Source organism: Emys orbicularis, chromosome 2, assembly GCF_028017835.1.
Source record: "Emys orbicularis isolate rEmyOrb1 chromosome 2, rEmyOrb1.hap1, whole genome shotgun sequence".
Classification (NCBI taxonomy): Eukaryota; Metazoa; Chordata; order Testudines; family Emydidae; genus Emys; species Emys orbicularis.
This window is the reverse complement of record NC_088684.1, coordinates 92,286,578-92,574,935: the sequence shown is the minus strand read 5'-3', so window position 1 is coordinate 92,574,935 and position 288,358 is coordinate 92,286,578. Positions and strand designations below refer to the sequence as shown.

The 288,358-nt window shown below is 43.8% G+C and overlaps 2 protein-coding genes across 3 annotated transcripts; both read right to left on the bottom strand.

The window, feature by feature from the left end:
- Positions 1-62,865: 62,865 nt before the first annotated feature.
- CEP192 (centrosomal protein 192) lies at positions 62,866-248,693 on the bottom strand. The gene is made up of 50 exons (XM_065398324.1): positions 248,659-248,693; positions 247,772-247,849; positions 245,534-245,719; positions 239,187-239,312; positions 230,981-231,138; positions 228,137-228,186; positions 222,075-222,207; positions 211,553-211,707; positions 204,451-204,585; positions 204,014-204,158; positions 194,992-195,182; positions 192,005-192,365; positions 191,493-191,657; positions 189,231-189,295; positions 188,933-189,136; positions 184,763-184,889; positions 175,066-175,196; positions 168,961-170,050; positions 168,736-168,862; positions 167,069-167,243; positions 164,609-164,922; positions 163,194-163,644; positions 153,348-154,257; positions 150,047-150,195; positions 148,900-149,130; positions 145,718-145,843; positions 145,131-145,274; positions 144,470-144,533; positions 143,978-144,117; positions 143,774-143,866; positions 129,484-129,602; positions 120,986-121,162; positions 116,033-116,123; positions 115,351-115,527; positions 113,926-114,186; positions 113,551-113,672; positions 109,929-110,038; positions 100,933-101,074; positions 95,068-95,240; positions 94,535-94,658; positions 87,631-87,736; positions 82,504-82,705; positions 79,549-79,628; positions 78,812-78,907; positions 75,640-75,756; positions 73,885-73,894; positions 67,486-67,594; positions 65,196-65,319; positions 64,570-64,628; positions 62,866-63,004 (listed from the first exon to the last, which is right to left on the bottom strand). Exons 3-50 carry the CDS (start codon positions 245,698-245,700, stop codon positions 62,866-62,868), a joined length of 8,865 nt encoding a protein of 2,954 aa, XP_065254396.1. The 5' UTR covers positions 245,701-245,719; positions 247,772-247,849; positions 248,659-248,693.
- A 6,271-nt stretch (positions 248,694-254,964) lies between these two features.
- On the bottom strand, positions 254,965-271,932 carry SEH1L (SEH1 like nucleoporin). 2 transcript variants are annotated; one of them, XM_065397993.1, is made up of 9 exons: positions 271,791-271,932; positions 268,763-268,813; positions 266,459-266,605; positions 263,631-263,842; positions 261,468-261,566; positions 260,025-260,165; positions 259,508-259,665; positions 258,531-258,681; positions 254,965-255,192 (listed from the first exon to the last, which is right to left on the bottom strand). In XM_065397993.1, the coding sequence occupies exons 1-9, from the start codon at positions 271,899-271,901 to the stop codon at positions 255,003-255,005; spliced, it is 1,260 nt and encodes a 419-aa protein (XP_065254065.1). In that variant the 5' UTR covers positions 271,902-271,932; the 3' UTR covers positions 254,965-255,002. The 2 variants fall into 2 exon arrangements, with proteins under 2 accessions (XP_065254065.1, XP_065254066.1); XM_065397994.1 differs by lacking the exon at positions 254,965-255,192 and adding an exon at positions 255,464-256,874.
- Between the last annotated feature and the right edge of the window lie 16,426 nt (positions 271,933-288,358).

Sequence of the window (288,358 nt, the reverse complement as noted above, 5' to 3'; positions counted from 1 at the left end):
ACACCGACACTTGCAAAATCTCAACAGTTTTACAAAACTGACTTCAGAATTTTTCAAATTTCATATTTATTTTTGCAATTAGCGCACATCTATTCCAAACATTTGTGAACTTTAGAAACATGCCCCCAAGAAAGTTAGAAACTCATTTTGTTTTCCATTTGTTATTATCCTCTACAGCATCTTTAAACTCAAAATGACAACAATGATACCCAAAATCACCAATATACGTGGGTATGTCTCTCTCTTTTTCGAAATATTTAAGAGAAAACAGATTTATAGAACCATCTCTGGGGAATTTAATTGTTTTTATTTAACAAACTACATTTTACAATATATACCAATTTTCTCCTGGGTAACTTTGCAATACCTTTTGACAAGAACAAATTTTACAATTTTATTAAAAGCTAATGTTAAAATTATATAATACACAGGTTAAGGAAAAAATGTCTGTCCATCTGGGTGTAGTGCATAGATTATCGAAAAGTACAAAATCTGATTTAAAAATCATAAAATACATATAGTACATAATCTGCAATAACCCAAATTTAGGTGAATAAATTTACTGATACAGTTTAGATATTAGAATCCACTACAAAGAGAACATGTTCATAGCACCAAGCATAGAAATAGTTATTGCAGAGGAGATTGTACAATGACACACTTATGCTGCTTTAATCCAGCCCTAATTAATCTGATGGTTTTACATTCTGACATCGTTTTGCTGAAAACAGACATACCTAATTAGAACATGACTTGTTTATCCAGCAGCCTACGGTTCCAACTCTAAAAGTGATGTTCAGAAAACAATTGTGCCCTGCAGCATGTAATTTACTTTGTTATAAAAACCTTGAAACAAAAATGATGCTGTGTCAGCAAGTAGACTGCTAAACAGACATAAAAAGGTGAGCTGATTATTCTGGCCAACTCATGCCACCAATAGTTACACTTTATGTGCATTTTATATTATATTCTCCCTTTTTCAGGTGTTCAGAACCCTAGTGCAGTAATTCACTATTGGCTGTTTCACTATTAATGTCAAACATAGTACTGGCCCTAAATACACCTCTACCCCGATATAACGCGACCCGATATAACACGAATTCGGATATAATGCGGTAAAGCAGTGCTCCGGGGGGGGGGGAGCTGCGCACTCCGGTGGATCAAAGCAAGTTCAATATAACGCAGTTTCACCTATAACGCGGCAAGATTTTTTGGCTTATAACACCGAGGACAGTGTTATATCGAGGTAAAAGTGTATATTGCCCGTTAAACGTTTAGCACAGTTAGTGCAGCATAAATGTACAGTAACACAGTAATCCAGTTGGCACTGACAGAACCATTCAAGTCTATTGCATACACCAGGGGTAGGCAACCTATGGCATGTGTGCCAAAGGCGGCACGCGAGCTGATTTTCAGTGGCACTCACACTGCCCAGGTCCTCGTGGCTCTGCATTTTAATTTAATTTAAATGAAGCTTCTTAAACATTTTAAAAACCTTATTTACTTTACATACAACAATAGTTTAGTTATATATTATAGACTTATAGAAAAAGACCTTCTAAAAACGTTAAAATGCATTACTGGCCTGCGAAACCTTGTTAGAGTGAATAAATGAAGACTCGGCACAGCACTTCTGCAAGGTTGCCGACCCCTGGCCTACACAAAACAAGCAGTACACACTTTCATATAAGAATTTTTGTCTTTCAAAGCAGAAGACAATGACTTTTTAAAAAAACTGCACAGACATAGCATGAAGGTTATAACACAAAACAATACCAAACAAAAAAGACACTAAGCAGCAAGGTTAATGACTCTCTTATGTTAACAAATAGCATTACCTCTTTTTTCTCTCCTTAGAAGTGTCATAAGTTAAGGAGAGTGACCTAAAATTTCAACTAGTGCCTAAGGACTTAACTGCATACATCATGCTGAAAATTCACTCCAGATAAGAGCATTGTCTGCATATCCTGTGTGTCACAAATTTCATTTAGCTGACATCAGCTGCAATAATTATAAGAATTATTAAATCTCATGCTAAATGGCAGGGGGAAGGAGAGGAGATTCAGGAAGGTAATCTTCCCTCTAAATCAGCACCTTTGAGTAAATGGACAGGAGCATCTTATGGTAGGAAGTTCATATGTGAACCATCAGATAATGGCCACTGTTAGTGGAAGGGCACCTGGCTAAATGGATCAGTGATTTGATATGGCCAGTCTTATGCTCTTAAGAAATTAAATGTAGTTTTGGCTTGTAATAAAGCCCACCTTACAAACAAGAGAACAAGTTCAAGTAGATTGATTATGTTTCACCCAGGTCTTCTCCACACTATGGAAAAAAACAACCATTTAGAATTAGTAGTAGATAAATGAAACAGGGGAGTCTGTTGCAGCAGGGAAACTAATACATGATGTGTGGATAGTCAAATATACCTGCAATTGAAAGTAGTAACAAGAAGGTAAAAACAACTGATAACCAAGGCAGAGTAGCCATATTCAACAGCAGAGAATTTCATCAGTATGACAGACTAGCAGGACAACAGAAGATCTTATGTGGTAAAACAATTGTGAAAAGGAAGCAATTTGTCAATCAGAAATAAAGGGGCTTAGTGACTGACTCCCATGGAGGAGACCATATATAACTGAAGAAAAGTAATGAAAGTTGCATTGAGCTAGAAGGGAAGACTGCAAGAAAGTGAAAGATCTTAAACAAATAAAGTTAAAATAACAGAGATTGAGACAAGCCCACAAAACAAAAGAGTTCTAGGTAGAGCTGGTTAGAAATTTTCCATTAGAACCTTTTCTCCTGGAAAATGCAGATTTGTCAAAAGTGGATTTTGTCAAACGTTTCATGGAACCTTGTCCATTTCAGAACAACTGAAAAAGCTTGTTTTGATAAAGTCAAAATTTCCGACCTTTTCAAAATGGAATATTTTGATTTTTGTTTCAAAATCGTTTTTTATTTCAACTTTTTTTATATTACAAATTATAATATAAAATGGAAAACAAGAGTTAAATCAAATCAACCCCAAATGAAACTGGTTTCAGAATTTAATTGTGTGGGGATTTTTTTAAAAGTAAGTTTTGTTCCATTTTGGAATGGAAAAAATGTGGATTTTCCCATGAAATGAAAAATCCAGTTCCCCTTTAGCTCTAGTTGTAGGTGAAGATATCTTAACTCATCATTGGTGACCACATATTGCTACACAAAGTTGCATACTGGCGGGATCCAGCAAAACAAGATACTCCATGCTGCTATACAATATAGAGGAGGAGGATTGGCAGTGGTTCTTTGGCACCAGATAGTATTATTATGCTAAAAGCAATGAAGAAAATGTGTGTAGAACTATATATATTTAGCACATATCATTGAAGAATTCCTCCAACTGGAAAACTTCACAGGAAGTACACAGCAAGAGAATATAGCAATCATACAGACACCCTTTAAAAGAACACACCGTGAGGAAATAAATAGCAGGGATTGCTTCAAACACAGTGTTCCAACCTCAGTGCTCACCCACATTAGTTTCCAGCCACTCTAGAGTAGATAATCTTTCCTCCTACCTACTACAGGAGTTGCCATAAACCTCTCTCTTTTTCAGCACTCATCTTCTGGACCTTTAGTAAACTGGCTTTTAGTCACTCACCTCTGCACCCATTCTATGTTTTCGTCCTATCACCTCTCTACAGTGCTAGGGTTTTTTCAGCTTGACAAGCAACTGCCCACATAGAAGCTTTTCAGAAAGCAGGGGGGAAAAACATGCTCAAGTCTTGAAATGAAGACTTTGGCAGCCAAACATTAGGGTCAAAATGTTCTTTTCGGAAGACCTTAGCACCCTTACCCCTTCATATAATCCGACTTTAAACTAAGAGAGAGGGGAGCGCAACTGCCCCTCCTCTTCTTTAGCTTGGTTAAGTAGAGCTCCCCTCGTCCATGTTTGATGCTACGAGAGTTCCCCCTCCTATTGCAATCTGCTTTCACCACTGCACACAACCTGCATTCCCCCTACATAAAAATATCGCACTAAGACTACTCTCTAGCCCACAGGGAAGAGCTAAGCTCACTTTCTGTGCTTCTTATCTCTCATCCCCTGCAGGTTACTGTCCTAAACCCTGAATTCTGCAAACTGATGCAAGCAGGGAGGGCTCTTACACCCACACAGAATCCCACTGAAATCAATGAAACTACACAGGAATAAGAGTCCTTGCACATCGGTTCTTTGCCAGCACTGACTCACTGTTGTATCTTCATTCAGATTTATGTTACTATTCTTCTGCTGTACAATTTTTTTTTAAGTATTAAAGACAGAATTACCTCTGCTCAAACAGATTTACTCATATAATTACCATTAATAAAATAAAATGTTTTATCCTCCAGGTTTCTATGTTTCCAGTAGACTTGTTGAGGCAGCACACCCTGTACATATTGATCATCGCAATAAAGAATCAAGCTGTACTGCTACTGAGAGCAGTTTTGCTCCCTTCTCGGCTAGACTGCCTGGTGGAAGGATTAGAAATCAGAGATCAGCCTAGACTTTGCAACAGAGACTTAGCCCCTTTAGACTAAAAATAAACAAAAAGAGAGAGAGGCTGGAAAAAAGGATTGATCGATCCTGTGACAGCCAGTCCCAATGTGCACAATTTTACCACAAAAAGTACAAGCACCATCTGAAGTTTACAGGGTTTATCTCCCCACAGCACATAATTCCTGTAGCTCTTAACTCTACAGGGTCATCTAAGAATACAAATATCTATACTATATATACACACACACACTGCAGGCCATGGACACCTCAACCATCTGACAAGCAATTCCATTAAGCAATAAAGTGAAATTTGTAAGCACCTAGTTTATACACAGTTATGCAAATTAGATTTCCAACTGCTGTTGCAGCAAATCCTCATACAGCTCTGTGTGCTAAAATAAAACTTTAAGTACTAGCAGCTTGACTGGATTCTACCTGCTTGTGAGGTCAGATAGGTTTCACGTCCAGTCTATTGAGCCCTTCTCTACCCAGACGCCTGGTTTGCACAAGCTCCCTATCCAAGAAGACTAGAGTATCATTTACAGTAGTCTCATCAGGACTGAGGAGCCCAGCTCCCTGGAGAAGATGAGCAGGTTGGGTTCACCAGAGAACAGACTTCCTGACGTTCTCCAGAATGGAGAGTTTCTTCTCCAAAGCATGAAATTTGTGAGATCACTTACAGTAGGGAGGAAAGTGGAGCTCTGCTGTGAAGAGACATCAAATCAAAGACAGAAGTCATTAAGTCAATGAGTTGCAGGACTGTCTGGCAGATGGATGGGTCTGTGAGGGCACCTTGGTTGCTAGAGGAACCATTTTCTGAAGCCTCGTCTGAAGCAGTCACATATGGCTCTCCCAAGTACTGATGCAAGCTCCCAGATGGATTAGTTCTTTCTTGACGTCTTATTATATACCCCTATGATGAAAGAAGGGAGCACATTTTTTTGAATCACAACATGGGTCTATGAAATAAATTTGACTTTTAGCAATTGTATAAATATGACAGAACCAGAAAGCCTCCCTATTAGAGGTGGCTGCTACTACAATCAGATTCTAGGAGAACATTCATGGAGTTGTGCTAGACGAGCTTGGTGAAAACTGAAAGGACTGGGTGAACTTGAATCTTAAGTATTTGTGATGAGATGCTGAAATAGGTATTATGAAAGCTAGGCACCTTTCAGACCTGTAGATGCTAAAAGTTCTCTGTTGTACAGCTGCTATTGAGAACAAAGATTCTATCTGGAATTTCTTGTATTTCTAAAAAAGCAGTTTAACCATTTCAAATGCAAGACTCTTCTGAAGCTTCTATATCCTTCAGCACTAGAGAGTAAATGTCTTCATCTAACTTCTCAGAAGGGACAGGAAGACTAGCACAAATATCTAGGAGGAATGGGACACGCTTTCTTATAAGCATCTCTTTTGGCAGAGTTCAGGGCTGACAGGGTGAGGGGTAAATGAAGGTAAATGAAACAGACACTAGGGTGGCGGAGGCTTTGACTCACTGAATGTCTTGTTTAACTCTGGATTGAAAAAAACAAAGGGGAAGAAAAAGCACTAATTGGAAGCCATGAGAGCCTGACTGGAACATATGAACTCACCTGAGATGCATCTTGGGGGAGTAGTATGGGAACTGGCAGGGACTTTATCTTCTGCCTCTAGGTCTTGTCAGAAGTTAACACGGAGCCTGTGGGAATGGGAGGAGGCACAGGGCCCACCTTACTAGACTCTACAGCTGGCCAGGGCTGCCCAGAGGATTCAGGAGGCCTGGGGATAAAGCAATTTCGGGGGCCCCTTCCATAAAAAAAAGTTGCAATACTATAGTAACATGTATTTGGAAATGTAAAAAATAACCAGTGAAATACATTTTTAATAATTTGAAAATACACGAAATACATTATTTAAAAACATTAAATGCTTTAAGGGTATGTATACATTTTCAATTACATAAATGGGCTGTCGCTGGGTGATGGTGATGGTTGGTGCCAATGGGCTGTCGCTGCCTGGGGGTGGCGCTGCTGTTGCCCAGGGCTGGGTGGGGAGCTGGGCTCTGGGTCGGGGGGTGCCCGGCTCACAGGGGCTGTGCTCAGAGCTGGGGGTCAGGGCTGTGGGGGGGATGGGGTCGGGGGGTGCCCAGCTCAGAGGGGCTGGGCTCAGAGCTGGGGGTCAGGGCTGAGGGGGCCAGGGGGGTGTCTGGCTCAGAGGGGCTGGGCTCGGAGCTGGGGGTCAGGGCTGGGGGGAGTCAGGAGGGTGTCTGGCTCAGAGGGGCTTACCATGCTGCTTACTCCCGCCTCTCCCCTCTCCCGGAGCCTCAGCGCGCCGCGTCCAGGAGCGGCCCTGGACAGCGCTGCAACGGCATGGCTCCACGGGATCTGAGCTCCTCCCGCTCAGAGCCGGGTGGTAAGGGGGGGGGGGGGGCGCCACTGCAGCGCTGTCCAGGGCCGCTCCTGGACGCGGTGCACTGAGGCGCCGGGGATGGGGGAAGGCGAAGGCGGGGGTGGAGGGGAGCCTCCGACATTCTCGTGGGGGCCCCTGTGGGCAAATTGCCCCACTTGCCCCCCCCCCAGGGCGGCCCTGCAGCTGGCTGGGTATTGGACTGAGGGTAAAACCGAACACATCTCTCTCTCACTTACACACATAGGGTATGTCTACACTACGAGAGTAGTTCCATTTTACTTAAATCGAATATGTGGAATCGATATTGCAAAGTCGAACGTGTGTGTCCACACTAAGGACAGTAATTCGACTTTGTGAGTCCACACTAACGGGGCAAGCGTCGACATTGGAAGCGGTGCACTGTGGGCAGCTATCCCACAGTTCCCGCAGTCCCCGCTGCCCATTGGAATTCTGGGTCGAGCCCCCAATGCCTTCTGGGGGAAAAAATGTGTCGAGGGTGGTTTTGGGTAACTGTCGTCATCCAACCGTCACTCCCGCCCTCCCTCCCTGAAAGCGCTGGCGGGAAATCAGTTCGCGCACTTTTCTGGTCAGTGACAGCGCGGACGCCACAGCACTGCGAGCATGGAGCCCGCTGCGACCATCGCTGCAGTTGTGGCCGTTGTCAACGCCTTGCAGCTTATCATCCACCTTTCCCAGAGGCAGATGCAGATAAATCAGGCAAGGAGGCTACGGCACCGCGGTGAGGGCCTGAAGTCTGAGAGTAGCACAGACCAGTCAGAAAGCACGGGACCCAGCGCCGAGGACATCACGGTGGCAATGGGTCATGTGGATGTTGTGGAACGGCGATTCTGGGCCCGGGAAACAAGCACGGACTGGTGGGACCGCATAGTGCTGCAGGTCTGGGATGAATCCCAGTGGCTGCGAAACTTTCGCATGCGGAAGGGGACTTTCCTTGAACTTTGTGAGTTGCTGTCCCCTGCCCTGAAGCGCAATGACACCCGGATGCGAGCAGCCCTGACTGTCCAGAAGCGAGTGGCCATAGCCCTCTGGAAGCTTGCAACGCCAGACAGCTACCGGTCAGTCGCGAACCACTTTGGCATGGGCAAATCTACCGTGGGGGTTGTTGTGATGCAAGTAGCCAATGCAATCGTTGAGGTACTGCTCTCAAAGGTAGTGACCCTGGGAAACGCACAGGCCATCATAGATGGCTTCGCCGCGATGGGATTCCCAAACTGCGGTGGGGCTATAGATGGAACTCACATCCCTATCCTGGGACCGGACCACCAGGCCAGCCAGTACATCAACCGAAAGGGCTACTTTTCAATGGTGCTGCAAGCACTGGTGGACCATAGGGGACGTTTTACAAACATCAACGTCGGATGGCCGGGCAAGGTTCATGACGCTCGTGTTTTCAGGAACTCAGGTCTGTTTAGACAGCTGCAGGAAGGTATTTACTTCCCGGACCACAAAATAACTCTTGGGGATGTGGAGATGCCTATAGTCATCCTCGGGGACCCAGCCTACCCGCTAATGCCCTGGCTCATGAAGCCCTATACTGGCGCCCTGGACACTGAAAAAGAACTCTTCAACTACCGGCTGAGCAAGTGCAGAATGGTGGTGGAGTGTGCTTTTAGCCGTCTCAAGGGGAGATGGAGAAGCTTACTGACTCGCTGTGATCTCAGCGAAACCAATATCTCCATTGTTATTGCAGCTTGCTGTGTGCTCCACAATCTCTATGAGAGCAAGGGGGAGACCTTTATGGCGGGGTGGGAGGTTGAGGCAAGTAGTCTGGCTTCTGATTATGCCCAGCCAGACAGCCGGGCGATTAGAAGAGCCCAGCGGGACGTGCTGTGCATCCGGGAGGCTTTGAAAGCTAGGTTCCTGAGTGAGCAGGGTAACCAAGACTTTTCAGTTTGTGTACAGAGAAGCTGAACCTGCCCCCGTTTCTTTACCCACTAAATGTTCAGTATCCTCTCCAGTTACATACCCCGTTCCCCCCCTTCCAACACACGTTTAAAAATAAAATCACTTGAATTTTGTTAATGAACACTGTTTTCTTTATTACTGTTTTCGTGGGAAAGTGTTGAACCTGGGACGCAGACTGTGGTGGGGAGCGGGTGTAGTGTAGTGATGCAAATGACGCTTCCAAACTCCAGGAATGACAGGCTCCGCAGTGGTGGACTGGTGGTTTCAACGGACCCTGCCACCCCTCCTCTTCGGGACTCTGTGTGGGGGGGGGCTATGTGACTTTGTGGCAGGGGGAGGACGGTTACAGATCCCCTGCTGCGTGGCTCTGTGATCCAGGATAAGGACCGCTGCATAAGATCTGTAACTGCCCTCCCCCACCACAAAGTCACAGAGCACCCCCCACCCCCCACAGAACACTAAAACCACCTCCCAGAATGACCAGGGTAACTAGTGACTGCAATGTGTGTGTGCCCTGCTGCTGAACCTGCCCCCGCCTCTGTACCCTGGTAAAGGTGACTGTCCTGTCCAATTACCAACCCCCTTCCCCCCCTTCAGACAGACTCTCCTGTAAAGAACATGATGGAAACAGTAATTAACAGAAACGTATTCTTTATTAGCAACTACACATGAAACTGGGGGGTGAAACTTGGACGGGGGCTTGGGTGAGGCGGGAAGGAAAGGACTTGTCAAATTTTGGGGAATGAGAGCCTTCTAGTAGTAGAGCAGTCTGCAGGGGTGGAGTGAGAGTTTTCACGGACTCTGCCGCCCCTCCTTCTTTGGACTTTGGGTGAGGGGGGTATGGGACTTGGTGGCGGGGGAGGGCGGTTACAGATAGACTGCAGCGGGGCTCTGTCCTCCTGCCTCCGGTCCTGCAGAACATCCACAAGGCGCCGGAGCGTGTCCGTTTGCTCCCTCATTAGTCCAAGCAGCGTTTGAGTCGCCTGCTGGTCTTCCTGCCGCCACCTCTCCTCCCATTCCATGTGTGAACGGTGCATTTGGGACAAGTTCTCCCTCCACTGGGTCTGCTGTGCTGCCTGGGCTCGGGAGCAGCCCATAAGTTCCGAGAACATGTCCTCCCGTGTCCTCTTCTTCCTACGCCTAATCTGCGCTAGCCTCTGGGAGTGTGATGCCAGGCTGGGTTGGGAGACAGTCGCAGCTGTGGGAATGGGAAAAAGGGAGTGAATTCCTCAGAAAGATAAATTTAGTTGTGAACAAAGAACATAGTCTTTCTCTGTAAAGAAGACCATGCACAGCACCTATCACATGCGCACTCAGGACAAGGTCGAATTTTCGGCCTTCGCATTCAGTGCCTGGGGTCTTGCAGTGCAGATCAGAGAAGCGGGGCAGGACACCGGAATTTGTGTAGCAGGCCGACATGGTAAGCTGTAGACTTGTGGCTGCTTAAAACTTTAATAGTTGCACTGGCCTCCTTTCACATTGAAAGCAATGCCAGTCCCTGCTGCCAGCAATCCGGCAAGCATGAGCTCTGCCCCTGTCCCACCCCCTCGCGGCTGTCCCAGGGAAAGATCCCTGTATGCTGCCCCTCTCCCGCCTCCACCGCGTGGCTGTAAACCGCCGGTTACAGTTCTGTAAAGGAACGGGCAAGCAGTCCCAATACTAACATTCCCCTACCTAATTCAAAGCAGGTCACCATGAGCGACATCACCCTGATGAGGATCTCAGACACGGAAAAACAAAGAATGCTTCGGGAAAGCCTGCAAAGACCAGGGCCGTATGCCGCCATGCTCTGCAGGGCAATGATCCCGGAGTACTTGCTTGTCTCCTGGCGCGGAAATGTCTGCTATTACGGAGGACCCAATAAGGCCGCTCTCCCCAGGAACCTGATGCAAAGGCTTTCCAATTACCTCCAGGAGAGCTTCGTGGAGATGTCCATTGAGGATTTCAGCTCTATCCCCGGACATATAGACCGGATTTTACTGTAGCTGCACTGGCAGGGACTAAACAGTAGAGCGGCTTGGGCAGAACAATCATGCAAAACCGGACATTGTTAGATTTTTTTTCAATAGTTGCACTGCCCAGGACTGAAACGTTAAGCGCCTAGGGCACACTAATCATGAGAAACCCATTGTTGTTATTGTTAATATTCCTGTTCTGTTAAAAATAAATGTTTAGATGTTTAAAACACTTACTGGATGATCCTTCCCCTGATTCTGTGTCCGGGTTAACGGCTGGGGACGGTTGGTAGGGGATCTCTGTAAGGGTGATGAAGAGATCCTGGCTGTCGGGGAAATCAGCATTGTAAGCGCTGTCGACTGCCTCGTCCTCCTCATCTCCTTCCTCATCTTCCCCGTCCGCTAACATGTCCGAGGAACCGGCCGTTGACAATATCCCATCCTCAGAGTCCACGGTCAGTGGTGGGGTAGTGGTGGCGGCCGCACCTAGGATGGAATGCAGTGCCTCGTAGAAACGGGATGTCTGGGGCTGGGATGCGGAGCGTCCGTTTGCCACTTTGGTCTTCTGGTAGCCTTGTCTCAGCTCCTTGATTTTCACGCGGCACTGCGTTGCATCCCGGCTGTATCCTCTCTCTGCCATGGCTTTAGAGATCTTCTTGTAGATCTTTGCATTCCGTCTTTTGGAGCGCAGCTCTGAAAGCACGGACTCATCGCCCCACACAGCGATGAGATCCAAGACTTCCCGATCAGTCCATGCTGGGGCCCTCTTTCTATTCTGAGATTGCACGGCCATCTCTGCTGGAGAGCTCTGCATCGTTGCCAGTGCTGCTGAGCTTGCCACGATGTCCAAACAGGAAATGAGATTCAAACTGCCCAGACAGGAAAAGGAATTCAAATTTTCCCGGGGCTTTTCCTGTGTGGCTGGTCAGAGCATCCGAGCTCAGACTGCTGTCCAGAGCGTCAACAGAGTGGTGCACTGTGGGATAGCTCCCGGAGCTATTAGCGTCGATTTCCATCCACACCTAGCCTAATTTGACATGGCCATGTCGAATTTAGCGCTACTCCCCTCGTTGGGGAGGAGTACAGAAGTCGAATTTAAGAGACCTCTATGTCGAACTAAATAGCTTCGTGGTGTGGACGGGTGCAGGGTTAATTCGATGTAACGGCGCTAAATTCGACATAAACGCCTAGTGTAGACCAGGCCATACACTTACACAACCTTATGCATTGAACACTGCGGGCAAAGCAGTTGGTAAAGACTCTTTTTTCCTCTATTTTTTACATTTTCTCCCAGGCAACATTTGAAGAAAAAAGGCTCTCATATGAACACCTGTGTGTGTCAGCAATTGTTCCTCACTGAGGCAGACCAGAAACATTTAGGATTAGCTTCCTACAAATGTTTATAGTCACTTGCTTTGGAGTGGCAAAGAACTGCATGTCTCCTCCACATAAGATTTGCAAATATTCAAGTTTCATTTTGCTTAATACTAGTCAAATCCTAGGAGGCCAGGCATCTGTTAGGATGATATGTGGAAGAGCAGCACAAAAACTAAAACAAAACTTTGTTTTTTAAAAAGTGTTTGTGAATTTCAATTCTCATGACAGGTGCCAGCTTGACAACTCTGGAGATCAAATCAGGTACAGCACAAGCCAGACCACCCACTACCCAAAATGTTCTTCAACTCTGACCTAAAAGATATGAGACCGTGAAGTCACTCTTGACAGACTATTGCCTCTGCTGAAAATGTGAACAAAGGTTTCATCGATTTAAGATATTTTAAGAGCAAAAGGGACCATTACAATCTGCTAGTCTGCATAGCATGGGACATAGAATTTCACTGAAGAATACTCTCTGCAGGGGAAGGAATTCTTCTTCCTCACTATGGAAGTGAACATATTGAACAAAATAACTTGTGGTTAAATGAGAGCAGTAAGTACTAGCTGTAACAGTAGCATTTAGATCTGAACACGTCCCCTCTTTTAAACAAAAACATCTACATTCAGGAAACCCCATAGAATAGCTTTACCTAGCCCTACTGGTGAGAGCTCACAAATGCATACTTTCATACTAATCCTTGCTCTAGGTGTCAGAAAAAAGCCAAGACTACTTTTACAGGAGTTTACATGTCATAAGTCAAAATGGCTCATTCTTTAATTAATGCATACACTAAAGCAGCTTCACTCCAGTCTTACTGGTAGAGGACAGATGTCGAATAGATTGGTCTGCAATATCTTTCCTGTGTCTCGGTCACAGAGTGTCCCTTCATGAAACGGAAGAATGCAAATAGTTTTTAGGTATGAGAAACCAAAACTGTAACTGTGTCAACACAGCTACACAATAAAAAGAGGTTACTTAACACCCCTGCCCCTCATCCCCCCCCCCCCACACACACACACCCCCACACACACACTTTCATTCTAACATCTTTTGGAACCCAGCAGGATGGGAATTTTATTTTTAAAATTAAAATGTTGTTACAATGAGTATCATAATGATGGACACCAATGAAGATGAAAAACGAGGTACAGTAACCTTGTGTCAGAATATAACGATGTGATGCTCAGAGGGTCACTAAACCAGTGAAACATTGCTTACTTTAGGAGTATGAATAAATATAGAATTCCTCATAAGGAGGACATTTTGTTCTCCTCCTGGGAAAGTTTAGGGCATTTACTGTATTTATAAATTCACATTTATTCTAATGCTTCGTAAGAACTTTATATTCTGCTCCAAGACCATAACCAAACAGATTTCATGCTCATAGTCCAAGGATTGTGATAGAACTATTCAGCTGAGAGGATCTTCAGCCAGACACAAGTGTTCAGACCACACCAAACCTTACTAAAAAACATAGACAACCTTAGAGCAACATACAGACTAGAGAGCATTACAGTCAAAGTGAAATATTAATGTCAGAAAATTATGCAGGAGATGGGAAATGTATATGATGCAATGCCTGCACCTGGTATTTTACATACACAATAGCAAGCTCAAGGTTTCATCTTTACTGTTTTTGAAAGGTCAACTTCGGACTACGTTATAAAATATTGTGATATTTTTCTTCTTTTATTTAAAATTAATCTATTTAACATGAAAGAAAAACACATCACTAGCTGGTGCCAACCATAATGAATGGACTGCAACTACTATCCCAATACATCTTCATTCTCATCTGCAACATTTTATTGCTGTCTCTTTTCTATGGTATATTCCCTCTTATTTGGAACTGGTCCTAAATGAATGATTTGGAAATTTGGGCACAATGTCCACCTACTACTAAGATGAGACCATGAAGCTTGTTTACTCATGGGGGAACATGCAGAATTCATGTCCCCCGCAGATTTCTTTGCTTCCCTGCAGAAAAATTACTTCTGACAGGGAAGCAAAGGGAAGCCACAAGAGCGGTCATGCGCCCCTCCCTGGCAGTGCAGGCGCATTGGTTTGTGTACCCAGAGTAGCCTGCAGAGACGTAAATCACCACTGGGGGGATGCGGAGCTAGGCGAGCATGCATGCATGGGGAGACGCCAATCACTGCCGGGGGGGGAGGGGGCTGGTAATTTGAGCAAGCAAACGAGACTTTGTCCCTCTCACTTGCTATTGCAGCACGTCTGGCGTGGAGGAGCAGGGCTTCAGGGTGTTTCTGAGGAGGTTGGCATGGGGCAGGCTCAGTCCCCTCGGGCAGAGCAGAATGTAGCAGCCTGCCTGCTTAGTGAATTGTTTCCATTGTTCTTAGTGAATTCCCCCAGCAGTATAAAACTGGCATAAAAGATTTAAGGCTCCTTTACATTGCCAGAGTGGTGTAAAGGAGCCTTATTGTAAATGACAATATGGCCTGATAAATGCTTATGATGCTTTAGTGATTAGAACTGGTCTAAATTTTTTGATTGAAAAATGTTCTTATCAAAATGCACTTCATGAACTGTTTATTACTGACCTTTCTGAAGATGGTCAGTAGCCAATATAAATTGTGAGTTTGATTCCCCATCCCTCACTTGCTCTTCAGCTGCCTATGACGTAATATGAGCATATGGCTACACATATTCGTTGACTAATAACTAGAAATAAAGGGTCAAATCTAACAACATTACTATTAGACAAAGGGGGTTTGGGGATTTCCTCCAATGCTCCCCACTCCCATTCTCCATCCACTGTACTGTAGTTTAAATAAATTACCAAAATAATTGAAACTGGTGTGATTATATTGCGTAATTTAGACAAATAAAATATGCAGAATTTTAAAACATTGAGTGAGAATTTTTAATTTTTTGGCACAGAATTCCTCCAGGAGTACTTGCTGCAACTGTCACATAGCCAATTAGAAATCTACATTGGCAGAGATTAAAGTACATTATACCACCAACAAAGAGCTCCACACAACTGTCTCAGTTCTCCCCACGCATTTCCCCTACCCTCCATTGGTTCATTCTGGGACATATATACCTAAACACTCACAGGTGTATCTGTATTACATAATCACGTCAAAAATGCCAGGAGCTCAAGATGTAAAGAGGACATAATTTAGTTTTATCCAGACCAAGCCTACAAATAGAAATGGGTGCTGCTTTACGTAAGGTAGAGTGAAGTTCATGTGAGGAAGGTTCAAACTTGGGATTGGAATCCTAAAAAACAGCTAACAAAATATAGGATGGATATATTTACTGTTACAACCAAATTATATGTATTTCTGAACTAAGTCACAAAATTCTCATCAGAGAGCAGAAGACTTGACATGAGGCAAAACTTAAGCAAACACAACCACAGCAGGCAATGGCACACCACAGGTTTGCAGTGACTGTGTGTCTTTCAGACAGCAGTAATTTATTTATCCCCGTCATGTAACTTTAACAGTCTGTCTGCCTGGTTCTTGGCAAGCACTGACTTGCACTGTCACAAACTGTCTGACAGACAGAGTTTCTTAAATGCTTTTCTGTTTTAGCAAACAACAAAACTTCATAAAATAACCATCATTTCCCATTCTTCTTCCAGGCCCTCCCCACCGACAAAAAAACACACACACACACACACACACACACACACACACACACACACACACACACACACACAAAAGAAACCCTCACAAAATAATCCCTATACAGTTCTGCCACAAACCAGGGTTATTTTAATTTTACACATCCAAATTTTGTGCATACAAAGCTTTCGGAATCTGTTAGAGAGAATTTCTGTTAAGCTTAACTGAAAAATACAGTAATTAAAAATTAATAATGGGTGTGGGCATACAGCTTCCCCACTCCTCCTCCCACCACATACCCACTCCCACCCCCAAACTTCTTTGCTGTTGTTCATGTGGATTTGTGCCAGACATTCTGCATCCTCATTAAGTGGTGTCTGGCAACCTGCCTGAGTTTTAGTGGGTTCTGGGAATGCCAATATATTAACCAGAGGACTTTTCGCATTACCCTTTAGAGTTTTTATTCTAGAAAAGTCAACCATTTGGCACAGTGCAAACTTATTTCATCCGGGAAAGCTCTCAGTTGCCAATCAAGAGAAATTACATTTAGTTTCTTTGTCATTTCCAAGCCCTCTATCTGAAAAACAAGCTCGGTGGAAAGAAAATGCCTCACAAATACAATTTTAAAAGCCCAATTGCCATTTTTAATAGGATTTCAAAGAAAAGGAATCCAGATGTGAACAATATTGAGATCCATCATAACACACACAAAAAGATTAATTCTCATTTCCTTATGTGTTAGCGGCAGAAGCTATTTTAATTAGGAAGAAGAAACTTGCACAATATTACTCCGGTAATTAAAGATAATACAGGTACCTGCATGTTTCCTATGCCTAACTAAGTGCATTATGTTAATGACATGAAAAGTAACTAACAAAATACACTACCTACAGTATCTTCCAAACACCAATCAGGGCCTATGCTAGTGAAGGATTTTACTAAATGCATATATATTATACACAAAGAGATGTTTAGGCCACAAAAAACTAATAATTTTGCACTCAACCTATACTCTTCTTTAATCTACATACACATACAATTGTCTGTAGGGTTTGGGAGGCAGCAAATAAGATACTAAAATAAAGTGTTGATATTTTTCTTTCATATGAGTAGCACAACTGAAATAAATGTTAACTGTTCTTTATTGGAACATTCAATTTTTTGTGTACAACACATGGAAAAAGATAAATCCATGAACCATACATTTATCTCATTTACTTTAATTTCTCCTGCTTCATTGTGCTTTGAGCCAGATCCTGCAGTCCTGCTTAGCCAGAGGTACTTACCTGAATAGTCCCATTAACTTCAATGGGACTACTAAACTAATTAAGGGCTGCAGGGCAAGTCCCTTGGTACCTCTACTCAGTAGCATTGAAGACATTGCTATATACTGGCCATCAATTACTTTGTTCTCTGTGTAATTCTGGTTTGGGCAAGAATTTGCTGACGGAATGGCAAAACTCCAAGATGTAATCTCCCCTCTACAGTGAGCAGTTACCCAAGGATCTAAAAAATTACAAACCAGATTAATTCAGAATTTCCCATTGTGTCCAGAGGGGTCCATGGTCTCAATGTGCCAGGCAAGACAGCTATTTTTAGAAAGTCACCGGCTGGGTAATAGAAAAATGTGTGTGTATGAATGTTTATACTGGGGGGGTGGATTCTCAACAACTGATGCACCAATGTACTGGCACAAGCTCCTTTAACAAGCAGCTGGTGCTGGCAGGGCGCCATTGAAGAATTCAGTGGTTATGCACACCAAACCTGCAAAGAGACTGCACTAAAATCTCCTAGAAATGTATAGATTCCCTTCCTGTTATTGACGGGCATGCATATGTATATGCATAAAGTTGTTCTAAATTACAGCAACTTCAGCTAGTGTAAAACTTTTCCAACGCTAATCATGGGGCAAAAAATAAAATGCAACTGCATTTCATGTTAACATATGGAATGTAAATGTGCGTAACTCTTTAAAATTGTTTATTTCTCTTAAAGTTTACACTGAAGAGGAAGTGTTTTTTAAAATCTAGGATGATTTTCATAGTAATTTACATTCAGACAGCATTCTACATCCTGAAGGGATACCAAAGGCTTGTTCATATACAGCACCACTTCAGTGCTGCCACTTCTTGGGTAAAGGGCAGTAGCCAGACAGATAGACACAACAGAGCATGTTGTACAACAGCTGAGGAAAAAGAAGGAATGAAATTCTGATCAAGCAAACTGGGGCAAAAAAACTCCTCTTCCAACATGGCACTTTTAATTTACACACAGAGCAGACAGAAACTCAGCTTTTAAGGTCTAGGTCTCATCTGAAAGATCTTACCTACAAGGAACTGCAGGTAACTCTGTTTATCTCCCTCAAAATGATGAAGGGATGAGTTATTTCAAAATTATCAGGTAATGTTTTTACTGATAAACATTAAGCCTCCCAAAAATTTTGGACAGTTGTATCTTATCCTGGAATCCAATTTTCTTCTTGTTTCCCCAAATTTTCTTATAATATGGCCAAGACACTGAAACATGGACTCAACTTCATCCATCAAAAATTGTGCCAGAGCCTGGAATGTTTCAATTAATGTAAGCCAATGGACTGATCTTACATTGTTAACTCATTCTGTGTCTTACATTTATCATCCTTTAGCTTTGTATGGCCACCTCAGGTTGCTGAAAGAGAACACACTGAGATGCATTATGTACATGCAATAGCAATCTTCACGTACTCACGTGGCAGAATTTAATACATAGCCAAAAATATAGAATATATAAAGATGTATTTTATGTACATACACATATGTGTAGATTTATATTTGACACACTGCAGTTAAAATTCTCTTACTACTGCCTTTGTGGCATACTCACAGTAACTCAATAGTCAGTGCTGCAACACTAGTACAGATATAGATGTGGAGAACATTTTGTCACTATTTCAGCTGGCAGTGAAGTGGGGACATTCATCAGTTAATAGACTGTCTCCCCTCAATGTCTTTCCAGCTAAAGAGTCCCTTTTATTTCTAACAGAGATGAAGCTACAGTATCTGCATGCTTGCTAGTGGCAGCCTGCACCATCACCACAGAGCTCCACTTAGTAGTGCATCAAAATGAATATCATTTTATTTAAACCAATTTTGGACTGCTATGAAATGCAAAGCCATTAGAATATTATCCTAGAAAATAAATTAGCAAGTGGGGGCAAAACAAAACTCTGTCCAATTAAAGACACTTAGGGTTTGAAAACTCTAATGCAGAAAAACATTTCCCAGCAGCAAATGTTACTGTAGTTATCCATCATATTAGTTCATCAACTTTCCCTGAAGTCTATTCTTTTTAGATTGCTGTATAACTACCAGTAATTGTCCCTCTGCTTTCTTATTGCTGAAATACCTCTGACCTGTTGGCTAGCCTGAGAAATGAGATCCTGCATATATTTGTCTCTACACCTTTATGCGATGCACCTTTTCCTTGCATAAGCACTTTTAAAAAATTAAGTCTTTTTAAAACAGATCCTTTCTAATTAAATATGACTCCTTCCTAATTGAAAAATATTACTCTAGGCACTCTAAAATTATACATTTATAATTCCAAATGCCCTTTTCAGTACCACATAAAATTACTCACCTGATTTTTACTGTCATGCGCAACCATCACCAGTTACACATAAAAAATACATTTTGCTAAGCCTTGAACATTACAGAAAAACCCTCATTTTAGACCACACATCATCATAGATGTATAGTTTAAGACCACTGAACAAAGGGAAGTTCTTTTCTGGTTTTGCCTGTTTCCTGTTTATTCCATCGTGAGGTTCAGAAGGAAAAAAAACTAAAATGTGCATTTTATCCATTTAAATCTTCTCGGCAACTATTATATGAATATTATACATACATTCACATATAACAACAAAATTTGCTTCCCAGTTCATGCCATAAACTTCTGATGTCCCTACTCCAGGCGTTCTCAAACTGGGGGTCGTGACCCCTCAAGGGGTCGTGCGGTTTTTACATGTGGGGTGGTGAGCTGTCAGCCTCCATTCCCAAATCCTGCTTCGCCTCTAGCATTTATATTAGTGTTAAATATAAAAAAAGTGTTTTTAATTTATAAAGGGGGGGGGGTCACACTCAGAGGCTTGCTGTGTGAAAGGGGTCACCAGTACAAAAGTTTGAGAATCACTGCCCTACTCAATGCCATCTGTGCAAGGTAGATCAGAGATATAGAGAAGGCTACATTAGACTTGTGCTGATATGTGGGAAAGAAAATAGATTTCAGTAAATATGAGTCTGTTTTCCATGAGCTCAACAGAAATAAGCAAATGCTTATTATCTGCTCCCTTCCTTCCTGTAAAAGTTGTCTGCATGGGTCTGCTGAACAGTTTTCTTTACTGTACAGACACTTCTGTTATAATCTTTCTTCTTCAAGGCAGCACAGGACTGATGTAGCAGACCTGCCATTTAATATTATTCCACTGTGCTATGTAAAATTAACTCTTCATAGATTCAATAGATGAATATTCATACAAAATGTAAGGATTATTTTACGTATCCTCCCGAAGGAACATGCTGACAGAGAGCAAATTGGGTAATATAACTCTAGTTTTGCAGCCTGTTCTCTTCTCTGAAAAGCTTCAGGGAAGCCACCTTTATAGTGACCTATGCTGAAGTACCCCAATAAGTCCCCTCCAATCTGCATGCAGCATCCCAAACCAAACCAATCCATTCAGCCCACAAAGCAAGACAAACAGATGCATGATACATTCCCAGATTTCCCTTCAACGATGAAGAACACAATTTGGAGGGAGGAGTGAAAAGAGGCGATTATTACACAGAGAGAGAGAGACCACACGCGTAGACAAAATCCTCCAGACAACTGTGTCAGAGTTTTGCAAGGATGACAAAAAAAAATCCAACTAAAGGTGGAATATCATCATCGCCTTTGATTTAAAAGCCACGTTAACCCTATTGCCGGTCATTCCTTCCCACGCAAACTAAGCCCCCACTGACAAGGTAACACGAATAACAAAGGGGAGCACAGGGCAATAATGTAGTTCCCTTTGTCATTTTAGCTCCAGCCCCGGAGACACCTCCTCCAGAAAACACTCTCCCATCAGGCTGGGTCCCCTCGCCCCCGGGAAGGCAGAGTTGAGCGAGGGTAAATGACCAGCAGCTCCTGCACACTGACTCTGGATCAAAAGCTGGAATCCAGACATCTCCCCCCTTGTGCAACCCAGGTGTGTCCGCGCGCTGATGGAGCTGCAGTCGGCAGGCTACACACACGCGCAGGTCACCAGGGGAAAGGGAAGCCACCTTTTCAGAACAACCTGCGTCTTGTCTCTTTAAGAGCCGCAGACCTTAAACTTGGGCCTCCCCTCACTTTCCCAGTCACTTTCTGGCTGCTGCAGCAACTCCCTGGCTCCCGGGGGCTCCCTCCCCTCCCGGCGAGCTGCATCTCCATTAGCAGCCGCGCTGGCTCCAGCCCCGAGACTGCAGGCGAGGAAAGGGGGAAATGCCCAGGCAGGCGCCGCACTCACCTTCTCTCCGAGCCCTGCCGCTCACCCCCTGCAGCCTCCTGCAGAGCAGCGGCAGTGCCTGCCTCCTCCCCCCGTCTGTCTCCCGCGGTGGCTCTGCGGGCGCTCAGCCTGGGTCTGCCTCCAGCTCATTCCCAGGCTCGCCTCCTTCCCCCGCCTCCCCTGGCTGCAGCCCGTCTGGCTCTCAGTGACAGGCAGCGAGAGAGAGACGGGGAAGGAAGCAAGCGGGGGGGGAGGGGAAGCTTCCTGCCCAGCCCCGCCGCCGGGATTCACAGGCCACACTGACATCTGCTGGGCTGGATGTGCCACAGGCACGGGGGGCTCCGCACAGGCCAGGCGCCGCGAGATGGTCTAGGCTAGGGACATAGAGGGACCTGCCGGGCTCTCACACCTTAACCCAGCACAGCAGGCATCAGACGGGGCAGGGCTTTGCCTTGCACCTAGGGTGACCAAATGTCCCGATTTTATAGGGACAATCCCAGTTGCGGGGTCTTTTTCTTATATAGGCTCCTATTACCCCCCACCCCGTGTTCCGATTTTTCATATTTGCTGTCCGGTCACCCTAACTTGCACCTGGGGTTCAAACCTGTGTCTACGCCTCAGTAGTTGGAAGGGTGTTACAGGGTGATGAAACTCTCTGCTGTCAAATGTCACACACACACTTTCAGGGCTCTGCTGATATCCTCGGGGCGCCTTACCTCCCACATGAAGTGACCAGCACTACAGTGGCTCAAATGTTGATTAGCCCTTACTTGTACCTCTGCTCTACCTTGCACTCTTACATAAAGTGGGGTCATCGTATGCTTGACGTGCCATGGGCAGCTAATGCTGCTGTGTCCTTTGTGTGAATGCTTGTTAAGCATGTAAATATTCATATATACCATCCCCCTGTCAAAAAAAATCCTCTTAATTGCTTAACATGGTGTTTCTCCTCCCTACCAAAAAGTCCACCCTCCATACCAAATCCCCTTTTCTGGCCAAAGCACGTGACCCACTCAATTGCCCTTCCCCACCCAGGCTGTAGTTCCCTAAGTTCCTTCCCTGCAATTAGTTTACTGGCTAATTTTAGATAAGACGTACTGAGTGGGGCAGGGAACAAATCATAACAAATGGACATGGTGAAGAATGACAGGAGTTACAACAATAAGATTACTATGTGCATTTCTGATGGTTCAAATGTGTATTGGGGGATTTTTGTTTATTTTTAGTTGTGGGGCCATGTTTTGTTTGCTTTGCTTTTGCTTTTTTGGTTTTGTGTTTGCTTTGTTTTGTTGTTTGATTTTTCTGCTTCCTCTTTTTTAGGTATTGTTTAAGATGTGAGTTGTAAGGCGAGAGTGGGATGCAGATTGGGAAGTGGGATGCAGATAGTGATTTGGCAGATTGGGAAGCCTTTCCATACCTACATTGCATAATGGTAAGAGGCACACAAATAATTGTGGGAGATGCAGATGAACAGAGCTGGCATTATAAATAAAGCAAAGAGGGCTGGCTACCATGCAGAAAAGACAATGCCTGATACATAAGAAAGGGCAGAGTTATGCAGGTCTTGAGAGAAACGGCAAGCAGTTTGAACTAGATGGAAAATGTGAACTAGTAGAGGGAATCCAAGAAAGAGATTTACAGGGTCAGATTGACACTGACGAAGGTAATTTTAGCATTCATATTCTGGATTAACTGGAGCAAGGAGCAATAGGAGTGTCAGGTAGGCCAGAGAAGGTAGATTGCATCAATCAATCTGATAAATCATGGGTTTTCAACCTGGAGGTCTCAGTCACCAGAAGGTCACAACTACCCTGCCCTTCCTATGGAGAAGGTTGAGACACAATGCTTGCTCAATGCTTCCCCTGCTGGCTCAAATTGGCAGAGCTCTAGCTTTAAATCCTCTGAATAGATACCTCTGGATTTTGGAGCTGAAGGTCAAGAGTTCTACACTCCTGAGCACAGACTATCCTCAGCCCTATCCTCCTCAATGCCATTGCAAAGAAAAAGAACTGCAGATTGTGTTTAAAGTCCCTCACTTCTGTCACGGAATCTTACCAAGTCCCCCTAGGCACTTTTTTAATCCAAAGAAAAGTTCTTGAAACATAACAAATCACCCACCCTCTAACGGATTATGCCCTTGTACAGATTCTGGAGCGGAGGTCAGATTGCTGAGGGATTTTGCTTCTTAAAAGAAGAGAAGGGATATAGGGGGAAAGTGGGCTATTTCTGCTTGCCATCACACAAAAAACCAAACTTCCATCCTGATAAGTACACAATGAATAGCAACACTTCTCATGTTGTACCTTTAGCAGGTATGGGCAGGCATAAACTGATGTCATATATTAGACATTCAGTAATGGGCCAGATTAGACTCTCAGATGCACCAGTGCAACCAAGAGTACAATATGGCCCTATGTTATTAATATCTAAGGGTGGATGAATGAAGACAAGTTTGAGTTCACGTTATAACCACAACATTCAACAAAGGCGAATAGAAACTCCTCCCTGTATTCTGGCAATGTCTTTTACCACTGTTACAACCCGAGGGAATTTGTGCCACTACCTTATTGAATCTCTATCATGCCAAACTCACACAATTTGGTTAAGCCAAGTAGGTTGTCAAATGACTGCTTTGGTTCAGCAATCACCCAAACTGCTCATTTAGCCCTAATACACATTTTACAAATATTATTTACAGCTAATGAACACTTACAATACTGGTATTTTTCTAATGTTTTTAACTTCTTTCTTCCTTTTTCTTCTTTCTAACTTTCCATAGGAAAGGCTAAAAAATGGGGTTGAGAGAAATATGCAAACACATTTTCACAGTGTCACACATTTTTCATCCTTTTTTTTTTTTAATAATAATAATAATTAATGGAGATATCCCATCTCCTAGAACTGGAAGGGACCTTGAAAGGTCATTGAGTCCAGCCCCCTGCCTTCACTAGCATGGACCAAGTACTGATTTTGCCCCAGATCCCCAAGTGGCCCCCTCAAGGATTGAACTCATAACCCTGGGTTTAGCAGGCCAATGCTCAAACCACTGAGCTATCCCTCCCCCCTTTTGTAATTAACTTTTGAGCCAGTGAAATTTTCCTATTTGAAAAATGTTATGGACCCAGGATGGTTTACCAGACCAAAGTCTACTTTTGACTCAAAGGTTTATATTTGAGTCAAAAGTAGACTTTTCAAATTTCACACGGAAGTATGATGGCAGGCATCTTTTGGCAATTTGGGCTTGTGCAAGGAAGTTTGGGAGAGAAGGCACAATACAGGGACAGTCACACATGCACCGAGAATACGTTGTATACATTGGCATATGCCAGGAGAATGAGAATGGAATACCCAGAGAGGTAGGCAAAACAGAAGTCCATTCTTGAGACATCATGTCATTGGCACCTGGAAAGAGAACAGCTGTTACTAGATATTTTTGCAGCGTGCAAGCAGGGATTCACACAAAAAAGAAGACTGCTCTTCTTTGTGTCAATCCCTGTTCCCACACTGCAAAAATACACTGGAGGATCATGAGCTCTGGCTGCAGTGTGGAATACATAGGCCCATCCTGCTGATGCCTTGTGGAAGGTGATGTGGGTGGTCAATGTGTCTAAGGTGTGGAGAGAAAGCAGCCAATACTCACTACTAGTTAGGCACCTCCTCTGGGCCCAGTGCTGATCCTGCCACTGAAAGCCCCTTTGCCCCTACAAGTCAAAGGATGCAACAGGCTCCTCTGAGGAGAGACAATCAAGGAGGCTAGTATTTTAGGTAGTTGGAGTCAGAGGAGTGAGTTTGACACTGAGGATATAATGGATGTTGGTTCTGGTTACTGTTATGGTGTGGAAGTAGATGACTTGGCCTGTTTCCAGCCAGGAAACCACAAGCAATATATTTTAAGTATTACTGATTCTTATGATCTGTAACACTAGGAGTTCAAGGGAGATCCAATTAAAAACACAGAAACCACAGCATGAACATAGCCAGATTACATACAGGAGCACATACCAAACCAGTCTCACTACAGCTAAACTACAAGTAAAAGCATGCTGCAAACCAGTCTAGCCATAACAAAACTACATCTAAATCTATCACTAGGAGAATTTCAGATGATTTAGGTTCAGAATTTGGGTGTTCATCTTAACTATTTTACCCCAGCAGGCCACACAACCTGTTCTCCCTGCATATGGCTTACTGCCGGAGGGCCATAATGACAGACCTTTCCCCCAAATACTGCTGATCATCTTTTCCTGGTGCTATCTTGCAGAAAAAGACTGCTGGCCTGCTGCCCCCTTCTGGCATCTGTGGATGGATTACTCTTCACCTAATGTTGTCCAGAGGCCACCAAGAAAGGCCAACTACTCCCTCAAACCTGGATGGTCTCTGCAGCAGGAGGAGATAAGCAGTCTGCCCCCTGACAATAGAGGAGGAAGCAGTACAGAACTGCTCCTTGTTGCTGGTGCAAACAGTTATTTCCCCCACCCCTTAGTGGTTCAGGGCGACCATACCATATGCAACTGGATGAATCAAACAAGTTTCAGCTGTGTAGACCTAGGGTTACCAACTTTCTAATTGCACAAAACCCGAACACCCTTGCCCTGCCCCCTTCCCCGAGGCCCAGGCCCCACCTCTTCTCCAAGGCTCCGCCCCCTCACTCCATCCTCCCCTCCCTCTGTCGCTCGCTGTCCCCCACCCTCACTCATTTGCTCATTTTCACCGGGCTGGGGCAGGAGGTTGAGGTATGGGAAGGGGTGAGGGTGTCAGCTGGGGGTGAGGGTTCTGGGGTGGGGCCAGGGATGAGGGGTTTAGGGTGCAGGAGGGGGCTTTGGGCTGGCGGGGTGGGGCCGAGTGGTTCAGAGTGTGGGAGGGGTCTCCAGGCTGAGGCAGGGGGTTGGAGTGTGGGAGGAGTATGGGCTCTGGGCTGGGGGTGCAGCCAGAAATGAGGGGTTCAGGGTGCTGGAGGGGGATTGGGCTGGGGCAGGAGGTTGAGGTGTGGGGGTGGTGAGGGCTCCAGGCTCTGGGGTGAGGCCAGAGATGAGGGGTTTGGAGTGCGGGAGGGAGTTCCAAGCTGGGGCAGAGGGTTGGGGTACAGGAGGGGGTTCAGGGTGTGGGCTCCGAGAGGAAGTTTGGGTGAAGGAGGGGGCTCAGGGCTGGGGGTTGGGGCACAGAAGGGGGTCAGGGCTGGGGTGCAGGAGGGGTTTCGGGGTGCGGGCTCCAGGCAGCGCTCACCTCAGGCAGCTCCCCAGAAGCGGTGCCATGTCCCTCAGCTCCTAGGCAGAGGCGCAGCCAGGTGGCTCTGCGCGCTATCTCTGCCTGCAGGTGCCGCCCCCGGCCAATGGGAGCTGCAGAGCAGCCACTCAGGGCGGGGGGCAACACACGGAGCTCCCGTAGCCATCCCTCCGCCTAGGAGCTGAGGGACATGGCGCCGTTTCTGGGGAGCCACGCGGAGCCAGGAAGAGAGGCTACCAGCCCCATGCCAACCGGGCTTTTAATGGTCTTGTCAGCAGTGCTGACAGAGCTGCCAGGGTTCCTTTTCGACCAGGCGTTCTGGTCGAAAACCAGACTCCTGGCAAGTGGCAATGCTATGTGGACCCTTGCATATGCACAGACCTCCATTGCAGGATCAAGGCCTAAACTGTTATCTTACACATTAATCCTGCAATCTGATCCACGTAGGTGGACATCTGCACTCATGCACATTCCATTGACCCCATCAGGGTTCCATCCAGGCACAAGGGTCTGGCCATGTGGATCAGATTGCAGGATCAAGCTATTGGAATGGTACTCCATTATGTCACAAGGAATTGTCATAGTGTTACACTGAAAATCACCATCTAATACATCTGATTAAAACAGGCAATGAGTTTCAACACAAAATGGGAAAAAGTAAATGTGTACGTAGACTAGAGAGCATAAGAAAAATGAACTATAATATTCTGGGGTTGAATTAAATTTCCCCTCTCATTCCTATGTATTAGATTTAGGGACCCATGGCCTTTTTATAACACACTGTAGAGGAACCTTGCTTATTCACTGAAATTACAATAACTAATTCACACATAAAGAACAGGAGTACTTGTGGCACCTTAGAGACTAACAAATTTATTAGAGCATAAGCTTTCGTGGGTTGTAGCCCACGAAAGCTTATGCTCTAATAAATTTGTTAGTCTCTAAGGTGCCACAAGTACTCCTGTTCTTTTTGCGGATACAGACTAACACGGCTGCTACTCTGAAATAATTCACACATACGTTCTGTTCTGTGCAGTTCCTCTGCCAATTCCACCCACACACCTGAAGACCTCTCCACTGGATGTCAATACCAGCTTTAGATAATCGTTCAAATCTGCAAGACATGTTTTAGTTGTCTTGTCATGTTAGGATGTAACAAAAACAAACCATAGGCTTTCACAGCAAGTAAAATGCGGTGTGAGAATGTAAACTGGGTGTGAGAGCTCTATGAATATCAGTATTGAATTCCCAACTTTTAATAATGAGCTAACATTTTATATCAATGTACAGCACCAATCCCTTTTATTTAATATGCTTAGCGACAAAAAAAATTTGAAATAACATAATTAGGGAAGGTGATAATCATCTGGATCAGGAATGTAACTCTTAACAACTAGCTGTTATAGGAGTATTGCATTCCCTATGGCCCTCCACCTTGGAAAGACACAACAGTAATCTGTATCGCACACTCATCCTGTACCTATGGTTGCAATCATGTTCCAAATCAGAGTGAAATTTCTCATAAAACAATGTAAAAATGTTAGTGAATTTGGCACTTGTAAAAGGTACCCAATTACAAGTCTTCAGATATTCAAAGAACTGTTACAGCATAGGCAGCAGTAGTGCAAGATTCCTCACACCACACCATCAATATGGCCCCAAGGCTAACCTGAAAGGAACTCCACTAGCAATGAGAAGTCATCTGTATGTCAGGTCTATACTTGGCCTCTCAAAAGATAGCCAATAAAGATGCCAGTTGTGGTAGTTTTAAGATGTTGAAACTTGCTGCTAGAAATGATGGAAAACTGACTGGAATCAGATCAGATCACAAACTATCACAAAGCTTTCATATATAGGGAAACTTTCAGTCACTACCAACCTAGGCTAGATTCCAACCAGTGACCAAAAGTGAAAAGTTCTGTATCCCTTTGCCATCATCCTAAGTCATAAAGGGTCATTGTTTTATGTCATGGTTTGGCAATATCCAGGTTTCTTAATTAATAATTAATTATAAAATTATAATTAATGGAAATATCCCATCTCCTAGAACTGGAAGGGACCTTGAAAGGTCATTGAGTCCAGCCCCCTGCCTTCACTAGCAGGACCAAGTACTGATTTTTTGCCCCAGATTCCTAAGTGGCCCCCTCAAGGATTGAACTCACAACCCTGGGTTTAGCAGGCCAATGCTCAAACCACTGAGCTATCCCTCCCCCCTTTGACTATCAGATATAAAGAAACAAAGCTGAAATGTGTGAGTCTTAGCTTAGCTATCACCTCTTTTTTGTTAGAAAGATAGGTAGCTAGTTTTCAAACATAGGCCCTGATTTTACACACTAATCTACAGAGCCAGGCCCCTTCACTTTGAAGTCAATGGGACTGTGCATAGGTTCAGGGTCTAGCCAAATGGAATAGCTTACCAGATAGAAATCTAACAGAATTTTTACTTCTTCGATACTGTTTTTATATTTTTTTTAATGGTCACCCTTAATTCCAAATTGAATTTCCTGACTAGTATGTGTTTGAAATGTCAGATTTAGCAAATGATACCTTAATTATTAATTATTATTTTATTACTCAGACATACTACTGGATTAAAAAGAAAAGGTCACCACCAACATCCTCCAGGATATTCCAACAAGTGGTTGCCTAGTTTACAAACTAGACAGCAAACTTTGCATTGCAGTATGAAAACAAGATCCCACTTTGCAAAATAGGTAAGAATCAGAAGTTGGTCCAATGAAAGATATTACCTCACCTACTTTCTCTCTCTAAGAATCTACTGTCAGCTTTGGGAAATGCACATGAAGGAGAATTGACCAGGACAGGATATAGCTTATTTTGTATAATAATAGACAACATAGTCTTTCTGATTAACAAAATAAACTCACAACATTTGTTTCTTTTAGGCCATTACCTATTTTAAATAATGATGATAAAATGTTGTTCCTAAACCTTCCACATTAAGCCAAGGCTTTGGATACTGCCTTACTAATTTCATATAGCAACATAGAATGACAGTTACTCTGTTTTGCTCATTTTACAAATGGAACATGGCCCTGCTTTCGGTTCTGCAAAAAAAGCAAATTTGGTTTCCTCTGCTGTAAGAGAGTCAAGATTTTAGAATTTTTTTAATATTATATACTGCTTTTCATCCAAGTATCTCACATTGCTTTAGGTAGGGAGTAAATATTATTGTCTCCATATGACAAACAAGGAAACTGAATCACAACGAGATTATATGTCTTGCCTGACGGTACACTGCATATCAGGGGACAGAGCTAGGAATTTAAGCCAATTCTCCTAGTTCTTACCCCAGTGCTCGATCCACGGGACCACACAGAAGCTGTTGTCACTGCTATCAATTAGGCTTTCATCTTATCTATTGTGCAAATTTGGGCATTCTTAAAATTAATCATTGAATATTAGCATACACAGCCAGTCTATAAATAAGATTGTTTCTATGTATCTCGCTATTAATGTTCAAAGCATTGCTGTGTTCTGGAGCGTTCCCTCTGATATTTATGGAGCTTTGACATTAAACTAGAAGATTAAAACAGTCCCCAAAATGCCTCTAAGTACTTTCCATTCAAGATGTGGCAGCAATAGCTGAGCAATGCACAGAGCTCCCAGTGTATGATTATGTATCCAGGGACACTACTGTGATACTGTTATGAAGGATCACAGTGCCACTGGGTCCAGCCAGGAATGTAAATGGCATCCGGTCATAGAGGCAACTCTTGGTTATTTTTAATGATTAAGTGACCTGACAAGAAAATAGTTAATGTAATTAGGTTTAATGTTCATATAATTCATACATGTCAGAAGATTCAGGTTTGCTTGTTATTTTTCAGGTTTTTATTTTAAACGTTTAAAGTGTTAAACTATAAATCACTATACACCATAAAGTATTAAACTATAAAAGAGCTGGCCAGAAGTACTTTCTTACTTACAAATTCTGTCATGCGGTCTTAACTTGAGTGAAGAGGAAAGAATTAGTTAATGCTTGTAAAGCACTTTGAAGATGAAAATTGATATAAGTAGCGTTGGGCCTGATCCTACTTCTCCTAAGTCCATGACAAAACTCCCACTGACTTCAATCACAGCAGGATCAGGCCTATTTTACAAAAGAAAATTCCTTTCTTCCATCGATCTATAAACATTATTTAATAAAGGGCATTGTTTTTACCCTTGTTCCCACATAAATTAAGCCATGAGTCCATAACTGTTATGATAATCTTACATGTCTAATCTCTTTGGGGTTTAGAGAACATGGCCCCTTCAAATCTTTGTCCTAAAGGGAGGAGGTGCTGATTGTTCCAGAAGAGGAAGTGCTGTTTTGGGGAAGGCCCTCACATAGTGAAGCAGCCGAGAACCTGTCCAAAGCCAGGGAGGGACAGAGTGGCTGACCGGGGACGCCCCAAGACAGAAGCAAGGAGGAGCACTGTGCCAAGGAGGAATCGCCCGAGAAGGACAAACCAGAGCTGGACCCAGTATCACGGCTGCCCCGAGCTGTATGGGGCCATGAATGCTGGGGATTGTGATTTTGCTTTGGGAATAAGAGGGAGGCTGTTAGCTAGCTAAGTGGGGAGGCTGTCGCTATGTGCACCTTTGCAGAGAGCGGCAGAAGAGGGCACCAGAGGGGTTTGTGGGGAAAGTTCACTGGCGCCGAAGACAACCAGGAGCACCCAAGACTCACCACCATACTGAAACTTTGTCCAGGATTCCTGAATTCTGACTGCAAACATATTGCTCTGTGTCTGCCCTTCCAGACTGTGGTACCATGGGGCCTGTGGGGCCTTGTGTTGAATGTAATCCTGTTTTACTGCTCCCCCGTCTTCTCTCCTGTTGTTTTTCTCCATCCATCCCTCTGTAAATAAATATTTCCCTTTCCTATATTCATTGTACTTGTCCGGTGTGTATGTGTTCACTCCAGGGGGTTTGGAACAGGTGCCCCTGGGGTGGAAGGGACTTTCCCTGCTGCGTTCCTGCACACACCTTTTCTTGGCCGGAGCTGCCTTCAGAGCAGACACCAGCCTGGCCACGAGGGCACTAAAGTTACATAGGAAAAGGGTGAAACTCATCTTTGGAGGGTATATAATAGAGGTGTGTCTCAAACAAGAAGATTATCGTTCCCTTGTGCTCTTTTTCCCATAATGCTTCCTACTCAAGGAACCCCCATATGGGATCCGTTCAGTAAGCCACCTTTCCTGCTATCAAATCCTTCCTAATGACTTGCTTCTCCAATCATTTTTCTTTTTAAAGCTACTCGGTTATTTTTCCAGGTTTCACAATGCTTTCCCCCTCTTCTCCATTTCTATTCACCAGAATGTAAATTGTTCAAGGTAAAGATCATCTTTATTGTGTATCTTGTGCAATATAGATCACATATCAGTGCTGAAAAAATAAATATAACAATTATAATCTAAAGAACCATACATCTCAAGAAATTCCAGAGTCCTGCCCCTAAGGTCTGCCAAAAGAGAAAGCTAGAGAGTGCCCAGTGACCAATCCCTTCTTGTTCCTTTTTATTTCCAGACCAAGTCTTTTTAATGATTTCCTTTGCTTTAATTGAACAGTCCAGATTTGAAGGCTGTTACAAGGGAGACCATTAAAGTTGAGATGAAGAGGTTGGATACATTACACTACCAACAAGAGGGTTCCAGTTACATATGTTATCACATGAATAGTGGCTGACTTCCTTTCATGTCTAGGAGCCAACTTTGGGCACCACCAGGCCTATACACAGCCCACGACTGTATGTGGCAGCTGCTCTAGCGTCTAGAGATGTAAGCAAAAGAAGCTGGCTGCTGTTCTGTTTGCGTCATTGTTGCTGTGACCAAATATATTCCATGGCTGAAAAGACAGTTTCTGCTGTTGCTCAGACAGCTCCTCAAAACAAAACTATCATGTTATTTCTTTCTTGCTGACTCATCCTGAATTCCTTTCTTACTGCTTTTTTCCCCCCACTCAGTGGTGCTGTCCTAGGAGTCTTTTAATCAGCTCCCCCGCCTTTGTGTGCAGGTCACCTTTAATTTTTTTTTTTAAATATGGAATATTCTAAATATTGTACAGTTGTATAATGCCTTCCATTAAAAGATCTCAAAGCATTTTACCAACATTAACCAATTAATCCTCACAACCACCCTCAGAGATTGGAAAGCATTATCCTTATTTTATAGATGGCGAAGCTAAAATACAGAGGAGGCCGAATTATTCACCCCAAGTTACACTGTGAATGAGTGGCAGAGCTATGAACAGAACTGATGTTCCCAATAACAGGCTCTAACTAGAACACAATCAGGGTAAAAAAAAAACATAAAAGGAAAAAGGTCAAATTCTTTGATAGTCATCTGTGATGCTGTATTACAAGAGCTCCAATATTATCAGTAGATCTTACATACAAATGATTTACAGAATACAAGAACAAACGGCAATATGGAAGACAACATATTTAAAAAAAAAAAAACCCTCTTCCCCCAATTATTTTGAGATCAATATTACAAGTTTTAAAGACAGGTAATTCATAAAAGTGGTATTTTTTTACTTCCTTCTTTTCCCTTCAGCACATTCACCATTCTCTCATTTGGCTGACATCCCTAACAACATTTCACTGGCAGCTGGATCACTTCAAACATGACATGATTATTAGAAAGATACATTCAAAAATTGTCAAAGCAGATGTTTCTACATTTCAAAATTGTAACTCCAAGGTTTGTGAGATGTGTTCTAATACTATAAATACTGCATGGTGTGTGCTTTAGCAGGTCATTCAAACCTACCTCTAGTGAAGCACTAGATGTGCCCTGTCATGTTGGCAGTTGCAGATCCTGATTCAGAAGCTTATTCTAATGAGATGTCAGAAAAAAATGTATTTAGCTCTGAAAACTGAGGAATGAAGGACTGTGCTGTTTAGTTCAAGGGCTGTTTTCTGCAACTGTTTGGAAGTTAGTATATTATTCATTGGGGCAATACAGTGATCAAATGAAGAGAATCTGGTCTCTTCAGGTTGCGAGACACATTGTGGAATAGATAATAATGGCAGATATTTCAATTTTAAGATTCACTGCATTCCTGTGAGCTGAAAACAATGTCTGCAGCATCATGTAACTCAGGGAATTCTTCATACATTCAGGACATCTGTAATACCATTAGCCATACAACAAGCAAGAGAATCAGTAGTCGAGGCTTTAATTTCTTTTTGTTTCCTTACTCTATCATGCACAGATTATTTAAACTATCCCTCAGCATAACACTATTAAAAGATGACAGATAATTTTTTTCTTTTGTTTTCAGCACTCTCTCTCTCACACCCACTCACACCCCCCCCCGGTTTGGTCTCATTTTTCCTGGGATAAGACAGGGCCTTTTTGTTTTGTTTTGTTTTTGTGGGGAGGGCAAAGGAATGTTTGAATCCTTCGTTGCAGAAAAATGGTCTTTTCTAACTATAGGTCTGCAATGGGTTTGATTCTACTACATCTTTGCAAAATGAATGTAAAACTATACGGCATCAGAACGAAGGAAGGAACTCCTGCCCATAAAAACTTGCTCTGTTTAAACAGATACAAAGTCTTAAATATTGTCAGATATTTGCTGATAAAGATTGCTATGAATTCATAACCAGCTGCCCAATGGTCTAAAGTATGTATCTATTATACACAAAAAATAGGTAACAAGAATTTTAAGGTTGCAAAACTGAGCAATCAAAAGTTAAGAACTCCCAGAAATGATGCTTTTCTGTACATTCTTAATTTGGTCCGCTTGTGCCTATGACTTATAATACAGTCTCTAATTACATGATCATGCACTGTTTTTTCCACAAGACCCCAGCTTCATTCAGTGGAGAGGATGGACCGCTCTGTGGATCAACTAGGGATGTGTAGTGAAGGAAGCTGTAGGATCTGTGACTCATTTGTTGCAGAGCAACTGGTCCATATCAACCAACTCCTGGTGCTATGCTGTATGCACTAGATCACATGGGCTCAGAAATAGAAATTTTTATTTGTGGATTTTTAGAGAAAGATTTATTATTCAGGTATGACTGTGCATGTACACAGAGTGTGTCACACAGACTGTCCACATAAACCCTACACATATTTTCCATATATATATTTTACACCAATAAAGTTCTATTAATTCTATTAAATTTTACTTGTTCTTCAGGATACACCTCTTGGGCATGACATCAGATGTGTGAAAATAACACTTCTGTTCCTAAAACTTTCAGCAATACTTCATACCACGAATGGAAGTTGAGCAAAGATCCTTAATAAAAATGTACTTAAATTTATTGGTAGCTATACTACTTCCAACCCTCTCTCACACATCCATCTCAAACTGTACCATTCAAAACTAAGCAGTTGCAGCATAGCAAAGTAGGATGTTCCTGCTTTAATCTTCTATCCTACCTAACTTCTTATTGCTTATTTTCCCGATCCTTTTGTTTTTATATTGAAGCTCACTTATTGGTTTGCCCTTGGATGTATAGTCGTTTATTATCCTGAAACAATGAGAGGCAGGAACATCAAAACCTGGATCATTCCACATGCAGTGAGGCTCTTCCTACAGGGACCTCAGAGTTTCACTAGGGAAGTGGGCAAGAGTTATTTCCAAGGCACACCCCTACATATCAGCCCCCTCCCCCCCCCCGAACTGGGAATTGGGGGCAAGAAGGGGTTGAGCAAGGAAGGCACTGCTTTCCACAGAGCTATTCCTGGCACTGCACCCAGACAACCACATGGAAATCTTAGCATGAAGTAATATAGCTTAGAACCCTTCAACAGTTGCATTGGGTATCCAGCCAATGGCTGCACAGCTTCTGCCAGAAAGCAGTGTATCCAAACCACCCACCAACAGAGGCAGCGCTAGCCTCAGGGCCCTCCCTGACATAATAGAGGTTGTAGCAATAGTGAGCAGACATGCTGCCACCAAAAGGCCACTGCCAGAAACCTGCACAGACATTGTAATGTAGTCAGCTGTCCCTACCATGACTGCTTAGTTGAGACCAAGACTTAAGAGCCTGGGCAGCATAGGCTGTGTTTAGTTAGCACAACAGCACCAGGGAGAACTACAGAATTGTATCTATGTCCTGCAGCCAGAATAAGAATCCCTTTTGTATTCACTATAGTTCTATCTCTTCTCTAGCATGAAAGATGCTACAGACCCTAGCCTGGATCTGACCCAATGGGTGTAGGATTAATTTGTTTTTCAATGATCAGGTCCCGCTGTGCATTGCACAGGTATATCATTAAAAAAATCAGAATATGGTTTGCACAAGCAGTACGCAGTGTCAGACTAACACAGGTTGGTATCAACCTTCACTTAAGGTAAAAATGGTCTGCAGATGGAAAACATGAAGTGGATGAATGCCCCACACTTGTGCATCTCTTGAACAAGTTTGCCACACTGTCATTACACTCTCTCTGTGTGCAAACATATTCCAAAGAATCTAAAGCAAAACTTCCAAGTTGCTATCTGCTTATCATTTGTAATTTACAATTAATCAAGGACTAGAAGAGGCTTTCAAAGTGCAGGGCTGGCCATATGTACAGTTTGAACTGTACATGCAGACTCTACCCAGGTTAAACTCCCATGGGAATTGGGAAAGTAGGATCTGGCATTTTGTGTTACTAGTAAATAATGTGCTGAAACTTCTTGATTCCTAGAGGGTATTAGATTTGTCTAAACTCAAATTTGCCTGATGGTCCTCATGGCAGTCAGCAGGAGGTTTTGCTTACCCTGTTTTGACAGACACCGTAAGAGCTCTCCCTGCTCCTATATATTGCCTGAATTCTCCTTCATGTATCATCGTGCCTGCCCAAATTTGAGCAAGCACCCGGCTCCACTGAATAAAATAATACTTTATTTTAAATGATTGAAATAAAGCTCTCTTTGTTCGTGAAAGGTCTCCATTATTTTGAGCAAAAACATGACTTCATTCTGATAGAATTGTCCCATTAATCGCCGGAGGGAGGCTGGGGCTTTGCACTGCCTCAGCTGAGGAAGAACGTCACTACAGAAGGTGGATCTGAAGGGTCCAAAAAGATGTTTATTAAATTGCTTCAACAATAGAAAAAAGGAAGGGGATGGGCTAACTGAACCCCAAATAAAGAGAGAGAAAGCAAAATCAGAACTAGCACAGTGCTGAACAGACTGTGCGGACAACATTCAACCATCCCCCAGGCCCAACCCTGCAGGAGCCTCTAAAGCCAGGTAACCTACTCCTTGCCTTCTATGGGCTCCTAGAACTCCCTCTCAAAAAGGGACTGCAGACTTAATTTTCTCTGGGCACAAATAGAAATGCACCTAAGCAAAACCTCCTTTATGGTATATATTAAAGGCTTGTGTTTGAACCTCCTGCTGTGTTCTCTTCAACAGGGTCTGAAAAAGAGGTACAATATATGGAGCTATTTAGACTAATTGCCTAATACTGTTTTTTTTTTTTTTACATCTGGAAATACTAGTTCCAGCCACTTTTCCTCCTAGAATCTGACCCACAGAAATGAACACTGGACAAGCAGATAAGTAGATGGGATACAGCAGAGAGAGGAAGTTGATATCCAGTTATTCTTGGATTGACATTAACAATCTGAACCATTTTAAAAAACAGAATCATCATCACAACAGCAACCTATAATATAGTGGTTACCTTCGGTGCTTTGAGAGCCTGAAATTCAGGAAACCTGAATTAATCTACATCACCGTGTAAACTGTATCACCATATTCTCTCAGTGAGTTACTATCACTGGAAATCCTGCAGTGCCTATAACACACACTCAGTGACTTTAGTTAGAGCTCCATGCATGTGCAACCAAATGCAGAATCAGGCCCTTAGTCTTTGCCATCTTACAGAAGACCAGGTCAGATAGAACACTCAGGTTTTTCCATCTAGCCATTCTATTCATGGTTCATTTCTATGGGTATAAACTCTGTGAGCAAAAGTGACTGCGACTAACCAGCCAGGAGGGGGCAAAGAGAAAAATATATACCTGTGAGCTATCATTGTGATACACAGAACTCAGAGCTGATCTACATGAGAAAGCTGCATCAGTTAAAGGTGTGATTTTAAACGGATGTTAAATTGGCACAAACCGTTGTGTGGTCACTTTAACTTCATAGATTTTAAGGCCAGAAGGGATCATTATGATCATTCAGTCTGACCTTCTGCATAATACACATCATAGAACTTCATCCAATAAATTTCCGCATTGAGCCCAAAATTTGTTTAAGCTATAGCATAGCTTTTAAAAAGATATCCAGTGTTGATTTTAAAAAGTGATGGAGAATCCACCACATCCTTAGCTAAAAATGTTCCAGTGGTTAATTATCCTCACTGTTAAAAATGTTCACCTTATTTCTAGTATGAATTTGTCTGGTTTCCACTTCCAGTTGTTGGGTATTATTATGCCTTTTGTTACTAGATTAAAGAGAAAGATTACTATCAGAAAACTCTTTACCCCTAGAGGAGCTTGTAGACCATGATCAAATCACCTCTTAATGTTCTCTTGGATAACTAGATAGATTGAGCTTCTTTAGTCTTTATATTTTCCAGATCATTAATCGTCCTTGTAGCTCTTTTCTGAACCCTTTTCAATTTGTCAAAATCCTTTTTGAAGTGTAGACACTTGTGTGGTCACAGTATTCCAGTAATGGTCTCATTAATTATGTATAAAGAAATAACACCACCTTCCTACTTCTACTTGATATTTCCCTGCTTATACATCAAAGATTTTGCCTTCCTAGCTACAGCATTGCATGGGGAGCTCATGGCCAATTGGTTATCTACTGTGACCCCACCCTCCAAGTCAGTTGCAGAATCACTGCTTTCCAGGAGGCAGTCATTCCCCAGCAAATCTCCCAATCTTATAAGTATGACCTACATATTTTGTTGCTAGATTAACTACTTCCATTTGGCTGTATTAAAGTGCATAGTATTCAAATGAACCCACTTTTCAAGCCATACAGATTATTTGCTATGCCATCAATTTTTGTGTCATCTGCAAATTTTCTTCCAGATTATTGATAAAGATATTGAATAACATTGGGCCTAAAGAACTCCACTAGAAACACCCACATTGGCTGAGAAGTCCCATTTACAATTATTTTCCAAAACTATTAGTAAATTAGTTTTTAATCCATTTAATATGGGATACATAGATTTTAGATAATGCTATTTTTTAATCACGTCATTCATAAGTAAGTCAAATTCAGTTTCAGAGTGGCTTATTTAGGTTTATCTGAAACAGATTTCTAATCAACTGAAGCTAAACTGAAATAAAAGAGACCACACAGAGTGTTTGCACCAGTTTAACTAAATTGGTTTAAAATCACACCTTTTGCTATAGCTTTCTTGTGTAGTCATGGCCTTAATATGATCAAGGAGAGGTTATTTTCTACAATGTGTAGAACTCATTAAGAAAACTGTATTAGTATAATTATATATCTGTACTTCTAACGCCATCTACTGAGAAGTGGAAGCAACAGGGGAAGCATCTTCTGCTTAATCCACCACCATCACTCTCCCTGCCCTGTCCAAGAAGTACAAGTATGCAAAATCTCCTCCCAAATTCCTTTTTCTTTCAAAAGATACTTGGACTCTCACAGTGCATGATGAAGACCTAGGCTATGTCTATACTACAGACCTTACAGCGGCACCACTGTAAGGTCTCCTGTGTAGCTGCTTTATGCAAGCAGGAGAGCTCTCCCACTGACATACCAACGAGCGGTGGTAGCTATGTTGGCGGGAGATGGTCTCCCACTGACGTAGCGCTGTCCACACTGTGCTTCTGTTGGTGAAACTTATGTCGGTCGGGTGTGTGGTTTTTTTTTTTTTCACACCCCCGACAGACGAAAGTCCTACTGTAGACAGAACCTTAGTAACCTTCTCAACTCTCTTACCTGTGTCTGTCTCATTCTCTCTTACACCAAAACTGACAGAGAGACAAGGTGGGTGAGGTAATATCTTTTATTGGACCAACTTCTCTTGGTGAGCAAGACAAGCTTACACAGAGCTCTACTTCAGGTCTGGGAAACTTAGCAGAGTGTCACAGCTAAACCCAAGGTGAAACAGATTGTTTAGCATAAGTAGTTAACACATATTTCAAGGGACCATTCAAGTGAAGTGTCGCATTAACACCCTTACAGTCATAGGGAGGAAAGTGTGGGGGAAGCAGCTGGGGAAGAGTTGTTAGTGGGTTATATACTGTTGTAATAAGTCAAATCCAGGGTCTCTGTTCATTTCATGATATTTCGTGTCTACCAAAGTTATTAATTTAAGCTCCAAGGCTTGTCTTTTGAAAGTGTTGTGCAGGTTTCCTTTGGGGATGAGGACTGATAGGTCATGTAGAGTCATCACTTTGTGAAAAGTGTTCACCTACATGTGACAGGGTGTTTTTGTCTTTTATCATGTTCCTGTGAGAGTTCATTCGAGAGTGCAGTGATTGTCTGGTTTCACCCACATAGTTGCTATTAGGGCATTTAGTGCACTGGATGAGGTACATCACATGTTGTGATAGTCATGTGTAGGACCCAGGGATCCTGAAAGGTGTGTTGTGGGGGGTGTAAGCTCAAAAGCTTGTCTCTCTCACATAAATTGGTCTAATAAAAGATATTACTTCATCCACCCTTGTCTCGCTAATATCCTGGAACTGACATGGCTACAACACTGAACTAACAGTCATTTTAACTCTCTTTTCATGTTCCAGATAGAATCATGAGCACTTCAAGATGTGAATTTTAGCATACTCAGTCACTTGTTTTATTCTGCATCCATAAACTATGCCATTCTAAACTCAAGGTGAAATCCACCCAAGTGCAAAGGGCTGCATAAGATCTTCTGTGCCATTTAAACACCATGTTAAGGGTTGAAGTTCTTCAAAGCATCTTACACAGATCCTTTGCACTGGTGTGAGTTTTACTGCCATAGTATAACAGATTTCATTCTTGGCGATGCTAGTAATTTTTATTGTAAACAATCTTTCACTGTTATAAGCGACAAAGAGTCCTGTGGCAACTTATAGACTAACAGACGTATTGGAGCATAAGCTTTCGTGGGTACATACCCACTTTGTCGGATTCAACAACGACTCTGTCGCTTTTTACAGATCCAGACTAACACGGCTACCCCTCTGATACATTCACTGTTATAGCAACTCTGGGGAGTGGCTGAAGCATGCCTCATTTTATCAGATTTGCAAACATCTTGAACATTCCCAAAACTGTACTGACCACCCTAATTTGCCCTGGTGATGCTTGGTCCTGCCCTCGACATCTATGTATTTTTACATGGGTGCCTGGAACCAGGATGGTGGACTCTGCAAAGATTCCATGCAAGTAGGGAGCAGGAAGGTACCCTTTGCATTCAGCTGATTCAGATGCTACTCTGCACTGGTAGCTGCTCCTCCTCTAACAGGATTAGAACTTTTCCAAAGTTCAGGAATGTTTGGACCCAGGGTTATGTTTTGAGCCTCTAACAATCATGTTTTGTTTTTAGAAACTGCCTGGAACTAGTGATGCACACAAAGAAAAGAATCCTTCTTACAGTGGTTTGAGCATTGGCCTGCTAAACCCAGGGTTGTGAGTTCAATCCTTGAAGGGACCATTTAGGGATCTGGGGCAAAAATCTGTCTGGGGATTGGTCCTGCTTTGAGCAGGGGGTTGGACTAGATGACCTCCTGAGGTCCCTTCCAACCCTGATAGTCTATGAAATGTTCCTCATCTGGAGCTGAGGAACCAGTCCAATATATGTAGATACTGAAATCAATTTTTAAAAAATTAAAGAAAAAGCCCCAAAATTGCAGGGTTTGGAGTGTGCTCAGCCCAAAGGCACCTGTGCTCTGCAGAGAATAATAAACAGCAGACATAGTGGTTATCTGGAGAGAGAAAAGGCCATTACATTCCTCGGAACTTAGACGCAATGGTTGATTAGATCTGATCCCCGCTCACTCCCCATCTCTCTCTCCTTTCCTTGGGGGCCCTTGTTGTCTCCTCACTCTGACAGTATCCATATGAGCAAACATATTGAGACTTTGAACTGATTTTTACAATGCTTTCACGCCTTTGCTGAAAACAACCTTCAAGGTAGAGATGGAGAACATCTCAACACATTATTGAATAAATAGAAGAAAAATCCTCAGTCTGAGGACACAAAGATTTCTCTCTGAACACTGAAGTCCCACTTGTCTGGCCATCATCCTATACTATGAACAGATTTTCAAAGAATCAGTTTCTCTCTAGTGCCCATGAGTCATTTTCTAACATGGCACCTTTGGCTGCTTGAAGCATTTTGAAAGTGGAAAGTAAACAAAATTGCTTTTAATGCACTCATAAGAGGGTACTTCAGTTTAGAAAAAGCCATTTCCCCCCTATCTTTTAGCTGCTAGGAGTCTTTAAATGGGACCCCTGTAGGTTTTTGTCTGTAAACCATACGGGAGCATAAAAGCTTGGAAAACTTGCACAGATTTTGAAGCAGGTTCACACAGCTCCATTGAAACTGTGTGTGGTTTTGAAGCTCACATGGCTCTAGTCACCAGAAACTTTTTTTTTAAAATGCCAACTTCAAAAATAAAGAAGAAAACTTTTAAAAGACTGATAAGGTTTTGTGATGAAAATGTAAGAAACTGAATTTGTCAAGCTTCAATGTGCCCAAAGGTTCAGTTTAGAAGAAAAAACTATTTTGTGAATAGCCGGGAACATGGCTTTGTTTTGTGTTTTTTATAAAACCATACTGAGCAGCTTCAGAAAGGGAAGGGTAACCTCTGTAAACACAGCATGAATTAATCTGCATCAAAATGCTTTTACCTGTATCAAAGGATCAAACTGGTCAATCAATCAAGCCAACACATGGTGGCTCAGCTGTCTAAAAAATGCTTACAAGATCATTACAATGGCAACCTGTCAAATCTCTCACTCTGCCTTTGAGGAGACATTTCTCACACCATTTCAGCATCAATCAGTATAGCCAAGAGAAGGTAGAAGATATGGAACAGTACTACTTCAGCCATTAATATTCAGAGAAACCTGAAAAGAAAACACCCAAAATGTCCTCTTATATGTGAAACATAGTCAGGAGGCACTTTTAATATTAAAACCTGATGTTTCTAGCCCTGACCTCATATTTTACACTGGAAAGAATACCGATCAGAATTTTGAGGATAAGGAGTGAGAGGAGAAAGGGAATTTTTAAAATTTGTTTAGAAAAGGCAACAAAGGTATGAAATGTCAGGGCCTCAATTTGCATTGTTGTGCACCTAAAGCGCCCTTCGACGCCAATGGGAGCTTGAGTAAAAGCCTTTACTCTGCAAGATTTCCCAAACTGCAGGATTGGGTCTTTATTTTGTTTTTGCTTGAGCCAGTATTAAAATCTTAATATGGCACTGGGCAAAATTTATCCCTGGTGGGTGTAACTCCACTGAGGCTAATGGAATTTGAACAGGGATGAATTTGGCTCATTAATGTTTTCCAGTGGCAAATGGGGCAACAAGAGATGCAGTACATGTTTAGGGATAGATTCTCACCTAAGACTTGTCTGCACAGGGTGGGGTTAAACCAAACTAAGGCCTGGTCTACATTAGGAAATTAGGTTGGTATAACTACATTGCTCAGGGGTGTGAAAAATCCACACATCTGAGCGATGCAGTTAAACTGACATAACCTCTGGTGTAGACAGTGCTAGGTCAACAGGAGCATTCTCTTGTCGACCTAGCTACTGCCTCTTGGAGAGACAGATGACCTATGCCGATGGGAGAACCCCTCCTGTCAGGGTAGGCAGTGTTTTCACTGAAGCACTACAGCTGCGCAGTCGTACTGCTAGAGTGGTTTACATGTAGATGTAGAACAGGGGTGAGCAAACTTTTTGGCCTGAGGGCTCAAGGCTGCATCGGGTTTTGTAAATTGTATGGAGGGCTGTTTAGGGGAGAGGGTCAGGGCCTGGCCCCCACCTCCTATCTGCGCCCCCCCCCCCAGGACTCCTGCCCCATCCAACCCCCCCCAGTCCCTGATGGTCCCTCTGGGACCCCAGCCCCATCCACACACACCCGCTCCCTGTCCTCTGACAGCCCCTGTGTCCCCACCACCCCATCCAACCCCTCCTCTCATTCCTGAAGGTCGTCCCCCCCCGGGACCCCTACCCCATCCCATCCAACCACCTCTTCCCCTGCCTGCCCCCAGAACCCCTGCCTGCCCCCTGCCGCCCCATCCAACCCCTCCTCTCATTCCTGATGGGCCCCTCGGGACCTCTGTCCCATCCAACCACCTCTTCTCCCTGTCCCCTGACCAGCCCCCCGAAATCCCCCCCTTCCTGACTGCCCCCCAGAACCGCTGCCCCCATTCAACCCCGTTTGCCCCCAACCACCATCCACACACCCGCCCCCTGACCACCAATCCAAATTCCCCTGACCACCACCGAATTCCACCAACCCCCCTGCTCCCTGCCCCCTTACTGCACTGCCTAGAGCACCGGTGGCTGGCGGCGCTACAGCCGCGCTGCCTGGCTGGAGCTGGGCCACGCTGCCGCCGCCACCACACAGCACAGAGCACCGGGTCAGGCCGGGCTCTGCAGCTGTGCTGCTCCAGGAGCTCACATCCCTGCCCTCCAGAGGATTGCACCAGCGGCGGAGCGAGCGAGCTGAGGCTGCGGGGGAGGGGAAACAGCAGGGGAGGGGCTGGGGGCTAGCCTCCCGGGCCAGGAGCTCGGGGGCTGGGCAGGACGGTCCCATGGGCCGGATGTGGCCCGCGGGCCGTAGTTTGCCCACCCCGATACAGAAGCATAGATTAGGGTTGGAAGAGACCTCAGGAGATCATCTAGTCCAACCCCCTGCTCAAAGCAGGACCAACCCCAACTAAACCATCCCAGCCAGATTCCAACACCTCGCTAGGTAACCCATTCCAGTACTTCACCACTCTCCTAGTGAAATAGTTTTTCCTAATATTCAACTTAGACCTCCCCCACTGCAACTTGAGACCATTGCTCCTTGTTCTGTCATCTGCCACCACTGAGAACAGCCTAGCTGCATCCTCTTTAGAACCCCCCTTCAGGTAGTTGAAGGCTGCTATCAAATCCACCTTCACTCTTCTCTTTTGCAGACTAAATAAGCCCAGTTCCCTCAGCCTCTCCTCATAAATCATGTGCCCCAGCCCCCTAATCATTTTCGTTGCCCTAAGTCAAGTTAAACAGGTTTGAAAATGTTTGTGTACACGACAATTCATTATAGCACACTAATTCTGTATTTATCACAAACTCTGCAATCCTCTTTCAAAGTGAACTAAAGTTTAATGGGTTTCAGAGTGGTAGCCGTGTTAGTCTGTATCAGCAAAAAAACCCAAGGAGTCCTTCTGGCACCTTAGAGACTAACAAATTTATTTGGGCGTAAGTTTTTGTGGGCTAGAACCCACTTCATCAGATGCATGAAGTGAAAAATACAGGAACAGGTATAAATACATGAAAGGACGGGGGTTGCTCTACCAAGTGTGAGGTTAGTCTAACAAGATAAATCAATTAACAGCAGGATACAAAGGCCAGGTCTACACTAACCCCCCCACTTCGGACTAAGGTACGCAAATTCAGCTACGTTAATAACGTAGCTGAATTCGAAGTACCTTAGTCCGAAGTTACCGCGGTCCAGACGCGGCAGGAAGGCTCCCCCGTCGATGCTGCGTACTCCGCTCGCCGAGCTGGAGTACCAGCGTCGAAGGCGAGCACTTCCGGGATCGATCCGGGGCACTTCCGGGATCGATCCGGGATCGATTTATCGCGTCTTAACCAGACGCGATAAATTGAACTCAGAAAGCCGATTGCTTACATCCAGACCCGGATGTAAGTGAAGACGTACCTAAAGGGAGGAAAAATAACTTCTGAAGTGGTAAGAGTGGCCCATTACAGACAGTTGACAAGGTGGTGTGAGTAACAGTAGGGGGAAATTAAGTTTAGGTTTTGTAATGACCCAACCACTCCCAGTCTTTATTCAAGCCTAATCTGATGGTGTACAGTTTGCAAATTAATTCCAGTTCTGCAGCTTCACATTGGAGTCTGTTTTTGAAGTTTTTTTGTTGAAGAATTGCCACTTTTAGGTCTGTTATTGAGTGACCAGAGAGACTGAAGTGTTCTCCTACTGGTTTTGAATGTTATGATTCCTGATGTCAGATTTGTGTCCATTTATTCTTTTGTGTAGACTGTCTGGTTTGGCCAATGTAAATGGCAGAGGCGCATTGCTGGCACATGATGGCATATATCACATTGGTAGATGTGCAGGTGAACGAGCCCCGGATGGTGTGGCAGATGTGGTTAGGTCCTATGATGGTGTCCCTTGAATAGATATGTGGACAGAGTTGGCACCGGGGTTTGTAGCAGGGTTTGATGCAAATTAAGTTAGTTCGGTCTATTGTACTTGTGCACGTAATACCACTTCATGCTACTTTGACAGTTCTCCAACTGCTCTCCCACACTACTTTGTGGGTGACTGTTACTGACCAGTCTGTTTATCCACTCCTCAGGTGTCAGGTTGACCAAATGTCCCCTCCCCTTTAAAACTTGTTAGTGCATGATAAAAAAGTAATAGCTGTTGACTAGGTGGCCCCCTTGCAAATTTCCAGTGTGGCTACATTAGCTCTTTATGTCCATGAAGTCACGTGGGATTGCATGGAGTTTGTCCTGACCCTTTCTGGAATCACCAATGTTTGTATGGCTCCACAATGAACGGAGGACTTGGAAGTCTGAGTTTTTGGCATTTTAGGTGAAAGGATACAAACAGGGCACTCGATTTCCTCATTGATTCTGTATGTTTGAGGTAGTTTTTCAGAGTTCTACTGACATCTAAGGATTGCCAACCCTTGGTGGGATGTTGTTGGGGAGAATGAAGGGTGAATCACTTCTTGTGAAGCATGAAAGGAAGAGTTCACCTTTGGAATAAATGATTCCTGAGTTCTGAGCACCACCTTGTCCTCGTGGAACACACAGTAAGGTTCCTGCACAGAGAAGCCCGCTGGCTCCCAGGCAAACCTTGCAGATGTGATAGCTATCACAAAGCAAGTTTTGATGGACAAATAGGATGCTGAAACTGACATCAGTGGCTCAAAGGGATGGCTTGTCAGGGCTCTGAACATGAGCAGTAGATCCCACTTTGGAAAGAGCTGCCTGACTGCCATCTTAGCTAATTGGACACCTCCAAGAAATCTGGCTACTTGGGGGTTCTCTGACAGGGAACCCACAGATCTTGCAAACAACACGCTACTAAGAGCAGACACCTGACATGCAGTGGTTTTGGGTTGGAGGCCTTTGTCAAAGACTCCTTGGAGATAATCCGATATAATTGCAATTCCTGGATTCACTCTGTGCTCCTGGCACCAGCCACAGAACTCAGCCCAGAGAGAGGAGTAGTCTTTTAATGTTTATGCTCTTCTACAGGAAGGTAGTGTCTTGATGACTTTGGAGGACAGACCCAGCACTACTAGTGCCTCCCTTGCAAAAGCCAGGCTGTTAGGTGCAGTCAGTTCAGGTCCGGATGATGGACTTTGTGAGAAAATGTCCTGTTGCCTTTGGAGGTGTAGCAGAGGTCCTATTTTCAGCTTTATCTGGTCTGAAAACCATGGTCTCCTTCAACCAGTATGGGGTTATCAATATTACTGTCACCTCTTCTCGCTTTATTTTCTGGGGCCACCTTCCCAATAATGGGAAGGGTGGAAATGCACAGAGTAGGCCCTGTGGCCCTCTATGTGATAGGGCATCTGCCCCCATAGATCTGGGGTCCACCTCCTTGGTGAAGTATTTTGGTCTCTTTGCATTCATATGGTTTGTGAATACATCAGTTGAGGGAAGGCCAAACATTTGAATGATTAACTCGAAGACTTCCTGATTCAGGCACGTGATGGAGCCTGGGAGCCTAGAGCTGACCCAGCACTCACTTCACTAAGGTACAACCCCCTCCCCCCACCCCGGTTGGAGTGGAATTCATTGGGAGATGGGTGCTCAATGGCTTAATTAGGCAGGGGACAGATCAGCTAATGAGAACATTCAACACATCAGCTGGGAACAGGAAGAAAGTGCAAAGAGGAGGCTGGCTGCGACCAGGGGGACAGTCTCAGGATGAGGTGATCTTTCCCTCTCCCTCCCCAGAGAATGGGTTAAGGGGGAAGTTTATATCCACATGAATGTTGCTGCACAAGGCTGTACTGATGAACTGGAAGAGGGGACCTAATTAATAACACACTGGTGCTTATAAACCTGGAAAGTGTCCAGCTTGTTGTGGTGCCCAAAGGTCAGAGAAGTTAGCCCTGTCACAAGGCACCACGCAGAGTTGTTGACCTTGCACCTGCTGAGCCAGCATGCCTTTGGTTCAGGTCTCCTTTCACATGAATTGATCTGAGGTATAGAAGAAAGTGCTCTGCCCATCGCACAATTTCCACTGCTTTGGTGTGTAGCGGTGGGCTCCTTGTTCCCCCTTGGTTCTTCATGTATGTGATCTCAGTTGTGTTGTCCGACTGAATCATGTTGGGGTTCCCTTCTAGGCTGGACTAGAACTTTTATAGCACCAGCCTGTCGCTCCTAGCTCTGGGAGGTTTATGCTGTCGGCCCTTTTCTCTGAGTCCCAACAGTGCTCCCTAGCCCTCCAGGCTGGTGTCGCTTGTGAGAACCAGAGGATCTGGAAGGCAAAGGGCATACCTTTGCCGACATTGCTCTGGACTGACCATCTGTGCTGGGACCTCTACCTGATCACTGCTGTGTTCCAGGGTGTAGTTGCATACCTTTAAGATGAAGCCTTTAAGGTAATTTTTATTAATGTGCTATTAACATTGGGGTTGTATGGGGTTGTCAGGGAGGGGGTAGTACCTCTGATGGGGGAGCAGTCGTACTCCTAGGAGTAGCTCATCCACTTTGGTCCCCACTTGACACCCAGCTCTCACCTGTGGCTCCAAGCTTACACAGAGCTTACACAGAGCTGTCATCTGTCAGCATGCGACAGCGGCCACACCCCGGAGACTGTCTCGACTGGCGGGCTAAACCAGGTGAGGGTAGCCGATGAGTATGAGACTCTCGGTGAGTTAGGGCTTGTCTACCCATTGCATGCGAAGGCTGGATCCGGCTGACTGAGGCAACCTGGTTCAACCTGGTTCAATGGTCAGGAAGGCGGTGACAGCAAGCGTTGTGGAACGCTTAAGAGCACGACAAGACACGTAGGCGTCCTGGTCATCCACTGCGCCCTGCCCTATCTCCAGCCGTCTCGACTTCTGTCCTGCCACTGGATACAGATAGGAACTGGGAAGAGAGAGTGAGGCTGACGTCGCGCAACTCTCCCTCACTTTAATCCAATTTATGCGCAAGTCTCGACATCATATCAAGTCCTGTGACGATGGGCGAGCGACGAAGCAGCAGGTGTGGATACACTGGGAGCTGTAGCCGCAGACCTGCACATAGGCGGCTCAGGCATAATGGTCGTTCCTCACTGACCGAAGCAGCAGTGGAGCTCGGCATCTTCTTGAGCGACTGAGCAGCCCTATTCAGGATTGCACTGCTCACCTCCGTAGAACGAGGAGGGGGCTAGAAAAGGTGCCCTAAACATTGCCTGCTTCACCTTACCCTGGCCAGCATACCGCGGCTGGCGGGGATCTCACAAAAGCGGTCGAACAAAAACAAAAACAAAACGTAGAGTGACACCGATCACTATTGGCACATGGAATGTGCGCACGTTACTGGACAACATCACGGCGGACAGACCGGAGAGAAGAACAGCACTTGTCGCTAGAGAACTCGCACGCTACAACATTGACATTGCAGCCCTTAGCGAAACTCGCCTTGCTAATGAAGGACAGCTGTCCGAGTCAGACGGTGGCTATACATTCTTCTGGAGTGGCCGCAGCAGTGATGAGCGTCGCGAATCTGGAGTTGGCTTCGCCATCAAGAATCATCTTGTTCGGAAACTTGCCAGTTCCCCCAAGGGTATGAATGACCGGCTCATGACAATGCAGCTTCCGCTTCAAAAAGGAAAACAAGCTACTTTGATCAGCGCATATGCTCCTACAATGACCAACCCAGAGGATGTGAAGGATAAATTCTACGAAGAACTAGATACTCTGCTATAGTCAGTGCACCGCATAGACAAGCTGATTCTGCTTGGCGATTTTAACGCAAGAGTCGGATGTGATGCCGCAGCCTGGGAAGGAGTCATCGGGAAAAATGGAGTGGGAAAGTGTAACAGCAAAGGCCTGTTACTGCTGAAAACTTGTGCAGCACATGACCTTCTGATCAGCAATACGGTCTTCCGCCTTCCTACCCGTAACAGGACTTCGTGGATGCATCCCCATTCCAAGCACTGGCATTTGATCGATTATGTCATCATCAGGAGAAGGGACAGACAAGATGTCAGGGTTACAAAAGCTATGTGTGGCGCTGACTGTTTTGGATACTATGATCATAGGCTCATAGTATCCAAAATGAAGCTCCGTATCATGCCGAAGAGACGACCACAAGGGCTGTAAGGCTCTCAAAAGGATCAACGTGTCGAAGCTGAAGAACAGCCGCATCACTGAAAATCTAGCGGAAGACCTAGAGAATGAGCTTGCTGATCTTTGTCTTGAGGATGACGCTGAGAAAGACTGGGAGCGATTCCGCAACACTGTCCATACAGCTGCATCGAAGGTATTGGGGCCCTCCACATGCAGGCGGCAAGACTGGTTTGACGAAAATGATGCAGAAATCCAGGCCTTACTTGCTGAGAAGCACCACCTGCATCGTGCATATCAAAACGATCCATCCTCAGCGGCAAAGACGACCGCCTTTATCAACGCTCGCAGAACAGTACAGAACTGACTGCGCAAAATGCGGGACTTGTGGCTGAGCACCAAAGCAGATGAAATACAGGCATATGCGGACAGGAACGACTATAAGCAGTTTTATGAAGCCCTCAACAAACTCTATGGTCCACAGTCTTCTGGGAGCTTTCCCCTCCTGAACTCTGATGGTACTGTGCTCCTTACAGAGAAGACACAGATTCTCCAGAGATGGGCTGAACACTTTGAAGCAATTCTCAATCGCCCCTCAGTCATCAATGATGAGGCCATTGACAAGATGCCTCAGGTTGCAGTCAATGACTCCATGGATGCTTCACCAGAAGAGGACAAAGTGAAGAAAGCTATCAATCAGCTGTCAAGTGGCAAAGCCCCAGGGTCAGATGCCATACCAGCAGAGGTGTACAAAGTCGGTGGACCCGTGCTGCTACGGAAACTCACTGAGCTGTTTCAGTCCTTCTGGAAGCAGGGAACCATTCCACAAGAATTTAGAGACGCGTCCACCTTGCACCTCTATAAGAGGAAGGGCAATCGCCAGGTATGCGACAATCACCGTGGAATCTCGCTGCTTTCTACAGCGGGGAAAGTTCTTGCACGGGTTCTGTTGAACCGATTGATCACTCACCTGGAGAAGGGCTTACTGCCAGAATCACAGTGTGGCTTCCGCAAGATCATGTGGGACTATTGACATGATCTTCGCTGTGCGTCAGCTACAGGAGAAATGTCAAGAGCAGAATCGTGAACTCTACACAACTTTTGTGGACCTCACGAAAGCATTTGACTCTGTCAGTCGCCAGGGCCTGTAGAGGATTATGTTGAAATTTGGCTGTCCAGACAGATTTATATGAATGGTACGTCAATTTCATCACGGTATGATGGCTCGTGTCCTGGATGACGGTGAAACATCTGAGGCCTTCCCAGTCACCAACGGCGTCAAGCAAGGGTGTGTTTTAGCACCCACTTTGTTCAGCATGATATTCTCTGCCACTCTGACTGATGCCTTTCAACACTGTACTGAAGGAGTAGGCCTGAAGTATAGAACTGACGGGAAACTATTCAATCTGAGGCGACTGCGTGCCATCACCAAGGTGAAGGAAACTGTACTTCGAGACTTTCTCTTTGCCGATGATTGTGCTCTGAATGCTAGTACAGAGCCAGAAATTCAAGCCAGTATGGACAAGTTTTCAACTGCATGCAACAACTTCGGTCTCACCATTAACATCAAGATGACTGAGATCATGCACCAGCCAGCTCCCCACGCTCCGTACTCAGAACCATCCATCACTGTAAATGGACAGAGACTTCAGACAGTGGACCACTTCACATACCTGGGCAGTACCCTCTCCCGAGCAGTGTCAATCGATGATGAAGTAAACTGCAGAATTGCTAAAGCCAGCTCTGCATTTGGCCGATTGCGCTCCAACGTTTGGGAACGTCGAGGGATCAGCCTACCAACGAAGCTGAAGGTCTACCGAGCAGTGGTGCTTCCAACTCTGCTGTACGCCTGCGAGACGTGGACTATCGGAGTCATGCACGAAGGCTCAACCACTTCCACATTTCCTGTCTGCAAAAGCTTCTAAAAATCAGATGGCAGGACAAAGTGCCCGAAACTGATGTCCTTACTAGAGCCAGTCTGCCGTCAGTTCACACATTGCTGATGAGAGCCCAGACCAGGTGGGCCGGACATGTTGTGAGAATGTCAGACGAACGCATTCCTAAACAGCTCTTCTACGGAGAACTCACTCAGGGAAAGCGCTCCCATGGAGAACAAAAGAAGCGGTTCAAGGACACGCTGAAGACCTCTTTGAAGTCCTTCGAGATCAACACCGCCACATGGGAAACCTTCGCACTGAACCGTCCAGCATGGCGCAGCCTCATTCACATAGGCAGTAATACCTCTGAGGCGAGGCGTATTGCGGAGGCTGAAAAAAAGCGTGAGCTGCGCAAGTCCAGAGCTGCTCATACATCATCGACAGTGCCATTACATGTCTGCCCGACGTGTGACAGGACGTTCCACGCCCGAATTGGACTGATCAGTCATCTTCGGACGCACAGAGCCCGGTCATCGAAAGAATGAGTTGTTGAGATCTTCATCGATAACAATGGATGATAACATCATCATTATTAATGTGCTTGCCCTTGATGGGCTTAACCTGTTCATTCCTGATCACTTCCTTGGAGGAGGAGCATTGGGGAATCGCAGCCTCCGGAGAGGATCTTGAGGGAAGGATCTGGGGCTTACTTTCAGGAGTCTGTTTGGGTTGAATCTGAATAGTGGAGACAACACCTTGCTGCACACATGGCCTCAAATTTATCGGGGTGTGTGTGTGGGAAATCTTTGTTTAGTTTTTCCCTGGTCCTGCTCAGATTCAGAGTACGACAATTCACCATTCCCAGTGGAGGAGGAGGGAGAGGAAGAGATGTCCGAGGACTCATACCTCCTGAATTCTCTGTGCTTTTTCGTTCCCTTTCGGCATACTTTGAGAGCATAGGAGTTCCTGTGAGGCTTTTAGTGGCTATCCTTCTTTAGGGCCCGAAGTCCTCTCATGAGAGCTGAGTACTTGCCTGCTAGGTCCCATTCTCCCAGGGAACGGGAAGGGATATGCTGCCAGAGCCCTCCTGCCCAAACTGTGAAGAAGTTAACGAGCCCTACTTTTTCCAGTGCAATCTGGACCCACTTTAAGACTTTTTGGGGGCAGGGGATTTGTGTCCCTGTAGTTGGCTGGCTGGGGTCCTCCTCATCTTTGGAGCCTCACCCTTCTCTGCTCAGAGACTCCTGGTCCATTTTTTTCCATGCTGAAATTGCAGCTGATCTGGTGTATAGGGGATCCCACAGGCCTGTCCAACGCATAGCCCTGAGACCTTACAGAGTGAGGGATGGAAGGCTGGGTACAGGTTGGGCACAACTGCCAAGCTTGAGAAAGCAGCATCACAGATGGAGCACCGTTTAGATTAAGGTGCTTTTCAGGCTGCTCTGCTATGCAGAAAAGGTGCAGAAGAACCAGTAGGAAGGCAACTGCAGTGGAAGCTCTAGGTGGGTTCAGTTACCAGACTAAAAATCAACTCAGTGAGGAAGATAGGGCTAAAGAAGAGAACATTGCTCACTGTTGCCCCCAATTTAGTTAACCCCCCCCCCAAAAAAACCACCCACATTGGAGACAGAAGGTAGATGAGCAATAGAGCAAGCGACCATACGCTGCTGCGGAGGCAAAGAATTTGGCTACAAAAAAGGAGCAGAGAAAGTATGACCAGAGCCATGGCACCAAAATGCTGATCCATCTTCGTGAGCTGAAGGGTGAGGAAAGCAGTCCAGATGTCAAGAACTGTGGGGGATGCTGGGATGCAGGACAGTTCTTCTACTATCAGCTTCTCAGCGTCCTCTTCTTACCTGTCCTTGTTCCACTTCCTCTGCTACTGCTGCAGACACAGGTGCCGGCTTCCTCCTTGTCCCAGGGGTGCTCAACCCCTGCTCAACCCCAAACCCCCTCTGCACCCCTTCCCCCAAGTCCCCACCCCTCCCCCTTCCCACCCCTCCCCCCACCATGCCCCATCCCCACTCCTCCACCTCCCCCCAGCACCTCCTGCCCACCACAGAACATCTGATCTGAGGTGTGCAGGAGGTGCCAGGAGGGAGGGAGCGGAGTTGATCAGTGGGGCTGCTGGCGGACAGGAGGCACTGGGGCGGGGGAGGGAGCTGGCTGCCAGTGTGTGGGAAGACGGCGTACAGAGGCCAGTAAACCCCAGAGAGGGGGGAGTGCCAGGGTAAGAATTGCTCAGTATTTTTCCGTGTGTGCTCCAGCCCTATGGCTGAAGACCCTTCTGCTGCTAGAAGAGCTGCTTTTGTTGCCACATCATCTGGTCTGCAGGCAAAGTCCAAAACCAAATTGACTGGCTTTGAGGGATGAAATACAGCCCCAAAAGCCTGTGTATTTTCAGTTGCCAGCCCAGTGGCACAGAGCATTGTTGCATCCATCTTGGTTGGCAAATGGTGCTAGCCTGCCCAGAGAGGAAGCCTGGTGCTGAGACGGGGTGCTCCACTCACCACTAGTCTGGTGCCTCCTCCTGGCCGCTCTAGGGATTAGATCCGCGAGGTCAAAGCCTCTTCCCACGCCCTCCCTCCCTCTCTCCTTCTGGTCTGCAGCCTGTCTCACTCCAGGAACTGCAGCATCCTCTTCATGACTCAGCCCTCTGGCCAGGTCACTCAGCATTCCCTCTTTTCAGGGTACAGTCCATTCCTGAGGTGTTCGTAACTGAGGTTCTACTGTAACAAATGAGCAGCAGAGCGATCAGTAGCCAACATTTCAGTCACAAAAGAGTAGTCATCAGGGTTTTTTTTTTGTTTTGTTTTTGTTTTTTTTTAAAAGGTTGTGGATTTTATTTTGTTTTTGATGTCCTGAGGAGTTCTTAGATGGACTGTTGTCAAATTTGTAATTTAACATGTATGTAAATTATTTTATGTGGGAGTCTAAAGTTAGGCATTTAAATTTATATTTAGGCATCTAGAGCTGTAGTATGATTTTAACAGGTGCTGAGAATCTCTAAATCCTGGAGCCCTAAATAGAGGTGTAGGAGACTAACCTTTAGAAATCCACATTTGAAAATTTTGACCATTGACTAAGTCAGATTTGTTTGAATTTCTTTTACTGGCACAAGCGGTGGATGGATTAGAAAGGATAAAACTTGTTTAGAATATTTTACAAAGTGTTTTGTGCTTTGTCTCTTTATATTTGTTCCTCATTAGTATGTGTTACTTTGTTAGCGAGTTCTTTATTGCAGGCATTTTATATTTATTTATGGCTCAGATTAGCCACATTCTGAAACAGTTCTGCCATGAAGTTTTGGTTGAGAAGGACAGTTTGCGGTCTCAGAATGGTGTATTCAGGTGCAGCATTCTTTACAGGCTGTAATGTGTTACCACCTGCCTAAACCTGGCAGTTGAGCTCCAGCTGGGAGTTGTCATGTAGGAATGTAAAAGAGCCAGGGGAAGACAAAATGGTTCATCACGGCCTACTTGTAAGTCAGATCTCCAAACATGCATTTTCCACTCTATGAATTCAAAATTAAAATACTAATGGGCACTCTTTGTGTTCATTCAACAATTTGTTCATTAGGTAGGTATGTACAAAGACTGTTCTCTTCAATGCTGTTTGGCTCTAACATTAAAAGGAAAAAAAAATCAGTAGGGGTTAGACTAGTCTTGAAATGCCTCCACCCCTTTTTTACCTTCCTTCCATGTTTGTTCTGCAAGGCTAGCGGTAGGTAATACTCATCCTGCATAGAGCTGTTTTTCATTGTGAGTATTCTGTCACTAGTCAGAGCTGTCAGGTATGTCAGTCATATAGTATTGTGATGGTGTCAGAGACATAATCGGAGAGATTAGGTGGACACAAAGAGCTGTGAATGAGGTGGTAATTGCGTTCAGGGGGGGGAAAAAAAAAGAGTAAAAGAAAGAAACTTTCCTTTCTCACAAGATCCGTTAAAGAGGTGACAGCTAATATATTAAAGCTGGAACAAGATAATTGTGGTAAGAGATCTTTGTGTGTTCTCTGCAAAATGCAACCTGCTCACAATAAATATTCAAATGCTTATTTTGTGTTGTGAATACCAGATAACCATTCACAGTGGAATACAACCCTTTTCAGAAAGTTTAAATGTACTGCCAGGAATGTGTTAGGAATGATTATAAAACCCCAGAAGAATATTAGTGCTACACTGAGTCACATCTTATGAAAGCTCCTTTGCAAAGTTTTTCTTCAAATTAGATCTTGAGAGGAAAAAAAATACTAAAACAAGCTATAGGCCAGATTCTGCCAGCCTTACTCATTTTGAGTAGTCCCTTACTTCATTAATAGTCCCACTGATTTGAGTGACTACTGATGGAGTAAGGTACTACTCAAATAGTAGACTTGTACCCTTACTCATGTTGCATAGCTACTTACTTCACAAGAAGTCTCCTTGAAATCAGCAGGAGTACAGGTGGAGTAAGGTGTTATGCAACATGAGTAAGCATATCACAATCTAGCCTAGAGAGAGTAAAAGTGAGTAAGGGCTTTTTTACATGGGGGTTTAAACTGGATTGATTAGTAGCACATTATTTAACTTGCAGTACATAAGCCACACTAATAGCATGCAGAAGGGATAACTGCCCCTCTTTCAATTTACATCATTATGTACACATGGCAGGGTTTGCTGCGTACTAAGCATGTGGCATTCACAGAGAGTATCCAATGGTCCTTCTCTTCACTGTTGAGCAGTGTGCATTCTGGCCTTTTTCTTGCTCTGCACTGTGGGATGAATAGCAGGAGCCAGATTTTTTTTTAAAAAAATCCCATGTTTCTGTTGTCTGCGCCCCTGTAATGGGGTGTTCACCCCATACTTGCCCTGAAGGGGTTAATGGAGGCCAGATGAGCCAATTAACCTAGAAGACTGAGAGGAAAGCCCCAATTAGGGGAAGCCCACCTGTGCGGGAAGAGCAGGGGCTTCTATAAAGCCAGAGAGCTGATAATAGGAAGGGGGCTGCAGGGAGGTAGTCTGCACTCATTGCCTGGGAGAAGGGAGGTGTTTTTGAGGGCTACAGAGAGAAGTAGACCATGGTTGCTCCCTGGGAAGAAGGCGTACAGAGGCCAGCAAACCCCAGAAAGGGGGGAGTGCCAGGGTAAGAAGCAGCCCAGGGAGTAAGCAGCAAGTTTGGAGGTGGGGAACTAAGCAGACCTTGGCTGCATGTTGTAGGATCCCTGGGCTGGAACCCAGAGTAGAGGGCAGGCCTGGGTTTCCCTACCCACCATTGGGACTTTGACTTAACATTGACTTAATACAGCTTTGAAACTTTACAAGGCAGAAGAAAAATGCTGCTTTTAACTATCTTAATTTAAATGAAACAAGCACAGTAACAGTTTCCGTACCTTGTCAAATATTTTTGTTTACATTTTCCTTTTTTTTTTTTAAAAAGAAAAAAGTTGTTTATGTTTAACACAGTACTGTACAGTATTTGCTTTTGGGGGGGGGTCTCTGCTGCTGCCTGATTGCATACTTCCAGTTCCAAATGAGGTGTGTGGTTGACTGGTCAGTTCCTAACTCTGAGGTTTTACTGTATATCATTGAAATTCATCTGCTGCATGTAAGGTGCAGTGTTGTCAACTCTCATGATTTTGTCATGAGTCTCATGATAATTATTGTTTTCCTTAAAGCCCCAAGTCCTAGAGTCAAGTGGATATGTGATGATTTCAGCCTTCATTGTTAAAGAAAGTAAATTTCTAGTGCTCATGGCTGTGGAGAAAGCTTCAAAATGTGACGCCAGTGCATCCTAAAGACTCAACAAAACATAAGGCTAATATAAAGAACACCAAATTATGATGTTTACATAATCTCATGATTTTAAAACCAATCTCATGATTTTTGATGAACCTGACTCATGAATTTTGAACATTTGCGGTTGGCAATACTGAAGGTGTTCAAGATAGTATTATGGAATTCAGCATGGGGGGAGGGATAGCTCAGTGGTTTGAGCATTGGTCTGCTAAACCCAGGGTTGTGAATTCAATCCTTGAGGGGGCCATTTAGGGATCTTAGGCAAAAATCTGTCTGGGGATTGGTCCTGCTTTAAGCAGAGGGTTGGACTAGATGACCTCCTGAGGTCCCTTCCAACCCTGATATTCTATGATCCTATGGCATTACATTAAGCTTGTGAAATCCTTAAGGAATAGTTAAAATAAAAAATGGTTGTGTAAAAATACCCTTCATCCTCAAAGGAAACCTGCACAACACCTTCAGAAGACAAGCCTGGGAACTTACATTCATAACTCTGCTAGAAGCTAAAAAACATGGACTTGACTTAGAACGTGGCTTTATGGCGTGTTACAATGATTTGTAACTCACTGCACTGCCAGCTCATCCTTAATTGCCCACTCCTTTTAGTGGTCTCTTACAGCACTGTAAACCCCTTGTGTTTAACTATGTGCCCCAACTTGTATTTATCTTACAGCTGGTCTACACTAGAAAATTAGATCGACTCAGCTACTTCATACGGGGGTGTGAAAAAGCCAATCTAAATTTCTGCTCAGAGAGTGCTAGGTTGACAAATTTTCTTCTGTCAACCTAGCTACCGCCTCTCAGGAAGGTGGATTACCTACACTGATGAAAGAACTCCTCCCATTGGTGTAGGTAGTGTCTACACTGAAGAGCAACAGCGGTGCAGCTGAAACTGTATCACTGTAGTGTTCCAAATGTAGACAAGCTCTGACACGGATTTCCTTGCCCAGACCTGAAGGAGAGCTCTTTGAAGCTTGAAAGCTTGTACCTTCCACCAACAGAAGTTGGTCCAATAAAAGATATTACCTCACCTACCTTTTCTCTCCTTTTAACTCTATGCAGTCCTAGTGCAAAACTGCAAGTAACATGTACTTTTTAATATATATGTTTGTTAGTACTATACAGCCAACTCTGCTATGGAATAGCGAACTGCTATCTGTTGTGGATCATGCATCAACAGATTAGTTGCTATATTCTGATATCAGAATCGTTATTAAGATGATGTGAAAGCTTGGAAGAACGCAGACCTACTTTTCAATCCCAAACTGAGTTTACAGGCTGGTAACTGGAACAAACATCGCTTCACTTGTGAACTTGCAAATGTGGTTTGGAAGTTAGCAAGACAAGCACTGACCTCCACAATGAGATGTTTAGTCACTTACTGTTGCCTCACCGGCACTTTACACCAAACATATTAGACATCACCATAAGCAAATGGGCAGTACTCACAAATATTCAGCATCTTACATAAAGATTTAAAGACATACACTGTATTTACACAGACCGAGGAGTAAGTAGGCCATGAACTCTGCTCTCCCCCATTACTCTTTGAGTTTAATTTAAATCTTTAGAACAACGTAGCTGTTTTTGAAAACCAGGATATTCAGTTAAGGTTCCAGAAACAACTCTGACTCTATATCAAATGTCTGACCCTTTTCATATCCACCAGAAAAAGACAGTTACCTTTCCATAACTGGTGATCTTCGAGATGTGTTGCTCATGTCCATCCCACATTAGGTGTGTGTGCTCACCACATACACTGGTGCTGCAAGTTTTTCCCCCTCAAGAGTATCTGTAGGGGAGTGGCGCCCGCATGACGTGGTTTAAGGGGCGCCACTGGCTCCCCACACCCTCAGTTCCTTCTTGCTGGAAACTCCGACAGTGGGGAGGAGAGCGAGTTGTGGAATGGACATGAGCAACACATCTCAAAGAACACCAGTTACAGAAAAGGTAACTGTCTTTTCTTCTTCGAGTGCTTGCTCATGTCCATTCCACATTAGGTGACTCCCAGCAGTTCCCGTGGAGGCGGGTAGGAGTTCACGGTTGTGCAGATTGTAATACAGCTCTGCCGAACACAGCGTCCTTTCTGGCCTGCTGAGTGATGGCATAATGAGATGTGAACGTGAGGACTGAGGACCAAGGCACGGCTCTACAAATGTCCTGGATGGGTATGTGCACCAGAAAGGCTGCTGGAGACGCTTGCACTCTGGTTGAATGGACCCTGATGATCGGCGGCAGCAGGACCTTTGCTAGCTCATAACAGGTCTTTATGGAAGAGGTGATCCAGTTGGAAATCCTCTGCGAAGAAACCAGAAGGCCCTCATCCTATCTGCCGTAGCGATGAAGAGCTGGGTCGATTTATGGAAAGGCGTGGTACGCGCCAAGTAAAAAAGCCAAGGCCCTCCGGACGTCCAGTGCGTGCAGATGCCTTTCCTCACCAGTCTTGTGCGGCTTGGGACAGCACACAGGCAGGAATACGTTCTGGCTCATGTGGAAGGAAGATATCACCTTCGGTAGGAAGGCTGGGTGGGGCCGCAGCTGGACCTTGTCCTTACAAAACACTGTCTAAGGCAGGTCCGACGTCAAGGCCTTAATCTGAGACTTGAATCACTGACGACACCGCAACCAGGAAAGCAACCTTCCGGGACAAGTAGGAATGGGAGCAGGAGCCCAGCGGCTCGAAAGGCGGGCTGGTGAGCCTGGAGAGGACCAGGTTAAAGGTCCCACTGCAGGACAGGGGCCCGTACCTGTGGGTAAAGCCTCTTGAGGCCCCTCAGGAACCTGACAGTCATGTCATGAGAAAAGACCATCTGACCTTGGATTGGCTGGTGGAACGCAGAGATGGCCGCAAGGTGCATTCTAACAGAAGAATGCGCTAGACCCTGGGTCCTGAGTTGCAGTAAGTAGTCCAAGATGGACTGCACTGAAGAACGCGAGGGAGAAATGCTGCGCTCCGACACCCAGCAGAAAACCTCGTCCACTTGGCCAGGTAAGTTAGACTTGTGGATGGCTTCCTACTTCCGAGGATCCACTGGACCGCCTCCAAGCAGGTACACTCCTCCAGGTTCAACCACAGAGCATTCATGCCGAGAGGTGTAGAGACTCAAAGTTGGGGTGTAGGAGCCGACCGTGACCCTGTGACAGCAGGTCCAGGTGGTAGGGAAGGGGCCAGGGAGGGGCCATCACCATGTTCATGAGCATGCCGAACCAGTGCTGGCGAGGCCACTCGGGTGATTACGATATCAGGTGCCTTGTCCCTCTTGATCTTTACTAGGACCTGACTGACCAGAGGGAACGCGTACATCAACCCCTCAGCCCAAGACAGGAGGAAGGCATCGGAGAGGGAGCCCTTGCTCAGGTCCTGCTGGGAGCAAAACCGATGGCACTTTCTGTTTCGCCTAGTGGCAAACAGATCTACCTGGGGAGTTCCCCACCCTGGAAGATCATGCAAGGCCACCTCCGGGTGGAGCAACCACACGTGGTGAGAGGAGAAGTCCCTGCTGAGGTGATCTGCTAGGGCATTCCTGATGCCAGGGAGGTGACCAGCTTCCAGATGGATGCCGTAGTCGATGCAGAAGTCCCAGAGATGGAGTGCCTCTTGGCAGAGAGCTGACGAGCGCGCTCCTCCTTGCCTGTTGATGTAGAATAGAGAGGCTGTATTGTCCGTCAGGACTCTCACCACTTTGTCCAACAGGTGTGGCAGGAAGACCCCACAGACCAGCCGGACCGCTCTGAGCTCTTTGACATTTATGTGTAACGTTGTCTCCTCTGGGGTCCACATCCCCTGGTCCGGAGATGTCCAAGGTGCGCCCCCCCAACTGAGGTCCCAAGCATCAGACACTAGCTCAACAGATGGAGTGGGACTGTCGAATGGGACTCCTTCCAGGACATTCTCACGATCGGTCCATAACCGCAGCAAGGCGAGAACCGCTGGAGGAATAGTTACTATCTTTTCCAGACCACTGCTTATATAAACAGGGCTCCAAGGGCCTACTGGCATTTTAAGCACTGTTGTTCAACCCTATTAAGTTACCAGTGGCCACCAAGTCTATCATTAGCAGAGCTGAATCAGTTGTAGGAAATTCTAGGAGGAAAAAAGGTGTAAACAAAACCTATAAGAGGTAATTACTTTCAGCTCAAGGTTGAGGCACAGTTGAAAGGCAACATGAAGAAACCTGAACTCATTACTGCACATGTCATGCTATTTCTGTGGCTAGAGAACTTCATTCTATAGGATGCCAATTTAGCATCAATAGCAAAAACAAATTGCACCTAAACAGCAAGGCATTATTTATTTGTAAATCTTTTAGCCGGACCCTTATAAAACATGTAAACAGATTGTTTTGATGTACTGTTATGTAAGTGTTCTAAGCAACTGAAGTATTACATTGCTATACAGTGACTCACCACCAGGTTAGGAAAAAATAATCTAGCCTTCATAACAAGTAATTTGTTTTGGTTTCTCCCCCGATTTTATAGTATAGCTCCCAGAAGGACAGTACATTGAAACTTTTGACAGAATTATATTCCTGCGTCTGAGTACCATGTAATTGATCCTGTATAGCCCAGCAGGGATATTTAGGTTTAATAATATCTTTATGATGCTTAAGGGAACCGCATACCTAGGATATAATTGTACTAGAGCTGTTAAGGGGCACTGTACTAGATATATTCAGAGTTTTGTTTTGTTTTGTTTTCATATTCAAAATTTTTAGTCCTCAATTGTTGATAATTGCTAGTCCTTAAACTGCACATAGATGGGAGTCACCCTGAATTTCTGAGATTTTGTATGTTTGTGTAAGTATCCTATGAAGGATCCAATATCAATATAAGTGAAATTGCTGTGGGGATTAACGACAATTTTGGATATAAGCTATATAATATTTGGACTATACAGTGATGGGCACTCTAAAAACTTAAGACATTCACATGAAAAATAAGTTTATTAAAAAATGTGAATTACAAATTTATTTCTGAATTAACTAAATTTAAAATAAATAATCTGTATTTAGCAAATCATAATCAATGAAAAAATAGAACACTTTTCTCCCTTATAAAAAGGTGCAGAAATATAAGCTAGAACATGATAATTTTAAGCATACAAAGTGATTTATCCTCATTTTAGAATGTTTAACAAATTAATCTTTGCTCTCACAATCACCTCAATTTAACTTACAAAAGATTTTACGCAAAAGTAGCATCATAATGTACAAAAAATTAGTAAGTTAGTAAGGAAAATATAACACCAATACTTCAATAATTTATTTTGGATTATTAATAAAGCTGTTCTCCAGTTACTCTTTTGCATGAGCTTCACCAAGTAATCGAATACCAAGACTGCCATATTTGTCTATGTGCACAACCAACAGACCTTCGAATCTGCCTGCTGACTTTGGCTTGAACTGGACTGGCAGGTTGATATAATGCTGGGATCTGTAAAAAGGAGACAGTCGGTTTGCAGCATTAGTGACATTAATAACTAAATCTTGCTAGGCATACAAATATTTTTCCAGTTTATTATGCTTTCTGAGAAGAGACCCAGAGAGAGCCTTGAGTTATCTTTTTTAAAGTTCACATTACTGGTGTTCAGTGTTAGAAATATGAAGTTGCTGCTGTCCTATCAGCCAGTCAAAATACTATAATACTTGGATAGCTACTGTCGCTGGCTTATCTGAAGAAACTCTGTTCTGTATCTCTGCTATAATATTGACAGTTTGGAAGCCTTATTAAAAAGTAGTAATATTGCATGCTTTTACTTTAGAAAGAATTTTGCAAACAAACTTCATATGTACATCAATTGATCACTGAAACAGAAAATTTAAAAGGAATCATGTAGAAGCAATTCACAGAATTAGACATTTTGCAGCATCATCAAGACCTGATTTACTACATAACATAAGCAAAGCAATAGGGATCTTGGGAAAAAAATGAGGAATCAGAACTTGAATGAAACAGTGTGATGTAAAATCTCTTAAAAGATTAAATTCACAAAGTCACCACCTAGCAGAAAGATCTACAGATAGTGCTAATACTCTATGTATTACTTCTGGCAGCTGTGATTTAGTCTTGTTAGCCAACCAACGCTACATTTAGTGACAATTGAGATTGCAGTCGGAAACACTCCATACACACAAAACCTTAAAGGCTGAAAATAAGGGGAAAGACTTGTGCATTTTTTTCCACCTTCACATTGCCTACAACACTATCAGTAACACACTGTGACTACAACCTTCCATAAGGGTTTCACTTTCATCTCCAGATATCCAAAAGCAACAGATACCCCAACTTCAAACTGATACTCCAACTCAAAAAACTTAACAGTAACATCTCACACTTTTAAATCAGTTATAAGCAGATCTGTCTCATCTTCCATGCATTTGGAAAGTTATTCTGCCTTAACTCTGCCAAGGTCAAGGTCACGTTAAGGCTTTTTTTTGTTAGAGTGCAAGTTTGATCGATCACTGGTACGTTAAACAAAACCCTGAAATTTTGTTGCCATATTTAACATTTGAAAGACTGTTCACACAGGATACACTGTTGCATCTACAAATTGTTCTTTAAAAAAAAAAAAATATCATACTACTACAATTTATGATTGTTTCACTGTGTGACACGTCTTGGTCTGAAGACTTCCAAGAAAAACCCCCAGGTACTGTACAAGCTGGTGTTATAGCATGGATCAGAGGACAGGATGTTGGACTGGGAGTCAGGAGACCTGACTTTCCTGGCTGTTCCACTGACTCACTCTGATGTTGCTTTATGCCTCACTTTTCCCATCTCTAAGATGGGGAGACTGGTTACGATTTGTGCAAAGATATACATTTTAATTAGAAGGCCACAATGTTGAAGTTACTCTAAAGTCCGAAAGTGGACCGTAAGTCTATATTTCAGCATGATATATCCTTACTGGTTATAGGGTTTTACCTTACAAAATAGATTAGATTTGTTTTGAAACCTCTAATGTTTCTTAGTAAAATTTTATTATACACTTAACTCACCTCAAAGAATATTTCGAGTGCCTGATGTGGAAAGGCTCTCTGGGATTTACAAACTTCAGCTGCAATTTAATATGAAACACTTTAAAAAACAACAGGCAAGCACTACTGTAACTATTTTAGCACACACTTCAGTACAACTCATGAAGCTTCCAACTACAGACTTAGATACAACTTTAAAGAAAAGAATGGATTCTTTTAAGAATGGAACATGCCCAGCTCTATACATAATGAATACGTTAAAAATCACACTGCAGGACTTAAGACATTAAATTAGTTTTAAAAATTAGACTCCAACAACAACCCTATAATCAGCCTATGACAGTTGAAAGAGGTGATAGTTTAAGTATGCTATTCAGAAAACTCTTGATACTTAAGAGTCAACAAGCAAAAGAAAAACTAAAGTTGTAAGAAGCCTATAAAAATGAACTTTCTTTTAATATATAAAAATTTAAAGTATGAAGTTTGGAACCAATAGTTTCTACTAATGCACCGAGCATTAGAACATCTTAAAACAAAATTCTTAGTATCAAAGGTTAATGAAAATATCAGAAAAGAAAATGGTTAGATATTGTTCAGGCAATTAAGTGCGATTTTAAATATTTTGAATTAAAGTGTCAAAAACTTACCACATGAGTAATAAAAGTATTATTCCGCAAATTGACTTTTAAAGTGCTTGATTCCCCAACTCTGGTTGGTAGAAACGTATAATGATCTTCTCGGGAATATACTCCTCGAATTACTTCATTTTGCCTGGTTTTCAAAAAAAGGTTGAAATCATTAAGTTCCCTATTTATATTACATGATCTGAATGTACCAATAGTTTCCCATCAAATGGTTTGAAAAGCAGTTCCAAAATAGAAATACATTCAGAATCACTGAAAAGTCAAAAGTAATTTGGTCTTATAAGATATAGGGCTGTAAGATACTGTCAGTTTTAAAGCAGTACGGAGTCACTCTAAGGGCTTTTAGGGCTACTATTTGGCACATTCAGTTAATTAAGAGATTACAATTTAGAGGAATACTATGGTGAAGTAGTAATCAGAATAATTTACTCTATACTTTCACAGCATTGAGTTGTGATCATATGCTTTACTGGAGACCTAGGAGATGAACATTTCCGTATGTGCACCAGGGATCAGTTCACACTAGGGTTACCATATTTAAAAAAAAAAAAAAAAAAAAAAAGAGGACACTCCACAGGCCCTGGCCCCGCCCCTTTCCCACCCCCGGCCCCGCCCCAACTCCGCCCATTCCCCGCCCCTTCCCCAAAGTCCCCGCCCTAACTCCCCTTCCTCCCTCCCAGAGACGCGAAAAAGGCTGTCCGAGCGCTACCAGCTTCACGGTTTGCCGGGCAGCCTCCAGACCCTGCGCCCCCGGCCGGCGCTTCCCCAGCGCAGCTGGAGCCTGGGAGGGGAAGCGCCCAGCCGGGGGCGCCGGGTCTGGAGGCTGCCTGGCAAACCGTGAAGCCGGTAGCGCTCGGGCTTCAGGCAGCCCCCATGCCTCCGGACCCGGCGCCCCCGGCTGGGCACTTCCCCTCCCGGGCTCCGGCTGCTGTGCTCCTCCCCTGACTCTTCGGCTCTCTTTAAGAGCCGAGCTGCCCGAGCGCTACCGGCTTCGGGCAGCCCCCTTGCCTCCGGACCCTACGCCCCCGGAGCCCGGGAGGGGAAGTGCCCGGCCGGCAGCTGGGGTCCGGAGGCAAAGGGGCTGCCCGAAGCCAGTAGCGCTCGGGCAACTCGGCTCTTAAACAGAGCCGAAGAGTCAGGGGAGGAGCAGAGCAGCCGCGGGAGAGGAAGTGCCTGGCAGGTATTTTTCCCGGACATGTTCGGCTTTTTGGCAATTCCCCCCGGATGGGGGTTTGATTACCAAAAAGCCGGACATGTCCGGGAAAAACCGGACGTATGGTAACCCTAGTTCACACTCATAAAAAGGAAGTGCATATTTCATTGTGTTTCACATCCACATTTCAATCTTTGAAGGCTGGATGATGACAGGGAAAGATTAGTACAATGATCTTGGGGGAAATCATATTTTTGAGGGAAAGGCCTGTGTGTGAACCATGTCCAGGCCTAAAACCCAATTAGGAGTCAAATGCTACTTTCAATTCTGGGTAATTGACTGAGAAGAGCAGCAAAACTGCACCAAGCTCAAACCAGACATGCAGATCACAAATGGAGGGACTGCTCTGGAATAGCAAACTGAGGGCAACTGGATTCCGTTGGTGAAGATTTGCACTTATCTAAACACGTGAAGTGTTTTGGAAACATCCTGGGCTCTTGTAACTAACTCCAGATGAGAACAGGATTAGAAATACTTCCAAAAGCATGGGAAAACTAAAGAGGGAGAAGAAACACCGAGGGCTCATCAACATGGTGAATTAATCCAAACTAGAGGGACATAAATGGTAGTGTGCACTAGCATGTTGTGCGCTAACTGGCCCGTGTGGTCCATTTCAAACAGTAGAACGCTAATGTGCACTAGGGAACATTTAGTGTGTGCCAGCAGGGCCAAGATGAGCCAATTAGCATGCAACACATTAGTGCCCACTATAATTTACACCCATGTAGTGAGAATTAATGCACCGTGTAGACAAGCCCTGACTGGCAAAAAGGGAAAGAAACAAAGGAGAAAGCTGGACAAATATTGCGAAAACTCATCTTATTAGAAATCACTAGATAATGCACTCTTAGCTAGTACCATCTTTAAACGGTTTCACACTTCAAAGTGGTTCTAATGCCTGCACCAGTTGTCCCATAGTAGCAAAACACAACCACACACATAACTAGTTTTGAACTAATGAAAATATGGCAAGTTTGCTTATGGCGAAAGGCTAAGAATCATAGAAGAGGTCTGCCACACAAGTGTTCTCAACTATTTTGCCCCCCCCCTTTTTTTTTTTTAAACTAAAAAGATCCATACCCAGTTTTAAGTGTAGAAGCTTCAGAGCCAGCTCTTCTTCTTGGCATAACTGGAATTTCAGTTTTTATTAGGGCACATGTGGAAACTTTTGCATTCACAGCTTCATTTTCTGTTGTAGCACCCTATTGGTAAGATAAACCCTACAGTTAATATTTGGAGTAAAATTAAACATTAAGTGACAACATTTACATAGTTCCTCAAATATGGCTCAACCTGAATAGTGTTTTTGCTTTATTGAAAATATTAGCTCATGGTTTGTGCCACAGTTTTACAATATTCTGGAAAAAGGGAATTTACTTATCGTTCTTTGAAATACATTGCCTCTGCAGGAATCATACTACATACTTGCATGCCTCTTAAACCACTTCACAGCAGTAAACTATTCCAAGATTGTTGGCAACCGATCCATTTGGACAGTAGGTTTCCCTTTGGAATGTCTCACCATGGAGTACAAATGAGATTACTTCTTAAGTAGCTTCAGCCTCTCGAACTATTTAGCATCTTAGCCACAACCTGAAATTTTACCTCTCCAGGCAAATTATGAGGGTTGCGGTAAATGAATGGATTTCTTAACATTAATTCTTTGTGAGCAACTTCTTCCCTCATTCTCTACAAGCAGGCTATGACTTTTTCCTATGGAATTCAGAAGCTGTTCCTTGAAGTCCCACCCCTCACGTTTGGCCACCAGAAAAGTTAGTGTCTTTACACCTTTGGAAGAACAGCTGGTTAATTCAAAAACAAGAATCTGAAATTGTATTAACATTAAAGAGCAAATTATACACGTTGCATTAGAGAAAAAAATTCCAAATGTTACAAGTTATCATTCTGGTCCTGCAACAAGCCACCCGCGTGGTTAGAATGAAGAGAGAAGCTGCTAATAGAGAAGACTGTGCTAAGAATTTTCTATTCTGCCACACAGTTTCTCCCCTCATACTCTACAAATGGCAAACAGTGATCAATGAAACAAAGAAGCAGGGATGGAAAGGATAAAACCAACATTATTACAGTAGGACAGATAGAAATATGCATTCTTACATAACATGAGAGATTCCTAATTTGGAAAGCAAGCCATAATGATATCGCATTTTCCAGTAAGAAGCGGTCTCTATAGAGAAACAGAAACCCACTTTGCAGAGTTTGATAATGAACTGAATGAGGATCATGGCATGGTTATGCAAATTCTCTGACATAAAAATGTTTCCAGCCCACAATTCCTCCTGGAACCTTGCACGTGGAGCCTAGACTCCCTTAAAGGAATGATTTTCCAGGTGTTAAGTTCTGCATTGCTTGGCATATATCTTGTCAGCAGCTACTTTGAGGCCCTATCATTTTGGATAGAATGGATACAAAGGATATGATTCTACTCCTGAGGGCATTCTGCACCAAAAAAATTAAATTCTGCACACATTTTAAAATTCTGCAAAATTCTGCAAATTTTATTTGTTAAATAAATGTGAAGGCTCCAGCATGGCTTTGGGGAGCAGAGAGATGGGAGATCACTGTGCAGCTCCCTGCTGGGACATGTACTCAGCAGTGAGGCTGCACCCAACCCTGACACAGCACAAGGACCAGGCCTGCCCCAGAAACACCCCAGGCCCTTGCCCCTCTGTGCTTGCCTACACCTGGTGCACCTGGCAGACTCAGCAAGGCAGGATCCAACGTAGAGGGGCTTAGTGTGGAGGGATCCAGGTGTGGGTTGAGAGGGTTCTGTGTGGGGCAATCTGGGTGCAGGCACCTCAGTGGTGGATTAGGGTGCATGGGAATCTGGATGCACAGGGGCTTGTTGGGGGGGGTCTGGGTGCAACAGTAATGGGACTCTGCAGGGGGTCCAGGTGAACGTGGTTGGGGCTCAGCATGGGGGGCCTGGGGGTGTGGGGGACAGAGCTTGGCAGGAGGGGGTCTGGGTGTGGGACGCTCAGTAGGGTGTCCAGATGCTGGGGGAGTGGGGCTCACCGGGGTGGGGATCCAGGTGCAGCTGGTTGGGGCTTGGTGGGGTGGGGATCTGGGTGCAGATGTCTCATTGGGGTGATCCAGGTGCAGGGGGGCTTATCGGGGGCGGGAGGGGGGGGAGTCTGAGTGCGGGGGGGGGTGAGGCTCGGCAGGAGGGTCTGGGTATGAGGGGGTCTGGATGGATGGGGAAGCAGCTCCCTATACAGGGATCCCTTCCCCTGCAGCTGAGGAGTGATGGGTGCAGGAAGGGGGGGGGGGAAGAGAAGAGGAGAGGGAGTTTGCAGAGCTTCATAAAGCTGGGGGAGAAATCTGAGAGGGGTCTGACCCCAGATGCCGTGCAGGGGAAGAGGAAGTACCGTCCTCCCCAGCCCAGCCAGGTCTAGCAGCTGAGCCCAGCGCAGGGCAGGAGCCACCAGTAGGGTCTTCCCCAGTCCCGCCCCCTGCCCCACAGTGATCTACCTCTCTGCTGGCTGCCCTGGGCACCCGAAACATACTGCTGTGGAGGGTCGCATGATGGCTCTTGTGGCTTCCCTTTGCTTCCCTGTCAGGTGGTTATTTTTCCACGGGGAAAAAAAAGAAACCTGCACGGGACAAATTCTGTGCATGCGAAGTGGTGCAGAATTCCCCCAGGAGTGATATGATAGATGCATGTACTCCATATGCTCAATATATCTTCTAGAGTTCTATGAACATCCTGTTATGACAATTTTCCAAAGGATGCTGAAGATAGACAAAATGATGGTATTCATCTCCTGGGAAGATTAAAAAGATGCATACACCTCTGGCAGAAGTGTTTCTCAAGATGTGAGGACAAAATTGTCCTCACAGAAGCACAACTGACTTCTATTAATATCGTTGCTCATCGGTCTTTCAGAAGCAATTACCAGAAAAGCAGGACTTGACAAACAAATAAAAAAAGAATTATGTGCACTCATTTTGAAATGTGCCATAAGGGAACTGGTAAATATCACTGCAAGGAGGTAGGATTCACCACAGGTTTGTCTAATCCAGGCATTCTGCTAAATCTTGGGGATGGGCAGTCAAGGAATCTGATGTATCTGCATAACAAGTGTCACTAGAGGCTGGTAACTATTTTTTTGGGGTGCTTAGTTATAAGACTGTCCCTCCAAACCATGCTAGAGAAACTCTAGTATAGCCAAGATCACTAATCTTTGGGATTTTTATTTACCCTCCAATCAGAAATGAAAACTTGACCAAATGAACCAAGGCACTGTCCCTGCCCCACAGAGCTTACCTCTGATGGGTCTAAAAAAATGATTGGTCAATTGACTGGTCAAATATTTTAAAGCACGAATTTATTAGGACAAGAGTAATAAAAAAAAAGAGACTTTACAGTCCCCAATAGCCTTCAATACTTATGCCTAGTTACAAAAAACATGTTACTTAACTGAGTTATTTGATCTCAAAAATGCAAAACATTGAAATTTAGTTTTAAAAAATGGAAAGAAGTACGTGACCCTTTTAGCAATGTTAGGGTAACATTTAAATGTGAATATTATTCAAGACTGAACAGTTACTAAAGAAAAGAAAAATGAAATTACACGAACACATGGCAATTCTAAAAAGAAAAAAATATTTTAATGCACTTATGCTAGGTAGGCAGAAAGCATCTTAATGGCTGCACACCTTTTCTCTTTGTGTTGGGGGAGAAGGTTTAATGTCTGAATTCTCATCTCCTTTCTCCACTCCCTTCTGAGTTAATTTCTGTATGTTTGCCTAGTCAATTTAGGTTGTAAGGTGTTTGGGGCAAGGACCTTGTCTTAACTTGTTTAATGTATTTTTAAAACCATCATGTACATTGATGGCCTGGCATATAAATAAAGGTGTACATACAATGTTTGTTCTAGAAGAATCTAGATGCTCAATTATCAATGATCCCAACAGAAAATCCCTGGTACTTTTCAATGCCAAGGCTGCATAATCACAGGTGGCCTCAGTTGAGATTAAAAAGGATCCTGTGGTTCAACAGGTCTTGTCTATTCTGCAGGTGCAGTGAAGGATGCTTTGCTAGCTCTAGCTGGTCCAAAACCCATCTCTGGGGTAGGCCATGAGGGCCCAGGAGGTTGACCTCCACACATTTCAAGGAGGTTCATGTAAAGGGCACATTGAAAAGGCACCAGGTTCTTCTCTGGTCAGAAAAGAAATTTCCACTACTTCTGAGAGTAGTATTGAGTATTTGTTACCCTCTGGTGGTTCCGCAGACATGACCAGATATACTGTCAAAGCCAACCAGAAGATTGTATCAACAAGTGATTTTTCAAGATTTTATCTTCCTTTTTACTGAAGGCCCATAATTGCTGGTCATCTCATCTTTCAATCCTACAGCACTTGCTTCCATAGCTTGTTAGCAATATGCTGGAGTTAAAAGTTCATTTTGCCTGTGAACAGACATTCATACCTAATCCAAAACAGATACTCAATTCTGAATTACATGTGGGAAGCTTTCCACATCTTCACCAGGAATTTTTGGAGAAGTGGCATTGCAGTCAGGGAATGAGATGGATGCAGGACACCCAGAAACCGAAGACACTAGATTATGAATGTCTAATGCTGGGAAAATTCTGGCCAGAACTGTGCCTATTGCATTTCTGGGGTGCTTCTCTGGGTTGGGGTCAGACAGCTCTTGTTCTTGAATACCATCACATTTGAAGCATTTCCAGATGGACAGGGCTTTGATTGGGGTGTTGTCCAAGAATGGGTATAAAAGATATATGCTTTTTCAACATTTTTACAGCTATATCTATATACATCTTTTTTCAACATTTTTGAAGTGCTGATATCAGAACTGAACACACTTCCCGTAATGGTCTCACCAATGCCCTATGCAGAGATGTACTCTGTACTCCCACCCTCTATTCCCCCCTTCATATATCCAATGATTGCTTTAGCCCTCTTGGTCATTGCACTGTGCTGTGAACTCACATTTAGCTGTATATCTACCATTGCCCCTAAGTCCTTTTCAGAGTCACTGTATTACAGGATACAGTCCTCATCTTAAAAGTGACCTATGTTCTTTTTCCTAGATATGACCTTGCATTTGCCTTCTCTTCCTAATTAAAAAGACATCTGTTAGAAAAGGAAGATCTTCAATAGCTGAAGCAGAAATTGTGTTGACCTTGTTGCAAACAGATGTATGGCTAATGACCCTATTTGATTAGACAGCCATTCCACTTTAAGCTCTTTCATAGATCTTTTCAAAGTGATCTTGACACATCTCATATTTTCTGCTAAGAATGTTCTTTCCCAGCGAGGTGGAGTGTTAATGGAAAGATCTGGTTGTGAATACACTATTTCCCAAAGGCACATTGCTTTGAAAATTGAGGGGAACAAGTCCCACCTTACTGCTTTATAAGCAGTAGTAATATATGGCTGCTATGTTGCTCATAACGGTTAACAGCTTTATTGACCACTAATAACATTCTCAGAGTTGAAGGAATTGCTCAAGGCTCTAGATCACTGTTATGGAGTTTGGCTTCTCTTGATTTCTACAAGCTTTGAACTAGATGTGTTTATTTTTCTATAACGACATCTTTATATCACAGAAGTTTGGGGGGGGGGGAGGCACCATATCAAAGGAATTCCTTAAATGATGTATGGAATCAGCCATTGCATCAATGTTTCCCAAACTGCTTGGGGAAGAGCTAGTATATTTAGAATGAACAACTGGACAATACCTGCTTACCAGAGATACTGTGCTTGTCTTATGCCTAGCACAAGAAATAGTGGTACGTATATACACCATCACATCGGTATTCTAAAACAATTCTTGACTGGATTTTCTTGGTGATGTATGACAATCATGATATACATTTGTAAATGCAGATTTATCTTGAAGAAAAGCTGAATTACCCTTTGAGCCTAAAGTTACATCCTACTAAAGTCAGCTCATGTAGCCTGAAAAATGAAGTTTAACTTGTTCACTTGAGACACCGGTATTTCAGAAGGGAATAGAAAACACGAAAGATCCCAATGAACAAATTAGTGGCCTTTATGAACAAATGTACTAAGTACAGATACTAGCCCTAGACTATGAACACTGGCTGTGGTAGTTGCACATTTGTTAAAATCCATGAGATCCAGTTAAGTCAACCATCAAGTCCTTGCATTGACAAAGGTAGGCACCCAACTTGTTTCTATTCTCTCACAATTTCCTTTTGGAGATATGGATGTAGGATATCTTGAAGGTTGAGAGCTCTGGCTCAGTCCATGAGTACTTTAGGGGAAAGTCTACGGCACTTAATGATTCAAGAAAATAAAATTCTTTATGGTGACTGAATCTGAATATCTTTTCAGTATAAAGGAGTATTAGGCTGAACTGCATTCCTCTGCAATTAAAAGGGTCCACCTTTTAATATGAGCTAGGAGAAATCCAGACTGCCGACCTTGTTTGCATTGCCATAACTTTTTCTAGGAAAGGAAGCTTAGCACTGAAACAGTCCTGTCACTTAAAAGGAAGGTCCCGAAACTTTGTTTACATGTCCTAGAAAAGGTCCAAAGCATGGAACCTTTTAAGTACAACATCTGATGCCACATACTTTAAACATGCGTATTTTATATTATATATATATAAATAAAAAAAATCAAGCTGTTCTTTTACTACACCCTTCTCCTTTGCAACTGAACCCACAGGGTAGGATCCTCCACCCTACCCAAAGTCCAGTTGGATGCAGTGAAATGAGCTCAAAGTGGGGCTGGACTGGCCATAAGAATGCTGGTTGCAGCTTCCTGATCTCACACTGCCTGAATCCTGGCATAAGTTAGAATTGAGCAATAGCTCTAACTTACACCTTACACTACCAGAGAATTGGGTCTATAGCTCAGAGAAATATTCAGTTCCAGAAAAAAGCTGAGCTGATGATTCTCCATTTTCTCACAGAAGAACAAAGCAGCCTCCAATATGAAAGGCTTGCCCTGTAGTTGGGGTCAGATAGGTGACCCTCAAATCCAGACACTATTGTTCAGGGAAATGATTAAATCTCCATACATATAGTTAGATCTATAGCCTATTGTCACAGACTGTACACCTCTTAAATCCTGACCCTCTCCATACCATTCATACTGGAAACAGACCAAAGAGGTCTAAAATTAAAATAATGTAAATACATTTTTATCACCAAGTCAAATTAAGTAAACCAAATTTGCCAAAAAATGCTGACAGATGAACTAGTCCATGACTCACTTCACGGGCAGGTGGATAATAAGTTAAATCTGATGGAAGAATTGGACCTTTATGTAAATCGGAGTTAGAATGTTTGGATCCATGGGTCAACAGGCAAGTGCCCCAAAATAGTTTACTGCTTTGGTATGTTTTCAAGGCTAACAAGAACAGAGTACCAATCCTAGAGTGGGAGCTACAGAAAATTATGGAACATCAAATTATGTTCATGATCCGACCATGCAATGCATTTAGCACATACCCCTACTTTTCTTCCACAGCTATAATACTGCAGCTGGAAAATTTGTTAAGAATCTGTGTTGTCATGTTGCCTAATGTTAAGGAGATTATCACAGACAACAAAGCAAGCATGCACAAAAGGTGGAGCAAACTGGGGTGTGAATGTACAGCGCACTAGCCTACCACACATTTTCCTGATCTTAGAATCTTTAAATATTAACCGTAATATTGCATTAATACAATTTTTACATGTATCATTACTTTTTTTAGACTCTATTATTTTGCAGGAGTTATGAGTGATTTGATGCAAGTCCATGGATTTAAAGCCCCACAAGATAGGTAAATCTGTCACTAAATCAGTAATTACCAGAAGGGGTAAGTATTTTATAATTCCCTTCAAAACAGTAAATGCAAAATAAGATGTTAGAGTTAGGGTAAAGTAATCACTTTAGTTATATAAACCTTCAAATTGCTATGTTGAGCAAAGTGTGTTATATCTTTTTAAAATAATGATTATGAAAAAAAAGAATTGAGACTACCTGCAATTAAAGATTTACTCTAACATTTAATTATGTTCTTAATAATATGTTTTGGACAAATAGCACACAGTCTTGAAGTATGATTGATTTTATATATATATATATATATATATATATATATATATATATATATATATATATATATATATATATATATATATATATATATATATATATTTTAAATCCCACTTTAGCAAGTGATGTGGACAAATACTGATTAGCAGCTTATGGTGTTCATATACTTACCACTCCAGATAGTTGAAATCTTAGTTTATGTTTCATGTGAGGTTCTGCAAGTGGATGACACTCAAGATCCCAAAATTGAGCATAATCTCCTCTATCCCTAGGTAAAAAGATGATAGCAACCTACCAGGATAGGGTAAAGTGTTAGTGAAAGTTTACTTAGATTTTTATATACCACTACAACCTTGTCTACATGAAAAAGTTGCAGTATTTTGTACTGGTTTAACTATATCAGTTTAAATTCACAACCTAAGTGTGACACTGTACCTCAAAGCAGCACCCTGGAACTCCTATACTCACCACTGTCATATAATTATATGTTTTGTACAAAGTACACCTTGTATCATTTTAAAAGTCTTGATCTGTTGAGCATTATTATCCTGTTGGATCGTATGTGCTATCATTTTATGTGAAATTATGAAGTTTTGCTATCTGTGTGTTACTGAAATATGTTGTGAGGTTGGGAACACCCACCTTTCAGATACAACAATGGAGTAGCCAGACAGCAGTTAATGATTCATCAACACCCATCAAGGAAAGAATCCACTATTCCAGAAACTGTATACAATGGAGAGTTCTCAGAAAGAACACATAGACAATGGAGACTGCTTGACCAATGGGGGTGGATTACCCACCTCACAGCAAAGGTCTTTCCAGCAAGCTGGAAGAAACTATAAAAGAGGGGAAGTGACATCATCACTTAGACTCACTCCCTGCCACAACTCAACACCTGGAAACACGTCTGGAGGACAAAGACTTTGAACTGGGGGAGGGTGGTCCCAGGCTGAGAGAATCCCAGCCTGTGTATTGAGGATCTGTGATCTGTTTATACCATCTGCCAGGATGAGACATTTCTTGATTCAAATCCTGTTTAGTTTGTAGAATTTAAACTGTGAATTTATTTTTGTTTCTTAAGTAACCAACTCTGATCTCTATGCCTGCTACTTATAGTCTCTTAAAATCTAGCTTTCTGTAGTTAATAAATCTATTTTATATTTTACCTAAAACAGTGTGTTTTGGTTGAAGTGCTTGGGAAATCTCAGCTCAGTTTACAAAGGCTAGCGTATGTCCTCGCCACATCGAGGGAAGGGTGGACTGGGTAATGAATTTTAACTGGCCAGGCTTCTGACCAGTGCAAGATGGTACAGTTCTGGGGTGCAAGACTGGGGAGCTGGAGAAAACTGGCTGGAGCTATTGATGATTATGTAAGGCTGGGAAAGCATTCATGTAACTCAGTGGGGTGTATCCCTACCTGTTGATGTCTGTGTAAGTGCAGTACCTATCAGAGATTTGCAGCTTGCCACAGCATCACAGTGTGAGAGGGATACCCCAGGTTGATGGGACAGAGGGCTCAGCAGTCCAGGTTGCACCCTGGGGACCCTGTCACACCAAGTTACACAAGTTACAGCTTCCCTAAGTTCCAAACTTGCTTGTGAGAGAATGTGCTGCACTTGTTAGAGGCGATTTAAATATGCATTACAATGAATTGGCTATGAGTCAACTTCATTTGAACAGCCTTAGGCCTTGTCTACATGAGAAAGGGCTTGTCTCTATGGAAGGGTGCATCAGTTTAACTAAAGCATTAATTTAAAACAGACTTAGTTAACCTGGTGCAAAGCCCTGTATGAGTACTCGTAGTCTATGGGCTTGTGTACACAGCAAACAGGGGTAAGAAGATAAAATACACTAGCCTGCGCATACTAACAGACTGCATAGACTTGGCTACTGAGAACTGGAAGTTCCTAGTGCACTATAAGACTGACTTGGTTTAGTTTAACTAAATTGGTGCAAGTTTGTGTGAAGACAAGGTCAAAAGTGAACTGGTTTGACTTAATCACTTTAACGCGAATTTGTTAAACTGGTGCACAAGTCAATTCAACTTAAGTAAAACCAAAATAAGTCTGGTTTTAACTGAAGCAAGCATCCACACTGCTTTCTGCATGAGTTTTATGAAGACAATTTAAAATGAAGCCTCAGGTTGAATTGGTGTAACTTCTGCATTTAGAATCAGAGGGGTAGCCGTGTTAGTCTGGATCTGTAAAAGCAGCTGCTTTTGCATTTAGAATGGTATTCATCTGAAATGTTGCCTTTCAGCGCTAGCAGACTAGCAATAAGCTTTCCAGCAGTACAAAGCATATATTCCTTTAAGTTCACCACATACATTTGCAATAGCTTGTATCATCAGGAAGCCTGAAAGCATTGTCTATTTCAGGGGTTCTCAACCTTTTTCTTTCTGAGCGCCCCCCCCCCCCAACATGCTGTAAAAACTCCCTGGCCCAGCTGTGCCACAACTGTTTTTCTACACAGAAAAGCTAGGATCAGCATTAGTAGGTAGTAAGAAGGGCAATTGCTCAGGGCCCCATGCCACAGAGGGCATTGCGAAGTTAAGTTGCTCAGGCTTCGACTTTAGTCCCGGGTGGTGGGCTTGGGGCCCCGGGTTGCAGTCCTCCGCAGCGGGGCTCTGGCTTTTTGCCCTAGGTCTTAGTGAGTCTAATACTGGCCATGCATGGCGGACCCCTTGAAACCTGCTCACAGCCCCCGAGGGGGTCCCGGAGCCCTGGTTGAGAACCACTGCTCTATTCCATTGTATTAACAGATGCAACATTAAAAATCAAAATGGTTTTTAGTATAGGCTTTATAAAACTGCATCACCGCACATATGTTACTCAAAAAAACTTCACAAACTACAACGGATGAGTAGGAGACAATGCGGTGAAAGAGTGAATAGCTGGAGAAGGTCTAAAGCTAAAAAAATTCACAAATATTCAGTGATTCCTTATATGCATTTCATCTTCAAAAAGTATTGTTAAAAAAAGGAGTTTCTCTCCTAAGAAAATAGCTTCATAGATGCAAAATATAATGTATGTATTGTAGGGATTTTTCTAGTATTGTCAATTGAGTTTACATGAAGAGACATATTGATGAGTGGATGCTAATGACCTTTCTGATACATCTGAAAATGGAGTACATCTGGCCCTATTTTGGATGGCCAGTGTTTTATCATTACCATTTAAATAGATGTTTAGACGCATGTTAAACTATTTCCAACTTTAAAGAAGTCCATCTGAAACGAGGTAATATTTCACAGAGTGCGTATTCGTCATGTAAGTAGTTACATTACAGTTAAGACACAACATTCGTCTGCTTAAATTCATCATAACACTAAAAAAAAGCTTACTTTTTCTTTTCCATGAGCTCCAAGTGTACCAGAAACACGGGAACATCTGAAAGCTGTGTAGGTAGCCCTGTAAACATCTCCACTTTCATCTACGCCCTACAAATGAGATAATTAAGTTTTGATAAATCAAATATAATAATCTGCTTCATAAAAACGTGTTCTAGAAGCATCCACCAAGTTTGTAAGCAAATGAAGAATATTCTATAATATTTACAAAACTATTGTGGTCTAATGACTTGTAATAGAAAAAGTAGTACATTAGCTAGAAGTAGGGGTTCTCAAGCATTTTCATAGTGTGGGTCACATCTAAGATTGTCTCATGGACCACCTTCTCTCCAGTTCATGATTGCATTGGCCTAGGCCCCACCCACTGGCAATCAAATGTTATCCCTCACATCCACAGCGATTAAACATAGAAAAATTAGGAAAATAACATGTTTGATTTCTTGAGAGTCAACATCATGTGACCATCCAGCTCTCTACAAATCCAGTAGTGCCCCATGGACAACTTGTTGTCCACTAACCACACACAGAGAGTTTGGGGACCACTGAACTAGAGGAGAACAGCAATGAATAAGTCATCTAGCTACCCAAGTACAAATATTTCCTAACGCAGGGAGATGTTTAAGCTAGGAGAAATATTATCTGAAGAGATTAAAGTTAATAAGTATAACATCTTTTAAAAATGCCTGTTGAAAATTTAACACACACTATTTCCAATACAAATGTTATCTCACCTTGACATATGGTGGGGCAAAAGATGACAAGTGCCACCTCACATCTTCATTCCCATTATTTTCCATCTCTAGGTAGTTTTCTAAAAGAAAGGCCTCAGGTTAGTAAACATGAAGTGAGAAATTTAGTACATGTGTTTTATAACTCTTTTTGAGTCTTTATACCTTTAAATAAAGAGTGATGAAGAATAAATGATATTTGTGGTGTTGACAAGAGTAGTAACAACTCATGAACAACCTTCACGTCTCAGAGTGCCAAATAACTTGCTTTGCTCGATTCCGCTTTATACATTTTATCAACCTCTATTACAAAATTCTTGGGGGTTGAACAGCCAGCTGTGTTTAACCTGGAATGTGGATTTAAGCCTATTACTCTTCATCATCTAATGAAGGATCATATGGACACATCTACAAGACCTAGAGCCTCAAACAAAAGTTGTCCTTGAAATCGCTGGTGTTTCTCAATTGAATCTGAATGGTACGAGCTACCCTCTCATGGTAAACTGATTAACTCTATCTTCAAAGAGTATAAATCATTGGCAAGGGACAACTCAAGCATCTAGCTCATCAGATGAATAAAATCTGGCACATCTACAGACTTTGCACCTTGGCTAATGCAAGGCTCGGCTGATGCTAAGTAGGTCAATGGCTAGTTTGTGCTAGAAAACCTGTAGCTATAGACAGAATACAGCATGGTGAATGGCAGCTAGGTTTACCAGCTCACCAAGATGTAGACAATCCAAACTCATCTGCCCAGGTCTCAATGCACTGTCGCCACATATTACTGGATAAGCTGATCCAAAAAACCCACAAGTAGAGAAGCACTTCTGACCCCTTCCCAAATAATGGTATTTGACTGTCCAAGGTACGACACCGCCATAGTTGGCAATAAATACTACAAACTCTTTCTCTACATCTTTGTCAGGTCTGACCCTACTATTTTCTCCTGGACATCTGATGCCTTTTCCTTTAAGTCCAGACCATGGGAAAAACAGAATCAAAGCTTCCAGCATTTTAGCTATTGAAGCTTTGATGTTCACTGCACATAGTGGCTGCTGAAGCTTCACTGTGGGGCTATTTGAGTGAAACCTGTACCCAAGTCTCCAACACAGCCCTAACTCCAAGCATGGTGAAAACTCAATGTGGGCCATGAAACAATAACATTAACTTTGACCTGAAGGAGGCCAAGAATAATCACCTGATGGTATTCTCAGAAGATGATGGGTCAAAGTTACATCTTGGAACATATTTCATACCTTGAAATATCATGAATCTTTCCCAGGCAAATAAAGCCAGTGCTCATAACAATACCTTCAAAATCACATCTGCCTGAGGTAGCATTTTAAGGAGTTGAGCAGCTACTAGGCAGATATTTACAGGGGGGAGGAATGGGAAGAGAACATCCATCTCGGTTTCACAAACAACATAGCTTTCCCTCAAAATAATATAATAGGAAAAAATGAATTGATCAAATAAGCCTAGAAAATTCTTGGAGTATTAGGATTCAGTAAACTATAAAGCCAGTGCATCACTATGTAACTCCTGATCTATTAGCTGTAACAAATGGCTGATATTGGTGAAAATTCAGTAGTTACCTAGTGGCGAGGCAATTTAATACAGTAGTTTTGAGCATTCTTAGACTTACAGAAACAGACTGAGGGTTCACAGATCTACTTTATTACTAACAATGCTGTGAAGGCTGATTCCCCACTCTGACACTGAGTGCAGAAGGTGGGGGCTTGCATGGATTCTAAAAATTAATACTGGACACTCCAGGCTGATATTAAACTCCCAAGGTCACAGTTTCTCTCTGACCTTGGATGGGTAGATGCTGCCACCACCCAAGAGCGCAAAAAAAAAAAAAAAAAAAAAAAAGAGGTGGGGGAGGGGGGGAAGGAAGAGAGAGATCCAGGAAGGCGCACTTGGGAATTCCTCCCTGTAGAGTACCCTCAAGCCCTTTCACCCCACCCCCTGGAGAAGAGCTGAGAAAGAAAACAAAGGAAATCCGCTGTTGCCACCAGCTAATTAAACAATATATGCACAAACCTCTTAGGACACCAAAAATCCAATCCTGTTATTAAAAAAGGTAAATTTTATTAAAAACAAAAAAGAAAGAAAATATATCTGGAACTTAGGCTTTTGCTAGATTAAAAAAAAAAAAAAAACCACTTACAAAAATTGAACATCAAGAATAACCTTCTTGAGGTCCAGCTTAAAGGTTACAAGCAAAACAAAACGCATTTGGGGTTAGCACAGAGGAGTCCACAAGCCAATAAGAAATAAACAGAGATAAACCTAATCATGTCTTCCTAGACATTCCCTAATTTACATACGTATCTGGGGTTTCAGATATGCAATCTCTAGGTATGATCTGATGGTTTTTCATACCTGGCTTAAAGCTTCTCACAGCATAACTGCTGCCCTGTTCCCCTCTTCCTCGGAGGATCACAACACACACACAAAGGGAAGCTTTTCCCCCAATTTTAAAAAGTTCTAGCCCTCCCATTCGCTCTTTTGGTCAGGTGCCCACACCTTTCCTTTTACCTGTGGGCTTGTTAACCCTTTACAGGTAAAGCAAGTAGAGAACAGCTACTAAGAGGAATTTTATAGCTAACTGGCTGTCTGGGTGTCTATAAAAGGGAGCTACCTCCGCCCCTTCATTTATCACAAATGCCCTCTTAGAGAAACATTATCTACGAAACTTCTCATTGAGGTATTTGTACACAATCTGTCAGAAATTTATGTGGCTATATTGTGTTCAAAAAAATTAAGAGCTCTGCAGACAAAAAACTTTCATTACATGAAATTACATCAAAAGAGTGGGTTTGGCTGGTCATACTAGTCACTAAAGGAATAAAAATGATGAATAAGTTATTTTCAATCTTGCAATGTAGCAAACTTAAATGCTGAACATTTGCCGCTAGCAGAAGTGGTAATTTTATGAATAATGGATATTACCTGAGCTTTCACCAAATCTTGTTTCAGGAAAAAAAATAGTTCTGTTCTTTATTTCAACTTTTGTTGAAGGTAGCTTTGGAAGTGGTTTTATCATATGAATGACAGACTCAGATGATGGTGTAAGGACATCAAGCTTTTTAGATGCTGAGCCTGTTGAAGATACATCCTGGGCAATGTCTTCTCGAATCTGAATTTTAATGAACTTTTGCACAATTTTGGGGTAAAAAAAGAACAATGTTATATTACAAGTCAATCCAAATGGCTAGTTCTTATTTACTTTGAGACACATACATATCCCAACAACAAGCTCTACTCATGCCTCAATGGTACAAAAGCAGTAATCATGTTATCAATGGCTTTAACAAATAGAAAAAATGGTTACTGAACTGTTGTTCTTAGAGATATATGTTGAATATGTCCATTACACTGCAGGTGTGCATGCGTCTAATGCATCAATGGAGAGTATTCCCTAGCAGTATCTGTTAGGGTGGCTTTGTCCTATCTTATCTCCTTGTGCTCCATGTCCAGGGTATAAAGGGTGACGTTATCATACCCTTCCCTTCAGTTTCTTAGCACCGAAAACCAAAGACAGACTCCAATGTGTTGGGGAAGGAGAGTGGGTCACGTAATGGACATATGCAACAATTATGAGAAGGTGAGTAAACTCTTCTTCGAGTGCTTGGTTATGTCCATTACATTGTAGGTGATTATGAAGCTCTTATCAAATGTGTTGGGTCTTAGAGGCTCATTCGAAGGACTTCAAGACTGCTTTTCCCACTCCTGATGCAGTGCTAAGCAATAAATGTGTGGACAGAAGACATCAGTGGTCTCCAAATATCCATAATAGGGACATGCACCACTATTCCTGCCAAGGCTGCATATGTCCTAGTAGTGCGTGCCATCAACTTTTCAGGTAGCATCCTGCCCATTGCAACATAAAAGAGATGCAACTGATAATCTATTTTGAGAGTCTGAATCATAATTGGGTGTCCCTTCATGTGTTCTGAACAGGAAACAAGCAACTAGGTATAGACCCTGAAAGGTTTGTTCTGTCCAGGTAAAATGACAAAAGCTCAATGCACATCTAGGGGGTGCAGCTTTTCTTCATCCTTGTGAAGATGTGGCTTTTGGGGAGAGGAAACAGGTAAGTATAGAGATTAAGGTGGAAATCTGAAACCACCATTAACAGTAATTTTGGATGATGTCTGAGCTGAACTTTGTCCATATAAAAAACAGTTCTGGGGATCCGTGACAAGTGCCTGCAATTCCCTCTCTCGCCTGGCTGAAGTGATGACCACCAGGAAGCCTACTTCAGTGACAGATGTAGAAACAAAAAAAGATGCTAAGGGTTTGAAATGGGGGACTCATAAGAGCAGACAATACTAAATTTGAAGTCCCTAATGGGCACTGGGTCACAAACAGGAAGGAATAATCTATTTAGACTGTTAAGTAATCTGGCCGTGACAGGATTGGTGAACTCAGTTAGGGAAAACTCTCCTCTGTTGATGCATGAGACACACACACCTACTGTGTAATGGACATATGCAAGCACTCACAGAATCACTATGTTTCTTCTACTAATTTAGGGACTAAAATTGTCCCAGTATGAAACTCTCAACTGAAAATTCTTGAGTGAGCATGGTCACAAGAGCAGAATAATGTAACTTTAGAAAGCTTTTTGGTCACTTTTCTTTTCCTCTCTCTCTCAAGATGATACTACTATACCTTTTTTAATCTGGTTAATTTGATTTTATATTTCCCATGTCAGTGAATATGCCATCCTATCCTTTATCCTTGGTTTCAAAAATCTTCTCTAAGTAAACCATTAAAGAAAAATAGTTTGAAGGAAAGTTAATTCTAATGTGTATTTGTTTTTTGACTGTAAAAAGGTTTATATTAGAAAACAAATGATTCCACTACAGTGCCAAAATACTAGTATTTTCAATCAGGTGGCTCCCTACGTAGTTTACCAGATTTTATTTTTCCTCCCCTAAAAGTAGTAATGACACTTTCACTTGAGAGAGAAACACTTTCAGATGCCCGTAAACAATTTTGAAGATATGTGGTCTCATTTTTAAAGTTTCAAATAGTGTATGTATTGTAAACTGAATGTTTCACAAACAAGGATGGAAGCATTTACCCAAAACCTACTAGCCTGAGAACCAAGCTTAACAGGCAAGATGAAAAATACTGGTGACATTATGCACTTCAAAGAGGCTGTGCCCCTTCCTCTAACCAATAGTTGTTTTTTTAAACAAACAAACAAACAATGCAGCCTTCTGAATATTCTTAAAGTATAGTCTGGTTAGAGGTACTACTGATTACAGTGATATTCTCTACACTTAAAATGGAAAATACAGCTGGAAATGGTAATACCTCTAAAATTGGAATGAACTTTAAATGGGGCCACTATAGTAGTAAGTGCTGGTCAAATAACAAAAAGTATTCACTAACTATATTTGAATCTCACAAGTATTAATCTATTATTTATTTGCTTAATCATGTTTGGCGGGTCAAACACCACAAAATAGTGTTTAAGCAAATTAACAAATTTCCATATAGTTAAAGTTAGTTGAATGGACAAATACAATTTGACCAAACCCTATTTGCTACATCCATTGGTTCTGTTATACCTTTCCTGTCTTCACCCCAGTTTTTTCTACAATAGAGCATGGTACATCTTGAGCTGATTTCTGCAGTACCCATTTCCTCACTTCCTCACCTTTCCCCATTCTTGACCTCTCTCCTCTTCCCAAAATGTCTCTAAAATTGTACTTTTCTCTTGCCCATCCTCAGCCATGCACCCAAAATACTGATTTGGAAATTTTACTAGAAACTGAATAGCTGGAGGACTAGGCTTATTAGCTACAGAGAGCTATAAAAGATGGGATACCTCGCCATTGAGAGGCAGTGTCCAAAGCAAGCAGCCAACATCCAACCCACCTCCAGCTGCTACAATTCCTATCAGCCTCCACGTAGTAGGGGAAGAATCTGAAGCTCTGCCTATCTATCTAGCCATCTCTGGCAGCTGGAAGGGAGAAGAGCCCACTGGCTGCTGCAAGGTGAAGTTTCTGCTACTACTCTTTCCACAGCCTTCATTTTTGAGTCTCCTTCTGCAACAAACCATTCCAGTGGTTGTCTCTGCTGTACTTCTAGCTTTCCCATGATAAAATTTAACTGATTCTTTCAAGTTTTACTGCTGACTACAGGGATCTGAAAGACAGCAGTGAAATCTGACAAAGCTCTCCTGCAGCTTGTAAAAACGCTAAGTCACTGGAGCGGCGTGTCTGCAGATTTTAAGGAGACCGCACTGCATCAGTTTAATCTTAGTAACTTTACCTTGCCTCTTTGGACAAATACATTATAAAAGGTCCTACATTATATTGGGCAGTGAGATGGTAGTCAAATTTGTATTCCACAAACTTTTATTCAGAATCTGAGGTACAGGTTGAAATTTCTATAATTCAATTCAATTAGTATATGATTTCTTATAGAAGTGACTTCCCAAGAAAGAAGTACACCTCTACCTCGATATAATGCTGTCCTCGGGAGCCAAAAAAAACTTACCGCGTTATAGGTGAAACCGCGTTATATCGAACTTGCTTTGATCCACCGGAGTGCACAGCCCCCCCCCCCGGAGCACTACTTTATCACCTTATATCCAAATTCGTGTTATATCGGGTCGCATTATATTGGGGTAGAGGTGTAGTATTTTAACTCTGTGTTGTATATTTTAGTTTAGTCCCAAATGGCAGCCAAAGCACTTGATGGGCACCCACAGAGGTTGAATTTTTTTGGGAAGTATAAAATGATCAGCTAGCCCTAGCTCATGACTAAGCTTTTAGAAACATCCAAAATCTTTGATTACTTTTGTTAGCTAAAGGTGGTAATACCTAAAGAGACTGGTTCATTTTATGAGTGATAGAGTTTTAATTATCATATAAAAGATATGTCTATGGAAATATTGTCATATACAGTATATTAATTGTAACATTACTATTTAAGAAATCCAATCAGAATTTTAAATGGGTTGAGTTCATATCTGTTGTACACCAAACTCTGCATTGTAAACACTAAACAGCAAACTCCTATCATATTGCAGAATACTTTCCCACAGGAAGAATAACCCCCATCACTTGGTACTGTTGAACAAGTTGGGAAAACGCTAGAAAGACCACCCCACAGGGAACCATCCTATATTTGGCAGGAGGATGAACTGGATAATGCAAGAGGACTTTTGCCTTCCCTAATTAATATTAGTGCATGAAGTTTTCTTATGTGTTGTTTCATATTTTTATAAAATATTCCAGGAATCTCTCAAGCCAATTCAACTGTGTAGTATTGACTGATGTCAATATCTTTGATTGAGATTCGCAAGAGACCTTGTACCTTTTAAATACACTAAATCAATGGAATGCAAACTTTGCTCCCTTAGTAATATTTCTGCATTTAAATTCCTTAATTCAAAACAGATATTGCCAGAAAAAAAAATGTACTTGGATAGAAGCAGGTAGACAGAAAAAGAAGGGAAAAGACTGGTGTTTGTATACTCCTTGCCACAGACCTAGTCTATTGCTTTTTACAGTTCTGCAGACTCCAGAAACTAGATACGTTTTGCTGAATCAGGCCCCAAACAAGCAAGTGCTCACCACCCTTGTCTAGCAACAAACTACTATAGTTCTTCGCATTTTAGTATCTCATACTTACTGAGATACTAAATTAAAGTACACAGTGTAAGTGCTTAACAGGTGTGTGGTAATTGTAGATATAACTCAGTCAATTTAAGGAGCCCACCATTCTTCTTCAAAGACTGACAACCCCTATCAAACCAAGAACCTTTGGATCCCAAAACAACAGCTTTAACCTATTCAATTAAATGAAATATTCCCCATTAAGTGTCTGTAACCTATCTTTACATTTAAATAAACCCCTACTTGAATGGTTTTATCCCCAATGGGTTTTAATATTATCTTTACAGGCTTACAGAACAGACTTTCATGGGAAAAGTAAGTTTAGTAGAATGGTAAAGTAATGAATTAGTGTCCCAAAATTAAACTGACTTTTAGCAGTACGGTAACCAACAATTATCTTAAGACTTCATGGAAACTTTAAGAAAACCACTTTTACCTTTTGTCCATTGTCACAATGTATATAAATTAGACCACTCCAAGGAAATACTGAAGACTTTGTGGCAAGTGATGGATTAGGACTCACAAGAATTAAGATACTGGTCCTAAACAAAAAAAGGCAGTAAAAACTATAGTATCTACATACAAAACTGAAAATCTATACGGTTAATTCTCTTTGCACATCATAACTCATGACATATAAAAATCATTGAACACTGTAAGAGCGAACGTTAGATATATGACTTTAAAATTCTAGATCTTAATGCAGTGGGTAAACGTAATTCCTAGTATTAAATTTATATCCTATGTATTACTGCAATTTATGGTCCCTGTACGTTTCAAAACCTTGATAGTAACTGCATATATGTACACTACACTTAAATGTAAGTGCCAATGGTTGTAAAAGTTGTCCTCGTCTGCCTTGGAGAAAGCAGGAAGCTGGCTATATGTTCCAGAACCCCTAGAAAAGATAGTTTTGTTGTGTTCATTGAAAATAGGACTTAAGGACTCGTGGGCTCTAGTTTGTACTGTTGGGGCAACGTGACTTGGGTAAGGAATATTTAAGGCACCCTTTAAACCAGTCAACATAAAAGCCAGCTTTCCTCCTCTTTTCCTTGCAGTTGCCACTGATTTTGGTGAAAATAAAAGCATTCCAATTGCACTGAAGGTTCCCACCAATCATAATGCAGAGCCAGAGGGATGCCTTGAAGTCTATTGAGGACTTCATGGTCTCAGAAGAACACAAAGTTTGGCTAGAGAGAGCACACTAATCACAGAGCAAACTAATACTCTGATTTAACTTCCTATGCTATGAACATGGGTACAAAGGAAGTACACTGGAATTAAAAAGATCTTGTTACAAAGCTGCAGGAAGTTAGGAGCACCGATATGTCAGAAGTGCTCACTTTTTCAATTCTTTTGAGTCTTGACCTCTTCTTTGAAAGACTCCACCTCATCAGATGCACCAGAACTCTGTACTACTGACAAAGTGCTGAGGCTTCAAGTGCATCTGGAATCTGAGGAACCTTTCTACTTTGAGCATGAGTGTATCAGGCATTTTGGAGGTGAAATTACACAGGGAATTCTGGGTTTGCTCCAATGCTTGCAGTGCTGACAGAGTCTTGGGACTCAATAGCCACGGTGAAATCAGGCCATTACTTTTAGAGTTTACCCTTTGACGCACTCCAGGCTGGTCTTGATTTGGACTTATGGAAATCTTTCTAGAATGTCTCAAGGGGGACGTTGGAGGCAGTCTCACATATCTTAAGTGTTCAGGAGACATTTGCAGGTAGCCACCCCCCGCATTTGGTGGCTGACTCCCAGGAGAATGAAACAGCAGACAATTTCAAGCCATGTCAATGCAGCAGAACAGAATTAAATGGATGCGCATGAGTGGCTGGTCTTCCTTCCTCCCAAGATGCTGAAGAAATTGATTACATTTTGTAATACAGAAATATCATACGCACCCGAATACAAGACCCAAGCAAATGCCAAAATGAGAGAATTGAATGTGGAGAATTACTTGTGGTTGTTTTACAAATATCCTGCATGAGACGTATGACCTTGGAACTACTTTCCTGCCAGAATACAAACAAACAATGAGAAATACAATCTGTCTTGGGGACAGATTTTGTTGGTATTAAGCTAAGAGCTGGGTGGACAGTCTAAAGTCTGTAACTGGTTTGGGTCTAGTGATCTTTAACATCTGGTTTGTAGAGCAAGCCTTTGTTGGGATAAGAATGGAACTAAGAAAAAAATTGGCAGGATGGTTCATTTTGAGACGACCCCAAGCCCTACCCACAGGAATTAATTTGGGATGAATCTCTAGCAGTGCTTCATGTTTGAAGAAGTTAGTATAGAAACAAATCAGTCATGTGAGTCTGAAAGTTAAAACTAAAGTCTGCCACAATTTGGTCTTATGTGAGAAACTTCAACTCAAAGGTACTTCACTTCTCAACTCCTTTTCCTGTTTACAGGAAGTTGGAGGTGCCCGTGATTCTTTGTCACTCCCAGTTGATGGCATGGGTTCCAGTCCTTTTCTTTTCAAACTTCTCTTGACAGAGTCTTTTTATCATATCCTCAAATCTTCCACATCCTTTCTTGCTGGTCATTCTTTTCCCATTCTTATCATGTCACACCCAGCTCAAACATGCTCTTCTCCAGCCTATCACTGAAAGTTCCAAGTTCATCTTTTCCCTAATTTCTTCCATGTACACACAGTCTACCCGCTGGTTGCCTCCCATTAACATCAGTATATTATTTTCTACTACCTGTATCTTTTAATCTATCTCTGTAAGATGAAGAAGTTACTCACCTTATGCAGTAACGATGGTTCTTAGAGATGTTTCCCCTATGGTTGCTCCACTGTAGGAGTGCTTGCGTCCCTGCGCTGCAGATTGAAGAACTTCAGTAGCAGTGTCTGCTAGGCCCACAGATGTGCTGCCTCCTCTCGTGCCCCGCCACAAGGCTAGCCTGCGCATACAGGCTAACCCCCCTCAGTTCCTTCTCTATCGCAGAGCCATTGACAAGAACTCTACTTCAGATGTGAGTTGCGGAGCAACCATAGAGGGACACATCTCGAAGAACCATGGTTATTGCACAAGGTGAGTAACTCCTTCAAGTAGTATCCCTATGGGCTCTCCACAGTAGGCAACTCTTGAACAGTATGCTCACCGGAGGGCTGGGACTTTGGAGTCAGGTCAGTTACAGATGACAGTACTGCGGAGCCAAAGATGGCACTGGAGGCGGAGTCCCCAGTGATCGCACACTGTTCTGCAAAGGTGTGGTCTGATGCCCATGTCGCTGCTCTACAGATTTCTGAGATAGAGACATTCTTGAAGAAGGCAACATATCAAGAGATCGACCTCGTGGAGTGTGTGTGAATACTATCTGGAGGGGTCACGTTGTGAACCTGATAACATTGTCTAATGTAGTTTGAGACCCATTTGGAGAGCCTCTGGGGTGATGTTGCTTAGCCCTTTGATCTTTCCGCAACAAAAAGAAAAAGCTTAGGTGACTTCCGGAAAGCCTTCATCTATCCAGGTAAAAGGCTAGGGCTCTCCTGACATCTTCTGTGTGTAATATAGCCTCCCTGTTGTCAAGGTAAGGCTTTGGGTAGAAGATTGGAAGGTGAATCAATTGATTCATGTGGAACGGGGAGGTTACCTTAGGAATGAATTTTGGATGTGGCCTGAGTGTACCTTTGTCCCTAAAGAACTGTGGGGGCTGGGGGTGGGAGGGAATGTGCCATCAGAGCCGCTATTTCTCCTATTCTCCTTGCCGAGGTGATTGCTATCAGGAAGGCCATTTTCATTGAGATGTATGTAAGTGAACATGTGGCCATGGGTTTGAAGGGAGGCCTAGTCAGTCTTTTTAATACCAGGTTTAGGTCCCATGTGGGAGAAGGAAATCGAGGTTGTGGCAAAGGTTTACTATACCCTTGAGGAACCTATTAGTGGTTGGGTGTGACAGTACTGAGTATCCCTCTACCGGTTGGTGGAAGGCTGCTATAGTTGGTAGGTGGACTCAGAGAGCCCCAATCTTTTTATGGTCAGTGAATAATCTAAGATATGTGGAAGAGTTGCAGATGTCAGGGAGATTTGTTGGGAAGTATACCACGTCCGAAACCTGGACCATTTTTGCAGGTAAGTATGTCATGTTGAGGACTTTCTACTGCGTAGTAACACCTCTTGTACCTCCTTCAAACAGGAGCTTTCTAGATGTTGGAAACTAAGAAGGAGCCACGCTTTAAGGTAGAGAATCCTCAGGCTGGGATGTAGAGTATGTCATTTGTTCTGCAAGAGGAGGTACGGAGTGGCTTGGAGAGGGATTGGCAGGCATGTCCTGAGCTGTGAGAGGTAAGGGTACATGACGTGCCCCATCGATTTTTACTTTCAGCAGGACTTCAACAGTAGGGGAAATGGAGGAAAGGCATAGAGAAGGTTTCCGTCCCAGTGGAGACGAGAGCATCGCCCAGGCAGTGTTGTCCTACCTCTGCTCTGGAGCAGTAGCGTGGACATTTCTTGTTCAGGTAAGTGGCAAACAGGTCTGTGATCGGCGTCCCCTACCACCTGAATAGATAGTGTAGTACTACTGGGTCTAGCTCCCACTCATGTTCGTGTTGGAATCTGCAACTGAGACTGTCTGCTATTGAATTTTTTGTGCCCGGGAGGTAGGCTGTTGACAGTGTAAGGTCATGGGAGATACACCAGTTCCATAGTCTCATCACCTCCGCACAGAGGGAGGGGCGACCTGACTCCCCCTTGTTGATTTATGTAGTACATACAGGCTAGGTTGTCTGTTAGGACTTTTGTGTGCGATCCTTTGGCCAATGGGAGGAAGTGAGTGAGGGCATTCCTGACGCTCTCAGCTTCAGGAAATTGATGTGAAGAGATACCTGTGGTGACCACTTGCCTTGTGTCATGAGGTTGTTTAGATGTCCACTCCACCCTATCAGAGAAGCAACAACAGGGGAGTTTGGGAGAAGGGGATCCCCTTGCAAACACTGGCTGGGTCTTTCCACCAATCTAAGGAGTTCTTGATTCTGGTGGGTAGTGACAGGGGTGTGTCTAGTCTGTCCCTCTTTGGTCTACTAACTGAGCTGAACCACATCTGGAGGCATCACATGTGAAGCCTGGCATGTGGTATTATTGTTGTGCTTCCTGCCATATGCCCCAAGAGTTGGAGGCACTGTCTGGTTGATATTTGCGGGCTACTTTGAATGGTCTCTATGAGTGTGGCCATGGAGAGAAATCTGTGTTGAGGTAGGAGAGCTCTGGCCTGTAACGAGTCGAGGTCAGCCCCTATGAATTCCAGGTTTTGCACTGGAATGAGGGTTGATTTTTAGGCGTTGATCTGTAAGCCCAAGTCTGTAAACAAGCACATTGCAGCTTTGATGACTCAGTGAGTCTCTTGGAGAGACCAGGCTCTGAGGAGGCAATCGTCCAGATAAGGGTAAATCATGATCCCCTGGGAGCATAAGTGCATGTCCATTACTGAGAGAACCTTGAAAATACTCTAGGGGCAACGATAGCCCTAAGGGGAATACTGGTAGTTGTCTTGTTCCAGAGTGAATCTGAGAAATCGTCTGAGAGTCGGTAGGACTGAGACATGAAAGGTGTCTTGAAGGTTGAAGGATGAAAACCAGTCTCCCTATTCCAATGCTGGAACAATTGTTGCTTGTGACCATCTTGAATTTTTGAGCTTCGACAAACTTGAGAGCTCTGAGGTCTAGTATGGGTCTCCAATCTCCTTTCCTCTTGGGTATTAGGAAACAGCGAGTAGAACCCTTTGCACCATAGATGTTGAGGTACTGGTTCTATAGCTCCTTAACTGAAGGAGACTACCTACCTCTTGCCATAGTAAACTTTTGTGAGAAGGGTCCCTGAAGAGGGACGGGGAAAGTTGTTATGGAGGGGACAGAGAGGTAAAATGGATACATTGCGAATGATTGCTAGGACCCATTGGTCCGATGTTATGCTTTCCCAGGTGCTGCGGAATTCTGCCATAGAATTCTACTGGCTGGTGGCCAAATGGGTGGATGGCGGTGGTTGGCTGTAGCAAATGGGGGGAGTGGTCTATCAATATCTCAACCAACACATCAAAATTAGTGTTTGGATGTGGACGGCTGGGATGAGGAAGGTTGCAGGACAGATAGTTTATGCCTCAGAAATTTATTATTCTTCCCCCGTGGGTCATAGTAGCATTGAGCTAGATATTGGGAGGTGCGTGGTTTGTGCTGGGGCTGCGGACTAAACTTCCTCTTTTGTCCCAGTGTATAGATGCCAAGAGAACAGAGAGTGGCTTGAGACTCTTTCAGCATGTGAAGAGAGGCATCAGTCTTTTCACAAAGAGTTTAGTGCTTTCAAAGGGAAAGTCTTTGGTGGTTGACTGTACCTCCTTCAGGAAGCCCAAGAAATGGAACCATGATGCACATCGCATCACCACCACCGGAGATGGACCTGGCTGCTGTGTCGAGGGCAGACTGTAGTGTTATTTTGCTACTAACTGTCCCTCCTGAACAATGGCCTTGAATTGATCGCAATGTGATTCAGGTGGCTTCTCAATAAAATCGCTCAGTTTCAAATAGTTTATGTAGTCATATTTAGCCATCAGGACTTGGTAGTTGGCAATCTGAAACTAAAGTGTGGCCTTCCTCCTGAAAAGGTCCAAAGGCTTCTAGTCCTTATTGTAGGGAGTGGACCTCATCTGGTGTTGATGGCCGCAGGAATTAACAGCATCCACCATGACGGAGTTGGGTGGGAGGCAGGAGACGATCATCAGTCTCCCATGCTGGGACGTAATATTTTTTGTCCATCCGCTTGCATGTAGGTATCACTAATGCTGGGATTTGCCAAGTGGTTCTAGTTGGGTCCAGAATGGCCTCATTAATGAGTAGGCACCCCTCTTTCCCAATCCTATCCAGTAATAAGATCCTTCATAAGAGACTTTCTACACTGGAAAACTGACCAGCAGAACTATAGCAATATAATATACCAATATATCTATGTTGGTGTAACTTACCGTGTGGACACTGTTCTGGAATAAGTGACATTACTCCAGTATAATTACTCCATACAATTATACTAGAAATAAAATCACATTTATGCTAGAAGTGTGTTCACATGTGGAGTTATACCGGCATAGCTATAGTGGTACGTGCTTAGTGAGAAGTGATACAACTGATCTCAAAGACTTTTAGATAAATCATATCCAATTTTAATTTGCAATTATAATTAATTGTTAAAACACCAAAAATAACAGTAAAATATCTAATATATTAGGACCTATGTGGTGTGTATATTCATGAAAGCTCAAACTTTTCCAGATTCAATGGTCAAAGTAATCTGAACAGCAAGAAAACACCTTTCATAGTAGAAAAAGAACAATGAAAAGAGACTTACTCTGGCTCAATAACTCCATGTTGAGGTGTTATTGTAAGACAATGAGCTGGCCAAGAAAGTTCAAATTTCAATGACCTATTACAATTGTTCATAATTTGTATATGTCCAGTTTCTGCTGTTCCACCTATTGTACAATACAAAAAATTGTTTAGTTCAGCTATAATATTTTACATGAATAAAATTACAGCAGATCAAAAACTGACAGCTCCATTGATTAAGAAGGATACTGTTTGCTACTTAACATCCCTTTGTCATGTTTCGTACCTTGGTGGTTCTTCTTGCTGGCAATGGAGTGTATTTTAGAAATTAATCAATCTCAGAATCTCTGTTTCAGGACACATTCTGGCAACAGGTATTTTGAAAGCAACTTCAATTGACAAACCAAAACCACAGCTCAAACTATTTGGTGAGGAAATTCAATAGAACTGTAGTAAAGGTATCACCAAAGCCAAACTTAAATACCTCAGTAGGTTAGGAATATTCACTAGTTAGACCAGTTATTTTACGTATCCAAACTTAAAAAAAATACTCACTAATAGAAGGAGATGTCAAAATTAAGTGTTCAGGCTGAACGGCCCATGTCTCTCGAGAAATCAATTTATTCTGAACAGGGTCATCAGTATTTAAAGATAATGGGGGACCTTGAGGTCCTTTAACTGGAAGAACATCCAAAGTTGTGTTGGTATGTGTATCAGTGCTTCCAAGTCTAAAATGAAATCATGAAATAAGAAAGAGCTTTTAATGCAGACAAAAGTAATTTCTTTATGCAAAGTTAGTTAACCATGGTAACATTTTGTTTTTCTTTTGAGCACGAGTTTGATTTTAGCATCTGAAACTAATACATACGCTCAGTTTACTAGGGCCTCAATTTCAACTGACGTTTCCATTAATAGGAAATTATTGAAATTGAGTAGCCATATATAATTGACATAGGACAGTGGGTAGTTTAGTTTACATAAAATTTGAAAAGTAGCAAATGATATTCTTTGAGAAGGCTGCATTTCAGTAACTGGTGAGGGAAAATTACTTGTTGGTAATTTCGAATTTCATAGTAGTCTCCTGACATCTAACCCAGCAACAGCAATTGTTGACAGCATAATAGCTCTTCCTACCAGAAGTCAGTCTACTTTTGAACTTACTACTCCCCCCCTCCCCCCAGTTTGACGTTTCTGGAGCAAAGTATTAGATAATGAGGTCACAACTCCAAGCAACACTGTGACGGAAGGCAGGAGAGAGAGAGAGAGAGGATAGAAGAAGATAACTACAAACAAATGCTACTTGCAAGTAATTTTCCCTTGATGCATCTTACTTCCCACCCAGAAACAATTTCTGATAGCAGAAGTTGAAAGCATCGAGCCAGATGAGTTGGGCTTACTTCACAGTTGTGCTTGGAGCATGGTCAACAAACATCAGCAGAGAAGTTTACAACAACAACAAAAAATCTAGTTGGCATTGCCAGATGAAGATGTCAGGAAGTAATTAGGTGACTACCGTACAAATTTCTAAAAAGAGATACTTCAACCCTTTGATCCTAGAAAGTTGTCATGCCTATTACAAAAAGGTATAACAATTTTGGATGCAGCTGATTAGCTTGCTTTCGGATGCAGTTTTTAAACCACACAGTCATTTTGGATTTGACGGTCATCTGTCCCTTCTTATGATCTTTAAAAAAAAACAGAACTCTTCTAAATCTTTCTGTGAGATAGTTTGCTTGACTCCCAAAAAGATTCCTTCTCTGATACAACAAAAGATTGCAACACTGGAGATAAAACAGGCTAGTTAACACAACTCCAAACTCATCTTTGATTCCTTTTTGAATTTAATCCAAAGAATGGCCTAGACCAGGGGAAAAATGAGAAATAGCAATAAGCGAATTCTCCCACTATGTAGGGAATTGTTAACAGAGTGCAACTCTACTAGGTCCCAGACTCTATAATATATCCAGGAGTTTGTGGGGTATCTCCGCAATTTCCTCCAGAGGAATCTAGAGCTCATCTGCAACTCTCAATAAATCTTGAAACTGTTTATGGTCAACTGGCGGAGATGATGAGGCCAGAGCAAGCGCCTCATCTGGAGTTGAAGATATTCCTGTTGGAACTGGCAGTATCACTAGATCTGGCTCTGCCTTTTCCTCAATGCTGTACCAATTCTGGATAATGCAAAATATTATCCACGGTCCCCAACACGGCCAATGAGAGGGATCCACCATAGGTTGACAAGGGCCGCAAGGCATAGCGCAACGGTTCTCAAACTGTGGATTGGGACCCTGAATGGGGTCACCTAGGGCTGGCTTAGACTTGCTCGGCCCAGTGCTGATGCCCGAACCCCACTGCCCAGGGCCAAAGCCAAAACCTGAGGGCTTCAGCCCTGGGTGGCAGGACTCAGGTTGTAGGCCCCCTGCCCGGGGCTGAAGCCCTTGAGCTTCAGCTTTGACCCCCTTGCCTGGAGTGGTGGGGCTTGGGCTTTGGCCCCCCCACCCAGGACAGTGGGACTTGGGCGGGCTCAGGCTTCGGTACCCCCTCCTGGGGTCATGAAATAATTTTTGTTGTAAGAAGGGGGTCGCATTGCAATGAAGTTTGAGAAACCCCTGGCATAGAGGAGACCAACAGTCCTGGGTTGAGGGGAGGGAACCTCATATTATGAGGCTGTGGCAGAGCCCAGGATATTCTAACTTCTCTGTCTGGGCTTATATCTCTTGGTGGGGTGATGGCAGTCCCATCTCCATGTCAGATTCCCCTGAAGAAGAAAATGAGAGTTCCAGTTCCATTTGTGGTGCCCTTGGTACCATCTATGTAGCCCTAATGCAACTAGTAGATAGAATGAGGAATCGGTTTCTCTTGTAGTGTTTGTAGACTGCTAGTGTTAAAATTATCCTTTTAAGGACCAGGTCCATTAGAAGGGGGGATTCTGGGTTCAGAATTACAAAAAATATCCTCAGGAGTGGTATACGTGTCTGTTCTTGGACACTGGTGTTTCCTTATGCGCTCGTGTCAGTACCAACAGTCCATGAAGTTCTCACGTATCCTTTGATGGTACTGGTGGTTGTGCCAGTCTTGGTTTGTTACACTCTGTTCTTAGTATTGAGAGTCCTTCCTCTGTCAATGGTGCCGATGCAAAGGCTCTCTGACTCCTTAAAACCTGTGGGTTGGTACTGTGCCCTTTATAGGCTCTTGAACCTAGAGCATGAAGAGTCACCAAACTGAGAAGGATATCGGAGATGTACCCCCTTTTCATTTAGGTGGTTCTGGAAGGGGATTTTTCTTTAGTCTTTTTAAGAGGACTTTCTAGCCTCACGGTGAGCTGGGGAAAAGGGCTTCTTAGCTCTAACTTTGCTCACCCATGTGTCAGAGGTGACAGTGCTAGATGGAACATTCATTAACACCTATGCATGATGAGCAGAGGGGGTCTGCCCACTTTGGATCAGACTGAGGCCTCAAAAAAATACTCCTTGCGGAGCATCCTAAGTTTGAATTCCCATGCTTGCCAGTTCCGCTTGGAAGAGTGGCAGATACTGCACCAAGTCAAAATATAAGCTTCTCTAAGGCAGTACAGGCACCTTTGATGGTTGTTGCTGACCAAGAACTGTGTCCTGCCCCAGATGCATCACAAAGCCTGGGATCCTGGGCATAATGTGAGTCCCATCCAGGCTGGGGCAGACCTAGAGTGGAAGAGGTCCCTAAAAACCAACAAAACTAACCAGAACTAATATTTAAGTAATAAAATTTCTTTAGCAATGTTTACAGGTTCGAAGTTACAGGATCAGCTCCGTGGACAATGGAGGGTTCCCTCTCAGACCACGCAGCGGTAGAATGGAACTGGAGAGGCACTCAGTCTGTACTGCTCCTTAAATCCTCAATTCAGACCATGAGAGGTTGCAACCGTGGACAAACAGACATCATTAGCAGAAGTCTTCCAGTCTCAAGCACATGCCTACCCACAATGAAATACACTTAGGGACCAACTCTCAAAGAAGCAGAGATTTCACTCAAGAAACCAGCAACAAGGCTTTGGAATGGAGGAGGACTCCTTGTATCCCAGGCCCCGGCCACCCTGTTATTACATTTCAAAGACACAGCACTGATGGAGGACTCTGTACTATTATTGAAGATAGGGGCCAGAGCTCCAGTATGTTGCCCTTAAAAAAAATAAAATAAAATAAAAAAAGATGGCAGACAACCTAGTAATCTTTACTGATTTGGATTGGGAGGGTTTAAATCCCCAGGGCTGTGCTGGATGCTTTAGGACTCTAAATAGAAGACAAAGTAGGGAGCAGGGTCTAGAAGGTATCAAATGTGCCCTGATCTGGGAGAGAAATTAGCAGCAAGTGGGAGAAAGACAATCTCAGCAATTCTGAGGGGTGCAGAATTTAAATTCTACCTAGTTTACACCCAGAGGCTAAAGTTGCAGCCAGGTGCAGGACCCTCCCCACCAGGTGACAAACTTTTGTTTCATTACTCAAGGACATAATAAAGGAACAATTACTTTAGGCCAGGAAAAAAGAAGCCATTCTGCAACTTGATTTATGGATATCATTGGTAAAGTAAGGACCTGACAAGCCTGAGAAAGAGGAAGCACTCTTCCCAGAATCCTCAGAGGTAGAGAGACAGCACTTCAGTAGCAGGCGGCATATCATACACGCAGGGAGAATCTGCTTCAGAATTATATTAGACAGCGGGAGCCCTAGAGGGAACTGATCTATGGAGAAATGGAGAGTGTCTGAAATATTGGAGTATGCAGCAGTCAGTTCCAGTGTTGATACTACCCGGGGAGGGGGGGGAGAAGAGGGAGGAAAGAGAGAGTAAACAAACATACTAGCAGAAGAAGGGTGAAGATTTTACCCAATAAGATCAGCCCCGGTCAATGAAGCACAAAGTTTCTGAAAGTAAAGAAAGGCCTGCACAATTGGGTTTATCCTGGTGATAATGCAGCCTGCCAGGGGTCTGTCATTTGGACTGAGACTCCCGAATAGCTTTACCTGGACAAGGAGCTCTAAGTTGGCTGCCAGGCCATGAAGACAAGACAAGCGTCACTTCTTGGAGACAGAGCTGAATCTTAAGAGCACTCAGTCCCCAGGGGTTCAGAGCCTTTGAGGAAGACTGGTGGGGGAGACAGGGAGGAAGAGAGTGGATGATGTTCTGCCCTCTCCTGTAGGGCTCCTGTCTGGCTAGAGAGCTTTGAAACAGATTTCAGCAGCAGAAGATTCCTACACTCACTGGGTTTTTCCCTTTTCTTCCCTATTAAGTTCAGAAGGAGGAATAGGAGGTTAGGAAGGACAGAAAAATAGCTGAGAACTGAAATATTAGGTAGCATGTTATGCTTCCAGATTAGGAGGCAGAGAAGAGAGAACACATTGACACATATATCAGACTTAACTGATAAATATTTTGCCTCATTGCTTCTGGTAGGTGGTGCCATAATGTTTGTCAGTAGCTAACTGTTGGGCATGAGAAGGAAAAAAAAAAAAAAAACAGGGACAAATGTACTTTCACATATCTAATAGTGTTCCACAGAACTGCTCCATAGTCCTCACAGAACTGATCTCTGAACTGGAACACTAGCAGTTTGAGGGAAAGTTGACTTCTGGATTGAGCTTGTTATTCCTTTAGGGAAGCAATGTGGGTTCCACAATCTTAGAGGGCTTCGTGTGGTGGATATGTCAGTGTAACAGCTGATCAGTTCCCCATAATAAGTTTATTCTCCTCACAGAGGCATCAAAACTTCAGCTAGCTTCTCCCACCTACCCCCAAACAAGCCTTAATCTCTCAGATGAGGGGCATAATTTATTTTGAAAAAATACATTCTCTTTGCCAGCTGACAGAATGCAGCAGAAGAGATATCCATAAATTGCAGGCAGGGGTGCACCATCATCTTTTTATTAGTTTAGAATTTTAGTTATCACAATTCTATGAGAATGTATGTCAAAATGCAAAAACAAGATCCATTGTAATACGCCGCTACCTCGATATAACGCCACCCGATATAACACGAATTCGGATACAACGCGCTAAAGCAGTGCTCCCGGGGGACAGGGTTGCGCACTCCGGTGGATCAAAGCAAGTTCAATATAATGCGGTTTCACCTATAACACGGTAAGATTTTTTGGCTCCGAAGGACAGCGTTATATTGAGGTAGAGGTGTATTCAACTCAGAAATCACCATTTTTAGGGTACTGCCAAAACCCTTCCTAATCCATGGAGAAATGAGGGAGTGGAAGTATAAAGAAAAAAAGACAGCTGAACTTTTTGATCTAGTTTTTGTCACCGACAATGTCACTGTCCCATATACCAGTACCTCTAAAAAGCTTTATCAAGCTTTAAATGTGAAAAGTAACATGACTCCCCTAATTAGCAGAAAATCATAATGATTTTTATATGTATTAAATCTAATGTTCACTTTACCTGTCTGACTCCAAGCTATGTCCTGGAGACTGCTGAAGACAATCCCTCTTAAAACTGGAATCTCCAACCACAGAAAGAATAACTTTACGCATATTTCCATAAAAAAGCTCAATGTCATTTGTCCTTTGTGGTAGGTCATACACTGAGAAAAGATAGTTTGAAGGATTAAAAGGGGGGAAAAAATCTAAAAAGGATAACATATAACAATTAGGCGAGACGTTTCAGAAAAGATATCCATAATAAACTAATAAATGGACTGTGTAACCTAATAGAGTTTGCATTACTGAACCTAAAATAGACTTGTTTTTGGAAAAGAAGTGTTGGTTGGCTTCCAACATGCAGACATGAGCTAACATGAACATAGAATCCAATGAGAGCCTCACCATACAGCAATTTTAGTGTTTCTGCATATTTGGATTGAAAAGTTGTATTAAGAATATTTAAGTTTCTTCTACATTTTTATGCAAATGCTACAATGCTATGATTTTAGGCTCACCAGTCACAATAAAACAGTTTTGGCAGGTAAAAGGGTGTATGAAATAGAGGTTACTTATAATTGGAGGTCTTTGAGATGTGAGGTCCTTATTAGTATTCCACTTGTGGCTACACCAGCTCACCATTCACCTGAGTCTGGAGATTTTTACTAAGCTGCATCTGGTCCACGCTTGCACAGCTATTCTCCTCATGCTCCAAACCAAGGGTATAAAAGGCAATGTGGACCAACGCTTCCCCAGTTTGTTATTTTACTGCAAATCCAGATTATAATCTGCAGCAGAGGGTATGGAGGAAGGGTAGTGGAATACAGATAAAAGACTACACTTCTCAAAGAATCTCTGGTTACAGGTAAGTAACCTTCATTTCTTCTTTGAGTGATTGTCCCTATGTGTATTCCACACATGGGAGATTAGCAAGCAGTAGTCAAATAGGAGGTGAGTGCGAAGACACAGAAGTGATAGCTGACTGTAATACTGCTGTCCCCACAGCTATATCTGTAGAAGACAGCTAAACCAAAGTGTAATGGCTCTTGAAGATGTGCAAGGAGCTCTAGACAGCTGCCGTACATATCTCCAGTAGACCTGGCCTACGCTCTGGTGGAATGATCCCTCACCCCCCTCTGGGGGAGGGAGGTGAACTAATTGGTAGCAAAAGAGAACACCGCCAGCGATCCATTTACAAAAAGTTTCTGCGCAGATATAGGTTGACCCCTTGACCTCTTTGCTATGGAAACAAACAGTTTAGGTGTCTTTCTAATCACCTTTGTTCTTCACAAACAAAAGGCCAGTGCCCTTCAGATGTCCGGAGAATGAAGCCTCTTCTCTTCATTAGAAGTATAGTTTCAGAAGAAAAATTGTAAGTGGATGTGAAATTCTAAAGTTACCTTAGAGATGAGTTTCAGGTCGTGGCACAATGAAACCTTTTCTTTTTGGAAGGTGGTACGTTGGGGGGGGGGGGGGGTGTTTCCATGAGTGTTCCCAGCTCACTGACTCTTCTGGCTGATGTTATGGTGAATAGGAAAGCAACTTTCATTGAAATACGGGGTACAGAAGGCTTGAAGGGAGGTCTGGTGAAACAAAAGAATGAAGGTACCATTGGGATGCGAGTTTCACCACCAATGGTGGGAAGGATCAAAGAAGGCCATTCAAAAATTTAGTTGTCGCAGGATGAGTAACAAATAGTGTGGTTGTCAACAGGGGGAAGGAAAAGCACTGACTGCTGCCAAATGAACCCAAAAGAGAACTAAAAGAGACTCAGTGTCTTAACAGTAAGTATATATTCCAGAATAGCATGGATCCCAGCAGATTCTGGAAATAACTGGTGTCATTGAGCCCAAGAGGAGAAATGCTTCCATTTAGCTGAAGAACATCTTCTGGTAGACTCTTTTCTACTTTGATTGACAATGGATTTATGGAACATGAATGCTCTACATCTGATGCCCATCCAAATACCAGTTCCTGAGATGCAGTGGTTCTGGGCTGAGAGGTCTGAAGGTGGAGGGGGGAGGGATAACTCAGGGGTTTGAGCATTGGCCTGCTAAACCCAGGGTTGTGAGTTCAATCCTTGAGGGGGCCATTCAGGGATCGGGGGCAAAAAAATCTGTTTGGGGATTGGTCCTGCTTTGAGCAGGGGGTTGGACTAGATGACCTCCTGAGGTCCCTTCCAACCCTGATATTCTATGATTCTAAGGTTTGCTTGTGTTAGAAGGTCTGGAAAAGGGTGAATGCTTATGGGCGGACAAGCTGAGAAAAAAGATACTAATTTTCCCTAAACATTTTATTTTAAGTGTGTTGCACATGTCCATTCCACCTTTGGTGTGAGCATGCAGGCACACAGTCATTGGAAATTTTTCTCAGTGGTACGTATTGGGCAGCTCGAGCACCCCTGTTGCCAAGTACATGGATATAAAGGGCCCAGCCCCCCACGGCTCCTCAGTTCCTTCTTGCCAGACAACTCCAATGCAGAGGTGTAGGAGGGAGGGTTGTGGAATGGACATGTGCAACCTCTCAAACAACAGTTATTTGAACACACAGAGCACTTGTTAAGGCAAGCCAAGCTATTTCAACAACCATCACAGGCGATAAGAAGGAACTGAGGGTGCTTGGGGGTGGCTGAGCCCTTTATACTGGCACACAGGGATGTGCAGTAGCAGAAGGTGCTCAAGCCACCCCAACAGGTATCACTAAGAGAAAAATGTCTGATGATTGTGCACGAGCATGCTCATACTATAACTGGAAAGCACATGTGCAATCACTTCAAGAACTAAAGTAAATACATGAACCAGAACTGTCTTGGCCAGTTGGGTGAAATAAGGATGACTCGAACTCTGTCATGATAAATTTTCTGTAGGACCTGTGCTATTAATGGGATGGGAGTGAAAGCATACCGGAGGTGATCCTTCCACGTTAGCAGAAGGGCATCTCCCTTTGGGCCTTTGCCTAGAGCGCCTCTCAAGCAGTATAGGCGAAGTTTCCTGTTAAACTGTGAGGCAAAAAGGTCCCAAGACTGGGTGAAGACCTCATCCAGGACTGAATTCTCAATCTCCCATTCATGATCTGTGGAAAAATGCCTACTGAGATGGTCTACTAGGTAGTTCTACACACCTGGTAAATATGCTGCTGAAAGGTTTATGTGATGGTGGATGCTACAGGTCCAAAGGTTGACTGACTCTATTCAAAGAGGGAGGAACCTTGTTCTCTCCTGCTTCTTTATACTGAAGACAGTTGTCATTTTGTACAGCATTATTTGAATATGCTAGGATTGGATGAGTGGGAGGAAGGCACTGCAGGCCCAACAGACTGCTCATTTCTAGTAAATTGATATGCATTCTGGACTCCCAAGGGGGTCCATATGCCTTGTGCAGAACAATCATCCATATGAGCTATTCAACCTAACAGGCAGACATCAGTAAAGATGCCTGCCTTGGGTATCTATGTGAGGAAAGGGATCCCCACTCAAACAGTCTTTGGCTTGTCCACCAGGTGAAAGAGTCCAGAACCTTGGATGGAACTGTCAGTATGGCACAGATATTGCACCCCTCTGGTGGGTTGACAGAGAGAAGCTAGGTTTTCAGACAACAGAAATGGAGCCTGGCAAATAGTATCACGTGTGCATGAGGCCATGTGGCCGAGGAGAAACAGGCATGTTCTAACTGGAGCCTGAAGGTGACCTGGTTTATGAAAGCCTGCATGGCATGGAACCTCTCGATAGAGAGATAGCCTCTTGCTGTAGTTGAGTCCAAGTTCATTCCTACAAAGTTTATGGACCATGTGGGGGCTCAAAGCAGACTTCTTGTAGTTAAACTCCTATAGAAGTAAAGAGGCAAAGCAGAAACAGATTGCCAGCTGGACTTCCTCATATGACCTGCTCATTAGAAGCCAGTTGTTGAGATATGGGAAGACTGTGAACCCATTTCTTTTCATCCAAGATGCCATCACTGGGGAAAAAAAACTTTTGTAAAGACTCTCGGTGCTGTAGCTAGCCCAAATAGAAGAACACTTGAAGGTAAGCCTTGGCAACCAATTTGCCCTCATCAATTAAGAAATGGAAGCAGGGTTTATTTTCCCGAGGAAGCTTGTCTTTAAAACTTAAAAACTTAGTATAACTGGTGAAATCATATTGAGCTCGAAGAGTCAAGTAGTTTGAAATACTGAATTGGAGCAAGGTGAAGACTACCTTTCTTCCCAGGAGACCAAGCCATTTGGACCTTTGTCTGAGGGAATAGTTTTAGAGTGTTGCAGCCTTCACCTCTCAGTGGCAGCTTGTAACACCAAGGAGTTAGGCAGTAGGTGTGAGAATAGAAACTCTCCCCCCCCTTGGATGGGGCTAAGTAGTGCTTCTCAGCCTTCTTCAGGGTGGAAGCACAAGAAGTGGGAATGTGCCACAGTTTTTTTGCAGGATCCAAAAGGCTGAGGGCTGAAAAATGTCCAGAAATCTATGTTGGGGCTCCTGAACTCCAAACTGTATCTGCACCTCGTACACCACTTTGTGAAAGAGTTTCTGACAGTGCCTGAAATTGTCAGGTGAAGATGGGGTAACCACCTCATCCAGGGCAAGATGATGAAACTGCTCCCAAAGCAGTCAGATCCATCAGCTTCATTTCACCTTCATCCTCTGATGGGACCAGTCAGGGTTGGCAAGGAGATGGTATATAAGGCTCATGTACCCATTCCAAGTGCCTATGGGTAGGATCCCAAGGTCTCCAGTAGTGCCAGTATGAGGGATCAACTGGCAGGGAAGACTGGAAACCAGAGAGCCGTCAGTCCACACTACCCTTTATACCCTCGGTTTGGAGCACAAAGAGAACAGCAGCGCATGTGTGCACCAATGGACAGTGCTTACTAAAAACTTCCAAAATCAGGGACAATGCACACATAGGTATCCATGTAGGGAATAGGTATCATCACTCAAAGAAGAAAATGAACAGATAAAACTTCTGATAACTTCAAATCCACAGGATATGTACTCTCTTACTATAAACAACGCAGGTCAATGTATATTATTGGCTCTGCTGCATAGTAGCTAGAAAGGATGTGTTGTATAGCACCTACACGCCAGATTAGGAATACTTGGATCAAGAGTGCCACACATTCTGTGTAGTGTCAAATTTCATTTGGATTGCCAATCCATCATGTAACTCTCTGATGTCAACGGAAAGTTTATAAAATGATAAAGGGCAGAATCTGGCCTTTACGCAGTAACTGAATTGTGCTATTTGTTCTGCAGCTGGCACATTTAGCACCACTTAGCCAGCAAATATGGTCAGCCTTAGAAACAACACAATTTCTACCCTCCTTCATCCTAGTCTCCCTTTTGTTTCTCTCCCTCTTTCCTCACATCTCCCCCTGCTTCACTTCTATACCTGCAGAAAATCTCAATTCCAAACCCAGCCCTCCCATACAGTAGGTATCACTTCTATACCCTTCCCCATTTTTATTTGCTGAAGTGATCATCAGTTAACTAGTTAATGCTGATTTTTAATTGGTAGCATTAGGCTTGGCAGGTACTGATTTAATTTGTTAGTTGTTGGTAAATGTCAATTTTACCTGACACACAGAAACCAACTAAAACTAAAAGGTTTTCAACCTTTTTTCATTTGTGGACTCCTAAAAAAATTTTAAATGGAGGTACAGACCCCTTTGGAAATCTTAGGCATAGTCTGTGGACCCCTGGGGTCTGCAGACCACAAGTTGAAAACCACTGTTCTATGGTGGTAACAAGGTTTCGTGGACCCCTTAGACAGTCTGCAGACCCCTAGGGCTCCGTGGACCACAGGTTGAAAGCCACTGAATTTAAAAATACCTATTTATAGCAGTCAGGAAGCACAGCCTTCCCCTGCCACCTAATGCCTCCAAGGATCCAGTATGTACACATTTCATAAAACCCTTGGGAATCTTTTGGAACAAGAAATGCCATTTAAATGTGACTACTAGATAGGTTAGATAACTGTCAACAGCCACAGCCTCCATGCAGTGTCTCAAAAGTGCTATTATTGCACCTTGGAGAGAAGTTGCAGGTTTAATAAGTCAATGTATGTAACAATTACATACAGAGAACTATGTTAAAAGATGTTTAGTAAAGCACCAAAAAAATAAAATGCTAGAATTAAGGATGTCCGGGCAACTTTAGTTTGCTCCCATTGTGCATCCGCATTCTGACACATTCTATAATTACATGATAACATACTATTTTTTCCACAGGACCTCTGCTTCATTCAGTGCACAAATGGACTGTAGTTACTGAATGGCTAGTATTCAGAATTTGTTTTTATTCTCCTCATTGAATATGTAGCCACTGGCTTTATTTACTGCACACCATCCAATCCCAACCCAACTAAATATATAATAATTAGGGCTGTTGATTAACCGCAGTTAACTCACGCAATTAACTAAAAAAATTAATCGCGATTAATCGCAGTTTTAATTGCGCTGTTAAACAATAGAATACCAATTGAAATTTATTAAATATTTTGGATGTTTTTCTACATTTTCATATATATTGTATTGTGTTGTAATTGAAATCAACGTGTATATTATTTTTATTACAAATATTTGCACAGTAAAAATGATAAAAGGAATAGTATTTTTCAATTCACCTCATACAAGTATAGTACTGTATTGCAATCTGTCATGAAAGTGCAACTTACAAATGTATATTTTTTTTGTTACATAACTGCACTCAAAAACAAAACAATGTAAAACTTCAGAGCCTACAAGTTCATTCAGTCCTACTTCTTGCCCAGCCAGTTGTTAAGACAAACAAGTGTGTTTACATTTACAGGAGATAATGCTGCCCTCTTCTTATTTACAATGTCACCAGAAAGTGAGAACAGGCATTTGCATGGCACTTTTGTAGCCAGCATTGCAAGGTATTTATGTGCCAGATTGCTGAACATTCATATGCCCCTTCATGATTCGGCCGCCATTTCAGAGAACATGCTTCCACGCTGATGACGCTTGTTAAAAAAATAATGCGTTAATTAAATTTGTGACTGAACTCCTTGGGGGAGAATTGTATGTTCCCTGCTCTGTTTTACTCACATTCTGCCATATCTCTCACGTTATAGCAGTCTCAGATGATGACCCAGCACATGTTGTTCATTTTAAGAACACTTTCCCTGCAGATTTCACAAAACCCAAAGAAGGACCAATGTGAGATTTCTAAAGATAGCTACAGCACTCGACACAAGGTTTAAGATTCTGACGTGCCTTCCAAACTGAGAGGGACGAGATGTGGCGCATGCGTTCAGTAGTCTTAAAAGAGCAACACTCCGAGGCGGAAACTACAGAACCCGAACCACCAAAAAAGAAAATCAACCTTCTGCTGGTGGCATCTGACTCAGATAATGAAAATGAACATGTGTTGCTCTGCACTGCTTTGGATTGTTATTGAGCAGAACCCATCATCAGCATGGATGCATGTCCTCTAGAATGGTGGTTGAAGCATGAAGGGACATATGAATCTTTAGAGCATCTGGTACGTAAATATCTTGCAACGCCAGCTACAACAGTGCCATGTGAACGCCTGTTCTCACTTTCAGGTGACATTGTAAACAAGTGGGCAGCATTATCTCCTGCAAATGTAAACACACTTGTTTGTCTGAGAGATTGGCTGAATAAGAAAGAGGACAGAGTGGACTTGCAGGCTCTAAAATTTGACATTGTTTTATTTTTGAATGTAGTTTTTGTGTATATAATTCTACATCTGTAAGTTCAACTTTCATGATGAAGAGATTGCACTACAGAACCTGTATTAGGTGAATTGAAAAATACTATTTCTTTTGGTTTTTTTACAGTGCAAATACTTGTAATCAAAAATAAATGTAAAGTGAGCACCATACACTTGGTATTCTGTGTTGTAATTGTAGAAAATGTAGAAAATATCCAAAAATATTTAATTAAATGGTATTCTATTAACAGTGCGATTAATCGCGATTAATTTTTAAAATCATGCAATTAACCGTGATTAAATTTTTTAATCACTTAACAGTCCTAATAATAATAAATTTTCTCATTAATTTTTCTATGGTGCTCAACATACCATGAATGCTTCACCAATATTACATTGTTTTTGGCTTGTCGGTCCCAGGATATTAGAGAGACAAGGTGGGTGACGTAATATCTGTTATTGGACCAATCTCAGCTGGTGAGAGACAAGCTTTCAAGCTTCACATCTTTTGTTGTTGTAAAGACAATGCAAACATTTAATAGAAAAGAATACATGGGGAAAGAATCAGTCTAGATTATATTCACCTGTAAATCCTTAAGCAACATAATTTCTGTGTGTCCCTGAATACTATTTAACACTTTTGATGCTCAGTAAGTTTTTGGCATTCAATATGAAATTTGTTTTTGTTCAGATGAGATATTGAGGGTTTTCACCAACTCACAAAAAAAGGACACCCTCAGAGGCCGAAGTAGACTTTCTTAATAATCTGGATAATAAATTCCTTCCTGGTACAAAGCAGAGGAAGAAAACGCACTGCTTGAAATACTTCTTTTTTGGTATAAGTAATTTTTGCACTACTTTTAAAAAATGTTCCTTAGAAACTATAAAATGGTCACTTCTTAAAGATAATTTTACAAAGATCAGAATAAATTAACAGTGACAAATTTGCATTGAAGAAGTGTCCGAATATAATATTTTTGAAGCAGCAATGAGAGGAAGAAGCTATTGAAACCATTATTTAACATTTATAATGCAATACTGCCTACAGGTCAACCAAGTAAGAGTCCTGTTTTGCCATGAGCGTACTGTACAAGCTTAGCAAATGGCAGTCCTTGCCACAAAGACCTTACAACCAAAAAAACCCCACATAACAGATAGGCAAAAATAAGCAGGTTTGGGTAGAGAATAAGAGGAGGTAAATTTTGTGCAAATCAGGATTTCTATTCTGTATTTACCAAATATTGCACAAATATTTTTATTAGGAGTGATGTCTAGAACAAACATTTCAGGTATAAATATTTGTAATGGTACTTTTTCAGAAGTTACATGTTTACCTTCAGTCACTAGCTGTTCCCCTTGAAATTCTTCATCAAAGGTAATGTTTCTCAGCATGCTGTTTTGAGGGAGTATTTGTTTTGCTGCCTCTGGTTTATACAGCACAGCTCTGTTAAGAGAAATATCAGAAAAACATATTTGGGATCCTCACTCATTTTTACCACTTAGGCTAAGACAAAAAGTACATCTCAGTGGGAGGGAAAAAAGTCTACCACCAAAACAACCTTTACTCTATTTCTTGAATACATCAAACCTGTAACTTTCTTCAGTGATGTGACAGTTTTTATGAGCATACCTCATTCAAGAAATATCTGTTCTACTGCTCCATGATGTAGGAACTAGTGAATTGAGACAGTATGATATTTTTTATTTTCACTGCTGGTTTGGTTAAATGAATTTCTGAAGAACTTGCCCACTCCCACACTGTTTTAATTTTAAATAAGTAGTCTGTGGTACCACACAACGTTTTCATCTTCAGAGTGAGTATGACGTTAGCACTCCAAAAATCTGAAATCTGAGGGGATTCACATGGTTGTTATAATCTGGGATTCAGGAATTTGGAAGCCTATTCTAACGTTAATTTTTTTCTGGATTTCTACAAAGTTTCACAAATGGGGTCTTCAAAATAGATGTAATGTTAGTGTGGTGTGGCCATTTATTGCCCCATTCTCTGAGCATGTTTCCAATGACAGTCCTTCATTGGCAAGTGCTGTAGTCATGAGGCTTAACTGATTCGATCTGATTTTGACAAGTGCTAACAAATCCTTTTGAAGCCACTTTTGAAAGTTAGGCCACCTATTTAGTTACTTAGGGATAGCAATACGGATTTAGGCTTGCATATAAAAACTGAACCCCAAAATTGTGATTTTAGGAGGAAGAGACTTTTGCTCTGAGTTAAAAGTCTAACCTTTCATCCAACCTTTGTGGATGAAAGTCAAAAATGTTATTTAAAGTTGAGTCATTGAGTACCAAAACACATGGGGAAGTTATAAACATCTGTCTATAGACTAGTAAATGTACCTATATGAGCATGGCTTAGGAATTTTTGCTAGTTTTGCATTTTTTAATTATTTTAATTCAGGACTTTGGTAGGTTGATTGACCTACAACTCAAATGTCACAAAAACCTAAAGACCTGCTGACTGGATATATTTTTGGATTCATGGACTTTGAGCGTGAAATTACTGGAATGGGAAAGTTCTTCGTTTACATACAGGAGAATTAAACAAGTCCCTATGTCAATGATCTCAAGGGAGTCCCCCATTCTGATTCACTACAGGACTCCTGAGGAGTAGCTCCAAGCATGAGAAACGAGTTAGGCCACCATCTTCAAAAACTGAATGAAAGGAAGACAACTTTACTTGTTGGCTTGCTTACATGCCTCCAATGGCTACTGCTATAGTCACTGACTTCTGGCCTCTGGCTAAGCAATGCCATCATGCCCGACAGAGACCCTATGCTTCCTCCACCCTGCTGGCTGGCTACCGAGAGATAAGACTCCATCAACAGGCAACATTTGAGGTGTGACATCTACAAGCAAGCAGCCTCCAGCTTGCTAGCCAGTAAGTCCATACACATAACATCTAAGGGCAGGTCTACACTAACCCCCCAATTCAAACTAAGGTACGCAACTTCAGCTACGTGAATAACGTAGCTGAAGTTCGAAGTACCTTAGTTCGAACTTACCTCGGTCCAGACGCGGCAGGCAGGCTCCCCCGTCGACTTCGCGTACTCCTCTCGCGGAGCTGGAGTACCGCAGTCGACGGCGAGCACTTCCGGGTTCGACTTATCGCGTCCAGACAAGACGCGATAAGTCAAACCCAGAAGTTCGATTTGCTTGCCGCCGAACTACCGGGTAAGTGTAGACCTACCCTTAGCCAATGAAAGTGCCAACTAATCTTTTCAACCATGTACCAGTTTCCTGAAGCTGAATGTAGCCACTAGAGTAAAAAACATCCTTCCTAAGTATCAACTTTTCAAATTTATTTTGTTTTCTAGGTATTAGTAGAGGGATGCCTCTACCTCAACATTCCTGCACTTGTTTTTAACTCTGGCAGATGGCTGGTAGTGAGCGCGTGTGGATCTAGAACCAACAGAATTCATCTGAGAAGCATGCCTATCGAATAGTTCCTAAGTTAAACTGCCTTGCTGTCTAAAAGATCACACATGCATATATTTCATGGGTTAGGTGGTGTATGTTTAATCAGGAAAAATCATGTTTTCACCTACATTTATTTGAATTTCAAATATAACCTGCTGTGTCATTTTGAATTGTATTGGAATATTGCAAGTAACCCTCTATGTTTGGGGGATGGAGTGAAGATACTGGCGGTTACCTAACCGCCTATATAATTTGGGAAGGCTACATTAATTGGCATCAGAGCTGTAGTCTCAACATTAGCTTCATCCAACTATTTGGTTGGAACCTAAATATAACTGAGTGGCAGTGAGACTGATCATGCCCTGTTACTTTGGGGGCAGTCTTGTTTAGCTAAGTTATTACACAGAAATTTACAAGGAACTGTTGGTTTATTTGGTATGGTTTAAATCAGTTTTGATAGATTGGTCTGAAATAAACTAAATCAAAAGTTTATATGTATTTTATTTTATGATGTTGTTTACTTAGTTTCATTAATAAAATATAAAAATTGGAAAAACTGTTTGCTTTGTATATTTCCTCCCTACAGGTCAGGGTCCCAGATTGGATGAGTCCTGGGGTAAATGTAAGCAGCAACTCTGAAGTGTGTAGTGGTGTTCCATAGAACTCCCCTAAAGTCCTCCGATCGCTGGTGCACAAACAGGAAAACTTAGCTTTTGAAACAAAGTTGATTTACGTAAGGATCATTTATTTCAATGAGTCACAAGTCTTCCAGAACTTTGCAAGGCCTGGGTGGATATCAGCCAGTCAACCTAAAGCCTAGCCAATTCCCCCATAAGACGTCTATACTCACTAATTTTGGAATCCATTTTTGGGAAACTTGGGCTGAATGTTCTGAGTGATAGATGGTTTGGTGTTTTGATACTTACTTTGCAACTTCAATATATGATCAGATCATCTGTTCTAGATACAGCAAAAAAGTGCTCCTTAAACTTAGCTTATTAAAAGTAGAGTGGCAGGTTAATTTTTCATCTTATTACAATTAAATATTTATACCTCAGATCCATTGTGCACACTTGAATTACTTGAATAACCTCTGAAGTGTGAACGTCTAAATATCCTAGAGGATTTCATTTGTGCATACACACACCCCTAACCCTCTCCACACATAAGAGTACAAATCAGCAAGCCAAGGTGAGGATCTCATTGAAGACTAATATAAAAAAATTGAACATCTACACTCTTCCTCTCAAGAGTTCTTAATTTTTTTTGAATTTAAGTAAATGCTATATAAAGTTAAGAGCAAAGCATATTAGGAATAAAAAGGTAGAATCTCTCTTCTGATACTAGAGTCACACAAATCCAAAGTATGCTAGACTTAATGAGGCTTCATAATATCAGCAAGGATATTCATGTTATCCTTAGAGAGACTGTAGAAACCACATAAGTAGTACTTTACATTTGACTTTTAACATACTTGTAATAAAATAACTGACTATTTCGGAGTAGTAAATTCAACCCTACCTGCGATACTGTTGCCTGGAAACTTCATCTCCACAAAAGAAGCATATTGTAGATAATAACGATGTGCTTGTTTTATGTAACATTTCTTCCCTTTCCACAAGATTACATGTTACTGTAACCACCTGATAGAAAGAAAGTCTTTAAATACTTGAATTTTCAACGTTTTTTCCTTGAAATTAGTATCAAGTTTGGTAAAATAAAGTCAGTGTCAATGAAGTGTACTGTAACGCCAAGCTAGTTTAGTCTTCTGGATTTCATAAACTTGAATACAGTTCAATTGGAGAATTTACACACATTTTACAGGTCATATTAGCTGGATATGTTAGCTTCAATTAAATTAATACAACTTCTGTTGAATTGGGCTTTTACACTTACCTCTTGTGTTCCTTCCTTAAGTACAAATTTCTCTGGAGAAACAATCATCACTTTAGGATCCATGACAGCTTTTGACTGAAGGTCCCTAAAGCATAGTGCTTTAACATAGGCAGCTCGAGAGCCCATATTTCTTATGCGGAAAGTAACTTCTCTAAATTTATCAGGCAATAATTCATTCAGTGTTACCATGTAACTGTCAGACAGTTTTTTAACGTTTTCTAAAATTACATTGCTTGTTCCCCCATATCCAGACAAAGGTATCTGAAAATAAAAATAGTAATTCAGCTAACATTTTAAGAATGTCTCTAACAAAACAGTGTTATGAAAGCTACTAAGGTTTACAAAGAATCCAAATGGTTAAGGGAGGGACCCATGAAAAAGCTTTAAATGTGATACTTTGAAAAGGTCTATTTTCAGTGTGACATTAAGTGCAAATTAATTTTATTGTATTTTACCTCAGACTGTTTAAAATTCTGTTAACACCCTTCTAACAGTTGCAAGAACATCTGAGGGCTTGCCTACATGGTGGGGTAATGTGCAGTATGATTTCTGAAGTGCACGAACATGTTTGTACAATATAAACCTGTGTAAAGCACATCAGTTGGTCTGTGTAAACCCTGCTAAAAACAGAGTTTCCTAGTGCATTTTAATATGTATCCATTAAGGAACTTTTAAGGCGCACCGGGACACAACACATTAGCGTGCTTCAGAAATGACACCCCTATAGTGCATGTTACCCTACCATGTAGAAAAGTGGGGTCAACACGCATCACCCTTGCAATTGTATATTGTGAGCTCTCAGGCCTTAAGGGTATGTCTACACATCAAAGAAAAACCTGTGGCTGGCCAGCTGACTTGGGCTTGCGAGGATGTTTCATTGCTGTGTAGACCTCTGGGCTTGGGCTAGAGCCCAGGCTCCAGCTGATAAAATCATTAAAAACCACCACTTCACCTAGACCCAACCCATGGCTTGGGGGGGGGGGGGGGGGAGAGAGCACCGCCGCGCAGGAAGCAAGTCACCCTAACTCTCCCCCACACACACTCCCTTTGGCCATGCACCTTCCTCTCAGCATTCAGCTTTCCCCACTGCCCAAGCAGCCTCCCACACACACACTCCCTTCTCCACACCAGCTCCTGCTAGCTCCATGCTGTCTCCCCACACACCTGCTGGGAAGAGTGCTTGCCCACACCCCCAGCCTTTCAGGGGTTCATACGGAAGGGTGGGTGAGGCCCGTTACACTCCCTGAGAGGTGGGGAAGAGGTGACAGGAGCCCGCCCACCTCCCAGGCCTCCCTGCAGCACTCCTGCACACAAGCCTCCCACACACCCACTGCTGCTGCCTGCCACCCTCTGCCCCGCCCCAGGAGGGGAGAAGCCAGGAGCTCACTCACTAGAAATATTACAAAATTAAGTCAGAACTCTTACAGTAAACTTGACTCCTGGTTGCGACTGAATCCCCAACTGTTTGATTTCAAGCTTTGCTAACATGCAAGCTACATGAGTGGGTGCAAACATCAAGAAGATATTGGTATCTTCTCTTGGGCGGATTTTAAGCTCCTGATTACTAGTCAACCGCTCTTCTGTACCAAATGTATTTCTCAACTATAAAAAAAATAAAATGATTGAGTGCAATAAAAACCAGCAACAACATTTCACTGTTAATTCAAAAAAGTTTAACTTTATAAAATGAGTTTCAAACTAACTAAACCTGAAATTGACAGTGGAAGGCAGACACTTGAGATTGCAGCCTCTAATATCTGTCTTACACTATTTCAAACTGGCTATTTCAGAGAGACAGGCACCAAAGAGACTGGTTTGGAAGGACTTAACCCATTCTCTAAAATGGAGATGGACTGGCCTGCTGTTTTAGAATGAACTCAAGAATTTTACTGTTTGTACTGAAACTGATTCACATATGACCCTTGGAATATGATCCCTTAATGCAAATTAAGATTCTCTAATGAGGCTACCTGTATGAGCAAACATTTTTAGATAAAATGCCATATCAAGCTTAAATATTAGACAAGCAGAGTTTTGGAGTTTTACTAAAATAAAGACTTTTTATAACGTTGGTTAAAAGAGTTACAGAAGTTTGCATTATGCTAACCTGAAAGCAGTTCTGATCTTGACCTCTTATCAAAAGTCGTAAATGCTGAGTTGCAGATGGAGAGTTATTTCTTAGAGTTAGTTTCTGTTGACTGAAAAATATTTAGGATAGTTTCAGCTACACCGGATTTATTTAAACACGTTTATTAATGTTAAAGGGATAATAGTGGTTCTGACCCTCACCCCTCAAACCAAGCAAGAGGGACTGAAGTTCTAACTGCTGCAGAAGTGACTGCTATTTGCATGTCAAATAGATGCAAATTGCATTCCTCTTTGTTACACTTTTTATTTATACCCTGCTACATTCTTTTGGAGAAAGTTGTTACATTACTGCTTCCCTCTCCAAAGGGCATGATCCGGGGCTGGAGTCTATGTACCTCTTTGACAAAAGGTGTTATTTAAACAGATTTAAGTGAAATGGGGTGCAAGAGGCTGAACAGACACTTTCACCTTAAACCAGGCTTAAGTAATTTAGGATTTTAGGCTAAACCAAAATGAGACTATTTAAAACACACATTCTATGCACCAGTTAAACAACCAATTTAAATTGACCTGGTGCAGCTTTTTCAAGGCCTCAGATTACACAATCAGTAGTTAACATTGGAGGAACTGTCTATCAGTGTCTATTAGCCAAGATGGTCAGGGACACAACTCCTTGCTCTGGGTGTTCTTAAAACCTGAGACTCCCAGAAGCTGGAACTGGATGATAGGGGGTGGATCATTCAATAACTGCCCTGTTCTGTTCATTCCTTCACAAGAACTTGGCACTCGCCAAGTTGGAATACAGGACACTGGGCTAAATGAGCCATTGGTCTGACCCAGTATGGCCATTATATTCTTAACATGTCCATTGCTTTTGTGATATTTCACGAGATTTGTGCTATTTCCCAGAAAATGAAGTTTTGAGCTGTTGAAAACAAGGGTGTCCATCCAAGAACTTGCCTTGAGTATCAGAGGGGTAGCCGTGTTAGTCTGAATCTGTAAAAAGCAACAGAGGGTCCTGTGGCACCTTTAAGACTAAGAGGTATTGGAGCATAAGCTTTCGTGGGTGAATGCCCACTTCATCAGACGCAAGTGGGCACTTGCGTCTGATGAAGTGGGCATTCACCCACGAAAGCTTATGCTCCAATACCTCTGTTAGCCTTGTAATATAGATCTTGTATCCTACTCAAGGCAACAGAGGGTCCTGTGGCACCTTTAAGACTATCTCCATCCCAATACATATTAACATGACACATATATTAAATCCTAAACTACACATTGCCAAAAAAACAAATTTCAAGAAGGAATATGAGAAGAGTTGCTTTTTAAGTTGTTTTATGAGAACAGAGCTTAAAACATATGCCAAGATGTAAATGCGGTTATAAACATTCAAAAGAGCTCTTCACTAGTTTTACCTTTCATCTAATGAAACATTTTATACAAGGATCACCATATTAGTGTTGAATACTTGAAAGAGGCAGTTATAAAGCTTTAAATGGTGAACTATATTTCTAGCCTGTGAATACCGGCACAACTGCAATATTTGATAGCCAGCCAGATGACTCCTTTCCTAAAGCTCATTTTATTAAGACTTCTAAATAAAGTTTTTGACTTGATCCACATCTGGGTAATACAGTATAGTTTATATATATACACACACACACACACACACACACACTCTAAACATCAGCAATGCAGTACCTGAACAACACCCTTTTCTAAAAAGAAATATACATATTTATCAACTAAAATATTTAAAAGTTACCCTAGCTGGAAATTAAAACAAAAAAGCAAAATAAAAGATTTTTTCTAGGAAAAAAGCCATCAGCATTAATATTTTGCAATATATATGGATCACTTTACAATGATAAACTGTTTAAGAACATTTTACTAGATGCTCATAAAGCTACAATCCCACAATAGAGAAAGAGGGCTACACTGGTTTAAAAAAAAAAAAAAAAAAAATGAGCCTCATTTAGAAGGATAGTGATAGCATCTATAAAAGTTAAAAAAGCAATATATTACCAAATAGAAAAAAAGAGGAAGTTGATGGCAATGAATATAAACTAGAAGCTAAGAAATATAGAAAAATGATAAGGGAAGCCAAAGGACACATTGAGAAATCTTTGGCCAACAGGAATTTAAGTATATTAGGAACAAAAGGAATCCTAACAATGATGCTAGTCTAGATGTCAATTGTCAATAATTCAAAATAGGCATAAGAATTCAACAAGTTTTAGTTCTATATTTGGAAAAAAGGCAGATGATATTTTCATATCATATGGTGATGAAATACTTTCCATTTAAACGACAATTTGGAATGATATTGAACATCAGCTATTGAAGAAAGACATTTTTACAATCATCAGGTGTGGATAACTTTCATGCAAGAGTTTTAAAAGGGCTCGCTGGACCATTAATGTCGATTTTCAATCAGTTTGGGAATACTGGGAAAATTCCACAGGACTGGAATATTAAAAAAAGAGTAAATGGGATGATATGGGAAATTATAGGCCTGACATCGATCCCATGCAAAACAAACCGTCAGCTGATACATGACTATTAATAAAGAATTAAAAGAGGCTAACATTATGCCAATCCAGCATGACTTTATGGAAAACAGACCTTAACAAATTAACTTGACTTTTTTAAAAATAAGATTACAAGTATGGTTACGTAATATACTTCAACCTCTAAATTATCTGACTTGATACTGCACCAACATTTTGATTAAAGAAACCACAATGATACAAAATCAACCTGGTACACATCACATGGATTAATAATTGCCTGATGGGTCTCAAAACTTAACTGGAAATTGAAATCAAATGGGTGTTTCTAGTGTGATCCTGGAGGGACTGGTTCTTGGTCCTACACTACTTAACATTTTTATCTTTTAACCTGGAAGAAAACAAAAGTCACGAATAAACTTTGCAGCTGATACAGACTGTGGGAATAGTAAATAATGAAAAGGACAAGTCGCTGATATAGAGTGATTTGGACTGCTTGATAAGCAGGGAAGCAATATGTTCTTCAATATAGCCAAATGTAGTCATGCATCTAGGAACAAAGAACATAGGCCATACTTACACGTTTGGAGAATATACTAGTAAGTGGTGGCACTGAAGAGAAAATGGGGGTCATGGTGGATAATCAGCTGACCATGAGTTCCGAGTGTGACGCTGTGGCTATAGGGATAATGTGATCCTGGGATCTATTAACAAGGCAATATCTAATAGGAAAGTTATATTACCTTTGTATTCAGCACTGGTGTCCACAATTGAAGGGTATCAAAAAACTAGAGGGAGAGCTCAGAGAAGAGCCATGAGACTGATTAAAGGATCAGAAAACAAGCCTTATGGTAACAGACTCAAGGATATCAATCTTATTAGCTTGTTAAAGAACTGTGTAATGAATCATGTTAGTCAAATATATACTAAATGTTAGATAAATGAATATTTATATATAAGAAATAGATTTTTTTGCTTTTTGTATGTTTCTACTGATATAGCATTTCAGATTTTTCTAAGAGTGTTTATAAATCAGAAAACTGGTTTGTGTGCCTTATTTGTAAAATCTTGGCTATGCAGATAGCAGGGTAAAGTGAAGAGTCAAGAGGGAGCTATTCGCTTTGCAATGAATAGGTGCACACACACCTTCCCAACAAGACAAGCTAACAAGTAAAAACCCCAGGCCACAAAAACAGACCAGAAAGAATAAATACTGTAAAATAAGAACTGGATGGAGTCAATGGGGGTGATAGCAAGGAACAGATGAGTTGGGAACCAGAGAGAACAAAGTAAGATTTAGCAGGATAAGCAAAAATGTATTAGGTTAGTTATTGAAATTTATGCATGAAAATGTTTTCATTAGAACACAGATGAGGTAGCTGCACAAAGTTGCAGAACAGAGGATAAAAGGTAGAGGACTGACAATAAGAGTGGAGAAGATATAGGAGAAGAATAACTGAACATTGCAGAGATCAGAGATGTGAAAAGAGTTGCCCTGTCCCTGAGGAAAGTAACTTGATCATTTACTTTTCTTGCTGATTCTGTTATTGCATGTATGTATAATTAATAGGTGATAATAGCATTGTCTTAAAACAAGCATAATAAAAGCTAAAAGAAACGTTTAAGCCTAAATTGGAGTAGATCTCATTTCTCACCCAACAAGCTTAAACAGAATGTCATGGTGTGATTTGATCACAGTCTAAGTATCTAAGTGGGGAACAGAAATTTGATAACCGAGGGCTCTTCAAAACTAGTAGACACGGGTATAACAAGATCTAACGTCTGGAAGTTGAAGCTACACAAATTCAAATAAGAAATAAGGCACAAATTTTTAACAATAAGAGTAATTAGCCATTTGAACAACTTTCTAAAGGTTGTGATGGATTCACCATCAATAGAAATTTTAAAGTCAAGATTGGAATTGATTCATATTAGATCCCGTGGCCTGTGTTATACAGATCATACTAGACATTCACAATAGTCCCTTCTGGCCTTAAAATCTAAAAAACAGGGCTTTTAAAGTGATCCATATTTATAGCAAACTATTATTGCTAGTGGCTGCTTGGTATCAAAACAACTTATACATTCACAATTTTTCAACACAATACTTTGGACGTATTCCTAATACTATAGAACTGTCTGAACTAGTTTCCTTTTCTCTAAAACTAGTTCAGGATATATTTTTCCAGCCACTGCCATCAGAAAGTTAAGCGAAGTCAAGAGCTAAAGCAAAATTACAGTTTGAGTCTCTAAAGATTTCCCACATAAAAAGTAAAAGGTTTATATATGTAATGTAAGCTCAACACTAGGTACATGAACTTAGGAAGACATTTAATAAATCTAGTCTATCATTGCATTTTCAGTCTCTAAATGCAAGCATAACAAAAAATTTACACTGCATAGAAGTGCATTACAATATTAATGGGACATTAAATGTGAAGAACTGAACTGCTGGTACTTACACTGTTCTTCCAAGTGTAACCCCTCCCCATGCCATGAACTGCTTATTGGAGAGAATGGGTGGAATGTCTGAGTAGCAGGAAGTCGTTGCCAGTGGTCTGTTTCCCAAAATATTCACCTCACCTTTTACCACCACTTCATACTGAGGTCCAGATGGCAACACAAGGATTTTCAAGATACTACAAGTAGAAAATCCTGAAAGTCATCTGATAAGCAAGGGATTTCATCATGCAAACTGTCACGTAAATTAGTTGTATATAACATTACCCACAGTATTTATTTTAGGCAAGGCAAATTGCTCCATCCAAAAAGTGTTGGGTAACCACTCCCAATGTAAGACCATATTTTCAGTTGCCAAACTTTAAACTGTTTGAGGCAGACACTCATCATGGAAAATTTCAGACAACAGTTGTGCCATTTCCAAGAACAATGTTGGGGAAAATACAGCTTTGCGCATCTCAAAATTTTGGCAACCTTTCCTTTGAGAGACCCTAGTAACCCATGTTTTGAATCAGGGACTCCAAATTTATCAAGTGGGTGTACAGCATGTCAGCAGGGCCGGCTCTGGCTTTTTTGCCGCCCCAGGCAAAAAAGCCTCCGGCCGCCCCCCCCCCCCCCCCCAGCGCGGCAGGGGAGGGCGGCCGGAGCCCCGGGGGGAGGGCGGCGAGCCCCGGCCGGGGCTCTGCTCTCCCCGGCGGCCGGGGGGAGGGCAGCCGGAGCCCTGGGAGGAGGGAGGAGTGCCCGGCCGGGGCTCCGCTCTCCCCGGCGGCCAGCCCCGGCCGGGGCTCCGCTCTCCCCGGCGGCCAGCCCCGGCCGGGGCTCCGCTCTCCCCGGCGGCCAGCCCCGGCCGGGGCTCCGCTCTCCCCGGCGGCCAGCCCCGGCCGGGGCTCCGCTCTCCCCGGCGGCCAGCCCCGGCCGGGGCTCCGCTCTCCCCGGCGGCCAGCCCCGGCCGGGGCTCCGCTCTCTCCGGCGGCCGGGGGGAGGGCACCGGGGAGGAGGGCAGAGTGCCCGGCCGGGGCTCCGCTCTCCCCAGCAGCCGGGGGGAGGGCGGAGTGCCCGGCCGGGGCTCCGCTCTCCCCGGCGGCCGGAGCACCGCGCCGCCCCCCTCCAGGTGCCGCCCCAAGCACAAGCTTGGTGGGCTGGTGCCTGGAGCCGGCCCTGCATGTCAGGAATATGCTTTTTGTCATCCACATGAAAATCAACTCAAATTCGGCCAAGTTACAAGCCTTCAAAAAACCAAACAAACTTCAATTTGCACACACCCAGTAAAGACTTGCTAGAGCTCCACGGTTAGATTTCCCTAAGATTCTGTCCATGCTCAGAAAGCTCCAGCCTGGGGCTGAGCAGGACTTTCCCAGCAATTACAGCTTCAACTGCTGTGGGCCAAGGCACTAGGACTGAAACCCTTTCTCTTCTGTGCTCTCACTAACCATTCACCTACTGTGGCCCAGGCAGCATAGAGGAGAAAAAACTGCCTTATTTGAATGTAACAATGACAAGATCTGTATGTTGGTCTGAGCACAACAGGGGTAGTAGATTGGGACAAGGACCTGGGACTGAAGGGAGGAGCATGTGAAACTGGGAACTGGGGTGAAGGAACTAGAACTAGCTGGACAGGGAAACAAGGAGTGGGAGCCATGGAGGGAAGACATCTGACAAGGAGCTAGGGGAAGCCTTGGACTAGGTGGGCAAATAGACTGGGATTAGGAACCAGTTGGGGGTGGGGGGGCGCGGAGGACAGATTACACAAAGAGCAGGCAATCCCAGTTCTCCCACACACACCCTAACCAACCCTGGGAACAAGGAGCTGGGGGATGGGGAGACTAGTGGGGAGTCCAGACATGAGAGACTAGGAATTACTGGGTAAGAAGCCTCAGTTGAGACTAGGATGAAGAGCCAGAGGTAGGGAACAGACAGGACTGGATCAGGGACACACTGAAGGACATGGGCAGAAGGGTCAAGCTTTGGGGGGCAAAGAACAGGCAGAAGGTGTCTGTGACTACTAGAGCACACTCCCATTTGAAGCCTGGCATGAAACCCAAGATTCCCTAGTCTCACTATCCCTCTGCTGTCAGCAAATAGCATCTGGCAAACACACTGGCACAGTGTCCCATCTCCTTCTAGTGTTGGTCCACAGAAAATGACAATTTACTATTGCTATAATTTATTCCATTAGCTCAAGTGGCAGGAGTCTGTAGTAGGGATCTAAATCCAACCCTGCTGATGAACCGTGTGGGTCTCAATATACCACATGATGGAATTTGGTTTTTATATGTTTGCTTTTTTTAAAACCATGGAAATTACATACAAAAAGCTACATTCAAAGAACCGTAAGGTTGCAAAGTCAAGCACTTAGAAAGTGTTAAAATTAAGGTCGTCTATGCAACCTAATTCAGCTCTCTTGTGTATATGCATTATGATACAATCTAATTCCATGACCACATACTTCCCCTCTTCCCTCCCGGATCCCTGCTTCATTCTATGAACAGGATGAACAGTAGTCCAGGGATGAAATGAGGACTGTGTTGTGAAGTAGGCTGTTGTCAGTAGGACACCTGTCTCATTTGTTGCTGAAACTGGAAGGTGTGTAATAAACAAGGCAGCGAAGTGCAGAAAGAGAAAGGAGGGTTTTATAGTTAAGACAGCTGAATTCTCCATTGAAGAAGTAGATTGTATACCTGTCTCTGCCACAGATTTCTTAGGTGATACGAAGCAAGCCATTGTGATCCAGGGACCTCTTGGTGCCAACTAGCAGACTGCACAGGGGCACAGAGGGTTTAGAGGGATCCCTTGGGTTTGGACCCTACATAATAGTTTGTCAAAAGGTGTCATGGAAGATCTCTAATGAAAGCTTAAGTTCCAGTGAATATCAACCATTGTAAAATGTATGTATGGATAATATGTAAAGAGTCATGTATACATACTAAAAATTATGCTCTTAAAGTCTGAGAGTTGGGGCTGGTCACCAAAAGGTGATAAGTTTCTTCAGGCAGGAGATGATTACTTTCGTGTCTAGCTATATGTAAATTAAGTATTGTATACTTCAATGAATGCCTATTGACCATCTGAGCAAAATGCTAAAATTTGTGAAGTCTCCAAGGGAGATTCTCAACAGGAAAAACAAGCAGCAGGAGATATCCTGTCATTAGTGAAGACGATGGATTGTTGAAACTATATCTGAAGTTACAAAGGTAAATCCGGGTATCCTTCACCTAGGGGACAAGCTGCCAGCAGGTTTGTTTTATAAACAGAGGATGACAGCTGGTTTGCCTGTTTAAAGCTGGGAGAAAGATTCTGGGTGAGGTAACCTTTAAAAGACAGAAAAACGCCTTGTTAGTTAAGTTTAGGCTCTAAAAAGCATGCTATGATTTTATTTTACAAATAGCCATTTGTTTTCATTAATTCTGCTTGCTTCTTTTCAAATCTTTGTAAAATAAACTTATATTTGTTTTCACCATAAACATATCTAAATGCTGAGAGTTGGGCAGAGTGGTGAACCTGAGATGTAACTGGTAAACTGAGGTGTACTTTTCTTTTGGGAACACCTTATCTGTGAATTCTGCAAGTGTCCAGTGTAACAGGGGCTGGACACTCCAGGGGGAAGCTCAAAGCACTCAGATTGCTTACCTGCTGAGTAGGTTTACATATGTCTCACTTTGGCTGGGACAGTCGCCTTTTTATGCCCTGTCTTGGGCATCCCGAGTTTTTTGGCAAAACTGGGCATTTGTCTGGTTTGCTCTTGCCAACTGATGATCAAGACCCAGTTTTGCCAAAAAAAGGTTGGGCGCACCCCTCTAAGGGGACATGGAGGAAAGTTCGGGTGTGTGTGTGTGTGTGTGTGTGTGTGTGTTCAGCAGTGCCACGGTGGGGCCCCCTCGAGCCTGCAGGGGTAGGAGGAGGGGATGGGGTGACCCTTATGCCAGCCTTGCTTGGGGGGGGGGGGGAGAGAGAAGTCCCTCAGGCCAGCCACACACAGTGTTCACACTTTGGGAAATTGGTCACCCTACTGCTGAGGGACAGCTAAGACTGCGCAGGTGAGAGGGGAGTATTTGTGTAGCCTGTGGCATCAGGGAGCTGACCCCTGGCACGCTCAGACAAGTCCTCCTCACGCTATAGGCAGATAGTAGTGAGGAGCCTCACAGCACTGAGTGCCCCCTGGAAGCATCAGTTACTTAAACTAAACTTCTCAGAGAGGGCCACTAATTATATTCCTCATTTTATGAGGCCCTGACTTGAGACCCTGGGGTCTCATTTGCAGAAGGGGTGAGCACTCACAACTGCAATTAAATTTAATCTAAGCTGTGTGTTGAATGTGTCAAATGCTGCAACATATTAAGTACCTTGAAAAATCAGGTCTTAAATGTCTCAAATTAGTCACTAATTTTGGTGTCCACTTTTGACTTGAATCTGTCTCTCACTTCCCATCTTGTAAAATGAGGATAATTCCCCCGTAATATCAAAGTTACGTTGTGAAAATAAATTCATGTTGTGATGCACTTGAATATTATACTGCACCACAGAAAAGCCCATGAGGAAATTAATTCTGTCTTCGGAGCAGGGTTTGAATAGTGTGCAGTAAGTAAGGCAAAGAGTCACACACTAGACAATCATGAGAAAAATATTCAATAGCTGCTTATTAAGTAAGTGAGCACCATGCATATGCAAAAGTTAGTTGAGGTGAGACAAATTATGACTAGAAATAAGATGTAAATTTTTAACAGTAATTAACCATTGGAACAAGTTACCAAGGGTCTTGGTGAATTCTTCATCATTGGCAATTTTAAATTCAAGATATGCTCTGGTTCAAAAGGAATTATTTTGAGGAAGTTCTATGGCCCATATTATATAGGATGTCAGATTAGATGATCACAGTTGTCCCATCTGGCCTTAGAATCTATCAATCTAAGGGAAAAGACTTGAAACTGACATCAAAGTGAGTGGCTAAAGGAGAGCTATGAGAAACAGGAATCTCTGACCCCTGCACAGACTGTCCTGAAGAGAAAGCATCTCACAAAAGCCCTGAGCACTCTGCAGTCAAAGGGCACGCTCATGTACAATAAGTGCCAGAAAGCAGCTTTGCTAATTTGGCCACCAGGGCCGGCTCCAGGCACCAGGCAACCAAGCTGGTGCTTGGGGCGGCACCTGGAGGGGGGGCGGCGCGGCGCTCGGGCCGCCGGGGAGAGCGGGGCCACAGCCGGGCTCGCCGCCCTCCCCGCGGCGCTCTGGCCGCCCTCCCCCCCCGCGCCCTCCCCCGGCTGCCGGGGCTCGCCGCCCTGCGCTCTGGCCGCCGGGGGAAGAGCCGAGCCCCAGCCGGGGCTCGCTGCCCTCTCGCCGCCCTGCCCCCGGCGCTCTGGCCGCTGGGGGGGGGAGAGCCGAGCCCCCGCCGGGGCTCTGCCCTCCTCCCAGGGCTCCCGCCGCCCTCCCCTCCGGCGCCCTCCCCCCGGCTGCCGGGGGGAGAGCAGAGCCCCCGCCGGGGCTCGCCGCCCTCCCCCCCGCGCCCTGCCCCCGGCTGCCGGGGGGAGAGCAGAGCCCCCGCCGGGGCTCGCCGCCCTCCCCCCCGCGCCCTGCCCCCGGCCGCCGGGGGGAGAGCAGAGCCCCCGCCGGGGCTCGCCGCCCTCCCCCCCGCGCCCTGCCCCCTGCCGCCGGGGGGAGAGCGGAGCCCCCGCCGGGGCTCGCCGCCCGCCGCCCTGCCCCCGCCGGGGCTCGCCGCCCTGCCCCCGGCGCTCTGGCCGCGGGGGGGGGGGAGCCGAGCCCCCGCCGGGGCTCGCTGCCCTCCTCCCAAGGCTCCGGCCGCCCTCCCCTCCGGCGCCCTCCCCCCGGCCGCGGGGGGGGGGAGCCGAGCCCCCGCCGGGGCTCGCTGCCCTCCTCCCAAGGCTCCGGCCGCCCTCCCCTCCGGCGCCCTCCCCCCGGCCGCGGGGGGGAGAGCCGAGCCCCCGCCAGGGCTCGCCGCCCCCCCCCCCCCCGGCTCCGCCCCCCCCCCCGCGGGGGGGGGGGGGGGGCGGCCGGAGGCTTTTTTGCCTGGGGCGGCAAAAAAGCCAGAGCCGGCCCTGTTGGCCACAGATACCTTCCTTTCTCTAGCCCATGGTTCTAAGGGAATTAGCTTTCAATCTTATTGGAGAGAGATCTTCTCCAGCCTTTTAAGAACCTGATCCTTTTGCCCATAAATGGGCTTCATCTGGACTTCCTGAGGCCTCTTCTAATCTTGGAAGAGAACAAGAAAGGAATCCATTCCCTGGACTGTTTCTTCTATGTTTAAGCACATTTTGAAGGTCCAGTAAGCTTCAAAGAATGCCCTAGTTTCTCCTTCTGGTGTGGATTAAGATAGAAACATTGCTCTAGTAGCTTCCCAGGTATCGAAGTCAGGCTCACCTATAGTTTCCCAGCTCCTCCTTTCCCCCCTTTTTAAAGATGGACACTACTTTAGCACTTCTGGTCTTCCGGGACCTCTCCTGTTCTGCATGAGTTTGTAAATGTTATTACCAGTGGCTCCAAGATTTCTTCAACTAATTCCTTCAGTACCCTCAGGTGAATAGCATCTGGCCCCACTGATCTGAATTCATTCAAATTGGTCAGAAGATCTCTGATGTGTTCTTTACTTATCCCAATCTGTATCCCTTCCCCTTTACTGTCTAAGGTAACTTTGCTAGTCATCTGGTCACATATTTTTTTGAGAAGACTGAAGCAAAGTAGGCATTCATTGAGCAGCTCTGCCTTACTATCATCTTCCGTTACCAACTCACCTCCATTGAGCAGTGGACCCACGACGTCCTTCATCTTTCTTTTTTGTCTGACATATTTGAAGAACCCGTTCCTGTTGTCTCTAGCATTTCTTGCAAGCTGTAACACATTCTTTGCTATGGCTTTCCTGATTTTATCCCTACAGTCTTGCGCTATTCCCATGTATAGTTCCTTGGTGACATGCCCTTTCTTCCATTTCCTGTATCTATCCCTTTTGGTTTTTAAGATAGCTAAAAAGCTCCTTGTGCAGCCACATTAGCCTCCTGTGGCTCTTACTGTTTGTCTGTGTTGGAACAGCTTGATGTTGAGCCTCTAGTTTTACATCTTTTAAGAACTGCCAGCCCCCTTGGACTCCTTTTCTTCCTAATTCAGTGGTCCCCAAACTATGGGGCGTGGAGGAACGGGAGTGGGGAGGGATTGCCACCCAGCTCTGCTCCGGCCCCAGCTGCAGCTCCGCTCTGGCCCCAGCTCCACCCCCATCCCCAGCTCTACCTTCAGCCCAAGCTCCTCTGCTGAGCCAACTGTGTAGTAGTGGGGGGGTGGGGAAGGGGAGGCGCCAGGGACAGACTCCATTGGTGGGAAGGGAGGACAGGCAACAGGAAAAGTTTTGGCACCACTGTCCTAATTGGTCTTTCCATGGGACCTTGCCTACTATTTCTCTGAGTCTGTTGAAATCTGCCTTTCTGAATATATTTGGCTCCTGCAAGCTCAGTTGACCTGGAACTGGAGTTTGGTGCCGAGGCTGGAACCTTCACTAAGCCTTCTTGGATCTGGAAACAATCTGAGCTGATTCAAATGTCCTATCCTTTCCCTCGCATCACCATAGTATAGCTATATACAGCCCTAGAGGTTTGGCTGACAAAGCCTCTTATAACAAAAGCAAATGAAGTCTTTTCTGTCTCTCTTTATGGGCCCGAGAAGTAAATATGCTGCAAATAGCATAATGTGAAGGAGAATGTTTTTCTCCTAAGATTTCAGGCACTGGACATGAGTATTAGATGCTGGGAAGACCGCTGAGCATGATGTACACCTTTTAAATCCAGACTTTTTCAATTCAGATCTGCCACGATACTATACCAGGTAAATATCTATCTATCTTGCTTAGCTAAACTGACATCCTAAAACTAATCTACAAAAACAGAAGGCACTATTTTTAGCTACCAATCTTTGTGATTTGGAGGGATACATTTTCTTTTGCTGTGGTGGCTGGAAGTCACCGAGGAGGCAACCAGTGCCCTGCCCCCTTCTTTGACCATGCCCTCAAAACATGCCACACAGCTGACAGGAAAGAGTGGAAGAGGTGCATGAACGCTCTAACAAGCACTGCCACCAGAAGGTTCCACCATCCACACTGCACTGGTTGACATGCCCAACAGTGGGAATATGCAGTGGACACTTGTAGAAAAATTACCATGAATCAGACTTTCCAAAGGAACTGGAGAACTAACTTGAGAGCAAAGGTCTCTTCCCCTGGTTTTATTTCCTGAAGGCAGAGAGGATCACACTATTTCTCCCCCACCCTCTGCTCCCAGTCTAGTAGACACATTTAAGATGCTTAGCATCAATCCTTGAACACCAAAGAAGCTAAATGACAAAATAAATGGCAACAAATACAAGATACTTGGGAGCCTGGCACATCCTGACAAAAAACCCTTACTCTGAATTATATGAAATTATGTGGGACGCTTTAACATCTGTTCACAACCCACAGACTGAGAATCTCTGTTTTAAGTAACTGACCATCAAGCAGATTATACCTTACCTTTCACTACTGGTTTTTAAATCTTTTGGAGAAAATAGGACTGCCACTTCTTGTTCTTCTCCAGGCATAAGGAAAAGATCCTCAGGTTCAACAGAAATGCAGTTGTCTTGACCTGATGTCTGAAGATACAAAAAACACATTTACTTTTTCAGGATTAATCCCCCTCCAGTCTGCTTTGATGTGTTATGCCTCTCTTTCAGTACATACATCAGAGGCAGCCTAGACACATACATGGGAAATTCCCAAAACAGCCATCAATCCTGCACCAAGTAAATAGTTCCAACACTGCGCAGAAACCCTACTTTAGCAAACTAAATATAAACTTCTTAAATAGATATTTCTTATTCAACTATGCTAATGACATACACTGACAATGAAGACCTGTAGAAGAACCTAGAGAACATTTTGGGTGGAGTCAACTGGGAAGAACTCACTCCACAAAAGGAGATCAGGTAAGTTTTATTTTACGGATCCAGACTTTTGCCCACTCAGATAGGATTGGAACGTAGCAAGCAATATGGAAACATTAGTAGTGGGGGAAAGGTGAGCATTTTGATTGATCGCAAATAGGCTCATGTAAGGTAGCTTAGTTCCTGGGATATCAGCCAGAACAAACTCCTGGTTCAGGGACCATTCCAAAGAGTCTGAAAGCTCAACTACTCTGCTCTCATTTTCAGTGGCACTTTAATATGGATTACTCTGACAGAAGCTAGGAGAGAATGCATTGCTCTGATGTTTAAGCTTGAGCTTCTTGCCAATTTGTTTTCCCAGTTGGACCAGAATCATAATCCTCTCAGGTGATCCTGAAAGACCAGAAAAGCCAGTCTGACTGCTCTCATCTCAGACTGCAGTGTGCTGAAATCTCAGACCCTGATCATATTCCCTGTAACTTATGGTGCACCAAGTGCATTTCCTATCCAGAAAACTAAACATTTATGGTCAGTATTTTTTGGAATCCAGTCTGTGAAGGGAAGATCTACTATAATGTTGACTTCATGCTTCAACCAACCGACTAGATACTGGAAGTTGCCCTCTCTTTCTTCAGCATCTTTTACAGGGCAGATCTGAGCATTCAAGAAATATCTATGAAGCCCCCGTCCACGGAATAATCTTGCAGAAGTTACCTCGGAACTATAGCCAGGACTGGATGGAGGACAGACATCATGGAGATTAGTGTCCAGATCTTAACAAATTTCTCTGTTTCAGGAAGATTGACCCTCCCTCTGTTTTATCTGCTAAATATGATTTGCTCTGGATCTTTTTAAAATTCACCATAATCCCTTGTTCCTAAAGCACAGAAAAAGTCTTTCAAGTCACCCCATCTAACATTTCTAATGATGCTTGATAAGAATGTAAGATAGGAATGAGCATTTAGAATACTCTATACTCTTCAGCCTGTCTATTACCAATACCTTCATGAACACTGAGGGAAAAGAGGGAAGCTAACAGGCTGAAGAACAGCATTTTGTATTGCTAGTAGCTACTTCCAAAGACAAATTGAAGTTACTTCTGGTAGTAAATCAGGGACTGTCTCTCTCTGGTGCTTTTTCAGTATATGGGGCCAAATTCCAACTGAGGTTTTTGGTAATGCTAGTGATACATCCTGAGTATCCTTCACATTGAAGGGCAGTCTGTATTTCCCTCATTCCAGGTGGCGTGTAACTTATTTCACAATAGTTTGATGCTTCTCTGAATGCCTCAAGTTTGGAGGGGAAATTAAGATCAGATGTGGATGAGCCTGAAACTCCAGAATAATCCCACTACACTCTCCTGTACCTACTTGCTGAGTCTGGTACAGTCTGTCTATGAATTGTAGGCTAGATCTATTTCCGGGTGGGGACAAGCTTGATTGAGGTTAGACTGACTGTATACACTTACTGGAAAAATTGGGCTCATTTCATGATCTGTTTCCCTCTGGAGTTCCATGCTTACATCTCATCTCTCACATACCTATTGCTGTGAGTATTAATCTTTTGCTCCTGTATGAGGGCTTTTAATTTTTACGCTTGTCGGGAGTAGCGAGCAAATACTTTGTCTTGTCCATATTTTCAACTACTACCTATGAAATTTCTCCATTAATAAGCTTTGCCTATAGTTTTCTCAGACATAGATTTGTTTTAATTATGCTCTGCCAAGGATTTGATTTAAAACTAGCCACTGAATTTGCTACCATGGCTCTCACCAACAGCCTCACGGATTTGATAAACAATGGTCAAAGACACTTTCTTCAATCATGACTTAAGTTGGTCAATATTTTGAGGAGGCTGAAGCTGGACAGCAAATAAGTCACAACAAATCCTTGTCTCTCAAGATTCTGTGGCCTTGGAAAAACATGTAATTTCTAATGAGTATCTGCAAGGAATTGACAAAGTTTCAACATCCCTCTTGAAAGTGCCTTACATCTTCCTATCTGTAGGAAAAAGCCCTCTCCTTAAGCAGGTATGCCAATGCCACCAATACCTTGGAGCAGAGAGAGTATGCTTGGCTCAGAATTTCATGACTTGCCAAATCACCCTTTCTATTATGCACATTTCCCTGTTCTTCCCTAATATCTTACTTGAAGCAATGAATGAGACTGCAAATTCTGTCTTGTTTGGAGGAACGGTTGTATGTTTATTCTCCTTATCTGGTTGAATCTTGATGGTCACTGCCTTTTACCCTCTATTTCAAACATGCCTGGAGGAGACAAAAACCGGTTACCTACCTTTCCTAACTGTTGCTCTTTGAGATTTGTTGCTCATGTCCATTCCAATTAGGTGTGCGCGCAGCCGGAAGGTTTTCCCCCTAGCAGTACCATCGGATCGGTCCGGACGCTCTCTGAGATTGCACCTTCATGGCGCTGAATATAGGGCCCTACTGACCCACCACCACTTTAGTTCCTTCTTGCCGGATTGCTCCAACAGAGGTAGGCAGGTGGGTATTGGAATGGACATGAGCAACACATCTCGAAGAACAACAGCTACAAAAGGTAGGTAACCATTTTTCTTCTTTGAGTGATTGCTCATGTCAATTCCAATTAGGTGATTACCAAGCCTAAGTTTTGGAGGCAGGGTCAGAGCTCAAAGGTTCGCAGACTGAAGCACCGCCCTACCAAAGGCTGCATTATCTCTAGCCTGCTGGGTAATAGCATAATGTCAGATAAAAGTATCTATAGACCATCAAGACAGCTCTGCAGATCTCTTGCATCAGAACATGGGCAAGGAATGCCGATGAAGATGCCTGCGCCCTGGTGGAATGCGCTGTCAGCGAAGGGGCCGGTACCTTCGCTAGATCCAGACATGGTTCATGACGAAATCCTTTGGGAGGAGACTGGAAGCCCTTTCATTCGGTCTGTTACCGCGATAAATAGCTGAATGGACTTCCAGAACAGTTTCATTTGCTTGATATAGAATGCTAACACCCGGCAAACGTCCAACGAGTGAAGTTTTTGCTCACTGCTGCTTGAGTGCGGCTTCGGGTAGAAAACTGGGAGAAAGATACCCTGGTTAACATGAAACTTGGAGACAACAACATTAGGGAGAAAAGCTGGATGCAGTCTGAGCTGAACTTTGTCCTTATAGAACACCGTGTAAGGAGGCTTGGACATTAGGGCCTTGAGCTCAGACACCCTCCTGGCCGATGTTATTGCTACCAGAAACGCCACCTTATATGAGAGGTACAGGAAAGAACACGTTGCCAGCAATTTGAAAGTTTGCCCCATTAGTCTGGAAAGGACCAGATTAAGGTCCCAGGCTGGGACCGGCTGTCGAATGTAAGGGTACAGTCTGTCGAGGCCTTTTAGGAAATGACTGACCATGTGGTTGGCAAAGACCGATCAGCCCACCACGCCTGGATGGAAGGCAGAAATGGCAGCCAAGTGAACCTTTACTGACGACACGGAAAGCCCTTGCTGTTTGAGGTGAAGAAGGTAGTCCACTATGACAGGTATGGACACAAGTGTTGCAGATGGGAGGTATTGTGAAGACCAAATTGTGAATCTCTTCCATTTGGCCAGGTAGGTAGCCCTAGTGGAGTGTTTCCTACTGCCAAGGAGGACTTCTCTGATCGGACCTGAACAGGCAAGCTCCACTGGGTTCAGCCATGGAGCTTCCATGCCGTGAGGTGAAGCGATTAGAGGTTCGCGTGCTGGAAGTGGCCTTGATCTTGGGTTATCAGGTCCGGAAACAGTGGTAAGATGATCGGGGTTTCCACTGACATTTGCAGGAGGGATGTGTACCAGTGCTGGCGAGGCCAGGCTGGAGCTATCAATAACACAGAGGCCTCGTCCCTTCAAACCTTGAGGAGCACCTTGTGAACGAGCGGTATGGGAGGAAACGTGTACAACAGGTGTCCCTTCCAGGGAAGGAGGAACGGGTCTGCAATGGAATACGGTCTGTGATTCGGGAAGGAGCAGAACTTCAGGCACTTCCTGCTGTGATGCGTGGCAAACAAGTCTATTGGGGGAAACTCCCACTGTTGGAAGATGGTATTTGCGATATCTAGGCATAGGGACCACTCGTGGCCATGAAAAGACCTGCTGAGATAGTCCGCCAACTCGTTCTGTACTCCGGAGAGATACGACGCCTCCAGGTGTATTGAGTGAGCTATGCAAAAGTCCCATGGTCTGAGGGCTTTCCTGGCACAGCGGAGAGGAGTATACACCCCAATCTGTTTATATAAAACATCAATGTTGTGTTGTCTGTCATGACAATACACATTTCCCTTCCAAATGAACTTGGAATGTCTGGCATGCCAGACGGACCGCTCTCAGCTCTCTGATGTTGATGTGAAGTGAGATCTCCACTTGGGACCAGACGCCCTGAGTTCTGAGGTCTCCCAGGTGTGCACCCCACCCCAATGGTGATGCGTCCGTCACCAGCGAGAGGGATGGCTGTGGTCTGGCAAAAGGAACACCCACACACACCGCCTGCGGGTCAAGCCACAATAGGAGGGAGTCAAGGACCGGACAAGGAAGAGTGATGATCTTGTCTAGACAGTTCTGAATCGGCTGATACACCAAAGCCAGCCACACCTGTAGAGTCCGGAGTCTCAGTCTGGCGTGCTGTATTACATAGGAACAAGCGGTCATGTGTCCCAGAAGCTTTAGGCAATTCCTTGCTGTGGTAGTAGGGAACTGCCTGAGACTTTGTATGTTGCACAGGGACCGGAAACACGACTCCGGAGGTACACCCTCACCTGTTTAGAGTCCAATACCGCCCCTATAAACTATCTGCTGAACGCGGGATTTCTGTACATTCTGTACATTCAGTTGACTTCTGTACATTCAGTAAAAGGCCCAGGTCATTGAAAGTAGCCCAATGATGCTCACTTGTGTCTCCACTTGCACCCTGGAGCAGCCCTTGATTAGCCAGTTGTCAAGGTATGGGAACACCTGCACCTGGTGCTTGCGTAGGAACACAGCCACAACTGCCATGCACTTGGTAAACACTCGATGAGCTGCTGACAGGCCAAATGGGAGGATAGGGAACTGATGATTGTGGTTCACCATGAACCTGAGGTACTTTCTGTGGGACGGCGTTATCAAAATATGAAAGTAAGCGTCCTTCAAATCGAGGGCGGCATACCAGTCCCCCAGATCCAAGAAAGGGATGATAGAGGCCAAACAGACCATGCGGAACTTCAGTTCCTTCATGAACTTGTCGAGATTTCACAGGTCTAGGATGGGCCTGAGGCTGCCTTTGACTTTCGGTATTAGGAAATGACGTGAATAGAAACCTTTGCCCTTCAGCTCCTGAGGAACCTTTTCCACTGCCTCCAGCGTTAGGATCAAGTGCACCTCCTGCGCAAGTTGTTGCTCATGAGAAGGGTCCCTGAAGAGGGACGGGGAAGGGGTTGGAAGGGAGGGAGAACTGGAGAGAGTATTCCCTTTCTACCGTGCGGAGTACCCAGCGATCCGATGTAATATCGGTCCACGTAGGGCAGAAATAGGACAGTCGGCACGAAAAGGTAAGGTGGGATGGATCCGCAGTTCAGACTGGTGCGTCGCCCGCGGGCGCACCTTCAAAAGTTCTGCTTCTGGCCAGAGGATTGTTTCACCTGTCCAGAGCCCTGGGCTGAGGAAGGGTCAGGTCTTTTCCTGTTATGTCCATTCCGTCTCTGAGAAAAGTCCTGCCTGTTTTGAGAGTGGTAAAAGCAAGGCGGGGGCTGTGGCTTGAAATGCCTTCGTTGAGTAGCGGGAGCGTGCAGGCCAAGGGATTTGAGGGTGGCCCTCGAATCCTGGAGGCTATGAAGCTGCGAGTCCGTTTTGTCCAAGAAGAGGGCCAAGCCCTCAAAACGGAGGTCCTGGATGATTTGTTGGACCTCAAACGGTAGACCTGAGACCTGTAGCCAGCTCCTTCTCATAGCTACTCCAGAGGCCATAGTGTGAGTGGACGAATCTGCCACGTGGAAGGCTGCCTGCAGCGAAGTCCAGCCAATGAGCTTACCCTCCTCTACCAAAAAGGAGAACTCTGCCCTGGAGTCTTGCGGCAACAGCTCCATCAATTTTGCCATCGCTCCGCAGGACTTGTAACTGTATCTACTGAGGACAGCCTGGTGATTAGAAATTTGGAGCTGGAGTCCCCACGTGGAATAGATTTTTCTTCCAAAGAGGTCCAGCTTTTCGGCCTCCCGGTTTTTCAGGGAGGGTCTCTGATAGCCTTGGCACTCCCATTCATTAGCCACTGCTACGACTAAGGTGTCTGATGGGGGAGGTGTGAAAAGGTGCTCGAACCCCTTAGAGGGAAGGAAGTATTTCTGTTTGTTCCTCTTTGCTATTTGTGGTAAAGAAGCAGGGGTTTGCCACAGCATCTTGGTGGTACCTTGAATTGTATTGATAAGTGGCAAGGCAACACGGGAGGAATCAGAAGGGGCGAGAATGTCCACCATGGGGTCTGATGTCTCGACCACCTCCTCTGCCTGGATCCCCAGGTTCTCTGCCGCCCTCCTCAGCAGCTGCTGGCGCATTCTACTCTCCTCGAGGATAGGGGCCGTTGACATTCCCGCCACCATCTCATCAGGCGAGGACAAGGCCTTAGCTGGAAGTGGGTCCTGTTCCCTGCCCTTGGCACCAACGGGATCATGCGGCACCTGGTATTCCATCGCAGGTCATGTTGGTAGCGGTGCAGTGGATGCCGGCGGTGTCGGCACCGGCAGTGTAGCCCATGCTAGGTCCTGCCCCTGGTGAGGTGCCGGAGGCACATATTAAGCTAACGCCACAGACGCCGACCTAGAGTAGGACCCCTGGCTCTAGCCCTGGTGGAATGCCCAGGGGGTCCAGAATGGCCACTGGGTGGGAGTCTGCCACTGACCAGGCCACGGCACCAGATGAGTCTGCTGTGCCCGCATGGGTCAGACCTGAATCGCCGCTCTTCCTGGATCTGTGGGACTCTGCATCCAACTCTGAGCATTCACTATACGAGGACCATGGAGGAGCAATGCCTGGAACTCGGAGACCAGTGCCACTCCCCTATGGGTCCCCTGATGGATTGTACAGGCGACTGGTACCAAGGAGATGGCAACTGATGCAGTACCATAGAAGGTTTGCCTCTGGATGGCACAGAGGGTCTCACGGGTGCCGCTGAAACCGAGCTCAGTGTCCTGTTTCACCTCAGAGGCAAAGGTGTAGCGACGGATGAGGTCGTTGGTGGCCTCGAATGCCTCCGGCGTGAAAGGCAACTGGAGATCATGGTCCTCCCAGATTGGGGAGTGCTGGGGGCCTGGACTAGACTGTTCCTGTGCTGGGGCAGGAGTAGACGTGACTCTAGTCAGTGGTGCTGAACACCTGTGGCCCGATGCGGGTCTCATGGTGGTGGGCTCCTGCGCCAGTCTGGGCATGGGGGAGCGGCCCCTTTCGGGTCTCCTCTTCCTGTGGGGCACAGGGGATTGAGAATGGTGCCGTCCACTTCCCTGTGTGGAACCCTGCTGGTGCCGAGGGTCTCTGGCAGAGTCCTTCCTCAGCGCTGACTCATGCCTTGTCTGTGCACGACATCGGCTCCACTGAGCCAGGGGCTGAGTGAGGATGTAGAGCAGCCACCATTAGCAGAATCTTGAGGCGCTGATCCCTCTGAGTCCTCAGACGAAATCCCCTGCAGATCTTGCAGCGTTCTTTCTGGTGGCTTTCCCACAAACACTTCAAGGAAGTGTGGAGGTCACTTCTTGGCATAGACTTGCCACACACACTGTGCAGGGTTTAAACCCCGGGGATCAAGGCATTCCTTGGTACCGGGGAAAAGGCGGAGCAAAAGAGGGGGGTTACCCCCAACTGAAACTTATCTAGCACTATATTAAACTATACTACTGTAAACCTACCTATTTACAGGACAAAAGTTCAACCTACTAGAGAAGTTGCACTTACAAAGCAAGAGCTATGAGTGTTTCGGCTAACCGTCACAGGCTGTCAGAAGGAACTGAAGTGGTGGCGGGTCGGCAGGGCTCTATATTCAGCGCCATGAAGGTGCGTCAACAATGTGCCCTTGTTGCCAAGAAGGCAAACGGCATTTGGGGCTGTATAAGTAGGGGCACTGCCAGCAGATTGAGGGACGTGATCATTCCCCTCTATTCGGCATTGGTGAGGCCTCATTTGGAGTACTGTGTCCAATTTTGGGCCCCACACTACAAGAAGGATGTGGAAAAATTGGAAAGAGTCCAGAGGAGGGCAACAAAAATGATTAGGGGGCTGGAACACATGACTTATGAGGAGAGGCTGAGGGAACTGGGATTGTTTAGTCTGCAGAAGAGAAGAATGGGGGGGGAGGAGGGATTTGATAGCTGCTTTGAAATACCTGAAAGGGGGTTCCAAAGAGGATGGATCTAGACTGTTCTCAGTGGTACCAGATGACAGAACAAGGAGTAATGGTCTCAAGTTGCAGTGGGGGAGGTTTAGGTTGGATATTAGGAAAAACTTTTTCACTAGGAGGGTGGTGAAGCACTGGAATGGGTTACCTAGGGAGGTGGTGGAATCTCCTTCCTTAGAGGTTTTTAAGGTCAGGCTTGACAAAGCCCTGGCTGGGATGATTTAGTTGGGAATTGGTCCTGCTTTGAGCAGGAAGTTGGACTAGATGACCTCCTGAGGTCCCTTCCAACCCTGATATTCTATGATTCTATGACCCCAGGGAGCACCCGGACGGACCTGACAGGTACTGCTAGGGGGAAAACCTTCCAGCTGCCATGCACGCAGAACGCACACACCTAACTGGAATTGACATGAGCAATCACTCGAAGAAGAACCTCTCTTACTTGTCTGGTTTAGGGTTATTGTAATATGAAAACTTTTTCGGGTAAGAACTGGAGCTAATTAGAGAGGATGAAGATCTGAAATAACTTTTCCTTCTTTAACTCACATAAGGCTGGAAATCAAAGGGAAGATTCTGTCCCCCATCTGAGATTCAGTCCCTCTTCCTACATAGTGCTATTTTTGTGTTTTAGCCTGTGGAGAGGGGCCTTAAATACCTATGCTCCTTGTCTGATGAGTTTTCTAAAAATCATATGCAAGGAGCACAACCCTGAGGGAGTCCAAACCATCCTCTGGGAGTAATGGGAGTCAGCGAGGATTCTAGTCTTTTTGTCAAGAGACTATTACTCTCCAAGATTTGACATGGAACCCTTGTACGTGATGAAGCCAGTACTGTGCAGAGAAGGGGAACATTCACCTCTGATGAATCCTTAATTTAGAAAGATGGTCCTGGCTGCCTGTTAGAAGAACCAATCTATCCTTGCAGAGGTCCCTCAGGAACCACCAATATGGGGAAATGTAGGAGCCCCCAAAATTGTACAGGCTCTAAACCCTTCACCTGGCAGAGCCAAGGTTCACAGGCTGGGAGCAGATGTGGCAGAGCTTCCCTTTTGTGGCTCCTCAAAAGATCTTTATCAGATGGAGGGAATCCTCTGGCCATTTGCCTGCTCTATTTGACCAGCTCTGCCATGGGATAGGAAAGCACGAAAAACGGGGAATGTAATAGATGTCTTATTCTGGGAAAGATCTTTGTTTGCTGTTTTAAATTGGTCTCCAGTGAACGAAGAGAAGGAGGGCTGGGAGAAGAGAACAGGATTCATTACTACAGCTTTAGAATGGCTTTAAGAGCCAGGATGAGTGCAAGAGCAGAGACACTGCTTTGTTTAGCTGGTTGGAGGCAGGGAATATGGTCTGAAACTGTTCGAGGCACAGCCAAACTCATAACCCCCATAGATACATTTTCAGTTGCCTCCAGTGTATACCAGAGGCAACTCAATTGTACTGAGTTCGTAGAATAACTACAAGTTAGAAATGTTAAGTTAAATAGTGATTAGTTTCTCTGGGCCTTCGTTTTAGCTTTTTTATCTGGATTTGTCAGTATATTAACTAATCAAATTTTCTATTTCTTGGCAGATTTGTTTTAAAAGTTATTTATCAACAGTTGACAGCAAGTGTTCTAATCAGAGACCCATGCATTCTGAAGTTCCAGGGCCACAGAATTTGCCACAGAACCTACCTCATCACAAAGCTGTGCTCCAGAAATCATGTTTCTAGTTAAAAGGGAAAAAAAATGTTTCTAACCATTGCTGAAGAAAACCTGAGCCAAATTTAAGTTATTGCAGTGCTATCTTCTTTGTAGACAGCCTGAAAAAATAGCTGTAAAAGACATGATCCCACTCCATTAATCTCAAAGGATTGTTCAGCTGAAAGCTATAACAAATAGGGGGATGATTACTCAGGTACATTTTTACTATTTTTCTTTCAATTAAATGAAAATTTTCTGTCTTCTGCAAGACCATGTCACAGAATCTAAGAATCTCACCACAGCTTGCTACAGAGTACACGAGGCTTTGTTTGTAACCTTTTTCAGCCTGGGCTTTAGCGTGCTGGGAACACTAAAAATCTGTATCACAGCAACTTTTCTACCAGGTACAGTGGTCTTGATATGTAGGATTGGTCTATAAAACAACTTTCCCCACACAAAACCACCAACTCCTGTCCAGGACTGCCTCAGGATTTTAGTAAAAAAATCTGAAGTAATTATTTGAAGTACATCCAAATGCATCATTAACTGACTCATGACAGGAAAGAAGGGAAGACAGACTTTTTGCTGCCACCGGGTGCAGAATTGGAACCCTATAGCTTTATACATAATTGCCAAAATGCTGAAAGCATTTCAAAGGGTAATTCTCCAAGTAAGCTCAGAGTCAGAGGGCCACAGAATTCCTATTTTCTGGAGGGATGTGTGCAGGCTTATTTTGGGTTATTTATCAAGTCTTTCTGTAGTTGAACTATAATCCTGAGTAGCTAGTAATATTAACAATTTTAACATGACAACTAATTTAACAGTCTAGTGTTGCCTTTTTGACCCACAAAGCTGGCTAATATTTAGGGTTATTTCCATTATAAGAAGAAATCAGTGATATGAGAGAGATATTCTTATTGCTATCTTGCTTATTTACAAAAAAATATACATAAAGTTTGGTCTCCTTCAATGAAGTAGGGAAAAAAAACCTAGCAGGCAGCTTTCTTGTTCAGTAATCCAAGTCTACCACTCCAGTGAGTTCTGCACCCACAAAGTTCTCTCTAATTCCTCTCAGGATCATGCTCAACTCCTTCTACATGCTTTTCTGACTCCAACACCTATGCGGTGCAATTAAATCTCCTAGCCAGCGTCTGAGAAAACGATTCACTCCACATGGCTTAGCTCTGACCTGCTGTGTTGCCTAGTGCCTTGAGTGGTAGCTCCATAGCATATAGCTATTCTTACTACAAAAAGGGGTCTTATTCAATCCTTCTGTTGAGCCTGAGGGCAGGTCTACACTTACTTCCTGGTCCGGCCGTAAGCAATCGATCTTCTGGGATCGATTTATCGCGTCTTGTCTAGACGCGATAAATCGATCCCGGAAGTGCTCGCCGTCGACGCCGGTACTCCAGCTCGGCGAGAGGAGTACGCGGCATCGACGGGGGAGCCTGCCTGCCGCGTCTGGACCCGCGGTAAGTTCGAACTAAGGTACTTCGAATTCAGCTACGTTATTAACGTAGCTGAATTTGTGTACCTTAGTTCGAAGTGGGGGGTTAGTGTGGACCAGGCCTGAAAGATTACTTGGTGCACACATCGGCTTTAAAGAGGTCTGATTATCTTTGGATCTACAACTCACATGAAGGTAGCCATCTCTCGCTATAACAATACCTTGAGATATTCAAGTATTTTTGTGTTAGTGTAGATAAACTGAAATAAAAATAGCACACCTCTACCCCGATATAATATGACCCAATATAACAAATTCAGCTATAACGCGTTAAAGCAGCGCTCCCGGGGGGCGGGGCTGCACGCTCCGGCGGATCAAAGCAAGTTTGATATAACGCAGTTTCACCTATAACGCGGTAAGATTTTTTGGCTCCAGAGGACAGCGTTATATCGGGGTAGAGGTGTAGTGTGTTCAAGATAGCCATTCCACCCCTTTCTTTCAGAGAGGAGCTCTAGGACATCTACCACAAACAATTTTATGTTGTTTTTTTTGGTTTTGGTTTTTTTAATTCTCTCTCTTCCATGTCACTCATTCTGCCTCTATATCAATATTCCATTGCCTAATTGCCTATTGCTTCTATTCTCTTTTAGATCAACATCCCCATTCCCTTATTCTTTCATATACATCCCATACTAGGTGGTCCAACTCTTAGCTTGCTCTAGTATTACTGTTTTTCCTTTCCTGAATCCACTTTTGTTCTGCCCTTATGTTTTCTCCCCAAGCTCTCTCATCTCCAATGAGATATCCACTGCACATTAACTAGTCATCTAAATAACTCTCCAATAAAGCTATTATCTCTTGTACTTGAGATAGAGAAAACTTAAGTGATTTGATCAAAGCCATAAGGAAGTCAATATTTGAGTATGAATTAGAATGAAGGAAACCTTTGTTCAATCAAACATTTACTCCACACTGTTTCATGCAACTACTGTAGATAACCTACCTTCTACACTGAGAGACTATACTGTGTGCTGAGCAAAAAAAGCAGACTCACTTGCAGAAACTAACTGGGGAAGAAACTTGAAGCATAGTCTGAGTGGTGTGATGGGGTGTATTAACCCCAGACTGGGCAAGCAGGAGTTCATCACTCACTGTGGGCCCAAGTGGCCATGACCCTCAACATTGCTGCACATGCTTCTGGTGGAGGGAGCGGATAAAAGGAAGCAGCTCACTCCAGTATGAGCTGGCTGAGGAGGAGAAGGGACATACACTGCCGACTCCTTCTGAAGTACCATCAGATCTCTTGACTGCAAAGGAGGGTATCCCTGACTACACTACGGGAGATCCCCCATTAACGGAGGCAAACAGAGATGCCAAGCCACAGCCTATGGAGAACAAGCCTGCAGGAGACTCAAGGGTTGGAAGTGACACAGGGAACGCATTGGGAGCCGCCACTTGACCCTTAATAAGTTGATCATTGGCTTCTTAGCGCCCTGGGTTGGAACCCAGTGGAGTAGGGTGGGACCAGGTTGCCCTGCCCTTATCTCATCCTGCACTTGCCACTACGCATTATTGTCAGGGATCGCTGATATAAGTACACCTCTACCCCGATATAATGCTGTCCTCAGGAGCCAAAAAAAATCTTACCGCGTTATAGGTGAAACCGCGTTATATTGAACTTGCTTTGATCCACCGGAGTGCGCAGCCCCGCCCCCCCCAGAGCACTGCTTTACCGCGTTATATCCGAATTCGTGTTATACTGGGTCGCGTTATATCGAGGTAGCGGTGTAGTTTGTTTGCTCTGCCTTGCCCGAGGGCCAAAACCCCAGACTGTTATTGTCAGCCCCAGTCAGGAGGCTAAGAGCTACAGATTGTTCATTTGCTCCGCTCCAACCAGGGGGCCGGAGTCCCTGATTATGGCTGTCTGGCCCAGCTCAGAGTCCTGACGACTGTGTGATGCAGTGTATCAACCCTGCACTGGACATGCAGAGCCTCTGTGACAAGTGGTACTACCTACAGCTGCAAACTCACAAAATTAGCTATTTAATACTGACATACTCACAAGCCAAGCATACGCAATTATAAAAGTGACTGAATAGCCTATGACTTTCAGGGAACAAAAACCACTGCAATAAACTTCCAACCCTAGTGACTGATTTAATTTTCAAGGCTTCTCTTCTAATAAAGCGTCAGGAAACTTTACTTAAAAAAAATAATATGGAGGACACCCTTGCCAGCTACAGTCCCCCCCAAAAAGCCAGAGGGAAAAACCAGACTGCAAGGTTTGTGGGGCTTCCAGAGGTCAGCTCTAATTTCAATGCAATGTGGGCAGCACAAAACCAATGATTTTAAGACTACTATTTAGAAAATTAAGACGCCTCCCTACCTTAATTTTTAAATAGACTTCAATATTTCCAGCATTCTTTAAAGGCAGTTGCTGCTTGGCTGAAGAACCCACACTAGCAGACAGACACATGGCCTTAAAAAAAAAAAAAAAAAAGCGGTTGTATTTTACAACAAAGAATACAGAACTACCAACAGCAAAGAAGCTAAAGTACACTTAATTTATAAAAAAAAAATTGTAGAATACCTGTAAGTCCTTCGGAGCATGTATCCTAGCTGTTCCAGCTCTTGCTCTGAGGGGAATACTTTTTATCACACTAGTAGGCCCTGGACTGTCAACCTCTACATCAACTCTTGCTAAGAACTCATCTACTGGACCCAAGATATCTAGAAGGATTTTAAATTCAACAAAAGAGTCAAGCATTTTTTACCTGCAAAATTCTTAAAGTTTGATGCCTGAACTATAACCAACTTGAAGCTCAATATTTTATTTTGAAGTGGTTATTATGGTAATGAGGGCCTTAATTACTTAAGATATAACTGTACTTTTATTTTGGGTATTATTTAATTTCAAGTATTAAAACTGATCTGTCAATGCCAGGATGGACGTACGCAGATTAGGGCACCAGAGCAAAAAAGCTACTGAAATGTTTCATTTATGTTAGTGACTCATCCTTTTAGTCCCAAAGCAAACTTGTAACACACAAAAGTAGTTAAAATGGAAGTCAAACTACTATACCTGAAAGAGAGATTTGTTTCTTTGGTGCGTGGAACAGGACCCACACTACTAAGATTTCAGGATCCTGAAAAAAGGAATATACTTGATACTTTACACACATCTACTGAACATTTCAACTTTTAAACTGCCCAATAGATAGTGTGAACAAGACATTCATTATATTGAAGATTTAGATGTCTAGACTCAAATCTGGAAAAGCAGTGTTTCTAAGACAAAACAACCAAAGAGCGTTTTACTATGAACGCTCCTTTTATAGGTTACAAAAAAATAGTTTCTTAGTTAAAGTGAGCTAATATACAGAGAAGCTATCCAGGTTTCCCTTAGTATACCTGAAGTGTAAGAGGGATTTAAACAGTAAAGTAAAAGCTCTGAATAATCTTGAATCTACTTTCTTGGAAAATCCCAGTAGTTTGATTTTTAGTTAGTATTTTAAATTATGAAGATAAAAGTTACCTACACTCTCCACCACCCAAAAACACTCTTACAGTTAAACTACTGCCTGATCACTCCCACCACCAGAAAACCAAAATGAACTCAAAACAAGAAAACAATATTGATCACATCACTACCCTTCATACAGTTAGTGTGGATTCCGTTATCTGTAACTAGAATCATTTTAAAGGAACAACTGCAAAAACTAATATTGTTATGAGATACTTACTTGTCCATCATAACTTGCGTGTATCACATGGTTCACAACTGATGGAGCTGCTAGCTGACAGTTTGCATCAGTCTGAGGTGAACATTCAATAAAAGTATTAACTGGTTCCTTGGAAAATGTGAAGCAACGCCACGCTACAGCATTCTGTCATAATGAAACCGCTTTTTAAAAATAAAATATTAAGATCCATATTTTCAAAAGTAATATATAGACATGGAAGTTTTGAGGATACTTCTCTAGGTATGGGTATAGCCTTTGAGGCTGTCACAGAATTGATAATTCAAAATTATCCTTCTGTGGAAACACATCCCAGCAAAGCAGCCATAACAGATACATATAAAATATGCTTCTCCCATGACAAGTTCATTCCTATCAACATTGATTACTAGAATTACTGTTACAGAAAAGTTTATTCGATCACTGGAGATTTTTAAGAGCAGGTTAGAAAACACCTGTCAGGGATGGTCTAGATAATACTTAGTCCTGTCATGAGTGCAGGGGACTGGACTAGATGACCTCTCGAGGTCCCTTCTAGTCCTCTGATTCCACCTTTAAATAAATAAATAAATAAAACTTAATGTACTTACTGCTTTGATAAGAAGTCTGATGGGCACAGAAGCATGGGTCTTGTTGATTAGTTTTAGTGGAAGAGCCTTCCAACTGCCAGATGATAGGTCACCAAAATCTAGACCATCTGTCTTTCCTGTTTCCACCTGATATAGACATAGATATAGCCTTTATAAATTTGAGGGAAAGACCATGCTTTTCCACATATTGCCTCTCTCCTTCCCTGCACCCAGCAATACAGTGCAGTTCCCCTGCTGTCAGAAGTGGAAGAAGGGAGAAGCTGGCTTTGACACCAACAAGCAGCACCATCCGATTGAATGTCTCCCACACTTTGAGCCTGAAACTATTTCTATGGGATAGGCAGGATAAAGTAAGCACACAAGGCCAGCAGTAGAGGAACAGGCTGGGTATCAGGACATCGGAATTTAACAGCAGCATTATAAAAGCTCAGTAAAAATGCAGAATTCACAAAAATCCATATTTCAAAGCTCACAGAGAACACAAACCTGATGTTTAATTTTAGAAGTGTGTTTTGTTTGATATAAACACTTCATGAAATCAGCTTAATTAATCAAAAACTTTGTATTATCCTTTCTTCAAGACTCATTTAATTTACAGTTGAGATCTCAGGACGACAGTTTGAGGGAAGAAACAAAAAATGAACCTTCTGAGAACTACCCTAAGAATGTTTGTTCATAAGCTGCTAAAAAGATTTTTAAATAGGAGTGAAAGGATACGTATAATGTTCACATCAAGAACTGAACCAAAATTACATGCTGCACTGAGGTACTCACAGAAGAGCAAATTTTGATTTTTGATTAACTTATTAATATACACTTAAATTTCAAATAGCTACCCATTAGTGATCTTAAAACCTTTATTTCAATAAAGAGATGCTATCAATCTTTGAGAGGCTGAAGAGATACGTAAAAAATAATTGCTATTTCAACAAAATTCCTTAGAGTCATTCTGTGCAGTTCAGATCATGGTAAAAAGTCTTCCAAATCAGCAGGTGCAGACAGGATAAAGAAAAGCTCTCTTATGAATGAGACTGACAATGCTCACATTTGTGAATATTTTGAAAAATACTACCTTGGAAACGAAATAGTGATTAAACATGTTCCCCATCTTGATGAAATAGGCAGAGTGTTTGAAACTCTCCACCCTGGTTAAGCAAATAGACATGAATGAAGCAGATATTGGAGAATCTCTCAAGAGTTCAAAGAGAACATGACAGGATGATTTAAGAACTAGAATTACTAGAATGCATAGACCAAAGGAGACCAGAGTGTACACTTTGCAAGATAAGTCACTTCTGAATGAGGACTCAGAACATAAAGCTCTGCTTCAGGCCCTTTGCATTGCCGCTTGGACCCTCAGCCTTTATCCATACAATCCTGTAAAACAAGAATCTTAAATGTGGTATTTGAATCTATTCACCAGATTCTGAAAGTTACCAAGAATCAAATATGCAGATTTGGACTTCCTATCTATGAGCACAGTAAAAACCTGCTCAACCTTTTTCCACATATGCTCACTCAAGAATTATCTTTTTGCTTAAGTGATTGCTATCTGTTGATGACATAAAAAGGTATAGCCGGGGAGGATGGGAAAACAGGAAAGGAAAAGTTTGTATTGGTAGAGATTTAGCATTTCCAGCAAACCAAGGCCTTTGTGGGTATTTAGGGTTATCACAGGATGATTCTATTCAGACTTTATCTTTGAAGGCAAACAAAGGAAGTCAAAGTCAAAGAGAGAATCAGAGGTTTTTCAGGGGCCAGCAAAGTCTGCAGCTTGGCTCTCACTCTCACCCCATCTTCTCTACATTTTACTTGAAAGCTTTTATCCACTTCAAAGTTCCCACTGCAGAAAGACAGGAGAGTGCTGAAGTTGTGTCTTTCACATTTTTCCAGATGGTACTAGCCACAGCTCAGCTGCTTGTATCCTGGATTTCAAAACCTCGGCAGAAAAGTTGGCTCAGAGAAACATAAAACAGATCTTTGCTTACAAAGTACTAAACAAGCCTCTGTCACTATCTCCTGCACTTTGGTTCCTGATTAATATATGACACAGTGATGACAGTGTTTGGCTTCTTGTTGGTTTAAGATGCAAGTTGTATACTAATAATTGACTCCTAGTCAGCAGCAGAGCATTCTCCTGATCAGCATACTTATGCCACTTTGTGGTTTCAATGAAATTGTACCCCAAGCAACAAATTAGTCATGACTACCCTCCAATCTGAGTGATGGTGGCAACCAAAGACTATTCCTGGTGACAAACTTATCTTGCAAGTGACAGGTGAGGAAAAGAGAACTAGTAACTACAGAGACAGGCAAGAGAGCTTAGAGCAGCATGACTAACAGGCAAGTATACAAAGCTGGAGCAGCTGTATTTGAAAGCATGCCCGTGGCATTAGGACTGGAATCACAGAACCAGAAACATCACCCATTTTGTGACAGTTTAACTGGGTCAAGGAACTGACTTGTTCTCTCAAATTCACAAAGGCTCCAACAGAAACTCCTCAGTGACAGCATAGACCCAAGGACAGACTGATCAGCTCCTGAGACAGCAAGAATTTGCCACAATTGGGACTCTAGAATAGGTTTTTCTGTTTTCATAACCAGGCTTGCCTCCTTGTTTTAACCACCATTAACAGACAGGAATGAATGGTTAGATCAAGAGTTTTCTTCAGGAGTTAGTAGAAACCACCCACCAGCTTGATGAAGGGTAAAGGGCCCAGGTCGGGGAAGAGCATATGAGCATCCACAGCACAGGAATGGCTCACACACACACAGCTGGCCAAAAAAATCCAATCTCACAAACACGGAGTATGTGCAACAGAAGGAGGATCCCTGTGGACAATTACTCAAAGAAGAAAACTTACTTATTCCTCATGTTTTAGCCACCCAATTATTAAGACTGAATGAAATGAGAAGCTATGCACCATACCTTAGCATAGACAAAATGCTAATTACTCATGAAGCAGAAGTCTCCAATGCCCCATATAGGGGCCTTTCTGCAAATAAATTTTGCTAAGTATCTTGTGTTAAAGTTTATACTTCTGGTACATTGCCATTTACATGAAGTATTCTCATCTCCTTTCGAAATAAAGTAATCTTGAGCTCTCCAAATAGTTTTTAAGTATTTAGAAAAAGCAAACACATAAGAATATATCAGTTCAATATAACAAACTGCTTCTTACCTCGAGATTAGGATTTTCAGCAACTGCTGTCAAAACTACCCTAGTTGCCAAAGCTTCTGCCTGGACTATTGTCTCAGCATCTGCAGAAACCGGCCAAGATGAAATACTGAAGACACACTGGAAGATTCCAGGATGACAAGGTAAGAAAAGTATTTTCAGCTCTTCTGTAGAATGAGGTCCTATGATGGTTTTGTTCTTGAACACTAGACATTGACATTTCAGAGGATCCATCTAAAAAAAATAAGCCTTATTAGTTTCTGCAAAAGTAAAAAAAGGCAAAGTATTCCACCCTTAAGACTTACCTCTACCCACAAAGGTATCTAACAATGGTTCAGTAGGTGGTCAACTGATACTTGTTGATCATGTTTTTGCTTAATGGTTTTAATGTTACCTTCTCCTGCCCCTTTCCCCATGTGTCTGTCTCATCCAACTGTTGCATCGTTTGAATTTTATATTTTCAGTTTTTGGAAAAATTCCTCTCCCAGTTTGTACAGCATCAAGATCACTGGCCTGCTCAGGTCCTGTAGCTTATTGTAATATACATAAGACTGTATAGAACAAGTAGAATAAGGAATGTTTTACATCCTAAGCTTCCTGCAACATGAATATATTTGTGTTTGATCTCCACTATTCCTATAGACATTGTATATGAAGAACTAGTTTTACAAAATGAAGTAATATACCTTACACTGTTCCAGAACAGAGTACACAAGAAGAGTAAGCTGCTACATAAAACTCAACATAAATAGTTTTTACCAGTTTTGGTTTCAAATGTTAGAGCCGTACTAAGTATAAGCCAGCTTGGTAGGTAGATGTTTGCACCACCTACCATGCAGGGATTTAAGTTGGGATCATGAGTTCATAGCTGATAAGAAGCTACCAGTGTAGTAGAGGCTACATGCTACAATGCTGAGAGAAGGGGGGGAAAAATAAGCACCAATTGGTCTGGAAGGAGCCAACTAGAGAACTTTTTCCTACTGGAATTTGTGTCATAATAGCAGGAATGGAGTTTAAGTTTTTGATGCATTAAAACTGCAGGAGGGGACGAGTTTAGAAAGAATTTAAGAATTCATAGGATTCTATAGTCATTGTCCCTAGCACTTGAAACATTGTACTGTACACTAAAAACTATACAGAAAAAGCTTACCTTTTCTCCATTAATTGAAATACTAAAAATTCCAATGCTGACCTGCAACCATCTTTCAGTTGGATTAAAAATACCAAGACTAGTTTGTGATGCAATTCCTACACAACAAGCATTGGGGAACTTCAGCTCTTCTGGTACTCTCACATGTCCTAGTAAAGAAAACCATCTCTATTAATAACCAATATCTATATATTTACAAATATACCTATCTACAATTGCTATCATGAGCACCCTGATAAAGGTAGCTAAACCATGACCAATTTGATAGTCTGGAGTTAAATAGTTCATAACCTGGCTTGACAAATACACCCTCATTCCAAGCATTACTAACACTGCTCTGAGATTTCCTGGGAATATTTCCTCATGAACTTGAGGATTTTAGTTAAGTGTTCAAGATTCTAGTGTCCTTAAAAATGAGGATGTTTAAGAAAAGTGTGCCAAATGCAGTTACTAAAGCCCAAACAAACAAACAAACAACCCAGTACTGACTGAACTGTACGCAGCTTAAGGTTTCACATCAAATGGAATAGTAACTGAGGGGTTCATTATGTACAACTTACAGGAAATGAGGTGTTTCTGTAAGCATCCAGCATCACAATACTGATTAGGCTCATTTACTGTACTTAAAGTGATAACTTATTACAAAACTGACTGGCGACTTTAGGTTTCTACTCTTTAAACTAAGTTCTAGAACAGGGGTTGGCAACCTTTGGCACGCAGCCCGCCAGGGTAAGCACCCTGGCGGGCCAGTTTGTTTACCTGCCGCGTCCACAGGTTCGGCCAATCGCGGCTCCCACTGGCCCCGGTTCGCTGCTCCGGGCCAATGGGGACGGCGGGAAGCCATGTACCTGCCGCGTCTGCAGGTTCAGCCAATCGCGGCTCCCACTGGCCGTGGTTCGCTGCTCCAGGCCAATGGGGGAGGCGAACCGCGGCCAGTGGGAGCCGCGATCGGTCGAACCTGCGGACGCGGCAGGTAAACAAACCGGCCCGGCCTGCCAGGGTGCTTACCCTGGCAAGCCGTGTGCCAGAGGTTGCCAACCCCTGTTCTAGAACACTACATAAATTACACACTGATTTGTGTCATTAAATTGAAAAACCTCTCCTATTACAACAGAACTTAACACTAAAGCTGTTTAAGAGTTCAGTAGATTTGAAATTGTTTGAAAATCACCAGTTTTTTGTATGCCTGCAACAACCATAATTTTATTTTAGGGCTGCCTTAGCTGAAATACATGCTTGTATTTAGAAGCTATTTATCCTTATCCTCCCACTCTTAAAAGGGAAATTAAATTAAATGAGCACCATTAATGTAATGTACTAAGACCAGTATAAATGAATTAATTGCATGGGAAAAGCGAGTGACTAGGGAGATATTAAAACTTGCGAAGGACAAAATTTAGGTGAGCCAATTCCCTAGCAGAGGTGGAATACCTTTAGAAGAGTCTCACAATGCCAGGAATCTGGAAAACAGAACGCCTACACTTAGTGCATCAGCCTAAGCTTTACATAATGGACTTTGAAAGGAATGGACTGAACTAGTCATATCAATGGCCAGTAGGTTTAATTAACTATTCAGGAAGGTGACCAAGGCATTGTGAACAAGCTCAATTAAGATACAGTAACTCCTCACTTAATGTTGTAGTTGTGTTCCTGAAAAATGCTACTTTAAGCGAAATGATGTTAAGCGAATCTAATTTCCCCATAAGAATTAATGTAAATGGGAGGGGTTAGGTTCCAGGGAAATTTTTTTGCCAAAGACTGACTGACTGTGTGTGTGTGTACGCACACACAGATATACACAGTATAAGCTGTGTGTGTGTGTGTGTAATATATATATATACACACACACACACACACACACACACACACGTACACAATATAAGTTTTAAATAAACAATTTAATACTGTACACAGCAATGCTGATTGTGAAGCTTGGTTGAGGTGGAGAAGTCAGAGGGTGGGATATTTCCCAGAGAATGCCTTGGTGCTAAATGATGAACTAGCACTTGGCTGAGCCCTCCATGTTAACACATTGTTGTTAATGTAGCCCCACACTCTACAAGGCAGTACAAATGGAGGGAGGGGAGACAGCATGGCAGAGAAAGACAGACACACTGTGTGTGAGAGAGAGGGAGATGCACATTGCCCCTTTAAATACGCTGACACCACTTTAAGTACATTGCCTTTTTAAGTAGATCAGCAAGTTGAGACAGCAGCTGCTGCCAGCAAGCTCCCTCCATCCTGGGCCCTGTCCCCCTCCCCCCCACTCTGTGGAGATGGGGGTACAGGAGCAGGAGGGAGGAGAACACCCTGACATTAGCACTCCTCTTTCCCCGCCCCTTGCACAGCAAGCAGGAGGCTCCTGGGAGCAGCTCCAAGGCAGAGGGCAGGAGCAGCACAGGGCAGTGGGGGGAGGGACAGCTGAACTGCCTGGCAATTGATAGCTTGCTGGGCAGCTGCTACACAGGGAACTTAGGGGAGCTGATGAGGGGCTGCCAGTCCACCCTGGTTCCAAGCCCCCACCAGCTAGCTCCAACAGGCTGCTCTTTCTGCAAGCAGTGAACAAAGCAGGCAGATGCCAAACAATGTTATAAGGGAGCACTGCACAACTTTAAACGAACATGTTCTCTAATTGATCAGCAACGTAACAGACAAAAAACAGAAGGTATGCAAAAGCGAAGTCAGGAGCTCTCATTTCCTGCTCTCAATAGGAATCGAGAAAAGTACAGTGAAAGACAAAAAAAAATTTTCTTCAGAAAGGGAAGTCAGGACTTAATTATTTTTTGCTTGAGGGAGAGGAAAATATTTGGCTGAGCAGTGACAGCAAGTGAGGTGAAACCAAGGGCTGCAGCACTTTTAGTGTCCTGTGGGAGTAGAACAGGATGCAGAGTCTTGGATTTTAGGTGGAGTGTGACTTACCATCTCCTACTCACTCAACTGGAAACAGGAAGAACTGCAGTGCAGGTTTCTTCCATGATGTCACCACTCACGTTCCCTAAAGATCCTACCAAATCCTCTAGAAAGAAGTATGCCAGGACCTAGTATTTCTAATAACTAAAATAGTATCTTAGAGACTGATACTATTTAAGTAAATGTTGATTTAACACAAAATTTAAATAAAGATGAAAAGAATAAAACCAGTGTATATGAAACAAGCCAGATGACAGCTGCAGCTGTATGTCAATGAAACACAGTTTCTATTTCTTGAGGTAAATTAAGTTTATGATTTACCATTTAAACGGTTTTGATCAGTAACAGTATTTTAAACAAAATTATGACGTTTAGAAAAGAAACAACTTACCAAACCCAGATGGCTCCCACCGTTTACTTCCATTAGAGCCAGCAGATTGCCCAATGTACGATTCTGTACTTAAAATATTCGGGTTCCAGGAACCAGAGTGTGGATTACAAAGTGAAGATGTACCCAACAATCCAGGCCCAACACTTGGACCTAAAGGAATTCCTACTGTAACTGAATTCTGAATGTGTCCTGCTGGGATGCTAGAAAAAGGAAGTCCAGGTGGAAGACAATAACCGGTGCAGCTGCCACCATACTGAGACAAAGCAACATTTCCACTTGATTGCATGTTTCCCAGGTATTGTTGAGCAAATGCTGTTGTTGCAAGTGAACGTCCAGTAAGTAGCGTGGGAATTGCAGAAGACACTGTCTGAGTCTCAGAGGCAGATCCATAGGATTTGAAGCTTGAAATAGGAACATACTGTTCACCACACGTGTTTTGATTTAATGGAATATAAACACCTAATGCACTGTATGTGGGTACCATATTTAAAGAGGATAATCCTGGCTTCTTTGTTTTGTTTGTATGATCCTGCCAAGCTACAGGTGTATCGACATTAATAGATAATGGCTGAAGGACACATGACTTGCTTGGTAAAGCTGGATTAACATGTCCCATTTCGTTCTGACTGGGTGTTGTGTTTGGAAGACTAGATGTAAACTCATTTTCACTTCTTGGCAAACACTCTCTGGACAATTTATGGTTAGGTACTGAATCTTCAAGTTTGTTGCTAGGACTTGTAGACTCACTTGCTTCTGGTTTCTCATTCACGTTCTTCTGACTAGTGTTTAGTGAAGTTCCTCTTCTATTTCTTTGCCATGAGAAGTCTTCGGGTTTTTCAGTAGTCTGTTCTACTAATGGAGTTGGACTGGATCGAATTATTGTTGTGCTCAACTCACTAGCATTATTACTCTAGAACAAAATTGTTAAATATCACACATTAATATTACAAGTTATAGGTAGGCTTGGAAGGATGAGATTTTTATCAGTAAAGGTCAGTAAATGTCAATTTCACTGTACATAAACGGATGGAAATATTTTTTTCATCCCTAATCAAAATTTACAGATAGAAAAAGAAAGAAAAATGCTGTTTAAGAACTATAGTATAAGGATATTTACTTTGTATATTTTGACATATGATGTTGACACTGTTTTAACAGTTATAAAGCTCTGAATTTTTGAATATCAACATCTACTGTCATTAAATAATTGTCTGACCTCCTCACCATAATTTCCTGCCACTATGAAAACTTAAAAATAGATAAAAATTGAGGGAGTGGGAAAGCTTAAAATAATCATTAATATTATCTATCAAAATTATAAAAAGTAAACACCGAATTCTGCCTAACCTAATTATAGGAAAAATATTAGGGTTTACATTGGTACATACCAAAAAGTGGAACAGGAATCTTTGCTTGGAAGTATCTACAGGGCCACTTGACATAATAAAGTTTAACCAAATTTCTGGAAGTTCCCTTTCTTCTAGTAATAAGGTCCACAGATAAAATTACAGTAGGTGCCTCCAACTGCCTGGAACTTGGGGAGAGAACTAGACCTGTAAGTTGCTGAGGAATGCCCCACTTCCTCAAGTTCCCATCAGTTAAGTTAGCTTCCATGGCTAGTGTAACTCCATCCCACTTTCCTAAAGTACATATTGTGCTAACTGCATTTCTAAATAAATAAATTAAAAATAAATAAACCCAAGTTTCTTCTACTACAGAGCAAAGGATAGGTTCCCCTAACTAAATAAACCTGAATCTTTAAAAGTCAGTTTTTTATCTGACTCTGGATGATCACTTTTCAGAGTGGTAACCGTGTTAGTCTGTATCAGCAAAAACAATGAGGAGTCCTTGTGGCACCTTAGAGACTAACAAATTTACTTGAGCATAAGCTTTCATGGGCTAAAACCCACTTCATCAGATACATGGAGTGAAAAATACAGTAAGCAGTATATATATTACAGCACATGAAAAGATGGGAGTTGCCTTACCAAGTGGGGGGGTCAGTGCTAATGAGGCCAATTCAATTAAGGTGGAAGTGGCCTATTCTCAACAGTTGACAAGAAGGGGTGAATATTCAAGTTTTCTGTCTAGAAAGCTTGGATAAAATTTTCCTCTTATCCATCACAGTGGAATTTTCATAGAAGTACTACTCCAGGGTATAAAACAGGATTATTCTTTAAATATGTACATCCACAAATGAAGTAAATTGTATCCCAGCTTACCTTTACTAGGAACTATAGCATAAAGATGTCTGCCAAAACATGGCATTGGACAAAGATTGGATAACAAATTTGTTTTACTGGTGAACTTACATACTGATGGCAATGTGGCCACGTAGGAGATCTCATTAAGAGATGCATTACTTTTCTGTCCATGAAATTCAGCGCTTCTAAGGATTGGGCTGTGATGCTGGACAGAATAAATATTTTTTGAATTTTGTGACAAAAAAAGTTTACTTTGGGAATCAGTAGTATGTTTCTGAGATAATTACTTCTCTGAATTTAAAGGAACAATTCTGGGTTTCTTCAGAGAAAGCTCCTGAATTTGAAAACTTACCTAACTGGAGGTACCAACTATTGGGAAAGTTACTTAAAAAGAATAACACGTTCTGCAGGAGTTCAGTTTAAATAGAGCTTTAAGTATGAGTGAGGTGCCAATATTGTGGTCTATGACCTTGTAAGACTGGAATCAGGGTAGTCGCCTACAGAAGTGTTTAATGTTGCAATTGCAGAGGACTTTTTTCCAGAACATGACACTGCAGAGACTTCTGTGTTGTGCTTCCCAGACAGAGCAGATGTATACATGCCCATTGACTTCAGTTCCTCTGGAGTTCTTTAAGCTATGAAGTTTATCCTCCAAGAGGAAAAGAGGGATGACCGTTCAAGTAGCAGGTCCTGCACTGTGTCTGCTGAACCTTTTGTGGCAACCACACAGTTTGCAGCCATGGGCACCTGCACAGTGTGACAGTAGAGGCCATGGTCCTAGCAGCTGAATCACATTCTCGCCACCAGCTTCCCTTCATCTACCAGTGAAAGGTACTCCTGCTTAGCATCCTCAAGCAATTTGTATTTACATTTTAGAATAACATCCTAGATATTAAAGTCATATAGCCCTAATAAAGCCTGCTGACCGGCAATTCTAAGCTGTAATCCTGCCATAGAATACATTTTTCTACCAAACAAGTCTAGCTTTTTTGTCCCTTGACTTAGGGGTAGATACCTGTTGGCCCTGGCTCTCCCTCTTGTTGGCAAGAGAGACAACTAGTGACCCTGGAGGAGGGTGGGAATAAAAGTTCTCAAAACCCATGAGGGTACATAATATCTACACTCTGCTTGCTCAGATATGGGAGGGAGCAAGGAGGGATTTACCAGAGAGCCTTGGTAAGTTTTCAAATTGCCTCATTAATTGGCACCACCACACAAGGCCAGAATATCAACAAGATGGCAAGAAGATTCCTTAACCAACTCTACCTGAATGTCCAAGGCCAAGCTACTCTTTTTAAGAGTACCTGGTGAGCCCTGTAGTCATCAATAGGGGATGAAGACACCCCTGAGAAACTGCTTCATCTGGATAGGAGGAAGATGAAGCCAGCACAGATTGAGGCTGCGCCTTCTGTTAGCTGTCCTGCCGAATGCTCCTGAACACATTCTTCCAGGTTGGTACTGGACTCTGTACCAGTGATCAGGAGGGGCTCAAGGAGCTGACTCCCCACATCTAGTTAAGAATACAATTGAGCTAGGGAAGATCTGGAAATGGGGGGAAACCTATATGGGTTCCAAAAGACCACTTAAAGGGCACTGGACCCCAACAGCTTGCAGCCCACATATCCATGCCAGCATCAATCGCAGGGTCTCACAAGTACCCCAGGAGATGAGGCCGAGGATGGGAATGGCAAGACACTCTGCAGCTGGGAAACGTAAGAGCCAACCTCTGAGTCAAAAGAGAAATTGCCTTTTCCTCTCTGTGGAGGGGCCACTCCAGTCAGTGCTGGGTATCAGTGCCAAGAGTCCGGGGGAAGAGCAAAGAGAGGCTATCACTGCTGACTTCCCACTCAATGGTACTAAAAGTTGAGAGCTCCAGGACATAGGAGGTTGATTCTGTGTTGGGCACTGCACTGAGAAGGCTGGCGCTGCGTGGTTTACCAATACTATAGTAGCAATCTCCTGCACCGCTAAGGACACCAGAACTGATAAGCTCAGCAAATCCCTTGCAGCTTGAAATGCCTCTGGCATAGACTGTACCAGAATAGCCTCTGACCAGGGCACAAGAGACGTCCGTGGGGCCAGCACCTATGGAAGTCTGCTTTGGGCCCCGGACTAGACAGTGCCTGCCCTGGCACAGAGCCAACTTCACTGATGGAGAAGTGCTTTGATTTTGACTGCACTCTATTCAACACACTGTTCCCATTCTTGGCAGACTTAGGGAACAGAGAGCTGCCTCTTCCAGCAGTGTTCTTAGAAGCCTTCTGCTTTTCCTGGGCATCAGTGAGGAAGAGCGGTGCCAGAACTGAGTCAGCATCAGAGGTGCACTTCTCACAGATGCTGAAGTGCTCAGTACCCTCTACAAACAAGAAGGCTCTAAAGGTGGTCTCAGAGCAGCCTCCGTCAAAATAAATATAAGCCTGGCCTCATGATTTTTCTTGGTCGTAGGCTTGACGTCCTTGGAAATTTGGCACCAATCCCCAACATGAAACTCATCCAACCTCTTCAAACAACTAGAGTGTGGGTTGCTCACAGGCCTGAGCTTTGAGCATGCTAGGCAGCTTGGTGACCAAAGCATTCCTCGGTACGGATAACAGAACCCCAAACTGAGGAAAAACTAACAAACAGATATTAAATTAACTCAACAAACACTAACCCTAATAACTATACAAATATGTAACTACATATAACAAAAGACATCTTGAGAGCACTTGCTAAAGCAAAACCAGTAGGTTCCAACAACAGTCACAGGCAGTAAGAAAGAAGTGATGGGTGTCGGGGCAGCTTCGCCTTTTATAACTACATGCAGAGGCATTCACAAGCAGAGGGTGCTTGAGCTGCACCAATGAGTACCGGTAAGGGGAAAATTTTCAACAACTGTGCTCAGGGTTCACACACACCAAGAGTGGAATGCACACGTGCAATCACTAAAAGAATTGTAAGTAGCCTTTTTTCCAATTACACCAAAAGCCTCAGCTTTCTATTAAATTCTCTAATGAAGTACTAAGAACTGGGAATTGATTTGCCTGGATTCTGCTCTCAATGAGCAGAGCCCCATATACTTGCATGAAACTGATTTGTATTCCACTATGTCAGAAAGAAGCCCTCATGCCATGTGATTTTTAAGTTGAAAATAACCAACTCTGAAACACTGTTCAGTCACATTCCTATTACTGTGAAAGCATTTGTGGTGTCAAATAACACCTCGTAGTTTCTCTTGTGTCTGATGTCACCTGATAGCTTTTGTGCCAAGTGAAAGTAGATTTAGGCAAGGCCTGTCCAGATTTGACTCCCTGTGAAAGGCCTGTAAAGTGGGTGGACCACTCCTTCAGGTAAAAAAGTCTCCTCCAGTTGGAAACACTGTCCTGAGCCACCAAGGAAGATCGCTACGTGTCTCCTAGTGACCCCTGGTTGAATTTTGATTTGTACACACTGAGGAACCTTATAAAATGGAGGCCAGTAGGGCTAGAAAACAATAAACGGTAGGCTAAAAGGTCTTACTGCCTGCTTCCACATCTGGGCTCTCATCATTGCACAGCCAGCTGTTGGAAATGAGGTGGTGATGACAGCAAGACACAGCAACTTGTAGCAACTGATGGGGACAAGAGCAGCTGGGGATGATACACTTGTACTTTCCTAGTCTTAGATGTGGCAGGAAATCCTGATGCCTCCATTATGATCTTATCTCATGGTCCTTGGGAAGCTACACATAGGCGCTGTTTGTCCATGGAAGTCACAAACTTCTGTTTCACAGCATTCAGGGCCTCCTTTGGGTCTCAAGAATGGATTCCCCAATATTTTGCCCCCCTTTAGTGCAGGGGCTCCATATAGGTTTGCTTCCTTTGGAGCCCCCATCTTGGAATATGAGTGGGGACCCCCCGAGAGTCTTATGACAGAGATAACAGCAAGTAGATAGCTGGATCCAAAAATCCCTTACTGTACTTTCTGGTGCTGGCAGTGCTCATGCTGCGTCCGCTGTCGTCCACCACAGCCTGATAAGAGAGGGGAGGAGGCAGTTGAGCTTTGCAATCAGGAGCATAACTGCTGGCGTGGGCTCTAGGAATTTTGGAAGTCTTCCATCTGGTGTGCTGCCTTTTGGCATCAGTCCCTTCAAAGATGGGGTGGAGGCGCTGCTTGCATTGAAGTTGGCTTTTCCAACCCTGCCTAGCTCCTTTCTTGGCCAGGAGAGGGGGCTAGAGTGACCCTGCCTAGACTAGGCTTTAAATGGAAACTATATTTTGCCCACAGAGAAGGCCAAGCTTCAATGAGACACTTGATAAGAAGGGGAAGAACAAGTGGACACTTCGCTCTCACTCTGAAGCAGCACCAGCCAGGGAAGGACCTGAGAAGAGAGAACTGAGCAAAGAGGAAAAACTTCCTAAGAGCCAAGTAGAGACCTGGGACATGACTACAAATTAGCCAAATTGTCAGTCAGAAATTTGAAGTCAACGGCTGGCATTTACCAGAAAAGCTCTGTAGCCAAGAGGATTAGATAAGCCTGCCTTGGAGACAAATAAAAGCGGCAAAAATTTCAGGAGGTGAGACATTCCTCTGATGCCTGTGACTGGCTCTGCTCCCAAGTTGTAAACAGGGTGAAGTACCCATTGTTACATATCTGTGGACCTTAGCATGACGAACACTAGATAAAAACTCAAAAATTACAACCAAGATCAATAGTTCTCACAACATAGTATAGACTGAATACTTTGATACTTTCAGGCGTCTAGGAGGGGAGGACTAAAATAGACCATATTTTGTTGGGGGCAGTCACTTGAAAAGTATCCTTGCCCACAGACAAAATGAGCTGATTTTACCAAACAGTGGTTTAGGGAGTAGAATTATGGAAACACATGGAAAAGAGTTTACATTTAAGACAAAACTAATCTAACAAATCAAAACTCTGCTATGAAACACTGCCACTGCATCATTTGCTCATCCTCTAGTGCACACGTACTGAAGCACAAAGACTCAAGAAATGAAAAACTGTATCAAAGTTAACCTGCAAATGGGGAAGAGTGTGTTTTGCCTTTATAACTCATAAAAAGATCTGATTTTTTTGTTGTTTTGTTTTTATTTTTAAAAAGCTGTTTAATGTTTGTTTTTTAAAGTTAAAAAAAGGAGAATTTTCTTGTAGTTTTGATAGATTTTTCAAAGGATTGGAAAACTATAGTTGGAGCATCCTCAGTCCTCAACTGAAAAAGCAGGTGTGTTAAATCTCTGAACTTCTCTTCTACAGGTATATCTACACTACAATCAAGGACCAGCAGCCTGGCCACAGCTGGCCCAGATCAGCTGAGACAGGCTCCTGGTGGCTATAAAATTACAGTGTAGATCTTCAGGTTCAAGCTGGAGTCTGGGCTCTGGAGACCCCACAAGGGGGTAGGGTTTCAGAGCCCAGGGTCCAGCCCGAGCCCAAATGTCTACACTGCAATTTTATAGCCCCGCAGCCTGAGCCACACAAGTTTGAGTCAGCTGATCTGGGCTCCGAGACTCAGTGTCATGGGTTTACCGCAGTGTAGACCTACCCAAAGTGTTTGTAAGAGTTTGAATTAAATAGATATTAGCAAAAAAAGACTGTTACCTTTTCTGTAACGGATGTTCTTCGCGATGTGTTGCTCATGTCTATTCCACAATAGGTGTGCATGCTCGCCACGTGCACCGGTGCCGGAAGTTTTTCCCCTAGTAGTACCCATAGGGGAGCGCCCCTCACAAACCCTGCAGTGGGGACATGAGCTAAAAAGGCAGCCGACAAGGCCTGCACCCTAGTCGAATGTACCCTCACAATTGACGGCGCGGGGATACCCGCCAAGTCGTAACAGGTACGGATGCACGAGGTGATCCAATTGGAGAGCCACTGAGTGGAGATCAGCCGACCCCTCATGTATGCGGCCGAGGCGATGAACAGCTGCAAAGACTTCCTGAACGGCTTAGTCCACTCCAGGTAAAAGGCCAGAGCCCGTCTCACATCCAGCATGAGGCAGAGGACCGGCAGGAAAATGTTCTGACCCATGTGGTAGGCGGAGACCACCTTCGTGAGGAATGATGGGGTGGAGCTGGACCTTATCCTTATGGAACACCGTGTACGGGGGCTCGGAGGTCAGGGCCCTGAGTTCCAAGACCCATCTAGCAGACATGATCGCCACCAGGAAGGCTACCTTCCACGAGAGGTGCGACCAGGAGCATGTAGCTAACGGCTTGAAGGGGGGGACCCGTCAATCGGGCCAACACCAAGTTCAGGTCCCACTGCGGGACTGGGGGCCTAACGTATGGGAAGAGACGATCCAATCCCTTAAGGAATTAGCCAGTCATAGCATGGGAGAAAATCGTGTGCCCCTGCACCAGCGGGTGGAAGGTGGATATGGCCGCCAAGTGCACCTTGACGGAGGAGGGCGCCAGGCCTTGGGCTCTAAGGTACAGGAGAAACGCCCCGCTCAGCTGCCCATCAGGAAAACCGAGACCACTTTGCCAAATAGGCTCGACGCATGGAGGGTCGCCTGCTTTCCAAGAGGACGTGCTGAACCTCCTCAGAGCACGTCCTTTCCTCCCAGCCTAACCATTGAGCAGCCACGCCGTGAGGTGGAGTGCCGCTAGGTTGGGGTGGAGGAGGCAGCCCTGGGAGACAGGTCCGGGCGGGACAGCAACAGCCAAGGTGGGGCGACCGCCAGGCTCGTGAGGGTCCCATACCAATGTTGCCCGGGCCACGCCAGGGCAATCAGGAGGACCCAGGCCCTGTCCGTCTACCTTTTCCAGGACCTTGACGATCAGCAGGATCCGGGGGAAGGCATAGGGAAACTGGCCTGACCAGGATAGGAGGAAGGCATCGGAGGTAGCACCCATTCCCAGCCCTCCTCCCCAAGCAGAACCAGGGATACCGGTGGTTCTGCCGAGTCGCGAACATTCTGTGCACCACCTCTGGGTGTAGAGACCACTCGTGCTGAGAGGAGAAGTCTCGGGTCAGGCGATCCGCCTGCGAGTTCCGGGCGCCCAGTAGGTGGTAGGCCTGCAGGCAAATATCATGGGCTATACAGAAGTCCCAGAGCCTGAAGGCTTCCTGGCAGAGGGCAGAGGAGTGGGCCCCGCCTTGCTTGTTGATGTAAATCATCGAGGCCATGTTGTTCGTGAGAACCCTGACCACTCTGCCCTCCAGGTGCGAGTGGAAGGCGACGCACGTGAGCCAGACCACCATGAGTTCCTTGACGTTTATATTCAGGGCAAGGTCCTGCACAGACCACAGATCTTGGGTCTGAATGTCCCCCACATGGGCTCCTCACCCCAGGTCCGAAGCGTCGGACACCAGCTCCACCAACTGGGGCCTGCCCCTGAACGGGACCCCGCGGAGGACCACCATTGTAGGGAAGCAATCATCTGCTCGGGCACAGTAAAGACCTTGTCCATCCTGTCTCTGGCCTGGGAGAACACTGAGGCCAAGCAGAGCTGGAGGGGCCTCATCCTGAGTCTGACGTGGCGAACCACATATGTGCACGCCGACATGTGACCCAGGAGTTAGAGACACACTCTGGCTGTCATCACGGGAAACCTTGTGACTGTGTCAATGAGCCCTTTCAGGGTCTCAAACCTGTCCAGTGGGAGGGAGGCCCTGGCTGACATGGCGTCCAGGACTGCCCCGATAAACTATGCGCTGTACCGGAACTAACGTGGACTTGGTGTCGTTCACCAACAGGCCCAGGGTAGCGGACGTGGACAGAAGGAGCACTACGTGATCCCGCACCTGCGACTGGGAGCTGCCCTTGACCAGCCAGTCATCCAGATAGGGGAAGATCTGGACCCCACGACGTCTGAGGTAGGCCACAACCACAGACATGCACTTTGTGAATACCCTGGGAGCAGTGGACAGGCCAAACAGGAGGACTGGAAATTGGTAGTGTTCCTGCCCAACCGTGAAATGGAGGAAGCGCGTCTGCCCCTTGAATATATGGATGTGGAAGTATGCGTCCTGCAGATCGAGGGCGGCGTACCAGTCCCCGGGATCCAGGGAGGGGATGATGGAGGCCAGAGAGACCACGTGGAACTTGAGCTTTACCATGTACTGGTTCAGGCCTCGCAGGTCCAGGGTGGGCCTGATCCCCCCCTTTGGCCTTCGGGATAAGGAAATCGTGGAAGTAGTACTCCTTGTGTTTGAACTCCGCTGGCACCACTTCCACCGCTCCTAAGCCAAGGAGCTGCTCCACCTCCTGCTCAAGCAGGGCCTTGTGAGAGGGGTCCCCCAGGAGGGACGGGGGCAGAGGGTGGTTGGGCGGGGTAGAGGTAAACTGGAGAGTGTAGCCCCGGGAGATGGTGTTGAGGACCCATCGCGACCACTCCGGGAGAAAAGCACACAACCGGTTGGAGAAGGGAAGCTTTATTGTGGGTGGATCCCTGATGTGAACTGGTAGGTCACCCCTGGGCGTCCAGTCAAAACGGTCGCTTCCCCACCTGTTTGCCCTTGGAGAATCCAGGCTGGTGGGCAGACCGTGACTGCTTCTGCGGGCGTTTCTTATAATCCCGCGACTTTTTATAAGGGGGTTCATATTTAGAGTGGGTGGCCTGAGTGGGAGTCTGCTGCGGCTTAAACTTAGGTCTAGCCGGAGCTGGAACATAGAGGCCAAGTGTCTTAAGAGTAGTGCAGGAATTTTTCAGGCCGTGCAGCTTTATGTCTGTTTGTTCCGCAAACGGAGCCTCGCCATCAAACGGGAGGTCCTGCAAGGAGTTCTGCGCCTCACTGGACAGTCCAGACAGCAGGAGCCACGACACCCTCCTCATGGACACCACAGAACCATGGACCATGCAGCCATATCTGCCACATCTGATGCTGCCTGCAGGGTTGCCCTGGCAGCTGCTGTACCCTCCTCCACCAGAGCTTTGAACTCCTTCCTGTCACGGTCCTGGAGGGAGTTCTCAAATTTGGGAAGAGAGCCCCACAAATTGAACTTATACCGACCCAGGAGAGCCTGATGCTTCACCATCCTTAACTGGAAACTCGAATACGAATAAACCTTTCTCCCAAATTAGTCCAGCCTCCTTGAGTCTTTATTTTTTGGAGTAGGGGCTGGTTGGCCCTACCGTTCCCTGTGATTGACCAACTCTACTACCAGGGAGTTGGGGGCAGGGTAGGTGTACAAGTATTCATGCCCTTTGGCAGGCACAAAGTACTTCTGTTCAGCCCTCTTAGAGATGGGGGGCAAGGAAGCTGGGGTTTGCCATAAAGCATTTGAAATTTTTGCCACCCCTTCTTGGAGTGGGAGAGCCATCCTGCCCGGCACCGAGGCGGATAGGATGTTGAAGAGAGATTCCGAGGGCTCCTCCACCTCCTCAGCCTGAAGGCTGAGGCTTGATGCCACCCTTTTCAATAGTTCCTGGTGGGCTTCAGAGTCCTCCTGCGGAACAGAGGGAGGAGGGGCCGTAATCGCCTCATCAGGGGAGGATGAGGAGGCAGGCGCGGTACTTTGCGTGTCTGCAGGTACCGGAGGACTCACCACTTGGTCGCCCTCCAGGCACGGCACTGAAGATGCACGTCCCACCGACTCCATTCTCGGAGGCTGGGACAGGGAGGCCGACGGCGAGCCCCCACCAGGGGCTGCGTCGGGGGCCACGGGGCACATTGGTACCACTGTGCCGGCCACGGAGCCCAGTGCCACTGCACCTGCTGTGGCACCGGGGGAGCAGGCTGTTCAGCCTGACTGGCCTGTCCCATCGATCGACGACTATGAAGGGAGGCCGGGCTGGTATACGACCTGCCGCTGTCCCTGGACCGGGAGGAGCAGCGGCGTCAGGAACAGTACCAACCACGAGACCACGATCCCGACGTGGAGGAATGGTACTGCCGGTAGCAGCTGCTCCGTGATCGGCTCCAGCGGGCGGATCCGCGCCAGCGAGGCACCGGCAATCGCCACCCAGAACTGCAGCAGCGGTGCCATGGCGGGATCCAGGAGCGAGACGACCAACGGGAATGGCGTCTACGTTAGTGTTGCAACAGCTACGATAGCCCCTAGGAGACAAAGCCCTTCAGTGTCATCTGTCTCGACGGTGCCCGCTCCTCAAGGCGGAGCAGTGCCTGGAGCCCGTCAGTCGGAACCCAACCAGACACCTGGTGAGGGTCGACAGTGACCGGCGTGGACTAAGCACGGGAGGGTCGCTGAGCAGCAAACGGCATCAGGAAGATTCCCTCAACCGCGAATGGTACCAAGCCGGGGCGACCGCAGAGATCCCAGCGGTGGCTTGCCTCTGGACCGTAGAGCCAGTGTTGGCGGTGCCCCTGGTACCAGCATGGACATAACATCCCGGGCCGCTTGCAGGGCCTCCAGTGTGGAGGACATCCAGGGAAGCCTGCTCCGAATGGGCCAGGCTACTCCGCTCAACCTGAGTCGGAGGACTGGAGGCTGATGGGGACTGAGGACTGCCCAACATGGATCTAGCCTCTCCCCCGGTCTTGCTCCGGCGGCGAAGGCCTCTTCTTAGCCTTCTTGGCGTGCCCCGCAGACGGGGAGCGGTGCCAACTGGTAGATAGCATCAAGGGGTCACCGCGCACTGACACCGCGGTACCCAGTACTGACTCAGAGCGGCACCCCAGAGTCGGGGTCAACACCGACTCCATCAGGATAGCCCAGAGCCGAATGTCTCTCTCTCTTGGTCTGAGTCTTGAAAGACCTGCAAATCTTCCAGCGATCGCTGAGATAGGTTTCGCCCAGACAGCGTAAACAGTCGTGTGCGGATCACTCACTGGCATCGGTTGCCTACAAGTGTCACACGACTTAAAACCCAGGGCATGGGGCATGCCCGGCCTGGGCGCACTAAACTAAACTAAGTTACACCAACTACTTCAACTACAGGTGGTACTACACTGAATGAAGAGTTGTGGAGGAAAGCTGCAGACAAGCTGGAGCAGAGCAGTTCCGAAGCACAAGCGGCAAGAAGGAACTGAGGGTGTGGGGGGGAGCGCACAGCACCCCTTATACTGCACCATGGAGGCGCCACTCCAGGGGTCGCTAGGGACGCTCTCCTACGGGTACTGCTAGGGGAAAAACTTCCGGCACCGGTGCATGTGGCGAACAAGCACACCTATTATGGAATACACGAGCAATCACTCGAAGAACAATTTCAGAGAATAAACTAAAATACCTTCTGCATTTATCTGCTCAGGTTTTAGTCTTTTGTGCTCTTATCTCATGTTTTCCACTCTCAGAAGGGCACCCAACAGATAAGTCAAGCCCTGATATTTCCCCAGTGTAAAAAAACAAACTGGAAAAGCCTCACACTTCCTTTAATGAATGTAGAGGCAAAAAAGGGCAACTCTCTTTCAACAAGTCAATTTTAAAGACAAATTGATTCAGTAAAAGGTGACAACTATTCACTTAAATAAAAATTGCCACAAACTTTTCATTCAAGTTATATTTTAAAGCCCCCTGTCAAAAGTTAAACTGTAGGTAAATTCATAGAAATGTTCAGTATTTCAAAGACAATTTAATGAATTAAAAAAAAATACTTGTACATACATGGTTAAACTAGAGATCAAGACGATCTTACCTCACGTCTCGCTGCACTAGGTATGATGGCTATATTCTTAAGAGTATTGTCAGTTGCAGAGACATATGTCAGTCGACTCATGCTAGGACTTGAACATACTGACTGAATTAAGGTACTGTCATTGCAGGCAGAACTCTGAAAATAAGGTGCTATGCAAGGAGAATCAGCTTCAGATCTGAGGAGGAAATGCAAACTATGTCAATATTGACTTGTATGTTCCCACCTCATCCCCCCAAAATCAAAATATTTAAATGTCAGAAACCACTTTTTAGGTATTTAATTATCTTAATTAGCTGCTTTGTTCAATTCAATCTGTAGGCTATTTACTGTTGAAAAATAACTGGATAGGTCAACCACCAAAAGATACCCAAGTCAACACTAGGATTCTGAATAATAAAACTTCTGTTTCTTATGATTTGTGTACCAGTCACAATTCTGCCCTTGGATATGTATGCACAATTCCCCAGTTTCAATAGGATCTACATTTGGGTTGCCAAGGGCACATCTTGAGCCATAAAACTGAAGCCTGGGCACACTGATATTATGGTTACGGAAATCGTCTAAGAATCTAAAACTAAAAAGTAAACTGCTATGGCACAAAGAGGCCTTCACTATAAGCAGGTTTGTATTTCTTGCATTATGTTTAACACCATATGGTGTTCCTTAACATCCAGATCAACAGAGGTAGATATTTTTCCCAAAGAGCATCCAACATCTCCTTTTACTTAACACCTAAAATGTACATTTTCTGCATGGAGAACACCTTTCCAGAGTACAAGGGAGGGGCAACTATGAAAGCTTTTATATAAAGGAGTCACCTATAATATCATCATACTATTATTTATCAAGATACCCCAAAGCTATACATTTCACATCTTGTAATACATAAGGAGCATAAAAGATTATTCATCCAAAATTGTGTATTAACTTCTGGAAAAAAGCTGCATGCCCCAAAATTCTGAAAATTAACAGCATGTACAATATAGTATTAACGTTTTAATTCTAAACAAAAGTTACTGTTTAACAGTAACTGAAAACATGAAAATTAGGGTAAGGTTATCATACTTGTTTTGTTGAGGGGGCCATGTTCCATTTATCATCATTAGCTATGGCTTAGTACATTAATTTAGAACTATATATTGACCAGGGCCAAATTAAACATCAGTATTACAGGTCCAGGCCTACAATCCCAATTAAATTTTGCAATTCTTAGAACCTGAGCTGTGAAAGAAAGACAGAAAGAAAGACAGAAAGCTTCCAGCCCTTATGGTTGCAAATAAAACTTTAAAAGCCCACAAATTGCAACCAATCCAGTGATGTCTGCTTGAGTTAGCCTGGAAAAAAATACCTGTGAGAAGTGTGAACTGCCACATTCATCTCAATGCCACAAAACAATTAAAGCTGATATCTGAAGCGGAGATCTTCTGCTCAAACCAGCAGGGAAATACAGAAAGCCAATTATTGCTCAAGGCTCCTGTCACTTGCATATTTGAAAAAAAACTACCAATTCTTATAACTAAAGGACACTAGAGTCATACATTACTGAAACAAGATCCTACAATAAATTGAGTTCTGGCATTACCTTTTCAGGTAGACATCTCAAAATACAGCATAATTAGGGGTATACGGAAATGTTAGTTCCTCACTCCCCCATCAAAAAAGTTTACCCTGAAAGAGTTGTTCCAGAAGCTTCGCTGGGAGAAGAATGAATTAGTGGTGAAGTTGAGGGTCTGAAGCTATATTGTTCATCCTCTGAAGACTGTAAGTCACATTCAGAAGACGTGGGTTTCTGATCTGTTAACAGAATAATCCCTTTAAGCACAATGAAAGTAACAAGACTGTTTTCAAAACGGGCCATTTAGGAAATGGATCGAGACTATACATTTACTTACCAATACTTTTTGGGGAAGTCACAGAAGGCTTTTCAAAAGTCACGTGTTTTACAAAATTATTGTAAGTAGCACTAGCCTCCTGGATTCCTTTTTGCATTTTTCCACCTTGTCTCTTTTCATCTTTGCTCAATTTCTGTGTAGATTTTGCTTTGGTAGGACTTGTAGGTAACGGAATACTAGACTGCTGGACAAGTTTTAAGCTGTTGGTTGACACGGTGCTTTCTGTAGTTGCTCTCTTCACTGAGTCATTACTTGATCTAGGAACAATTTTGTTCATCACCTGATGAGTTGTTTCTTTATTTTCATTGGAATAGTTAATATGTGAGTTTGTGAGGCTATTTGTTTGGCTAGCAAATTGCTTTAATGAAGCACATTTGCCTATACACACCATCTCCTTTTTTGTTGCAGGCACACTCAAAAAACCTTGTCTCTCATTTTCACTGGATGTCTTTTCTGTACCTAGTACATTTAAAGTGAGGCTAGTTCTCTTTGGCTGTGGTTGTTTACCAGTTATCAAATCAGATGATTTTTCTGAATGCTTAGCCCTGTTTACAGTTTTCTTTCTATTCTCAGGAAAGTTAGATGCACAAGAGGAATCCTGGGTGCCATTTTCTTCATAAAAGCTTTCCGTATAGTCCAGAAGCCATTTCCCTCCTCCTTGCTTCATAGGAAGATTACTATTTAGCAAGTCTGCTGCCTGAGTATCTTGACTTTTATGTTTATATGGTAAAGAACTATCCCAAATAAGGTCATGGACAGATACATCAGATCTTGTAAAGTTTTCAGGCTCACTTTCATGCCCAGCCTCTTCAGTCTTTTTAAGATATTTCTCCATATTAAAAGCATTATGCTTTTCTTTTTTGCTGGATAAAAGCTGATTGATGAAGGAGAGGTCTGTATATTTATCAGCTTCAGGAAGAAAGGGTTTCTCTCTACTTTTATTTGAAAGAGCCATTATCATAGCAGCTAATTGAGAAGGATCAGCACTAGCAGATGCATTAGCAATAGCTGAAGCAATTGTGCTTATGCTCAGGATAGGATCTGTGAAATCAGGCAGCTTGTCTTCAGATTTGCTTTTATCAAGTCTTTCCTAAAATGAAATAAAGTTAAATACAAGCTTAACCCAAATTTTACTTAAAAATAACTTCGTAATTCAGCCTTAGCCTCCTACAGGCACAGTCACCAACTTTCACATGGTAAATAAGCACCCTGACTTTCACAATAAGCCAAAAATCAAGGCCAAAACAAGCCAATCCCTAAAAAGCCCAACACTATGACTAGATCCCCCTGGCGTGCAATCTGGGACTGTGGTGGGTCCAATTCTCTTCCCCCCTTGTCCCTGCTTGCCCCCCCTCCCTTGCTGGGAGTTGATAAAAAAAGCAGCAACAAGCTGCAAGCCAAACAAGCTACAAGCCAAAAACTAGCCAACAAGCCAATTAAGCCAAAAACAAGCCCAATTTCTGCGTTTTTTCTGTGGGTTTGACATGTCTGCCTACAGAAGTGTTATAAATTTTGTGAGTGACTTGTAAATGCCTTGGAATATATTATAAGGCACAAACATTATTTAGTTTGTTTATAAAAAAAAGTACCATAAGAAGTTAGATCCATACTTCACAAGAGTTTCAGAAAGTGTCTAGAAAAGATCTAATGAAAGCAACAAGCTGGCAAGTTTTATAAGAATTAGTACAGAAGGCATCCTGGGAGCCTATCACAATTAAAGAAAGTCCTCTCCATGCCTCCTATCAATTCAACTTAAGAAACCGGGACTAAGATAATGGAGACTGGGACAGAAACATGCCAGTTTACAAGAAAGAGGGGAGAGGCTTCAGACATGATAAAGAGAGAATCTCTGGATAAAGAGAGCCCTAACTGAAGCCAATTTCTGAATACATACTACTCACCAGCAGGCTTCTTTATACTTCTTTTCCTGCCTGAGGGAAAGTTACTTATTGTAACTGGAGGTTCTTGGGAGATGGGTGGTCACTGTCTGTATTCCACCGCAGGTACATATTCACTTCATGTCCCTGGAATTGGAGAATTCTTACAAGCAGTGTCTGTTGGTACACAGGTGCACCCTTGCTCTCCTCATGCCTCAAACAGAAAGTATAAAGGGCAGAGTAGATCGACTGCCTCTCCAGTCCCTTCTCTACAGTGATTCAGGAATGACTGGAGGCAGAGGGGAAGGAGGGTGGGTAGTGGAATACAGACAAGGACCACACATCTCAAAAGAATCTCCAGTTACTATAAGGTAAGTAACTTTCTCTTCTTTGAGTGTTGTTTCCTATGTATAATTACACTGTGGGTGGCTGAAGCAGTACTAAAGTAGGAGAGGGTGGCAGGAGGCAGGCAGCAAAACTTTTTGACAGACCGCTGTCCCAAAGGATGAGTCAGTAGAGAAGTCCTGTACTAGAGCATAATGTCTTGTGAAAGTGTGAATGAAACTCCACGTAGCTGCCTTGAAAACATCAAGTACAGCTACAGCCTGAAGCAATACCCCTGATGTTGCTTCTGCACTTGCAGAATGAGCCCTTACTGGATAAGGGGAAGAAAGATGTTACAGCTGGTAGCAAAGTACGAAATTGCCAGAGATCCATTTAAAGAGCCTCTGGAAAGATACAGCTTGACCTCAGAGTCATTCTGCTATGGCACAAAACAGTCTAGGTCAGGGGTGGGCAAACTTTTTGGCCCAAGGGCCACATCAGGGGGCGAAACTGTATGGAGGGCCGGGTAGGGAAGGCTGTGCTCCCCCAACAGCCTGGCCCCTGCCCCCTATCCGCCCCCTCCCACTTCCTGCGCCCTGACTGCCCCCCTCAGAACCCCTGACCCATCCAACCCCCCCCCCCTTGGCTCCTCGTCCCCTGACCGCCCCCTCCTGGGACCCCCACCCCCTATCGAACCCCCCCCCACTCCCTGTCCCCTGACTGCCCTGACCCCTATCCACACACCCATCCCCTAACAGGCCCCCCGGGACCCCGCCCCCATCCAATCCCCCCTGTTCCCCATCGCCTGCCCCCCGAACCTCTGCCCCATCCAACCGCCCCCTGTCCCCTAACTGCCCCCCAGGACCCCCTGCCCCATAGCCAACCCCCCGGCCCCAGCCCCCTTACCATGCGGCTCAGAGCAGCATGTCTGAAGCCGTGCCTCCCGGCCAGAGCCAAACATGCTGCCACACTGCCCTGCATGAGCGTGGCTGCGGGGGAGAGGGTGGGACAGTAGGGGAGGGGCCAGGGGCTAGCTGATCAGCCAGGAGCTCAGGGGCCAGGCAGGACGATCCCGGGGGCCGGATGTGGCCCGCAGGCCGTAGTTTGCCCACCTCTGGTCTAGGTGATTTTCTGATTGGTTCCTACCTTTGTAGGCAAAAAGCCAATGCTCATTACATATTGGAGGAGGAAGTGAAAGTCTCTTCTCCTCCTCAGATGAATGTGGTTTTAGAAAAGACACAGGTAAGTGGACTGACTGGTTTAAGCGGAAGTCCGAAAGTACCTTGGGGGTGAAATTCAGATTTAGTCTTAATGAGACTTTGTCCTAATGGAATGGAATGTATGGTGAATCCATCATTAGGGTTCCAAGCTCATCTACACTTCTGGCTGAGGTGATGGCCACAAGGAATGCAACTTTCATTGATAAATATGTGACCCAGGGAGCCCCTTTGCCAACTAGCAAAGGGCACACCACACCATAACTTGCAGCAGGCCTGATGCACTCATTGCCCCAACTCACTGCTGTCATAATCTGTATCTAAAAAGGTGTCATGTAATGTTTCATATGCAAACTGGTAATATGCTGGTCATTATTAATATTGTGTTATGTATATATGGGCGGCATATAAAGAATTATAGCTGTCTGCTGGAAATATGTTCCTAAAATGTGTTTGATAGACAATGCCTAAGCCTAGCCTATCCTAGACAAAAGAATGTTGTTTTGCAGGTTTGACTGTCTCCAATATAAATTAAGCAAAGTGTGACCAGAGACTATGAAAAGCACTTTTACATGCAAGGTCAACAAAGCCATGAGGTAAGCAAGTGGGGGAAGATGACCACTTAATATCAATGGGGGATGGAGACTGCACCCCCAGGAAGCTGCCTTATCTTTTGAAACAGGGTCAATGAACTGGGAAGATACCAGCAGAGGTAAAAAGCCATTTTGTCATCCATCACTGAGGGGATGAAGTGTGCAGCATCCTTCAAATCAATGAAAACTGGGTCCCCTGGTCTAGAGTAGGAGGGATGCTGATAACAATGTAAGTAAGGAAACTGCTTAGGCAAGTATTGTAAATTGTTAGAATTAAGATTTAGTCACTAGAAAGCATGTTTTGTTTGTTTTACTTGTAACCTTTCCTCCCTCTTTCACTCTTCCATGTAATCACTTAAACCTACGTTCTCTGTTAATAAACTTATTTTTCTTTTACTACAAAGCCATCTCAGTGCTGTGTATTAAACCAAATTGTGGGACTTCAGCCAAATTAACAGGAACGGATGCATAATGAATTGTCTCTCTTTGGAAGCAGAAAACTGCATAACTTCTGTGAGGGTCCAGTGAAAGACTGGACACTAAAGGGGAGATAATTTTGGGGAGACTCGGGACTGGAAGGACTAGTGGTGTCACTCTGCAAGGAATAAAAAGCCTGATGGAAGCCAAAGCGAGGTCACCGTATGGTTAGCAGGCTGCTGGTGTCAGGGCTCGGAGCCAAATCTGCATAGCACAGAAGCACCCATCGTTACAGGGCAGTCGGTGACAACCCCTTACTCGACTGGGTGAAACTCCATAGCATCACATGGTGGGTGGCACACACTGATTGCTGCCAGGTGGACTCGTACAGAACTGAAGGACAGCCCAGTCATCTTGAGAGAAAGAAGATATTAACCTCACTTTGTGCTATCTGCTGACTCAGGAGATACATGTTTCAGCTGTGCCCACTTCCACTCGGCTGAATAGCATTTCCTATTAGAATCTTTTTACCTTAATACAGCTTCAGAGCTGGAATATTCTAGGATTGATACCCATTCAAAAACCAAGCCATGAGATTAAGTGTTTTAGGGTCAGGATGCTTGATCCTGCCTTCCCCCTCCATCAAGAGATTGCAAAAAGGACTGGATGCTGATTGAAAGATGAAATGATATTAAAAGGAGATTTGGAAACCAAAATTGTCAGGGACAATTGGGGACAATGAGGATGACTTGTCCCTGTTCTGTCAAATTTCTATAGGACTCACAGTAGAAGCAATAAGGGAAGAGAGGCCTATTTCAGCTGTCCTGACCAGGGAAGGAGAGCATTGCCTTGAGAGTATAGACCTAGACCTACAGCTCCCCTGAAACAGTAGATGTTGTTCATTTGGGAGACTACTAGAACCCAGAAGGGAGGTCCCTACTGAGCAAAGATACTACTCACTACCAAATCATGCAGCTTCCACTCATGATCAATAGTGAAATGCCTACTGAAAGTGTCCACCAACACATTCTGAACTCTCGGAAGGTAAGCTGCCAACAGGGTGATTCAATTCCTTATACCTCAATTCCACCAGGTGACCGTTTCTACGTATAGATAGATCTTGCCTCACCAGATTAAAAGGTAAGAGCCCTGAGATTAACAAATCCAAAATTAGCTATTTTCAAAAAATTAGCTATTTTCAAGATCAAATTTATTTTGGTTTTGCACTGCTAAATGCCAAAACAGCTTTGCTGAGCTGTTAATGATCAAAGTTCTTTAGAAAATGTGTTTGAGGCAAGACATGCCTTTTAATTTTAAAATTCAAGCTCTAGATAGCGGAGACTAAAGACTGTTTCCCCATCCACCACAGGTAGACAGCAGTGAGTCAACATACTAAGAAGCCTCACAGACAGTTGGGGAGTGGGAGAGGGGAGAGAAATAAGATGGTGATCAAGAGGCAGCTTCTTGTGTGAAAGGATCCTGAACAGAGTCAGAGATTCTTGCTGCTCTAGAACAGATAAGCATCATTTGACATGATCTACTTTACAGAAGGAAAAAAAGCAATGGCTCATTGTGAAAGCTCACATTTGATATCTTATTAATTTTAATTAATAGTCACAGCTCAGATGAATTATGAGTTTTCCCTATACTTTTATATTATCAAATACATGGAGATACCTCTATTTTACTTTCAGTAGCAGTTTGCGTATTTATGCTTTTATTTATTCCTGCTGTAGTCTCCATTTCATCAACAGTGAACGTGGCTGACACAGAGTCTGGATATTCCCTTGTGTGCACTTTTATGACTTCTATAAAAACAGAGAAAAAGAGGATAAGAAGAAGTTACTGAAACAGATTGTTTAAATACCCATTTTCTTGGGATGTACCCACCCCACCCCTCAAGTTCTGCTGAAAGCAGTGATCATTAGGACCTCATGTCTTCCTTTGCAAATCCAAACAGTGAGGCCTGTTGGGGCAACAGCCCTTTTTACAAACTCCAGCTTCATGAGGGGGGCTGCAAAAGCACCTGATGAGATGATCAGCTCCTGGGTCCCCCCTGCCTACAATGTACCAGGGCCAGAACTCTGCTGCTCACTTTTCCTCCTCCTCAGAAGGGAAAGGCAACGAACACTAGCTTCCTGAGGGGGGCTACAAAAGCATTACTTCCACAGCATTTATCAAATTTATTTTTTCCTCTCACCCATCTGCCACTCCCCCCATAACATCAACCCTTCGTCCCACCAGCATTAATCCAGAGCCTACATCCGCCCTCCTCTTCTGCCTTCTCCTCACCTTTGGAGCCATTTGTCCCAACCCTGGCCTTCCCTCCATCCCCATCCTCTCCCCCTGCCACACCCATTCCCACCAGAACTTCCACCCCTCCGGTGCCACCATTCCTAGCTTCACACCCATCCCTCTACACTTCTCTTGCAGTTATCTGTCTGGTCATGTGTGTATTGTATGACATAAAATAGACGCCTATTTGCATACCAAGTCAGATACCAGGCATAAGATTGCAAAATCTACAAGGAAACCTATAGGAAAATAATCAGCACACGGGTATCCTCTTTATGGCTAAGATCAAAAGGATTGGTCTGGTCTATCAGGTAACACAAGGAAACACAGCTTCCTTCACCTAGGAAACAAGCTGACAGCGGGACACAGATTATCCAACAAGTTCTTGGAACGCACTGGAAATATTTTTTTTTATTTCAGAAGGTGTAGAAAGCAATTAGGTGAGGAGACTGTTTTAGATTTGATTTTGACAAATAGGAGGAACTGGTTGAGAATTTGAAAGTGGAAGGCAGCTTGGGTCAAAGTGATCATGAAATGAGAGAGTTCATGATTCTAAGGAACGGTAGGAAGGAAAACAGAACAATACAGATAATGGATTTCAAGAAGGCAGACTTCAGCAAACTCGGGGAGCTGGTAAGTAAGATCCCATGAGAAGCAAGTCTAAGGGGAAAAACAGCTCGAGAGATCTGGCAGTTTTTTAAAGAGACATTATTAACGGCACAAGAGCAAACTATCCCACTGTGTACGAAAGATAGGAAGTAGGGCAAGAGACCACCCGGGCTTAACCAGGAGATCTTCAATCTGAAACTCAAAAGAAAATCAAACAGAAAGTGGAAACTAGATCAAATTACGAAGGATGAATATAAACAAACACCACAAGCACGTAGGGACAAAATTAGAAAGGCCAAGGCAAAAAATGAGATTAAACTTGCTAAAGACAAAGGGTAACAAGAAAACAGTCTGGAAACAGCAAGAGGAAAACCAAGGACAGGGCAGACCATTTACTCAATGGGAAGGGGAAACAATAACAGAAAATGTGGAAATGGCAGAAATGCTAAATGACTTTTTTGTTTCAATTTTCACCAAAAGGTTAGTAATGACTGGACATCTAACCTACTGAATGCCAGTGAAAATGAGGTAGGATCGGAGGCTAAAATAAGGAAAACAAGTTAAAAATTACCTAGACAAGTTAGATGTCTTCAAGTCAGCAAGGCTTGATGAAATACATCCTAGTATACTCAAGGAGCTGACTGAGGAGATATCTGAGCCATTAGCAATTATCTTCAAAAACTCATGGAATACAGAAGAGATTCCAGAGGACTAGAAGAGGGCAAATACAGTGCCCATCTATCATAAGGGGAATAAGGGCAACCCAGGGAATTACAGACCAGTCATCTTAACTTCAGTACCCAGAAAGATAATGGAGCAAATAATCAAGCAATCAATTTGCAAACACCTAGAAACTAAGAAGATAAGTAACAGTCAACATTAATTTATCAAGAAAAAATAATGTCAAACCAACTCTACTAGCTTTTTTTGACAGGGTAACAAGCCTTTTGGATGGCAGGGAAGCGGTAGATGAGGTATATCTTGACTTCAGTAAGGCTTTTGATATTGCCTTGCATGACCTTCTCATAAACAAACTAGGGAAATATAGCCTAGATAGAGCTACTATAGAAGTGGGTGCATAACTGGTTGGAAAACCATTTCCAGAGAGTAGTTATCAGTGGTTCACACTCAAGCTAGAAGGACATATCGAGTGCAGTCCCACTGGGATCAGTCCTGGTTCTGCTCAATATCTTAATAAATGATTCAGATAATTGCATAGAGAGTACACTTATAAAGTCTGCGGACAATACCAAGCGGGGAGGGGTTGCAAGTGCTTTGGAGGATAGCATTAAAATTCAAAATAATCTGGACAAATTGAAGAAATGGTCTGAAGTAAATAGGATGAAATTTACTAAGGACAAATGCAAAGTACTCCACTTAGGAAGGAACAATCCGTTGCACACATACAAAATGGGAAATGACTGCCTACAAAGGAGTACTGCAGAAAGGGATCTGGGGGGTCATATTGAACCACAAGCTAAATACGAGTCAACTGTTGCAAAAAAAGCGAATATCATTCTGGGATGTATTAGCAGGAGTGTTGTAAGCAAGACACAAGAAGTAATTCTTTCGCTCTACTCTGTGCTGATAAAGCCTCAACTGGAGTATTGTGTCCAGCTTTGGGTGCCACAATTCAGGAAAGATGTGGACAAATTGGACAGAGCTCAGAGGAGAGCAACAAAAATAATTAAAGGTCTAAAAAACATGACATATGAGGAAAGATTGAAAAAAATTGGATTTGTTTAGTCTGGCGAAGAGAAGACTGAGGACACGATAACAGTTTTCAAGTATATAAAAGGTTGTTACAAGGAGGAGGGTGAAAAATAGTTCTTGTTAACCTCTGAAGACAGGACAAGAAGCAATGGTCTTAAATTGCAGCAGCGAGGGTTAGGAAGCTTTTCCTAATGTCCAACCTAACTGTAAGAGTAGTTAAGAAGTGGAACAAATTGCCTAGGGAGGTTGTAGAATCTCCGTCACTGGGGGTTTTTTAAGAACAGGTTAGATAAACACTTGTCAGGAATGGTCTAGTTATTATGTAGTCCTGCTTTGAGTGCAGGGAGTCAGACTAGATGACCTACTGAGGTGCCTTCCAGTCCTACATTTCTGATTCTATGCCTTGTTTCATAAAACAAGGGATATCACAGCCTGCCTGGCTGGAAAGCACTGGTGAGCAATACTTAATTAACAAGATACTCTCATGTCTAAAAGTCTAGGCACTAGAATGAGAGTGATTTCATTTTACATGTAACCCTCTGTTTCCAATACTTCTACTTACCATCACCGGAATCTCTATACTTTGTTAATATGCTTATTTGTTTTCACTACAAACATATCAAAGTGTTCTGTGTTTAGTGGAGCTGCAATCTGAGGTGTAACTTGTAAGCTTTTACTGCTTCTTTGGGAGCAGTGAATCGGTAAATATTGAGAGTATCCCGTGGAATAGGGGCCAGACACTCTAAGGAGACACTTGGAGAGCTTGGTGGTTGGAGTGTGCGTATCACTAACCTGGAGAGAGAGAGAGAGAGAGCGCGAGCGAGCAAGCGCACGGCCTGCATAGACCTAGGGGGTTGTGTTGCTTGTGGCGAGATGCCTCACAACCCTAGATACTCCCGGGAAGCATCACACATTTCCTCCCACCCTCCCCCCAGATCACGGTGTGGTGGGCTTCTCTTCCATTCCCAACACTTCCAATCCAAAACCAACACCTCCCCCCCTACTCCTTTCCCTTCTCATTCTTTCTCCTCTTTTGAAAAAGTACAACTTTTCTCTCCTCTCACCCTCCATGTTGCTCTCATCTACCATCCATCCGACTTTTCCACATCATCCTTCCTCTGATTGGAGAGGAAAAGAGAGCCAGGTGTCAATCTCCCACAGTAACCCTCAGGAACACCAACTTCCATTCAACCCTTTAGCTACTCACTTCCTCACCCTCAACTCTCCATTTGACCTGCAATCCTCATTCAATTCTCATACTCACTAAGAAGGCTGTTCGCTTTGCTGGTTCTTCACCAACCACTGTGCTCTCTCTCTGCTACAGAATTTACCCTTTCTAACTATCACTTGGTCTCGTTCAGCATTGCTCATAAGCCCCAACCCCTCCACACAACCCGTCACTCAGCCTTTCCATGATTTCCCATCCACCAGTATGGATTACTTCCTTGTGTCTGCTCTCAGCTCTCTCATCCCTTAACAGGATTGTTGAGTCTCTGCATGCTTCACTCCTCCACTCTTGACTCTTGCCCCTCTCCCTCAACACAAGATGCAAACCTGCCAATCCCCAATCCTGGCTCACTTCCAACATCTTCTTCCTATGATCCTGCTCTCACACTGCAGAGCATCCCAACATCCGGCTGACTTGCACTACAAATTTGTTCTCTTCTCCCTCAGTTCTGCTATCTTCCTTGCTAAACAACTCTATTTCTCCAATTTAATTGAATCTCATCACACAATACCAGTCTGGCACAGAGGCCCATTGGTGCCAACTGGCAAAGTGTTCACTGTTCTTTAGAAGTAACTCCTATCTCAGACCTGCCAAACTCACTACACCCAAAGGACCACTTTCATGGTATTCATCCATAAAGGGCAACATGTGAGTTCTCTACTGAAGTCTTGTAACTTACTGATACTCATCATTGTGAGATGTATATACAGGTAATATTTAAGGAATAATGTAACTATGTTGAAAGTTATGCCCTATGATCTTGGAGTGAAAGTAAGTCACCAGGGAATAATGTGTCTTGTTGAGGGCTCATTCAGGTAGGAGGGAGTTGAGCCTCCCTGGCTAGCTGATTATGTAATGTGTTGTTCAATTGTTTACCTTTTCACCAACCCAGAAAAGTCAATGGAAAACCATCAAAGACAAACCATAAACACCAAAACCACTTGGAAGTGAAAATGACATGGAAGTGATATGACAGCAAGGGGATTGCCCTGTCTGTGAATGAAGACAGAACACTGATTCAGTATATCAGAGTGAAGAAAGACCCCCTGGATCCACTCACTTCATGAAAGAAGCAGCGCTCCTAGCTCCTTTGAGCTAGCAAACGTTGCAAAAGACTGAACTTTGGGGGTGAGAATCTACTTTATTAGATAAGAAAGGTAACTATTAATAAAGTATAGGCTCTAGTTTTATGATTTTGTTTTGTACATAACTGTTTCACACTTGCTTCCACTTGAATCTCTATTCTTTCTCAAATAGCCATCCTTTTGTTTTACTATAATTGAACTCAAGTGGTGTTAGAGACACAGCAGCACTGGACTAAGGTAAAATCGGGATGCATGGCTCCTTTGGGAATGGAAGATCTGGGATTTCTGTGGCTATCCAGTGATCGGGGCTGAATATCACAGGGGGACACTAAAGTAGTGTTCACAAGGGTGCATCTATTGTTAATCTGCAGGGTAAAGGCAGGGCTGGTATAGCCCAGAGGAGAGTGCTTGAGTGGCTGACAGTCTCGTTATGTTAGGGAGGTAACACCTCACACTGTAGGCAGGTGGCAACAAAGTGAATCACACTCTTGGGTACCTTGAGAAACAGCACAACCAGCCACCTTTTGACTCCCTCCTCAGACCCTCTACTCCTCCTGCTTGCACGCGCTCTCCTAACAGGATCTCACGCATATCTGCCAAAAGAAAACGGACAAAACATCCCCCCCCTCCTCAGACTGCCTTCCCTTCTCCTCCTACAACTCTCTCTTCTCCCATCACGGATGCAGAAGTCAGTCTGCTCTTCTACCCTAACCCCTTCACTTGCTGCAGTGACCTCGCCTCATCTCTTGATCTCCCTTGTGCCTACTCTCATCCCCTCCCTTACTCTTCTCCTTAAGCTCTTGTTTTCCTCTGGCTCTTTCCCCTCATAATAAAGGCATGTTCTAGTCTCTCCCATCTTAAAAACCCACCTTGAACTCCACTTGCCTCTCCAACTACCACCACATCTTCCTTTGATATCCAAGCTCATTGAACGCACAGTCTACAATCACTGTCTGGAGCTGCTCTCCTGCAGTTCCATCCTAGACCTTTTCCAACCCAGCCTCCACCTCAACCACTTGCCAAAAATTACTAATGACCTCTTCCTAGCTAAAGCTCAGAACCAGTTCTTCATCCTCGCTGACCTTTCAGCCATCTTCAACACCACTGATCATACTCTTCTTGAAATCTTTGTCCTGTCCTGGTTCTCCCTCTCTTCAATCACTCCTTAGCATGTGCTTTGGATGACCCTCCTCATGCTCCAGCTTTCTGTGGAGGTTTCACAGGGCTCTGTCCTTGGTCACCTTCTCTTCTCCCTCTACACCTTACCTTTGAGTAATATTTGCAACCACAGGTTCAATTACCATTTCTATGTGGACAATTCACTGATCTACCTCGCTGCTTCAGATCTGTCGCCTTCTGCACAATATCAATTCTCGGACATCTCCTCATGGATTCCTAGCGGTCAGCTTAAGCTCAACATGAATAAAACTCCGCTCCTAATCTTGTCCCCAAAGCCCCCCCTATTACCTCCTTTTTTGATCATTGTGGACACCATCATCCTGCCTATTACTCAGACATTGCCATCTTCAACTGACTTCTCTCTAGGTCCTGTGTCCTGTCTGTATCTTGCCAATTCTGAGTAAAATCCTTTAGACATGGCCTTTCCTATCTACACAGCTAAAAAGCTCTTATCCAAATTCTTATTTTGCATCTTGATTACTGCAATGTCCTTCTCCATGAACATGACAAATCTAATCTTACCCATCTCATATCCATTCAGAATGCTGCAGCAAAGATCATTTTCCTAACTTAGTGCTCTCTACCACGCTACCCCACACACTTGGGAGGCACATCCTATACACAAAGCTACATTATCTACCTTCAAATCCCTTCTCAAACCTCTGCTCTAAGAATACAGTTTTTTTAAAAGTGTAGGAGAAACCTTTTATTAGCTAACAGCTCAAAGGCAGTTGCTTGGTTTCCAAGTCTGTGTCCCAAAAAGGTGCTGGTTCACAAAAAGAGATAATTCAAAAATCTCTCTTCACAGAAGGAGTAGTAAAGATGGAAGAATCATGCACTGGAGAGAGACTGGTACAGCTCCGACTGAACAGCCAATATTCGGACATGCTTGAAACAGCATTGAAAGACAACCAAACTGAGTAAAACCCCAAATGAAAGGAACTATGGAAACCAACAAAACATTTGCAATAAAAACTTGCACTTCAAGATTTTTTTTGTTGAAGGCTTTTAACTCTGCAAAAGAATTATCTTGAACTTCCTAAGGTGACTCAAAGCCTAAACTCAAATCACTGTGCATGCCACTACAGTGGTTTCAGATCAAAGCACAGAAAAAATTGCTTGTAAGAGCAAAATCATCTGGTAGAATTGGTAGCCAGACTGGAGGTACGGAAACCATGACAATGGGAGAATTAAAAATGACATTCAAGTTAAAGCTATTAATGTCCCATGAGCTTTGTCTTGTCAGATCTTCCTGATGTTCCCTTCACCTAGAAGTATAGCCATGAAAGCATACTAAAAATCCTGCTACTGTCCAGGAGAAAAGGCAGGTTGGTTTTAGGCCTTGCATTTGAAAAGAGTGGGATTTTTAGCTGCTTTTCCTGTGGTTGAAGAGCCTTCTGGGCAGTAGCCAGTTGGGGCTTCAATCATTTTCTGTATTGGTGTTTAAGAAAAAGTGTTGACATCTGACTCAAAAGTCCTTTGATAGAGAAGGTGTGTATGACAACTTCCTCTCCTGCCATCGAGAAGGAAGGAGGAAAAAGAAGGCACAACCTGCCTCACTAACTCCTGAAAAGTCACTGAGGCTCAGATTCATAGTATACATCATTTTAGTTCATTTCAACACATCAATCTCTCACTTAAAAAAATTAAAATAAAAGCAAAACCCACAAACATGGCCAGCGGTCCATCAAGTCCATTGTTCTGTCTGACAGTGATCAGGACCAACTGCATCAGTAGAAGGTGCAAGAAATCACAGAATGAGAAATTACAATACTCACAGAGGAAGTCTCCCATCTCCCATTGGAGGTTGGCTTATAATTAAGTATTTATATCCCTTCCAAAAGCAGGAAATAGCAAGTCAAAACTTTTCTGTGACATTGGAAATAAAGTCCTGGGCAGAGAAGATTAACTTTCAAGACAGTTCACATAAAGGATACAAAAAAGAGGGAGTTCAAGTCCTCCTCCTAGTTCTCTACACTGTACCTGTAGAACTTGAAGCAAGAACTTGATCCAGTCTGGGAACACCTTTTTTGTGTTGGAATTGCAGTTCTTCAGGCAAGGATGGGGCCCCAACATACCAGTCCAACTGAGCCCTGTACCAGTGTTGGCTGGCAGGGAACAGGCAGGGCATAATTCACCCATTGTAGAGCCTGTAAGTGCTGTTTCACAAAGGGAACACCACTTGAACTTAAGCCAGGTGTTTGCAGAACAGCGCTGCCATGCCTGAGTTTTTGATTCACTTTCCTGATGATTTCAATAGCTACTATGATTCTCCTGGTCATTTTCTCAAGCAATTTCGGAGAGTGCGGGTGTGTTGTTTATTGGGTTCCTCACCTTTATGGCGTGATTCCAAAAGGGTATTGTCTTCCTGAGAGGAGACATGTTTTTGGCTGACATTGTGCTGCTCCTGGGGAAAGGAGCTGGAGAGGGAAGTATCAAGAGGAAGTTTGAGTGCTGCACCCTGACAAGGAAGAAGGTATGAAACTTCTCTAAGATTCTGGAGGCTTTTCCTCCCCTGAGCTATAAAAGCATAGGTCTCTGGGATCTTAATTCTGCAATGAGGAAGGAACCTGAGGATGCTTGACTCCCCTCTCCGCTCCCCAGGCAACAATTATCTATTTTATTCGATAAGTGAACTATGGGATTTTTTCCTTTAAGGGGGATATCCAGACTAGGGTCACAGAAATGTTCCACCCCAATAACATTTACCCTCTACTCACAAGCAAAAACTTGTTCTTCCCACCACTTCAAAAAAATTTAATAAATCAAATTACTGAAAGTTCTAGGTTATGACTCTCACCCTTTCCTTGCCCACCCAATGTCTACTGTCTCTCCAGGTAGGGACGTAGTCTTGTATTCTTGTACAAGAGCAGACATGTAGATGATGTTGTGTAAATAGTATTTAACTAGTAACAGGCTAAATAAGTGTTAAGTGTCCCAAAGTGATCCGAAAGACTTAAAAATGTAATTTCCTGCAATTTTCCAGTGTTCCTGAAAGATGCAGAGATGGCCAGAACAATTCAAGTTTCTCTCTGGCATTAGGACCTTATGCAGTCCTTATAAAGATTTTGTGTTCTTTAATCTTAGAAGAGAAAATAACTACTGGTGAAAAATATTTCAGTGATTGCCCCCTTTGAGAGTTTATTCATAATAGTCTTCACAAATTCTAATTTTAGTGGTTAGGAATATTCACATATAGCTAACAATTCACAAATTGATCCTGCTATTTTACCCATTTTATAAATTTCTATAAATTTTATAGTACCTGGAAAAAACGTATCAGAAATTTGTGAACTCTCTTGCTCAGAGTTGCCTCTTGATGCATCAGACTGCCTTAACAAAGCTACAGGTTGCCTTTTCTCTGGAGATGTAATATGATAACCAAAAGATGGCTGTAAAAAATAAGTCAGTTAGTGATTTTTTCCTCAAGTAGTTTTATAAAATCCTAAAAATTGTCGGTAGCACATAAAAAAACCAACATAATTGTTTTCATTGTTAAAACATTTTTGTTTAGTTGAACAGATTTTTCTCACTCTACCCCAAAAGAGGATAATCTCCACAGACCTCCAATGATCCTCCTGTATCTGGCCTACTTTTACTATATACCAGGCCTGCACAACACGCGGCCCGCGTGGGCCCACTGTGCGGCCCGCGGGCAAGCGGTGGGGGGCGGTTTCCGGGTTCACCCCCTGCCCGGGGGGCCCGACCTCACAGCCCCGCGCGCCGCGCTCTGACTGTCAGAAGCGCGGCTGCCGGGTTTGCCCCCTGCCGGCGGGGGGGGGGGGGGGGGGGGCGGGGGGGCGACCTCAGCCCCGCGCGCCGCGCTCTGACTGCCCTGACAGTCAGAAGCGCGGGGCAGGGGGCGAACCCGGCAGCTGCGCTTCTGACTGTCAAGGCAGTCAGAGCGCGGCGCGCGGGGCTGAGGTCGCCCCCCGTCCCCCCCCCCCCCGCGCCGGCAGGGGGCGAACCCGGCAGCCGCGCTTCTGACTGTCAGGGCAGTCAGAGCGCGGCGCGCTTCTGACTGTCAGGGCAGTCAGAGCGCGGCGCGCGGGGGGGGGGGGGGGCGACCTCAGCCCCGCGCGCCGCGCTCTGACTGCCCTGACAGTCAGAAGCGCGGCTGCCGGGTTCGCCCCCTGCCCCGCGCTTCTGACTGTCAGGGCAGTCAGAGCGCGGCGCGCGGGGCTGAGGTCGCCCCCCGTCCCCCCCCCCGCGCCGGCAGGGGGCGAACCCGGCAGCCGCGCTTCTGACTGTCAGGGCAGTCAGAGCGCGGCGCGCGGGGCTGTGAGGTCGGGCCCCCCGGGCAGGGGGTGAACTCGGAAACTGCCCCCCACCGTGGGCTGTGAGGTCGGCCCCCCCCCCCGCACACGCGTCGCCATCTCCCGCGCCTCCTGCCTGGCGTCCAGCGTCACTTCCGGGGCTGCTGAGGCGGGAAGCGCTGGCTGGGCACGAGGCAGACCTGGTAAGTCCGAGCGAGGGGGGAGGCATCCGGCCTGGGCTCTAGCCGCAGCTCACGGGGGCTGGGGTCAGGGGGATGTCCGGGTCAGGGGGATGTCCAGCTCAGAGGGGCTGGGCTCAGAGCTAGGGGTCAGGGCTGCGGGGGGATGGGGTCGGGGGGGGTGTCTGGCTCAGAGGGGCTGTGCTCGGAGCTGGGGGTCAGGGCTGCTGGGGGATGGGGTCGGGGGGTGCTTAGCTCAGAGGGGCTGGGCTCGGAGCTAGGGGTCAGGGCCGGGGGGGGGGGCTGGGTTCAGGGGGTGTCCGGCTCAGAGGGGCTGTGCTCGGAGCTGGGGGTCAGGGCTGCTGGGGGATGGGGTCGGGGGGTGCTTAGCTCAGAGGGGCTGGGCTCGGAGCTAGGGGTCAGGGCTGGGGGGGGCTGGGGTCAGGGGGTGTCCGGCTCAGAGGGGCTGTGCTCGGAGCTGGGGGTCAGGGCTGCTGGGGGATGGGGTCGGGGGCTGCTCAGCTCACAGGGGCTGTGCTCGGAGCTGGGGGTCAGGGCTCGGGGGGGATGCCCAGCTCAGAGAGCCTTACCATGCTGCTAACCCCCGCCTCCCCCGTCTCCCAGAGCCTCAGCGCGCCGCGTCCAGGAGCGGCCCTGGACAGCGCTGCAGCGGCCTGGCTCCAGCGGGACGTGAGCTCCCGCTGCTCGGCTGCAGCTCGCAGCCCCGCCCTCTTACCACACGGCTCTGAGCGGGAGGAGCTCAGGCCTCTCTGGAGCAGCGCCGCTGCAGCGCTGTCCAGGGCTGCTCCTGGACGCGGCGCTAGGATGACCAGACGTCCCGATTTTATCGGGACTGTCCTGATATTTGCTTGTTTGTCCCGCGTCCTGAACGATGTTCGGTCGGGACACTGGACAAACAAACAATTTTGCCCTCTGCTCCGGCGCACAGGCGGAGCCCGGAGGGGCTCTCACCCCCCCCCCGCCCCACTCCGCCTTCTCCTTCCCCCATTGGATCTCTCCCCAAATCCCTGCCCCCAGCCCCGCCCCGCCCCCTCACTGCCCCATTGGATCCCGAGCCGGGCCTGGGGAGGAGATGCCCCTGTGCAGCAGCCTGGGCACACGGGCCATGGCCAGCCGGGGCCGGGAGCGCTGCAGTGCAGCGCGGCGGCTGCTCCAGCCCTGCAGCCCACGGGGCAGCACGGTGCGTCCGGGGGCAGCGCGGAGCGGGCAGGGCCCGGGTGGGCGGCGCGGCCCGGGGGTGTGGGCCACCCATCAGAGACACGCGGCGGAGAGGGGCTGCCGGGGCGAGACTTGTCCCAGGCGGGGCGGCCGGCGTACAGGGGCGAGGAGCCGGTCAGGGTCCCCCAAACCGATAAACTTCCCCGCCGCTGCCGGGGAGCCCCGCACCTCTCCCGCTCGGCTGCGCTCCAGCGGGCCGGGGGGCCAGAGGCTCCGCGGGGAAGGCAGCTAATGCCCCCGGACCCTCCAACGGCTGGATGAGCTAATTCCCGAGAAGACCAGCAGGAGGCGCCGCCGGGGTGAGTCCTGCTTGCTTACACGGGGGCTGGGCAGCGCTGGGGGGGGGAGATGGGGTTCGGCGGGGCTGGGTGGCGCGGGGGGGGGGGGGGGGCGTTTCAGTACGGCCGGGGGGGTTCGGCCCTCGGCTATTTTCTTTGGAGTAATATGGCCCTCGCCGCTTTACGAGTTGTGCAGGCCTGCTATATACTATAGCCCAGGGGTGGGCAATAAATTTTTGCAGGAGGGCCACGCCACGAATTTTGGTAAGTCGTCACAGGCTGCACATTTCTACTATATTAATGGAGATGGTGCGGGATCTGGGAGGGAGTTTGGGTGCAGGAGGGAGCTCTGGGCTGGTACAGAGTGTTGGCGTGATGGAGAGGGTGAGGGGTGTCAGTTCTGGGAGTTTGGGTGCAGGAGGGGGTTCTGACCTGGGGCAGGGGTGCAGAAGGGGGTGCAGTGTCTGGGAGGGAGTTTGGGTGCAGGAGGGGGTTCTGACCTGGGGCAGGGGTGCAGAAGGGGGTGCAGTGTCTGGGAGGGAGTTTGGGTGCAGGAGGGGGTTCTGACCTGGGGCAGGGGTGCAGAAGGGGGTGCAGTGTCTGGGAGGGAGTTTGGGTGCAGGAGGGGGTTCTGACCTGGGGCAGGGGTGCAGAAGGGGGTGCAAGTTGCAGGCTCTGGCTGGGAGGCGCTTACCACAGGCGGCTCCTGGCCGGCAGCAGAGCAAGGTTCAGGCAGGCTGCCTGCATGCCATGGCCCCATGCCACTCCCAGAAGCAGCTGCGGCACATCTCTGCGCGCCCCTTAAGGGGAAGGAGACAGCGGGTCTCCGTGCGTCGCCCACGCTCGCAAGCACCACCCCCCGCAGCTCCCATTGGCTGTTTTCTGGCTAATGGAAGCTTTGAGGATGGTGCTGGGGGCAGGTGCCATGCACGGAGCCGCCTCCCCACCCACCAGGGATGTGCAGAGATGTGCCAGCAGCAGCCGGCCACTTCCAGGAGCAGTGTGGGGCTACAGCAGGCAGGCAGCCTGCCTGAGCACTCCGCTGCGCAGAGGGACTTTTAGCAGCCTGGACTCTGAGATCGCTGGGGGAAGAGGAGACCGGACAGAAATGTTAGATGGGCCAAATCCAGCCCGTGAGCCATATTTTGCGCACCCCTGCTATAGCCTAATGTACAATATTACTTCTTCAAAAGGTGGCATTTGAAACCCACTGGTAGTCAAAGTGGTCCCTTAAATAACACAAGGCATGCCCTATACCCGCTCTCTAATAACTCCCAGCCTGGGAACAAAACTAATCCAATATCTCTCACGTGCTAGAACAGAGAATTATTAGCAATTGGATTAGTCTAGAAGATAAGACTCTTCTGGAAGCATTGGTTACAAATGCAATAGAAAAACAGAGTTCCAGCTATGTTCCTCTTATCCTTTTCTTCTTTACACTGAAGTCCAGTTCTTTGCATTAAAATGTTAGTCAGCCACATACCCTTCTCACGTCACTGCCTCCGCCAAGACAGCCAAGAGCTTCCGATCTCTGACCAAAGAACTCCCCCAAAGACAAACGTAAGTAGCTAGCATCTTTACTAAGATCAGATGTTGTTTGGGACGCCTTCAGCAGGTTATAGCTATTGGCAGATTTCCATGATGTATCCTCTACTTCAGATGTATTGTGTGTGTCTATTTTTTCTTCCTGTGAATGAAAAAATCACTTTGAAAGTTGTTCAAAATAAGTAGATCACCCTTCTGCAGTTCTCAGAAAGTTAACTTTTTATAAAGTCACTAACCTGCAAAAATCTGTGATCCCTCTCAAATTCTTCTTGATCTTGTGCGATCTTAGCTATTGCTTCAGCTTTAAAAAATGAAAATAATTAACTACAACATAGCCATTGATATAAAACTGATTTGAAATTAAAATTTCATAAAGTTTGCAGCATTTTTCCAAGTCAATGACAAATGCTTTCTACTAAAGCATGTGTAACTATGCATACAAGGACCAGATTTACAAAGGTATATAGACACACAAAGATGCGAGTGGGGGATTTACAAAAGCCCCTGCTTTGAATACCTTTGTAAATCTAGCCCCCACTCCTTAGGTGTAAAAAAAATAAGCTTTCATTTTAGATGTAATGTAGTCCTCCTGGCAGCAAAAAAAAGCCATAACTGTCAATACTTTTTTGGTACAGTGTCTGTAGCAATAGTCTTCAACACTGTAGGGCCTATCTCAAACAGAACTCAACCAGCTTTTGGCTTTCAAACCCATGTATCCTCCATGAAAGATTATCTTCAAAGTTTCAAAATGCCTCCCATAAATTAAAGCATTTCAGAGTTGTAGTGTACCAGTTTTTGCAACATCCATACACATTAACCAATATGGTAAATTTAACACATCTTTATGTTTTAGATGTACATGCTTGAATTGCAGTTACATTACTAGCATATACAAAATAATAAATGCTTTGGTCCCTACAATAAGCAGTTGTGATTGAGAACATAGGTCTATTGTAAGGTTGCCATGCAAGCTTACTTGTCTCCTTGTACATGTGCATTATGATACAGTCTTTAATTCTATGATCACACAATGTAGCAACCCTGTTCATCCAGTGTACAGGATGAATTGAGAACGTTACAGGGTTGTGTTGCGAAGTAAGGTTGTTTTCCACATGACCCTTGACTCATCTGAAGCAGAAGTTAGAAGGTGTTTAGTAAATGAAGGGGAACACCAGGTAGTATGTGGGGGGAAATGATCGGGTGGTTAAGCACTTGAACTGGCAACTAGGATAACTCCTATCCTTGCTCTGCCAAAGACTTCTAAAAATTACTAAGTCACTATAGCAGCTACTTCTGAAGATTCTGATTAGTTTTGTGTTCCTACAATTCTGCGCACATCATCACTTGAGACGCCTAGGACCTGGCTTTCAGAAATGCTAAGCACTCAACCCTGAAGTTTATAGGAGCTGCAAATGCTCAGTACCTTTGGAAAAAGCATCCCCTAGAGCAGTGGTTCTCAAACTTTTCTGGTAGTGACCCCTTCCACACAGCAAGTCTCTGAGTGCAACCCCCCTTATAAATTAAAAACACCTTTTTTATATTTAACACTATTATAAAAGCTGGTGGTGAAGTGAGGTTTGGGGCGGAGGCTGATGGTGAAGTGAGGTTTGGGGTGGAGGCTGACGGCTCGTGACGCCACCAGGTAATAACCACATGACCCCCTGAGGGGTCACGACCCCAGTTTGAGAACCCCTGCCCTAGAGCAAAAGCAATTTTGTTCTACACTCCTGTACCATTCGGACATCCAGCTCACTTACACAACAGTAATCAGACACATCTGTGTGAGAGTCAATAGATCCTTTAAACCACAATCCTCACTGGAGGATGGAGGGGGACGACATGGGAAAGAAGCCATTAGCCATATGTAAGGCTAAGATTTTGTCATGGTTATTTTTAGTAGAAAAGTCATGGACAGGTCACGGGCAATAAACAAAAATTCACGGAAGCTGTGACCCGTCTGCGACTTTTGCTACTGCAGCTCCATGGTTTCTCCCACCATCCTGGTGGCTGGGAGCTGTGGGATTCTCAACCAAGGGGAAAACAGGACACCCCAGCCACTCGCCTGAGGCGTCCTCCTCCCCCATGAGGCTGTCGCCCGTCACTGGAACCCTGAGGAGTACCCCCTCAGGAGTCTGTCACCTGTCGCTGGAACTTTGCAGGTCCCCCCCGTCACTTGTCGCTGCTGTTGCCGGAACCCTACCAGGACCCCGCTGGCTTTCACCTCCAGAGTCCTGCAGCCCCTGGGGCTAAAGCAGAGAATGTCATGGTGGTCTCTGGAAGTCACGGATTCCATGGCTTCCATGACCTCCGTGACATAAACATAGCCTTAGCCATATGATCAATTCTTGGGAAATCCATAGATTCCAGGACCAGAGACTTATACTTGACACTAGAGACTGTAGTAGCACCAATCATTCCTATGATCATGTATTGGAAAGAAAGCAGTCTTAATTATATGAACCAAGTAGTCAATAGAACAAGGAAAAAAGGTTACTTACATGCAGTTATGAAGTCCTCACTTATTTTATTGTCTGCAGGTAGATTTAAGTCTTGCTCTTTATCAAATGAGGTATAATATGCCAGATCAGTCACCCATTTTCCCTCTTCATTTTGATAGACAACACTGTGTGGTGGGTCATCCAGGTCATAAAATGCTGAATTTACTTTAGAGCAAGATAAAGGGGTACAAAAAAAAGTAGCCTCTTAAATTCTACCAATTTGTTTGCTGGTTAGTTACATTTTCTAACTTGTAATTTATATTAGTTACTGTCATTGAAATAACATTTTTATGAACTGTACGACACGCCACAATTTAAGTTTCACTATGTGATTTAATATATTAAACATCATCAATAAAAAATGGTATTCAGAATTGAACTAGATATTTCTTCTAATTAAGTTAGACTTAGATCTTTTCTTATAAACTTCTGGTATATTTAGGAAAAAGCTTAACTTGCAATTTTAGTTCCCTCACCATACAAACCAATGGGCTATTTTTACAGCAACTAACCTTCTTCTGCTGCATCTTGATATTCATTTGCTCTACCACCAGCAGTTGGAGACAGGTAAGTATCAGCCAGACCGAGTTCACACTCATCGACTGGATTTGTATCAGTCACAGCTGCATTTTCATTAACAGGACTTTGAGGAGCTGAGTCATACACAAATACCTCATCTGTCAAGTGCAATACTTCTTCAGCATCAGATGAAAAAGCATGACACAAGTTAGAGAATTGTGTTCTCTGCTCTAAAATGGCATCGGAGAGATCAACCACAGTCTTATTGATAACCATATGCTGAAGGTATAATGAATCTAGTTTGAATTCAGCAACATTGATGGAATTTAGTACATCTTCACCATTAATGGCATCCTTAAGAACAACAACAAAACATTAACAAAGTAGTTCACACTGTATCTGTACACAAACAAAACTAGCAAGTGTTTCTAGTTAGATTTGGCCTTAAGCCATCCTGTCCAGTTTACACAGATTAGATCATTGTTTTAAGTAGCAGCTGAATATAGAATGCACATTTAAACTAAAATTAAAATAATTTGGTCTAATTTTTAGTACCTACTTAAATTAGGAACTACTAACATTAACATGCAGTCTTACTAGACTCTCTCTTATGTTATGATCCCATTTGATAATGCTGAAGTCATCCTATCACCATTTCCAATTGGATCCACGCTATATTTTTAAGGCTGACTATAATCAAGTAAAACGAAGACCTCAACATATACTCAAACTTAACTTATTCCCAGCCAAAAAAACCCAAACTACATTACAATGAGTTCAAGTTGAGAGTATGTATCAGAAACTTACATTACAGGGATGTAATTATTCCCAAACCAAGCATTACAAACACTGGAACTTTATAGTTAAGATTATAAACAACAGAAATCTAAACAAGCCAAACTGTGGAAATACATAGTAAGACAGAAACAATATCCACTGTGCCCTGTAGTGATGCCATGCCATAACCATACAATTATGATTAAGACAATTTTAGTGTTTGTGGCCCCACATTAGTTTTTTTCATATTCTCTTCCCCTCATGTGGTATTAAGCAGCAAGGTTATTAATACTATGCTGAAGCTGCATTTAAGATAAGAAGGGATACATTAAACAGGATTCAATGAATACTCTCATGAAAGCCTGAAATTACATCCCAGATCTCCTAAGCTAATGCCACAAATTTAAGGAATCAGGATGGAGGGGGTCGGAAGGAAACAGACCAGACCATTTGTAGTGACAAAATACAGTGATACCTGTATACAAGAGACAACTATCTTTTTAGGAAAGCTATTTTAAAACCACCCTTAAATAGTCCACGGAGATTACTCTTGGGGGAATTCTGCACCACTGAGCATGCGCAGAATTTATGTCCCCTGCAGATTTCATTTTTCTGCAGAGAAGCAAAGACTTTCTGATGGGGAAGCAAAAGGAAGCCGCAAGAACGGTCATACGACCCTCCCCAGCAGTATGTTTCGGGTGCCCAGGGCAGCCAGCAGAGAGGTAAATCCCTGTAGGGCAGGGGGTGGGACTGGGGAAGACCCAGATGGTGGCTCCTACTGTGTGATGGGCTCAACTCCTAGTCCCAGCCGGGCTGGGGAGGATGGGACTTCCTCTTCCCCTGCATGGCACCCTGGGCTGGGTCAGACTCACCCCCAGATTTCTCCCCCAGCTGAAGGAAGCTCTGCAAACACACACACATCCACCCCCCCGTTTCCTGCACCCATTGCTCCTCAACTTCAGGGGGAAGGATTCCTGTACAGGGAGCTGCTCTCCCATCCGCCCAAACCCCAAGCATCCAGACCCCGCTCATACTGAGACCCTCCCGCTGAGTCTCACCCCCTGCCCCCGATGAGCCCCACTCCCCCTGCACCTGGACCATCCGACAAGCCACCTGCATCCAGATCCCCATCTCACCCCACCAAGCCCCAACCAGTTGCACCTGGATCTTCACCCCATTGAGCCCCAGGAGCTGGACCCCCCCAGTGAGCCCCACCGAGCTCTATCCTCCCACACACCCAGATTCCCCCTCCCCCCCACTGAGCCCCAACCACCTTCACCTGGACCCCTCTGAAGAGTCCCATTACCGTTGTACCTAGAACCCCCCAAGTCCCTGTGCATCCAGACACCGCCCCCCGCACGCACCCAGATTGCCCCACACAGAACCCTCTCAAACCACACCTGGATCCCCCCACACTAAGCCCCTCCACACTTGGATCTTTCCTTGCTGAGCCTGCCTGCCCACCCACCCCTGGTGCACCTGGCACAGAGGGGAAGGGTCCTGGACGTTTCTTGGGCAGGCTCGTTTATTGCAGTGTGTCAGGGTTAGGTGCAGCCTCACCACTAAGTTCATGTGCTGGGGGGAACTGCAGTCATCTTCCACCTCTGTGAAGGCAGTGAGCTGTGCTCCCCAATGCCATGCTGGAGCATCCACATTTGACAAATACAATTTGCAGAATTTTAAAATATTGTGCGCAGAATTTTTATTTTTTTGTGTGCAGATGTTTTAAATTTTTGGTGTAGAATGCCCTCAAGAGGAGGAGATATACTAGTCTTTATTATATGGCCACCTAAAGAGGACCCATCTCAACTAACTCTGCTTCCCCTCTTCTGGAGTCTTCCCTCTGCTCTAAGGGCTGACTCAGAAGTACAGTTCCAGAAATCTGTACACATTAGCCCATTCAGCACGGTCTTGGAAGAGGGGGAAAAGAGGATAAGATTGTATAGACTAGGTATAGATCTCCTCCCTGCTCATCGCTAGAGGAGCAATATCCTTTCTTCTTCACATCCTACAGAGCCAAATACGATGTTTATTGACACCTGGAGTTGCAGACACATTGCCAAAGACCCCACATTGATAATACACAAGTCCTCAGAAAATTAAGACAGAATATTTTAAATACAGACTTATTGGAAGCATTCAACCACAAAAAAAATTGATTTTTTTTCTTTGTTGTAACAAAAGTTTGAGGAACTGTTTGTACCTCATTGTGAGTAGGAATATCATCAAGAGTCATACATTTGGAAGAAGCCTGGTCTAAGACTTCATTTTCTTCTCCAGTTATGTTTCTTCCAATTCCCCCTGTATCAAAACTCTGCATATTAGGGGGAAATAGTGGTACCAAAGCTGCTCCTTCACTTCCACTACCAAGATCTCCAAAGCCACAACCATTTCCTGCAGCATGAGAGAAATAAAGTGGTTTACTAGGTATTAATTTAAGTTTTCTGCTGTGAGAACACCCACAAAGTGGTTCACTTTGGAAAGACTTACCATGAGGTAATTTTGGCTCTCTTGTAACTCACTGACTAAGGTCCAATGATCTTAAAAACTGATCTTTGAGTTGTCCAATCTGAATTGGAGTATTATTGCTTATGTTGCTAAGCAAAACAAACGTTCAATGTGGTCCAAAGTCTGCGCAGCTGGTCAAAACTGAGAGGGTAGCTTGTTGGGTCAGTAACATGTTTGTTTGAAACAACAGCTGAGGTTCAGACACTTGGCAATTCCCTGGCTGGACCCAGAGACCTGAGGTGGTCACATGTGTTCCATAGTAGTTTAACATGCAGTCATTTCGGGCAAAGGGGCAAAACATAAGGGTTACAAACAGGTTTCCAAGGGCTGCCTTTGTTTAGTGACCAGATGTATCCACAAATTCTGTTGTAACATGTGGTCACAGTATGGAAAAGGTTTAGAAGCATCAATCTAGAGCAGGGATCGGCAACCTTTCAGAAGTGGTGTGCCGAGTCTTCATTTATTCACTTTAATTTAAGGTTTTGTGTGCCAGTAATACATTTTAATGTTTTTAGAAGGTCTCTTTCTATAAGTCTAAAATATATAACTAAACTATTGTTGTATGTAAAGTAAATAAGGTTTTTAAAATGTTTAAGAAGCTTCATTTAAAATTAAATTAAAATGCAGAGCCCCCCCGGACCGGTCAGGACCCAGGCAGTGTGAGTGCCACGAAAATCAGCTCATGTGCCACCTTCGGCACGCGTGCCAGAGGTTGCCTATCCCTGATCTAGAGTATCCTGAAAATCTGGTTTCCTATTTTTCTTTTGTATGCCAGAACTTATCCGTTTCAGTGCTATTTCAATATGAATATGGAAAGGCAATCTGCCTTTTAGTTTGCTGCTTTTGAGTCTCAGTCTGAACGATGGTTGCCGTTTCTCTGTCCATTCTGTTCTATTGCGGAAATAATCCTGAAGTTTGAACTATTTGCAAGAGTATGATTTTTGAAGGTTAGGTTACTAGGCAAGTTGCTCAAACAAGCTATTTGCAGGTGCAAATCACTAAGTGATTCTATTAAAATTTACAGTCTGTAAATGAGTCTAAAGCATGCATTATAAGCAGAACTGTCAAGTAGAAATTTTTGCCAGGCAAGCACCATTACCTTCTGCAGTTTAATTTATTACAAAAACTGCTTAAGCTTTATGCTGTTATGGTTGAAGAGAACTTACCAAACATGTACTGAATGTAACTAATGTAGTAATGTCTTATTAAGTATGCAGAGACAGCCAGCACTGCCACTATTAGGGGAGACAAGGGTAGAGCAGTCAGAGTAAGGTGTACTAGGTGGATGCTCACCATTGTAATAGAGGGCCTTGGGGATCCACCCTACCCCATCCAAGGTCTGTGTCTGTGGGACCCCCTTAATGACACACCACCATCCCAGCAGATGGCTGGGTCTCGCTGCACTTCTCTGCCTCCCTCAGAGCCCTCTGCTTGGGTGGCCCCCACATGCAGAAATCTTTGCTAGTGTGGCAGGAACTCCCTTAAACCTTAAGAGCCTTCTGCCTGTTAGGGTGCTGTTAACAGGGCCAACTGCCTAGAAAAGAGTGCCCTGCTACAATGAAAGGCAGGGCACCCACCACTGCTGGTTTCTGGATGGCTGTAGATTCTGTTCCTCAGTCTGCTGTTCCCTGTATTTGGGCAGGCTGGGAGTATGTTATTAGGGTGGCCCACCATTAACCGATCGGTATATGGAGGGGCAACATTACTGGGGAGATGGGTTGAGACTTCAGCTTCCAGGAGACTACTTTTCAGGCCCAACCTAGTCAACAAAAGACTAAGCAGAAGGGGTGTAACTCAAAGTACCCACATACTTTGACATGGCAAGCAGACTTATTACTTGGGCTAGTAGATGTTGGGTAAATTTTTGAAGTCATGTTTATAACCACACCAACAGCTACACAAGGAGTATACTAAGGCTGTACAGTTAAATACTCTGTAATCAGGAAGTGGTTGAATTAAAGTTACATGAGTAACTCAGTCACATGGATTTCTATAAAAAGCTACTTCTGGGTCAAAAAACTCTTGATAAGTTTCATGCAAAGTAATTTGACAAAGTTAAGCAATTAAAAATCAAATTAAGAAAGGCCCTAGCACTGAGAAAAGGACACATTAGAACTACGCAATTAAGCACCCAACCAAAAAGAGAAAAATCCTAATACAGTGTAAAAAATTGAAAATTTGTCAAACAAAAAAGGTTACAAATACCCATAAAAGTTTGTTACTTGGAAAGGGAAGAGAAAAAGTAGAGGGACATTTCTTTAGGTCATCGACTCAAGACTATAGCAAAATACTCCTACATCATCTTAAAATAGAAGGGCATGCAGCAAGGGAAGCAAATAAAAATGTATTGGATTATTTTGGTTTATACCTGTATCGTGACATATGTTCATTACAAAAATCTAAATTATGAATGGATAGAGACCATCTCTAATAAATATGAGAGCAGAGTTAGCAAAATGGATCTCTCAGAAGCCGCAAAAACAAAACTGACACTTTAACCTCAAAAACTGTATTCAGACAGAAAAAACCTAGAATAATTAGATGAGATCAAGGAATGTTCAAGTGGTAGGAATCCTTAATGAGAGAGCCCAATGACTTGCCTAGCTTCAAGGAATAGATTCCTCAACTCTTAAAAAAAAGTTAACCAAGGAGCAAAAACAAGTCTAAGTGAGCGATACACCAGCTTTGAAAAATTAATCTCATAATATCTGAGCTAAGGAACCATTCATGATTCCCTCCTCCCCCCGGCAAATTATCTGCTCAGGTGATCCACCAAGCTGTTCTGAACACCAGGAAGGTAGGAAGCATTTACATGATTTACTTTGGAGATACAAAACTTCCAAAGATGTATTGCCTTTTGACAAACGTTGTCTGATGTGGCCGTTCCGTCTGTTCATACAGAGCTTCAATAGTGGGATCCGTGAGGACGAAAATCCTGACAGGCCAGAAGCATGGCCTGCAACTCCTGCACATTTATGTGGAGAGCCAAATCTTGATGAAACCACAGACCCTGAGTTGGCAGGTTTCCTAGGTGAGCTCTCCAATCTAGAAAAGCATCTGTAAACAGAGTCTATGTTGATAAAAGAGCAGGGCAGATGGAACTCCCATATATATTTTGGCCAGATCAAGCCGCCAGTCCAAGGTGGCCAGCACTCCTGCAGACACTCAAATCAGCATGCCCAATGGGTGACTAGCCAGAAAGTACATGATTTTAACCAGCCTTGTAACTTTGAGACAAAATCTGGCATACCAAACCACATACATGCAAGTAGGCCACGTGCCCCAGTAGTCTGCGGCAGTTTCTTATTGTTGTAAATAGATAGGCTTTGAGATATATAGAAATGTTTAACAATGTCTGGAATCTGGCTTGACATACACACACTCTGGCTACTATAGAATCCAGGATCATCCCTATAAATTCTAATTTTTGAACTGGGGAGAAGGCTGACTCATCTTTGTTAATCAGCCCCAGAACACTGAAGACGTGTTGGATCCTGAACATACTGTCTACTCCTTACAAAGTCGAGGGCAGCGTACCAGTTGCTGGGACCCAGTGAGAGGGATGATGGAGTCTAGGGTGACCATGCAAAACATTTGTTCAAATTTTGCCAGTCCAGGTTGGTCCCCAAGACCTTCTTTTGCCTTCGGAATCAGGAAATAGCATAAATAGAAACTTTTCTTTCACTTAAGAGTGGGAACCTCTTCAGTAGCTCCCAAACGGAGAAAAGACTGTACTTTTCAGATGAAGACATCTTCATGAGTGGTCCCTGAAGAGCAACACGGTGTGGTGTGGAGATAGAAAAACTACAAGGTGCATCCCTGTTTCACAGTACTTAGGATTTATCAATATGTGGTAATATGGGACCAGGCACATAGGAAATGGGTAACCTTCTACCAAAAAAAAAAAAAAAAAAAAAAAGAAGGGGGGGGGGGATTGAGAAACTGGTACATCGCAATCTGGTACTTTGTCCTTGACAATACAGGCACACAGACTATTGGGAATTTCCTAACAGTCTGGGAGAACCAACTGAAGTGAAAGAGTTCATCTTCTCCTGTTTTGCCTTGTTTTCTATATTGATCAGGCTGTCCCAGTGGAAAAGGTAGGTATTTCTACAGAGATTAAGGCAGAATTGCTTTCTTTTAGGGAAAGACGTGTCAATTTCCAACAATTTCAACGTGGCTTTCGAATCTTTGAGATCGTGGAACATTTCAGCCTACTTCTGCAAGAAAAGATAGGACCTTCAAAAAGGAGATCCTGCATAGTCTGCTGGACCTCCTGCTGAAGGCCCGAGGATTGAAGCCATGAACATCTGCACATATTGCAGATGCCAGGACTCTGGCCCCCGAATCTGCCTCTCCTAAGAATGATTGCAGAGAGTGCAAGCAATCATCTTGCACTCGTCTAACTGAGCCTGGAATTCCTGTCTGGCATCCTCTGGCAACCTGTCTGAGAACTTAAGCATATTGCCCGAGAGGGAGATGTTGTATCTGTCCAATAATGCTTGTGGATTAGCAATGTGGAATTGTAGACAAGATGCAGAATAAATTTTTCTACCAAACAAGTCTAACTTCTTTACCTCTTTGTCTTTTGGGGTAGAAGAGGGACAACCCTGACGCATTCTTTCATTCACTGCTGAGACAACTACAGAACCTTGAGAAGGATGGGTATATAGATGTTCATATCCTTGAAAACAGACATGGTACATTCTCTCAGTTCTTTTAGCTGTCAGAGGCACAAAGGATGGCATCTGCCACAAGGATTTGGCAGGCTCTAGTATGTTGTCATTGATAGGCAGAACTATGCTAGAAGGCCCTGCTGAACTCAGAATGTCCACAAGTCTATGAGAAATCTCCTGGACCCTCTCCAAAATTATACTGTGCTCTGTATCAATAGAGGAGGAGAATAGGCTGTGGGATCTAGCTGGCCAAAAGCATCTTGAAGGAACAGTTGCTGTAAGGTAAATAATTGTCTTCTCTTCTAGTATTTGCTACATGGATCCCATCAATTTACCTCCTAGTGAAGGCAAGTGATAAGAGTCCTATCTAAATAATTGTAGGGCAGCTTGCCAAATTGGGTCTCATCTACAGGCTGAACAATGAAGTAATGATTAGTAAATGTATGACAAACTCCAAGTAGCTGACCTATAAATTTCTGAAAGAGGGACTCCCATGGAAGCATGCTACTACTGATGTTATCGGACCTTTAGCAGACGATATCCTAACCTAAGAGAGAGATGGTTGTTTGTTCAACACATTGGAGACCCTAATACTGTGATTCCTCTCAGATTCTTGAAGTGGGTAACAGTTTGCCTCAGATTGATCTTCAAAAGTTACAAAGAGCCTAAACTATTTACAAAACGGCTGTGCTGTTTACAGTTAAAAAGACAATCTAAGAACATTGCCAAGGCAGAAGAACTATGAGAGTTAGGAACAAAATACAGGTAAGTGTATAAATTGCTTAATAAGAAAATCTGAAACCACTTTTGGCAAAAAAGTTTCAGATGCAGTATAAGAATAACATGGTCCTTGGGAAATATGGTGTATACAGGGCCTGCTACCAACAGCTGGATTTCATACACTGTGAGTCAAAGTAATAGCCACCAAAAACACTGTCTTAATGGAAAGGTGGTAGAATGACCATGACATAGGTTAAATAAAGAGGTTATATCAATGATAGAAGCACCACATTCAAGTCTTAGATAAGAAAGGGCTCATTGACTGGTGGAAACATATGAAGCAGGCACACCTGAAACCCTAATACAGTGGGGCGGGAAAAACTGAATGATCCTCAAAAGGTGGATGATGTGGTGACAGCAGTTAAGTACACTGCAACAGAGCTAATAGACAGACCTGAGTGCTTCAAAGACAGTAGATAGTCCAAGGTAACAGGAATAGAGGAATCCATGGGTTGAAGAGATCTTTTAATGGATCACACTTAAAAACACCTCCACTTATCTCTCTGTCAGTCTTTTAGAAACCTTCCTGTTCTGAGCCAAAATGTCCTGTACTGCCTCGGAACAGCTCCTGTCAACAGCCAGCCAGCTAGTCTTCATGCTGTTAGTTAGAGAGTTGCCTGGTCCAGATACAACCCAAGACTTTGGTTCTGAGAAATGATGCCTGGAAAGTTTGGAAGTGGGAGAGTGTGTCAGGTGCATCCCATTGGAGTACCAGAACTGACACACCAATGCCAGAACTACCAGCTGGCCACTGTCCTGTCATACCTTCCTCAGGATTCTGGGATTTAAAAAGATGGGAGGAAATATACAGGAGTTCCCTTCCAACTGAATCAGGAATATATTTGCCAGAGAACTCAGACTCCTTCCCAGGAGCAAAAATATAGGACACTATGCTACCAAAGTCAATACAAAGAGGTCTATGGTGGGGGGGACCCACCATTCTAGGAAGTTCTGATCAAGAACGGAGTCCAAGACTCCATTTATAGGTGACGCAGCCATTTCTGCTGAGCTAATCCACTAGATCATTTTGGATGCCTGGTAAGCGAAAGACCATTAGGTTGAGCTGATGAAGGATGGACCAATCCCACTTCCTGATTTAAGGGAGGCAATCTCACTCCATCGGTTTCTGTAACACACTGGTGTCGTACTGTTCATTAGGATTTGGGGTTGTGATGCCCTGCAGGAGGGGTAGAAACTCCTTGCAGGCTAGATGGATAGCCCTGAATTCTAGTATTATGTGCAACGTGCTCCACCCTGGACCACAGGACCTGTACTAAAGGTTGTCTAGATGCCTCAGCCCTCTTTGGATGAGTCTATAACAAAGGTTTGAGGGACGGGGGAAGAGAATTAAAACATTACACCACAGAAGACGTTTTAAAGGTCTGTCCACCACAGCAGAGATTCCAGCACTTCCGTGGGACCTCTACAGGTAAGTCCATGCTGTGTCTAATCAGTTGGTAAACAGATTTCACCCATCCTTAAAGAGGGTAGAGACTCAACCTTGCACATGGAGGTCACAAAAACAAGTGTCACAGTATGTGTCACAACAAACAGGCAGACTCTTCACTGAGATTTTTGGCAGAGAATAGGTGCGAAGTGAAATGACACACTGCGCAAAACTTTCCTTGAGAAAGGTATCACCACTGCCCATATAAACTATAAAACGGATAGGGGTGAGGGTGGATTTTGCCTGTATTAAGCCTCAGGCCTAGCCAGGAGAATAGATGGAGAATTATTTGAACCTCCTTTTGTGACCTGCTGTGATCAGTGGCCCCCAAATCAACCTGTTATCAAGATATGGGTACAATTAAAGGCCTTGTCTTCTCAGGTGAGTTGCTACCACCAAAAGAGATTTGGTAAAAACTCTTGGAGATGCTGACAGTCCAAATGGTCAGATTCTGAACTGATAGCGAAGGTCATTGACCATGAATCACAGATACTTGTTAGCTGAACGAATGCACACATGGAAGCATCTACAAACTGACTCATGAAATAATTCATGGGCTCTAAAGCGGGGATTACAGAAAAAAAGATGAGCATTTGACACCTGAAGTGACAAATGACGAGGATAACATCCTCTTTTCTTCTTCTGAATAAGGAAGTAATGGGAATAGAATCCCTTGCTGCAGAACTCGAGGCATCATCTCCACTGCACCCAACAGAAGAGTCTCTCTGAAGGCAATAGGCAATTCTGAGAGGGGTCCCTGAGGAGAGACAGGAGATGGCAGAGGAGTTGACTTGCATGTCCCTTCTAGATAACTTCCAAGGCCCATTGGTCAGTAGTAACTGCAGTCTTCGCAGCCGCAAAAAAAGAAAGGAGTTGCCAAAAGGATGAGAGAAAGGGAAATGATCCCCCCAAAAAGTCAGTCCACACTCTTGACGGCAGCATCAAACCTGACATCTCTGGCCAGAAGAAGAACACTGTATCCTTCATCGGATCAGCCTAACAGTCCTTCACTTACCAGGCATCCAAAATGATTTAGTGGATTAGCTCAGCAGAAATGGCTGTTCCACCCCTGAATGGACTCTGTTCTGATCCAGAGCCCATTAAGTCTACAGGAGTGTTTTGAATCAGGCCCTAAAATAAGAGTATGGAAGGGATATAATTCCTCAGATTCAGAATCTGAATGTTCTTAAATTGCTAACTAACAACTTTGCCAGACAAGATTAAGGTGAGGGATAGGAACTGAAATACTGAGAGCTAACCTTAAGAAAACATGTACATTTTGTACTTTTTTACCCCCAACTCCTTCCCAGCAAGAACGCCCAACACCAATTGAATTCCAAAACCTTCTATAAATCTTGAATTCTTGGATGAACAACCTTTGAGATTGCTCTAGCACAGTCCCTGTTTGCTAAGTTTACTCATTGTGGGCTTTGTTTTCCCCAGCCTCAAAGAGTGGATAGACACAGCTGAGTAATTAGTTACCAGGGAAGTTTGGATAAACAATTATGGTTCCATTTTAAATTAATAAAAATACTGTTCTGGGAAGATTCTAAGTTACAAGAGACTTGGAGTAACACCAACATCAATCCATTTTTATTTTGATTTAGGTAGTCACACTGTAATTTTCTGTATTCATTTTCGGGGGGAGAGTTGCCTACCCATTTTTTTTAAAGGGGGTTGAAAAGGAAGTGTAATCTCAACTACATTTTAGTGTCTTTCCTGTGACAAAGTTTTCAAGTAGTGCGCATTAGCAATTTATGAACATAAGCTCTAAACTTACCAAAAGGAAGTACACAACTGCCAAATACACGTACCTGTTACCGATGGACCAATAACCTGATCCTCTGCAGACTGACTGTATTCTATTTTGGAATTATTGGCTACTGTTCCAACAGAAGTCTCATCAGAACTATTGCCTTCTAGTCCAGGTCTAAAACTTGGCTGGTCAGTTTCGCCTATCTGTTGAAGAAATAGGTGCAGAGCTACAATAGATACATCTACAGAGTTGTTCAAGTTAACAGTAAACCATTTACAAAATAACCCTTGTAGTGCAAAGATTTAAGATTAAGAGTTATTCAATTTTAATAAACTTTCTGATGAGGAAAAGTACTATCCCTGTTAGCTTAGTCACTTACCAGCTTTCAAACTTACTTACTTTCAGGCTTCTGTTCCAAGGGAGGTTATTTAGATAATGAAGAAGACAGTTTAATAAGATTTATCATCAAACAGTCCTACATACCAGTTATCTTACCATTTTTGGCAAGAAGAATGGTTCTCTTTGTACAGTATGTCCAGCTTTCTCCAATTCATGTGAATCTTCATCACTAGCAGTTGCAGAATCCATTCCTGTGGCAGCTTGGTGAATGTGAGGCACTTGGAAATTCTCCTAATGCATTAACATTTACAATTCAGCTATAGTAACAACATTTGATTATTCTTAACAGTCACTGCCTCCACAATATTGAATTGTGTGAAGCAAAGTACCTCCTTTGACCAGAAGTACACTGTTCACTTTCATGTTATAATCCCCGATGTTAATCTGACGTTACAGCTACAATAGTTTCTGCAGACAAATATTACAAAATACATTAGCTAAGGGTCTTGCAGATTAATGTAGTAAATATTATGAAAATACTGTGCAAAAAAAAAAAAAAAAAACACCATGCATTTCCTTAAACTTTAGAAAAGCAGTGGAACAAGGCTTGGTAGATCAGCAAGGTTTCTTCAAATAATACTCCCATTCCATCTACACAGAACCCTAAGAACGACTATTTAACATTAATGTAATTCTAAATGCTGAATCAGCAAGTGCAGCAACATTCAATATAATGAAACATGTGAAATAGGGCCACCTCACTGCTCTGTAGTTACTGTAAGGTAATATGCACACCATTCCCAGATGTGGTCCCTGGAGCAGCCTTTAATTCCCCCAAGAAGGGATTTCTCCTTCTGGGGGGATAGAATGCCAAAATACTGTCTTAAACACGAGGACGTGCACTTGGAGACTGTAATGACCTTCCTGTGGCCCCCAATATACTGAAAAAAAATGATTCAAAGCCCTTTAGAATATGAAAATTTTCTTAAGTTACTTCAAAAGACCTTTAAATATCAAGTCAAGGTAAATGCTATTTACCACTTGTACAGACCAAGTGGAAAAATGGGATGGGAGACTTTGTCCAAGGTGAAAATGGAAAGAATAGGAAACAGGCTTAACCACTACTATGAGACAAAAGACTTTGTAGGGGCTGTTAAATTCAAAACTAAGGTCAAAGGCAAGTAGTTTATGGGTAATAGGTACAGTTTCAGAGGAAGGATAGCTTCCTGTAAGGGAAATTCTCCTCTGTATTCAGAGAAATCAGGCAAGCCCTGATTGCCATTCAGACTAACATTGGGAAAATCACACATTCCCCAGAGACTCCTGGGATTAAAAGTGATAGTTATTTTACCATTTTTAGGTGAGCTGTACTGAACAGGAGCTGCCTACACCTGTTTTACACTCAAACACTAAGCCTTCTCCCCAGAAACAACCCCCCCACTTGTTAAATCTTACAGCCCCCCACTCTTACATTATACTTTCACTAACCCATCATTCACAGACTGCTCTCATGCCACACCTCACTGATGACAATCCCATTAGCAAGGCCAGCTCTGTGCCCCACTACTGACACAAAGGACCCTTGAGCTCTCCCCAGCTGCTGTGATGCTTTCAAGGCTACAAACACTCTTGTGCCTCTATGCATGCTCAATGTACTCAGTTTAGTTGAAGCGTGTTAGGTATGTTTAAACTTTTGCTAATAATGGGATTTTTGCTTCTCCAAAGGGCTAGTGGGTGGCATGCACTCTTTGGGGGTAACTCTCAAGCAACTGAGACCCTGATGCAATGATCACAGCTCTGGTTTGAATCTTATCTTGGGCAAAAAATACGTTGGTAAAGACCATGAGCCATCAGAAAGCTTTTTTTTCCCCCAGGAGGCTGATGAAATTATTTGGATTATTAACTCTACCCTGCATGCCCTATGGGGCACATCAAATTTCAGGGCAATTCAAGCAACCATGCAGATTTTAGAGCACCTAGAGTTGAGCTTTAAACAGAAAGCTGGTCTAAAGCTTAACTACAGTAGAGTTGGCAGTCCACTATAAATTTGCTTAGTCACAGTTGAGGAGCTCCTTCTTCCAGTAGTCTTCAGAGGACCCTGAACCCTTAGCCTGAGAGATATCTCACTATCTTGAAACAGGCATTTGGGATGGGATGAGGAATTTGTAGAGAAGACTATAATAGACAGAAAAATGGTTACACCTATTGTGATGGGGCAAGGCCAGATGGCTACAGTAAAGTAGTGAGGAACAGGTATGTTAGCCCCAGGCTAAACAAATCCCTGGTATCCTGGTAACCAAATGGCAGTTGCTCCAGGTTAATCAAGACACCTGGGGCCAATTAAGATCCTTCTAGAAGGCAGGAGAGACAGCTAGATTGATTGGGACACCTGAAACCAATCAAGAACTGGCTGGAACTAGTTAAAAGCCTCCCAGTTAGTCAGTGCGGTGTGGGTGTCAGGAGCTATAGGAGGGAGCTGTGCTGTTGGAGGAACGAAGTAGTACGAATCCATTTCAGGTGCAAGGAAGGAGGCCTTGAGATAATTGTGAAGAAGATATTGAGTGGGGGCTGCTGTGGGGAAGTAGCCCAGGGAATTGTACACGCCCTATTTCCAAAAAGTCAGCTTCCATAGTTGCTAAGTTTAGGGTCCCTGGGCTGGAGCCCGGAGTAGAGGGGGGCCCGGGCTCCCCCCCTCCCTGATTAATCACGGATACTGGGAGACAACAGAGACCGTGTGAGGGAGGGTTGTTTCTCCTCACCTCCCTTGCTGGCTTATGATGAAAATGGCTCAGTAGACTGTGACCCTTGCCTCTAGGAGAGAGAAGGGCTATGTGGAGGGTCACAGTGAGCCTCTGAGGTTAGCAAAATCCGCCAGGAAACGCAGGACCCACGGAGTCAAGGACAGAACTTTGTCACACTCTCTCTAAACTGAGTCTCTAAATCCTAGTCAAGACAATTCCTTAAAAAGGTATGATGTTAGATCACGTTAGCTAGCTTGATCTAACTAAGATCTACTTAAAAAACACTACTAAAGACCACGCAAGTTGTACTTCTGCACGTGCCAAACTGGCAAGTTGGCTTTAATTTGTCCAGTTTAGCTAAATTACAAACTTCCCCTGTGCTCAGTAACATTTCAGAATGCATTAGATCAAGCTAACCAAGATGATCCAACTTCATATATTCACATCCTAGAATAACATTAAGCCTTTAAGGACTTAGTCCTAGGCTGTTCAGAAATGTAGTCCTTTTCATTTAAGCAAAGGACTTTGTTTTGAGGAATTCTTGGTCCATATTGTGAAGGCCAATTTAGAAGACTCAGACAGACTGGTGGAAAGGCTTTTCTACTGACATCACTTTTTTGCAAAAGTCAATCATCAGAGAACAACCCCTTCCCTGATTATAAGCTCCCAGCCATCCCACAGGAGAAAAAAAGAACTAAACACGGATTATTATAGTTTTCTTCTTTAGGAGATACAGCAGCAGCAACAGAACTGAACCCACAGGCTTCTCTGCCACTAGTGCCCACCAATGGTAAGAAGAATGCCAGGAAAATGCACAAAAGAAGGACAGAGGAAGAATTGATATAAAAGAAAAAAAATGTGAACAAAGCAAAGTCTACACTCCAAGATAGTGCCCTACCCTGTTGGAAACGGCATGCTTATGTCTCACCAGTTATCCCAACCTATTTCCCATAACCCCGAAAGACAACCATCTGCCAGTCACTTGGGCTATGTCTATACCACTACCACTTATGTTGGTATAACTTATGTCACTCAGGGTGTGAATAAGCCACCCCCTGAGCGACACAAGTTACACTGACCTAAGCTGTCAAGGCCGAATCCCCACTCTGTCACTTTGAGTACAGAAGGTGGGGGCCCACAAGGATTTTAAAAATAAATACTTGCCACTCCAGGCTTGTATTAAACTCCCAAGGTTACAGCTTTTCTCTGATCTTGGCTTGGTAAACGCTGCCACCACCCAAATGAAAAAACCCCTTTGGATCCAGGAAAGAGCACTGGGGAATTCCTCCCTGTGGGGTACCCTCAAGTCCTTTCATCCCCCCTCTGGGAAAAAGCTGAGAAAGAAAACAAAGGAAATTAGCTTTTGCTACCAGCTTATCAAACATGCACAAACCTCTTAGGACACCAAAAATCCAATCCTGTTCTTAAAAGTGGTAAATTTTATTAAAAACAAAAAAAGAAAATACATCTGGAACTCAGGCTTTTGCTAGATTTTTAAAAGAGCAATTCCAAAAATTAAGCACCCAAAATAGCTTTCTTGGGGGTTAGCTTAAAGGTTACAAGCAAACAAAAGCATCTGGTGTTAGCACAGAGGAGTCCACAAGCCTTAAAAAAAAAAAAAACAGAAATAAACCTAATGACGTCTTCCTAAACATTCCTAATTTACTTACATATTTCGGATGTTAAAAGTAGTTCTAGATATGATCTGATGATTTTCATATCTGGTTTAAAACTTTACACAGCATTCCTGCTGTCCCGTCTCTTCATCCCAGAGAGAAGAACAGACAAAGGGAAAGTTTCTTGCCCAATTTTAAGAAGTTCTAGCTTTCCCTCTTTTGGTCAGGTGCCCACTTTGGTTTAAAAAAAAAAAAAAAAAAACCACCACACACACACACACCAGGGGGACTTTTTAACCCTTTACTGGTAAAGCAAGTAGAGAACAGCTACCAAGAGGGATTTTACAGCTAACTGGCTGGCTGTCCATCAAAGGGAGCTCCCCCCCACACACACACACACACTTCATTTATCACATAAGCTCTGGAATAGACAGTGCTATGTCAGCAGGAGAGCTTCTCCCATTGACTTAGAGCAGCTACACTAGAGAACTACTGTGGCGCAGCTGCATCGGCGTAGCTACACCGCTGTAAGCTCTCTAGTGTAGCCATAGCCTGAGCAAACTCCCCTTCCCTGCCACAATCCTGTACATAGGAACTAGTGTAACTGACTGCTGCATCTGCTCTTAGCTCTATGCACCAGGAAGAGAAAGAAAGAAAGTAAGCAAAGCAGGGGGAGAGTCTGACTAGCAGGCTGCTTGCCCCTTTTGTATCTTTTTCTCTTGAAGGGAAACCTAAATGGAGATGGAAACAGGATCTAAGAAATTTAGAACAAAACTATTAATTTATATTTTTGTATTAGGCCTTTAAATTAATATACTGAAGACAAATCCTCCTTTTACCGAAGGACTGTTTTCTGAAAAAGGCTGGAAGAGGTGAAAACCTAATGTGTACTAAAAGAGGATTAACAGTCACTTATCACACAGACTTAAAAAGCCTTTAAGTATACGGAGCCTTGAATTATAGACTCAGAGACTTTAAAGGTCAGAAGGGACCAATATGATTGTCTAGTCTGACCTCCTAAACAACGCAGGCCGCAGAATCTCACCCACCCACTCCCGCAACAAACCCCTAACCTATGTCTGAGCCATTGAAGTCCTCAATCATGGTTTAAAGACTTCAGGGTGCAGGGAGTCCTCCAGCAAGTGACCCCGTGCCCCACGCTACAGAGGAAGGCGAAAAACCCCCAGGGCCTCTGCCAATCTGCCCTGGAGGAAAATTCCTTCTTGACCCCAAATATGGCGATCAGCTAAACCCTGAGCACGTGGGCAAGACTCACCAGCCAGACATCCAGGAAAGAATTCTCTGTAGTAACTCAGATGCCACCCCATCTAACATCCCATCAGGCATATTTACCGCTAATAGTCAAAGATCAATTGCCAAAATTAGGCTATCCCATCATACCATCCCCTCCATAAACTTATCAAGCTTAGTCTTGAAGCCAGATAAGTCTTTTGCCTCCACTGCTCCTCTTGGAAGGCTGTTCCAGAACTTCACTCTTCTGATAGTTAGAAACCTTCATCTAATTTCAAGTCTAAACTTCCTGATGGCCAGTTTATATCCATTTCTTCTTGTATCCAAATTGGTACTGAGCTTAAATAATTCCTCTCCCTACCTGGTATTTACCCCTCCGATATATTTATAAAGAGCAATTATATCTCCCCTCAGCCTTCTTTTGGTTAAGCTAAACAAGCTGAGCTCTTTGAGTCTCCTTTCATAAGACAGATTTTCCATTCCTCGGATCATCCTAGTAGCCCTTCTCTTTACCTGTTCCAGTTTGAATTCATCCTCCTTAAACATGGGAGACCAGAACTGCACACAGTATTCCAGATGAGGTCTCACCAGTCCCTTGTATAACGGTACTAACACCTTCTTATCTCTACTTGAAATACCTCGCCTAATGCATCCCAAGACGGCATTAGCTTTTTTAACGGCCATATTACATTGGCGGCTCATAGTCATCCTGTGATCAACCAATACTCCGAGGTCTTTCTCCTCCTCTGTTACGTCTAACTGATAAGTCCCCAGCTTATAACAAAAATTCTTGTTATTAATCCCTAAATGCATGACATTGCACTTTTCACTATTAAATTTCATCCTATTACTATTAGTCCAGTTTACAAGGTCATTCAGATCTTCCTGTATGATATCCCGGTCCTTCTTTGTATTGGCAATACCTCTCCAGCTTTGTGTCATCCGCAAACTTTATTAGCGCACTCCCACTTTTTGTGCCAAGGTCAGTAATAAAAAGATTAAATAAGATTGGCCCCAAAATTGATCCCTGAGGAACTCCACTAGTAACCTGCCTCCAGCCTGACAGTTCACCTTTCAGTATGTAGTCTGCTGTAGTCTCCCCTTTAACCAGTTTCTTATCCACCTTTCAATTTTCATATTGATCCCCATCTTTTCCAATTAAACTAATAATTCCCCCATGTGGAACCGTATCAAATGCCTTAATGAAATCGAGGTAAATTAGATCCACTGCATTTCCTTTATCTAAAAAATCTGTTACCTTCTCAAAGAAGGAGATCAGGTTGGTTTGGCATGATCTACCTTTTGTAGAACCATGTTGTATTTTGTCCCAATTACCACGGACCTTAACGTCCTTAACTACTTTCTCCTTCAAAATTTTTTCCAAGACCTTGCATACTACAGATGTCAAACTGACAGGCCTGTAGTTACCCGGATCATTTTTTTTTCCCCTTTCTTAAAAATAGGAACTATGTTAGCAATTCTCCAGTCATACGGTACAACCCCTGAGTTTACAGATTCATTAAAAATTCTTGCTAATGGGCTTGCAATTTCATGTGCCAGTTCCTTTAATATTCTTGGGTGAAGATTATCTGGGCCCCCTGATTTAGTCCCATTAAGCTGTTGGCCTAAGCCCATTATGCTTAGGCTTACCTGTTTTAATCCATTTTCAGGCAGCTTCAATGCTGTACTACATTCTGAAAGTTCCTGTCTTTCACAATCACCTCTTGGCACTTCTGGTGACACCAGCTGTTTGAAATAGGCTTCCAGTTGGTTGTCATAGAACTCTTCATCGTCAATATCATCATCTATCGATATACAGAAATGCATTAAAAGTTTGTATTGCTAGAAATGTATAAATTATATTATATATATATATGGATAAAAATGACCCCTATTACCATAGCATCGGTGCATGTCATAATATTCAATGTACTGAACATCACAACACCCTTATGAGGCAGGGAAATACTATTGTCCCCATGTTATCAACAGAGAACTGAGGCAAAGAGACTATGACTTACCCAATGTTACACAAGAAAACTATGGTAAAGCAAGCAATTGGACCTGGATCTGCAAAGTACAGCTAATCGGGATTTTTTTTTTTTGATAAAATGTCTTTTTATTAAAAGATGCCAATTACTCAAAACAAAAATGTTGCAGGAAGGGATTGGTTTTCATCAGTTTCTCAACTCAAATTTGAAAAAAGTTTCAAAGTTGTCTAAACAAGATGTTTTGACATTTTCTAAACAAAATGAATAAACTTTTACAGTATTTTGAAAGTAAGCTAATTATAGTACAAAGCCTTTTTAAAATAAAAATGGTCAAAATTGAAACCTAGTTATTAAGTTGATCAACAGGTACACAATTTGTCAATCTAAGAAATTGTTTTCCCATCCCATAAAAATTTTGGAAATTCTTCCTATTCCTGAATCAGGATGAAAAATTAAAATTTCGAATGCTCTCACAAACCTAAAAGCCCAAATATTTTTTCAATTCAGGTCAGTTGAAACATTTACTTATACTTTTAGTTACATTTTTGTAACCATGCTGAAGATGAATTTGATAGTGCTTTTAAAAACATCCACCACTGTTTCAGTACATATTTAACTGAAGTGGTAGCTATCACTAAGCGTGTGTCTACACTCAGACACCCGTGCTGGTCTGTGCCTGTTGACTCAGGATAGTGAGACTCACGCTAAGGAGTTGTTTAATTGCAGTGTAGACATTCGGGCTTGAGCTGGAACCTGGGCTCTAGGATCCTGCAAGGTGGGAGGGTCCCAGAACTCCGGCTGCAGCCCGAGCCTGAAAGGCTACACTGCAATTAAACAGCCCAAGCCCCACAAGCCTGAGTGATCTGGCACAGGCCAGCCGTGGGTATCTAATTGCAGTGTAGACATACCCTAAGAGACCAACGCCCTTTACAAATGGCTGGTCTCCTACTAGAAAGCCGATAATATAGTCTGCTACTGTAACTGCAACTCCGTATCTTAAGGAATGACAACAGTAAAGCTTTCAGAACTACTGTAAAATATATTTTAAGTATTAAATTAACACCAAGATTTGCTCTTATTTCATTGCAGTCATGAGAACATTTTATGCTACACTATATTTTTTTCTAAAAATGCTTTAAGAAGATAGTCTCCTAAAGGAGTTGCATAGAGATATTAAGCAAAAGTTTGTTTTCAGAGTAAAGAAAGAAAATTTGTCTTCAAATTGATTTGGACATTTGAGATTTTCTGGCAATTTTATCTTCACAATAGAAACAGTTAGGAATGCCATGCATACCCACAAGGGAGCAGAGTTGGTTGTATTAGTCTTTAATCATTACTTACGTTCCACACCCACCCCAAACCCCTACAGAGCCATTCTCATTCAGTGAACAGAACGGGCAGTCTTCAGGGTAGTCACACAGATTCATAGATTCTGAGGTCAGAAGGGTCCATTATGATCATCTTGTCTGACCTCCTGTATAACAGGCCACAGAACTTACAAAATAATTTCAAAAGCATCTCTTTTAGAAAAGCATCCAATCTTGATTTAAAAGTGATCAGTGATGGAGAGCATCACAATACTTGATAAATTGGTACAATGGTTAATTATCCTCACAGTTAAAAATTTACACCTGAGTTTGTTTAGCTTCAAATTCCAGGCATTGGATGATGTTATACCATTGCTAGATTGAAGAGCCCATTATCAAGTATTTGTTCCCTATGTATGTGCTTAAAGACTAATTAAATCACCTCAAACTTCTTTGTTAAGTTAGGCCGAAAGAGCTCAATCTCTTTGTCACTATAAGTTATGTTTTCTAAACCTTCAATCATTCTCATGGCTCTTCTCTGAGCCCTCTCAAATTTATCAATATCCTTCTTGAATTGTGGACACCAAACTGGACACAGTATTCCAGCAGCAGTGCCAAATACCAAGGTAAAATAACCTCTCTATTCCTACTCAAGATTCCCCTGTTTATATATCCAAAGATCACATTAGCCCTGTTGGTCAAAGGAGGCCTTGGCCTGTAGGACCCCAGTTTTCTCTCTTGTAGAAGTTGGAAAGTGTACCATGAATAAGACAAAGGATTGCGGAAAATAAAGTATGGTCTCATGTTTAAACAGTAGAATGCCACCCTGGAGAATTGGATTCTATCCCTACTTTTATAAAGCTGGACAAGTCACTTAAACCAAGCTTTTCACAGGTGGTCTCTAATTGTGTGTTCCTCTGTTTCTGGATGGCCAACTTGAGATGCCTGGGGCCTGATCCACAGAAATTCTGAGCACTAAACACCAACAAATGAAGTCAAATGCAAAATGTGGATGCTCAGCAACTTTGGTAGTAAAAACAACATTGCCTGGACGAATGAGCCTAGAGTTGAGAGCCAAGAGGTCCAAAGTCCTAATAATCGCTCTGCCACTGACTCTCCTGTGTGGCTTTGGGGAAGTTCATACTGCCTTTGTCAATTCCCACTCAATATGTAAAATGGGGATATACTAACCCATTAATTAATATCTGTATAGTACTTTGAACATATAGTGTTATATAATGCTGGAGTACTTTGAAAAGTCAGGCGCTAGGTGTCTCAACTTAGGACCTCCAATTAGTGGTGACATTCGCAAAATCTGGCCTCTGTCTCCCTAAGCCTCAATTCCCCATTTGTACATTGGGAATAATGATCTGCTATCTCACAAGGTAGCCACCAAGATAAGCTAATGTTTGCAAGCTTCGGATACCAGTAGTTCTCAACCAGTGGTACACTTACCGCTGGGGGTATGCAGAGGTCTTCCAGGCATTACAGCAACTCATCTAGATGTTTGCCTAGTTTTACAACAGGCTACGTAAAAAGCACTAATGAAGTCAGTATAAACTAAAATTTCATACGGGCAATGACTTGTTTATACTGCTCTCTACACTATTCACTGAAATGTAAGTACAATACTTACATTCCAATTGATTTATAATTATATGGCAAAAAAGAGAAAGTAAGCAATTTTTCACTAATATTGTGCTACGACACTTCGTATTTTTATACAATACAGTAAGAGATCAGGCCACATTTTGAATGAAGATAAAAACAAATACTGAGTAGCTGCATCATTCCCTAAATATAATGCATCCTGTGCACCAAATGAGAAGATGAAGTTACTCACCTTGCACAGAAACAATGGTTCTTCGAGATGTGTCCCCCTATCGGTGTTTTACTATAGGTGTATCTGCGTCCATGTGCTTCTGATCGGATATCTTTGGTAGTAGTGTCCGTCCGCCTGCACATGCATTCCTCCACCTCATGCTCTGCCTCAAGGCTAATTAGTGCTGTGCAGGTGAGCTACCCTCAGTTCCTTCTCTACCACAGAGTCCTTATCAAGAACTCCAAAGTAGAGAGGAGGAGGGCAGGTTGTGGAGGACCCATAGGGGGGCACATCTTGAAAAAACATTGTTACTGCACAAGGTGAGTAACTTCCTCTTCTTCGAGTAGTGTCCCTATGGGTGCTCCAGTGTGGGTGACTCCTGAGCAGTACCCAGATAGAAGGTTGGGGCTTCAGCGTTGAGCCTTTTATGGATGATAATACTGCACAGCTAAAGCTAGCATCAGAAGCAGAGTTCCCAGTAATTGCATTGTGTTCTGCAAAGGTATGCATGGACACCCAAATGGCTGCTCTTCAGATTTCCAAGTTGGGACATTCTTGAGGAAGGCAACCGAGGAGGCAACCAACCTTGTGGAGTGTGTGCAGTTCCAGATGGAGGTATTATACTGCGAACCTGATAGCAGCATTTGATACAGTAAGAGACCCATTTGGAGAGCCTTTGGCTGATATTGCCACACCTTTAGACTGATCTGCAATGGAAAGGAAGAGCTTAGGAGATTTCCTAAAAGCCTTCGTTCTATCCAGGTAGAAGGCCAGGGCTCTCCCTAACATCTAGTATGTTTAGTATGGCCTCTGTTATCATGGTAAAGTTTAGGATAAAAGGTCAGGAGGTGAACTGGTTGGTTCATGTGAAAAGATGAGGTCATCTAGGGTATGATCTTTGGGTGTGGCCCGAGAGTAACCTTGTCAAAGAAAACCGTAAAACTGGGGTGCACAATAAATGTCACTATTTCCCCTATTCTCCTCGCCAAGGTGATGGCGACCAGAAATGCCGTTTTCATTGACAGGTGTGTGAACAAACAAGTGATTATAGGTTCAAAGGGCAGTCTAGTCAGGCTCTTTAAAATTAAGTTCCTACCCAACATGGGACTGGATGTCTGGGCTGGGCAAAGAGGTTTGCTATGCTCTTGAGCAACCTCTTTGTAGCTGAGGGAGAAAACTGAGTATCCCTCTATTTGTTGATGGCCGCCAGGTGTACGTTGAGTGAACTGAGAGAACCCTGATTTCTTGAGTCAGTTTGTCATTTAAAACTATGGGGGACAGTAGCAGATGCCAGGGTAATTTGCCTGGAATTGCACCAAACTTGAAACCTGGTCCACTTTTGTAGGTAAATTTTACAGGTAGCTGATTTCCTACTGTGTAGTAACACTTCTTGTATCGCCACAGAGCAGGAGCTCTCTGTGTTGGAACCAGGAAGTAACCAGGCCTTAAGCCAGAGTATCCGCAGGTTGCAATGGAGAGTGCGTCCTTCGTTCTGCGAGAAGAGGTAAGGAGTGAGTTGAAGAGAGATCCGTGGACACCGCCAGGTACAGGTACATCTGTCTTGGCCAGGTGGGAGCAATCAGTATGACATTTGATTTTTCTCTTTTTATTTTTAACAGGACCTTCAACAGCAGAGGGAACGGGAGAAAGGCATGTAGAAGGCCCTCGTTCCATGGAAGGAGGAGAGCATCCCAAATGAGTGCTGTCGAAGGCCTGCCTTGGAACAATAGCATAGGCATTTCTTGTTCAGGTAAGTGGCCTATCGTCTTTATCCCCCATTGACAAAATAGGTTGTCAAGTACTGCTGGGTTCATTTCCCACTTGTGGTCGTGTGAGAACTTGCGACTCAGGCGGTCTGTTGTTGTGTTCTGCACTCCTGGTAGATAGGTCACTGATATTAGAACATTGTGGGAAATGCACCTGTTCCAGAGCTTTAGCGCTTCTGCGCAGAGGGCGGATGACCTGGTGCCCCCAATAATTTATGTAGTACATGCACACAATGTCTGTCATGACTTGTGTGTGTGTACTTCTGATCAGTGGAAGAAAGTGAGTGCAAGCATTCACCACCACTCTGAGTTCAAGGAGGTTGATGTAGAGAGTATCCTCCGCAGGCAACCATTTGCCCTGAGTCGTGAGGTGGTTGAGCTGGGCACTTCAACCTATGAGGGATGCATCCATAGTGAGAAGTATTGAGGTGGTGGCTGTGTGAACGGGACACCTGTGCAAATGTTTGTTGGGTCTTTTCACCAATCCAAGGAGTGTTTGGCCCAGGAAGGCATCGAGAGAGGTTTGTCTAACCTGTCATTGGCCTGTGAACCAAGCTGAACCACATCTGCAGGCCCCTTACATGAAGTCTGGCATGAGATATTACCAACGTGCCTGCCGCCATGTGTCCCAGAAGCTGGAGGCAATGTCTGGCTGACATTTCAGGCCTGGTTTCCACTGTCTCTATAAGCACAGACAGGCTGTGAAATCTGTGCTGTGGAAGGAGAGCTCTTGCTTGCAGTGAATCGAGATCAGCCCCTATAAATTCGAAGCATTGTACCAAAGTTAGGGTTGATTTTTGGAGGTTAATTAGTATGCCCCGTTTCATGAATACATCCATAATTCTGTGGATGGCCGCAGGGCTTCTTCGAAGGAGTGGGCCCTGAGAAGACAGTCATCTAAATATGGCTAGATCATGATCCCCTGGGTACGTAGGTGGGCCGCCACTATGGAGAGGACCTTGTTGACTACTTTGGGAGCCGGTGAGAGGCCAAAAGACAGTACTCTGTACTGGCAATGGTCCTGACCCAGAGTATATCGGAGGAAACATCTGTGGGATGGCAGGATCGATATGTAGAAATATGCATCCTGGAGGTCAAGAATCAATCTCCCTGTTGCAGAGATGGAATAATTGTGGCTAGTGTGACCATCTTGCATTTTTGAGCCTTTATGTGTTTGTTCAGTGCTCTAAGATCCAGTATGGAGCTACATCCTCCCTTTTTCTTGGGGAACAGAAAATAACGAGAGTAAAACACTTTGCCTTCGAGATGAAGTGGGATGGGTTCTATGGCTCTTAGGCAGAGGAGGTGATCTCTCTCTTAATAGTCTCTTGTGACAAGGGTCCCTGAAGAGGGACGGGGTGGGGAGAAGGCAGGTGAAGTGGATCAGATATCCATGGGAGATCATTTCCAAAACCCATCTGTCAGAACATCTGCGCCAACCGCCAGAGGATCCAGCCACCAGTTGAGGGAGGAGAAAAACTGGTGGAGGTACTGTGATAACCAAGTCCAGAGGGTGGTGGTTTGGCGAGTACAATGAGGTCAGCCATGCCTGGAGGAACCTGAGGCATAGTCTTGTGTACTGCACCACGTATGTAAATGCAGCCATGTGGCCCAAAAGCCTCAAACCACTCCAGGCTGTTGTAATCAGGTGGTCCTTAAGGCGTAGAATCAGGGACTTGATTGTCTGAAATCGATCTTCTGGGAGGAAGGCTCTGGCCTGGGTAGAGTCGAGCACCGCTCCAATAAACTCTATCCTCTGCACTGGAGTGAGGGTGGATTTCAGAATCTTTATTAGCAGGCCTAGGGCCTTGAATGTTGACTGGATAAGGTGGATGCTGGACTCCACCTGATCCCTGACCAGCCAGTCATCCAGATATGGGTAGACATGCACCCCTTGTCCCTTCGGTTAGGCCGCAACTACCGCCATGCACTTTGGAAACGCTCGCTGGGTTGCTGACAGGACAAACAGAAGACTGCGAATTGGTAGTGTGTGTGGTTCATGATAAACCTGAGGAACCTTCTGTGTCCTTGAAAGATCAATATGTGAAAGTAGGCACGTCTCTAATCGAGGGTGGTGTACCAGTCCCCTGGATCCAGGGAGGGAATAATGGAAGCCAAGGAGACCAAAAGGAACTTCAGCTTCCTAAGGTAACTGATGAGCTGGCACAGGTCTAGAATAGCTCTGAGACCACTCTTGACTTTTGGAATTAGGAAATAATGGGAGTAAAATCCTTTGTCCCTTAGATCTCTTCCACAACTCGCACTCAAAGGAACGACTGAACTTCCTAGGCCAGAAGTTGCTCGTGAGAGGGGTCCCTGAGGAGGGACAGAGAGGGAGGATGGGAAGGAGGGGTAGAACTGAACTGGAGGGTATATCCCACTTCCACTGTGTTCAGTACACAACAGTCTGTAGTGATACGGGTCCAGACCCAGCTGAAGTGGGACAAGCGGTCCGTAGACAAAGGAGAAACAGGATCCAGAAACCTGTACAACATCCTTGAGCATCCTATCAAAAAAAGCATCATGTGGCATCGGAAGGAACTATTTAGATTTTATAGCAATGTCCACCACTATCTTGTCTAGCTTCTCACTGAAAATCATGGCTTTTGTAAATTTGGCAGAGCACAGCACCTGCTTTGAGTAGCCATCCACCTTCCAGGGTGAAGCTATTGGTGGCACCTGGTTACTGATCTGGAGGCCACAACTTTGACTGAGAATCTCATCACATTCATTGAGACATCAGTAGGGTGACCATACATCCTGTTTTGGCCGGGACAGTCCTGGATATCCCGGGTTTTTTTGGCAAAACTGGCATTTGTCCCATTTGCTCTTGCCATCTGATCATACGCTGGCAAGAGCAAACACCACAAAATCCCAGTTTTGCCAAAAAGTGGGGTGTGCCCCTCAAGGGTGGCACAGAGGAATGTTCGGAGGAGCAGCTCGGGCCAGCCGTGCACAGGGGGACGGGGTCAGGTGAGCCCTGCACTGGGTCTCATTTTCCCTTTGGGAAATATGGTCACTCTTGGAATCAGCAACTAATGCTGTTGCCAGGGAAACTTTCTTTAATGTAGAGCCAAAATCAGGGTGATCTCTATTCTTGAGGGCTCGGAGATCTTCCAGCTAGGAGAGAGATGCCCTAGCAAAGCAAGCAGCTTCAAGGTATGCCCTGAGTGAGGAGGCCTCAGAGCCTTTTTTGAGAGTGGCCTCCATTTTTCTATCCATGCGAGTTTTATGCAACAATGCCTCTTCTGAGGGGATAACCATATCTTTGTTAAGGGAAGCTACAGTAGCAGCAATCTTCGTATCTCAGTAATTGGGACTCAGGTGCTATAGGATTCAGGAACCAAAAGTTCATTTTTGTTAATGTGCTTGCCCTTATCTGGCTTACCCCATTCATCCCCGATTACTACTTTGAAGGAGGAGTGCAGGAGAATCATGTCCTCAAAGTAGGATTTCGAGAGAATAAATTTGCTCAGAGGTTTATTCTTAGGATTTTGCTCAGATTCAATCTGAATAGTGCACACAACCTTGTTGCACATAACCTTTGCTGAGTCTTTCCCTGGTCCTGATCAGAGTCCCAGCCCAACAATTCACCATCCTCTATAGAGGAGGGAGAAGAGGAAGACGACTCATACCTCCTAGATCTTTATGCTTTTCTTTTTCTGCTTTGATTTTTTAGCTCGCTTAGAGAGTGTATGAACTCCATCGCAGCTTTGGTTCAGCCTTTTGCAGCTATCCTTGCTGAGGGCCTGAAGTCCTCTTGCAAGATCTCTAGCTGAGTCATCGCCTGCTGGGACCAATTCCCTAGGGAGGGAGGGAAACACTTCCAGAACTCTCCTGGCCAAATTTGGAAGGATGGGAGTGCTGATAAACCCTGCTTTTCCAAGAGCGCTCAGGAACCATTTTAGGACTGGGGGGAGGGGAGAAGGAGCAGGATTGTGACTCCTCAAGTCTGCCATCTGTGTTCTCCAGGGGCCCCTTGGACCTTTCCCCTTGAGTTGGCTGACCAGGGTCCTCCTCATCCTTGGCCAGAGCAGGGAGAGGCTCTAGACTTCTGGTCCATTTTTCCTGTGTCGGCGTTGTGGCTGCTTCTGCGCATACAGGATCCCATGTGCCAGTCTGACTAATTGCCAAGGGACCTAACAGAGTCAGGGACAGAAGGCTGGGGGCAGGCTGGGCACAACTCACCATCTGCCAAGTCTGGGAGGGCAGTCTCACAAATGGGGTACTGTTTGGATTTCACTTAGTGCTTTTTAGACTGCTCTGCCATACCTGGAAGTGCAGAGGAGCCAGCAGGGAAGCACTGCAGCTGAGGCTCTGGGGGCGAGTTCCAACACCCAGCTAAAAAATTGGCACATTGGGAGAAGGGAAGTCATTGCTTACTATGACCCAAATTTTGACCAAAAAAATATTAAGCAGATGTGAAGATGAAAGCTGTAAAAATCACCATCCGCACACTGCCACAGAGGCAGAGAAACTGGAAGCAAGCAGGAGCTGTGGCCAGACTATGCGACTCCCAAAGTCTGATTTGCCTCCATGAACTTCAGAGAGAGAAGAGCAGCCCACACCTCAAGAACTGTGGGAGATGCTGAGATGAAGAAAGTCTTTAATTGCATACTATCATAACGCACGTGCTCTAGGAGACAGAATTAAGGTTGACTGAACTTTTGCAAATTTCAGTCCCCTGACACTGCAATTTAAGTAAGTTTCTTTTAACTTTTTTTGTATGCAATATACAAGTAAGGTTAAAAGTCTCACAAATCAGAAATAAAGAACTAGAAGGTTTCAAGTGTGCACTTCCAAGTCTACGATTCAGGCTTAAATGTTCAGTTGTTCTGTCACAACAGACAACTAGTTATAGTTGTATTCACTACCCCGAGTTGCTAGTCTCTATGTAAATTGACCGCTTTTCTCCTTAAACTTTTGATTCACAGCACCAACAGAGCACAGTTCACCTTTTAATTTCTAGCTAGCTAAAATCATGTCAGTTAATACCAAGTTCAGCAATGAATTCTCTATGCACCAATATTCTAACAGCCATAGGGTGCCTCTGGGAAGGTACCTTTAATTGTAGAAGTTTACTTACTCATTTTAAGCATAACTTCAAAAAAAAAAAAAAAAAAAAAAATCTAGCCTTAAATTTTAGAGGTACTTTATTTTCATCAAAGTTTATGCTCCTCTCATGCAGGATTAGTAGCGAGAGTGGATTCATGTCATTAAAAAAGTTATCTGTTGGAACCAATATACATGAAAACATGCTACAAGTTAAATTATAATATACTGTACCAGTTGAGTTTCCTTCTAGGCTTGCAAGAGACAGCAGTTTCTCATTTTCTAAGAAACCTGAAAGACTTGTGCTGAAATGGTCACTTAAGATGGTGGAAGGTGAAATTTTTTCTCCAGGTTCAGGTGGACCAATCTATGAAAAAATTAAAGCATATAAGTGCTTAAGCGTTCCCAACTACTGTATAAATCAGTAGTTTAAACAGCTTCTTCATATGTTAGTCACTTTCTTTAGTAATCTAACCACGACTCTTCCCGCTCTTTGCATTCTCTCACCATGAGTTCTGGTTGTGATGCACCTTGTGTTCTCCTTGCAGCCGTTCCCAGAAAGAGTAATAGAGACAGATACAGGAGCTTGGAAAGTAGAGAGGAAAAGGCTAACTCTTAACCATATTAAATGTTTAAAGATTTCTAGATGGAAAGCTAAGCACTTGAAGTTTTCCATGTGGAAAAAAGAGTCATTACTCCCATATCCTACAATGAAGCATCCAGAAGGACTTGCTTGAACAGGGCTCATGACCTGTTAAAGCAAAACTCCAGCCCCTGTGGGCCTCATACACCAACCCAATTGAAATTGTTGCATGGAAAGTCACACAATTATTGAAAAGTTAGTTTTGAAATTTTGTTTTAGCTGAATCCAGTTAACTAAAAATGAAGTATTTTAAAAATTCTATACCTTTGAGATCTACATACACTGAGGCCTGGTCTACACTAGGAGTTTATGTCGAATTTAGCACCGTTACATCGAATTAACTCTGCACCCGTCCACACCACGAAGCTATTTAGTTCGACATAGAGGTCTCTTAAATTCGACTTCTGTATTCCTCCCCAACGAGGGGAGTAGCGCTAAATTCGACATGGCCATGTCGAATTAGCCTAGGTGTGGATGGAAATCAACGGTAATAGCTCCGGGAGCTATTCCACAGTGCACCACTCTGTTGACGCTCTGGACAGCAGTCCGAGCTCGGATGCTCGGACCAGCCACACAGGAAAAGCCCCGGGAAAATTTGAATTCCTTTTCCTGTCTGGGCAGTTTGAATCTCATTTCCTGTTTGGACATCGTGGCGAGCTCAGCAGCACTGGCAACGATGCAGAGCTCTCCAGCAGAGATGGCCATGCAATCTCAGAATAGAAAGAGGGCCCCAGCATGGACTGATCGGGAAGTCTTGGATCTGATCGCTGTGTGGGGCGATGAGTCCGTGCTTTCCGAGCTGCGATCGAAAAGACGGAATGCAAAGATCTACGAGAACATCTCTAAAGCCATGGCAGAGAGAGGATACAGCCGGGATGCAACGCAGTGCCGTGTGAAAATCAAGGAGCTGAGACAAGGCTACCAGAAGACCAAAGAGGCAAACGGACGCTCCGGATCCCAGCCCCAGACATCCCGTTTCTACGAGGCACTGCATTCCATCCTAGGTGCGGCCGCCACCACTACCCCACCACTGACCGTGGACTCTGAGGATGGGATATTGTCCACGGCCGCTTCCTCGGACATGTTAGCGGACGGGGAAGATGAGGAAGGAGATGAGGAGGACGAGGCAGTCGACAGCGCTTACAACGCTGATTTCCCCGACAGCCAGGATTTCTTCATCACCCTTACAGAGATCCCCTACCAACCGTCCCCAGCTGTTAACCCGGACACAGAATCAGGGGAAGGATCAGTCAGTAAGTGTTTTAAACATGTAAACATTTATTTTTAACAGAACAGGAATATTAACAATATTAACAATGGGTTTTTCATGATTAGTTTACCCTAGATGCTTCACGTTTCAGTCCTTGGCAGTGCAACTACTGAAAAAAAAATCTAACGATGTCCGGTTTAGCATGATTGTTTTGCCCTAGGCGCTCTACTGTTTAGTCCCTGCCAGTGCAGCTACAGTAAAATCCGGTCTATATGTCCGGGGATAGAGCAGAAATCCTCCTGCGACATCTCCACGAAGCTCTCCTGGAGGTAATTGGAAAGCCTTTGCATCAGGTTCCTGGGGAGAGCGGCCTTATTGGGTCCTCCGTGGTACAAAACGTTTCTGCGCCAGGAGACAAGCAAGTACTCCGGGATCATTGCCTTGCAGAGCATGGCGGCATACAGCCCTGGTCTTTGCATGCTTTCCCGAAGCATCCTTTCTTTCTCCGTCTCTGAAATCCTCATCAGAGTGATGTCGCTCATGGTGACCTGCTTTGAATTAGGTAGGGGAATGTTAGTATTGGGACTGCTTGCCTGTTCCTTTACAGAACTGTAACCGGCGGTTTACAGCCACGCGGTGGAGGCGGGAGAGGGGCAGCATACAGGGATCTTTCCCTGGGACAGCCGCGAGGGGGTGGGACAGGGGCAGAGTTCATGCTTGCCGGATTGCTGGCAGCAGGGACTGGCATTGCTTTGAACGTGAAAGGAGGCCAGTGCTATTATTAAAGTTTTAAGCAGCCACAAGTCTACGGCTTACCATGTCGGCCTGCTACACAAATTCCGCTGTCCTGCCCCGCTTCTCTGATCTGCGCTGCAAGACCCCAGGCACTGAATGCGAAGGCCGAAAATTCGACCTTGTCCTGAGTGCGCATGTGATAGGTGCTGTGCATGGTCTTGTTCACAGAGAAAGACTATGTTCTTTGTTCACAACTAAATTTATCTTTCTGAGGAATTCACTCCCTTTTTCCCATCCCACAGCTGCGATTGTCTCCCGACCTACCCTGGCATCACACTCCCAGAGGCTAGCACAGATTAGGTGTAGGAAGAAGAGGACACGGGAGGACATGTTCTCGGAACTTATGGGCTGCTCCCGAGCCCAGGCAGCCCAGCAGACCCAGTGGAGAAAGAACTTGTCCCAAATGCACCGATCACACATGGAACGGGAGGAGAGGTGGCGGCAGGAAGACCAGCAGGCGACTCAAATGCTGCTTGGACTAATGAGGGAGCAAACGGACACGCTCCGGCGCCTTGTGGATGTTCTGCAGGACCGGAGGCAGGAGGACAGAGCCCCGCTGCAGTCTATCTGTAACCGCCCTCCCCCGCCACAAAGTCCCATACCCCCCTCACCCAAAGTCCCAAGAAGGAGGGGCGGCAGAGTCCGTGAAAACTCTCACTCCACCCCTGCAGACTGCTCAAGTACCAGAAGGCTCTCATTCCCCAAAATTTGATAAGTCCTTTCCTTCCCGCCTCACCCAAGCCTCCGTCCCAGTTTCATGTGTAGTTGCTAATAAAAAATACGTTTCTGTTAATTACTGTTTCCATCATGTTCTTTTAGAGGAGAGTCTGTCTGAAGGGGGGAAAGGGGGTTGGTAATTGGACAGGACAGTCACCTTTACCAGGGTACAGAGGCGGGGGCAGGTTCAGCAGCAGGGCACACACACATTGCAGTCACTAGTTACCCTGGTCAGTCTGGGAGGTGGTTTTCATGTTCTGTGGGGGGGGAGGGCCATGTGACTTTGTGGCGGGGGAGGGCGGTTAGAGATCTTATGCAGCGGTCCTTAGCCTGGATGACAGAGCCACGCAGCAGGGGATCTGTAACCGCCCTCCCCTGCCACAAAGTCACAGCCCCCACACACAGAGTCCCAAAAAGGAGGGGTGGCAGGCTCCGTTGAAACAACCAGTCCACCACTGCGGAGCCTGTCATTCCTGGAGTTTAGAAGCGTCCTTTGCATCACTACACTACACCCGCTCCCCACCACAGTCTGCGTCCCAGGTTCAACACTTTCCTGCGAAAACAGTAATAAAGAAAACGGTGTTCATTAACAAAATTCAAGTGATTTTATTTTTAAACGAGTGTTGGAAGGGGGGGGAACGGGGTGAATGGGGTATGTAACTGGAGAGGATAGTGAACATTTACTGGGTAAAGAAACGGGGGCAGGTTCAGCTTCTCTGTAAACAAACTTAATAGTCACAGGTTACCCTGCTCACTCAGGAACCTAGCTTTCAAAGCCTCCCGGATGCACAGCGCGTCCCGCTGGGCTCTTCTAATCGCACGGCTGTCTGGCTGGGCGTAATCAGCAGCCAGGCTATTTGCTTCAACCTCCCACCCCGCCATAAAGGTCTCCCCCTTGCTCTCACAGAGATTGTGGAGCACACAGCAAGCTGCAATAACAATGGGGATATTGGTTTCGCTGAGATCACAGCGAGTCAGTAAGGTTCTCCATCTCCCCTTGAGACATCCAAAAGCACACTCCACCACCATTCTGCACTTGCTCAGCTGGTAGTTGAAGAGTTCTTTTTCAGTGTCCAGGGCGCCAGTATAGGGCTTCATGAGCCAGGGCATTAGCGGGTAGGCTGGGTCCCCGAGGATCACTATAGGCATCTCCACATCCCCAACAGTTATTTTGTGGTCCGGGAAGTAAATACCTTCCTGCAGCCGTCTAAACAGACCAGAGTTCCTGAAAACACAAGCGTCATGAACCTTGCCCGGCCATCCGACGTTGATGTTTGTAAAACGTCCTCTATGGTCCACCAGTGCTTGCAGCACCATTGAAAAGTAGCCCTTTCGGTTGATGTACTGGCTGGCCTGGTGGTCTGGTCCCAGGATAGGGATGTGAGTTCCATCTATAGCCCCACCGCAGTTTGGGAATCCCATCGCGGCGAAGCCATCTATGATGACCTCCACGTTTCCCAGGGTCACTACCTTTGAGAGCAGTACCTTGACGATTGCGTTGGCTACTTGCATCACAACAAACCCCACGGTAGATCTGCCCACGCCAAAGTGGTTCGCGACTGACCGGTAGCTGTCTGGCATTGCAAGCTTCCAGAGGGCTATGGCCACTCGCTTCTGGACACTCAGGGCTGCTCGCATCCGGGTGTCCTTGCGCTTCAGGGCAGGGGACAGCAACTCACAAAGTTCAAGGAAAGTCCCCTTCCGCATGCGAAAGTTTCGCTGCCACTGTGATTCATCCCAGACCTGCAGCACTATGCGGTCCCACCAGTCCGTGCTTGTTTCCCGGGCCCAGAATCGCCGTTCCACAACATCCACATGACCCATTGCCACCATGATGTCCTCGGCGCGGGGTCCCGTGCTTTGTGACAGGTCTGTGCCACTCTCAGACTTCAGGTCCTCACCGCGCTGCCGTAGCCTCCTCGCCCGATTTCTCAGCATCTGCCTCTGGGAAAGGTGGATGATAAGGTGCGAGGTGTTGACAACGGCCAGAACTGCAGCGATGGTCGCAGCGGGCTCCATGCTCGCAGTGCTGTGGCGTCCGCGCTGTCACTGACCAGAAAAGTGCGCGAACTGATTTCCCGCCGGCGCTTTCAGGGAGGGAGGGCGGGAGTGACGGTTGGATGACGATAGTTACCCAAAAGCACCCTCGACACATTTTTTTCCCCAGAAGGCATTGGGGGCTCGACCCAGAATTCCAATGGGCAGCGGGGACTGCGGGAACTGTGGGATAGCTGCCCACAGTGCACCGCTTCCAATGTCGACGCTTGCCCCGTTAGTGTGGACTCACAAAGTCGAATTACTGTCCTTAGTGTGGACACACACGTTCGACTTTGTAATATCGATTCCACATATTCGATTCAAGTAAAATCGAACTACTCTCGTAGTGTAGACATACCCTTATACACATTTATATCATATCAACACCGTAACAAGCAGATGATTCATTCCAATTCCACTTGTAAGATTATCAACAAACACTGAGAACTTACAGAAATGACAGAACTTATTGGATGTGATTCAAGTAGGGCCTTATGAATAAGGAATCAATTTTTAGGAGTTTAAAGGCAATTAGTAGTCCCCTCTAAAATGAGGGATTAAACTACCTAGGACAAAATTCGAATTATCTGGGTGACTCATTGCAAGATCAACATCCCTTTTTCCAGAAATCAAGTTTTGAAGTTAAAGGGAAAGCCATCAAGCCATTATTTGGCAAATCTGCAAAATGTCAGTAGCAAGTTATTTCTGCCTTTATTACTGTGAATTATGTTGCAACGTGGAGGATGTTACAAATTTAAGGGACACAGAAGATAATAAACTGAGCCAGTAAGGTTTGTTCCTCTCTACAGAAAACTTATCCCCTTATTTATGTTAATACAGTTTTTCTTGTTTAAAAAGAGTTCTTTAGTTTCCCAGCACATGGAACAGATTTACCTGGTTTTCCTTTTTACTTTGTGGCAGTGAACATATTCCAATGGACAAATCTGTAACAAAACAAAGAGTGTTATTTAACAGCACCTTGAATTTGTTCCTATATTACACTACTAAATTTGTATATTCACACTTCCCTTGCGAACAAGGAATAATTATAACTACAACAAACTAAATAACAAGTCCTTGCCCCAAGAAGCTTAGTTTGTCAAGTATTATGCACACTTTACGGTACCATAAAATAAGTTACCTTATGACAAAATCCACATTTATGGGATTATGTATTTCTGATTATTCTTATTACACTAATATCAAGATACCCCAATAGAAATTGGGGCTTCATGGTGACTGGCAGTGCACAAACTGAACAAGAGAATGTTTACTCCAAGGTCTTAGAATCTACTTAAACAAGTTAGGATGGGAGGGAAATAGAGGGTTGAAGTGACTTGCTGAAGATCAGAGTCGGTGGCAGACACTGAAATAAAGGTCTTTTGAGTCTCAGGCCTGGTCTACATGGGGGGTGCGGGGGGAGCTAAGTTGGTCTAAATTACGCAACTTCAGCTACGAAAATAGCATAGCTGAAATCGACGTACTCAGAGCTACTTAACACGGTGTCTTCACTGCAGTAGGTCGACTGCTGCCGCTCCCCCGTCGACTCCTCCTATGCTTCTCGCGCCGGTGGAGTACCGGAGTTGACGGGAGAGCGCTCGGTGGTCAATTTATCGCGTCTTCGCTAGACACGATAAATTGACCCTGCTGGATCAATCGCTCCGGAGGTAAGTATAGACATGCCCTCTGTGCTATGTTCTAGCCACTGCGTCACACTGTTTCTTTCATCACTTACAATTACCTTGTGTTCCCTTCCATACATTACCCACACATTGTTTCAATTACTGTATTTTAAGCTCTTCGTGAGCATAGAGTCCTTTCTTTTTGTCTTTGTATAGTACCTAGCACCTTAGGGCTCTGAACCCCAAGTGGGATCTCTAGGTACCAGTGCAATAGGGGAAAAAAACACCAACAGCTTGGCATGAACCACTGCCTTGACAAATTCACTAATCCAGAATTTATTCTTATTGGTCTACAGAAATGTTTCAAGCCCAAGTGGACCAAAGATGTTACCGAAAGGCATTGGTATCACGTAACATAATTCTGGAATACTCGACAGTTAACTTTGCTAGCTTCCCAGTTCCAAACAAAAAAAAACAAACCACAACTGAAGTTTGTCTTGGCATTTTTGCAATGGTTACTTCTTCCTATAAAATAGTAATGGGTATTTTAGTCCAAGATTACTGCTGAAATTTCAAGAAATCTGTTTTATGTTCAAGAGGAACTATTTTCTAGTTTTATTAGGCCACTAAAGTGGATGCATCTTTTCTAGTCTGATATTTTTATAACTAGCTAGTATTTCCCATTGAATGGAGAAACAGGAATATAGGAGAGAGACCTCACTATTGATGCATAAAATATTTATTATTAAAAATAATATTGTTTTACAGTGCAATTAATCATAATTTTTTAATCATTTGACAGCCCTATTGAAAATATAACAATATCTGTGTATATTCTAGTTACGTTGTAAAACATTCAGACTGGCTAAAGAAACTGCAGGAGTTTTCTGCTTTGTGTCCCCAAGAACAAGCAAATTTCACTAAGATTTCCCTACTTACCTCTAAAAGAGTTTATATAAATTCAAAAAAGTCTGTATTTTAAACTATTTATTTTATACTATGTTTTGAAAAATGGATGTAAGCTTGGTTGTTGTAACTGGTGCTTTATATAGAATATTTGATGGAAGCTTTAATTGTAAAGACCAACTGGTAAGCACAAAAAAGACTTCAGAGAAAAGTAACACTGAAGCTCTTTATCAAACCATAAAAATATAGGGATAAAGTGCTCCTAATAAGAGCTGGCCTACCATTTCTTGCTGCTCTAAACTAAATAAATATTTTTAATAGTTTATAAAATAAAATTACTTGACTTCTAACAATTTAAAGTTATCCTTTTCTACCCCCACAGGACTTCAGCAGCTATGAAGAATGTAAATTTTCTCTCAGTTTTTTGTGGGGTTTTGTTTCGGTTTTCTATCTCTTTTTTTTTTTTTTTTGGGGGGGGGGGGGGGAGGGGGGGGTTGGACAGGGAACCAAAGTACAAATAGAGCATTTTATGGAGTCCCTGGGGTTTCCTAATATTTGCACTCAAATATTGGAAAGCTATTTTAATAAAATACTGACAACATTTTTTTAAGATCAGGTTACTTATTACTATCTTGCTTCCCCTTAACTCTCTATTCTTATTTCACGGCAGCATGATTTTAGCAGCTGGTATTCCAAACCACTGGAGTTAGGTATTAATGTATCATGTCATTTGAAAACTAGACTAAATGTTTTTAGACGATATAAAGCAAGATCTAGAAGTCAGTGCAACTGAAGGTAATGGTCACTGAATTCATATCAGAGTGGAAGAGGAAAAAGGAAAGATGCTAATAAAAATATGATTTTGTGGTTTCATACCTGATAAATAAGTGATGTATACCACTGGAATACTGAAACCCACAATTTTCCAGTAGTGTTCAGGATTAGTTTCTAGTTTACCATTTGTAAGACATCAGACCGGAGATTTGTCACTGGCCCCCTAGTCTTGCTTTTCTTTTTTACCACAGATTTAGACTTAATATAACAAGTCCCAGACCAAAGACTAATTGATTTGTAGAGAATGGAAACTGAATTAAAGATTTCCAGTAGAGAAGAGCTATTCTTATTTATGTTATACCAAAACAAAATACACCAGAACAAAGATGTAAGTACATTGGACCACTAAGTGCAAGAATTTCTAAAAGTTAAATACCTTCCAAGTGTTCAATTGGTAATATGTCAAACAAGGTATCTTGACTGAGACTTGAACACTCAGCGATGGCATTCTGGTTGTGCCCTCTTTGTATTAAGTTGGACTCTTTCAAGCCATCAGAAACAGGTTGAGCTTCTGTAATTAGTGTAGTAACTCCCCTAGAAAAATAAATAAATTTAGTGACACTTTACTTGAGCCAAAATTTGATCACAATCAGTATACAATTTCTCTTACTTTGTGGACATATAAGTGTGTCTTTATTCTCTTTATAACCCAGAGTACAAACACTGCTGTCTAACCTAGCCCTGATATATTTAAAGATTGTTATAAAATGGCGAGAAATATCTGCTACCTATTAAAAGAATACTGAACTTTAAAAATCTAGTCACTTCCAAAGTAGTAGTTCAAAGTACTACTTGTCACTGAGTCTCCGCTAACAATTTGTGGTTTTGACAAATAGGAAAATGTATTACAAGTGTTTCTCTTTACTGTTGCTGTGTGAAAAACAAACAGCCTGGCTACACAAAACACTATTAAATGCTCAAAATAATTAAAATAAAGAGGTATTTATTCCGTTAGTCTTTCAGATATAGTATTAGGTTTTAATTTAAGGGTTAAATAACATTCCCCTATCCCAATTTCAAATTACCCTCTTGCTTCTGGTTATCAGGTAGAAGCCTTTAGGCCTAAGTCTTGTCAAAGACTGCCTACACCAGTCAAAGTGCACACAAATCACCACTACTGCACCTCCATCAGTGGCATCAACAGTTACTACTGAGGGAATTCTGCACCAAAAAAAACTAAAAATTATGTGCCACAAAATTATGTGCACAATATTTTAAAATTCTGCAAATTTTATTTGTCAAATAAATGTGGCTCCAGCATGGCAGTGGGGAGCACAGGCCACTGGCTGCATTGATGTGGGAGATCACCCTAAAGCCCCCACTTTCCTCTGGTACAGGGACTTGGCAGTGATGCTGCACCTGACCCTGACACAGGGCATGGGCTCAGCCTGCCCCAGAAACACGCCAGGACCCTGCCCCTCTGCGCCAGGCGCACCAGATATGGGTGGGATCCAAGTGTGGAGGGGCTTGGTGTGGGGGGATCCAGGTGTGGAGAGAGAGGTTTCTGCGTGGGGCAATCTGGGTGCGGGTGGCTCAGTGGGAGATCTGGATGCACAGGGGCTCATTGGGGTTTCTGGGTGCAGGCGCAATGGGACTCGGCAGGGGATCCAGGTGAAGGTGGTTGGAGCTTAGCGAGGGCGTCTGGGTGTAAGAAGATGGGTTCGGCAAAGGGGGTATGGGTTGGGGGAGTGGGGCTTGAAGGGTGGGAGTCCAGGTGCAGCTGGTTGGGATCAGTGGGATTGGGGTCATGGTATGGGGTGCTCGGAGGGCCTGCCATTCCCCTATTCCCTTTTTGTCTCCATCCTCCTCCTTTACTCCCACATTCTCCTCCCCCTGCCCTGTTCCACCCCACTTCCTTCCCCACTGCCTCTTCCCCACACACCTCCTTCCTTCATTTCTCCTTACCCAGCCCCACTGCGGGAACTCACTTTTGCACAGAAAACAGGAAGGCTCCCAGCACACAGAAGGGGAGCAGGACTGGCACTAGGACTCAGGAGGCAGCGTTCAGCTGCAGAGTCAGCGGAACCCAGACACAGCCTTCCTCAGCTGGGCAGCTCAGCACTTGCAGAAATGGGGGAGGGGGAGGGGGAGGCCAGCGGCACGTAACCCCGTGTGCTGCCCTAACAGAGGTGAGGTATGGGGGAGTAATCCCCCCCAAAAAACTGTGCCCGTGGTTATCCCTCTCCTTCCCCCCACCCACGCGGCTTCCCTTTGCTTCCCTGCCATATTCTGCACAGAAGCTCAGTAATTCTGCAAGGGAGGAGGGCATGTTCTACCGTCACACAGTCAAGCAGAATCCCCCCCAGGAGTAAATGGTAGTAGCTGTAGCACAGATTGGTCTCTGCCATTTTTACCACAGTTGTATTTAACAATACTTTGAGCAAGATTATAAAATGAGTTGGTACATATACGATACCCACCTATGCTATTGCTTCCGCTATTTCTACCAGTAACAGCACTACACCTGTTGTACTGATGAAACATTATAGGCATTATTTTTGTCAGAGTGTAGAAAAACCTATTTGAGGTACTTTCTAGGCAATTAACTATATTTACGATGCAACTGAAAATTGTAACAATGTGTGGCCTTCTCTACATATAGAAGTTGCACCAGGATTAACTAAAACCGATTTTAAACCAGTGCAAATCCTTCTACCAGTGTGAGCCTGACTTACAGCAGTTTAACTCTGAACCAATGTGAGCTAAACCAGTAGAAGCCAATGCAAGGTTCTGAACTAGCTTAAAACACAAGTTTAGTTAAATTGGTACAACTCTGTTTACACCACGCTTACGTTTGTGACTTTATTTAAAGTACTATTAGTAGTCTCTATCAAACATTACTAAAATGGAGTTAAGGTTGGAGAGTTAATAATTTATGCGATGCTACATAAACAGGGATGTTGTAATTATCACAAAGCAAACCATTATAAAAATCAGGAAACTTAAAAGAAATCCAAACACGTTAATGTATGAAAATGCAATTAGGGCCCTCAAAACTCCACCCCGTCACAGGTTCTTCAAGCTTCCCATATACACTTAAAACTCACTGAAATCCTATGCATAGGATACATTTGAATTTTTTTTTTCCTTTATAAGGATTAATGGTCTTTTTTCCTTCAGCCAAAGACTTAATTCTGATGTATCGCGATACCGTGAATCAAAAAATGTTGATATCTGCTTTGTCTTTGAAAACCTACTTCATCTATTTCGAGTCCACAAACACTAAAATGTTTAATCATCAGCATATGTTTTGGCATGGTGTCACTAAAGAGCAGAGTTAAGGTTTTTACTGAAGAAGAATTACCGGGCCGGGGAGGAGGGGCAGGAAATGACCATTAAAACCTTGTCCAAAGCTACTCAAACGTAACCTGTGCACAAGATCTGAGCAAGATTTTATGAAATGGCAAAAACCTTTGTGAATGCCAAGTTAAAGTTGACTGGTGATAGCTTGTGCTCTTTGCAGAGTTCAGTAAAATAAACTTGTGAAAACCAGGAAATACAGAGTTACAGAACATGCCCGGGCACCCTTAACTGTGCCCCCTGGAACTAGCAATAGCCACCTGGAATCATATGAATGCAATCCAGCTGCATTCACATTAGGTAGGTGTAGCTGCACTGAATGGTGGAGGAATAAGACAGAGCAGATTGAAAGCTGACCTGAAGTGATGGGAGGTTGTGGCCTTCTGGAGGTGAGAGTGCCCATCTCCCTTACCCCTGTGTGTGATCAAAGAAAATAAGAGCATGTGTACCGTGGGAGACGAAGTATGCCTCATTTAATTGCTGCAGTGTGTAGGCTGTGTCAGCAGCAGGGCATAGTGGTCTTCTTGCCCTGGGGATTGTCCATAGTTAGATAGGAAACGAGTGCGGTCTTAGTTAAGTGAAGGTCGACAAGGCTGAAGGGGTTGTAAGAGGGATTGATGGAATTGCAAAATTTAATAGATGTGTATGACTGCAGGGAGGAGCTAAGTGTATGAGTGTAAGGAGCTCCTGCTCAGGAGAGAGCAAAGGCAGAGAGCAAGTATGTGTTAGACATACTAGGATATTGCTCAAAAGAAGGCACAGTTAAAGTTCTGTGGGCGCATACGTTAACTTTGTATTCCCTGATTTTCACAACTTTTGAGTCTTGCTGAATTTGATGTTCTGGAAGGGAATGAGCTATCACCAGGCAACCATAACGGTGAATTAACAAGGTTTGGTTATTTAAAAAAAAAAAAAAAAAACCAACACCAAACAGAAAGAAGTGCTACTGGCAGTAGTTGGTGGTAATCTAGGCAGTTATAATTATAATCTAGGTGTGCAGTTCAGATGGTCCTGTGGCCAAGTAATAATATCTAGTTCTTACAATGCAGTCTTTCATCAGTAGATCTCAAAAAAGGGAAACTTTCCCCTTACAGAGATGGGGAAACTGAGGCACGGAGCGGTGAAGTGACTTGGCCAAAGTTACCCAGAAGCACAGTGGCAGAGCCAGAAATAGAGCCCAAGTTTCTTTGATTGTTCTCTACAGTAGGCCACCCTGTTATGTGATTCCTAAGTGTACCCCCTACCTCTGTATGCTCTGTTGTACTGAAATGTAGATAACAGTCTTGCTTTAAAACCTTTGGAGTCTAACTTCTAACAGAGCCAATAAGAGAAGTCTCAGACATGGTCTATATCCCAAGAACTGGACAGTTTTATTACCTGATGGTTACAGTAACTAAGCATATGAAAGAAGACTGGTCTCTCTCCTCCCCCTATTTCCCTCAAAACACACACACACACACACACACCCTGCCATCATTTCCAGCTCATCCTCCTGTTCCTGTCCCATTAAGTACTTAGCATTTTAGAAGCCAGGTATTCACAAAGCAAGTCTGGAGAATCTGTGAACTTAAAAAAAATGTTTTTGTTGCATCCTGCATCTCAGGAACCTCTTGCTCAAATGATCCCAAATTTGCATCACTAACTACACCCTGCATCTTCAAAAGGCGCAGCAAATTTCAAGACAACTCAGATACATCTTAGAGTTTTGGAATATTTAGAAACATTGTCCTTTATACAGAAAAAAACTTTTCAATCTTAAGTGTAGCAGAGCTGGCATTCCACCATAACTATGGCCCTACTTGAATAGTGGGATAATTGTCAAATAATTGCAGCTGAGTTGCGGACAAGACATGGAAAATCATAGAAAAGTAATAACATATTTATTACAGAAGACCTTCAGAGTTACAAATACCAGTGTTATGAACTGACCAGTCAACCACACACTTAATTTGGAACTGGAAGTACGCAATCAAGCAGCAGCAGAGACACCCCCCCCCCCCCAAAAAAAGCAGATACAGTAAAGCACTGTGTTAAACGTAAACTAGTACAAAAATAAAGGGAAAGTTTAAAAAAAGATTTGACATGGTAAGGAAACTGTTTCTGTGCCTGTTTCATTTAAATTAAGATGGTTAAAAGCAGCATTATTCTTCTGAATAGTAAAGTTTCAAAGCTGTATTAAATCAATGTTCAGTTGTAAACTTCTGAAAGAACCACCATAACATTTTGTTCAGTTACGAACATTTCAGAGTTAGGAACTGTCCTGAGGTGTTAGTAATTCTGAGGTTCTACTGTAATTGCAGTAATTTGGAAAAGCCAGAAAAGACCTATTTGTTTAAGAAAAACTTGCTGGAACAATTTCAACACTCAAGTATTACGTTATGCCTGCTATTTTTTTTTTTTTTTTTTTTGATACCCAGACATTTTGCTGCAACTCTATTACAGTCATTAATGCCTGGGGACGGCAGCAGGATTCGCGACACCAGCCGCTCGGGTCCAGCAGCGAGACTCAGGTCGCCAACCACCCAGCTGACAAAATTGTAGTGGATGCTTAATATTGCAGGATCTGTAATTTCCACAATATCACAAATTAAGTAGGGCCTTAACCATAACATATATTAAAATTAATCATTAATAACTGCTTTGCTGCGTGCAGATTCCCCAGCAAAGGATAATCCTGAAAATATAAGAAGCTCTGAGTGGTGTCAAGTGGCCCATTCATCTCAATAAGATGCTCTCAGCTGAGTGAGACCATTGGATGGAAATGGATACACTTGAAACAACAGCCCTAATATGTGTGAAGTGTTCTATTCATGTCAATGGGTGTTCCCATCCCCTCCTCACCAGTGCTGGAGAGCCTGTGATATGGATCAAGCATGCCCATTCTCAACTCTTTGCCTCAGTGTCAGCAGTGTTCTTGGTACTTATGCCAGTTCTCTGCTTCACACCCAGATGGCAGGGCTTCCCCTGACCCAGGCACATATAGCAGTCAAGGACCCAGTTGCCAGCTCATGTGAGGGGGCAGGAGGTCAAACCCCTATAGATGGGCAGGGGCCTCTACAAATCCTGCCACACACAAGATAAGGAGAGGTGATCAGATACCCCTGGAAGGGAAAATCCCCCCCATATATCAGCTCACATGAGAGGAAATGACAATGGGGGATTAGACCCCCCCAGGGCCTGGCAACCCCCAGATACTGGCTCATGCACAAAGACAGAGAGAGGCAGCCCCCTTGCTCTTCTCCTCACCCCAGATCCCAGAACACACATGGGAGAAGAACCTAGTGCTGACAGGCACCCCTGCCTCTATTCTCCCAGTCCCCCTATAACTCACCCCATTTTCCTCAGGTGTCCTCCCACTCTACCACTTAGCCCCATCATCTCCATCATCTGACCCCCCACAAGCCTCTCCTATCCACCCACCACCATTTATCCCTCCTCCCCTCACTGTATCATAAACTCATCTCCTCCTATTCCCACTTACTCTTCCACCTCCAATCACCATCCCTTTCCAATGAGCATTTGTTCTTTTCAAAAGCAGTTTCAGTGCCTTCTATAGACTCTGCTGTCATCAGATTACAATTCCCCAAAATAAAAAAAATCCTATATTGCTACAATCTGCCTCTGATTTTTCCCACCCTTCAGATTTCTACACCTAGGCTTGGATTTGAACTCTCCATGACTGGATGTTGCTCAGGTTCCATGGCTTAAACATTCCTCCTTGAGTTACTCAGCTCCTGTAAATCATAACTAACTTTCAACCCCCTTTGCCTCTCTGCACATGTACAGTCTAACAGGTTTGGGGCAAGAGCTTTAGGACTGGGGGACCAAACTCTCTTGCTAACAATATTTTAATCTGATTTCCCCCAAAGAGCTAGTGGTGGGGTAACTCTCTGGTGGGGTAACTCTCGAGCAACTGAGACCCTGGTGCGATCCCTGTGTATACAAGAGATGCCAAAATATGTCAACTTTAAAGAAAAGCTAGGTGTTTTTCCCCACCCAGGAGGCTGTCTCTCAGGAACCCCTTGATCAAATAGCCCCAAATTTGGGTAATTAATCAAAGCCTACCTCCCCCATGAGAGACACCAAATTTCAAGGCAATCTGAGTAACCATATGGATTTTAGAGCATTCATGCCTGGTCTACACCTAAAATTTAGGTTGACCTAGCTCCATTGCTCAGGGATGTGAATTTTTCACATCTGTCAGAGGCGGTAAAGTCGAACTAGCTACCACCTGTTGGAGGAGTGGATTAATTATGGTGATGGAAAAACCTCTTGCATTGCTGTGAAAAGTGTCTACACTACAGCTGTGCTGCTATAGCATTTGTATTATTCTGTTACTGCAATTATTAGCGGCAAAAAGAGGTCTGACACAGGGTACCAAATTTCTCAAGAGGCCTACTTTTAATTTTATTTCTTAAACTAAATAAGAGATTTACTTGGAATTCTCAGAAAATTTATTCTGTATTCAAAGTAAATTATGTACTCTCTTGAAAATTACACGCTTCATACTTAAGAGATTGAATCCCTGCTTTAAGTTAAAAACTCCATCTCAACCATGGAGTTGCTACTGAGGCTTTTATAATCTGCTCACAACCCATGTAAGTTCTTGTTAAGATACCAAGAAGCAGTGATTTCCCACTTCTGTGTTCTGCAGAATATTGACTGTTAGACAAGATATTCATAAGCTATTTCTTCTGAAGTCACTTCACACAGTTTGAAAACCTGTAAAAGTTATATTTGCTTGCACTTATGATTTAATGGTGATTACCAATTCACAAACTACTCTATGAACCTCACATGCATGGCACTGGAGCTCTACCTAGAAAGCTTATAGAATCCTGTAGCAAGACTACAGAGAATTAATTGAAATATTTGCACAAACTATAATGAAGGAAATATCTCCAGAGCAAAAACTGTTTTGAAATGGGCACAAGTAATAAGGAGCCCCAGTTTTATGAAGTTATCCAGCAGATGAAAAAAAATTAAAGAACCACTGAACTAGAATTAAGCTCTAATAACTTCACTGTCTTCAGACATTCCTTTTAAAGCAAGTATATTCCTCAGATCTTGGATTTAAGCAACAAATTTTAATGAATCATGAAAAACTCTATAAATTGTGATAAGTAGGAGCAAAATAAAGCATTTAACTGCAGCCAATACTGTTATTTCATAAAGAAAAAACAATTCAGAGTAAAGTCATTGATACGTACAATTATAACAGAATTTGCTATAATTAATTTTTCCAATCTTTTTTAAAAGGATTAAACAGCAATATCACTTACAAGTCACCCTGAAAGCTGAGAGCTAACTTCCCCCTTGGCTCCGAAGCAGACTGACCACTATGAGAAGATGCTGATGGCAGTGAAAATCTCCCTTCTTCTAGATAAGAAGCTTGAATATCAGAAAGCCTGTTGGGAAAAAAAACAATAATTTTAACTGTTCAAATTTGCATCTTTTCAATTCTTGAAAGAGTTAATAAAAATAAACCTAACAAGCATGCATACCTCATCTATTCTAAGTGGATGATCCTGAATAACTGAAAACTGTTTTTTAATTAGTATATCTGGTTTTGCAAGTATATATTAGGTGGTGAATGAGGGAGCTGTATAGTTTTTTTTCCCTCCTTTATAAATATTGTATGCCCTTCAGGTTACCTGTTTGATATTAAGCTGCCTAATGCCAAAGGTAAATCAAAGGAGGCTGTAAAGAGGGGAAACAGGGATAGCTCAGTGGTTTGAGCATTGGCCTGCTAAACCCAGGGTTGCGAGTTCAATCCTTGAGGGGGCCATTTAGGGAACTGGGGTAAAAATCTGTCTAGGGATTGGTCCTGCTTTGAGCAGGGGGTTGGACTAGATAACCTCCTGAGGTCCCTTCCAACCTTGATATTCTAGGATTCTAACAAAGCAATGGCAAAGGTGAGGCTCCTTGAAGAAACAATGGGGGTGGGGAGGTGAGTTATCAATTGGGGATTGTCCCGTCTGGCTCTTTCCAAGCTAGAATGGTTTACTTTTCCCAAGACTGAGCCTAGGATCAAAAACTTCAAAGAGCCTAGAAAAGGAAGGAAGGGTTCAGTGAGTGGCCAGAAACTTCTTAGGGTATCAGTGAAAGCCAACAAGCTGGCAAGGAGCTACACAAAGACAGGGAGACAGATGCTGTGAGCAGGAAAGGCTGCTTCTCCCTGCCAGAGATGAAGTTAGCTAGCTAGGCTGAAGAGAATTTACAAATGGAAAGGAAAGCTGAAGGTGCAAGACTGACCCATGAGTGTAGGCATTTTATTGTTTTGGGTTTTTTAACTCTTTGCTCCATGTGCTTTGTACCTTTGAGGAATCAATAATGCTTTGAAGAAGCTGTTTCTGTGTCACTGCAAACATATACAGTCACATGCTCTCAAAGGGAAACTCTTACAGGTGTCAAAACAAATTGGGCCTGTGTCACTAAATGTTGGGAACCATGGGTCTGGAGAGCACAGATCCAGTCTAAGAGTGTGTGGAACCCACAGTGCAACAAGGCAGGCCTGTCATCTGTGGGATGCACTCAAGGAGCTCTCAGAGTGGTAGCCGTGTTAGTCTGTATCAGCAAAAATAACAAGGAGTACTTGTGGCACCTTAGAGACTAACAAATTTATTTGGGCATAAGCTTTCATGGGCTAAAACCCACTTCATCAGACTTTAAATGCCTTCTAGAATCATTTGAACTTTATTAATGAAAATCAATTCTGAAATAATTAAGTGTTGCCATCTCAATATTTGAGGTGGCTGATTTGACTTCTCTCATTTGGAATGGAAAATGATCTTGGCGGATGAGATTTAGATGACAGGGCATAAGGTTCATTTCTTGCTAATGGCTATTTACATTTAGGGACTTGTTAGAGCAGAGCTCCTCCAAGGGAGGGTGCAAGTTCCTTGTTTCTCCAAACCCATTTGCGATCAACTAGATTTCATCTTTCAAGAACAGTGAACGGATTAAAGATCATTTTATTTTTTTCTTGGTGGAACAGAGAAGAGGTATTTCAGAGGCTCTCCTTCCCTTCCTCCTGATTCTGTACACTATTCAAGCACTTAATACCTATGAGGCCTGCTCATCTTGTTATTTGCATGTATATAGCTCCCACTGAAGTGAACGGAAAATGAGCATGCCTAGCTCAGGGAATAACTGGGCCCTGATAAAGGACAATACTCATCTGGTGCGGGTACAATTCCTTTCTTTCCACCAACTACTGGCCAGCAAATCTCAGTCTTTACTTTCTTCTGTAAATCAGTCAGCAATCACTATATACAGCCATCTGTCGAGCTCCACAGAAGTAGACTAAGTGTGACTTTGGGGAAATACAGTAACTCCTCACTTAACGTTGTAGTTATGTTCCTGAAAAATGCGACTTTAAGCTAAACGATGTTAAGTGAACCCGATTTCCCCATAAGAATTAATGTAAATGGAGGGGGTTAGGTTCCAGGGAAATTTTTTTCACCAGACAAAAAAACTATATATTATATAGATATTCACACAGTATACGTTTTAAACAAACAATTTAATACTGTTCACAGCTATGATGATGATTGTGAAGCTTGGTTGAGGTGGTGAAGTTAGAGGGTGGAAGAGGGAGGGATATTTCCCAGGGAATGCCTTGCTGCTAAATGATGAACTAACACTCAGCTGAGCCCTCAAGGGTTAACACATTGTTGTTAATATAGCCTCTCATCAAGGCAGCCCGAACAGGAGGGAGGGGAGACACCATAGCAGACAGAGACAGACACACACCTTATGTGTGGGAAAGAGAGAGACAGACAGATGCACACTGCCCCTTTAAGTAAGCTGACCCACTCTTAAGTGCATTGTCTTTTTAAGTGGATCAGGAAGTTGAGACAGCTCTCTGTCTCGCTCTGTCAGTGTCCCTTCCCTGCTCTATATGGAGAAGGGGTAAGGAGGGTGCAGAAGTATTTGTGAAGTGAATGAAACACTTTTTCCCATTATCCCAATCTGATAAAGCATTCTCCATCTTTTGTTCCTCAAACTGGATTTCTGTGGTGTTCAACTGGCCCACCAGCAAACAGTACTCAGGACTCAGAGCATCCCTTCCTTGCTCCATTAGGTTTCCATTAGTTCTTACTGCTCTAGTTATGGATTTTAAGACACACAGCATTCTGTGGGACAACAGTTTCCCTTCCTCAGCTTAAGAGCTCTGTTCTAGCATGGCATAAATTTCATGGCAGAGTAGAGAGGCAGCATGAGTTATCTATAGTGTGCTGTCAAACGACTGAAGCCTAGGCGTAGTGTGGAGAGGAGAGCAGAAACAAGACTAGAGACAGGACAGCAACCAGTGTTGGTGGTGTAAGAATATTTAAATATTTTCTGGTTACACTGGTGATGAAGGTGCTCAATAACTCTATATAAGAAAATAATTTAAAGCATGATGTATGTCAAGTTGCGTTGTTTCTTATCGAGTATCTGAATACTACTTTAGCACCACAAAAGGATTGTAGGAATCTAATCCCATATAAAAAGGGATGGCAAAGTACCTAGTTTCATCTTTATTCCCCGTTTAGTCAGGGTTTCATCAGGCTAAATGATGAATTTCCTCTGATTTCCTCTGAGTACTTGTTTGGCAAGAAAAACAAGTGGTTTCATTTACTACAAGTCTATCTATAATTTATGTTGTGTAGCCTTTCAGTTTTTATTTTTGCATTTTATAAATTTAAATTCAAAAAAATTACTGTTATTAGACTGTTATTGGCTGGTAATGTTCACCAAAGAACTGTTCACTATGAGCAACTCTGATCAACTCTGGCAGTTTAGAGAGAAGAAAACAAAAGTGGGATAGAAGTGTTTTCAAACAACTTTCTTGAGCAAACCTAGATGTCTGGCTAGTAAAGGAGTCAGTTAACCAGTTACAGATAATTCTCAGTCACTAGACTAGCAATTATCATACTTCATCGTTATGGCCAGCTACACAGCCAAGAAATAGCTGGTGGAATGGGTCAATATACTACAGGAACTTGCACTCTGTCCATAAGCTATCACATATAGTTGCCAGGAATGTAATGTAGCTCAAATGTCTGACATCTCAGATAAACCCACCGGTTTTTAAAAAAAAAAAAAAAAGGTGCCGCCAGAAACCAAGAGCCAAACAAGACTGGGCTGGAGAACAATATTCTAGGCCAACACAGACTCCTGGACAAGAGAATTATGGGAAAACTACACAACAATTTAATTCTGCAAACTCTGCATCATACTCTCCTGGAAGCGGTAATGCCCAATGATCCCAAACTCAGTTTGACATGTTACATCCATAGAGGAGGCAACAGATTCTATGTGTCATTTGGATAAATTTTAAGGATGGATCATATGCTTTACTCACTACTATACAGGTTTTATCTTTGGTACCAAAATTTGTTTGACCCGAGTCAGTATAGTGTAATAGTCACCTTGAACAAAAAATAATTGTGATCAAAAATACAACAGTAGCTTAAGTATTTCCTAATTGTTTTCACACTATAGTATCGGCTCAAACTACTGTAAGTTAATTGTACATAATTAATCTTTCTGGTTTCAAGAAAAGTACTACAGTACCATTATTCTCAGAATAATTACTAAAATTAATAACTATTGACGTTATGTGCAAGAAATACAGGATGCTCCAGAGTTAGATTACTGTTCAGGTTAAAGGGTATTAACTCAGTATACATTTAAAATTCCAGTTTAAAAACCAAGTTAACATTTTGTAATGAAGCATGGCAACTTAAGTTTTATTTGACAAAATGCTTTATTTTATAGCATGCAGTGTTGTAGCTGTGTTCCTTCCTGGATATTAGAGGCACATGGTAGATGAGGTAATATCTTTTATAGAACCGACTTCTGTTGTGAAAGAGACAAGCTTTTGGGATACAAAGAGCTCTTAAATCTGGGAAAGGTACACAACACCTTCAAAGGACAAGCCAAGGAGTTTAAATTCATAACTTTGCTCAAGACTATTAATATTGGTCTTAAAGACACCAGATGTATGGTTTATTATTTCAACAATCTGTAACCTTAAAGCCCCCCCACCTTTTTTTGTTTGTCCTATGGCTGCAGAGGTGTTAACTGCCCACTTGACACTCTGAATACCTTTCCCAGACCCAAGAAGAGCTCTGTGTAGCTTTAAAGCTTGTCTCTTTCACCATCAGAAGTTGGTCCAATAAAAGATATTACCTCACCTTCCTTATCACTCGTTTTGTGGCAGTGATCAGAAGTTCATTCAGCAACACACTGACATTTTTCAGCACTTCATGAATTCACACCACGTTACAGAAGTATCCAAATAACCCGTTGTGACGTTGTGCAGTCTATATGGTTTTATAAAAACATGATAAGAAGTGAATATAATGTAACTGGGATAGTTTTAGAAAAATATGGTAAAAAGTGAATATAACGTACTGGGATATGCTTCATGCAAAAGGTCTCTTGTAAGGTATCATTACAAAGCTTATAATCTACTGAGTGTGATCATCCGATTTGTATAAATGTACCACTCTTGTATCTAAAACTAGAAATATAAAACATAACTCTGAGGGCCTATTGTAATTATGTAAAGTGTGGGCCATTAATGATGGTTTGGAATCTTGATGACTCCCATTAACAAGGACCATTGTCTGCAGATGACTGTGTTTACCTGTGAGTCTTCCTGTATATGTGTGTGCTGGCAAGTGAGTATTGAAGTCTTGCAGTGACATGTGATCATGTCACCTGAACTGGAATCCATCTTTAACCTGGTGCTTTTCCAGTGAGGGGGGGTGGAAACCCAGAGGGACAAAGGGTTCCCGCCTTATGCAAAAGATATATAAAGGGGTGGAAGAGAACAGAGAGAGAGAGGAGCCATCATGGAGAATCCCCTAGCTAACACCTAAGCTGGAACAAGAGCTGTACCAGGGGAAAGAATTGTGCCCAGGCCTGGAAGGTGTCCAGTCTGAGAAAAGCTTACTGAAGCATCTCTGAGGGTGAGATTATCTGTATTTAGTTTGATTAGGCATAGATTTGCGCATTTTATTTTATTTTGCTTGTGACTTACTTTGTTCTGTCTGTTACTACTTGGAACTACTTAAATCCTACTGTCTGTATTTAATAAAATCACTTTTTATTTAGTAACTTACTCAGAGTATGTATTAATACCTGGGGGAGCAAACAACTGTGCATATCTCTCTATCAGTGTTATAGAGGGCGAACAATTTATGAGTTTACTCTGCATAAGCTTTATGCAGGGTAAAACGGATTTATCTGGGTTTAGACCCCATTGGGAGTTGGGCATCTGAGTGCTAAAGACAAGCACACTCCTGTGAGCTGTTTTTGGATAAACTTGCAGCTTTAGGACAAGTGATTCAGACCCTTGGTCTGTGTTGGAGCCAGACAGGAGTGTCTGACTCAGCAAGACAGGGTGCTGGAGTCCTGAGCTGGCAGGGAAAACAGAAGCAGGGGTAGTCTTTGCACATCGGGTGGCAGCTCCCAAGGGGGTTTCTGTGATCCAACCCGTCACACCCGTTTCAGCTTTCTGAGCAGACAGTATGCAAGAGGAATCATTCTGGAAGATATCAGACACCTCTACCCTTCCCCATAACGCAAGTGTATTTTAGGTTATGAAAGACTATTAGGAGGACAGTCTTACCTATTGTCACAACCTGTTTTATTCCTGGCAACAGTTGAAGCTGCAACAGGTAAGCCAAGGTTTGATGAAATGGTGACATTCTCCAAAATCCCACTGGTATTACTGTTCAGTGAGTTAGCCAAAAAGCTTGGAAACGTCTCATCCGCAATATTTCTGAAGTCTTCCATCCTGCCATACAATAGCACACTGTTTAAAAATGAATTGGAATAAGTCAGTTCAGCATAACAAACAAGAGGATCCTCAAAGAATTGTCACTAAAGTCATGTAAACTCCCATTGGAAGCAACATAGCCAGATTCTTCACACTGCAGATATAGAAAGATTTTATTTTCACAGACCAGGATGCAAGGACTCCAAGTCCAGATACATAACTTTCACAAAAGTAGTCCTGATTCTGAATTATGTACTACAGTTCTTAATTATCCATGGCCTAAAAAGCTACAATTTTAGAGTCATCTCCCTCCATTGTACTAGCACTGAAGCTTCACCAGCACTACTAACAAACAGCATTAGCTTAAACTTATCATCAAGTCGGCAGTGTTACTCCAAAATGTCATCTAGATCACAAAATTAAATGACAAAATCACTGGTGACCAGATTACACTATTACTAGCACCAATGGAGCTGAAGCAGTGCTAGATTTCCCTAAAGTCACCAGTACACACAAGTCCTAAAGGTGGTTTTGCTGACTACCAACAGCAACTGTACTCTTCATATATTTAAAAAAACAAATCTAGCATAGGTATACAGTTGGTTAAAATATTGCATGTATGACAAAAGATGTATTCTTTAAACCAGTGGTTGAGTCCAGAATGGTACGAACACTCACCCAAAGTAAAATAAAAAAAGTCTAAGAGTCTAAGAGACCTCATTGTATGTTTCCTTTGGCTAGACCAAGTTTCACCAAAAAAAGCAATGGACACTTTATCCATTTGTTAGTCTTCAAGCCAATCTGCTTCTAAGTCCAAATAAAACCATTGTTTTTAAAAAGTCACATTTTTAAATTTTATACCTACTGTAGTTAATACACAACATTGTCAGAACTGAAAGGAATTACAGAATGCTAGTGAAAACATGCATTTGACAGCTTTGAATATAATCAGTTTCATCATTACTTTTTATAGTCAATGTCACCTATGCAGAAAAGCCCTCATAAAATTTCAACAAGGGAGCAGAAAACATTCACTTTAAAGTTTCAGGTATGTTATTTAAAGGGTGCTTTATCAAATAAGTGTTTGGGAGATTTAACTCAATTTCAACAAAGAGTCCTGTGGCACCTTATAGACTAACAGATGTATTGGAGCATAAGCTTTCGTGGGTGAATACCCGTCTGACGAAGTGGGTATTCACCCACGAAAGCTTATGCTCCAATACATCTGTTAGTCTATAAGGTGCCACAGGACTCTTTGTTGCTTTTTACAGATCCAGACTAACACGGCTACCCCTCTGATACTTAACTCAATTTCAAAAAATTTCAAATTCACAACCACTAAAATAAAACATTTAGAGTACCCAATTAAAGTAAAAAGCTAGTTTCCTTGTGCTTCTCTCCCCTTCACTGTTCAGTGCACTCCATCTCCATCCAAGATCTTTAACACTATATTAATAAAGTCTTTAAAAAAACAAAATCAATAAAAGATAGTAAGACTGGTGATTTTTTCAAGGTGCATAGAACACACCTTGAGTAGTGTACTCAGTTAAAGCTACAAAATCAGCCTGTTATTTAAGGTAAGAAAATAACTATCTGTAGACTATTATCCAACAGGATCATATTTTGGCACTGGAACAGGTACTGAAGTTTACCTGGGAAGCCACTAAAGACCAATTTTACTACTACCCAAAAGCAGCATGGTGGGACAAGAAGAAGTCAGCTTGGACTTTCTAAGTAGGATAATCTCAAAATGCCAACAGCAACTGATAGTAAATTTACTAGACTGTGACAGGTGCCACAGAAGAGATTGACTGAAAGCAGAACATATCCTGATTAAGCAACATCTGAATATAAAAGCAAATCAACTGCATTTACAATAACATAAGTAACTTGTTGCCGCTCCCTGTTTGTTTCTGATTTTAAAAAAAATCTAGACAATACACTGGACATATCCTTTACTGACATAAGCACAACTATAGCTACAAACTTATTTAAACGTCTTCCTTCAAGTCTTTGGAAGAAGGCTTTTTTTTTTTTTTTTTTTTTAAAGAGACATTAACTCCAAGTTAGAGCCCTCAGGTGCCTGACCTGTATTTAGCTTGTAAAGTTGCTTGGAGCAGACAGCATCTTCCTCTGTTTCTACAGGCCTCAAGCACCCGAAGGATCCTATAAAAAAAAAAAAACACTATGTAAAGCATCACCTTCATTAAACGTCATTAAACTTGCTGAATCAGAGGCGAAGGTCCAGGATGATCCCAGCGATGGGCACTTAGAAATTAGGCTCCCCCACAACACACTCCTCCCTCTGGTCCAGTCCATAGCCAGGAAGCTCACAGGCACCACAAGGAGCAGGTTTCACACCCCTTGGCCTTGCTGACTCCCCGCACAGGGGACGGGATAGGTTATGGAGCAAGGAAGCAGTTGGAGCGAGGGCTCACCTGCACAGCCCAATGATCTCGGCACCGCTCGGAGTGTGGACACGCTCGCTCCGGAATAAGGACGCCCTTTCCTGGGTTAGCTCGCATCACTTGGCCCATTCAATAGCCAGCCACAGGCTATAGCCGAGTCCGTCCTTCCACACACACCCTCACGCCACCAGCCCCAGAGACGGTCCCGGGCAGCGGGGCAGGGACACGGGAGTCCTGCGGAGCTGGGGCAGGAGCCTCCCTGCGGGGGCGCTATTCACTCGCGGGGTCCGGGACACAGCTTCCCTCGGACAGCTGGGGGAGCGGGGCAGAGAGCGAGCCTTACTCCCCCCACTCCCCACACACCTGACTGCCCGGCCCTGCCGCGTGTGCCTGGGGCGGGGGAGCCAACACGGCGAGGGGGAAAAGAAGCAGCCGGGACCCGACACCGGCACAGGGCAGAGACAGGAGCAGCCTGGCCACCCAACCGCCACAACTTCAAACCGCCGCTCAGCTTCCCTCCGCCTCCTCCCGCAGGCGCCGCGCGCGCTCGCTCGCTAGCTCACTCACCAGCCCCAGCGCAGAAGGCGGGCGCTGCAGCCGCTCCGCCGGATTTGTGCGCGAGACACCCAGCGCCGCCCGCGGCTGCAGCGCGAGATCCTCCCCCCAGGGCGCGCGGACGTACGTGCGCACGCTCCCACCAGGCTCTGCGACTCTTTCTCTCCCCTCCGGGGGCGCGCATTCGTCGCGCCAGGCTGCCCGTGCTGGTCCGGGGGCTGGACCAAAGGAACCGAAAAAAAAAAAAAAAAGCGGGAGCTGGCAATTGGCATTGGGCAGCTCCGGTTAAAAATAAAAGCCTGGACTAGGTTTCTGATTGGGGGAGAGAGGCATGACGTAACTAACCTCCTCCCCCGGCTGCTGTGAGTGACACCAGCCCAGCCCAGCCCCTGTCGGGGGAGGGGAGGGAGAGACTTGAGCCCACACCTCTTCGCTAATGGGTGAGGGCCGGGGGGCAGCTTCAGCGATTGTGGGCAAGTCAGGGAGCTGATGCGCTGAGGTGCAGTCTGAGCTCCCGCTGACTTTCATTGAGAGCCTTTTGCCGCCCAGCCCTGTGCAGAGCTGAGACCGGGTGACTGCAGGGAATGCCTAGCCCCTCTCAAGGGCTCCTGAGAAGCAATGTGGGCCTTCATGTGAGGCTGAGGTCAAGCAGGGGGCCCTACCCTTTCTGCGTTCCCTGAGAGCCTAGCATGTGAAGCATAAGTTAGGTTGCCCTATGTACAGCTTCTGAGTTCCTGCTGGGAGCAGTTGTTATGACACATGGTACTTTATTAAATACACTTCTAGAGCTGTCTAGTTGCACCTGCTGTATTAGTGACCCAGTTGTGTGAAATAGTTGTTTTGGGATACCATAGATACCGTGTGAATCACAGGATGGGCCAGAATTAACACACATTGCAGATGGCCAACCTGCATACCTGATCGTGATCTAAAAGCTAAAAAACAAAATTTCCACACACAATTCAACAGTATGCATAGAACAAGCACGCAAAAACATCTTATCTGAGACCCTGAGCCTGCAATAAGTTTATTTTGCATTAACATTAAAATTAACAGTAAAAGAAAGTTATGGGGGTAAATGTTTCAAATATCTTATTGTATGCACATAAACATTTCATGACTATCAAAATACTGATATTAAACATCCCAGACTTTTAAAGGAGATATTTCTAACATACATTATTCATTGGATAGAATAATAACTCATATGCCAGAGAGCTATAAATAGTACAACTTATTTTGAGGAAAAAGTGTGACTGGCATATTGTTAATGGAACCCAATAGCAGTACTTCCTCAGCTAGGTAGGAAAATAAGATGACTTTTGGACAAGTGCCTAAATAAAACAGTAGAAGCTCTAAAAAATACCCAAGATAATGAAAAATTGTGATTAGTTCAGTAGATACCATACATAGGCAGTGAATCCCAGAAGCACAATAGTCAACAGGTTAGCATTTTTTGAGAAAAAATGCTATTAGAAGTCTTTCTTTTAGAGTTCCTGTTTTAGATTATGGCTTTTCTCTTCCAAAAGTTATATTTAAAAGGAAAATTTCATGTCAGATTTTGAATTCTGTTTTGTAGGTTCCTCTGAGCATCTATTTTGCCATGACTGATTTATGTTTTTGTTGTAGTACTGTAGTTAGAGCTTATCTTCCATAGGCTACACACTTTAATGGGCAACATGTACAATCATAAGCCTGGCATTCCCTCCAGTACTGGGCGGTAATAATACAAAGTTACAAGAACACGTTTTCAAAACTGGACTGGGGGCCTGGGATGTCCCATCCACCTTCTTTTTCTTTTCCTGAGGGCAATCCCAAATTTTCTTGTTGGAGTAACAGTCTGGAACAGGTTGAGAATCTATACTAGAATAACAAATCTAGGAGCTGTTAAGTAGGTAGATGCTAGTAGATGAGTGTCTCCCCAACTTTTTCATAATGCATGCCCTATGTTACTAGACCAATTTTTTCAAGAACATTTTGGATCTAATTTTTTTGCCCCCCTCTTTATAAGCACATAACATTTGTCTGGCTGCTACAGCAATTACATAGGAAAATAGTATTTCAAAAGTACTTACCATATTTTTATTTGTCTTAGCTCCATGTGTTTTGTCTTTTTTTTTTTTTTAAGAAAATAAACCTCACCATTTACTTTTGGTGAACATTTCATTTCCCCCTCCTTCCACTTTAATTTCTCTTAGCTGAAAACAAGAACCAGCACCCTATGAGCAGCCAGCTTTCTGTGTACCACCAGAAAGTGCTTCTTGGACTAGATTAATAACCTGAATGTTATATTTTTAGGACTACATTAATACAAACCCCCTCAAAAATTAAGCAACACTAAGGGAACTGAGAAGAGAAGGTGCAATGAACATAAGGAGCAGCAGTGTCTGCAGCCATTATGTACGAAGAGCAAGCAAAATACTATTTAGGACAACAGAGAAAAAAGCTCAATCTTGGAAGTTATTATAGTTTTGAAAGAGCACAGTCTCCACTATCGACTACCTTACTCACACTCACCCCTTCTGCTCTTACACACCATAGGCCAGAGGTGGGCAAACTACAGCCCGGGGCTGCATCTGGCCCTCCAGACATTTTAATCCAGCCCTCAAGCTCCCGTTGGGGAGACAGGTCGGGGGCTTGCCCCACTCCGTGCAGCTCCTGGAAGCAGCAGCATGTCCTCCCTCTGGCTCCTATGCATAGGGGCAGCCAGGGGGCTCCGCATGCTGCCCCCACCCCAAGCACCGCCCCCGCAGCACCCATTGGCCAGGAACCACAGCCAATGGGAGCTGCAGGGGCGGTGCCTGTGGACAGGGCAGCGCACAGAGCTGCCTGGATGTGCCTCCGCGGAGAAGCCAGAGGGGGAACATGCCTCTGCTTCTATGAGCTGCTAGAGGTAAGCGCCGCCCAGAGCCTGCACCCCTGGCCCCCTTCCGCACACCAACCCCCGCCCCAGCCCTGATCCCCCTCCTGCCCTCCAAACCCCTCAGTCCCAGCCCAGAGCACCCTCCTGCACTCTCAGCCCCTCATCCCCAGGGCCCTCACCCCCTCCAGTACCCCAATCCCTAATTTAATGAGCATTCATGGCCCGCCCTACAATTTCTATACACAGATGGTGCTCTTGGGCCAAAAAGTTTGCCCACCCCTGCTATAGGCCATAGCCACACTCCCATACTGTAGCACTGAGGTGATGTGGCAGGTCCACCAGTGCTGCCAGCAGTAGCAACTTTACTCCTGGGGGAATTCTGTGCCACTGCACACACAGAGAATTAAGCACCCCGCCCCCCCATGTACATTCTGCCCAGGATGTGCTGCAATTACACTTTTTGACAACCAGGGGCCACTGTGGTGCCAGAAGACGGCAGTTGGCTCTGGGCCAGAGCAACCAGCCATGGAGAGGCTGCTTTCCTCACAGCACCCTGCTTGTGGGGCCAGGTAAGGAGACATGGGTTACCAGAAAGATGGGGCACATAGGGCTGCTGGGTAGTCACAGACTGGGGTGGGGGCACAGCAGCTAGTGGGGTGACAGCACTAAGCCAGGGGTGTAGGGGTGCAAGGACACAGAGATGAGGGGTGCATGGGGGTTCAGCAACACGAGGACAGAGGGAGGATGGCTAAGTGGGGGTACACACACATGGGGAGAGGGAGGTGCCGGGACACATTGGGATAGGAGCAGATGTGCCTAACTGAATGGAAGAGGCTAGGGGTCAGGCAGGGGTTGCATAGGGGAAGCTCCCCCACTCCCTAACAATCCTCCTCCCCCACCCCACAGAAAGTTCCCTGCTTGTCCTATCCACACCCAACCACCCTCCAGGTTCACTCTCAGGCTCCTTCCTAGCAGTTACTTCCCTCTTCCTCAGCTCCTCCATTATCCCCAACTCCCCCAAGCCTTTGCACTGCTTCTGAGGGGTACAGGAAATAAGTTTCTGTATTGTACTTTAAATGAATTATTACTCAGAGTTCTGTATTAATATGCCTAGTAAAGAACCTTATTTGACAGAAAACATTTGTTGACTTTTTTTGTCTGCATTGTTATATCCTTGCTGACAAGTATTTGTAAATAATTTCCCAACATAATTGAAAAGGGCATGATTATAGTGTGTTAATTTAACAAATAAAATATGCAGAATTTTAAAATATCATGTGCAGAATTTTTAATTTTAGGGCACAAAATTCCCCCAACCACAAACCTTGCACTTGGGGGTACTGTCCTGCTACAATATGGCTTCCTGCTGCCGCATGGGGGAAAAGTGTCAGTGTCCCTTCCTCCTAAGTACATTTGGATTGGAGCCACTGCACCGTAGGATATCTGCCCCAAGTTGCGTAAATGCAATGATCCAAAACCACCATATCTTAGGCCAGAACAAACAAATCATGTGGATGCACTCTTTCACTAGTTATTCTGCATTTGTTTATGTAGAACCCCCCCCCACCCCACCCCCCCAAAAAAAACCCCACCACCCCCTGTGGAACAATCTTCTCTTGCTTCAGCAGCTGAGCTTGTAAATTCAGGACACCAAATAGTTGCACAAGCACCTGTGCATCCACATCATATTTTCAGTGTATAGATAATAGAAAATGTTAAGCTAGTGCACATTTTTAGTCTTGCATTTTCAAATATTTATACTTTATTTTAAAAATAATCAGCTAGGGCCGTACTCTTGGTTAATTGGCATACCACAATTTTAAACTCTGAAATTCAGGCATTGTGGTTATCAGGAAGAGGTACACTGAGTACTGGTCGGCAAAGAGAAAATGTTTTTTGGTTTTGTTTGTTTTTCCCCAACTACACACTGCACAAGCTTTTTACTCCACATTCTCAGGACAGGGAGCAGGAGCTGTAACTTAAAATAGAGCAAAAAACAGTCAACTTCAAGCAGTTCTCAGTTCTACCAACACTTCTGCACATGGTTAACTTTACAAATGGGAGCAGACCCTCTGAAGTGAATGGGAATACTCTCACACAATGTTAAAGCATGTGCTCGAGTGTTGCAGAATATTGGGAAATTTCAATCCAAATCTTGTGTAAAGTTGTAGTATGTTAAAACCAGGGGTAGAATAGCAACTGTTTTGCAGTCTTAAAGATAATCTGTTACTAATTTTTGAGCAACTGGGCTTGGGCCATTTTTGGTACTTAGGACATAAAGATCTAACTTTTGTTCTGCTTTTAAAAAAATCTTAGCTATTGGGAATGTTAACACCAGGCTCTGCTGTTTTTTGCTCTTGAACATAGCGGGGGTTCTGAAGATATGTATCAGGGCCTTGCACCTCAACTGAAAGGGCAGGAGGCATTGAATCTTTTAAGACATCCGTTATGTAAAATGCTTATCACTGACTTTACAAATGTCAGTGATAAGTATTTAAAAAAGTTCCCCTCTCACTTCCTTACCTTTCACACCTTTGGCCCCTTTTGATGAAATTTCACACAAAACCTGAATTTCTAATTTAAAAATGAGGGGAAAAAATACAACTTACTTTCAGTTCTTTATATATCATAAGCCAGTAAAAAAGTGTACTAGACAAGACTTTTGGTGATCACTCAACTATTGTAGTCACAATCAGCAAGCTATGTCTTACATACTAACAGCCAAATCTTGTTTGAAAGTATTTAAAGGAAACAATACACAAAATTTGAGTTTTAAGCCTTCTGAAGAAGTTGCTTAATTTGCTCACATGTACCCCACTGTAAATGTGTTAGATTGGATATTTGCATCAGAAAGGCTCTTCTATCATATTAATAGTATTCCTTTTGATGAAAAAAGAGCAAACTAATACAAACCTTTTAAAATAAGTTTAATTGACCTACCTAATAATTATAAAATTTATTTTATGCAAGAAGGTGGAAAATTCTAAAAGTGATCAAACATGCCTAATTAAACTTCTATTGTAGTATATGCAGGAATATTTTCTTTTATTTTAGATGTCAATTCCAATTATCTTTTAAAGCTCTAGAACAGTTTCTTGAAGGCGTGTTGAACTTTGACGACACATTTCACATTTATGGATGTGATATATTGTATAACGTAAGAAACTCAAGACCACAATAAACCGAGTACAAAAAACCCCCAACTATTAGATAGGCACTTTGAAGTCAGCTACTCTCTATATATAGCTCACAGTTAATGCTGCCTGTGTGCAGTCATAGTTCATCAAAGGGTACTAAGTAATAGAGCTAATATCCCTTTGATGCACAAGCACAAACATTAGGTTCCAAATACTGTGGTGTTTGCAAAACATGCAAGAAAGCCCTGATTTTTGAAAATCTTTTGGAGGAAAAGTGAAAAATGAAAGCAGCCAAAAACTGAAGCATTTACAAGCATCTGAATAAGGCCCTTTCGGATTTATTTTGAGTATGTATATTAAACCCCTTCATTCTCAGGTAAAAGGTTAAGAGGCTGAGAGATATATCGTCTGCTTGGGTGAGGATACTGGAGGTTGGCAGTGTCAGCATCGCAAGAGTGCTCTATCAGAGGAGGAGGAGGTAGGAGCTGGGCATAACTGGACCATCTCGATCCAGCCCGTGGGGAATCCAGAGGGGGAAAGAAATACCTGAAACAATTAAGACAGGAACAAAACACCAAAACAAAAAACAAAAAAGAAACAGAAGAAAAAGAGAAAAGTAGTAAATACAAGGAGAACCAAAGGGGAGAAAAGACATGCTGGAAAAAAAAAGCTTTAGTATATCCATGCCAAAACCAATGAAACGTAACCGTAGAAATCAAGGCACTCATTCAAAACAAGATTGATTGAACAAGTCTGGAAACTGTTCTTTAAAGAAAAAAAGTATACTCTTTTCCACTGAAAGCCTCATAAAAAAGAATATTGTAAATACATCCCTAATATGCATTTTACAAAGAAACAAGTTACTTTGTAAATTCGAAGGATTTTCTAACACAGCTATCAACATCTTTGATGCACACGGTTCTCCTAGAATTCATGCAACTTATTAACAGAGACTTTAATAATGCTTCATTTGCTACACCACGCAGACATTAAATATTATGCAAGTACACATGCTGCATTTGCATCCAACTCAGATCAATTTTACTGCAAGTTTCTAGAACAGATGTAAAAACATGAGATTGTTTTTACAATACTTAGATATCACAATATACATTTACAAGGAAGGACTACTCTTTTCAATTAAATACAATCTTTGTATGTATTTACATATTTCTGCAGAAATCTCAGAACAAGCTAAAGATTTCTGATCAACACAATGCTCAGAGAATGCCATTTCATGTCATTTTGCCAACTTCTATTATGACTTACCCGTAACATTTATGCACTTTAATATAACTATTAAAATATTTGGAGACATTATCTGTCTTGTTTTTTGCTCTGAGAATATTTACAGAATGGCGTGGCCAAGTAATTAATAAATCCTGGGACAATCCACATTTAAAGATGCATGTTGATCTGAATTTAGGTGTTTCCTAGATTACTGTAAGTTTCAGAATGTTGTGCTCAGAGGGAATCATAATTACTCTCTGGAATCACACCACAGGAACATACAAACACATTATCAGAAAAAAGTATTTTTAGTGAGCCTGAAGAAAGTATGACAGCATTTACAAAACATTTCTTTGAAGTAGTTCGAATTTATAAATGAAGCAACGCCACACTAAATTAAGCTATTATCTGTACAGTTGTCAAATCAGACTGTTCTCTTATTCCTTTTAGACTAAACAGTTTCAGTATATTACAAAGTAATTACAAAGCTGTAATGTTTAGGAATCAATTATATATTTGAATACTACAAAATTTAAAACAAAATCAACACTCAAAACAATTTTAATGAAAATTAACTGACTTTAATGGTCATTAAGCAGTCTTTTCCCTCCTCACACCCCAGCTAAGGACAACAAATCCTCTTAACCCATATACTAGTCCATTAGTTTCATGAGCTTTCCAGGGCGGGGAGTCGGGGGTGGGGGGGGGAAAAAACCTATTTTGGTGGAAATCTGTCTCAACAAGAACCCTCTCCAATTAGCTTTCTTTCAGAAGTTCCAACAGTGTCAAACTGCAATGGCTAGTACAAAAAGGTATACAGTGTATTTTTAAAAAGGCCTTTTGAATTGCGTTTAGTAGTTATCAAGCTGCTGGTGTCTTGGGAGAGGTCAAACGGCGTTGGGGAGGGGAAAAAGAAGTTCTCTTTCCATTCCTGTGTGCATGCAACAAGCAGCAAAACAGCAAAGTTACTCCAGTTAGGTTGATATCAGCTCTGTTTTCTGTTAAAAAGGACATAATACAAATGGAGAAGGGAAAATGCATCACAAATCTAGGCACATGTGGTTATCAGCACAATAAGAACACAGCACTACTGAGTGTGGGTTTTCTAGTAATTTATTTTCATGTTTGAAAACATTCCAAAACTATTTTTATCACTAACCCACAGTTTGGAAAGCATAAGTGGTATGATGTACTTATTCTGATAAATTTGATTTTCCAAAGATTGAAATCTTATTATAGTTTAACTGCCCCTTAGCTGTTTAAATGTACAATGCATTGAAAGTCAGAGCCTAGAGACAGCCTAAAAGCAATCTAATGGTGGTCCAATCCAATTTGGTCAATAGTTAATATATGCTTTGTTTTTATTAAACTTAAAATCCACTAAAGCACATTATAGATATGATTTTTACACTAACTTTCAACCCAATGTAGTTACAAAGCAAAATAGGTAGGTAAATACTTTCTCACACAGTAAGGCTCTATCATAAAGGACAGGACCCAGTATAGTCAGAGATTCCATGGCCGTAGACGTCACAGTGGAATTCACCCCTGCTGCAGAATTGTGAACAAGAATCTTACATTTCTCTTTTTTTTAAGTATGTTTCTAGTCCTTAGAATTGTGGAGATAACCTTGGAAACATACACCAATGAAGTGGTGGCTGCCCGAGTCTGCCGAGAGCCTGAAACAATAGCTCTAAGAGGTGTAAACTGTCCCATCCATCACAGTCAGGGCCCTGTGGAGTCTACAATTCCACAACTGTAGAATACAGCATTTTTGCAAGATGATATAGAGTTCAACATTTTTGCTGCAACCAGCTGACTTTTGTCTTCCTGTCCTCCTGGGATTTGGTCTGCAGCTGCCTCTTGGCTCTCTAGCTTTCCCCACAAAGGAGAGTTAATTAGATTATAGTGCATGATCCCTGCACTGTTCCATTGAGGGCCAGAGCTGGAGTTCAGCTTACAGCCAAGAGAAGGAGGAGCCAGAAGCATAGGCTGGCCAGCTGGGCTGCCGGGATAGCAGAGTAGCAGCCGACACTTGGGAAATCAGGGAGATAACCTGCTGAAGCCAGCTACAAGCTTCCCCCTTCCCTAGTACACACAAGGGAAGGAGCTTCTGAGCTGGGCCTCCTGGACAACATCACGGGAGCCAAGGCTTGGGTTGTGGAGCCAGGCCACCTGGAGAGCATAGGAAAGATACCCATCCTCAAAAATAATCGCCATAAAAATAATCACTGAATTTTATGTGAATGAATATTTTGAACTATGAACCACAGTTGCATTTGCCTAAGAATGGAAATGAAGGATATTTAACAGTGATAGTATAAAATAATGTTTGCTGCAGAATTTGGAAAATTCTGCTGTGGAATTTGGTCCCATTGTGCTGCAGAGTACACAGAGCCCTGAAAAAGGGTACCTGCTATATGCTGGAATCTATGAGTGCCTTACAAATGCAAAATTAAATAATTTAGTAAGCACTTTTCTAAATGTTAGTATAACAGGAAAAAACACTAGTACAATAATAAAAAACATAAGCATTACCACCAGACCTAAAAACCATAAAAGAGACATCAGAATTGAGTGAAACTAAGAGTGAAGTAGGTACACAAAAGCTACACTCTAGAATTTTTGAATACACTATGTATAAATTAGCCTACCTGCCAGCAGCTGATCCATTTAATGAGTTCTGTAGGCTTGTATTGGCTGAACCTAGAGAAGCATTAAACATTCCCTGCTGAGAACTACCATTGACTGGACTCCCGTTACCTTTCAGTATACCAGTGCACTTCCAGTTGTCCATGTAATTAGCTGCAAAATCATAAAAAAAAAAAAAATAGTTTTCATTTCCATCCCTAATCTCCAAGAACATTTGATAAGGTTACAACATTTTGGACAGATTCTCAGCTGGTGTAAGTCAGTGAAGTACCACTGAAGTTAGAGGAGCTATATCAATTTGAGACAGCTGAGGATCTAGCTCTTTAACTGTTTGACATTCTCTTTCCACACTATTGTTTTCAATTTCCTCTTTATTAAGCTTGAAAACGTCACTATTCAGTAAATCAGTAAAATACAAGTGGTAAAGTTCAACCTTCCTGTAAGTAATTACATACAAAAATGTTAGTACTGATAAAATTACAAAGTATTAGTTGGACATGTTAAAGATTAAGTATCTGTATCGTTCCCTGAGCAGGATCTGGGGAATATAGATTTTTCACTCTTCTGCCATCAGGTGAAGACAGCAACAGAAATTGTAACTTTGATATTGTAGAGTTTTGTATACATCTCACATTTATTCCTGACTGCAGTAGACATGTTCATGAGATAAAACATCACATTAACTTGTACTACTTTAGTTAGAACAAACTGAACAATTCAGAAGACAAGTTCTGTTGGCTATTACCGTATTATAAATCAAACAAAGCAAGTGCTCTCTGAGGTCCAGCAAATAAAAGGTTTTCTTTTCTTTTCCAAATGCACACAGCAATAGAAAGTCTTACGGTCCACAAACCAATTCAAAGAAACTTGCATTCCATAACCAATTAAGTTTTCCCATAGGTACAGGTCAATCTTTAACCTTTCAACATTTGACAAAGCAATCTAAAATACCTTAATGTGTGCCCTACAGAACTCTTACCTTTCCATAGTCTAACACATCCATCATCACCAGATGATGCAAGCACTGTGCCTGTTATGTTCCAGCTTACTCGCCAGACCTGGGAATTGTGATTATCAAACTGAGCTACTATCTGAATTTCAAATTTTGTTAGTCCTCCAGAAGAAGTCAATTCTTTCCTGTTAAGAAAAAAAAGCGGGTAAAAATTCTACATGCATCTGTATTTTAAGACAATAAACATTACTAATTCTGACCAAAGAAAATACAAATTGTCTTGAATGTGCAACAACAAAAGGGAGCTATGTTTTCCAAGGTTTGTGACAATATTTTCCTTGAACAAGTAATAGTAAATGATGTTGAAAGAAAATTTTGTTGTGCTAGTTCATTGGTTGCCTTTAATAGACTGCTAAGAGCAACTCTTTCTGGATAGGCTTAAGTATTAAGTACTGATAATGTTTTGTTTTATCTCTTGAGCATATTAGCATAAGACTACACAACTATATGCTTTCTTGTTAAGAAATCTGGCTCAAAAGCTCACCTTACAGGTTTCAGTGTGAAAATTCGTACATCTTTGGTAGCTACAGCTAAAATATGGAAAGATCTTCCCAGGTTCGGAGCAAATGCAATATCATGTACAGGATCAGTGACTGTCATAAGAGTTTCTGCTTTTGCATACTTCCTGAGGAGCAACAGATAGGTTATTCATTTGATGAGTGCTGACAACATAGCCACTGATGCAAACATGGAGTAGACAGAGGGAATTACTGTACTGAGAAGGGTCCAGCAATCAAATATAAATTAAAAATAAGAATCATTAATGTTATAGTTACAAATTAATTTATTTTAATTTGTGTAATCTGTGTTCAACAACTGGCTTCTGTCTGCCTCATTCGCTATATAATGAGCATCTTTTGTACTAGGGCCAAATTCTGCTTTATCAGAGTAAGTGATATTAGATTTGCTCTACTGTCACTGCAGACAGAATCTGGCCCAGAATGAGGTATGAATCCTCAGGATTCTCCTGCCTCATGCACTATTCAACAGGCACACTGAATGAAGCAGGATTCTAATATGTGATCTCATAATTAAATAGTTTATCATAAAATTAAGGTTTCACATGCACATCTGTGCATTTTCTTACTGGAGTGACTAATTTAACAAATCTAATGCTTTCTTAATAGCTTTCAAAGAATGCTGATGATTCACAGGATTTTCTACCATCAACTGTATCAACCTTGGCCCCAATCCTGCTAAGAGTTATGTATCTGTTTAACTTTAAGCACCTTAAGTAAATCTTTGCAGGACTGGGGCCTAAGATCTCTGCGTGAAAATCCTAGTGACACTCATGGGGTTTTTGTGTTCGGAATGGCAGCACTAGCCATGGTCCATGACCATGATGTGCAACATCAGCCAACATTCTGAGATTCTTCTCCTTCTACCCATTCCATGATACAGGAATATATGCAGCAACTACAATGAGGCAGTATTTCAAACATCATTTCAAACTTCTCACAATTTACATGTTTTATTACTCAAAAGTACATTTTGTACTTCTATCCATACACAATAGTGAGAATTATTTAATCACTATGTTGTTATAAACCAGCAAATAGCCATTCTAAACCCATTATAAAGATTATACAGTACAACCTCAGAGTTACGAACACCTCGGGAATGGAGGCTGTTCATAACTGTGTTGTAACTCTGAACAAAGCGTTATGGTCATTCTTTCAAAAGTTTACAACTGAACATTAACTTAATACAGCTTTGAAACTTTACAATGCAGAAGAAAAATGCTTTCCATTTTATTATTAGTTTACATTTAACAGTACTGTATTTGCTTTTTTTTTTTTTTTGGTTTCTACTGCTGCCTGATTGTGTACGTCTGATTCCAAACAACATGTGTGGTTGACTGGTCAGTCCGTAACTCTGGTATTCATAACTCTGAAATTCTACTGTACTGGTTAATTCCTTAGTTTACCTGGTGTTTTCATTGTATTCATAAATTTGAACCTTAGCCAGTATATTTGGACTGTTGTCATCACTTCCTACAGCTATCATCGGAGAATGAGCTCGAGAGCTACAAGTGAAAAATAAGTGCCATTACATTTACAAATTACTATCATGCATAACACAAGTTAAACTATTTTAAGTATTACAGATTAAAAAAATTAAAAATGTTAATTAGATTGCAAAGTCAAGCACTCAAAAGTTAAGAAATGGCAGATTTTCAGCTGGCTGTGCAACCATAATTCTGGCCCCTAGAATGACCATCCTCCTCAGTGCATGAGACTAGGGCCCAGTGGAAAAAGCAGCAAGTAACTGAAGACTATCATTTAATGCAGCAGTGGGCAAACTTTTTGGCCCGAGAGCCACATCGGGGTTGCAAAACTGTATGGAGGGCCAGGTAGGGAAGGCTGTGCCCCCCCAAACAGCCTTCCCCCCCCCATTTCCCATCCCCTGACTGCCCCCCTCAGAACCACCCCCCGCTCCTTGTCCCCTGACAGCCCCCTCCTGGGACCCCCCAACCCTAACTGCTCCCCTGGGACCCCACCCCCTATCCAACCCCCCCTGCTCCGTGTCCCCTGACTGCCCCATCCCCTATTCACACCCCCGCTCCCCCCCCCCCTCCCCGGGACTCCCACGCTTATCCAACCCACCCGTTCCCCATCCCCTGACCACCCGCCCCCTCCCCCCCAGAACCTCTGCCCCATCCAACCCTCCCGCTCCCTGTCCCCTGACTGCCCCCCGGGACACCCTGCCCCTTACCCAATCCCCTGGCCCCCTTACCATGCCGCTCAGAGCAGCATGTCTGGCAGCCGCGCCGCTCAGCCGGAGCCAGACACGCTGCTGCGCTGCCCTGCAGAGTGCTGCCCGCGCGGCAGAGGGGGAGGGACCAGGGGCTAGTCTCCCCGGCCGGGAGCTCAAGGGCCAGGCAGGACCGTCCTGTGGGCCGGATGTGGCCCGCAGGCCATAGTTTGCGCACCTCTGATTTAATGCATACACACATGGAGATAGAATTGGAGTTGTAATCATAAATTGGGCATTTCCTAACTTGCAAGTGTTTGTCTTTGCAACCTAAATAACTTTTTTAACTACTAATTTGATGTGTAATTTCTTAGGGTTTTGAATTTGTTTTTAAGTAAAGTAAAAGATAAAATAAACTGTGTGTAACTTTAACAACTTCCACCTCTCATAATGAATCAGGAGTGTTTGAACCTGAACCTTCAGTACTGAAGCACAGATTACTACTATGTTTAGCTGTGTAGCTCACATATTAGCTGGCTCCAGAAGAAGGCTATTTTCCCAAAAGAAGGGGTGGGTTACCAGGTCTAGAGGTGAAAAATCCAAGGAAGTGTAGCCCTGTCTGGCTCCTCCTACCTCAATCCCTGGTGTTAGGGGAACTCTTGTCCCAAGTGTTTCCCCACCAGAGAGGAGACTGGTGTCATGCACTGGATCTAGGGGTAGCCTGGTAGGGACCATCCTGTCTCTCACTCCATCCCTCCCCAAGAGATGGAGGAGCGCTTGCCCCATGGAGCTATGTAGGGTTTACGGAGTGAGCCCAGACCACCTCTCTTTTAAGTCCCCTCTCCTTCCCCAAAGGCCACTTTGACAGGTCACTGGGTATTCCCTGTTCAGCATGTGTTACTGCTTTAACAGCGGCATCAGCCTGGCCTCATAATGTTCAGTGACTTGGGCAGTCTTGTAACATTTTCCTGAATACAAGTGTCAGAAAGGAAATGGCAATATTTAACACTATCTCTCAGGCAAATCTGAATGCTGTTTCATGAAACAAAGAAAAGAAAGTTCTGAAGCCCAAAGAGATTCCTCCTGTTAAATATCAAAGGCCTGCTGAAAACAACAGAGGAGAGCTTCTCAAAGAAAGGTCTCAAGAATCCTTTATAACAAAGTTAGGCAAACTTAATGTAGACGTCACTACTCCCCCACAATTATCATTCATTCTCAAACTCTCACTTATGATTTGATCCAACCAAACTAGGTCAAAGTCTTTAGTAAAGTTTTCTTCTAGACCTGACAAAATCTTTTGGATTTTTACTGCATTAATAAGTTTTAGACAAACTAATCTTTGGACTTTTCTTCCATTCATTCTTTAAACCTGTCTAAATGATGCTTTATAACTTACCTTGATGGATTCCAAGAAATGCAACTGCAGCTTAGCTTACATGAGATTTCATGCTGCAGTGACCACTGACTGAGATTCATAACATCAGGAGCTTCATATATCCTCACTACTCCATCTGCCGAACAGGTTGCTAACATAAGACCCATATGCTTGGGAGCAAACTTCACATCTGTAACAGATGTCCTACTGTCTACCAGAGTGGTCCTTTTTACCTGAAAGTAAATGCAGTAATCATTGAAGAAAAAAACGCTTCTGAGCTTCCAGCAATTATTTAGTTACCAGTTTATGATGCAGTTGTGTGGCCATATAAATTGTCATGTACTAGTGCTCCAAGGTCTAGAGTTTCATCTTAAAAATCCCTAAGGGCTTGCCTACAGACACTTTCAGCACCAGTGTAACTATACTGGTTAAGAACCACAAACAGTTAAATTAGTCCAATCTATTGTGGGCACAGTTATATCCATATAAAAGTGTTAATATTGATATAGCTTGATTAGGTAAGTTTACCAAAACCAGTTTCTAACCAAATAATTAAATCAGTGCACAAACTATGTATGTAGGCCAGCGAATAGCGTCAAGCTCTAAGTTTGGAAACAATCTTGAAAATGTGGAACAAATGTGCACTGACAAATATATCTGCCTGAATTTTCAGCCAACTTGAAACTATATGTCTGGGAGATGTGAAATGCTCTGTTCATATAAATGGAGATGCTGACTGTGAGGCCTAATTATGATGTTTTCAAATATCAATATTGTTAACTATTTCACTGTTGATCATTTTAGAAGGAACATCAAGATAATATACTTCTTTGTTCTTGGTGATAGTTTCAGGTAGCTACAGGGGCCAGACAATTTGTTAGGGTTTACTGGGATGAGAAATTTCAATCCCTTCCCCCCTATTTAGAGTAATCATCCCTCTAGCCAAAAAAGTGAGAGCGCGAATGTGCACACAGAGATACATTTGTGCATGCACATAGAGGTAAATTTCCTCACCTGTATCAAAGCCTGTTGCCTGTGCACCAAAAAACACACCAAAATCAGCTTCCACACCTGTTTTTGGGTGCCAAAAGCCGTAAATATCCCCTGCGCAGAAGTCAAACCTTTAACTTTTCACCCACCCATGATATTTAGGGTAATTATACATTTTGAATACCAAAATCTTTGCACGTTAAATTTGGTAACAGCCTAAAATGAGCTGAATATCAAAATAAAAGATACCATACTTATTGTTACATGGTGCACTGAGTGTGGGGGTAGGTGGGAGCAGTCGTACATAATTCTGGGATTCCTGTTGCATAGGAAGGGTCTAATGTGCAACACAGAACATTAGAATTTTGAGGTAAACATTTTTTCCTCAGTGGATATTTTTTGAACAGAGAGAGGGGATACCAAAGTAAAATGTACAATATAAAAAGGCTGCAAATTTAGAGGTACACTCATCACTCTATAATGAAGTTGAGAAAAGGAAACAGTTTAGCTTGATGTTAGGAAACACTTCTTAATAGTGACATCTATTTGTCAGGTTGCATGCTGAAAACGATGCCAGTCATTTAAAACTAGCTTAGACAAAGCACAATCCTAAATTAACAAGGGCAATTGTCAAATAAATGACTATTATTTTATAGTAACAGAAAAGCTTCATGGAAAAGGACACTGTCTCTAGCTCTATTTGGGAACAGAAAATGGGTTGAAGAAAAGAGAACTCTCACCAAGTTACCATAACTTGCAGTTTGGAACAATTTCTAATTTAGCCAAGTTCAGTCCTCTACGGGGTGGATAAAAATCAATGATTTAAAAAAAAAAACAGATTTTTTTTTTATTTAAATAAGTTTTTTCCTCAAAAAGCATTTTATCAAAAAAATCCTATCTAAAGATAGTTTTAATTAAGATACATTATAGCTCAAAGATATCTTATCATGGAATAGGGATTATAAATTCTAATTCCTATAGTATGAGACAATATATTCATGTAATGTTTAAGAAAAGTTTTGTAAATGAGTTCCAGTAGTTCATGGATTAGGGACCCAATATTATGGGGTTCCAGGGACTTCTGTATAGATTATTTAGGTTAATCTTTCTATCTACCCAATGGGACTCAGTGCTCAGTCTACAAAAATACCATCAGAGATGCTTAGTTTTGCAGTTCTCAAACTGTGGATTTGTGTCTCCAGAGATAACATGCTTATTAACAGCAAAAATGTAGATAGATTAGATAAATAGATTAGATAGGAGAAATAACAGACCTCAACCCTATTGCCCCTCTGCAAATTTGTGTACACAAAGTCAGTCCCTTATCTCTCTCTAAAAGTGCAAAGTTTCAAAAAGTTAAATGAATAGAAGATTGTTGGGGGCGGAATAGATCTGGACAAGGAGAAGTCTGGAGATAAATGTGAGAAGGGAGGGACAGGCAGTAGAAACAAAAGTGAAACTGTTTGAGCAGCATATTCCAGAAGTCTTGAGGTCTTTCTGAGTGTAGCCTTCGTTGATTTGAGATCTACCATACCATTCTCTCACTAGAAGGGAAAACCTATAATGGCAGCAGGCCATAAAAGAGACCCAGTTTGGGTCTCATCTCTCTCGGAGTTGTGAAGAATATGTATTAAGGTTATAACAACCAACAAGAACACACTTTTATGCAGAAATCCATGATTAAATCAAGTCTTCCTGAATAGTGACTGAAATCAAATCCACCCTGGTCCTCTATTTAATTCTGGAGTTTTAGCAGCTGAAATCTGTGGTCCTTAATACTGAACAATCAATAGATGAGGCATAAAATATAGGAGAATTAAAGTGTGTGTCAAAACTAACAATAATATTTCAAGTCTCACCCAGTGACTCTGCCCTCGAAGTTTATCATTCGACTCTCCCACTATTTCTTCCCATACTACAGCAGTTCTGTCAAAAGAACAGGAAGCCAGGACCTGTCCAAACTCAGGATGAGCCCATGTCACACGCCATACGGACCCACTGTGTGTCTGGGAAATAAAAAAACATTGCAGTCCGAAGAATGCGTATTTCACTTGGAATCATGGGAAATTTCAAGTTAATATCTTATTTTTAAGTAGTATCAAGTTTTCTAGAGAGGTAAGGAATTACAGCTGTAAAAGCAAAAAGTAACAAATCTAAAAGGCTTTTAAAGTACTTATTTGAAATGAATCCTCACTTATAAGGCTCCAAATTCTACATCAGCTATATTACTTATTGAAAACCATGTTCAAAACTCCACAGTCACTGGAAAGATCAACTACAAGTTAACCAATAAAGTATATGGGTTTATTTCTCAAGTTTAGACATTACTACTACACCCCTAAATTTGGAGAAGTGGTTAAGAAGCTAAAGAATGTGTATTGACATAGAAATTAAAGCTATATTTTAAACTGCCATATGCTGCTGCCATCATCTCTGGCTTCATGGGCACTTCTCCAAAGTCCATACGGAACACAGTTGATTTTCCTTCCTGCCTGCTGCTCCTTTTTCAAGTCTCTCTGTCTGCCTACTTCTTTTCCTAGAGGAAAAGGACTCCAGTTATACAAACTGCAGAACAACTCAAAAATTGACCACCACAGTTCTCTTGGGTAACTATGCAGATTGGCCTCATTGAGAAGCTCTTCTCAGAAAAAATTATGGAAGAGTCATGTCCTAATACTAGACCCCTTCAAATCCACGGATATCTGCTTTACATCTGCGGATACCCGCGGACCATTTTTGCAGATCAGACGCGGATACAAATTTTGTATCTCCACAGGGCTCTCTACCTATACAGTTGATTAAAATGATTTTTTGCCACTTTCATTTTCATGTCCCATAATGAGACTAGAACAGGGGTGGGCAAACTTTTTGGCCTGAGGGCCACATTTGGGTGGGGAAATTGCATGCAGGGCTGGGGTTGGGGTGTGGGAGGGAGTGTGGGGTGCAGGAAGGGGCTCAGGGCAGGGGGTTGGGATGCAGGAGGGGTGCAGGGTACGGCGGGGGGTGGGGCTCAGTAAAAATTAAGTTAATTTACACAACCAATAAAATAGTTTGAAGCAATGATAGAAAGTTATTATAAAGACTAGATACAGTAAATACCAGTTCCACCGTAATAAGCTTTGGTAGAATATTAAAAAAGCATAGCACCAATAAATTCCAATGTCAATACATGCCTCAGTAAGCATGAGCTCTGACGAATATGTAAATTTTGGCAAGAAAAGTTGTGTATGTTCCTTGACGCCATAATTTCAACATCTAGCAAAAAGTCTTTAGGGCAGCAGATTGGGGTGCAGGACGGGGTTGTGGTGCAGGAGGGGTTCGGGGTGCGGGCTCTGGCCCGGCGCTGCTTACTGTGAGCGGCTCCGGGATGGCAGCGGCGCACGGTGGGGCTAAGGCAGGCTCCCTGCCTGCCCTGGCCCCGCGCCACTCCCGGAAGCAGCCGGCACCACGCCTCTGCGGCCCCTGGGGAGGGGGGCAGAGGGCGCCGCGCGCCCTCGCCTGCGAGTACTTCCCCCAAAGCTCCCATTGGCCACGGTTCCCCGTTCCCAGCCAATGGGACCTGCAGGGGGCAGAGCCCTCTGCCCCCCCCCCCCAAGGGCCGTAGCCCTCTGGCCCCCCCAAGGGCCACAGAGACATGGTGCCGGACGCTTCCAGGTGCGGCATGGGGCCAGGGCAGGCAGGGAGCCTGCCTTAGCCCTGCTGCGCCAAAGGGTTGGAAATCCTGCGGGCTGGATCCAAAGCCCTGATGGGCTGGATCCGGCCCGGGGGCCGTAGTTTGCCCACCCCTGGACTGGAAAATAATCCCAGTGATACACTGCAAAGTCTGAGCAACAATAACCAAAACTCTCTATTGTATTTTGTCTGTTCTGGCTACTGAAGTTACTGTACATTTACTAAACATATCTGTAAATATAATGAAGTCTATAGTAAAAAAAAAATCACCACAGCCTCTGCTCTTTAAACTTTGAGAAATGGGGTGAGACTGATGGACTTTTTAAAATGAGAATAATTGGATTTGCGGATTAGCAAAATGATAATCCGGGAGTTTCTACTGTACAAAACTATATAAAACAGCAAATACTTCAGTAAAATTATTTACTGACAAAATACTGGGGAGTCCCTGGCATAACCATTCATATTTATACTGAAATAATAATGCTTACCTTCCAGCTGGCAGTACAATGCCAATCCCCATTTTCACTTTTGTCCCAAACCTATTAAGAAACCAAAATGCAATCATATACTTTGTTGATCTAAGCCTTTTCTTCCTGCAAGAAATGGAAGGTAAGCAAAACTTACGAGACAATCCTTGCACACAGAGGCACAATCCACATATACCATGTAGTAACCTTTTCCCCCTGAAAACCCTGCCCCTTCCTACATACCCTTGCATCTACATGGAGGCAGTTTCAGGACTAGGTTGTAAGGTCAACTCATGCAAGCCATTTGAAAAACAGGAGCCTTATTTATTTTTGTATAAAAAATTTTATTAATAAAGGGACACATCCTGCTCACTTCATCTTAATCTGAGAATAGCATGAGAATTCAAAAAAATCTTAGTTTCACACCCTGTTACACTCAAGGTAAAAGCCTATAATAACTAAGATGTGAAATTATGACTGCCTACACGTGTGTAAATTATATGATAAAGGTTATTACTGTAAGGCTACTTTGTGCAAAGAAAAATCCAGAATGTTCCACTGTGTCCAAGCAGAAAGATAACTGTATAACTGGAAACAAAACGTTAAAATGGTAAAAACTCAGCATTCCCAATACGGTGGCTGAAAGTTGTAGCTTAACATTGCTTATGTGAATAATTTTTCAACCCTTATGTAGTGATGTTTTTAAACAATTAAATATTATTTCAGTATATATACACCCAACCCAACAATTTTTAATAAAATACTTTTAAGATTAAAACTCTGATGCAACTGATGACCCCTCCCCCTTTGTGGGCCACTGTGGTCTAGTAAACAGGACATGAGGCTGAAGGCTGAATTTCTTATTCCCCGCTCCTCTAACTTCAGTATGATCTTGAACATATCACAACCTCTCTCTGCCTCAGTTACCCCACATGCAAAAAAAAAAAAAAAAAAAAAAAGATAATCCTTACCCACCTTTACTGTGTTTTCAAATAAACCATGGAGGTAGTTACTGGTTAGTGCAGATAACTGTGTACACTGGATCTGGAATCTATTCCCAACTCTTCCTCTCATTCACTGTGTAATCTTAGGGTATGTCTACACTACCCACCGGATCGGCGGGTAGCAATCGATCTATCGGGGATCGATTTATCGTATGTAGACACGATAAATCGATCCCCGATCGCTCTCCCGTCGATTGCTAAACTCCAGCTCAGCGAGAGGTGGAAGCAAAGTCGACGGGGGAGCCGCAGCAATTGACCCCGCGCCGTGAGGACGCGAGGTAAGTCGAACTAAGATACGTTGACTTCAGCTACACTATTCATGTTGCCTCCAGGCCCCACTTTATGGCCCTCTGATGCGACCCTGGTTGTAACCAGTTTAGGACACAACCACAGTTACAAACAATTTCCTAGATTTGTACCCTATTTGTAAAGCAGACAGGACTAAAAAATTACCAATACGTAACTTACAGGAGCACTGTGATACATAATGAATGTAAATCTTATCAAGGTTCTCTGATAAAAAGGTACTATTATAAATGGAAAGTAATATTATAGTGTTCACGCAATAAACTCTAGAGCTAAACCTTCTATTCTAAAGCATATTTTCCCCCTTTTAACAATCATCCATAACTTTCTAAAGCACATTTTCTCCAGGCGGAAATTAAACTTGTTCTCAGATCAAAGGTTGTTTGTTTTTTTTAAGTTTGAGGTAAATTGGTCAAGTTATTTTTGAGTTACAGGAAAGCAGCAAAAACATATGACTTCAAGACTTTGACCAACATTCCATTAACTTTACATAACTTAAATGCAACTCATACTATACATTTCCCATTTGCCATGATTTTAATCCTCACTGAGGGAGGGCAAATTAAATATGAAAGAGTTGAGTAGTTTTTAAAGTGTGGGAATTATAAAAGTACCTGTCTGAGCATACATGATAGAACATTTAACTCATTATTTACGTTACCTCTGCTTAATTTTAAATCACAGTGCTATTAAATCTTCCAAACAATATAGAAAAGTTAAGTTTACTGTCACATCAGTCTTCTACAAGGAACCTGTTAACATTTTCTTTTCTTTAAAAAGAATAAAGTTAAATGCAATATGTTAATGCTAGCTATATAAAAGAAAGACTGAAAAATCATGTATTTGCAAATCAGGAAATGTCAAAAGTTGACAGTTCCAAAAAGCAATATGAACACAACATGCAAAATATTTTCTATTCTTGTTTTCTCTGCAAAATGTAAAACGTAGTCTTTTTATAGTGTATATTTTAGGGTATGTATATAAATATGTATCATTTATAATACATTAAGGCAAGGTAGAAAACCAGCAAACAGAATCAGAGTGCACCATGATTAAACCTGGGCAGGAGAACCCTGAATATTTGGCATTTCTCGACTTGTGTGTTTGATTTCTCAGTTTTAATGAGTTGTTGATTCCTACGTTTACTTATTAATTATAACAAAACTCGGACCCTCCTCACTGCGGCTTCCTCCTCACTGCCCTGGTAATAACCCAGTAAGGTTCTCGGCAAAACGTTTCTTTTGCCCGCGGACACTCACACCTGCTCCCTTTGAGGCTTTGACCAGTACTAAGGGCTCGCTAGTTACTCGGTGCCCGACACACGTGGCAGGGGCTAAAGGCTGCTGGCTGCCGCCCCCACCGTGGCTCTGAGGGAGCTACCAGAAGATGAACAAAACATTAACACTGGGCACTTCCCCGCGGAGACCGCCGCGGGGCTTGGCGAGCAGCAGGCCCGGCCCAGGGCGGCAGAGACGAGGAGAGGGGGGAGCTCTCACGGCACGGCTGGGCATGCGCCGGGCTCACGGGGCAGGCTGGACGTCGGTCAAAGCCGGCCGAGCCCAAGTCTTGCCGCCCCCACAGAAGGACGGAACTATTGTAAAGCCCCCCCCCAGCCCTGGGCCCCGCTTCCCGCCCCCCGCAGCGCCCTCCCCGGGACTGAGCTGCTGGGGCGTCCTGGCGCCCGGCAGGGACACAGCGGCGGGGCCCCCGGCAGGGACACAGCGGCGGGGCCCCCGCACCTTGACGCTCTGGTCGCTGGAGCAGGTCGCCATGCGCCGCCCGTGGAAGTCGAAGGAGACATCGTGGATGAGGTCGCGGTGATCAGCCGCGATGCTGCGCGCCACGAACATCCCCCAGCCTGGGCCGCCGCCGGCGGCTCCGCTTCCCTCTGAGCGCGCCGCTACGGCTTCCCCCCGCGCGGGGCAACCGCGCCTCGCTCTGACCCCCGGGACAGAGCGAGGGTGGCTCGCGCGTGCATCTGCTCGGAGCGCGTGCGCACGAGGGAGCGTCCCTCGCGCTCCACCAGAGGGCGAGCCGAGGCGTCACGCGCAGCACAGGGAAGGCTGTTTCCTAGCACCGTGGCCCCGCCTCCTATTGCGGTTGCGCGGGTCTTCTCTGGCGTGAGCCTTTCCCATATAAAAACAGGGAGGAGGCCTTGTGGCACCTTAGAGACTAACAAATTTATTTGGACATAAGCTTTTGTGGGCTATAACCTGGAATGCAAGTAGGGTGGCATGCTCCAGTATGCAGTACCAGCAAGAGATTTTAGCGGGTACGGGATACTGGAAAGACTTGGGGGGGCGGGGAGGGAGTAGAGCTGCACTCTGTTCCTTAAAGGAGAAGAACTAGGCTAGGGAGGGCATTCTTTATATGGGTTTAACTGCACGATACATATGCTAACAAACTTAAAGCCTTTGTCTAAGTTTGTTAGCATATGTAGTATGCTGTTAAGTTGGTCAGGAGTCCTCAAGAGAGGAGGGGTGAGTGGGACGGAAGGTGTTTAAACAGTGTTTTTGATTCCTGCTCCAGCCTCGACTGTGAGCATTCTAACCAAGGGACTGAGAACTTTAAGGTAATCTGGAGACTTCATATTTCCTTGATCCTCTGCAGATGAACTTATGAGTTGGATATATAGAACAGAGACTGTTTTAGCCTCATTGCTTATTTCTTCCTTGCAATGGACAAAGATCAGATGTTTGCTGACTTTCTCACATGAGTCAGCAGCCTTTGATACCTGTAGTATAAGCAACATAGCCCTTGCTTGAGTGGTTTTGTTCTTTCCTCTCCAAATATCAAAGCCTGTTCCCATTGAACTGAATAGCAAAACTTTTTTTTATTTCAATGGGAACAGGATTTGGCCCCAGGAGATCAGAGAATGTGATTTTGATCAATTGCTTATCTGTCCAGAGACCATTCTCATGCACATTCTGCCAGGCTGATTTTGATTGCCCCTCCTGTATGTCATGCTGAGGAAAATAATAAAACAATTTGGGCTGTAGTGCTATCAAGATGCACATGGTACACACAGTTCTATGCCTCTTTTCCATCAAACCCAGATGGCACAGCATCTTTGCTTTCCTAGTGCCTGGCGGAGAGCAATACTTAGGCCTTGTCTACACTGCCACTTTACAGCGCTGAAACTTTCTCACTCGGGGGGGGGTGGTGGTGTGTGTGTGTGTGTGTGTGTGTGAAAAAACTGGAGGAGGGAGTAGCTGGTAGCTACTCCCCTCGTGGGGGTGGGTTTTTTACAGCGCTGGGAGAGTCCCCCATCCTGTAATTATGGCCTATATTCTTAGTTCCTATATATCTAGATTCACATTTAGCCATATTAAAATGCATATTGTTCGCTTGCACCCAGTTTACCAAGCCATCCACACTGCTCTGAATCAGTGATATATCCTTTTCATTTTTTAACGCTTCTCCCAATTTTTGTGTAATCTGCAAACTTTATGGAGGAATGGAAGGAGCTCCTGGTGTGTGCAACAAGCTTGGACTAAATAAGCCACCAAGCATCCAGTCCCCTAGTTATACACCTCTACCCTGATATAACGTGACCCGATATAACAGGAATTCTGATATAATGCGGTAAAGCAGTGCTCCGGGGGGGGTGAGGCTGCGCACTCCGGAGGATCAAAGCAAGTTCGATATAACGCAGTTTCACCTATAACACGGTAAGATTTTTTGGCTCCCGAGGTCAGCATTAGATCGAGGTAGAGGTGTAACTAGTAATTTTTCTAGCATGCTATATATTTAAACAACCTTTTTGATGATTCTGGACAAATGGACTGCTCCAAGTTTCTTATAGGGTCTTATAGGTCTCTGGTGAACCTGAAAAAGCCCACGCCCTTCCCCACAGAAATATCTTTATAAAAAAAAGATGTTAATGGATGTTGCTGATTGAGTTTCTCAACTGCACACAAACAAACCAACAGGTGTATAAAATTAGGAATGGATCATATAAAAGCACAAAGTAGTGAATATAAAATAATGTCTAACTGAATCTACTCTCATTCATTACTCAAAGTTAGATTAGAAAAAAAAAAGTATTACCATTCCTTTTTAGATAATACCAGGATAGAATTTCATGGGAAATCTGGGATGTTTTCCTGACAATACTGAAAGCTATACGTTTATCATCTTGTCTTCTGAACCAGGTGAATGTCACCCTTTGTGTTTTTATACAGGCCTATTTAAAACATTAAAAGGTAACTTACAATTTATATTTTATAAATATAATTAATGTGGATATTATATAACAATAGATGGCAGTAGGTGATTGACAAAATTCAATCTACAAAACATTCTGTTATGGCAATGCATATTTAATGTACCTATTACACAGGTTAAGAGGAATTCTCAGTGCATCAGTTTATAATTCACTTTTGTTTTCTCTTTAGGTTTCATATTGTCTGGCTGCTGTTGGACCACTGGCTTGATTCTGCTGTGACTCCTGTATGCTCTGTGATGGTGATTGTCACATAAGCCCATGTGCTCTAGTCTAGAGCATGAGATCAGCCTCTAGGGCTAGACATAGACAGGGCTAAGTTGTGGCAGGTTTTAAAGGAAAGAACAAAGAACTTGCATTTGATGCAGAAGGTGAGAGGAAACAAGTGAAGGAATTTGCAGATGGGCTGAATGTGGTCAAAGCTATAGGTGAGGTAGATACATTATGCAGCTGAGTTTCGGATGGATTGGAGGAGTATGAAACAGAGAAAACGGAGAGGATGTGGGTACAAATGTCAAGAAGACACAAGATGATCAAAACATGGACAAGTGTTGGTGGTAGGAGAGGTGAGGAATGATCAGGTTTCTGACCTGTTTTGTAGAATAAGCCAGCATAAATTAGTGATAGTGACAACGTTGGGGGAGAAGGATAAAGTTTAAAACAGTTATACTAGGTTGTGAGCTAGAGGGGTAGGGAGAATGGTAACATTGTTGATAGTTATGGAGAATACAAGATAAGGGTTTTGGAAAAGAGATATATACTTCAGTTTTTGACATATTTACTCTGAGCTAGCAGCAGGATATTCAAGAGGAGATGTCTGAGGCCAGACCTATATTAAAAAGTTAAGTTAACCCAGCTACGTTGCTCGTGAGTGAAAAATCCACACCTGGAGTGACGTAGTAAAACCGACCTAACCCCTGATATAGGCAGTGGTAGGTCGATAGAAAAATTCTTACATCAAGCTAGCTACCAGCTCTTGGGGAGGTGGATTAACTGCAGCAACAGGAGAACCCCTCTTGTTGCTGTAGTGAGTGTCTACACTGAAGCGCTACAGCAGCTGAGCCACAGTAGCGTTTTAAGTGTCGACATACTTTCAGACACTTTAAATTCCAAATCTGAATGCAGAGGAAGAAGTTGGGCAGAAAAAGATTTGCAAATCATTCTCATAGAAATTAGGTCAATTAATTTGAGTCTGCTTACTCCAAAGGGGAATTTGGCCCAAAGCCTGTGGGAATCAATTGCAGCAAGTTTGTGGAGGGTTTTGAAAAACAATAAGGTAATTTTGAACTGGATCCCAAAATGATTGAGGAGCTAATGAGAGCTACATTGCAAGAATCACTCTTCAAGGAGGACACCAGACTGATTTGCAGGGGTATAACCATCACATGCCATTGAAGGCACTTTACTTACTTCCAAGCATTTGTAAAAACTCTGGAGGTTAATTTATAGTAGGTTAAGTAAAAGGAATAAAATATATGAAAGCAAGTAAAGTTGGTCACACTTGGTGTTTCCAGTGCTGTAATTAAAAATTGTATTCATATTATTTGTTGGGATGGTATAATAAAACCACAGACATTTGAAACACAAAGTGATTTTACTTTATAATGATACAGAAAAAATGTGATACAATACCCATGCCCTCATCTAGGACCATCCAGTCATTGCTAATCAGAAATAAAATAGTGTGTCCTTCCTTAAAATATGTTTATGGACATTTATATAATAAAATTTCAATTATTTATTGGTTCTTTCGAACATTTGTTGGTTAGTCATTTTTTGTGAGTAATAACGTTAATGCTGCTTATAAGTTCTCTAATTCACGGTAGTGTTTCTGAATGGGGTTTTTTTGTTTGCTTTTTGATGAAAGATGACTTTCTTGTACCGTACTCTGTTGATTATAAAGAATAGTGCTTCATTTTTTCCAGAATTGTTTCCAGTCATACAGAGTGAGTCATCTGTCAAACAATCCATTCTTTTGCAGCTTGTATGATTCAGTGATTTAATCAAGGTTTAAAAATCTCAAAGAACTAGTGAATATATAATTTCTGTCAAATTTAAAATATAATGAACTTTTAAAGTCCAGAATATCAATATAATATATTTTTAAAGACCGATGGCCAGATTCTCAGCCCATGGAGTCTGCGGAGATAGGCCAGTTTACATCAGCTGAGGATCTGGCCCTGAAATCCAAAAATAGAAAGATCCTAGTTAATTAATTGTTAAACAGAAATGGACTCATAACTAATCTACGTGTATCTCCAGCTGCAGTTAAAAATGGCACTCTACCAAAACACTAGTTAATTCAGATGGCATTTGTGATGCACAGACTAGGAACAATGGGTTTTGATGCTGGGAACCCACCTCAGCACTGATAGAAAATGATCATACTGCCTAAGCAGTACTAAACTGGTCAGTTTAAAATTTATGATAAATAATCATAATAAAGTGAAACCTTATACCATGCCTACGTCTCTTCTAGTCCCAGTGTTTTATTATAGGACATGAATGTAAAATGAGAGAGATCAAAAACTAGTTAAAAGATAGGAAACAAAGAGTAGGAATAAATGGTCAGTTTGCACAGTGGAGAAAGGCAAATAGCAGGGTCCCCCAACAATCTATACTTGGACCAGTGCTGTTCAACATATTCATAAATTATCTGGAAAAGGGGGTAAACAGTGAGGTGACAAAGTCTGCAGATGATATAAATTGCTCAAAATAGTTAAGTCCAAAACTGACTGAGAAGAGTTACAAAGGGAGCTCACAAAACTGGGTGACTGAGCAACAAAATGGCAAATGAAATTCAGTGTTGATAAGCACAAAATAATGTACGCTAGAAAACATAATCCTAACTATACATACATATTACAAAATTATGGAGTCTAAATTAGCTGTTACCACTCATGAAAGAGATCTTAGAGAAATACTCATGATGACTCTAAAGGCATCTGCTCAATGTGCAGCGGCAGTCTAAAAAGCTAACAGAATGTTAGGAACCATTAGGAAAGGGATAGATAATAAGACAGAAAATATCGTAATGCTACTATATAAATCCATGGTACGCCCACACCTTGAATGCTGTGTTCAGTTCTGGTCACCCCATCTCAAAACGATATATTAGAATTGGAAAAAGTACAAAGAAGGGAAACAAAAATTATTAGGGGTATGGAACACCTTCCGTATGAGGAAATTAAAAACACTGGGGCTGTTCAGCTTAGAAAAAAGATGATGTGATAGAGATCTATAAAATCATGAATGGTGTGGAGAAAGTGAATAGGGAAGTGTTATTTACCTTTTCACATAACACAAAAAACACTGGTCAGTCACCCAATGAAATTAATATGAAACAGGCTTAAAACAAAATAAGGAAGTACTTCTTCACAGAATGCACAACCAACCTGTGGAACTCATTGCCGGGGATGTTGTGAAGGCCAAAAGTATAACTGGATTCAGAGAAAAAATAGATAAGTTCATGCAGTTCTTAGCCAAGATGGTCAGGAGTGCAACCCCAGGCTCTCGGTGTCCCTAAACCTCTGACTGCCAAAAGCTGGGACTGGATGACAGGGGATGAATCACTTGATAATTGCCCTATTCTGTTCATTCCCTCGGAAGCATCTGGCACCAGCCGTTATCAGAAGACAGGGTATTGGGCTAGATCAGGGGTGGGCAAACTTTTTGGGCTGAGGGCCACATCTGGGTGGGGAAATTGTATGCAGGGCCGGGGTTGGGATGTGGGAGGGAGTGCGGTGTGCAGGAAGGGGCTCAGGGTAAGGGATTGGGGCAGAGGAGGGGTGTGGAGAGTATGAGGGGGCTTAGGGCAGGGAGTTGGGGTGCGAGGTGCAGGAAGGGGGCTTAGGGCAGGGAATTGGGGGGGCAGGGTGCAGGAGGGGTTCGGGCTCCGGCCTGGTGCCGCTTACCTAAAGCGGCTCCAGGGTGGCAGCAGTGCGCACCAGGGCCAGGGAAGGCTCCCTGCATGCCTCCCCTGTCCCCGCACTGCTCCAGGAAACGCTGTGGCCCCTGGGGGAGGGGGGCGGAGGGCTCCGCATGCGCTGCCCTTGCTGCACGTCCAGGTATCTCCCCGAAGCTCCCATTGGCCGCGGTTCCCCATTCCCGGCCAATGGGAGCTGCCGGGGGCGGTGCCTGGAGATAAGGGGGCAATCCCGCGGGCCAGATCCAAAGCCCTGTGGGGCCAGATCTGGCCCGCGGGCCATAGTTTCACCACCCCTGGGCTAGTTGAACCATTGGTCTGAACTAGTATGGCCGTTCTTATGTACTATACATATGTGTGATATCTCCTTTGATCTTACTGACAGGTTTTCCACCTATGTGCATTGCGGGAGGGTTGGTATTCCAGTATCACCAACCTCAAAAGTTAACAACTCATGAGGTCAGACCCCCAAAAATAGTGACATTTAAAAAAAAAAAATCATGATTTTGGGGGGAAATTATACTCTGTGTTTTTACTGTTGAGTTCTCCCTGCCCAACCCCTGCGTGTGTGTGAAACAATTACTGTTGCAAACTTGCTCAAATTCAGAAAGTAATTTTGGCCCCTGCTGCAGGAGCTTTTATTGGATGCCTGATTGTGTGGAGCTTCCAGCTTCTCTCCAAACACCATCATTAATTCTTTGCCCCACCCCCAATATCTTCCTGCCTCCCAGACCACTAATTTAATTCTGCACCCACACCAGTTCTGCTCCTCAGCCTCCACATCAGTACTGCACCCCCTAAACCCACATAAATTCTGCCCTCACATCAGTTCCTCATCTTCAGTCTCCAAATCAATTCTGACCCCCTCCCTACTCATACTCTACTCCTTCTGCAGCTCCTGAAGTTCTTCATCTCTCTTTCCTCAGGCCTAGGAGTACAGTGGGGTCCCCTTCTTCCCCTACCCAGGCCTGGAGGGAGCAATTCACAGCTGCAGGGGTTTGCTGCTAAAGTTTTAAAGAAAGTTAGATGACTGAACTGGTGAAGTACTGATCTAAGCACCTGGAACCAGAGTTTGCTGGAGTGCACTACACCAGCTTTTGACAGCAGTAGCCTCTAGTGCAGGGGCAAAGATAATATTTTCTTCATTGCCGTTTATTTAGCTAGTTAATTCAAAGCTGAGAAAATGACTGGGAGTTGGAAAAGCAGGAGAGCTTGTTTTCCTCTTCCAATCTATGAATAAAACTAGGTGAGAGAGTATGAGCTCTGTTTGTTCTGAAATCTTGAAGGACATGGTGACCAGACACAATCTGTTCAATTCACTAACTACACATAACATTTCCTTTGTTTAATAAATCCATTTGTTTAAAATGCAAAACGTGTCTTATTAAACGTACCCTTTTTTTCTTATGTATCCAGTACATTTAAGGTCATTTTATTTAACTAGTAAAAACAATTTTAAAATGCTGTTTAAGTCCATTTTTAATTGAATTAAAATTTTCCTCCAAATGCAGCTTGACACAAATCACAAGTAAAAAATTAATCATATAACAAATAGACATATAATTCACCATTTTCTAACATAACACAAAAATGTAAAAATTAAGAATCTGAACAGGTATCTGTTGAGATAGAGAATTGCTTAAATATGTATATAGAGAGTGTATCCTCCAGGTTAGCAATAAGAAGGACCAAACTTAGTGTAAATGTAAGCGGGGGAATGGTCCCGCTATTGTGGGGAACTTTCCTGGCTTCTGCACTACCCCGGTGAAGTGGGCTAGCGAAAGGATCTGAGTCCTCGCTCCCACTTCCTTTACCCAGAGGCCTCCCTGCCCTTGAGGACTCCCCTTCCACTCTCCTGTCTGGCAGAGTCCTCGTAAACCCCAACAAGGCTGGGCCCAGGATTCCTGGGGGGCTCGACCCCCAACCCTGCTGTGGTTACCCAGGACAGGGGCTAGGGTGTCCCCACTCCGGGGTACTCTCTTTGCACTGGGCACCTCCCTGACCCACTGATCATTTCATACAATTTAAAGCAAATACAAGTTGTTTAATTAACAATTAGTTTTAAAAAAGAATAAGGAAAAATGGGAAAGGTTAAAGGAAAACACATTACCCTGCTCTGTGGCAGGGAACATTACAAACTGTGTCTCTGGAACGTCAGGGCAGGTCACAGTCTGTTCCTTGTAGGTCCCAGGCCTCCTTCTCAGGCCCTGGCTGTGCTGCAGAGACACTGTGGGTTGGACACTTGCTCTGGCGGTGGCCACACACTCTCAGGCCTGTTCTACACTACGAGTTTAGGTCGACTTTAGCCGCGTTAAATCGAATTTAGCCTGGACACGTTCACACGACGAAGCCCTTTCTTTCGACTTAAAGGGCCCTTTAAACCGGTTTCTTTACTCCACCTCCGACGAGGGGATTAGCGATAAAATCGGCCTTAGAGGGTCGGAATTGGGTTAGTGTGGACGGAATTCGACGTTATTGGCCTCCGGGAGCTATCCCACAGTGCTTCATTGTGACCGCTCTGGACAGCACTCTCAACTCAGATGCACTGGCCAGGTAGACAGGAAAAGCCCCGCGAACGTTTGAATTTCATTTCCTGTTTGCTGAGCGTGGAGAGCACAGGTGACCACGCAGAGCTCATCAGCACAGGTAACCGTGATGGAGTCCCAGGATCGCAAAAGAGCTCCAGCATGGACAGAACGGGAGGTACGGGATCTGCTCGCCATATGGGGAAATGAATCAGTGCTGGCTGAACTCCGAAGCAGTAAACGAAATGGCAAAATATTAGAAAAGGTCTCCAAAGCCATGAAGGACAGAGGCCATAACAGGGACGCACAGCAGTGCCGCGTGGAAATTAAGGAGCTAAGGCAAGCCTACCACAAAGCCAGAGAAGCAAACGGAAGGTCCGGGGCTGAGCCGCAAACATGCCGCTTCTACGCGGAGCTGCATGCCATTCTAGGGGGTGCAGTCACCACTACCCCAACCGTGTGCTATGAGTCCCTCACTGGAGAAACACACAGGGAAGCGGGTTCGGGGTACGAGGAAGATGAGGATGAAGATAATGTAAATAGCTCACAGCAGCAAGGAAGCGGAGAAACCGGTTTCCCCAACAGCCAGGATATGTTTATCACCCTGGACCTGGAACCAGTAACCCCCGAACTCACCCAAGACCCTGTGGGCACACAGGGGACCTCTGGTGAGTGTACCTTTGTAAATATTACACATGGTTTAAAAGCAAGCGTGTTTAATGATTAATGATTAATTTGCCCTGGCAATCGCGGCCAGTACAGCTACTGGAAAAGTCTGTTAACGTGTATGGGGATGGAGCGGAAATCCTCCAGGGACATCTCCAGAAAGCTCTCCTTCATGTACTCCCAAAGCCTTTGCAAAAGGTTTCTGGGGAGGGCTGCCTTATCCCGTCCGCCATGGTAGGACACTTTACCACGCCAGGCCAGTAGCACGTAGTCTGGAATCATTGCATAACAAAGCATGGCAGTGTATGGTCCCGGTGTTTGCTGGCATGCAGACAACATCCATTCCTTATCGCTCTTTGTTATCCTCAGGAGAGTGATATCATTCACGGTCACCTGGTTGAAATGGGGCAATTTTATTAAGGGGACATTCAGAGGTGCCCCTTCCTGCTCTGCTGAACAGAAATATTCCCCGCTGTTAGCCACGCGGTGGGGGGGAGGGGTGAAGTGATCATCCCAGAGAATTGGGTGTGTGGGGGAGGGGAATTAGTTGGGTTTGTGCTGCACGTTAACCCTGAAACCGCAGCCCCTCCTTTTACATTGCAAACCGATTTTAAATGGCCAACCCAATGGGTGCTTGGTATGGTTAATGAGAGCAGTACTGTTTTAAAGCATCCCCACATGTTAACAAGGTTAAAAAAGCCAAAAGACTGTGTCTTACCATGGCTGCCTGCAAGCTGAAATCTGTGGCCTGGCACTGCGTGAGTGATCTCTCACACCAAACCGGCAGGCCCTCAATATAAGAGGAAAAATGCGACCTTGTAACGAAAGCACATGTGCTGTGTGATGTGAACAGCAAAATTTAACGTGAAAGAGTGTACCCATTGTTCTCTAAAATGTATCTTTTTTAACCACCTCTCCCTTCTCCTCCACCAGCTGCAAATCTTTCTCCTTCACAGAGGCTAGTGAATATTCGAAAGCGGAAGCGAAGGACGCGTGATGAAATGTTTACAGAACTACAGACTGCCTCCCACGCTGACAGAGCACAGCAGAATGCGTGGAGGCAGTCAATGACTGATTATAGAAAAGCCCAATATGAGCGAGAGGAGAGGTGGCGTGCTGAATCGCGGGCTGAAGAGGAGAGGTGGCGTCAGCTTGCACACAGAAGGCAAGAGTCGATGCTCCGGCTGCTGGAGCATCAAACTGATATGCTCCAGCGTATGGTTGAGCTGCAGGAAAGGCAGCAGGAGCAGAGACCGCCGCTACAGCCCCTGTGTAACCAACAGCCCTCCTCCCCAAGTCCCATTGCCTCCTCACCCAGACGCCCAAGAACACGGTGGGGGGGCCTCCGGCCACCCAGTCACTCCACCCTAGATGATTTCCCGAGCAATAAGTGTTAAAGTTTTAAAGTTTTAAACAGCAGTGTGTCCTTTTCCTTCCCTCCTCCCCCACCCATCCCGGGCTACCTTTGCAATTATCCCCCTAGTTGTGTGATGAATTAATAAAGAATGCATGAATGTGAAGTAACAATGACTTTATTGCCTCTGCAAGTGGTGCTTGAAGGGGGGAGGGTGGGGTGGTTGGTTTACAGGGAAGTAGAGTTAACCGGGTGGGTGGGGGGGCAGAGATTTCATCAAGGAGAAACAAACAGAAGTTTCACACCGTAGCCTGGCCAGTCACAAAACTAGTTTTCAAAGCTTCTCTGATGCGCACCGCGCCCTGCTGTGCTCCTCTAACCGCCCTGGTGTCTGGCTGCGCGTAATCAGCGGCCAGGCGATTTGCCTCTACCTCCCACCCCGCCATAAATGTCTCCTCCTTACTCTCACAGATATTGTGGAGCGCACAGCAAGCAGCAATAACAATGGGGATATTCTTTTCGCTAAGGTCTGAGCGAGTCAGTAAGCTGCGCCAGCGCGCTTTTAAACGCCCAAATGCACATTCCACCACCATTCGGCACTTGCTCAGCCTGTAGTTGAACAGGTCCTGACTCCTGTCCAGGCTGCCTGTGTACGGCTTCATGAGCCATGGCATTAAGGGGTAGGCTGGGTCCCCAAGGATCACAATAGGCATTTCAACATCCCCAACGGTTATTTTCTGGTCCGGGAAGAAAGTCCCTTCCTCCAGCTTTCAAAACAGAACAGAGTGCCTGAAGACGCGAGCATCATGTACCCTTCCCGGCCAGCCCACGTTGATGTCGGTGAAACGTCCCTTGTGATCCACCAGGGCTTGCAGCAGCATTGAAAAGTACCCCTTGCGGTTTATGTACTCGGTGGCTTGGTGCTCCGGTGCCAAGATAGGGATATGGGTTCCATCTATCGCCCCACCACAGTTTGGGAATCCCATTGCAGCAAAGCCATCCACTATGGCCTGCACGTTTCCCAGAGTCACTACCCTTGATATCACCAGGTCTCTCATTGCCCTGGCAACTTGGATCACAGCAGCCCCCACAGTCGATTTGCCCACTCCAAATTGATTCCCGACTGACCGGTAGCTGTCTGGCGTTGCAAGCTTCCACAGGGTTATCGCCACTCGCTTCTCAACTGTGAGGGCTGCTCTCATCCTGGTATTCTGGCGCTTCAGGGCAGGGGAAAGCAAGTCACAAAGTTCCATGAAAGTGCCCTTACGCATGCGAAAGTTTCGCAGCCACTGGGAATCGTCCCACACCTGCAGCACGATGCGGTCCCACCAGTCTGTGCTTGTTTCCCGGGCCCAGAATCGGCGTTCCACGGCATCAACCTGCCCCAGGAACACCATGATTTCCACATTGCTGGGGCCTGTGACTTGGTCTAGGTCCATGTCCATTTCCTCATCACTCTCGTCGCCGCGCTGCAATCGCCTCCTCCTCGGCTGGTCCTGGTTTTGCTTTGGCATGTCCTGGCTCTGCATATACTCCAGGACAATGCGCGTGGTGTTCATAGTGCTCATAATTGCCGCGGTGATCTGAGCGGGCTCCATGATCCCAGTGCTAGCTATGGCGTCTGGTCTGAAAAAAGGCGCGAAACTAGTATCTGAAGGACCAGGGGAAGGAGGGAGGGAGGGAGGGGCGAGTGACGACATGGCGTACAGGTACAGGGAATTAAAATCAAGAAAGGTGGCTGTGCATCAGGGAGAAACACAAACAACTGTCACACAGAATGCCCCCCCCCGAGATTGAACTCCTAAGCCTGGGTTTAGCAGGCCGTTGATTTGACGGAGGGAGGGGGGAAGGAAATGAATACAGAACAAATCTATTTTTTACATCTTAAGACGACGGTGCAGCATGACTGATAGCCCTCGGCATTTTCTGGGTGCTTGGCAGCAAATACTGGGCGCTTGGCAGTTAGCCTTCAGGCCTATTGCACGATCTGATACCCACTGCAGTATGATGATGACGGATACCAGTCATAATATACTATCTACTGCCAAAAGGCAAGGGGTTGCTGCTGTGTAGCAATGTAGCCCCACGTCTGCCAGCCCCATGTCTGCCAGCACCCAGATCGCCCTCGGCCTCTTCTGGGTGCTTAGCAGAAAATACTGGGCACTTGGCAGAAAATAGCATACTACGACTGATAGCCATCATTGTCAAGACAGTTCGATAGGACAGAGCATGTCTGCCCAGGTGCCCATGATTGACAGCCACTGCTGTACGACGAGGACCGTTACCAGTCATAATAAACCATCTACTGCCAAAAGGCAAAAGGTAAGGGGCTGGTGCAATAGAGCCCTACGGCTGCCAGCCCCACAGCTACCAGCACCCAGATTGCCGATGAAGGCTACCAGTCATGCTGCACCGTCTACCGCCAAAAGGCAGTTAGCTGCTGCTGCTGTGTAGCAATGCAGTCCCACATCTGCCGGCACCCGGATGACATATGGTGACGGTGAGCTGAGCTGAGCAGGCTCCATGCTTGCCGTGGTATGTTGTCTGCACAGGTAACCCAGGTAAAAAGGCGCGAATCTATTGTCTGCCGTTGCTGTGACGGAGGGGGAGGGGCCTGACGACATGTACCCAGAACCCCCCGCAGCACTGTTTTGCATCATTCGGGCATTGGGATCTCAACCCATAATTCCAATGGGCGCCGGAGACTGCGGGAACTGTGGGATAGCTACCCATAGTGCAATGCGCCGGAAGTCGACGCTAGCCTCGGTACTGTGGACGCGGTCCGCCGACGTAATGCACTTAGAGCATTTTATATGGGGACACACACAATCGGCTGTATACAACCGATTTCTATAAAACCGGCTTCTATTAATTCGATCTAATGTCGTAGTGTAGACATACCCTCAGGCTCTAGGTGGCAGGACCCTTTTTCCCAGCGTCGCCCCTGCCCGGTCGGGGTTATGATCCCCCTCCAAGTCTGGCCTGCAAGGCCTCTTGGCTGAGGCGTCTCCCTGTGCTGGGCCCACTGCCCAGGGTCCCCCTTCTCTCCCCAGCTGCTCACCGCACCCAGCTCCGGACTGCTCCAGCCCCGGCTCCAGCTCCAGCACTCTGCCTCAGCTCCAGCTCCACTCTGCCTCAGCACGGCTGCTGCTGCTGCTCTGCCTCCAGCTCCCTGGGCTGCTTCTCTGGCTCTGGTTGCTACAACTTTGCTCCCAGGACAGGTCTGCTCTGCAGGCTGCTTCTGTGACTCTGCTCCCAGCTCTGACCTGCTTCCTGGCTGCTTGTCTAGCCGCTCTGATTGCTGCAGCTCTCCTCCCAGGGCAGGTCTGCTCTCTCTGGGCTGTGCTCTGGCTTTGGGGCTGCAGCTCTGCTTCCAGCAACTTAGCTCGGGCCCCTGTTCTCTCCTTAGCTCGGCCCCACTCTGTCTGACTCAGGCAATTCCAGTTCACACGGAGGACGGGACCCCCCTGGCCTCCTGACTCTCTGATTAGCCTGCCCGCCCTGTCAATCAGGCTGATCTGGAGCATTGGCCTCTCCCCATTGTTCCTGGGGACTGTCAGTCTCAGGCTCCTGATTTGCCATCGACCCTTCCCCATTTAGTGCTGGGAGCTAGCCAACCAAAACACCCCCACTGAATGTTAGTAAGGGGGCAACAGTCCCCTTACATAAAGGCTATATTTAGTTGCAAATCAACATTGTAATGGTTAGCAATAATGATAATCAACCTTTTTTTAAAGGAAAATAACTAAAAAGTACAAACGCAAAACAAGAATAAAATTGATTGTTTAAATCAAGGTTTCCTGCTTGCTGATTTCAGCCATGATTAAAATCCGTGATTTAAATTATTTTGATTTAGATCAATCTACCCTAGCTTGATTCCTCAAAGTCAATACTGATGTGACGTGTATTTATGAATACAATTGTCTCAGGGAGAAATTTCTTCTTCATCTAGTCCCAGTTCCAATACTCACTTCACAGAAAAGTACCACAAAAAAGACCACTTCCAAATAGTTATGATGGATGAGCGTTCAGCTAGTGCTGACTTGAGTCCTGGATTTATTTGTTTTTATGGCTTCTCACATGGGAAGAGAGTCCAATCCTGTATTTGCATATGCAGTTGCATGTCTTGCAAGTGTTGTCATTGGGGGGAGGGTCAGGAGCGCTGCCAGCTTTTCTGCCGCCCTAGTCGGCGGAAGGTCCCGCCCCGAAATGCCACCCCCCCACAGAGGCAGCGGAAGGTCCCGCCGCCGAAATACCGCCTCGGTCGCCGCCCCCCAAATTGTAGCGCCCTAGGCAACCGCCTAGGTCGCCTAATGGGTTGCGCCGGCCCTGGGGAGGGTTTGAAGCCTTACAACGTGCTCTCTTCTCCTGCAAAGACCTCACATGCCACTCCTCAAAAGTGGACAGGGCCTCATGGCACAGACCTTTCTATCTGGGTCTGTCCAATGCAACAGTTCCCAGGTTGTAATGTCTATTTTACATACTTTGAGGTTGGCCTTCAAGGTGACTTTATATCTGAGGATGGGTCGAACCCTCCCATATTCAGCTGGTTGTACAGCACTGCTTTCAGTATACAGGAAACCTCCCTGCAGCCCACGTGTCTGACCCAGCAAAGTTGGGCCCTGATTAGCATGCTTTCAGTGCCAAGGATTTGGCACCTCTCATGGATTTCAGTGTTGGGGATCCTGTCCTGCTACTTGATGTTGCAGATGGATCATAGGCAGCGAAGGTGGAATCTCTCCAGCGATTTGATGTGGCATTGATAGAGCGTCCGTGTCTCGCAGCAGTAGAGGAGTGAGGTGAGTACAACAGTGCAATAGATGTTTATTTTGGTTTTGAGGCAGACTTCATGCTCCCTTCAGAGCCTGTGGGTGAGCCTGTCAAATGCCAAGCTGGCCTTTGCCAGGAGCTGTGTGATATCATCCAACATGGCATTGCTGGAAAGTATGCTACCCAAGTACCCGAATTTCCTAACTGAGTTGAGGGATGTGTTGTCAATTGTGATGATGGGATCATGGTACTTGTGATGCTGGTGGTCTGGCAGTAGCTGGTACATGACCTCTGTCTTTTTCAGGCTGATTATGCATTTTGAGGCATAAGCAAAGCTATCCACGATAAGCTGAATGTCCTTGAGTGTGTGTGTGTAATGAAGGCACAGTCATCAGCAAACAAGAGCTTTTTAAATAGCTGTTCAAGTACCTTGGTGTGGGCCCTGAGTTGGTGTAGATTAAATAGACCCACCATCCATCTGAACTGGATGTGTACGCCTCTGGAATGTGAACAAGAGCGTGGCTGAAAAGACAATGGAAAAGAGTCACATTATGCATCCTTGTTTGGTGCTGTTGGTGACAGGGAAGGCTTCTGATGAGTCACCATGCTCCATGACCGTGGGCATCATACCATCGTGAAATGAGCAGACGACAGCAATCATCTTCTCTGGGCAACCAACTTTACTGATGCTAATTCCAGCAAATGATCCAAACATGTAAATCTGGAGGGACATGTACATAATCAGTTCCATAATAGTACTATGGTTAATTGTTATACCAACATCATTGCACAAACATTCTTTAAAGATACACCATTATCCTCTTTACTCTTACAGCAATCAT

Bases quoted from the DNA above. Each gene is read 5' to 3' on its own strand.
- CEP192 (XM_065398324.1), bottom strand. From the start codon at position 245,700: ATGGAAGACTTCAGAAATATTGCGGATGAGACGTTTCCAAGCTTTTTG. The intron at 143,867-143,977 runs GTATTCTACAAT...TTTTTTTTTAAG, and splicing joins ATGCTCCGAAGGACTTACAG to GCCATGTGTCTGTCTGCTAG. The intron at 82,706-87,630 runs GTAAAAGTGGTT...ATTGTGCAAAAG, and splicing joins ATTGTGACAATGGACAAAAG to TTCATTAAAATTCAGATTCG.
- SEH1L (XM_065397993.1), bottom strand. From the start codon at position 271,901: ATGTTCGTGGCGCGCAGCATCGCGGCTGATCACCGCGACCTCATCCAC. The intron at 260,166-261,467 runs GTAAACTAAGGA...GTTGCTCCTCAG, and splicing joins GAATACAATGAAAACACCAG to GAAGTATGCAAAAGCAGAAA. The intron at 259,666-260,024 runs GTGAGCTTTTGA...TTTTCTTAACAG, and splicing joins TTCACACTGAAACCTGTAAG to GAAAGAATTGACTTCTTCTG.